The sequence below is a fragment of the Balaenoptera acutorostrata genome, chromosome 3 (genome assembly GCF_949987535.1).
Source record: "Balaenoptera acutorostrata chromosome 3, mBalAcu1.1, whole genome shotgun sequence".
NCBI classification, from domain to species: domain Eukaryota; kingdom Metazoa; phylum Chordata; class Mammalia; order Artiodactyla; family Balaenopteridae; genus Balaenoptera; species Balaenoptera acutorostrata.
Window position 1 is genome coordinate 142,891,644 of NC_080066.1, and position 286,554 is coordinate 143,178,197.

The 286,554-nt window shown below is 38.5% G+C and overlaps 2 protein-coding genes across 12 annotated transcripts; both read right to left on the bottom strand.

Moving 5' to 3' along the window:
• Positions 1 to 43,593: 43,593 nt before the first annotated feature.
• On the bottom strand, positions 43,594 to 192,758 carry PPP2R5E (protein phosphatase 2 regulatory subunit B'epsilon). Of its 4 annotated transcripts, none has more exons than XM_007192968.3 (14): positions 192,624 to 192,758; positions 190,272 to 190,432; positions 116,438 to 116,634; positions 83,506 to 83,607; positions 77,334 to 77,426; positions 62,427 to 62,557; positions 62,205 to 62,264; positions 61,107 to 61,215; positions 59,605 to 59,658; positions 59,452 to 59,502; positions 57,599 to 57,718; positions 53,161 to 53,288; positions 50,944 to 51,045; positions 43,594 to 45,798 (listed from the first exon to the last, which is right to left on the bottom strand). In XM_007192968.3, the coding sequence occupies exons 2-14, from the start codon at positions 190,426 to 190,428 to the stop codon at positions 45,699 to 45,701; spliced, it is 1,404 nt and encodes a 467-aa protein (XP_007193030.2). In that variant the 5' UTR covers positions 190,429 to 190,432; positions 192,624 to 192,758; the 3' UTR covers positions 43,594 to 45,698. The 4 variants fall into 4 exon arrangements, with proteins under 4 accessions (XP_007193030.2, XP_057399108.1, XP_007193029.2 ...); XM_057543125.1 differs by having other exon boundaries at positions 50,959 to 51,045; positions 190,272 to 190,435; XM_007192967.3 differs by having other exon boundaries at positions 190,272 to 190,435.
• A 24,125-nt stretch (positions 192,759 to 216,883) lies between these two features.
• Positions 216,884 to 255,290, bottom strand: WDR89 (WD repeat domain 89). 8 transcript variants are annotated; one of them, XM_057544493.1, is made up of 5 exons: positions 255,157 to 255,240; positions 242,845 to 242,973; positions 223,758 to 223,869; positions 221,404 to 221,526; positions 216,884 to 221,176 (listed from the first exon to the last, which is right to left on the bottom strand). In XM_057544493.1, exon 5 carries the CDS (start codon positions 221,144 to 221,146, stop codon positions 219,986 to 219,988), a length of 1,161 nt encoding a protein of 386 aa, XP_057400476.1. In that variant the 5' UTR covers positions 221,147 to 221,176; positions 221,404 to 221,526; positions 223,758 to 223,869; positions 242,845 to 242,973; positions 255,157 to 255,240; the 3' UTR covers positions 216,884 to 219,985. The 8 variants fall into 8 exon arrangements, 6 of the variants coding, with proteins under 6 accessions (XP_057400476.1, XP_057400477.1, XP_057400478.1 ...); XM_057544494.1 differs by lacking the exon at positions 221,404 to 221,526; XM_057544495.1 differs by lacking the exon at positions 242,845 to 242,973 and having other exon boundaries at positions 255,157 to 255,198.
• Positions 255,291 to 286,554: the final 31,264 nt, after the last annotated feature.

Below are 286,554 nucleotides of genomic sequence, written 5' to 3' on the forward strand. Positions count from 1 at the left end.
TCTACAAAATACAATATTCTCCCACAGAAATTAAAGGTCATTTAATTCATATTCAGGCAACGTGAAGAACGGCAGCAATTCAACACAGGAGAAAATATTTTGTCAGCAAAATGAGCCCAGATGTAAGTTACTGAGAACACATCACCAGCCAGATACCCTAAACTGGTAAACCAATAGTTTGATTAAAAGTTGCTCCAGGCACAACTCTTGCACTAGGGTGATCTCCTAGGAAAGAGAGCCGCAAAGAGACATTGAAAACCATCTGAAGTATTGCCTACCCTTTGAACAGTGTCACAATATCCTATTTAACCTGGGGCAAAAGCACAAACCAACTTCTAATGTATCCTTCCTGAAAAATATTTGATCATTTTTTTACATTGTGACTCCTTCACTGAGATACTTTAAATCCCATATAATTATTTTCTTTTTAATTAGCTGTTGAGTTGTCACTAACTATATTAAGACATTTTGGGGTGACTATTTCACGTCTTGAAAATGCTGTTTTTCTCAACATCAGATATGTCCAAACTATTGTAAGTTGGCCTCCTTCTTGACCCCCAGTGCTGGAAGCTGCAAACAACCATAGCAAAGGCAAGCCTTTTGTTTCTAACACAGAAAAGGTAAGACTTTGAGTAAAACTTTCTTGCTTCTTTCTAATTGTCTTGCAAGGGTGTCTTCTTCAAAAGGGCTATTGTTTACTCACATGACATGAGCCTGAACATTATCCAGCATCTATAAGCTCTTTCATGATAAACATCCAAAACTGATTTTGTAATGAATGAGAAGGAACAGTAGAAGATTTGAAGATGCACAATATTGCATTACTAGCCAGGAAATTTGATACGAGTTGCCCCAGAACACAACCAGCAAGGGACAGAACTGGACCACCCTCTAGGGTGCCTACTCCCAGCCCAGGGCTCCTTCCGCTATAACGCTCGCTCCTGCCGTGGGAAGGTTCTCCCCTCAGCTAGGCAGCCGAGTCCCTTTCCAGTGTGTCTCTCTGTACACACGGTGAGCTCCTGCTTGTGTGCTACAGTAAAGCACAAATTCAGCTCTAAGTTTTCTTTCATCCAAAGCAAAGGTGTAAGGAAGATTTAAACATCCATAAGGACATACTTGTATATATCCCTAAGGATCTATATAGATATATCCGAACTAAAGTTGCTGCAAAGAATCACAGCTATTCCTAGTTCAGATAGGACTGAAAATACACATTAGTAGAGACACTAATCCCTAGGTCTGCATGATTTTATTCAGCAGAAATCAGTGACCAAGGTCAGCCAAACTGCAGAAAGCAGAGAGTCAAATTGAGGCAAGATTAGGAGGTTTCCAGGACTGCTAAAAGGCAGGGGCTTGAGAGGTTGTCAACAAATTGGATGAGGAAGTGAAGCAGTAGTCTGAACTGGGTGAGTGAGTAGGAACAAGGGAGAGCTGACAGGCCATGGAGTCCTTGCATCAAGGGCTGTTTCATATTTGTCTCTGAATCCCAGCAAACAGCATAGTCAATGCTCAGTACATATTGAATTTATGTATGAATGAAAGAAACGGATGAATGAATTCATACACACCCATGAGTGTACACACAAACAGATGCACACAGAGAATGAGAAAGAGAGAGAGTCTTATACACTAGAAGACCAGGGCCATCATTAGACAAAATTCACCATTATTATTCATCCTTGTTAATTCTTGTTGCCTCAGATGGGTACTTCTTTGCTTCCCTTGCTCTACCCTTTAAGATCGAATACTTTGACGCTCAGACTCTGCATTCTGGGGGACACAAGCAAAGGCAGGTAAGTCTCCTGGGAGGCTTCTAGGGAAGAATTTCCCCTCTAATGAAAAGAGACCTATAAGGAGAAATTGTTCTTCCTTCTTCTGAGTGCAGTAACATGAGGACACAATGCCTGGATCTGAGGCAGCCCTCTAGTAAACAGGAGGAGACAAGCTTGTGAACAAAAGCCAGTGTGATGAGGACAGCAGTGTGATGATGGAAGTCCCTGCCTCCCATTGTTCCACTAAAGTAACCAACCTTCAGACTTCTTATTATGTGAATTTATAAGTATTTTCATTATTTAAGCCACTGTTAATCCAATTTTCTGTTCTTTGCAGCCCCATCTCACCTGATACAATGAAACCAACAGAGTAGAATCACTCAACTGTAGGCTGTAACTCACATGACACTGCTGTAACAAGGAGGTAGCATTGAATTCACTTAAATTGAAATATTCATTTATTTAAGTCAGAAAGTTCAGAAGCACAATAACTTAGGTGAGTTCATAAGTATACTGTTGATAATATTTCTGACCAGCTAATTCACGAGAAACTGATGGAAACATAGATAAAATCTAAGCCTCATTTCAGCCAATAATTGGACCCACTCTTCCCCTCAATCTATAAAACTAATTCACATAAAATGATTTGCAATTCATATGTGTTGATCTTCCTTGTACCAGCCGCTATGTTAGCACTCTACACATATTAACTCTTTAATCTTTAGAACAACACTATGAGGTAGGGAATATTATCATTCTCATTTTATAAATGAGGAAAGGCAAGCTGAAAGTAACCATCAGACTTCCATCTTGCTGTAAATTTCTTCTTTGTTATAATCTCATCCTTTGGTGTAAATGTTTATGAGTAATGAAATACACAAATATCGGAAAGTAAGAGAAAGACAGAAAAGCAAGAGACTTCAATAATCCAATGTTAGAATAAATTAGTCAGTGCTTAGGCAAACAAAGCCAACGTATTCAGAACTTATAATAAGCTAATATGGAAAAATATTAGCTTATTTTAAGCTAATATTTACTTAAACTTTACATAAGTTTCTTCCAATTCCGTTATCCAGTTTCTCTCCAGCAGGCTCTGAGTGGGTTTCTATCTCACCTCTCCCATGACTAGATACTGAGAAGGTTTCCTTCAGAAAGGATACCTACCTGTTAACAAAATACTCTCAAGTCATTTCCAAAATTTCCCCTAGAGAATTAATCTTCTTCCAACTCATGTTCGTAAGCTGCCAATCAGATGTCATCAATGGTAATGAAATCCATACCATTAAAATATAAAACTTTTTAAAATCCATCTGTAAAAAGACAACAAAAGACACATTTGTTTACTTTAGAATAACATAGTAACTCTGTGCTATTTAGTCAACTTTCCAACTAAACCAGGATTTCTATTATTCATGACTATGACATTTGATCAAAGGAAAATACTAGAAGGACTACATATGGCTTATTTCTCCATGCTCTTTTCCCTGGTAGTTAAGCCAAACATAAATTTCATTATCTGGTTTCCAGCCACAATAATGAGCCAGACTGTTCTGAAATCTCAGACACCACAGCCAAGGATTTTTGAGAGGGGTTGTAGGTGAATCAGAAAATAGTAGTAATGGCAATGGTTTTTAGGAATAATTTGTCAAGTGGAAGGAAAAAGAAAAGGTTATGAGTAGGGATTTTTCAATGCAATAATAGAATTGCATAATCTCTCCTCTTAAGAACTCGTCACTCAAATTCACGAAGGTTCCAAGATGGCTTTAGAATAAGGTGGTGTCTTAGCAGGTTTTCCAGTTCTCCATAAGGAATATTCTGTAGCAGGCTTCATCACTTTTTCTGTTTAGAAAAGCAACAATTGTTGCTCAGAGGTTACCACTTGGACTCATTTTCCTTATAGGGCATAAAGAAAAATATCTAGAGTTTTCCTTATATGGAATTTTCATTTGATGATGAGGGGAGAGCTGCAGGACAACAGATACCACACAGGAATGTGCCAGCAAAGCCATCAAAGAGGAATATAATACCCGGATAAAGTCAACATACTTAAGCATATTTAGACATCTACTTGAAAAATGATAATCAAGAACACTGAGAGGCAAGTGGAATCATGCCAAGCATTTTACATACAACAACCCCATAAAATTGGTGATGTTAACCCCATTTTACAGGAAGAGAGAATAATAAACTACCAAGAGTGATATTTAAAATTTTAAATATCTCAATTATTGTCTATTCTATGTACATATTAGTTTGTGCTTCACTTCAACTGAGAATATTGAAATTAAAGACTTTCTCACTTGAAATCATTGAGCACAAGAGTAATATTGGATATGCACATGAAGGAACATAGGCTTTTTCTAGACCACAAATTCTCAAACCCTTTGATCTCGGGATCCCTTTATTCTCTTAAAAATATTGAAGACTCTCAAGAGCTTTTGTTTATTTAAGTTCTATCCATTAAATCCTTAGTTTCATTTCTACCATGGTAAATATCCATAGATTTTTTATAATATCTAGCTACTAATTCATTTTAAAATAACAATAGTAAGCTCATTACAGGTTAACATAAATAACACATTTTGTGGAAAAAAATATATTTTCCAAAAAAAAGTAGTAACAGAAACTGCTCTGTTTCACACATTTACAAATTGCTATAATAGCTGGAATATAGAAACATCTGGATTCTCATAAGTATTTTTACATTCAATCTGTTGTGATACGTTGTTTCTGTTGATGTATGTGAAGACAGTCTAGTCTCATAATGATACATAGTTGGGAATTAGAGGAATATTTTATTATTCTTTTCAAATAATGTGTATTTTTTAAACTTTTTTATTGAAGTATAGTTAATTTACAATATTGTGTTAATTTCAGGTGTACACCCAAATGATTCAGTTATACAGATGTGCATATAGCTATCTTTTTTCAGATTCTTTTCCATTATGTTATTACAAGATATTGACTATAGTTCCCTGTGCTATACAGTAGGTCCTTGATTATCTATTCCCTATATAGCAGTGTGTATATGTTAATCCCAAACTCCTAATTTATCCTTCCCCTCCCCCACGCCCCACCCCTGTTATCCCTTTTGATAACTATGTTTGTTTTCTATGTCTGTGAGTCTATTTCTGTTTTGTAAATAAGTTCATTTGTATTGTTTTTTTAGATTCCACATATAAGTGATATCATATGATATTTGTCTTTCTCTGTCTGACTTACTCCACTTAATATGATAATCCCTAGGTCCATCCATGTTGTTGCAAATGGCATTATTTCATTCTTTTTTATGGCTGAGTAATATTCTATTGTGTGTGTGCACGCATGTGTGTGTGTGTGTGTTTGTGTGTTAGCCATTCATCTGTCAATTGACATTTAGGTTGTTTCCATGTCCTGCCGGTCTTGGCTATTATAAATAGAACTGCTATGAACATTGGGGTGCACATATATTTTCAAGTTAGAGTTTTCTTCAGATATATGCCCAGGAGTGGGATTGCAGGATCATATGGTAGCTCTACCTTCAGTTTTTAAGAAACCTCCATACTGTTCTCCATAGTGGCTACACCAATTTACATTCCCACCAACAGTGTAGGAGGGTTCCTTTTTCTCCACACCCTGTTCAGCAGTTATTATTTGTAGACCTTTTAATGATGACCATTCTGACTGGTGTGTGGTGATACCTCACTGTAGTTTTGATTTGCATTTCTCTAATAATTAGCAAAAGCTTTTACATTTAATTAGGTCCCACTTGCTTATTTTTGTTTTTACTTCCATTACTCTAGAAGACGGATCCAAAAACATATTGCTGTGATGATAATGTGTATTCTTTGATACGAAACCAAAACTCAACAAGTGGTAGTTCCTTAAGGGCTGGTTATAATGTAGAATCTGAAACCACATCAATGAACTTTCCATAATGACTTACATTAAAATCCACTTGTCTCTCTTGCACTTTAAATGGATCGTTTACCCAGGCATGATATTGTCACATACTGCACTGGTCATGTAGAAAACATTAGTTGACTAAATTGTGCAAATGTTTCAAGTGTTCATACATTTCATCATACAATATCAAAATATCACATTCATTAATTTCACCAGCACTATCATCAGAAAAGTCTTTACATTTTTTTTTTGGAAACTGACAAACTCACAGTGGTAGATACAAGTTTTTCAAAATTCTAATTTTCCCTTAAAATCTCAAGTTTCATTTTGCCAACAAATACTGTCAGTTATTTTCCTTGAAGTGACAGGTTCACTTGAAATTTTTGGCAGAAAATATCTGTCACGTACCCAGTTCTAAATAACCACAGACTGAACTGCCCAGGAGCCCGAGGGGAGGGCGGCCTCACTGAGGCTGCCGGCTCTGGAGGGGGCCCACCAGCTGAAGCCGCGACAGTCCTTGGGACCGCGGGCCAGATTCTTACTAGAGAGGAGCTTCAAGGTGGTGAAAGAGTAAGACATGGAGATCACCTTCTTCCCCACAAATACATCATAAATACATCTACATATGGAACAACTCCTACAGAACACCTACTGAACGCTGGCAGAAGACCTCAGACATCCCGAAAGGCAAGAAACTCCCCACGTACCTGGATAGGGTACGTTTTCAGGGGGGTAAGCTTCAGAGCCACGGAGGAGAGCGCAGCAACAGGGGTGCGGAGGGGAAAGCAGCGAGATTCCCGCACAGAGGCTCGGCGCCGAGTAGCACTCACCAGCCCGAGAAACTTGTCTGCTCACCCGCCGGGGCGGGCGGGACTGGGAGCTGAGGCTCGGGCTTCGGTCGGATTGCAGGGAGAGGACTGGGGTTGGCGGCGTGAACACAGCCTGAAGGGGGCTAGTGCGCCACAGCTGGCCGGGAGGGAGTCCGGGAAAAAGTCTGGAGCTGCCGAATAGGCAAGAGACTTTTTCTTGCCTCTTTGTTTCCTGGTGTGCGAGGAGAGGGGATTAAGAGCGCCGCTTAAAGGAGCTCCACAGATGGGCGCGAGCAGCGGCTATCAGCGTGGACCCCAGAGACGGGCATGAGACGCTAAGGCTGCTGCTGCCACCACCAAGAAGCCTGTGTGCGAGCACAGGTCACTGTCCACACCTCCCCTCCCAGGAGCCTGTGTAGCCCGCCACTGCCAGGCTCCCGTGATCCAGGGACAACTTCCCCGGGAGAATGCACGGCGCGCCTCAGGCTGGTGCAACGTCACGCCGGCCTCTGCCGCCGCAGGCTCGCCCCGCCTCCTCTGTACCGCTCCCTCCCCGCGGCCTGGGTGAGCCAGAGCCCCCGAAGCAGCTGCTCCTTTAACCCTGTCCTGTCTGAGCGAAGAACAGACGCCCTCAGGGGACCTACACGCAGAGGCGGGTCCAAATCCAAAGCTGAACCCCGAGAGCTGTGCGAACAAAAAAGAGAAAGGGAAGTCTCTCCCAGCAGCCTCAGAAGCAGCGGATTAAAGCTCCACAAACAACTTGATGTACCTGCATCTGTTGAATACCTGAATAGACAACGAATCACCCCAAATTGTGGAGGTGAACTTTGGGAGGAACAATATATATATTTTTTCCTTTTTCTCTTTTTGTGAGTGTGTATCTGTATGCTTCAGTGTGTGAGTTTGTCTCTATAGCTTTGCTTTTACCATTTGTCCTAGGGTTCTGTCTGTCCGCTTTTATTTTTTTTTACTTAAAAAATTTTTTCTTAATAATTATTTTTTATTTTAATAACTTTATTTTATTTTACTTTATTTTATTTTATCTTCTTCTTTCTTTCTTTCTTTTTCTCCCTTTTATTCTGAGCCGTGTGGAGGACAGGCTCTTGGTGCTCCAGCCAGCGTCAGGGCTGTGCCACTGAGGTGGGAGAGCCAAGTTCAGGACACTGGTCCACAAGAGACCTCCCATCTCCATGTAATATCAAACGGTGAAAATCTCCCAGAGATCTCCATCTCAATGCCAAGACCCAACTCCACTCAACGACCAGCAAGCTACAGTGCTGGACACCCTATGCCAAACAACTAGCAAGACAGGAACACAACCCCATCCATTAGCACAGAGGCTGCCTAAAATCATAATAAGGCCACAGACACCACAAAACACACCACCAGATGTGGACCTGCCCCCCAGAAACACAAGATCCAGCCTCATCCACCAGAACACAGGCACTAGTCCCCTCCACCAGGAAGCCTACACAACCCACTGAACCAACCTTAGCCACTGGCGAGAGACACCAAAAACAACGGAAACTATGAACCTGCAGCCTGCAAAAAGGGGACCCCCAAACACAGTAAGTTAAGCAAAATGAGAAGACAGAGAAACACACAACAGATGAAGGAGCAAGGCAAAAACCCACCAGACCTAACAAATGAAGAGGAAATACGCAGTCTACCTGAAAAAGAATTCAGAATAATGATAGTAAACATGATCCAAACTCTTGGAAATAGAATGGAGAAAATACAAGAAACGTTTAACAGGGACCTAGAAAAAATAAAGAGCAAACCAACAGTGATGAACAACACAATAAATGAAATTAAAAATTCTCTAGAGGGGATCAATAGCAGAATAACTGAGGCAGAAAAACGGATAAGTGACCTGGAAGATAAAATAGTGGAAATAACTACTGCAGAGCAGAATAAAGAAAAAAGAATGAAAAGAATTGAGGACAGTCTCAGATACCTCTGGGACAACATTAAACGCACCAACATTCGAATGATAAGGGTCCCAGAAGACGAAGAGAAAAAGACAGGGACTGAGAAAATATTTGAAGAGATTATATTTGAAAACTTCCCTAATATGGGAAAGGAAATAGTTAATCAAGTCCAGGAAGCACAGAGAGTCCCATACAGGATAAATCCAAGGAGAAACACACCAACACACATATTAATCAAACTATCAAAAATTAAATACAAAGAAAACATATTAAAAGCAACAAGGGAAAAACAACAAATAACACACAAAGGAATCCCCATGAGGTTAACAGCTGATTTCTCAGCAGAAACTCTGCAAGCCAGAAGGGAGTGGCAGGACATATTTAAAGTGATGAAGGAGAAAAACCTACAACCAAGAGTACTCTACCCAGCAAGGATCTCATTCAGATTTGACGGAGAAATTAAAACCTTTACACACAAGCAAAAGCTAAGAGAATTCAGCACCACCAAACCAGCTTTACAACAAATGCTAAAGGAACTTCTCTAGGCAGGAAACACAAGAGAAGGAAAAGACCTACAATAACAAACCCAAAACAATTAAGAAAATGGTAATAGGAACATACATATCGATAATTACCTTAAATGTAAATGGATTAAATGCTCCAACCAAAAGACATAGATTGGCTGAATGGATGCAAAAACAAGACCTGTATATATGCTGTCTACAAGAGACCCACTTCAGACCTAGGGACACATACAGACTGAAAGTCAAGGGATGGAAAAAGATATTCCATGCAAATGGAAATCAAAAGAAAGCTGGAGTAGCAATTCTCATAACAGACAAAATAAACTTTAAAATAAAGACTATTACAACAGACAAAAAAGGACACTACATAATGATCAAGGGATCAATCCAAGAAGAAGATATAACAATTGTAAATATTTATGCACCCAACATAGGAGCACCTCAATATATAAGGTAAATGCTAACAGCCATAAAAGGGGAAATCAACAGTACCACAATCATAGTAGGGGACTTTAACACCCCACTTTCACCAATGGACAGATCATCCAAAATGAAAATAAGTAAGGAAACACAAGCTTTAAATGATACATTAAACAAGATGGACTTAATTGATATTTATAGGACTTTCCATCCAAAAACAACAGAATACACATTCTTCTCAAGTGCTCAAGGAACATTCTGCAGGGTAGATCATATCTTGGGTCACAAATCAAGCCTTGGTAAATTTAAGAAAATTAAAATCATATCAAGTATCTTTTCCAACCACAATGCTATGAGACTAGATATCAATTACAGAAAAAAATCTGTAAAAAATACAAACACATGGAGTCTAAACAACACACTAGTTAATAACCAAGAGATCACTGAAGAAATCAGAGGAACTCAAAAAATATCTAGAAACAAATGACAATAAAAACACAACGACCCAAAACCTATGGGATGCAGCAAAAGCAGTTCTAAGAGGAAAGTTTATAGCAATACAATCCTACCTCAAGAAACAAGAAACACCTCAAATAAACAACCGAACCTTACACCTGAAGCAATTAGAGAAAGAAGAACAAAACACCCCAAAGTTAGCAGAAGGAAAGAAATCATAAAGATCAGATCAGAAATAAATGAAAAAGAAATGAAGGACATGATAGCAAGGTTCAATAAAACTAAAAGCTGGTTCTTTGAGAAGATAAACAAAATTGATAAATCATTAGCCAGACTTATCAAGAAAAAAAGGGAGAAGACTCAAATCAATAGAATTAGAACTGAAAAAGGAGAAGTAACAACTGACACTGCAGAAATACAAAGGATCATAAGAGATTACTACAAGCAACTATATGCCAATAAAATGGACAACCTGGAAGAAATGGCCAAATTCTTAGAAAAGCATAACCTTCCGAGACTGAACCAGGAAGAAATAGAAAATATGAACAGACCAATCACAAGCACTGAAATTGAAACTGTGATTTAAAATCTTCCAACAAACAAAAGGCCAGGACCAGAAGCCTTCACAGGCGAGTTCTATCAAACATTTAGAGTAGAGCTAACACCTAGCCTTCTCAAACTCTTCCAAAATATAGCAGAGGGAGGAACACTCCCAAACTCATTCTACGAGACCACCATCACTCTGATACCAAAACCAGACAAAGATGTCACAAAGAAAGAAAACTACAGACCAATATCACTGATGAACATAGATGCAAAAATCCTCAACAAAATACTAGCAAAAAGAATCCAACAGCACATTAAAAGGATCATACACTATGATCAAGTGGGGTTTATCCCAGGAATGCAAGGATTCTTCAATATATGCAAATCAATCAACGTGATACACCATATTAACAAATTGAAGGAGAAAAACCATATGATTATCTCAATAGATACAGAGAAAGCTTTTGACAAAATTCAACACCCATTTATGATAAAAAACCCTCCAGAAAGTAGGCATAGAGGGAACTTTCCTCAACATAATAAAGACCATACATGACAAACCCACAGCCAACATCATCCTCAATGGTGAAAAACCGAAACCATTTCCACTAAGATCAGGAACAAGAAAAGGTTGCCCACTCTCACCACTATTATTCAACATAGTTTTAGAAGTTTTAGCCACAGCAATCAGAGAAGAAAAAGAAATAAAAGGAATCCAAATCAGAAAAGAAGAAGTAAAGCTGTCACTGTTTGCAGATGACATGACACTATACATAGAGAATCCTAAAGATGCTACCAGAAAACTACTAGAGCTAATCAATGAATTTGGTAAAGTAGCAGTATACAATATTAATGCACAGAAATCTCTTGCATTCCTATACACTAATGATGAAAACTCTGAAAGTGAAATTAAGAAAACACTCCCATTTACCATTGCAACAAAAACAATAAAATATCTAGGAATAAACCTACCTAAGGAGACAAAAGACCTGTATGCAGAAAATTATAAGACACTGATGAAAGAAATTAAAGATGATACAAATATTTGGAGAAATATACCATGTTCTTGGATTGGAAGAATCAACATTGTGAAAATGACTCTACTACCCAAAGCAATCTACAGATTCAATGTAATCCTTATCAAACTACCACTGGCATTTTTCACAGAACTAGAACAAAAAACTTCACAATTAGTGTGGAAACACAAAAGACCCCGAATAGCCAAAGCAATCTTCAGAAAGAAACAACGGAGCTGGAGGAATCAGGCTCCCTGACTTCCGACTATACTACAAAGCTACAGTAATCAAGACAGTATGGTACTGGCACAAAAACAGAAATATAGATCAACAGAACAGGATAGAAAGCCCAGAGATAAACCCACACACATATGGTCACCTTATCTTTGATAAAGGAGGCAAGAATATACAGTGGAGAAAAGACAGCCTCTTCAATAAGTGGTGCTGGGAAAACTGGACAGCTATATGTAAAAGAATGAAATTAGAACACTCCCTAACACCGTACACAAAAATAAACTCAAAATGGATTAAAGACCTAAATGTAAGGTCAGACACTGTCAAACTCTTAGAGGAAAACATAGGCAGAACACTCTATGACATAAATCACAGCAAGATCCTTTTTGACCCAGCTCCTAGAGAAATGGAAATAAAAACAAAAATAAACAAATGGGACCTAATGAAACTTAAAAGCTTTTGCACAGCAAAGGAAACCATAAACAAGACGAAAGACAACCCTCAGAATGGGAGAAAATATTTGCAAATGAAGCAACTGACAAAGGATTAATCTCCAAAACATACAAGCAACTCATGCAGCTCAATATCAAAAAAACAAACAACCCAATCCAAAAATGGGCAGAAGACCTAAACAGACATTTCTCCAAAGAAGATATACGGATTGCCAACAGACACATGAAAGAATGCTCAACATCATTAATCATTAGAGAAATGCAAATCAAAACTACAATGAGACATCATCTCACACCAGTCAGAATGGCCATCATCAAAAACTCTACAAACAATAAATGCTGGAGAGAGTATGGAGAAAAGGGAACCCTCTTGCACTGTTGGTGGGAATGTAAACTGATATAGCCACTATGGAGAACAGTATGGAGGTTCCTTAAAAAACTAAAAATAGAACTACCATACGACCCAGCAATCCCACTACTGTGCATATACCCTGAGAAAACCATAATTCAAAAAGAGTCATGTACCAAAATGTTCATTGCAGCTCTATTGACAATAGCCAGGACATGGAAACAACCTAAGTGTCCATCATCGGATGAATGGATAAAGAAGATGTGGCACATATATACAATGGAATATTACTCAGCCATAAAAAGGAACAAAACTGAGTTATTTGTAGTGAGGTGGATGGACCTAGAGACTGTCATACAGAGTGAAGTAAGTCAGAAAGAGGAAAAACAAACACCGTATGCTAACACATATATATGGAATCTAAAAAGAAAAAAAAAGAAAAGAAAATGGTCAGAAAAACCAGGGGCAAGATGGGAATAAAGATGCAGACCTACTACAGAATGGACTTGAGGCTACGGGGAGGGGGAAGGGTAAGCTGGGACAAAGTGAGAGAGTGGCATGGACATATATACACTACCAAACGTAAAATAGATAGCTAGTGGGAAGCAGCTGCATAGCAGCAGGATATCAGCTCGGTGTTTTGTGACCACCTAGAGGGGTGGGATAGGGAGGGTGGGAAGGCGGGAGATGCAAGAGGGAAGAGTTATGGGGACATATGTATATGTATAACTGATTCACTTTGTTATAAAGCAGAAACTAACACACCATTGTAAAGCAATTATACTCTAATAAAATGTTAAATAAATAAATAAATAACCACAGTTTGTCTGTCATTCTTTCAAGTACAAATGGTGCACCATGAAAAACAATCAGTTAATTCAGCTCCCATCCCAGTCACGCAAGTGCTTTTCCTCAGAATAACCATCATATTTCAATATGCAGCAGAAGTGCTTTATGCACACTTTCCATATCATCATCACACAAACATTAAAATCATTCAAGGACTGAGATTTAGTAAAATTAATAATTTTTACTGCTTTATTAAGGACATTCTTAATTGAAACTAGCATCATTTTTTTAAGTGAGAATGTGTGGTAATGAAAATTTCAATTACTATTATTATGGTTTGGTGTCCACTACCTTAATTCAGCACTTTTATCTGCCAGCACTTTTATCTTTCATTGATTTTACACTACCAGTGGAAATATCTACACAGTGAAAAGAGCAAATGACATCTTAATATTGCTCTGAAAATAGTTTTAACCTTTCAGATTCCTAAAAGGGTCTCAGTGTCCAAAGGCCACACTTTGAGAAGCACTGCCCTACGTAAAAGATAGACTAAACTTAGACTAGAAAGCTGGGTTGAGGGAGAAAGAGAGAGAGAGAAATTTGATTTTAGGTTAATTCTTTCTGGAAATCACTATCATTTTTTACCTAAACTTATTCATGGTAGAACTAAAATAAATCTCAGTACATTTTCAATGAGGTGATCACCAACTTTCATTAATGTTTATGAAATCAGTAACATATTGACTGGCACCAATTACCAAGGTTTCTTCCTGAATCTCAAAATCAAATTCCTATAGTTTTTAGGCAAAGCTGTTTTAATTGAAAGAATTGTCTGTATATTCGATGATTAATCTGTTAATGGCACTGAATTTTATTTAAGTTTCAAAAGTGTTTTGCCCTGCAATATGGTCAATTCATAATGATTTGTGAGATGGTATTGGGAGTTGCAAAGAACTTCAATTTACTCTATCAGTGAAATGGCCAAAAAATTGAGCAGCCAAGGTGATACATAGAAATTATATTCAGCACTACCAACTGTAAAATAGATAGCTAGTGGGAAGCAGCTGCATAGCACAGGGAGATCAGCTTGGTGCTTTGTAACCACCTAGAGGGGTGGGATAGGGAGGGTGGGAGGGAGATGCAAGAGGGAGGGGATATGGGGATATATGTATACCTATAGCTGATTCACTTTGTGATACAGCAGAAACTAACACACCATTGTAAAGAAATTATACTCCAATAAAGATATTTTAAAAATAAAGAAATTGTATTCAGTCCTTCCCTGTCTTAAACCCCTTCAGTAGCTTTGGATAGCTTTGGGGATAAAATCCGAATGCTTTAATACAACTTGCAAAGCTCTGTGTGATCTAGTCCTCACCTCCCTCACCAGCCTTGCTCCTTGCTCTCTCTTCACTCTGGACACCCGTCTTCTCAAGGCCTTTACTCTAAGTGAAAGACTAAATTGTCAGGATAAATTTTTAAATTCTGGATGGATAAATGATAGGCTATATATACATGTGTGTATATATACACATTTATATAGTTTTATATATATTATCATATATTATTATATATCATAGATTTTATATGTTATATTTGAAGAAAGAGAACCTAAATCTTATTAATCCTTTCCTTTTCTTGAGAAAGTAACATATTTACATTATTTTAAAAGCAAATCAATGTTAGAAGTCTAACTCCCACCCTGTCCCCATCCACCGAGTTCTGCCCTCACCCCCTACAGGTGATCATTTATATTAATGTCTTACATAACCGTCCAGTATTTCATTAGGCAAATACAGAGAAATACTCCCGAAATCTTATTCCCCCCCCTTTTTTTTTAAGAATACAGGTTTTTTTAAAAAATAAATTTATTTATTTATTTATTTTTGGCTGCGTTAGGTCTGTGTTGCTGCACGCAGGCTTTCTCTAGTTGCGGTGAGCGGGGACTACTCTTTGTTGCCGTGTGTGGATTTCTCATTGCGGTGGCTTCTCTTGTTGCCGAGCATGGGCTCTAGGCACGCAGGCTTCAGTAGTTGTGGCTCATGAGTTCTAGAGCACAGGCTCAGTAGTTGTGGCTCACAGGCTTAGTTGCTCCATGGCATGTGCGATCTTCCTGGACCAGGGCTTGAACTCGTGTCCCCTACATTAGCAGGCGGATTCTTAACCACTGTGCCACCAGGGAAGCCCTCCCCTCTTTTTTAAAAAGTGTAAGCATACTGTGTAAACTCTTCTCAATACTGCTTTTTTAACCCAATGGTATATCCTGGAGATCTCACCTTATCAGTTCATAGAGATCTCCCTCATCCTTTATTACTAGCTGCATGGTATGCCATAGTATAGTCCTTCAGTCCCCTATTGCTTCATTGTCTCCAATCTTCTGCTACCACAAACCATGTTCTAATGAATAACTGAGCACATATATGACTGCTTCTTTTTATTTTTTTAAGTTTTCACACGTGGTTTATTTCACTTGTATTTCAACAGTGTGGTTAGCATTTAAATTTTGCTTTTAGTACTTATTTACATTCACGTGCACTAAACCTAAGAATACCATCTTTTTGTGTTATGTGTGATTTCTTTTTTTTTTTTAATTAATTTTCATTGGAGTATAGTTGCTTTACAATGTTGTGTTAGTTTCTGCTGTACAGCAAAGTGAATCAGCCATATGTATACATATATTCCCTCTTTTTTGGATTTCCTTCCCATTTAGGTCACCACAGATCACTGAGTAGAGTTCCCCATGCTATACAGTAGGTTCTCATTAGTTATCTATTTTATACATAGTAGGGCATATATGTCAATCCCAATCTCCCAGTTCGCCCCCCACTTCCCCCCTTGGTAACCATAAATTTGTTCTCTACATCTGTGACTCTATTTCTGCTTTGCAAATAAGTTCATCTGTACCATTTTTTCTAGATTCCACATATAAGCAATATTATATGATATTTGTTTTTCTCCTTCTGACTTACTTCACTCTGTATGACAATCTCTAGGTCCATCTGCATCTCTGCAAATGGCACTATTTCTTTCCATTTTATGGCTGAGTAATATTCCATTGTATATATGTACCACATCTTCTTTACCCATTCCTCTGTTGATGGACAATAGCTTCCATGTCCTGGCTATTGTAAATAGTGCTGCAACAAACATCGTGGTGCATGCATCCTTTCGAATTATGGTTTTCTCCAGATATATGCCTAGGAGTGGGATTGCTGGGTCATATGGTAGCTCTAATTTTAGTTTCTTAAGGAACCTCCATACTGTTCTCTATAGTGGCTGCTTCTTAAACCTAGCTTTTCACCTCCTGATCAGGAGGAAAGTATAAGCATACTTGTATTCTAACCCCATGGCCAACAACTTGATCCCTTTAGCTTCCAGTCTTTCATCCTAGAACTCCAAGGAGCTTAATTTGTGTCTCTATCTCCCTTTGCCTTTCTCTTCTACGGGCACCTGACATTGGTTTCAGAACCCACCCTAAATCCAGGATGATCTCACTCAAGATCCTTAACTTAATTACCTCTGCGAAGATCCATTCCATGTAGGGTCACATTCACAGGTTCTGGTTGGACATATCTTTGAGGGGGGGCATAATACAACTCACTACACACTAGGAAAAGAGAAGCGAGAAGGGCTAACTTCTCTTGAAGGGAGGCGGGCAGGGATGAAGAAATGGTACACTTGCCTCTGCTTAAAACAGCTTATCCTTTGCTTCTGGACAAGTGACACTCCAAGCTTGATGATCAAAAATAATGTGATATAACTTGACCTGAATAGGAACTTACGCCAACAGAGCTAATAAAACAAAAAGTACCTTTGTCTTTTTTTTTTTTTTTAAAGAATTGGCATTTTCTACTCAGCAAGAGACTCTAAGACTGCCTGTTTCCCACATCAGCTGAAATTATTGTAAACCATACAACCCTGTCCCTGGGAACCCTGCCTCCCATCCACCCAGAAAAGTAAAACAGACAATGAGTTTTAATTAGAGTTTATCAGAAAGTTGGACAAAGGCTCTTAGGAATAATTACAAGGCAGGACCACCCATGATTGAGGGCACTTTCCTAATAGAGAAGAAGTAAAAATGAATCTTTCAAAAGAGAAAGAATATATTTACACGACAGTGGAGAATAGGATCCTGGCTGGAACTGAGGAATATATTGACCTAGACGAAACGGAAACATGTGTACGGATGGATGCTGCACATGCAGTAGCAATTTCCCGTGCAGAAGAATGAGCCACTCGGTCAACTGAAATGTTAAGACACTATGATATAAGGCATGCCCATGGCATTCATGAGATCATGCTGAATTAAGCTTATGTGATACGTAACAAGTTAGACAGGCATGATCCTTAAGGCACTCAAATGTCTATATATTTGTCATCCTGGTATTTGCTATAGAGAAACATTCCAGATTAGTAGGGACCAAGCATGAATGCCAAGCAGCACTCTTGAGCTGTGGGAGACCCCCAGCTGGGATCCCAAGGCTCATCTTCAGGGTGTATCCCCAGAAGTGGACAAAGTCATGGAGTCCCACTGCCAGCTTGGCTTGTTAGCAGCAGAACAGGGTTGCCAGTAGGGTCTTCTAGCCTGAAGCATCTTCATCATGTGTCAGGATGCTGGGGTACCCTGGCTGCCACCCCTGGGGACAGCCATCATAGGAAGTGTTCATCCTCACAAAGGTCAGACTGCTGGAGGAAACATGCAGGCAGGGGCCCAATAGCCTGCTGGGGAATCCACGTTTTCAAATGGGTTGAAGATCACAAAGCACAAACCCACCACCAAACGGTCCATCCCTAATACCCCTCTAAGCCACTCTCACCTAGCTGTGTCCTCCTTGCTGCTAATATTTCCCGGAAACCCCAAGCCCATATCTACACCCAGTGGTTTGGCTTCAATTTGCTCTACTCACTCAGCAGAGAGAGACAGACTGAACCCCACAGGCATATAAAAGTGCAGAGAAATCTATCCACAATGATGGAATAACAGAGTCAGGACAACAGTATCAACCTTGCCCAAAAAGGTAACTGCCACCAAGTAGTTTTTCTTGCACCTCACATGCTGCTGGGAGTATGGTAGGTTTTACTCAGCTCTTGGGGAATCAAAGTGAGTCAACTGTCATCTTCCCTTAACTCAGGTTGGTGAGAGTCATACACAAAACTTATCAATATAGATTTTGGTCTTTGGAAGTGGGGTGCTGTTGTGACAAATACCTGACAATATGAGCATGCCTTTGGAGCTGTGTGGAGCCTGGAAGAATTTTGAGGCACGTGAGAGAGAAAACCTAAACTGACTTGGCTTTTATTCCATGCCACATTTTCCTGACAGTGCAAGGAAAACATTTCTTAATTTTAGCATCTTTTGACATATAAGAAGTCTAATAATTTTCAAAATCATTAAGCCTTAATTCTTGGTTTAACAGTTTCCACCCAATTCACCTGTCTCCTCGTACATTTTACTACAGGAGTAAAAAAAAGAAGGATCATTCCGAGGATGAAAGCAAGAACCCAAAGGACAGAGCCAATGAGGATTATTCCCAGCACTCCTTTCTACCTCCCGTTTCCCTCTTTTTGAACAGGAATATCTGTAGCTATTATTCTATGCCTATATTCCACCATTGTAGGGGGTAGGGGCAAGAGGTGGATAAAGTTATCTCTCTCGTTTTTTTAATTAATTTTTATTGGGTATAGTTGATTTACAATGTTGTGTTAGTTTCTGCTGTACAGCAAAGTGAATCAGTTACATGTATACATGTACCCACTCTTTTTTAGATTCTATTCCCATATTGTCTCTTTAGTTTTAAAAATTGATAAATGTAGAGGAATTTTACCCAGAGTGCAGTTTCTGATTTGGATAATGAGATGCTGGACTTTGAACAGATGCTGTAATGGGTGAGACTCGTGGCTCTTCTTGGTAGGAGGTGAATGTATTTTGTGCGGGGGAGGGATGCGCGGGAGGGTGTGAACCGTTGGGAGCCAGAAGTTGGAGAGTTACAAGCAGATTCTAAGATGGCCCAGGGATCCCTGCTTCCTGGCATTCACATTCTGGGTCATCTCCTCCCCTAGCATGCAGCCTGGACCTGTGACTTGCTTTAGACTAGAAGATGGCAACAGAAACGAGCTGTCATTTCTGCGATTACATGACGTAAGATCGTAATGTCCATCTTGTAGCAGACTCTCTCTCCCTCACTGTCATCGCCGTGGCGAGCAGCCAGGCTGGGGAGGCCCTCATAACAAGGAACTAAGGAGAGCCTCTGGCCAACAACCAGCTAGAAACTGAGGACAGCACCAGCCGATGGCCAGCCAGAAACTGAGGTCCTCAGCCTTACATTTGCAAGGAACTGAATTCTGCCAACAACCACGTGAGCCTGGAAGCGGTTCCTTTCCCAGTCAGTCCTTGAGAACAGACCACAACCCAGGCCCACACCCTGATCGCAGCCTGATGAGAAATCCTGAGCAGCAGACCCATTTAAGCCATGCCCAGACTCCTAATCCAAAGGAACTATGAGCTAATAAATGTGATTCAAGTTTCTAAAGTTTCTAAGTTTGTGGTAAATTGTTACACAGCAATAGATAACTAATACAGAGTTTAGTAACCTAGCCTAGGCGTTCCAGAATTCTACATGTAGAGCACAGCACTCAGACCTCTATGCTCAGCACCCCGGGGTGGGGGGGCTTCCAAAGATAAGAAGAGCATTGGCTCATTCCTTGCAAATACCTTAGCCTAATATGTTTATTACGCATATTGTTCACTATTCATTTACTCATTCATTCAATACAGGCTTAGCACCAGCTACGTGCCAGGCACTGTTATTCTAGGGGCTACTTTATAGCCATCGGTGAAGCAGGTAAAGCCTGCCCTTATGGAACTGACATTCTAGAAAGGGGCAATAAAAATAAGAAACAAGTGAAAAAATAAACAAATAAATAAAAGGTAGTTTCAAGCTGTGGTAAGCTATTCAGTAAATAAAGAGGATGATGAGGAGATTAACCAAGATGGCGGAGTAGAAGGACGTGCTCTCACTCCCTCTTGCGAGAGCACCAGAATCACAACTGGCTGCTGGACAATCATTGACAGGAAGACCCTGGACTTCACCAAGGAGGACACCCCACGTCCAAGGACAGAGGAGAAGCCACAGTGAGACGGTAGGAGGGGCGCAATCAGAGTAAAATCAAATCCCATAACTGCTGGGTGGGTGACTCACAGACTGGCGAACACTTATACCACAGAAGTCCACCCACTGGAGTGAAGGTTCTGAGCCCCACCTCAGGCTTCCCAACCTGGGGGTCCGGCAAAGGGAGGAGGAATTCCTAGAGAATCAGACTTTGAAGTCTAGTGGGAATTGATTGCAGGACTGTGACAGGACTGGGGGAAACAGAGACCCCACTCTTGGAGGGCACACACAAAGTAATGTGTGCATCGGGACCCAGGGGAAGGAGCAGTGACCCTGGGGGAGACTGAACCAGACGTACCTGCTGGTGTTGGGGGGTCTCCTGCAGAGGCGAGTGGTGGCTCTGTTTCACCGTGGGGATAAGGACACTGGCAGCAGAGGTCCTGGGAAGTTCTCCTTGGCGTGAGCCCTCCCAGAGTCTGCCATTAACCCCACCAAAAGAGCACGGGTAGGCTCCAGTGTTGGGTTGCCTCAGGCAAAACAACCAACAGGGAGGGAACCCAGCCCCACCCATCAACAGTCAAGTGGATTAAGGTTTTACTGGGCTCTGATCGCCACAGCAACAGGGAGGGAACCCAGCCCCACCCATCAACAGTCAAGTGGATTAAGGTTTTACTGAGCTCTGACCGCCACAGCAACAGTCAGCTCTACCCACCACCAGAGCCTCCCATCAAGCCTCTTAGATAGCCTCAACCACCAGAGGGCAGACAACAGAAGCAAGAAAAACTACAATCCTGCAGCCTGTGGACCAAAAACCACAGTTACAGAAAGACAGAGAAGATGAAAAGGCAGAGGGCTATGTACCAGATGAAGGAACAAGAAAAAACCCCAGAAAAACAACTAAATGAAGTGGAGATAGGCAACCTTCCAGAAAAAGAATTCAGAATAATGATGGTGAAGATGATCCAGGACCTCGGAATAAGAATGGAGGCAAAGATTGAGAAGATGCAAGAAATGATTAACAAAGACCTAGAAGAATTAAAGAACAAACAAACAGAGATGAACAATACAATAACTGAAATGAAAACTACACTAGAAGGAATCAATAGCAGAATAACTGAGGCAGAAGAACGGATAAGTGACCTGGAAGACAGAATGGTGGAATTCACTGCTGCGGAACAGACTAAAGAAAAAAGAATAAAAAGAAATGAAGACAGCCTAAGAGACCTCTGGGACAACATTAAACGCAACAACATTCGCATTATAGGGGTCCCAGAAGGAGAAGAGAGAGAGAAAGGACCAGAGAAAATATTTGAAGAGATTATAGTCGAAAACTTCCCTAACATGGGAAAGGAAATAGCCACCCAAGTCCAGGAAGCGCAGAGAGTCCCATACAGAATAAACCCAAGGAGAAACACGCCGAGACACATAGTAATCAAAGTGGCAAAAATTAAAGACAAAGAAAAATTATTGAAAGCAGCAAGGGAAAAACGACAAATAACATACAAGGGAACCCCCATAAGGTTAACAGCTGATTTCTCAGCAGAAACTCTGCAAGCCAGAAGGGAGTGGCATGAAATACTTAAAGTGATGAAAGGGAAGAACCTACAACCAAGATTACTCTACCCAGCAAGGATCTCATTTAGATTTGATGGAGAAATCAAAAGCTTTACAGACAAGCAAAAGCTAAGAGAATTCAGCACCACCAAACCAGCTCTACAACAAATGCTAAAGGAACTTCTCTAAGTGGGAAACACAAGAGAAGAAAAGGACCTACAAAAACAAACCCAAAACAATTAAGAAAATGGTCATAGGAACATACATATCGATAATTACCTTAAACGTGAATGGATTAAATGCCCCAACCAAAAGACATAGACTGGCTGAATGGATACAAAAACAAGACCCATATATATGCTGTCTACAAGAGACCCACTTCAGACCTAGGGACACATACAGACTGAAAGTGAGGGGATGGAAAAAGATATTCCATGCAAATGGAAATCAAAAGAAAGCTGGAGTAGCTATACTCATATCAGATAAAATAGACTTTAAAATAAAGAATGTTACAAGAGACAAGGAAGGACACTACATAATGATCCAGGGATCAATCCAAGAAGAAGATATAACAATTATAAATATATATGCACCCAACATAGGAGCACCTCAATACATAAGGCAACTGCTAACAGCTATAAAAGAGGAAATCGACAGTAACACAATAATAGTGGGGGACTTTAACACCTCACTTACACCAATGGACAGATCATCCAAAATGAAAATAAATAAGGAAACAGAAGCTTTAAATGACACAATAGACCAGATAGATTTAATTGATATATATAGGACATTCCATCCAAGAACGGCAGATTACACGTTCTTCTCAAGTGCACACGGAACATTCTCCAGGATAGATCACATCTTGGGTCACAAATCAAGCCTCAGTAAATTTAAGAAAATTGAAATCATATCAAGCATCTTTTCTGACCACAACGCTATGAGATTAGAAATGAATCACAGGGAAAAAAACGTAAAAAAGACAAACACATGGAGGCTAAACAATACGTTACTAAATAACCAAGAGATCACTGAAGGAATCAAACAGGAAATAAAAAAATACCTAGAGACAAATGACAATGAAAACACGACGACCCAAAACCTATGGGATGCAGCAAAAGCGGTTCTAAGAGGGAAGTTTATAGCTATACAAGCCTACCTAAAGAAACAAGAAAAATCTCAAGTACACAATCTAACTTTACACCTAAAGAAACTAGAGAAAGAAGAACAAACAAAACCCAAAGTTAGCAGAAGGAAAGAAATCATAAAGATCAGAGCAGAAATAAATGAAATAGAAACAAAGAAAACAATAGCAAAGATCAATAAAACTAAAAGTTGGTTCTTTGAGAAGATAAACAAAATTGATAAGCCATTAGCCAGACTCATCAAGAAAAAGAGGGAGAGGACTCAAATCAATAAAATCAGAAATGAAAAAGGAGAAGTTACAACAGACACCGCAGAAATACAAAACATCCTAAGAGACTACTACAAGCAACTTTATGCCAATAAAATGGACAACCTGGAAGAAATGGACAAATTCTTAGAAAGGTATAACCTTCCAAGACTGAATCAGGAAGAAACAGAAAATATCAACAGACCAATCACAAGTAATGAAATTGAAACTGTGATTAAAAATCTTCCAACAAACAAAAGTCCAGGACCAGATGGCTTCACAGGTGAATTCTATCAAACATTTAGAGAAGAGCTAACACCCATCCTTCTCAAACTCTTCCAAAAAATTGCAGAGGAAGGAACTCTCCCAAACTCATTCTATGAGGCCACAATCACCCTGATACCAAAACCAGACAAAGACACTACAAAAAAAGAAAATTACAGACCAATATCACTGATGAATATAGATGCAAAAATCCTCAACAAAATACTAGCAAACAGAATCCAACAACACATTAAAAGGATCATACACCACGATCAAGTGGGATTTATCCCAGGGATGCAAGGATTCTTCAATATACGCAAATCAATCAATGTGATACACCATATTAACAAATTGAAGAATAAAAACCATATGATCATCTCAATAGATGCAGAAAAAGCTTTTGACAAAATTCAACACCCATTTATGATAAAAACTCTCCAGAAAGTGGGCATAGAGGGAACCTACCTCAACATAATAAAGGCCATATATGACAAACCCACAGCAAACATCATTCTCAATGGTGAAAAACTGAAAGCATTTCCTCTAAGATCAGGAACGAGACAAGGATGTCCACTCTCACCACTATTATTCAACATAGTTCTGGAAGTCCTAGCCACGGCAATCAGAGAAGAAAAAGAAATAAAAGGAATACAAATTGGAAAAGAAGAAGTAAAACTGTCACTGTTTGCGGATGACATGATACTATACATAGAGAATCCTAAAACTGCCACCAGAAAACTGCTAGAGCTAATTAATGAATATGGTAAAGTTGCAGGTTACAAAATTAATGCACAGAAATCTCTTGCATTCCTATACACTAATGATGAAAAATCTGAAAGAGAAATTATGGAAACACTCCCATTTACCATTGCAACAAAAAGAATAAAATACCTAGGAATAAACCTACCTAGGGAGACAAAAGACCTGTATGCAGAAAACTATAAGACACTGATGAAAGAAATTAAAGATGATACCAACAGATGGAGAGATATACCATGTTCTTGGATTGGAAGAATCAACATTGTGAAAATGAGTATACTACCCAAAGCAATCTACAGATTCAATGCAATCCCTATCAAATTACCAATGGCATTTTTTACGGAGCTAGAACAAATCATCTTAAAATTTGTATGGAGACACAAAAGACCCCGAATAGCCAAAGCAGTCTTGAGGCAAAAAAATGGAGCTGGAGGAATCAGACTCCCTGACTTCAGACTATACTACAAAGCTACAGTAATCAAGACAATATGGTACTGGCACAAAAACAGAAACATAGATCAATGGAACAAGATAGAAAGCCCAGAGATTAACCCACGCACCTATGGTCAACTAATCTATGACAAAGGAGGCAAAGATATACAATGGAGAAAAGACAGTCTCTTCAATAAGTGGTGCTGGGAAAACTGGACAGCCACATGTAAAAGAATGAAATTAGAATACTCCCTAACACCATACACAAAAATAAACTCAAAATGGATTAGAGACCTAAATATAAGACTGGACACTATAAAACTCTTAGAGGAAAACATAGGAAGAACACTCTTTGACATAAATCACAGCAAGATCTTTTTCGATCCACCTCCTAGAGTAATGGAAATAAAAACAAAAATAAACAAGTGGGACCTAATGAAACTTCAAAGCTTTTGCACAGCAAAGGAAACCATAAACAAGACGAAAAGACAACCCTCAGAATGGGAGAAAATATTTGCAAATGAATCAACGGACAAAGGATTAATCTCCAAAATATATAAACAGCTCATTCAGCTCAATAGCAAAGAAACAAACACCCCAATCCAAAAATGGGCAGAAGACCTAAATAGACATTTCTCCAAAGAAGACATACAGACGGCCACGAAGCACATGAAAAGATGCTCAACATCACTAATTATTAGAGAAATGCAAATCAAAACTACAATGAGGTATCACCTCACTCCTGTTAGAATGGGCATCATCAGAAAATCTACAAACAACAAATGCTGGAGAGGGTGTGGAGAAAAGGGAACCCTCTTGCACTGTTGGTGGGAATGTAAATTGATACAGCCACTATGGAGAACAATATGGAGGTTCCTTAAAAAACTAAAAATAGAATTACCATATGACCCAGCAATCCCACTACTGGGCATATACCCAGAGAAAACCGTAATTCAAAAAGACACGTGCACCCGAATGTTCATTGCAGCACTATTTACAATAGCCAGGTCATGGAAGCAACCTAAATGCCCATCAACAGACGAATGGATAAAGAAGTTGTGGTACATATATACGATGGAATATTATTCAGCCATAAAAAGGAACGAAATTGAGTCATTTGTTGAGAAGTGGATGGATCTAGAGACTGTCATACAGAGTGAAGTAAGTCAGAAAGAGAAAAACAAATATCGTATGTTAATGCATGTATGTGGAACGTAGAAAAATGGTACAGATGAGCCAGTTTGCAGGGCAGAAGTTGAGACACAGATGTAGAGAATGGACATATGGACACCAAGGGGGGAAAACTGCGATGAGGTGGGGATGGTGATGTGCTGAATTGGGCGATTGGGATTGACATGTATACACTGATGTGTATAAAACTGATGCCTAATAAGAACCTGCAGTATAAAAAAACAAACAAAACAACTAATACTAAACTTTCATTGGGTTATTTGTATGGAAATATGTTAATATAAATGTTTCAGACATCACATGAAATTTCTAAAAATCTTATATTTGTATTTGTATGGAAATATGTATGGAAATATGTTAATATAAATGTTTCAGACATTACATGAAATTTCTAAAAATCTTGTATTTGTATGGAAATATGTATGAAAATATGTTAATATAAATGTTTCAGACATTACATGAAATTTCTAAAAATCTTATATTTGTATTTGTAGGGAAATATGTATGGAAATATGTTAATATAAATGTTTCAGACATTACATGAAATTTCTAAAAATCTTATATTTGTATTTGTATGGAAATATGTATGGAAATATGTTAATATAAATGTTTCAGACATTACATGAAATTTCTAAAAATCTTATATTTGTATTTGTATGGAAATATGTATGGAAATATGTTAATATAAATGTTTCAGACATTACAGGAAACGTCTAAAAATCTTATATGTTCTGGTATAATGTTATAAGTAATAATCCTAGTTATTACTTTAAAATGTATATCTCAGAAATAACTAATTTTCTTGTCAACTGCATTATTATGAACTTTCATCAAATCTTTAACCATGGTCATTTTTAAGTCTTTTGTCATTTACATACAGTTCTGGGTGTACTCTGATGATTTTGCAAATATGTTCCTATAAAAGAGTTTCATCTTCAAGAAATTCATGGAAAAGACTCTGACAAGTACAGGTTTCTGGTAACTGACTGTACTGCTGAACTGAATGAATAAGCATTTTCAGAACTCTAATGAAAAACTGATGAACTCATAAAACTGCTAACAAAAGATCAAGATGAAAAAAAAGAAATTAATTACATGGGACTGAGTGAACTGATGAGGATGAATATAATTTTTGTGACTTTCTGTCTGAATTAAAAAAAAAATCCCACAAGGACTCAGAGGAAAAGAATATACAAATCAATTTTCACTGCAAAGTAAAGGAGCTGTTACAGTGGAGGATTACTGGACTGAATGTCAATATTATGACATAGTATAAGTGTGTTTCATGTTTGGTAATTGCAATCATTGTTGCTTTTGTTGTGGTCATCCATGTACAATGCTTGGTGTCAGTCTATCTATCTCTTGTAAAAATAAAAATAAAAAAATAAAAAAAAAAAAAGAGGATGATGAGATGGGAGTGATTCGGAAGAAAGAACTCCTTCATTTACGTAGACCATCAGGGGAGTCCACTGATGAGGTAACATCTAAGCAAAGAACTAAAAAGTGAGAAGCAGCCAACAACACAAAGTTCCTAGGGCAGAGGAAACAGCAAGTACAAAGGCCCTGAGGCAGAACCAAGGAACAGGATGGCAACCAGTGGAGTTAGGATCAGTGAGTAAAGACGGGGAGTAGCAGGTGAGAAGGTCAGAGAGCTGGGTAGTGCCAGATAACTTGGCACCTTGTAGACCACTCTTGGGAGTCTAGATTTTATTCCTAATGTATCAAGCAGTCATGGAAAGGTTTTTTGGAAGGGGATCGACATGATCTGATATTCAGAGCAATCCACTGCCTTTTCGTCAGCTTCCACTGCCTTTTCTTCCACTGCCTTTTCTTTCATTTATCTGAATCAGTGATGTGTCATAGGATGGAAACAAACCATGAGGCTCCTGGAAAAACCATAGCAGGGACTTTGTATTTATTCCCTTAATCACTCATAGTCCTATTTCTTTTATAGCCTATACATGAAGACTTACTGTCTTCCCAGGTGTTGCTGGGTGCAGCCACGAAGTTGGCAGGACTACCGTTGCTGTGGGTATCCTCACAGGGGGTCATGCCTGAGGCAATCCTGATTGGTCCTTAGAGGAGTGGAGACAATTCCAGGGAGATGCAGCCACACCTGGCCATCAGGTATACATCAGAGCATCAAGCCACTTGTCCCTACACGGTGACAGCAGAATATAGTCTCTCCCAACCTGTCTTCTACTTCTCACTTTGGTTTCTTGTTTTTATCTCTAAAAAGAAATCAGTAAAAATGCAGTGAGTTGTTCATGTGTGACATGTACACTTTTCTGCAAGGATATTATACCTCAATAAATAGTAAAAATGAAAGGGTACATAAAATTTCATAATGAAAATAAAGTCTGCAAAATTGATATGCTTTTTATTTGTGAGCTTTTAAAATGATTCTTCCTAGCACTTCCCTTCCCTCTCCCACTGCTGTAATTTAGCTAAACTGTTCATGTGGTGTTTTATGGATCTTCAGATGTTTCTCCCTGTGATGATTCCCCATCAAATTACCAATAAGAAGAGTACAGGACTCCACTCCCACAAGGATGCCTCATGACCTTTGCACCCTCAGATTTTCAGAGTCTGCAGAAGCAATAATGAAAGTTCTTCTCCCTCTCCTGACTGGCCCCTCTCAGGCCCCTCCAGGTGGCCCCCTCCTGGATTGCTGGAGCTTCTGGAACCAGAAGTAGGCTTTCTAAAGTGACAGTGCTATTCCAGAGTTCTAACAAGGAAATTAACCTGCCTTTGAGATTCCACAAGCCCAATTTTTTCAATCATAATCACTTACCATTTCAGATTGCTCGTTATGTGAATTCACTATTGTCTGAGACAATCCAGGTGCTGAAGTGCAAGGGGGAACAGCGATAATATCCTTTTTGTGTCAGTGAAATAGCCTGTAAATGCCTAACTAATTAACACCATCTGATGTTCACATTTCCTCATTCAAGCAAACTAGAAGTCTATCTGTGCCAGGTTTTTTTCTAATCTGGGATAGAGTAAACAGTGACAGAGGTCAATTCCTAACCCCTCCATTCTCAAAAGCTCAAAAAAATAATTATGTGTCTTGGGGGATATCAGCTCGGCCTGTTACTTCCTAATGCTTGACCTGGACCTGCTTTATCTATACGTATGTAATCACCCTGGCCTGAAGAAAGCCCCTTTTATACCAACAGGCATGTCTCAATCTGCTGGGGAGGTTTTCTAAGGTCTGCTCCACTGAGCTTTTGAAAAAAGAATGCACACTATTTATTTGACCTATTTCTCAGGCATTGAGACTCTGGTAAAAGACAGTTATGCCTCTTCTTCATGATGTCTCTTCTCTCTCTCCCCTTGACTACTTTTAGCCAGTTTTACCTCTGTAAGCTATCAGTAAAATAGCTTCCACATTTCCAATTGCTTATGCTGCTATTTCTTGATTTGGAAATTCTATAGACATTGTCAAGGATTTAGCTCAGTTTTGCACAACCTGTGTCTCCCCTCTCCCATCCTCCCAATATATCACTATTTTAATCAATAATCAAAAATCAATCAATCAATAATCAGGGACGGCATTAATATGAGTATGTAAATATTCTCTGTAGTCTAATAATAAACAGTGACATCATGTACTCCCTGATCTCATGCACTGAGGGAGGAACATCATCTCCGAATCATCCTATCAATATCCTGAAATAATACATATAACTTCAACCTTGCCATAAGAAAACATCAGAAAACCCAAATTGAGGGACATTCTAAGAAACAACTGACCAGTGCTGTTCAAAACTGTCGGTAATGAGAGATCAGGAAAGACTGGGGAAGTGTCACAGAGTCGAAGAGACTAAGGAGACGTAACAACTAAATATAATATGGAGTCCTGGATTGGATGCTAGAAGAGAAAAGGGATATTAATGGGAAAACTGGTGAAATCTGAATAAATTCTGTATTTTAGTTGATAGTGTTATACCTAGGATACTTGTACCAAGGATAAATGTTCTATGGTTATAGAAGATGTTAACATAAGGGGAAGCTGCGAGAAGGGTATCCCGGAATTTACGGTAATATTTTTCAACTCTTATATACAAGTCTACAGTTATCTCAAAAATAAAAAATTTAAAAAGCAAATAAATAAATAAAATTGAATGAAAATATGATTCATTTAAAAATAGCTAACAAATCACAAGGGTAGGGAGTTCCCTGGTGGCCTAGTGGTTAGGATGCCAGGCTTTCACTGCCATGGCCCAGGTTCAATCCCTGGTCAGGGAGCTGAGATCCCACAAGCCACACGGCGTGGTAAAAAAAAAAAAAAAATTGCAAATGTAATGTTACAAGTGGCAAAATTCATGGCAGTGATATATAAATCACTGATGTGTGGGAAATACTAATCTTGGCTTAGTACACTGCCTGATATGCAGAATATGTTGGGGTGGGGGAGGAAGGGAATCATGTGTCCCCATATGATAGCCCTTGAGTGAAGATCTGCTTTAAGAATATCTGATTAAAATTCTGCTAGACCTCCTCATGCAGATTAAAATGGGAAAATGTAGCCAAAATACAGAGAGAGCGAGAGAAAGAGGAAAACAATTGGAAAGCACTAAAAGGCATATTCTGGAGGAAAGTCAACACTTGGGAAAAAGGATGACACTGGGTAAATCTTCCTTTTAATGTGTTTTAGCCTGAGAGTCAATACTAGGTGAAGCAGGAGAACACAAATAAAAAAACTGTTTTTCTTCCCTGAAGAACAAGAGGACAGAGTTCAGGGCAACCACAGCCATTGGAAAGTGAGGGTAATATCACAGAAAGGAGAGCACTAGACAGTAGGAGCCCAAATCTTGTGTATAACTCAACCCAAATCTATGACTAATGCCTGACCCTCACATGCATGGGACAAACTCCGGAGAAGGAAAAAGGAATTGAACTAAGATTTGAGCTACTGCCCAAGAGTTGGAGTTTGTAGTTTGAGTCCTTTCAAATTAGTCTTTGCTAAAATAAAATAATTAATACTCTTCAGAGAAATATTACATAATCCAGAGTTCCCATAACATAATATTCAAAATATCCAGGACAAAAATTCAAATTTACTCAACATATGAAGAATCAGAAAACTGTGACAGAGTCTCAAGAAAAAGACCATTAAAAGAGACAGGTCCTGAGATGGCCCAGATATTAGAATTAGCAAACAAGAATTTTATGATGGCTCCTATAATTATGCTCAATGATATTAATAAAAACATACTCATTGGGACTTCCCTGGTGGCTCAGTGGTTAAGAATCCATCTGCTAATGCAGGGGACATGGGTTTGATCCCTGGTCCAGGAAGATCCCACATGCCACTGAGCAACAAAGCCCATGAGCCACAACTACTGAGCCCACATGCCACAACTACTGAAGCCTGTGCACCTAGAGCCTGTGCTCCACAACAAGAGAAGCCACCACAATGAGAAGCCTGTGCACTGCAAAGAAGAGTAGCCCCTGCTCACCGCAACTAGAGAAAGCCTGTGCACAGCAATGAAGATCCAACACAGCCATAAATAAATAAATAAATAAATAAATAAATAAATAAATAAATAAATTTTTTAAAAAAAGAAAAACATATTCACAATGAATGAAAAGATAGAACTCTCAACAGAGGAATAGAATCTAATAGAAAAATGAACTAAGAGAAAATTCTAAAACTAAAATAATACAGTATCTAAAAGAAAAATATTTGTTATAGGAGCATAACAGTTAATAGAGATGACAGAGGAAAAAGCCAGTGAACCTGAAGTAGATCAATAAGTTATTCAATTTAAAGAACATTGAAAAAAGATATTTTTAAGAGATGAACAGACCATCCACTAGGGTCACTATAATAAAGAATAATAACAGAAAATAACTAGCATTAGCAAGGACGTGAAGAAATCAGAACCCCCATACATTGCTGGCAGGAATGTAAAACAGTGCAGCTGCTGTGGAAAACAGCTTGACAGTTCCTCAAGAAGTTAAACATAGTGTTACCATATGACCCAGCAATTCCACTCCTACCTACTTACCAAAAGAATTGAAAACACATATTTAAACAAAACTCATAATGTTCATCACAGCACTATACCCAATAGCCATAAGGTGGAAACAACCTAAATGTCCATCAACTGACGATGGATAAACAAAATGTGGTATATCATACAATGAAATATTATTCAGCAATAAAAAGGAATGAAGTACTGATACATGTAACAACATGAACTTCAAAAAGAATATGCTAAGTGAAAGAAGCCAGACACAAAGGTTACATATTATATGATCCCATTTATATGAAATATCTAGAATAGGTAAATACATAAAGACAGAAAGCTAATTTGTGGTTGTGGGATTGGGAGGGAGGAATGGGAAAGTGGTTGCTTAATGAGTACAGAGTTTCCTTTTGGGGTGGTGAAAAAATTTGGAACGAAATAGAAATGAAGGTTGTACAGTATTTTTAATGTACAAAATGTCAGTAAAACGTATACTTTAAAATGGTTAATTTTATGTGAATTCTATCTTAATAAAATATAATTTAAAAACTGAACAGTACCACTGTGACTTATAATATAATAACAAAGATTTAAGTACATATTAATTAGCATCACAGAAGAAAAAAAATAGAGAGAATGGGACAGAAAAAATATCTGAAAAATAACGACCAAAATATTTACCAAATCTGATGACAGATATAAATGTAGAGATTTAAGCAACTCAGTGATCTCCAAGCATGATAATTATGAAGCAAACCATTAGGCACATCAGAAGCAAATAGAGAACAAAAGATAAAGGAAATCCTGAAAATAGCCAGAAGAAATGACACATTATATTTAGAGAAATATCAAGTTGAATAAACACTGCATTGTCATCAGAAATTAACATGTATACATATAACTACAGTCATCCCTCAGTATCCGCAGGGGATTGGCTCCAGGACCCACCATGGATACCCAAATCCACTAGTCCTATAGTCAGCCCTCCATATCTGCAGATCATATAGTATTGTATTTTTTATTGAAAAAAAATCTGTTTATAAGTGGACCTGTGCAGTTCAAACCCAGGTTGTTCAAGGGTCACTATATAGATGTATAAACTATATATATCTTTAATCCCAGAAATGCAATGCAATTCACATTAATAGAATAAAGGAAAAAATTATAGGATCATTTCAATAGATGCAGGAAAATCATACGACAAATTTCAGCACTCATTCATGATAAAAACTCTCAGTAATGTAGAAATAGAAGAGAACTTTCTCAATCTGATAAAGGGCATCTACAAAAAACCTACAGTCAACACTATATTTAATGGAGAAATAATGAACACTTTCCCTCTAAGATCAGGCAAGGATGCCCAGTCTCAACACTTCTATTCAATATTATACTAGAAGTCTGAACCATTGCAACAAGGCAAGAAAAAGGAAATAAAACAAATAGAAATTTAGTGACCATTAATAAAGAAGTAAAACTTGCTATTTGCAGATAACATGATTGTTTACATAGAGATTCTAAACAATCTATAAAAACTAATTGAACTAATAACTGCTTTTAGCAAAGTTTAATGATGGCAGTTAATCTACAAAAACCAACTGTGTTTTATATACTAACAGCAAACAATTGAAAAATGAAATTTAAAAAACAATTCAATTCATAACAGCTTCAAAAAATATAAAATACTTAGTAATAAATTTAACAAAAGATGTACAGGATATCTGTGCTGAAAATAATTTAAAAAGTGCTGAGAGAAATTAAAGACTAAATAAATGAAGAATAATACCATGTTCCTGGATTATAATACTCAATATTATGAAGATGTCAATTCTTCCCAAAATTATCTAGAGATACAATGCAACTTTAATCATAATCTCACAAGGTTTTTTTTTTTCTTTTGTAGAAATTGACATGTTTCTTCTAAATTTTATATGAAAATACAAAGGATCTATAATAGGCAATCTTGAAAATGAAATAAAAAATTGAAGTACTTAGACAACTTGATTCAAGACTATTTTAAAGCTACAGTAATCATGACTGTGGTACTGGTATAAAAATCAATAAGTCAACCATTGAAATAGAATAGAGAACCTAAATTTAGATCCACACTTTTATGGTAGCCTTTTTTTTTTTTTTTTACAAAGGCACCAAAGCAATTATTTGGGGAGAATTTTCAATAATTGATGCTGCAATAATATGTTATCCATACAGAAAAAAAGAATCTAGATTTTTATATTAAAACCTATGCACAAAAAAATAATTCAAGGTGAATCATGAACCTACACATAAAAGTAAAAACTATAAAGTTCTTAAAGGGAATACATAAGAGAGTATAATTTGGTCTGGCAGGTAGGGAGGAAAGGAAGCAGGGGAAGAGAAAGATTTCATACGTCACAAAAAACAATAATCATAAAAAGAAAAAAATGTTAAGTTAGGTCTCATCAAAATTTAAACCTTTTGCTCATCAGGTAGGGAGTAAATTTCACAAAACATTGTGATATATTCACAAAACATCTATCTGAAAAGAATTATTATCCAGGCTATATAAAGATCCCCTACAATTCAAAAATAAAAAGATCAACAACACAATAAAGCAAAATGGGCAAAAGATTTGAGCAGACACTTCACGAAAGGAGATACACAAATTGCCAAAAAACACATGAAAAAATAGTGTTCAATATAATTAGTCATCAGAATACAAATTAGAACCACAATAAGGCATCTCTATATGCATACACCAGAATGTCTAAAATAATAAAAAGTGACACCACCAAATGTTGGCAAGAATGTGAAGCAACTGGAATTCACATACATTGTTGGTGAGAGAGTGAAATGTCATGTCCACTGTAGAAAATGGTTTGGTAGTATTTTTTTAATTATTGAGGTAAAACACACATAAAATTAAGTTACCATTTTGACCATTTTTAAGTGTACAGGTCATTTGTATTAAATACATTCACATTGTTGGGCAACCATCACCACCATCTATCCTCATAACTCTTTTCATCTTATAATACTGAAACTCTATACCTATTAAAATATAACTCCCCATTCTCTCTTACTCTCAGCCCCTGGCAACCACCATTACACTTTCTGTAATTTTTGACTTGTTTAAGTACCTCATGTAAGTGGAATCAAACAGTATTTGTCTTTTTAAGACTGGCTTATTTCATTTAGCATAAAGTCCTCAAGGTTCATCCATGTTGTAGCATATCTCAGAATTTCCTTCCTTTTTGAAGCTGAATACTATTCCATTTTATGTATATACCACATTTTGCTCATCCATTCATCTGTTGATGGACACTTGGGTTTCTTCCACATTTTAGCTATTGTGAATAGTGATGCTATGAACATGAGTGTACAAATATCTCATTGAGACCCTGATTTCTCTTCTTTTGGGTATATATTCAGAAGTGCAATTGCCAGATCATATGGTATTTCTATTTTTAATCTTTTGAGGAACTGCCATACTGTTTTCCACAGCAGCTGCATCATTTTACATTCCCACCAACAGTGCACAGAAGTTCCAGTTTCTCCACATCCTCGCCAACTCTTGTTGTTTTCTGATTTTTGATAGTAGCCATCCTAATGGGTGTGAGGAGTTTTCTCACTGAAGTTTTGATTTGCATTTTCCTAATGATTAGTGATGTTGAGCATTTTTTCATGTGCTTATTGGTCATTCATTTATCTTCTTTGGAGGAATATCTATTTAAATCCTTCTCCATTTTTGAATTGGGTTGTTTGGTATTTATATCATTGAGTTTTTGAAAATTCTCTATATATTCTCGATATTAACACTTTATCGGATATATAATGTACAAATATTGTCTGCCTTTCTGTGGGTTGCTTTTTTACTGTGGATAGTGTCCTAGGATGCACAAGTTTTTTAAAATTTTCATGAAGTCTAATTTGTCTACTTTTTTCTTTTGTTACCTGTGTTTTTTATGTTATATCCAAGAAGTCATTGCCAAATACAATGTTGTGAAGCTTTTGTCCTATGTTTCTAAGAGTTTTATTGTTTTAGGTCATACATTTAGGTCCTTTATTATTTGGTGTTAATTTTTGTATATGGTGTTAGATAGGGTCCAACATCATTCTTTGGCATGTGGATATCCAGTTTTCACAGCACTATTTTTTGAAAATGCTATCCTTTTCAAAAGGTCTTGGAAACCTTATTAAAAGTCTTTTGACCATATATGAGTTTCTTTCTGGACTCTCTATTTTATTCCATTGGTCTATATATCTATCTTTATGCCAAAACCATCACACTGTTTTGATTAATGTAGCTTTATAGTAAATTTTGAAATCAAGAAGTGTGTATCCTCCAGTTTTGTTCTTTTTCAAGATTGTTTTGGCTATTCAGGCTCCCTTGAGATTCCATATGAATTTTAGAATGGATTTTTTTAAATTCCTGCAAAAAGAACTTCATGGGGATTTTGACAGTGATTGCATTCTATGTGTAGATCATGTTGGGTAGTACTGACATTTTAACAATAATAAGTATTCCAATCCATAAACATGGTATATGTTCCCATTTATTTATGTCATAATTTCTTTCAGCAATGTTTTATAGTTTTCATTGTACAAGTCTTTCACCTCTTTGGTTAATTCCTAAGGAGTTTATTCTTTTTGATGCTATTGGTATGTGAAATTGTTTTTGTAATTTCCTTTTCAAATTATTCATTGTGTATAGAGATGAAACTGATTTTTTTCTTTAAATATTGCTGAATGTTATTTGCAAATATTTTATTAAGCATTTTTGTATTAACATTTATGAGAGTTAACGGTTTGTAGTATTCTGTACTATTAGTGTTCTAATACATTTGACTAGTTTTAGTATCAGGGTAATTATACCTTCATCAAATAAGTTGGGAATAATTTTAAAAAAATCTATTTTCTGAAAAAAAGTTGGTTAAGATTCCAAACATTTTTTTGAGATGAAACTGATTCTTGTGTGTTGACTTAGTATTCTACTACTTTGCTGAATTCATTTATTAGTTCTAACTACTTTTTGTGGAGTCCTTAGGATTTTCAATACCATCATACCATCTGCAAACAAATAATTTTACTTCTTCCTTTCCAATCTGGATGCTTTTTATTTCTTTTCCTTGCCTAATTGCTCAGGATAGAACTTCCACTATGTTGGAATACAAGTAGTTAAAGTGGGCATCCTCACCTTCTTCCTGATCTTAGAGGAAAAGCTTTCAGTCTTTCACCATTGTATATGATGTTTGTTGTGGATTTTTCACACATGGCTTTTATTGGGTGGGCCAAAAATTGCCTTCGGTTTTTTAAGTAAAAATAAAAGACACATTTTTCATTTTCACCAAGAATTTTATTGAACAACATATTCACCCTTTTGTTCCACTACCTTCTGCCATTTTTCAGGCAACTTCATAATTCTATCTTCCCAAAACTTTTATCTTTTTGAGCAAAGAACTGTTCCAGGTGCCTTTTACAGTCTTCCAGGGAATTAAAATTTTTTCCATTAAGAAAATTTTGTAAAGACCTAAATAAATGGAAATCCTAAGGTGCAATGTCTGGTGAATATGGAGGGTGAATCAGAACTTCCCAGACAAGCTGTAACAGCTTTTGCCTGGTCATCAAAGAAACATGCGGTCTTGTGTTATCCTGATGGAAGATTATGTGTTTTCTGTTGACAAAGCCTGCATGCTTTTCGTCGAGTGCCACTTTCAGTTGGTCTAATTGAGAGCAATACTTGTTGGAATTAATAATTTGGTTTTCGGAAGGTGCTCATAATAGAGGACCCCCTTCCAATCCCACCATATACACAACATCACCTTTTTTGGATGAAGACCAGACTTTGGTGTGGTTGGTGGTGGTTCATTTCGCTTGCCCCACGATCTCTTCCATTCCACATTGTTGTACACTATCCACTTTTCATCTCCCGTCACAATTTGTTTTAAAAACGCAACGTTTTCCTTTCGTTTCAGTAGAGAACCGCAGGCGAAAATATGGTCAAGAAGGTTTTTTTCGCTTAACGTGAAACACAAACATCAAAGTGATTCACATAACCAAGATGGTGCAAATGATTTTCAACACTTGATTTGGATATTTTGAGTATGTCGGCTATCTCCCACGTGGTATAAAGCTGACTGTTCTCAATTAATGTCTCAATTTGATTGCTATCAACTTCAAGGGGTCTACCCAACCCTGGAGCATCGTCCAGTGAGAAATCTCCAGCACGAAATTTCACAAACCACTTTTGACATGTCTGATCAGTCACAGCACCTTCTCCATACACTGCACAAATCTTTTTGTATGTTTCAGTTGCATTTTTACCTTTCTTGAAATAATAAAGCATAATATGTCGAAAATGTTGCTTTTTTTCTTCCACCTTCAATATTAAAATGGCTACACAAAAATTCACCAATATTTATGTCTTTTTTTAAATGCACACTGATATGATAGCTGTCACACACAATCTAACAAATTGTTTTGAATGAAGCTAAAGAGCAGTAAGTGCTACTGGAGCCATCTTATGGGGAAAAAAAGGAACGAAACTTTTGGCCCACCCAATGTTATGTTGAGGTAGTTTCCTTCTATTCCTGTTTTGTTGAGTGTTTTTATCATGAAAAGGTGTTGAATTTTCTCAAATGTTTTTGCTGCATAAATTGAGATGATTGTGTGGGTTGTTTTTCATTTTCCCCCTTCATTTTGTTGATGTGGTGTATTACATTGATTGATTTTTGTAGGTTGTACCACCCTTGCATTCCAGGAATAAATCCCAGTTGCTCATGGTGTATAATCCTTTTAAATATGCTGCTGAATTCTGTTTGCTAGTAATTTGCTGAAGATTTTTGCATCGATGTTTATAAGGTATATTGGCCTTTAGTTTTCTTTTCTTGTAGTATCTTTTTCTATTTTTGGTGTCAGGGTTATGCTTATCTGACAGAATGAGTTAGGAAGTGTCCCCTCCTCTTCAATTTTTTGCAAACATTTGAGAGGGATTGGTATTAATTATTTTTTAAATGTTTGGTAGAATTTACCAGTGAAGCCGTCAGGACCAGGACTTTTCTTTATTGGGAGATTTTTGATTACTGACTCAATCCCCTTACTACCTACATGTCTATTCAGATTTTCTATTTCACTGTGATTTAATCATTTCATCTAGGCTATCCAGTTTTTTTTGCATACATTCATAGTACTCTCTTATACTCTTTTTTATTTCTGTAGAATCAGCAGTGATACCTCCACTTTCATTTCTGATTTTAGTAACTTGAGTCATCTTTTACTTAGCCCATCTAGCTAAAGGCTTGTTCATTTTGCTGATCTTTTCAAAGTACCAACTTTTGGTATCATTGATTTCTATTCTCTATTTTGTTTATCTCTGCTCTAATCTTTATTACTTCTATTCTTTTGTTAACTTTGGGTTTAACTTTTGGATTTAATAAAATAACCATTTATTAAAGGTAATAATTAATATTTTTTCAGGTTACCATGTACCAAGCTTTATGCTAACTACTTTACATATATTATTTAATGGAATATAACAACACTATAAGTACCATTTTACCTGCATTTTACAAAGGAAACTGAGGCTTAGATCAAGCGATTTCCCCAAAGTCACACAGCTGATAAATGTCAGAAGCCAAATGATCGCAAGAATCTCTGATTTCCAAGTCCACGGCCGTCACCTTGGGTGACTCTAGACAGAGACATCTCGCCTGAAGAGCCTTGGGGAGGACAAAGGGGGCCGTGGCTGATATCCATCCTGGTTCTGAGGCCTCATATCATCTGGTAGCAGCAAAATGTGACTCAAATTGTACGACTAATTCAGACTTTGATTGCAAGAGGTGAAATAAATTAAATGAGACATTAAAGAGGCAGGAAATCTGCACATCAGAGAATGGGCAAGACTATGGACAGAGGTAATCAATAAACACTGCTCCAATCAATCAATGAATGCACATGACTTGCAGTGGACTTTTAGGTATGGGGCACAGCCATGTAGCTATTAAACTTGGTTTTTAAAATCTTCCTTTTCAAGAATAAATTATACATTGAACATGTATCAGAATCAGAAAAAAATCTAATTTTAATTCCCCTTATCCTATAGTTAGTCTTGGTTAACTGTCCCATAGTTAGTCTCTGTTAAAAAAAAAAAATCTAATGTGAATTTGATCTAAGAGAAACCACCAGGACACAATATTATATAGAACTCCAGGAAATAGAAATTGGACTGTACATTAACTTTGCCTCCATTATAATATAGTGTTTACAGGCAGGAGGCAATGTTATAGAAAGGATTAGATATTCCATGAAAATCAACTCTTAAATTTCTTTGAACCCTAAGTTTCTTTTAACCCTTCTTTGTTACAAGTTTCTTCTTGGTAAATAACTTACAACCTTCAGATGTTAAAATGGTCATGCTTTGAAATACAAAACTGCTAAATTTACCAAGATTTTTCCCTCCCCAAGTCAGAGTTTAACTGAACATGAAACAGTAATTGGTTAACTCTACATGGTTCCAAGTCTGATATGACTTAATTAGCCAAGAGAGGAAAGCACACCTAAATCAAATGCTTTACAAAGAAAGTATCCCATGGTTGGCTACAGATGACACTCCTCTCATCACATCATGATGAGGCCTACATCCCCTCCACTTGTATCTGAGCAGACCTTGTCATTGTTTGACCAAGAAAATATTACAGAAGTGATGCCATGACAGTTTCTGGGCCCAGGCCTTAAAGTATTGGCAGTGTCCACTTCCTGTCTCTTAAAACACTCATTCCTAGTTGTCATGCTGTGAGGAAGCCCAAGAAGGCATCCCCATAAGGAGGCCCATGTCAAGAAGAACCGAGGCCTCTGGCTGAACCCCAAGCCAACAGCCAGCACCAACTTGCTAACAACCATATGAGTGAGCCATGTTGGAAATGAATTCTCCTATCCCACTTGATAAACCCAAGTTGATACTTGAATAGCAGAAACAAGACATTATTGCCAACTCCTGCCCACACCATACATTTGTGAACAAATGTTTTGTCACCAAGTTTTGGGGGTAGTTTGTTATCCAGCAATAGACATTGGACCGCTCCCTAATCACAAACTGATTTTCTCAAGTTGAAAGCCTGAACATACCAACCCCACTGCCTCGCAGCTACATTGATCAAATCTACCATTAGTATGGTTCAAAAAGGCCATGGACGTCAGAAACAGACAAACAAACAAATACACACAGCCAGGCACCTGAAAACTCTTCACTGCTTCTTTATTAGGATGCACCCACAGTACAGAACCTCTCACACACCTGTGAAAGGGGAAGGTTACATTTCCCTTTGGGAGCACCTTCATTTTTGTTTCTGTTACCACTTTGAAGAAAGTAAATCATTTTCAAAGAAAGACATTTTAAAACTCCAAATGTTTTAAGACTCGGCTTGCATTTTGTTGTGTTTGAAAAGGAAGTAGCACATTTTAGCCAGCGCTGGAAGATTGCTTTGTGGCATTTTAACTTTAATGTGGATCAGAAGTCTTCACTGTCTGGTTGACCCAGTCTATAATTTTCATATGCAACTTCTCATAGCAAAAATGTTTCATTTTTACCTCTACCCACAAACAGATGCTGTTTAAAAAAACACACACACAACTAAATTTAAAACCAATCATGAACCACAGCATTTCTAACAGGGAAAATGAACTTTTGCTGCCCTCTCCTGCTAAAACAATGAAATACTAAAATACCAAAAGATTTATGAAGCTAAAGCGAAATCCTCAAACCAAAAGCAATGGACATGTCATTCTCATTATACCTCAATCAAAAATCAGACAACAACCAGAAAATGTATTGGTAATATTTATATTTGAAAGTTCCCCACTGATACATGAGGTCTGGATTACAACTTATATACAATAAGTGATTTCCAAAAAAGTAAAGAAAGAGAAGGGAAGGAAGGAAGGAAGGAAAGGAGGGAGGGAGGGAAGGAAGGAGGGAGGGAGGGAGGGTAGAAAAGGAAACCTATATTCATAGACATCATAATATGGGATGTTTATTTCCAAGAGAGATACTACTGCTGCTATCGTGCACAAGAAGCAGCACAAATTAACACTAGATTAAAATTTGCTCAACTTTCTCTCAAGATGCACAATCCTTTTAGAGTTTCAAAATTAAATACTGAGAAATATAAAATGCATTGCCAATATAGCTACTACAAAAATCCTTTGTGGCTCATTCCTTAACTCCACTCAGAGAAGCAGCTGAGCCAGAATATAAAAATAAAAATATTGATGTGCAAATAAAATATCACTGATCATGTCTGGTGCCACCTTTTTGCTATAGGTGACTGTCACTTTGTTATAACATTGGTAATAGCATCAAAAGAGAGAATCTCTTCATTTCTTGGGCCAGGTCAGTGCATCCAATTAAAGGGAAGAAAAAACAAAACAGAAGAAACAAAACAAAACAAAACAAAACAAACAAAACAAAAACCTCTGAACATTTAAAAATGCCAATAACATCCATACATCTTCCCTTTCCCACCCCCCGATCCCCACAAAAAAATAAAAAAGCTTTTAAAGCTCTAAATATACTTTTTTTTTTCTTTCCATAGTGTGATTGAGCCTAGGGCTATACATTTAAGTATAGCAGGTGCAATTATAAGCAATTCCTAGCTCTGCACCCTGGACTGTCCCACGCATAGAAGGAGGTACAAAATAAATTAAACCCTTCCATTTAGGCAAGCGAGCCCAAGACGAAGGAGCGTAACCCTGCTTGTGAGTATCCAGAGGCATTGAGGGTATTATCTATGTCTTACTTTTTTTATTTTTTATTTTATAAAAAACAGATGTCAGGGAGAGCAAAATATAATAAAATTTAAAAGGACGAAAACACTGAAGGAAAACAACTGGAGACACCTGCACAATGAGAAAAGGAATGCATGCTTGATTCAAAGTAGGAGATGGGTCAATTCACTCACATGGTTGTTCTAGGCCCACAGCCTAAGGCCTCAGCATCCTTCTAAACCACAGGGTTCTGTTTTTGTTTTTTGTTTTTTCTTCCAAAGACACGCTTAATCCTACCCCTGAAACCAATATGGTAGGGATAAGGTTGGAGCGATCATCACTCACTAACTACAATATTTGCTATTTAAAAAATATATTTATATATAGTTCTGGAAATTAGGAAGCAAACAAAATATAACACAAAGATGCATTTGTCACAATTAACTCAAGTTGCAGCAACAGCAGAAATGTGGGAAAGGACAAAGAGAGGGCTGCTGCAAATGCAGCAAGTACGTCCTTAAATATGTCACATAGTGCAACAGTCAGATTACCTCAGTTACTGTGCATCACTGGACACAACATGACAAATGCCACATTGTCACTTTCAGTTAAAAAAGAAAAGACAGTGTTTCTTCTCAGAAGTTGCTCTATGAATTTTAGACATATATCTATAATAACTTCTTTAAATACGTCTAAAATTTGGCTTTATTCTTCTCAGTTTGGAATGATCAACATATGAAATTGACATCAAGGGTATCGGTGTAGCTCTCACCTTAACTCTGAGGACAGGGTGAGGTGCAAAAAAGGATCCTGGTCTTTCTCATTTCAAATGACTGCATTTCATTCTAATGGGCAGAGATATTTCATAAACCTGTGATTGTAATGTCCTCAATCTAAAAAGATGAATTAATGGCAAACAAAAGTTTATATTGTCAAAATTAAATGTAAAGCAGAGTTAAAACTAACAGGCTAAAATCAAAGGGCTAAAGGAGATGATTTGTTACAAATTTATTTTTATCTTTAGCATTTGAACTTGCACCTTTGCTCCAGTACTTTTAAAGTAAGTTGTTTTCATCTTTGGCAGCCTCTGCCAGCTTTACATTGAATTCCCATTAATGTTCTATAAAAAAAAAAAAAAAAATCTATTAATTCCATTAAACCATGTTGTGTTTGGTATTGCATATGACTCTTTTACTGCTGTTTCTTTTTCAGAATTAACAATGCCAAATTCTGTTTTTGTTTTACAAAGTTATTGAGATGACAATATCCATAATCAGCTGACTTTTACGCACAAACTGTGACCTGATAATCCTGAAACACTTAATAGGGGAGAAAGGTCAGTGGCTTCTTTTTTTTCCTTTTTTCTTGTAAAGAATAAAGCTGCATATTCTACCTTATATTTTAAATGGAAGGAAGAAAATATACAAGCCCATATTGATACCATATTTCTATTAAGAGCAACAACAGTTCATATGTTCCTGTTTGCTACTATCACAATTCAACACAGGAACGCAGAATCAGCTCTATACCACGAATACTGCTGGAAGGGATTGTTTAGGATTATCAACTCACTGATGCCAAGTCCATAACAAGCAAAAGCATCCTGGAAATAAATCCCAAAACACATATCTTTCAGTACACAATAATGCAACTGCTTTAGGTAAGTACATAATGTACACAAGTTTTATCAGCATTTTAACTCCCCAAGATGTAAGCTTCCTCTTTTAAATACAAAGCAGAGAGCCAATAAGATAGATCTATAATACAGCCTTAGATTTTGTTTTTTGTTTTTCTTAAACAATTTGGTCACAATGCACCTTTGATATAAAAGCATTTTTAAACTTTATTATTAATACTCAGGACATTAGGAATTTCCAGATTTTTTCAGTAGCATTTGTAGAACCACTTTTGGTAACAAATACAGTAGTTAGGAATACGCATTCAATTCAGAATGCATAATAATGTTTATCCTGAATCCTTTCTGGCTAAAAACAGGGCTGGCGCTGTGATGGGATATAGAATGAGAATCTACAAAAACCACTGTAATACGTTTGTTTTTTTCCCAGAGGCTTCATCCTCTTTTGCTGGAATACTTTATAAATACATATTAAAAAGTAAGGCAACAACTCCAAACAGTCCAAGCTGTTTGCTCAACTCTATTCCCAATTAGATTCGCGATCCTGGTGATCAATTTCATGGTTGTACTGTTTAGTGTTTGTCTTTCTTATTTCAAAATGGTCCAAAAGGATGTCTTCTGACATTTCTAAAACATCTCTGGCTTGTGTGTTCAATGACGTACATAATGAATACTGGTCAGGTACTGAACCCTATGATGTCCCAGTGCCTGTTTTCAAAGGATTCAAGACATTGATTTGGAGTCACCATAAACTGATGCGTGAATCCAAAATTCCCTTCCCTACTATGTTTATCACCTGCTCTCTTTTACTCCTAATTTTAAAACTAAAGGAGTACCAGGACTACCTGCTTACTGGAAAGATGTTCACTCCAGTGAACAAAACTTCTATCAGGGACCTTAATAATTCACGGCCCCATTCCACGTGGACATTCAACTCATGAAGATGTGCAAAAGGAAAAGATGTCAAATTACAGTCAAGATACCCAGAGGAGGATGTTATACAAACTTATAAGGAAATGACAGTCTTTTTGTCCCCTTCCTTTACTATAAATACACTTAATAGCTTAGCAGAAAGACAAGCTAAATTTAAGATTGTTCACATTTGAAAATTGTTTCATACTCTCTGCTAGTGATAAATAAGGAACTCCCAATAATGGAATTTTAATATACAAATTTCATTGACAGATCTTCGAAGACTGCTTTTTTTTTTTTTTTTTAAAGAGGGTTAGAACAATGATTATGTTTGCCAAGTTCTGAGAAGTCCATCTACTGTCCAAACTTTGGACTGAAGTCCTTATTTTTTTTTCCTTTACTTAGAGACAGGTATATACAGTGCTGTTGTAATAATGAAACAAATGTGAAATCTACTGTAAAGTTGCACAATACAGAAAACTGCTGCTCCATCTTCTACTACATAAATGTGTGACTCCACAGGTTAGTAAGGTTGTTGTCATTATTTTTGTTAAGTTGGAATTATCCCATCACGTCTAAGACCTCTCTTTAACTCCAGATCCTCCAGTTTTTTCCACAATTCTTCACGCTCCTTTTCTTTCTTTTTCTCACTGGGGAAAAAATAGAATACAAGGTAAACAACTGAGAAAGTGTAAAGAGATTATCCAACAATAACTGCCCCTTTGACATACTTTTCCCCAGACTTTTTAAAAGGTCTCTGAAAAGTTTGGCATTTTTGGTTTTTCTCTCTCTTGCTTTTTAATGTTTCTTGACACTTATACAGACATAAAATAGAGTAGGAGATGACAAGAATATTTTAATATTTCACATTAATATCCCTTTATACTTAGCTTAATAAAGAAAATTAACTTCAAAATTACCAAGAAAGCAAAATGATGATCATTTTTATGTATCTGTTAGCCTAAAACCAATGGTACATTATTCATTTTTACTTTGGGTCTAGTTCAAATCTGATTTTCTTTTTGTCTCCAAATAGTTTCTCAAAAGGGTTGCTAGAGATGACACTGATACAAAGAATGTAGTAGGTCAAGAAAATATACTTCCTCTTTATTATTACTCATTTTTCTTACATTATGTATATGTAAACTCTTTAGCAGAATCTTGTTCTTACAAGTATTAAACCACAAAATCCACATTACTAACTTATTTTATACCTATATATATGGACATATTAAACATTCTTCTGTGATTTCAGTTTTAATTCTGGACAGAACTTTGTTGATATTATTGGGTATTAAATTTTTAATGTTCCAAGCCTTCAAATTTGGCTCAATATCAATTTGACTAATGACATCCAGACTTTTCAGATTTCACTGTTTGGTAAAATTTACCAAAAAACTAGATGTTCAAAATAGGGTAGGGACTCCCCTGGTGGCGCAGTGGTTAAGAATCCACCTGCCAATGCAGGGGACACAGGTTCGAGCCCTGGTCCGGGAAGATCCCACATGCCGTGGAGCAACTAAGCCTGAGCGCCACAACTACTGAGCCTGTGCTCTAGAGCCTGCGAGCCACAACTGCTGAAGCCCGTGTGCCCAGAGCCCGTGCTCTGCAACAAGAGAAATCACCGCAATGAGAAGCCTGGATGCCTCAACGAAGAGTAGCCCCCACTCACCGCAACTAGAGAAAGCCTGTACGCAGCAACGAAGACCCAACACAGCCAAAAATAAATAGATAGATAGATAGATAGATAGATAGATAGATAGGTAGATAGATAGATAGATAGATAGATAGGGTAAACAAATTTTATTTTGCCAAGGACATTTTTAGATTACCATATTTTTATAAAATAAAGAATGTTAACTTTAACATCAATGAAGTAGTAAGTCCACAAACCAGGAATACATGGCTATACTATACATTAAATAATTTCATATTTATTAAAAATAATTCATTACACTGTCCCTAGTTTCTTCATGTTGTGATGAACCAGTAAACAGCAGACCCAGGTAACACTTGTGAATCCATAAATTCAGATAAATCCTGAAAACACGGGCTCTGCCACCCCAGGCATGGCAGATTATGGTCCTTGTGCAACTTCACTTGGTAAGAATTTAACTTCACTTAAGTAAGAATTTTGTACTTCACTACAGTACAATATGTACTCAGGGAAGGAAATCCACATAGGTTAAGTGAAATGTGTATATAATTCCATTGCCTCATATTTTTTATTGTCACCAATTTTTTTAAAGTTATATTGATATCTACAGCAACAGAAATTAATCTTCATCCCCCCCGCCAAAATGTCTCTAGAAATATCTAAGGAATTTTATAACCTCATTCCACTAGAGTATTGAGGGAACATTTAATTATATAATATGGTAATTAATATTATCATTTTATAATTATTATTTCGGTAATTTAAGCCTCGTTTACTACAACTAGTTCCAACCAGCTCAAATACAATCTGCACAATATGAATTTCAGTGAGTGTAATAGTTTTTCAAACAATTACCTATTTGGTAATTTTGATCCTGAAAATTTTTATTTATAGGGTAACAAGGGCAAGATTAGATAATTCTCCAACCATTATGGATACTAGATTCTTAACTGTAAAGCAAGCTGTTTGGTAAATTACCACTTTTGGTTTCTCAGTACAGTCTGGGGATAATATTAGGTCTAAATAAATGTTATCACAGAACACTGATTTAAAAGTAAATTCTACAGATCCTGCTGAGTTTCAATGCATATTGATCTTCCTATTTGGAGGAGGAAGAAGATGGTAAGCAAGGGCTTAGAGACCTTATCCAACTAAAAACCAGCTTAAACATATGTTAGGTTCTCACTGCCCTAATCTGCAGTTTAAATTAAGTGCTGACATGATTAAAACACTCATCTTGTTACTGAAGCATTTCACGAGCCTGTGATCAAGAGTTGCATGGCAATCATCGCAGTCTACCCTGTGGGGCTTTTCTTCCAGATGAACTTCTTGCTGAGTTATCATACATCTTTTACACTGACAACTTTATCTTCAAAAATCCTAAATATTTCTGAGATAGCTTCTGTCACCCCCATTCTTTCCCACTTTTCTCTCTCCCTGTAGGTGGCAATTTAAAACTCCACCAAGTTGTCATACTAGGGATAATGTCAAACTCTCTTCCAATTTCAATTTCACAGAGCACTAATGTTGGCATATGTATCAATATCTATCAGTGTTACTTACTCCACCCACCTGTTTTCAGATTTGTAATACTTAAAAAATTTTGATCTGAACTGAAACAGTCAGTTACTTCTTGCCTTCCGGAAGTGAAATCCTCCTTTCATTTCTTGTCTAACAATACCAAATAAATCTCTTTAGTCTCTTTTTCTCTTCCCACATCCATGGAAAAACCAGTATTTCCAACTATTCAGTACAACCTTTTATTGCTCACTTGACAAAATATTACCCTGGCTTTAAAAAAACCCTTCTGTCATTAAGAAAGTCCACTCACTATAAGTCGCTTTAATATACCAGATTATCAGAATCAGCTTCATAGTGTCTATTCCTGGTCCCCTTGGTTCATTCCTATCTTTTTCAAGAGTTTGGCCTATTTAGTTTAAATGATAAATGATCAGAAAACAGTTCTGAAATTCAACAGAAATGAATGAATTTAATTCAATCGATTTGAATATTTTAGAAATAAGGTCTTCAATCGTCTTAATGGAATTCTACAGATTTAATCCTTATTCAACTAGGACAATAAAAATGGGTTTTTACTTACCATAAAAGAAAGGATATTATGTACAATGCACTCCTTAATTGTATGTCACAGTATAAAAATGTGTCCTGTATCTCCTTTACTTAAATAACATTTTTTTAAAGATTTTAATTTAAGTTTGGAACATGGAGGGTTACTATAAATTTAATGATTTGCAGCAACTATAAATACTGTATAGTAAATTAAAAGTTCTTTAGGTATGGTACAACATATCCAATAACTGGTATTTATTTCAGTGTGGCATAAAAAACCTCAGTCTCTTCTCTCTACCATTAAACACTTGCCATATTCCATAATTAAGTCGCTTTTCTATACTGCATCCTGGTAATTAAAAAAAAAAATCACTGTTAAGGTCCTTTGTCCCTGCCACCAAACCTTTCCTTTCATTGCTCTTTTTATCTAAAATCCAAGTAACACATTAAAAATTGGGCAAAGATGCAAGGGAACCACAGAAAGTTTTGCTCAGGAGGTTCAGCCAGGTCTTGAGTATGAAAACTCTGGGATCCTTGCAGGTCCGTGGTTTTATGATATACACAAAGCTGACATTTTCTTCTGGATGAGAAAAGCCAACCCAGAGGCTCAACTACTAACAAGCTCTCCAGACTTTCCTCAATCTCTCCAAGTATATATATATTTTTTAAATAATATGCTGACATGAGTCATTCTTTTTTTTTTTTTTTTTTAATATTTCAGCTTACTTTTTTTTTTTTTAACTTTGGGTTTATTTTATTTATTTATTTATTTATTTATTTATGGCTGTGTTGGATCTTCATTTCTGTGCGAGGGCTTTCTCTAGTTGCGGCAAGTGGGGGCCACTCCTCATCGCGGTGCACGGGCCTCTCATTATCGCGGCCTCTCTTGTTGCGGAGCACAGGCTCCAGACGCGCAGGCTCAGTAATTGTGGCTCACGGGCCTAGCCGCTCCGCGGCATGTGGGATCCTCCCAGACCAGGGCCCGAACCCGCGTCCCCTGCACTGGCAGGCAGATTCTCAACCACTGCGCCACCAGGGAAGCCCCTCTCCAAGTATATTAAACCAGGGTCTGAATATCTGTGTGCCCCCAAAATTCATATGCTGAAATCCTAACCCACAGAGGTGACGGTATTAGCAGGTGGGGCTTTGGGGAAGTGATTAGGTCATGAGGGTGGAGCCCTCATGGATGGGATTAGTGCTCTTATAAAAGAGACCCCACAGAGATCCCTCGTCCCTTCCACCATGTGAAGACATAGTGAGACCAGCTATGAACCAGAAAGAGGTCCCTCATCCAACCATGCGGGCGCCATGCTCTTGGGCTTCTAGACTCCAGAACTGTAAGCAATACATTTTTGTTCTTTATGAGCTACCCATAAAATACCCATAATGTGGTCTTTTGTCATAGCAGCCCAAACGGACTAAGACAACATCTTTTGGAAAGTGAACACATTGAACAAGAAATAACAAAATTGAAGAATCATGTAAACGAACTCAAGGAAGGCCTACTAAACCAGAGCATTTACTATAAAGAGTTCAACTGGTTTCTGCTCCCCTTTGATCTTAAACATTTCAAGATTTGTATAATACACTTTACCTCCTTGTTCTTTTCACTGCTCTCTAAATCGTAAGGAGTTTGTTGGCTTCTAGTATAGAAAGTAAGTTCTGGGCCAAAGAGCTAAACAAAAACGGTGCCTCATCTCTCCTGCTGCTGGAGTGAAGTACAAATCAGCCCCACTCTAGTTCAGAATGGGAGCAACTCCAGATGGCAAACTACCTGATGGTCCCCTTAAGTGGACCTGAAATACCAGTTATGTGCCAGGCTCTTAACCCTGAGGCAGAAGAGAAACATTATGGAAGGGAAGAAGGAAAGCAGCCTTTTTCAAAATGACACTTTGTTACCCAGTGGCAGACTAATAAAGTCGCAGCTAATGAGCATGCAAAAATGAATATGGAAATAAATAAACTTTGCTGCTTAGGATTTCAGGTACAATTAGGCAACTTCAGCAAAGAGCAAAAAAAGAACTCAATAGTATTATGCATGGCTGACAAAAAAGCTTTAAAAAGTTACCGCTGACGATCTGACTTGTATGTGGCTGTCAGCTCATCAAACATGGTGCTGTTCATTTCCATAAACGCCTTCAACACATTGTACACTAACGCCACGATAGCCCTGGAAGCACAGAGAGGAGGGAACGTGTTGGTTAGTCCTACATAATGGGATGCTGAATGAAGAAAGCGGGTGTACAGCCTTTACCTGAATGAGCTCCTCACACTGCATAGTCTCCATCCCTTTTTAGTTGGAACAACTAGAAATGACCTACAATTCACTTCCACATCAAGAGAGCTACATTCTTTAGGTAAGATATCTTTCTGAGGGGTTGGCAGGATTAGAAAAACAAAATCTAATTTTGCCCTCTTAATTATGGGTACCCAGAATAGACTTGCCTGTGGGCACTTGTTAATTTCATTTAATAAAAAGGCAAGCATAAAAATAAAGCAGCTTCACCCTAAAAATGAGCACCTGTGGTAGGACCAACCTTCGAGACCTGAATTTGCATAGAATTTTATTTTTAAAGTGATAATATACATAATTCATCAAAATCAAAGGCTGTTCCCATGGTAACAAATTTTATATATCTATAATTCATATTCAAAGATGATACCAAGCCTCTGTAAGCTGGGCAGTTTACTACGAGTTATGTCTCTAGTTGGGATTTGCATCAGTCCATCCACTCCTTAGTCCCCTTGCTGACCCAATACACAGGCTGGTAAGGTAACTGACAAGCTGGTGATGGCTGCTACTAGCTGTGGAATACTAAACAGCTAAAGAGCCAAACAGTTGCCTATGCTTATCCAGTGGAAGAATAAGCTCTTGGCAATGTGAGGACTCTGCCATGACGGGCTTGGTATCCTCAGACTAGAGTCTAAATAACATTGCCCTTTGCAAAACTACACGATATTACTTCCCTTTAATGTGTTTCGAATACCACTGAAAAAGGCATTGGTAAAAGTTAGGCCATATAATAAACCCTGGGTTTGATGTTTCTCAAACATTCATAAGAAAGTGGACTTGCTGTGTTGCTTCTGCCCTGTGTCCATTAAAAGGGAAACTTATGGGGAACGACCTTCTCAAATAGGATGGGCAGTGATGGAGAAGAGCCAAATACAATCTACTGAGCAGTTACAGACACTTGCTAGAAGCACTCTCTAGGTTCTCCAGAGGCTATCTACATAATGAGATTTGTCTGCTAGCTCTTTATTTTTATAAGTTTTAGTCATAAAATTTGACAAATGTGAAAAGTAAGAAATATGGTATTTATAGCTGTACGTAAAACTTTTAGACAAACATACTACGAATATACTAAATAATCTCTAATTTTTAATGCCACATTAAATTTTCTTTCTATTCCACAGAGAAATATGTAAAGCTCTTCAAATACAGAATGCTTTAACTTCCATAAGACTAGATGATAAAATCCTCTTGGAACATTTTAAAATGTTTTTCCCCCTAGAGAACCCATATAGTGACCGAACTGGTTTTTAAGAAATGGATCTTGTTAAAATGCAAATCAGCTCAGAGCACTTCCCTTCTTACAACTCTTTAGTGTTTCCTTATCATCCACTTGGTGAAGACTCACGTGGGCACCACTCCACTTTCTAACCCTATCTTCCAGCAACCTCCCCAAAAGCCCTTGTGCTTCCGCCCTCCCAAATTCACAGGTCTCAGAACATGACAGGTGCTTCTTACTGTTTTGTGCCTTTTTTCTGTGATGGGTAGACCCACTATCTGAATGGACTTCTCCATCCCATCCACCTGCCAAATTCTTTTAAGATTCAGTCTGAGCATCATCACCCTATCAATATCCACAAACTTCTCCTCTTGACCCAGAGCATCCCCAAAATACCTCCGCTACATTCACAGACAGGTCAAGAAGCCCTCAAGTAAACAGATATCTGAATATAACAGCACTTAAAACACTGTTTTATAAAATATCTGTTTATTTGTGGGTCTCCCCAACCAGTCAGTGAATGTCTAAAATGTAGGGATTTTATCTTTTCACATATCTATCTTCAGCATCAAGCACAACATCTGACACATAGCATACATACAAGACATTTTACTAAGCAAAAGAGAAGGAGGGGGGAAGAGAGGCCAAAGGAGGGGGAGAGAGAGAAAGAGGGAAGGACGGATGGAGGGAGGGGGGAGGGAAGAAGGAAGGAAGCAAGGAAGGAAGGAAGGAAGGGGAGGAGGGAGGGACGGAGGGGGAAAACTGTGAAAACCTACGGATTCCAATGTTCTTTTGAAATCCTATAAAGACTGGAAAACATGATGGGAAGGATGACATTAGAGTTTTCTTCTATCAAACTCATGATGTATTCATTATTCCAATAATAGAGTGCCCTTTCCGCCACCTTTGAGAAAAGAAAAATAAAATGTTAAGAGAGAGAGAAAGACAAAGATAAAACAAAATTATAATCTCTTTAAACAAAAGTATTTTAAGACTATCTTAATATCATTCAATCAAGTATAAAATTAAATATTAATCACACTTTACATTTTGGGGGGTTTAAAATCTTTCAGAAAGTTCCAAGGTGGTTCATCAATTTGGGGAAGAAAAAGAAGTTTTCCTACCTACTTATTTATATTCTCCTTTAACAATGCCCATTTCATCTGATTCCACATTTTCCCTACACAGCTCGCAAGCTCCAGACACCCTCACCCTACTTCTATGTGCTACACTGTTTTCCCCATCACTTTAATCCCCTTCCTGGCTCACCTCTTTCATCCCGCACACTGTAGATCAACCACAAGGCGCAGCGCGTGGCTGGCCTTCAGTCAGTAGCTGCTGAAGAAAACCCAGCTGCCCATCCCTGCAGAGCAGGCGCACTTGCTAAGCGCCTCCTGTGGCCAGGCACCGTGCCCCCCCCGCAGGCAGAATGTGTCGTACTTACCAGCATCCAAGGAGTGGGAACCACTGTACCGAAGAGGGCACTGAGGGTCAGAGAGATCGGGAACCTGGCCACAGTCACACTGTTAGTCAATGATAAACTGGGACGGGAGTCTAGTGCCCAGACTCTTTCCAGAGTTCATTTCTGGTCCCTTCCTTTGAACTGGGTAAGCCAGGAGGAAGTCACTCAGTTTAGGACTCAGGGATACTGGCTCTAAGTACATTCGCTTGCTATCTCAGACCCCTCTTTTCTGACTGCCACATTTATCAACTGACTCTCTGAATTCAGAGGAAGGTCTCAAAAAAAAAATCTAAAAAGTAATCTAAAATAACAATAAGAATTCCAATAAACCAAAGTCTCAAAAATAAAAAAATCTAAAAACCTCTAAAAAGAGTAGTTATATGGGGAAAGGGGGAAAAGAGCGGCTTCTTTTATTCATACAGATTAAGAAATTATGTTTTAATTAAATAAATTTAACTTAAATGTAATCACTTAATTTAATAAAATGGTACAACCTGTGCCCACCAATAGACTCTGAGAAATTAGAACCTTTCCATTTACATTATTCAATTTGGTTCACAAAAAAATCCTGGGTCTCATAAGGCACTAGACACTGAGAGTACAAAGAAAATAATTCACAATTATTGAATGTTTACTATATGCCAGGCACTGTGATAAGTGTTTCACTTACATATTTTCTCATTTAATCCTCACAACCAACACACAGAGTAGGTACCATTATTTCTATTTTGCAAATGAGGAAACTGAGGCTCAGAGGAGATAAGCCATAGCCTCAAGGTCACATGGCTAGCAAGTGACAGACCCCTAAGTCCCTGCTTCACCTCTTCACTCCATTATCCCTATGGAGCTCGTGTGCTGGTAGGGAAAGGGGGTTCCACGATCCCCAATCCAACATGAACTGTGATAGATGCTGTATCAGATCTAGAAATAAAGTGCCAGAGGAAAGAGCAGAAAGAACAATCCAGATGACTCGGGGGAGAGGAGGAGTGGCAGAAATGTACCGTAGGCCATAGCATCTAAGCTGGGCTTTGAAGGATGAAGGAAAGAAGCAAAGGGCATTCCAGGCCAAAGGAATTACAGGAAAGGGGGGCAGAGGCACCAACATGGACAACGTGTCTAGAAACACGAAGCACACGTGTGGCTGAGGCAGGCAGAGCACAAGGCAAGGGAAGGGCGGGGCGAAGAGGAGGAACGGGGATGAGGCTGCTCTGAAAACAGCCCACAGGAGAAACTTCTAAAGAGGCCACAAGGGGATGCTGGTAAAGGAAGAGAGACCTAGGCTTCTCCTGAATCCAACTACAAGTCTAGTATTTACCTGCTACTTAATGCCAGTAAGTATCCTAAGCTCTACGTATCTATTTATCAGTATGTAAAATCACTTACAGAAAGAGAGTCAGTATCCAGCAAAGCCCTTTAAAGAGGAAAGGCACTGTTTATGCAAAGTGAAAATTAGCATGTCTGACAGCAGGACAGAACCACTACTTTCCTGGGACCCACTGTCCTCCCGCACACACACAGTGCAGTGTCTCTAGCTCAGAGCCTTCTAACCCCAGTGCCACACCTGGGCAAGTAGTGAGCGGCATCTGACTACACAGAGTGACACTCGATAAATGTTTGCTGGATGAACCAATGAACACTCAATGAATGAACAAAGAACTTCTTTACTCTCCTTCTTTCTTTTGTTCTCAGTTTTACTTCTGTCAAGGAATTTAAAATTCTTTTTCCTTCTGCTATGGACTGAATTGTGTCCCCACCCCCCTACCTCCATCCCCGTCTCCCCCTCCTGCAGGAAATCCAAATGCTGAAGCCCTAACCCCTAGTGTGAGTGCATTTGGAGATAGGAGTTAATTAAGGTTAAATGAGGTCATATGGGTGGGGCCCTAATACGATAGATAGGCTTGGTGGCCTTATACGGAGAGGAAGAGAGAGATTTCCTTCTCTTTCCTCAAGCATGCAGGAGGGAAAGGCCATGTGAGGACACAGTGAGAAGATGTGCAAGCCAGAAAGAGCCCTCACAGAAGCATACCACGCTGGCACTCGGATCTCAGACTTCCAGCCTACAGAACTATGAGAAATCAATTTCTGTTGTTTAAGCCACACAGTGTGGGGTGTTTTGTTATGGAAGCCTGCTGCAGTCTAAATGTTTGTGTCCCCCCAAAACTCCTACGTTGAGACCCTAACCTCCAAAGATGATGGGATTGGTGCCTTTTAAAAGAGGCTCCCAAGAGCTCCCTAGCCCCTTCCACCATGTGAGGATACAGCAAGAAGTCTGCGACCCAGAAGAGAGCCCTCACCCAACTGTGCTGCCACCCTGATCTCAGACTGCCAGCCTCCAGGACTGTGAGAAAAAATTTCTGTTGTTTATAAGCCACCAGAGTCTGTGGTATTTCGTTAGAGTAGCCCTAAGACACAGCCCTGGCTAATTACGACACTCTGTCTTCTTTCTAAGCTTCTGAGCTTCATTTAAGGCTCCCTGGTGGTTCTCATCTGAAAAGAGAGTCCTGCTCTTTGCCCTCCATTACCACAAACACATGATACAAACTGAAAAATAAGGTAAACAATCCAGATATTTGAGCACCACAGGCCATGTGTAACATGTAAAAACATCTACATAGTGTCCCGCATTTAAAAAAAAATCTAGACGTGTCATATCATCTGAAGGTAATGGTTCATGTAATGGTTTCTACTCTTTTTTTGTTTGTTTGTTTGTTTTGGCTTTGTGGTACAAGTGCAAGGTTGCCATAAGATCACTGACTTGACATACTAAGATGTCTTTAGGTCAAAAATTAAAACAACAACTACAGCCAGTGTCTCTAACTATGCAGGATAATGACAGCTCAGAGAAAAGTCCACCATCAAGTCCCCCATGTTAGCAATGGGGTTCTGTGCTGCCAACTACAATCTGAACAGTGTCTTCAAATCAACAGGCAGTATATAAAGAGTCAATTCTCTAGGTCTGTGACTTGGACCTTTAGTGAGACAGCCAAAGTATAAAACCTAACGTGTTTCACCCAAGATCACCTTCTTCTCGCCAGTGTGGGTACCACAGCACTTGCTAAAATGTCCCCAGTCGAGAAAAGGGCTGCCCAGGCTCCCCCTCCCTGTGTTCTCCCAGAGCGGCCACAAGGAGGCAGAGTGGTACCACAGCAAGGGCACCGGCTTTCCCCAGCAGCTCCGCCTATGGGACTCCCCACTCCCTGTTAACTGGGGAACTTGAGCAAATCATTCTCTGAGCCTCATTTTTCTCACCTAGAAAGTGGGGGGGGGGGGGAGCCTCAGAGGATAATCTGAAGTTTAGGAGTAATGTATGTAAAACATCTGGCACAGTATAGAATGTCAGCATTCTCTTTTTCTTTTAAAAAGATACTACAGGACTATTAACACACTGACATTGAACTACACACTACAGGAGCCCTACCAGGTCACCTCTTATTCAGCCCTTTTACTTGAGACATGTTATTTTACCACTTTGAGGGTCAGTGTTTACATCTGTAAAAATCATAATGCCCTCCTTGCAGAGTGGTCCTGAGAATTCAAGTTACTGGGCAGAAAGCACCATCACAGTGGCTGTCACGTAGCAAGTGTTAAGATGAAGGTGGTGATTACCAAAAGCATTGTCATCGTGTGAAAAAGCAGCCAATAAAAACAACAGGTAGTTAGTGTCCGTTACACTTCTTTCAATACCAGTGAAACTTTACCAAAATAATACATGTTGTATAAGCCACTCTGGCTCACGCGCTCTTATTACTAACCTGAAAATGGGGGCTAGAGACACACTTGGCAATTTGTTTAAACAAAGGTTCTTGGATTTTAACAAATTGTGAAGGTTCAATCACATCCAATATTTCTTCCAGCTCCCCAAGGAACATGACCTGGAAGTACATGCAAAACACAAAGTGTCAGGTGCTTGATTAAAAAATCCATATGGACAATGTGGATTAATGAGGGTTTTGCACAGTTTTAATATAATGAAAATTTACACATAAAACCAAACATGAACAAAACAAATCAGGGTTTAACTTATGTTAGATGTTCATTCCACAAGGAATTCACCAGAGAGTACTTGTTAAGAACAAATTCCCTATGGCACTGAAGATGTGATTCTATTTACTTTGGAAAAAATACTCTATGTGCTACATCTATTATACAGAATGAGGGGTACTTACACACTGCAGCAGGGCCCTGGGAAACGGGACTATCCCTTTGGGGCTCTCCTCCCCTCCTTCATATTTTTAAAACAGTGAGCAAGTGGCCCTCCTGCACGATGGACAAAGCTCACAGCGGCAGCACATGCAGATATTTGCCAAACATTTACAGCCCCTGCTATGTGCTGGGCGCTCCTCTAAGAGACACCAGTTCGCAGAACACACAAAGTCGGAGAGACACAAATGAGGCGGTTCAGCCACACACACACACCACTTTCAAGCCCTCAGCACGCACGGACCCAATCTCCACACTTACACACATATACATACGAACACACTCACTCGCTACAGAGCGCAATGAATCTTGTGACCTCAGTACCATCTGCCTCCAAGACCAGAGCTTTTAGATCACAAAATGGAGTCAAATCAATAGTAGGGTCACTTGTTTTAAATATAATGGAAAACTGACAGAGAAATAAAAACCACTTTCCTGTTTAGGTATGAAGAAATAACTGCCTAGAAAAAAAATTAAGCCTGCAATTAAAGTACGAAAAATGACGTTTTCATATCTTGAGATGCATCTGGGTAGCAATGCATAGTTTAATCTTACCTAACAGGTATTAAGAAATTAGATGATTTTCTGAAAATGTGTAAAGTAGGGTTCTGGAGAATCGTAGCTGATTTGAGAAGGAGGGTGTTTCCGTTAAAAGCGAAATAGAGTCGAGCCTTGCCATTTGTTAAGAAACATTCTGAAGTTCTTCCAAAATACTCTCCAAATGAAAAACTAACAGCTGACTTTTGTTTCTGGGCCATTTTCCATATGGTTTCTAACCTTTCAGAAAAGTGGGTGCAGATCTGGGGCCCAGCTAGGCTCACCGCGAAGCTAAGAGCCTCACTTTCTCCACAGCAACCTCACACAGCACATGCCCACTTAGGTCTTGGCAAAAGTACAAATGATTGTAGATCAGAGATTTCCAGGGCCACCTGTGAACAGCTGAAACTAAAGGTCTGTAATATATTTTAAGATTGTACATAGTAAGATCCCACCTACATGATGCTTTAAAGTAGGTATTGGGGCAGCTTGCTGTAGCATCTATCAACAGTGACAGCAAAACCTTCATATTACGTAGGTGGTCACTAGGAAGGGGACATCACTAGAGCTAGACAGTTGGACACATGACTGGGGTCTGCCTTGGGCTTACCCAGGGCTGAGCAGCCCAGGGTGAAAGCCCAGGGTTCAGGAATCAGGGAGGCAGGTTGTGGCCTAATCACCTGTACTTAGCACACCCAGGCAGGCTACTTAACCTCTAAATAGCAATTTCATAACTAGTAAAATGAGAATATTTACAGTCCTGCCTTGCTGAGTTACAATGAGGATTAGAGGAGATAATGCATTTTTACACATGCTTATTATCTCAGTGCTCTAGTAAGCTACTAACACACTGACATTGAACACTTACCTCTTTTTGACTACATGTTTTGGGCCAAAATTTCATTAATCCCCTAATAACCTAAAATGAAAAGGAGAAAAACAAATTGCAGTTAATTTTCTTATATACGCCATGAAAAGTGGTCTTTCTGAAGTTTTTTGAAATTATGGAAAAAATACTTACTGGTTCTGTGAGTGAAGGATCTTTCTCCAGAAACTGTACTATGCAATATGCCAGCTGGAGAAAGAAACAGACAAAAGACAAAATTGGAAATTCTATATACTCAGGGCTCAAAGATGTATTATTAAAAAGCCCTAAAAAGTTTCCAGAGTCTGGTTTTAATAACTTCACATTCAATTCATTTTTAAAATAAAGTATATATAAAGCAAAATGTGAAGCTACTTTTTCAAGCCAAAGATTGACACTAACAAGGCTCCAGGGAAATTTTTTTAAAAAGAATATTGGGACATGAAATATTCAGCTAATGAAAAGCAGAGGTGAAACAGCACATCCAGCATATTCTGAAAGTATCTCATCTACATATAGTTTGAGCTACATCTCATGGGCTTCTTTTCTCTTTGCTGGAACATCAACAGTATTGGGTCTTACGGTGGTTCCAGAAGAGTCCTACATGAGAAGCAGGCACTTACTAAAAACATTGCTGGTGGCATGAAATGGCACGCGCAAACTGAAGCAGCTTCATGGAAAGATAAAAGGTTGTACCTGCCACAGGTAGAGCCCTGGACAAACACGAAGAGTTCTACATCTGATGCTAACTCATCGAGGTAAGAATTTGTAAATGATCGTGAAGTGTGATATCCTATTTCAAAAACTAGAGACAAGACCTGCAAAAGGGCTCGTAAAGATTCTTGGACAAGAAATCCACTCTTGCGAAACAACATTTTGATGGTGTTCTAAATTAGAAGCATATGGACTAATTTTTCCTCGAAACACAGCATTTCACATTTAAAGAGGAACACCACTCTGAAAAATGTGTTACATTTTTATGCAAACTCAAAGCATTCCCATTGCAAGGAGGAGGGCGTCAGAGGTTTGAACTGGTAAAATTAAAATGCCACTAGATCATTTATCTACCTCCTAGTGACATGCTTACCATGCAAGGCAGCGTTAGCAGGGAAATTAGAGTGGGGACTAGACAGGGTATGCTTTTTAAAGTAATGGAGGCTAAAAATAAAAGTAAGTGAAAACACTGATTGATTTGTTTACTTGTGAGAGTGTTATTTGTATATAGAAAGTGAGAAAGGAATGGTGAATGAACTAGAAGAGGGGGCAAAGGGCAAGGAGAGACTAATGCAAAATGAGGATGAGCTAAAAGATTCAAGAACATCCCAAAATGATTACACATGTACAAAGGTCCAAATCTGAAAAGCCCATTACATTTTATTATATGCAACCTGTTCAGTATATAATTGTGTGAACTTGGGCAAGTATCTAAGTTCTCTCTGTAAAATGATACGATTAAACAAATGCTCCTCCCACTTGAAAAATATTCCCATGACACTCCTATACATAGGAAAATATATACACATTTTTATTTGCCTTGGGGAATATTTTAAACTTTAAGAAGCATTTTGTTTGTGTAAATTAAGTAAATAACAATATCAACGAAACACTGGGTTTGCAAACTTTATTTTGCTTCCAAAAGTAGTTGTACAAAATTCTACCTGGGCATGGAAGAGTGATAAGCTCCTGACAGTGTGTAAAGGGATCAACACTTTCACCAGAAACTGTTTGTGTTCTGCCTTAAGAGGTAAAGCAAAGCCATTGATAATACTAGGAAAAAGAAAAGAGACATGAATTAGCAATGTTACCACAACAAGCTAAATTGAGACACTGTTCTTGTGAGATTAGGTTAAATCTTAATCAGTTTATGTTGAGTCCAGAACAACCCAAAACCCACCCCAGTGGCATTCGAGACTTCTTAGTTGCTTTAAAGAATACCTTTAAGTAGGAAGGAAATTTAAAAGAAGGAAATTTGCTTCTGATCTCCCAGCAAAGGCTCCTGAGCTCTTACACCTAGTTGGATAGTTCCCAAAAGCTTTTGTATCAACAACTCTTTATTTTTCCTTCCCTCTTTTCCTTCCCCAAATAATCGCCTGCCTTGCTCACTGATGACCCTTTCCATTTCCAGACATCATTCCTTCCCGTTCCTGAAATTGGCTCAGGCCAAGAATACCCCTGGGTAAAGAGCCCAACTATGGGAAGTCCCAGAGAGAACCGTGTGACTCCACCTTCCCTCTCTCCTCATATTAGGAAGAGAGACTAAGTAATCACATCATCCAGTTACATTAGCTCTCTTGTGTGTAGAAACCCACACAACAGCTGTCTCTTTCCAATTCATTCCACTACTCCAGGCAGCAGCTGTTCAAGAACTTCACCTGGGTACATGGTCCCTTTGAAAATGGCAATCTTTCTAACTTATTATAAACTTACTTTCAAAAATTATGGCAGAGGATAGGTAGCCTAGAAACGAAACTGACAAGAATAAGATGCTTTGGAGTAACTGGCCTGACTGCAATTAGATGAATAATGAATAAACTGTTAGCTCTTTCAGTCATTCCCAAAAAATAGCAATTCATAATTATGGAACAAGGGAAACACAAAACTGTGTCTTGTAGAGTCAGCTGGGAAACACGCTATAAGCACAGATGAGACCCAATGTACATACAAGCAAGGGATTTGGGGTAGCATTTCCCTGTGCCACCTGAACCTGTCACAACGACATTCACCTGAGATTAGCAATTAGATAAAAATGTGCTTACCTTCCTAATATTTCCAGCAGTTCAGCTACACCATTGAAGTGTTCTGTTTCATAAACAAACCTAAAAAGAGAGAGAAAAGAAGAGGGGATGGGGAGGGGAGGAGAGGAGAGAAAAGAAAAAGAGAAAAAGTCAGTACACTATGGTCAAATATTTGAGGTTTACTTAATACTTCTATAAAACCACCAACTTTGCTTCTCCTTCTCCCCCCCACCCTCCACTTACCTTAGAAAAATATTGTTAATCTGTTTTCGGATAAATGCTCTAAGACCAAGAAACTTGCCATAAATTCTGTGTAAGACTGTTTTTAAGTAGTCCCGTTCCCGAGGGTCTTCGCTGTCAAACAGCTCCAAAAGCTGTTGTAAATAAAAGACAGTGTAGCTGTCAAAAGCAGTTTCAGAAAAGGATTTAGGAATTCTGCCACTCATTATTTAAAATCCCTTCCTTCCTTCCTTCCTCCCTCCCTCCCTCTCTTCCTTTCTTCCTTCCTTCCTTTCTCCCTCCCTCCCTTCCTTCCTTCCTCAAAAAATGACTGAAAATCTATTATGTGCCAGGCACAGTGCTAATCTTTGGGAATACAGTGATAAATAAGTCAGACAAGGGTAGCTTATACTCTAGAGAAGATATACACAATAATAACAATCATAACAATAATCATAATAATGGGTAACACATATACAGCACTTAGTATGATCATCAGGCAACTTTCTAAGCAATCTACTTATATTAATACTCCCTATGAGGTAGTCTTATTCCCATTTTTCAGAAGAGGAAATTGGGGCACAGAGATGCTAAGTAACTTGCCCATGGTCTCAAGTGGCAGAGCTGGGATTTGAACCCAAGCAGTTGAGACCCTAGAGTCCATTACCTCAATCACCGCAATTCTATACAATAAGCCATCTACTGAGCTTATGTTCCAAATATATAGTTAAGCTTTCAGCTCTGCCAGAGCATTCAAGTAAATTTAGATAACCCACACCAAAGCAAACATCAAAGTTCCCAACAATACTGGCAATGTTCTCTTTCTAGATCCTGGCTCTTATCACATGGGTGTGTTCACCACTGAAGTAAACACTTAAGATTTCCGTATGTATGTTATACATGAATAACATTATTTTTAAGTTCCCAATCATTTGTAATCTAAAGGCAATAACTGAATCCTGATAAGATCACATCTTATCAGAATTGAAAACATATGTCAACACAAAAACTTGTACATGAATGTTCACTGCAGCACGATTCATAATAGCCAAAAAGTGGAAATAACCCAAATGCCCATTGACTGCTGCAAAGTGTGCTTACAGTGGAATATTATTCAGCCATAAAAAGGAATGAAGTACAAAAATATGTTACCACATGGATGAACCTGTCAAACATCATGCCAAGTGAAAGAAGCCAGACACAAAAAGGCCACATATTGTATGATGACATTTATATGAAATATCCAGAATAGGCAAATCCATAGAGACAGAAAGCAGAATGAAGAGTGGCTGCTAACGAGTATGGTGTGTCTTTGGGAAATGATAAGTGTTCTGCAATTATATACCAGTGATGGTTACACAACTCTGTGGAATATATTAAAAAACATCAAATTGTAAACTTTAAAAGGCTGAATTTTACGGTATATGAATTATATCTCAATAAGGCTGCTATATTTTTTTTGAACAATAGTGGGCAGGTTCCTCTAGCTGAAGAACAAACTTGGAGACTGGTTTGAATTTTACTGAGTTCTTCATACCTTCATTATCATTGCAATAAAACAAAACTCATAGTTCTAATGTTGACTTTATAGCGAAACATTTCAAGAGCATATAGACAGCATACAAATGAATAGACTATCCTAATTACCAAAAAAAGCTATCATGAGAGACTAAAGCATGATTTCAGGTGATTAAGACTGAGGCTGAGACCGACAGCAGAAGAACTCAGTGGGCAGTAATCAAATAAATCATCTACTTTGGTGCTTTTCTTTGAACAAAAGACAAGAGTTACAGACAATGATGAGCAACACTGCTTTTACAGAGCCTAATGCGATGAGGGATACAGGGAAGTAAGCAGCATGGTAAGTGGCTCAGGGTACTATATAAATACATAGCAGACACATCTACTCTATTTGGGAGAAGTGGAGTGATCAGGGAAGGGTCCTATGGGAAGTGACGTCCATGAAGAAATTAGGAGTTAGAGGTGAAGGAAGTGTTCATGGCAGATTCAATAACACATACTTTCACCAGCAGCTATCTAAACAGAAGATGTGGTTAAAATACCTGCCATCTCTCTGCCTACTTAGTCATGCAATCAATCAACCAGTCAATCAGTCAATCTCTGCACGCACCAGGGATTGTCCTCTTTGCTGCGCGCATGCATGCGCGCACACACACACACACACAAACTTGGAGTCCACAGGAAAGCAATGAGCAAGTCAACTACACATTTCCATAAGAAACAGTCTAAGAAAGAAAGATGTGAACCCTATGGGCAAAAAAGGCCCCACCGGCTCGGTATCTCTTAATGCCTGCATAAAATGACAGAAAAGTTCTAACCTACTCATTCCATTCCTTGTTAATAGAAATAATTAACCTTTGAGTTCTATTTTTTTAGTTGGTTTCTATTTTCAAGTGTTGTAAAAGGGCTTAATGAGTAATTTGCAACTAACGTAGGAGAAGGTTTGAGGGGGTGTACTTTAAGCAAAACTTGAATCAACCATGCTTATGTACTGTTAATCTTTAAGAGTTTAATGAACACATAATAATTATACAAAAATTATTTAACTAATGTTTCCATTAGGCCCTCAAAGAAAATGTATTATCAGGCACCTAACCTGAATGAGTTTTAAAGCCACAAATATTATATATTCTATGTTCTTTGAGAAAGATGAATTGCAGTACATAAACTACTTTTCTGCTGCTCTACAGAACACACTCTTGATGATTTCATGATGTATGAGACAAAAGAAAAGGTAGAACAGTGCACAGGCCCAAAAAGAGGAGAGAGTGGGATGAGCTCTAATTTCCAAAACAGAGTAATATTTGTGTGCTTAGTCATAGATACACTTCAAACACTCCCCATAAAAAAAAAGCAATGAAAAATATAATCCAGTATCTGTAAATGCCTAGGTAGACTATGCCCCCTACAATGTAACAGGCAACTTGTTGTCAAAGAAGTGAAGCTGGAGAGTTTCCAGGGTGATTACAGAGCAAAGACAGACCTGTCAACATGCTGTCTCCTAGTTTACAAAATCGGCCTTCCTGAAGCTAACAGACAGAGGTGAACTGCCTAGTGATTTAGCCAAAGAACCTCCCCTGAACCTCATAATAAATCTACAGTGAAATTAAAAGGGCAAAATGAAAAAGGTAGTTAGGGTCTTTCAGTTAGACTTGGGGGATTGAACCTCTCTCCTCTTGAACACTCCCTGAAGTGAGAGTAAAAAGAATAAAAATGGAAGAAATCCATGGGGCAGAAAGGATTGGAGAGCAGATTAGACGCACATCTCTCAAAGATGGAAAGTAGATGGCAAGGGGTAACTATCTTAGGTTTCCTCTTTCTCCACTCTGCTAAATGTTTTTCAATTCTGCCAGCAGGGAGGGACGCCAAGAAGAAGCAAGCCAATTCACACCAGAGAACCCTTAAAAGGCATAAGAACTGAAGGTACCAGATATATTTGATGTCAAGGGTGTGAAGAGCTAGAAACAGGAGAACTGGTTGAAAGCTTGGAGATAGAGTAACAAGACCTCCCAGATTCTCTGTCCCATGCAGTGTACTGAAGATCTAAAATCAAGGTCTGGAGGGAATAAATGAGTAAGTATCTAGTCTTGGGGACATCAGATATAGCTAAAGTAAAACAGTTATTGAAAATAATGGGATTTAATAAAATTCTGCATGCTGAAGAACATGACCTTTGCCAGGCCCTTCCCTGACTAAGCTCTCAATTCTGACTGAGGCAGGAGATTAGACGGTCCCTTTTTGGGGAAATTGACAGCCTCAAGAGGAAAACACCTGCAGATACACTAATATTTGAAGGTTTCTCAATGAAATGGCAAGGCCTCTGCCTAACGTGCCAAGTATCTCCCACTTATGCGTACACACACACATACACACACACATATACTCATACTCACACACACACACACACACTCACACACACACACACTCACACTCACAGACACAGGTTCTAGGAGGCTTTTTTTGGACTAACGTATAACTATGAATATTGTCAAAGATCACCAAACACTCTAACATAAAAAATAGAGACCAAAACAAACAATCATAAAGAACTCAGAGGTAACAGCCATACTGCAAGGAGCGGAAAAAAACTGCAAAAAAAGAACCTATAACATCCCCAGAAGTAAACGAATCTACTAGATACTTGAAACAAAATCAGAATGCTATTACAGATGAATATTCAGAAAATAAAATAGAGCTTTTGGAAATTCAAGATGTAACAGAAATAAAAGTTTCAGAAGGACTGGCGCATTAAAATGAGCAAATCTACACTGAAAGTATAACCAAACGATGAAGATTGTAACAGAAGATAAGAAAACTAAAGGATCAATTCAAAAGGTCCAACACATGACTAACATTTTAAATGGGTACAGAGACAGAAAATGGGTACAGAGACAGAAAAACAGAGAAAATAAAGAGAAGGAAATTATCTGAGAAATAATTCAATGTAATTTTCCAGGAAAAAAGGACATGAGTACATGAGTTTCAATATAGATGAGGGCCATTATGTCCTCTGCACAATAAATGAACAAAGACTCACAACAAAGCACAACACTTTGAAGTTTCCGGACATTGTGGACAAAGAGTAGATCACAAAAGCTTACAGAGAAAACAGGTCACTATAAAGGATAAGGAATTCAGCTGGCACAGGCCTTCTCAACACCAACACTGAAAGCTAGAAGACAATAGAGCAATTCCTTTAAACTGCTGAGGGAGGATGGGCTCCAACCTAGAAATGCAAACCTAGCCAAAACATCAATCAAGTATGTGGGTAGAATAAAGCCATTTTCAGAGAAGCAGGGCTCAAAAAATTTACATCCCATTCATGCTTTCTTAGGAAGCATTTAGAGTATGTATCCCACGAAAACGAAAGAGAGGAAACCAAGGAAATAAAGACATAGTCCAGAAAAGGTAAATCCCAGGATGGCCACTGCAGATACAGCCTAGAGAAAGCAACCAGTGCCAACTAGAGCAGGATGACTGGAGCTCCAGAAAAAAGGCCTCCAAGAGAGAAAAAAAAAAAGACTAGTTATCAGCGTGGGCCAGACTGGGAAGAGTTGTATGGTGCTCTCAGAGAACTAAGGGATGAACTAATGACGACTACATAAGAAAGCAAGCAAGTGAAAAATAAGGCAACTACTAATTCTAGGGGTTAAAAAAAAAAAGCCCTACAAGAAAAGAAATGTAATTATAGCATAATGTGTGCCTTGGCTCTGAACAACATATACACAGTCATACTAATGCAAACACTACAATTTGATTGAATTAAATATTGTGACATAACTGCATTGGAAAGACGTAAAGGAGGGAGATATAGAGGGAGACATGCAATGGCTTATAGTAGGAACAGATGAAAAAAATCAACAAACGGCAGTAAGAGTGCTATTTAGAAGTATGGAGATACATATGAGGAAACAGCTAGAAGACTTGAATGTGGTTACCTATAGGGAATGAGACTCTGGGTTGGGGAAGGATCAGGCAGGGCTTGCTATTTTTCTTTATAAACCGTATGAGCAAAAGACTTGAAACAAAAAGCCCATTATCCTCTTCTACATAAAGAAGCAACTGCCCAGCGCTACTTCATGTAAAGAAAGAGTAAATAATCAATGAAATTAGTATTCTCAATGTTTTAAACCAAACTAAAATCAGATCTCTACATGTCTGGCTTTGTTTTTCACTTAAGCTACTCTGCTAGGTGAAAAAAAAAAAAAAAATCTTCCTAATACCTTCACCTCGATCAAGTAATAAAGCACCTGGAGAAAATAGCCCAGAACCAAGAAAGAAGAGCCAGCGGCAGCCTGACTTCCGTGAATCATAACAACTCAAGAGGACCAACATATGAAATGAACTGACCTATGGGCAACCACTGAGCAAGCACAGCATGGACAAGGGATCAAACGGTTGCACATTATAAGCTTCTAGCAATTCTGACTTCAGGACCCCTATAACTCAGTATAAAAATTTCAGAGGTGTCAGTCATACAAACGTGAACAACTCTGCCAAGTCACAGGCTTTTATTTCTCTCCTAATTTCAGCATTTTTCCTACAAAGTAGAGAAGTCCATTCTATTCTCCTTCAAGCATTTATTCCAACTGATTCAAGAAAACCCTGCGATTTAAAATTTTAAGACAACCAGTTTGGTCAGCATTTCAAGAAAGAGTTGTTATGGTACATAATGATGCACTTAGTGGGATACAGGCAGGGACTAGCTACATAATTTGTGGGCCCAGCGCAAAACGAAAACGTACTGCTCCTTGTTCAAAAAGTACTAAGAATTTCAAGACAGCAACAGCAAAGCATTAAACCATGAACAAGGTCCTTCTAAGCACAGGGCCCTCCGCCCCTGCACAAGTTGCTTGCCTACCAAGCTGGCTCTGGATGCAGAAGTCAGAGCAGTACAGACCTTTTTTAAGGTTTCTGAGTTATAGGTTGGACAGGATGGGATGGGGCGATTTAACTGGTAATGGCTATCTGATAAAATTCCTGGTAGAAATAAACTCTCTAAAGTTTTATTTGCTATAGACTCTGAGAGAGAAATGTAAGCATTTTGACATATTCAAGGAACTTGTTTGGAAAACAGTTCTTTGTATTAGAGCTGAGATTCAAGGCCTCGTGAATTTTATTTCAGTTAAGAACCTAACATTTTTTCACGGGTTGGTTTTGTGTCATGTCCAATTTGTCTTCAGTTTTTAAAACACAATAACAAAAGGTCACTTTTAAGGACAGGCTGGATGACTTGCGTAATTTGCATGATAATTACAGTACCTTTCAGCTAAATATAACCGCAAATGTGAAGTACAAATTACTAACTAGCTATCTCCAGCAGTACATATGTTTATGGAGATACTTGAACAGTACATCTCTTAGCAACCACAGACTACTTTTCAGACTTGCAGAATGGTTGAAAGCAGTCTTTAGAGATATGCTACTAAACTCTTACTACGACAATTCACCCATTGACATAATTCAAGGTTTGGCAATTCATTTTTGGTCTTGGGGGAGGGAAGTGTCATAAAGAAACCGTTTTCCCAACCACCCTAACGCAGATGAAAATTATCTTTACTGGGAATAGACAAGGTTGTTTCCAAAGCCTAGGCAAGCCAACACACTTATAGCTAAGTTACTTAAGTCTAAAATCAACAACATTACCATGGACACAAGGGCACTATTTAAGCAATCGACTATCTTTGATAAGTCTCTGACAGCTTCCTTATGTAAAGACTTAGATTAAGTACATAAGAAATGCTAAAGGTTATGTAAATCTAGATTTAACAAAAATTACTATGAAATTTAAACAAACTAGTCCATTCTGAAATAAAAAAGAGCAAACCCTTCAAAGGTACAAGTCACTGACGATTTTGACTGGCCCATACAAAAATCTAGATTTCGTTCTCTTAAAAAATCAGAAGAATCTAGCAACACTTGGCCCACTTAGCAATCAGCCAACAGTTAACAGAAACAGATTGGCAGCAGGGTCCGAGCTCTCTAGGTCACCACTGTTTCCATCAATTCCTTTCTGTTACACCCAGACTACTTCATTATGTATCACTTGTCTGGCCTCTGTAAAGATTTGAATGTGCTTTCCCTGGTTCTTACACACTAAAAAGTACATGCTCCTGGCACTAAGTAAACATTTACTTCTAACACTGATTGGAAGAAATCAGTTGGTGAAGTGGAACTGATGAGAATTCAAGGACAAGAGACCACATTTAACATCTTTAAAAATCCCAACAGCCCACGAAGAACCATATAAGCAGAGTCCAAAGGGCTTTTTGATTTTTTAGAATGGTAAAAGTTAGATTTCAAAAAATTAATAACATGCTAGGTAAGACATGACAGACTAACATCACGTAACTTCCTGGATTGAGGCTGTTCTAGAAAATAATGGTAAAGAAAGTTTTAAAAACAAGAACTGATCCTAATAAAAATAGTAGTGACAGCAGCAGTGTAACATTTACTGAACAGTTACTATTATCAGGAATTGTTCTTAGTGTTTACATATGTATACACTTATTAAATCTGCACAAGAACCTTACAACATAATTACTATCATATAATGGATATTTTGCATCTACTTTCCAGAAGAGGAAACTGAGGCATACAGCAGTTATATAACTTGCCCAAGGTCATGCACTAAAAAATGGTAGTCTGAATCCAAACCAGTCTATACACTTAACCACTAATCTATATTGCTTCCTGCTGAGGAATTAAAACGAGAGGTATTGAAAGAGGCCCTTGAGGCAACACAGGAGGCTTGCCACCGAGCTTCAGACTTTAAAAGGACATGCACAAATGATAAAAGGAAGGAAATACAAAGAAATGTTAAGTATAAAAGAATGGCATAGTCTTATAAAAAATAGTCTTAGGAAGATTAATGCACAGAATCAGCTGAGTTTTACAAAAAATGCAAGGCAACAAAATGATAATGTAGCTGTAATTGAAATATTTTGACTATTCTTATTGATTATAACATACATGTTCACTATTTTTTAAATGCAAAAAATAGAAATTAGAAAGTAAAGATCATCACACATAATCTTACACCCTACCAGACAATTAATAAAAACGTGGTGTATCTCCTTCCAAAATTTTTAGTGCAGAGACAAACATTCCTTTTCCCTAAAATAACAGACTCAGGTTCAAAATATCATACTGTTCCATAATGTGCATGTTTCACTTAAAAACACATTATGTGTAGCTCTATCTCATTCCTTTTATAGACTGATGAATACTTCATTAAATGAATGTCCACAGTTTATTCAACCAACCCCTACTGAAGAACTTTTAAATTGTTTCCAATTTTCTAATAATCATTAACAATGATACATTCAATATCCTTGTACATATTGCTTGGTGTACACATCTACTTCTCATGGAATTGCTCAGTCACAATCTGAGTCAATAGAATTCTATCAGATCTCCTCTTCAGAGCATTATACCAATTTAATATATATGTATGTAGGTAGGTATCTATCTTATCTATTTATTCATATATTTTTTATGAGTTTTATAGCATACTAAAAAGGGTCTTTTCCACCCAAGCTTCTACTATGTTCCAGTCTCCTGTACCCATACCATGCTGTTTTTTTTTTTTTTTTTTTTTTTAAATCCATTACTTTTATAGCTACTTTATTTATTTCTTTTATTTTTGGCTGTGTTGGGTCTTCAGTTCGTGCGAGGGCTTTCTCTAGCTACAGCAAGCGGGGGCCACTCTTCATCGCGGTACGGGGACCGCTCTTCATCGCGGTGCGCGGGCCCCTCACTATCGCGGCCCCCCCCGCTGCGGGGCACAGGCTCCAGACGCGCAGGCTCAGTAGCTGTGGCTCACGGGCCCAGCCGCTCCGCGGCATGTGGGATCCTCCCAGACCAGGGCTCGAACCCGTGTCCCCCGCACTAGCAGGCAGACTCTCAACCACTGCGCCACCAGGGAAGCCCACCATGCTGTTTTAATTAATGTACCTTTACAGTATGTTTTAATGTCTAAGTATCACTAGTTTTCTTTTTCAAAAACTTTTTATTTCATGAACTCTGAAATTTTCAAATAGAGAAACTACTGAAATTTTAATTAGAATTGCACTAAATGTACAGATTAATTTGGAGAGTCTATGGGCATTTTTATGATGGCAAGTCTTCCCACCTAGGATTATGTTACATTTCTGTATTTATTCAAGCCTTCTTTGCAAAATTTTAATTGTAAGTTTCACATAAATTTTAAAATTTTGTTTCAAAAGGTGGAAGTTTAAAAACTAATATTGGAATCAAGAAAAATAAGACATCCTACCAATGTGGACAGGTAATATAATATGAGGATGTGAAAAGAGGAATTGATATTTAATGAGCAACTATTAGGCCCCATATATGCTACCAGCAGACATTTATACAAGTCATATTATTTTATCATAACAGCCTATTTTTTTGTAACTTGTAAGAAAGACGACTGTTATTGTCATTTTACAGAAGAAAACACTGAGGCTCAAAATAGTCAATTATCTGCCCAAGTTTTCAGTACCTGTTTAAGACTGAAGGTAGGGAGCCTGTGTTTGTATCCATAGTGCCAATTCAATTAAGAAGATTTAACAGTTGTCAGTTTGTGGGTATATCTTATTTTACTGAACAGTATCTCACTTATTCTGTTATCTACATGTCATGAATGAGGAAACTCGTGCTTGGTAGCAAGTGTATTAACTTGCTGAAAGTCACATTGCAAGTAAGCAGAAAAGCCAGGGTTTGAATGCAGTTTCTTCTTATCCCACAGCTCATATTCTTAGCTCCTAAAATATACTTACAGTACATAGGGGAGTAAGAATTCCAATCCAGAGCCTTCTAAGTTTCTCTCCACTACATCCTGTTAAAATAGCCCAATTCTTATTTTGCTTTTGGGGATGCAGGAATCAGTCAGAACAGACTGTAAAGAATACAGCTAGCTGCTACAGAAAGTAAGTGTAAATCTTGTGGCTAGAATAAATTATGTCTTACTAAATAAAAGAGTTCTGAGTTGAAAACTCTTTTTGAGATCTTTGAGAATCCACAGAGAATCAGAAATCTGCTCAAAGAAAAGGAATAAGGTGAATGTCATCCTGATTTGCAAAAGGGAAAAGTATGAGGGTTCCCATGGCACAAGAAAACCAGGCTAGGACCAGGTAGCACCCTGGGAGTCCATGGGGTAGAGAAAAAAGAGGGAAAACTGAGGGTGTGCAAAATGAATGAGCTGACTAGGCGGTACAGACATACGAAGGACCTGCCAGCTCAAAGTTAAGGCATGGTGGTCAGAGGAAGAGGACGGTAGGGTGGGATGGGGGATAACAGAATAGAATCTCAGCAATAACGCTCAAGCTCCAAAAGGCTCACCCATTGCCATCAGGTCTCAAGTCGGGACCAAAGCTCTTGAGGAAGGAAGCTTAGGAGAAGCAGGCAGGGGATTGAGTCCCCACTCCTAGAAGGTGTTGGGGCAAACTTAGGGAAGGAAAAGGAATAGGAGGCCAACTTTACAGGTTACGAACATGAATGAACAGGGTAATTTGGAAGATGGCAGCTGATAGGCAACCAGAGCTTATCCCCAACATGAAAATTAGTGCACTGGTTAGTCACATGATTACATTCAAGTACCACTCAGTGGTGACGTTAATTCCACCAATACCCTGACTGACCCCTTCATAACTGATGCAGTCACTGAGGTGAGCCGTCGTCAAAAGGCTGAGTTCATCAACAGATCCAGCAGAGGGAAGATAAAGAAGGCAAAAAAGTTGAAAAAATGAGGCAGGGACTGAAAACATAAAGCATAAGTAGATGAGCTTCACTATTTACACTTTATTACTTGTCTCTCACAAAACTTGGGGACAGATGATCAATGCCATGATTTGCAAGTACTTAGGGCAACATTACCAGTAAACCAACAGTAGCCGCCAGAAGTTCACAAATGCCCCGTGGCAGACAAATGGCGTTCCTTTTTATTTCTTTTTCTTTTTCTTTATTATTATTATTCTTTTCGGCCGTGCCCGCAGCTTGAGGGATCTTAGTTCCCTGACCAGGGATCGAACTCGGGCCCTTGGCAGTGAGACTGCAGAGTCCTAATCACTGGAGAGCCAGGGATTCTGGCATTCCTTTTATGATAAAGTTCCAAGGCCCACAGAGGAGGGGAATGCTGTAAACATGAAGTCCTGGCTTCTACCATCACATCTGACGAAGTCTCTACACTCTCCTTATAAACAAAATTTTTAAATGCGAGGATGAGGACATCCTAGGGTAAATTTCTTTTTCTTTTTTTTTAAGATACTTTTTTTTAAAAAGTAAATTTATTTATTTAATTTTTGGCTGCGTTGGGTCTTCGTTGCTGCACGCAGGCTTTCTCTAGTTGCTGTGAGTGGGGGGCTACTCTTCATTGTGCTGCACGGGCTTCTCACTGCGGTGGCTTCTCTTGTTGCGGAGCAAGGGCTCTAGGTGCACAGGCTTCAGTAGTTGTGGCACGTGGGCTCAGCAGTTGTGGCACGTGGGCTCAGCAGTTGTGGCTAGTGGGCTCCAGAGTGCAGGCTCAGTAGTTGTGGTGCATGGGCTTAGTTGCTCCGCAGCATGTGAGATCCTCCTGGACCAGGGCTCGAACCCGTGTCCCCTGCATTGGCAGGCGGATTCTTAACCACTGTGCCACCAGGGAAGCCCCCATCCTAGGGTAAATTTCTAACCGGCTCAAGGAGGGAATCCAAACACTGTTATTAGTGAATCTGTGCTAAAATAAAGGGAAGTTGCTAAAGGCATGCCACAGGCCTCTATCCTGAGTCCTGGCTAGTTTAACGATTTTAATCAATGGCTTCAATGAGACCAATCGCTAGTAATCACAGATGTGATTGGAAGGCACAGTGAATAAGGTGGATGACAGAATCAAGATCCAGAAAGATTTCAGAAGGCTGGGGAGATAAGATATTCCATAGGAATACATGTCAGATCCTACACCTAGATAAAAAAGCAAACTGTAAAATGAACAAGGAAAAACGAAAACGGGTTTATGACAACACGCGTAAAACTAAATTAGAAGTCAGTTAAGACCACAAGCTTATTAACCTAAGTTAGCAGTGTCATGGAACAGCAAGAAGAGCTAATGAGACTTCCCCTTTAAGAACCCTTGCATCCAGACAAGGGAATGGAAACCCTCAACTCTAAGCTGCATTGGATTGACCAGGTTCAGGGCACCACGTTCAGACACAGATGTCATCCTTGAAGACAAACTGGACACATGTCGAAGACCAAAAACTGACAAATGAGACAGGGTTGACAGAACTAAGGACTCAGTCTAGAGCAGAGAACACACACTGACAGCTGGTATGCTAGATCCAGAAGACAGATGGCTTTAATTCATTCTGAACAGGATTTTAAAACTATCAGAAAATTTCACAAAAAAACTGAATTTGGGAGAAAAAAATTTCTCTTGGAAAAAAAAAAAAAATGTCTGGCAATAACTGAAGAAAGAGGTATAGTCAAAGCTCCCTTCAGTAGGAGCTGGTCTGCCTCCTATTGGCTGACATCTGGCCACCAGACTATTATAAATGAGCCTATAGGCATTTGAGTTGTAACTGCTGTTTTAGAGAAAAAGAGGCAAGAGGTAAATACAAAAGCTGTGTTCTAAGACCTGAAAGGTTATGCCTGGGCTAGTGATATACTAAGGGACTCTTCTGAAGAAATAAGGCCAAAAGGTATCAGGTATAGGGAGATTCAACATAAAAAATAACTTTCTAACAAAAACGGAACAATCTACCTGAGTATGTGGCCCTTCCTCACTGAAAAAGGGCAAGGAGAGGTCACCCCTCATCAGGGTCTCAAAGAAAACTGACTCAAGGCGTAAAGAACTAGAAGAGACAACCCAGAATGTCCCTTCCAAGTCTGGGTTTCTCTGTTGTTTTAATTTTAGGAGCTTTATCGGTACCCATCGACCACGGAGAGCACACTGACTGGGCCCTTTGCAGGATTTCCTGTTTCCATGTCAACTAAACACAGTGTCTACTGTTGAATCATTATCTGATCCTCTCGGGCACTTTAATTTACCATAAATGTAAGAGAACCTTGTTTTTCATCAGTGTTGAGAGACGGGGGCTACTCCTGTGTTGAAGTCATTCCAAGTTATGGTAAAGGGAATCACAAGGAGGCATCATGGTTTAATGGACAGAAAACCAGAATAGGAAATGTGCTGGGGAAACCTGGATAACTTTTCTAGACCTCAGATTTATTCATCTATAAAATGGGCACAAAACTTAGCCATGTCTCCTCTAGATCGCTGTATAAATCAAATTAAATAATGCATGTAAAGGTGCTCTGACAACTATACAGTGCTACAGAAATGCAAGGACTTTCCAATACAAACACAGACCTGTTATGTCTTGCTTTTGTTTTGCCTGAAATGCATTTTACCTACTTGGGATAAGGGTCTGGATCAATCTATTTCCAAGTGATCCATGAATCTACCTATTTATCTACTACCTCTCTAGCTATATATCAAATCTCACTTTTCCAAGGCTTCTCAACCTAGTATGTCCAGAATTCTAAATGTATCAATTTAAGGAGGGGGAATGAGGTCATCACTGAGGTTATCAACCTTTATCCAAGTAAGGCATAGGAGATCAATTTTCTCCAAAGTAATGCTTTAAATTTTAAGTTCTGCATATTGGCTCACTAGGAGATATTTATTCATTTCCACATAAGGCATCTCATTAATCACTTAGAAAGGAGTTACAACAATCCATCCGTCAGTTGGCTCAAGTACGCATTTTTATAGATGAATGTTAACAAGAGCAAGGAGATACTACCTAAATATTCAGGGCCATGAAAGTACCCAATTCCGGGGTAAAAATATATGATTTACAGTTATAAAATGTAAAATGACAAATCAAGAAAAGTACGTAGGTACCCTGAAAAGTTCCAAACAGATAGGTGAGAGTTAATCTCTTCAAGGGAATCTTAAGGTGTTAAGCTGTGCTACTTCCTAGTTGTGAAAGCTCACCAGTACCCTGACTTTGATTATTTATTAAAGCTTACCTATGCTCTAGACCATGCCTACTCAGTTTTAACAGATGCATGAAATAGTTTAAAATCCTTATGCAAATAGAAGTTTTCAAGCTTACATAAAGATTCACACAAACTAGGGTTATACAAATGAAATTCCTTTATAATTAAACTTTAAGAAAGGAAACTGCAGGGATTTAGGCATTAGCATTCCTTGTTGTTTAAAATGTAATTAATTTCCAACACAATAAATTAAAGAGGTACCTATTACTTTTAATGGGCAATAATGAAAACTAACTTATGTGTATATATTTGTTTACAGGGTGATATAACTGTCACTGTAAGATTTTGTAACAAACATCAAGAGAAAATGAGATAAATTGTTATCAACTGAAAAACAAATACATGCAACCACAATAATGTGCTTACCTGTAATACAAATTTCTGATCTATGTATTTTTTGGCAATGCTGGGTTGGAATTCTTGGCTTTCCAAAAATCGTATGAAAAACTCATATACAAGCTGCAACAAATAGGTTATCGTTAATTTCAAAATATAATTCACTGAGAATAGTATCAAAAACCTTAAAAAGCTCTAATACTAAAACTGACAAGGGGTTTAGTAGGTTTTAATATCATTCAACTAGCAGTGCTAGCCTTTCTTGTAGCTCACAGCTGCTGTTACGATTTTTAACTTTTTAAATTTAAAATCTGGAAACACAGCCAAAGAGAGCAAATAAAAATCTCCCATAATCTCACCATTAAGAGTTAACCACTGTTAACACTTTAATGTATAAAACTCCCAATTTTTCTCTATACTTCTACAATATACCAATGTACTATAAATATATATATATATATATAAATAATATAGTTTTAAAACTACTTTTACAATCTAAACAATATATTGTGGACAATTTATGCCAACAATATCTAAGCCATCATTCTTAAACTACAAGCAGTCCATTATACATATTTATAATGAATAATTCCAATACTCATAATTAATTTAACCAATATCCTATGCTTAGACACTTAAGTAGTTTTTAAATTACTTCTCTATTAAATTATGCCAGAATGTACATTATATAACATGCATCAGTGTGCACGTGTTCAATTATTTCATGAGGAAATATTTCTAAAAGTAGAATTGTTAGATCAAAAGATATCCAAACATGTCAGGATTTTCAACATTCATTACCAATTTCCTTTTAGAGAGTTTATGGCAATTTTCACTCCTCTAAGCAATATATGATGGTGTATCAGGATATTCTCATCTGCAAAGAGTAAGAATAGTCTCATCTGCAGAGTCAACCTCAAATAACCGTTTTGATAAACCGTGGGGGATCACTGTTTACGCTCTTTGCAAAATAAATCTATGTTAAAGTGTACATTAAATCCTGGTGTAGTATACAACAGTATATCAAAACCAGGACTTTCAGGAGACAGGTAGACACTGCGTTGAAAGCCTAGCTCTACCCCTTACTAACTGTGTGACCCTAGGCAAGTTAATTTCTCTAAAAGTCTGTTGTTTCAACTGTATAATGGGGATGATAATCCCTGAGATTAAATGTGATTTTATATATATATATTGCCCTCTGCACAGTGATTAACACATATCACCACTGTCATTACTGTCATTATTGCCTAAAACAGCATTCTCAAACTTTTTAGTCTCACTCCTTTACACTGAAAAATTATTGAAGACTCAAAAAAGCTTTCTGTTTACATGAGATATATATATGAAAGTAGAAATAAAAATTGAGAAAATTTAATATATTTATTATTTTAGAACAATAAAATATATCACATGTTAACATAACTAACATATTTTTGTGAAAAACAAATTTATTTTCCAAAAAAGTTACTAGGGAGAGAAGCACTGTTTTTTATTTTTGTAAATCTCTTTAACAGCATATGAAAAGACAGAATCTTATCTGCCTCCATATTCAAGCTGTCGTAATATAGTGTTTTGGTTAAAGTATATAAAGAAAATCGAGCTTCACACAAATCTACTAGCATGAAAAAGGGAAAGTATGTTCATAGTTTTTTCACGTAATTGTGGATACTTTTCTTTGATACTACACCAGAACTCGACAGTCATTTCTTGAAGAAAAGTTGCAGTTGTAGAATCTGAAACTGTATCAATGAATTTTTCATACCATTAAACTAAATTCCAATCATCTATCTTGCACTTTGGATGATCTTTACCCATGCATGATTGCCTGACATCATTCACTGGCCAACTGGAAAATATTGGTTCACTGAGTTATGGAGATTTTTCAAATGTTGACACATTTCATTACATAGTATCAATAAAAGTCACATTCCTTAATATCTCCAACTTTATCAAAAAAAAAAAGTCTTTAAGCTTTGGGGAGCTGTAAAGCTCAAGGTAACAGATAAAGGAAAGATACAGTTTTTCCAAAATTCTAATTCTAAATTTTTCTTCAATGCTTTAATTTTATCAGTAGTAAAACAATTGTTCATTTGTTTTAGAGAAAACATCCACCAAATACCCAAGTCAGAACAACCATAGTTTGTCAGGAATTCTTTCAAGTAAAAATGACACTTCATGAAAAAACAGCTAGTTTAGCTTGCAGCTCAAACAATCACAGAAATGTTTTAGCACAAGGTAACTATTCAGTATGCAGCAGATGTGCTTTATGCATACTTCCCATTTCATCATGAAGAATATTACCTTTAATGTGTACTCAAAGGTCAAGATTTAATAAAATTAATAATTTTTGCTGCTTCTTCAAGGACATTCTTGATTGAAATTGGCTTTTTTTTTTAATTGTAAGTGCATGGCAGTGAAGAATATGACTACTAGACCAGTTGGGCACAACTGCCTTATTTGTGTTAATACAACACCATTGCTTTTACAAATATTAGTGCAAATGTCAACACAGTGAAAGGAGCAAATAATACAGTATTATTATAAAACTACTTTTGACCTTGCAGGCCACTGACAATTAGATCTCAGGCCCCCCTTAAGGGTTTACAGATACCACTAACCTAAATGTGTCACATGGTGACCCTGTGACTTCAGACTCTAACACTTATATTAGGTATTCACGTTAGGATTTTACTTCTTTATAAAACTATGTTTTTCTCTCTGGAACTCTGAATTCAGAAGAAACTTCTTTCCCAGTGATCTGAACATTGCCAAGTTGTACTTCTAGTCATAATAATGCCTGAGTTCAAACACCCCCTAGAAGAATTGTTCTTTTTTCAATACACTAATCTTTCAACTCTTGGTTTTACAAACAGAACATCAGCCTTGTTCAAATAACCCATAAAAAGGGGTTTCATCTCTCTTTTGATTCCCACAAAGTGGAGAGATTCTCATCTTCCAGGCCTGACTTGTGGGCAAGCAGGGCTTTCCGGTGGGATTGGCAAAATGTCCTCTCCCCTCTGGTCCCTTGAAAGCAGTATGGTTTAAAAAAGTTTGATGGAAACACTTCAGACATATTAATTAATAAGCATAAATGTTCTCTACTTTAACAGACAGATTTTACCTCAGAATCAAAAATCTCCCTTGAGTTTCTAAAGGGAAAGACTAGGGACTGGGGAGGATAAATTACTTTTCAAGGTCACATAAGTGAATTCTTCAAGGAACATGAGTAAAAAGACTTTAGCATTCTGGTTTTTCAGTCCCCAGTGTAAAGCATTAAAAACAATCCCTTAAGTGTAAATGGAAGTCCGACAAAATCATATTCTACTAGAAAAACAGACCCAATTTCAAAAAATACGCAAAAAATAACCATGGTAACCATGGGATAGTAGTTTAAAAGATACAAATGCAGATAATAGAAAAGATCAAATGACACACATACAGTAGACCTTTTGACATATGTCAACTAAAAATTTGTAGATTTAATACTTTTTCTTATTTTTAAATATCCTCAAAGATCCATGATTTGTTGTAATGAGTAATTCTATATGAGCCACAATTAAAATCAGAGTGTGCAGGAGCAGACAACTAGTGAGGCAATGAGCCTAGCCAACCACCCAACAACCATAATGTGATTTTGTTGTTCTCTACTATTGCCAGAGATTTGGTAATAAACACCGTGCTTCCTTGCAAAATGTGGGCCAGAATCAGCAGCACACTGCTAATGCTGGAGTTAAGAAAAAGTGAAAAGGCTGAAGAAAGTGCTGTTTGGGTCTGAAAAAATCGATTGTTGGATCAATCATAAAGTAAAATGTTGAATTTAGTGATGGGTCACCACGACATGAATGACCTATCACGAACAGAAAAGAAGTTTTCTTAAACATTCAACAAGGGCTCTTGTCAGTACTAAAACCACTTATTAGTGAAAATGGAAAGGTGACTAATTTGTGGAGTCAGAATATACAAAGAAAACACAGAATTCGTGAGATAAGTCAGGAGCCAGTACAAACACTTCCATAAAGCAAAAGATAGTGCCTTCTGACTTGGCCTTTGCTATGAATGAAGGTTGATTCGTGAATTTTAAGAGTAGATTTCTTTTTTTTTTAATTTATTTTAATTTTATTGGAGTATAGTTGATTTATAATGCTATGTTAGTTTCAGGTGTACAGCAAAGTGATTGTTATACATATACATATATTCATTCTTTTCTCATACAGGCTTCTTTACCTGATCCAGCCTATGTCATGTTTCCCGCTGAGCTAAAGAAGGGGAGAGAGGACTACAGGCTGAAACAAGATGTCAACACAGATGAAACCAGCCTGTTTTGGAATACAGTTTGTGACTTTAGATCCATTAAGGGTACAGGTCTCAGCATCACTCCTCACTGTTGCTTTGGTTTTAAGCGTTGCAAATGAACTAATGGTTAATGTTCCTGTAGTAAAGACAGTGTAAGCTCAAGATTTTTGGTGGCAGAATTCTCCTTAATAGCTTTAGAAATTAATTTAGACCCATATTTTATAGAGTCATTAAGCTTAGGAAGGATTAACTGAAATATTGAGTTAAATATTGAGTATGATAAAGTTTATCATACTTTAGGAGAAATTTATATCTATGGCGATCATGATTTAGAGTATTCAAAAAGCTCCTGCAAATGGCAAGAATGGTCTACTCTCTCTTCTTTGGGATGTAGACAAGACAACAAGTTGAAGCTTTGAAGACATCTCCTTCCCTGTCTTTTCAACCACAAGATGCAGGACTTTTCTGAGAAAAGTATCTTTTTTGTTTGCTTTGTTTGTTAAATTTCTTCCAGACTATACTGCACTTCTGTGAACTGGTGCCAAGCATCAAGAATAAGACATGACAAAAAGTCCATCCATTCAAAACAGTAATTCCATTTTGGGGGTTTTTTTTGGATTTTTTGTCACAATCTGGGATACACCATGAAAAGCACAAGTAGTTTTGCAAATTTCCTAGATTACAGATAGTATGTCTGGCACCTTATTAAAAAAATCAAGCATCTAAGATAGTAAATCAACTACAATGTTTTAACTAATTTACTCTGTATTTTGGCATTGGTAGCAGGAATACATATGTATAACATGCCTAGGTAAGAGCTGAGAAAACACAGCCCCTGAAAGCTCTCCACATAACTAGGGGAAAGAGCATTACATGTATATCTGCAGCAACCTTGAGCTGCCAAAGCAGGACAGGGAAAGCTGCAAATTTATGTCAAAAATTCTTAAGTGGGGAAAAAAATAAACCCTTAGAATATCTCTAGGCCTTATCTCCCTGCTGCATAGTTTTCTGCCCTTCAGAAAGTCAACTAATAACCATGAGCACACTTCTACCAAGATGCAGTGACTTCTGCCTTAGGGTGAAAATGGACAAGGTCATATTCCTTCTCTACCACCCCTTCCCTCCTCACTAGTTGTCACCCAGCCTCTGAGGACATTCTAACTGAATGGAAAAATGGCTTTGAGGTTCAATACACTCACATTTCCTTGTTCTACTCATTTGAGAAATGCTGGCCTTGAAAGAAGGCAGCCAGGAAAGGAGGATGGAAAAGGGCTGGTATGGATAAGTAAACACAATACAAATGGGCCTGGTGCTGGAAAAGGAGATGCAGGGGCGGTCCTAATCTGTCCTGGCACATGAGGATGATTGGAAAACATGGCCTTCTCAGTGCAAGAGTGCAAAATTGGCCTTTGCACAAGATTTTTCTCAGCTATTGCTCTTCCTTACAACACTGTGAAATAGCTATTGCAATTTGATTTTGCCCTTCCAGGATAAAGAAACACATTCGTGGTTATCATGAAGACAGGCATTCAAAGTCCCCCGGGTACCTAACTGCTGAAAATGAGGTACGTACTCTGTGACCTAATCACATCTAACTAATATTAATGTGAAAATAGTTCTGTTCTTGTTTGAGCCTCCAGCAGGAAGGATCACATAGAAGCTCTAATAAAAACTGCTGGCTGAGCATGCAACCCAGGAGGGCCCACCCTAAAGCCTTTATAAGGCTTATCATTTTATTCTTTTGGCATCCTAATTATCAACAGTAAGAAACATAAAAAGCATTCTCTAGCTTTCCAGTAATGTACTCTAACTTGATTTCTTGGTGAATAAGGCCTTCAAGGAATTCCCATGCTAATCAGCTAATGAGTTAATGGATCTTTCTTTTATAACAAATGGTAGTTCAAAGTACCTGTAAGTGTGGCCACGATGCCTCGAGGGTAGGTTCATCTTCTTCTGGATCAAATTCATTGCTGTCACTAGGAGGGAGAGTTCTGAATATATTGCAAGACACCTAAAAATAAACAAGCGGCAGAGTTAGCTGGAATGGAATCACCTCCTCAGCAGCCTTACACAAGGTCTTTGCGGCCAGCAGAAGGGAACCCAGACGACAGATGACAGGAACACCACCAGACTGGAAGGAGAACTCTTTCTATAGGCTTTGAGGCCAGAACCACCTCCAGGAAAAGATGGAAGATAGCAGAGCAGCACCCTCTTGAACAGTACTTGTAGTCCTTATAAGGCCTTCCCCACCCCAGGTCCCTGTGATCTTATGCCTTCTATCAAAGCTTGTGCTTCGTTACGTACCAGTCAAGCGTGCTCCTAATTAATCAGTTTACACTAAAACATAAATAACTGCTAATGGGCTTCATGTATTTCCCTTCTCAGGCTTATTCACGATTTGCAAATTTACAGTTATACTAATAGAAAAATTTCAGGCATCTACAAAAAGCAAATCAGAAAAGATATTTCAGAACCTTAAGTTCTTTTTTAATTTTATTTATTTATTTATCTAGTTGCGGCAAGTGGGGGCCACTCTTCATCAAGGTGCTCGGGCCTCTCACTGTCGTGGCCTCTCTTGTTGCGGAGCACAGGCTCCAGATGCGCAGGCTCAGCAACTGTGGCTCACGGGCCTAGTCGCTCTGCAGCATGTGGGATTGTCCTAGACCAGGGCTCGAACCCGTGTCCCCTGCATTCACAGGCAGATTCTCAACCACTGCGCCACCAGGGAAGCCAGAACCTGAAGTTCTTAAAATCGTATCTAATCTGTTCTCAGTTGGTTTACAAAATAGTAACAATGTCCAGGGTAAGATACATCTGTAATACAAATGTCTATAGACCAGGTATTCCTTTACCATGGGAAATTTCCAGATTAAATCCTGGATGCTCAAAGAATGGCCATGAGTTGATAACTGTTGAAACTGGGCTATGAAGAGACGAGGATTCATTTTACTATTCTACTATTTCTGCATATATTCCAAGATTTCTATAGTAAAATGCTTATTTTTTAAATGCTGTTGCTACTATTTTGCAGTAACCTACCCAGGGTTCCTTCCAATTTCTATTCTGTTTCTTGTTCTATTACTTATCTATCCTCTCCTAATGACCTAAATGTATCCTCAGATCTAAAAAATAAAACAGGGGTGGGGAGGGAATTCCCTGGTGGTCCAGTGGTTAGGACTCCGAGCTTTCACTGCGGAGGGCCCGGGTTCAATCCCTGGTTGGGGAACTAAGATCCTGCAAGCCGCCACTGCGGCCCAGAAAAAAAGCGGAGGGGAGGGGGGGGGTGCGGGGGGGGAGAGATTGCACCAGAAGCCTTTGCTGGACTTTCTGTATAAAGTAGAAAATACGAAGCTATAATATGTTGCTCTGGAAGAGGGAAAAAGAAAGGCTTCTGGAGGCCCATATAATCTGAATGTGTTTACTCATTCAACAAATAATTATTAAGTGCCCATTATGTGCACACACTGTTCTGGGCACTGGGACAATAGCAATGAACAAAGCAGATAAAAATCTGTGCCTTCCAGGAGTTCATATTCTAGTTAAAGTCATGATTATCCCTATTTTCTAGATATGGAAACTGAACCCAGATGTGTAAGCTATGGAAAGAAGATTTGATTTTATTCTAAGCGCAATGGGAAGCCACCAGTGGATCTAAACAGAGAAGTGACGTGGTTTGATTTTTACTTAAAAAAAAAAAAAATCACTCTGGCAGCTATGTATAGAACAGACAGGAAGGGGACAAGTTAGAAGTCTGTGGAAGTGGCAAGACATGATGATGGCTAGCAGAGAAGACAGAAATAGACTGATTCAAAATATATTCTGGAGGTAGTATTTGCTGCTGGCTTGGATGTATGGGGTGAACGAAAGGAAAGATTCAAGGATGAGTCACAGATATAAGGTCATTTACCAAAGATGGAGATGACTGGGAAAGGGAAGTTTTCTTTGTTTCCTTGCCTTGGTGGGGAGATCCAGAGATCCAGTTAGAAATATGTTAAAGGAGCAATATCCAGGAGCCAATCAGGCACATGAATCTGTACCTCAGAGCTGGATAGGTCAGGACTGGAGACATACAGGGATTCATCAGCATGTAGGTGCTATTTAAAGCCATGCGACTAAGGGATCTCCTTGGAAAGGAATTAATAGAAAGAAGGGAAAGGACCCTGAGGTATCCAACATTTAGAAACCAGACAGGAAAAAAAAAAAAAAAAAAAAAAAGGCCAAGAAAGGCAAATGAAAAGGAGTAGGAGGTAGGAGAAAAAAACAGTAGAGTTTGGGGGTCTTAGGAGCTAGGAGAGAAGAGTGTCTTAAGAAGGAAAAAGAGGACATCAGCAGCAAATGTTGCTCTGAGGTGGACAAAGATGAGCATAGGGCAGCACTGAAGTGGGTACTATCATTCCCCAATTTACCACTGAGGAACTAGCAGCATGGATGCTGAGATCTGAGGTTGCCATTAGGAACCAGCAGTTATGACTGAACCCAGGCTGTCAGGCTCCACTATAGTGTCCTAGAAAAGTGGGCAGACTACCTCTTTTGCTCTCCTTTAGCTTAGATGACTGAAAAAAAAAATTATCATATTAGAATATTTTTGCTATGGCTAATTACAGCATGCACAGTTATATTATTTTACTTTTGTCCCTTCCAATGATTATTAAAAATTATGTTTACAAAGAAACTGGTGACTTTTCAAATAACCATCAACCAATGACTTCTCTTCAACCAGCCAGTCATACTGTAATCAAAAGAGCGAAAATCTTTTAATTACTTGTTTTTGAATCTTCATTAAACTATACGTGTATTTCAGAAACTGAGTTGAGTTTTCATCCCAAGCGCGTCATTTATATTTACTGTACTCTGTAACAAGTTTTATTTTCCTCTCCCAAGATGTGAAAGTAAACCAAGGAAGGAAGGGAGGCAGGGAGGGAGGGAGGAAGGACAACTATACTTCAATAAAAATTAATAAAAAAAAAAAAAGAGAGAGAGAGAGAGAAAAGAGGAGAGGAGAGGGAGAGGGAGAAGGTGAGGGGAAGAGAGGAGAGGAGGGGAAGGGAGGGGAGGGGAGGGGAGGAGAAGAGAAGAGAGGGGAGGAGAGGAGAAGAATGTTTTCTGTAATAAAAAATCTGGGTAAAAGGACACAAACTTCTGTTCCTCTGAACTCTCTGACACATAAACACTCTTATGGTGCCCACCATGGGCTGCAGCAAGTATTTGTTTACATATTTGGCTCTTCCCACTAATTACTAATATGCAATGTCATATTCACATTTGTTTTCTTGGCACATATGGGGCATCCAATAAATGTTCACAAAATAAAGGTTTGGATATATAATAAAACTGTATGTTTTGGTTTTGCTTTAACCAAATTTAAATTTAAATTTTTGAGTGATTTAAATAAACCTAGGTTATTTAACCTAAGATGTTTAACTCTGCACAGTGTTCTAAAACCTCTCTTTTGGTCAAAGCTTCATCTCTCAATTATCATCCCATCAAAAGAATGTTGAATTGTGTAAATAATCCAAACGGCAAATAGTTCTAAAGGCATGTACATCTCACTTAGCCACACACTGCCATTTCTTCAGATCTGCCTTCCTTACAACGCTTTAGTATACTTCTAAACATTTAGTGTACTTCTAAACATTCACCATGAGTAATGAGGAAGCAAGGATCTATTAGGCTGGACAATTAATAGTCAATTCAACTGGTTAAGTAGTTCTCTAGCACGAATGGAAAGAATGTCAAAGCAAATCAAGTGTCATGGAAAAGGCCAAGCCTTTGACCCTGCCTAGCACATAACAGGTGCTTAATAAAAATGTCATGAATGAATGAACCATTGCTCTCATCCTTGAGAATCTATCCTAAGAAACTAATCTAAGACAAGACTGAAAAAACTACTTAAAGCAGTCATTTGCAACATTCTCCAAAGAGTGTAAAATTGGAAATAACCTTTATGTCCAACATTAGAGACGTACATCTATTTAGTAGAACACTGTGTAGCACTGAAGATGATTGCTATATTGAAGCACAAAGAAATGTTAGAAATAAAGATTTAGGGGGAAAGATGATGTGACTATAATGGTGTGACTATAATTATAAAGATAAGAATGAAAATGGATAACTAAAGGGAAATTAAGAAAAGCTGTATTAAAGCAAGAGAAATATGGATGAAACTCAGTAGTTGCTGTTTATCCTCTTGGGATACACCAAATTAGTCCTAAATCCATAAAAAGCATAAGTTATCGACATGCAGTATGTGAGTTATGCTTTTAATTTCAAGATGAAAATGCATTCTTGAATTTGAACAAGATTATTACCGTCAGGAGAGTTAAAAATCAGTGCCTCTCACAATGCCTAGAGTCTAGCTCATGAATGAATGGTTGAAGGACTGAATGACTGGACCACTTTAACTATACATTTGAGCTCCAAAATCATGAGTTTAAATTTGGGTCATCCTTGAATGGGCTGGGGGAAAGGGGCGGGGGAGAGGGGAGTCCTCTAAATCCCCTGAATTTTCTGCAACACTTTGTATGTGTGAGCCCAATTGGGGAAAAGAGCCAGTTGACTTCACAAGATTTTCAAAAGACTTCCAAGATCTAAAAATGGTTAAAAACCACTGTGCAAAATAATAATTTTGCTTCCATTAAATCTTCCTTTACCATGGCAGCCACTTCTGATTTATAGCCCAGGTTTTAAATGGATTATTAAGTAGATAACATTATTAAATAGGTAATGGCAGTTGCATGCTATGCAAATGTGTCATGACCACAAGTAACCACCAGCATCACTCCTCACCACAGAGCAGTATTGTGAAGAGTCTATGTAGCTAGAAGAAAATGCATCCAGGTATTTATAAAGTCACAAACTATCTCTATTAATATATTTAAATATATGCAGCTCTAGCCCTAAGCCTTCTATTTTATTCCTTCAAAAACAAATTATCAAAAATGAACAATAGAAACAACCCAATTGAAAAAGGGCCGAAGACCTAAATAGACATTTCTCCAAAGAAGATATAAAGATTGCCAACAAACACATGAAAAGATGCTCAACATCACTAATCATTTGAGAAGTGCAAATCAAAACTACAATGAGGTATCATCTCACACCAGTCAGAATGGCCACCATCAAAAACTCTATTAACGATAAATGCTGGAGAGGGTGTGGAGAAAAGGGAACCCTCCTACACTGTTGGTGGGAATGTAAATTGGTATAGCCACTATGGAGAACAGTATGGAGGTTCCTTAAAAAACTAAAAATAGAACTACCATATGACCCAGCAATCCCACTACTGGGCATATACCCAGAGAAAACCATAATTCAAAAAGAAACATGTGAGGGAGACCTTCAAGATGGCGTTAGAGTAAGACGTGGAGATCACCTTCCTCCCCACAAATACATCAGAAATACATCTACATGTGGAACAGCTCCTACAGAATACCTCCTGAACGTTAGCAGAAGACCTCAGACTTCCCAAAAGGCAAGAAACTCCTCACGTACCTGGGTAGGGCAAGAGAAAAAAGAAAAAACAGAGACAAGAGGATAGGGACCAGACCTGCACCTCTGGGAGGGAGCTGTGAAGGAGGAAAGGTTTCCACACACTAGGAAGCCCCTTCACTGGCAGAGACGGAGGGGGGCGCTTCGGAGCCATGGAGGAGAGCGCAGCAACAGGGGTGCGGAGGGCAAAGCAGAGAGATTCCCACACAGAGGACCGGTGCCGGCCAGCACTCACCAGCCCGAGAGGCTTGTCTGCTCACCTGCCGGGGAGGGTGGGGGTTGGCTGCGTGAACACAGCCTGAAGGGGGCTAGTGCGCCACAGCTAGACGGGAGGGAGTCCGGGAAAAAGTCTGGAGCTGCCGAAGAGGCAAGAGACTTTTTCTTGCCTCTTTGTTTCCTGGTGCGCGAGGAGAGGGGATTCAGGGGCCGCTTAAAGGAGCTACAGAGACGGGCACGAGCCGCCGCTACCAGCGCGGACCCCAGAGACGGGCATGAGACGCTAAGGCTGCTGCTGCCGCCACCAAGAAGCCTGTGTGCAAGCACAGGTCACTCTCCTCTCCTCCCCTCCCCTCCCGGGAGTCTGTGCAGCCCGCCACTGCCAGGGTCCCATGATCCAGGGACAACTTCCCCAGGAGAACACATGGCACGCCTCAGGCTGTTGCAACATCATGTCAGCCTCTGCCGCCGCAGGCTCGCCCCGCATTCCGTACCCCTCCCTCCCCCCGGCCTGAGTGAGCCAGAGCCCCCGAATCAGCTGCTCCTTTAACCCCGTCCTGTCTGGGTGAAGAATAGACGCCCTCAGGCGACCTACATGCAGAGGCGGAGCCAAATCCAAAGCTGAACCCCGGGAGCTGTGCGAACAAAGAAGAGAAAGGGAAATCTCTCCCAGCAGCCTCAGGAGCAGCCGATTAAATCTCCACAATCAACTTGATGTACCCTGCATCTGTGGAATACCTGAATAGACAACGAATCATCCCAAAATTGAAGCGGTGGACTTCGGGAGCAACAGTATATTTTTTTTTTCCTTTTTCTCTTTTTGTGAGTGTGTATGTGTATGCTTCTTTGTGTGATTTTGTCTGTACAGCTTTGCTTTTTCCATTTGTCCTAGGGTTCTGTCTGTCCATTTGTTTTTTTGTTTGTTTTTTTTAGTACAGTTTTTAGCACTTGCTATCATTGGTGGATTTGTTTTTTGGTTTGGTTGCTCTCTCCTTTCTTATTTTTTTCTTTTTTTTGATTACTTTTAAACTTTTTAATAATTTTTTTATTTTTTATTTTAATTATTTTCCTTTCTTTCTTTCTTTCTTTCTTTCTTTCTTTCTTTCTTTCTTTCTTTCTTTCTTTCTTTCTCTCTTTCTTCCTTTCTTTCTTTCTTTCTTTTTTTTCTCCCTTTTCTTCCGAGCCGTGTGGCTGACAGGGTCTTGGTGCTCCAGCTGGGTGTCAGGGCTGTCCCTCTGAGGTGGCAGAGCTGAGTCCAGGACATTGGTCCGCCAGCGAACTCCCAGCTCCACATAATATCAAATGGCGAAAGCTCCCCCAGAGATCTCTATCTCAACGCTATGACCCAGCTCCACTCAATGACCAGCAAGCTACAGTGCTGGACACCCCATGCCAAACAACTAGCAAGACAGGAACACAACCCCAACCATTAGTAGAAAGACAGGCTAAAATCATAATAAGGTCACAGACACCCCCAAAGCACACCACCGGATGCGGTGCTGCCCAGCAGAAAGAAAAGATCCAGCCTCATCCACCAGAACACAGGCACTAGTCCCCTCCACCAGGGAGCCTACACAACCCACTAAACCAACACTGGGGGCAGACACCAAAAACAATGGGAACTATGAACCTGCAGCCTACAAAAAGGAGACCCAAAACACAGTAAGTTAAGCAAAATGAGAAGACAGAGAAACACACAGCAGATGAAGGAGCAAGGTAAAAGCCCACCAGACCAAACAAATGAAGAGGAAACAGGCAGTCTACCTGAAAAACAATTCAGAGTAACGATAGTACAGATGATGTAAAATCTTGGAAATAGAATGGAGAAAATACAAGAAACGTTTAACAAGGACCTAGAAGAACTAAAGAGCAAACAAACAATGATGAACAACACAATAAATGAAATTAAAAATTCTCTAGAAGGAATCAATAGCAGAATAACTGAGGCATAAGAACGGATAAGTGACCTGGAAGATAAAGTAGTGGAATAAACTGCTGCAGAGCAGAATAAAGAAAAAAGAACGAAAAGAATTGAGGACAGTCTCAGAGACTTGTGGTACGACATTAAACACACCAACATTCGAAATATAGGGGTCCCAGAAGATGAGAAAAAGAAAGGGATGGAGAAAATATTTGAAGAGATTATAGTTGAAAACTTCCCTAATATGGGAAAGGAAATAGTTAATCAAGTCCAGGAAGCACAGAGAGTCTCATACAGGATAAATCCAAGGAGAAACACGCGAAGACACATATTAATCAAACTATCAAAAATTAAATACAAAGAAAAAATATTAAAAGCCGCAAGGGAAAAACAACAAATAACATACAAGGGAATCCCCGTAAGGTTAACAGCTGATCTTTCAGCAGAAACTCTGCAAGACAGAAGGGAGTGGCAGGAATATTTAGTGATGAAAGGGAAAAACCTACAACCAAGATTACTCTACCTAGAAAAGATCTCATTCAGATTCTAAAGAGACATTAAAACCCTTACAGACAAGCAAAAGCTAAGAGAATTCATCACCACCACACCAGCATTACAACAAATGCTAAAGGAACTTCTCTAGGCAGGAAACACAAGAGAAGGAAAAGACCTACAATAATAAACCCAAAACAATTAAGAAAATGGTAATAGGAACATATATATCAATAATTACCTTAAATGTAAATGGATTAAATGTTTCCACCAAAAGACACAGACTGGCTGAATGGATACAAAAACAAGACCTGTATATATGCTGTCTACAAGAGACCCACTTAAGACCTAGGGACACCTACAGACAGAAAGTGAGGGGATGGAAAAAGATATTCCATGAAAACAGAAATCAAAAGAAAGCTGGAGTAGCAATTCTCATATCAGACAAAATAGACTTTAAAATAAAAACTATAACAAGAGACAAAGAAGGACACTAAATAATGATCAAGGGATCAATCCAAGAAGAAGATATAACAATTGTAAATATTTATGCACCCAACATAGGAGCACCTCAATACATAAGGCAAATGCTAACAGCCATAAAAGGGGAAATAAACACTAACACAATCATAGTAGGGGACCTTAGCACCCCACATTCACCAATGGACAGATCATCCAAAATGAAAATAAATAAGGAAGCACAAGCTTTAAATGATACATTAAACAAGATGGATTTAATTGATATTTATAGGACATTCCATCCAAAAACAACAGAATACACTTTCTTATCAAGTGCTCATGGAACATTCTCCAGGATAGATCATATCTTGGCTCACAAATCAAGCCTTGGTAAATTTAAGAAAATTTAAATCATACCAAGTATCTTTTCTGACCACAACGCTATGAGACTAGGTATCAATTACAGGAAAAAATCTGTAAAAAATACAAACACATGGAGGCTAAACAACACACTACTTAACAACCAAGAGATCACTGAAGAAATCAAAGAGGAAATCAAAAAATACCTAGAAACAAATGACAATGAAAACACGACGACCCAAAACCTATGGGATGCAGTAAAAGCAGTTCTAAGAGGGAAGCTTTTAGCAATACAATCCTACCTCAAGAAACAAGAAACATCTCAAATAAACAACCTAACCTTACACCTAAAGCAATTAGAGAAAGAAGAACAAAAAAAACCCAAAGTTAGTGGAAGGAAAGAAATCATAAAGATCAGATCAGAAATAAATGAAAAAGAAATGAAGGAAACGATAGCAAGGTTCAATAAAACTAAAAGCTGGTTCTTTGAGAAGATAAACAAAATTGATAAACCATTAGCCAGACTCATCAAGAAAAAAAGGGAGAAGACTCAAATCAATAGAATTAGAAATGAAAAAGGAGAAGTAACAACTGACACTGCAGAAATACAAAGGATCATGAGAGATTACTACAAGCAACTATATGCCAATAAAATGGACAACCTGGAAGAAATGGCCAAATTCTTAGAAAAGCACAACCTTCCGAGACTGAACCAGGAAGAAATAGAAAATATAAACAGACCAATCACAAGCACTGAAATTGAGATTGTGATTTAAAATCTTCCAACAAAAAAAAAGCCCAGGACCAGATGGCTTCACAGGCGAATTCTATCAAACGTTTAGAGAAGAGCTAACACCTATCCTTCTCAAACTCTTCCAAAATATAGCAGAGGGAGGAACACTCCCAAACTCATTCTATGAGGCCACTATCACCCTGACACCAAAACCAGACAAAGATGTCACAGAAAAAGAAAACTACAGGCCAATATCGCTGATGAACATAGATGCAAAAATCCTCAACAAGATACTAGCAAACAGAATCCAACAGCACATTAAAAGGATCACACACCATGATCAAGTGGGGTTTATCCCAGGAATGCAAGGATTCTTCAATATACGCAAATCAATCAATGTGATAAACCATATTAACAAATTGAAGGAGAAAAACCATATGATCATCTCAGTAGATGCAGAAGAAGCTTTCGACAAAATTCAACACCCATTTATGATAAAAACCCTCTAGAAAGTAGGCATAGAGGGAACTTACCTCAACATAATAAAGGCCATATATGACAAACCCACAGCCAACATCGTTCTCAATGGTGAAAAACTGAAACCATTTCCTCTAAGATCAGAAACAAGACAAGGTTGCCCACTCTCACCACTATTATTCAACATAGTTTTGGAAGTTTTAGCCACAGCAACCAGAGAAGAAAAAGAAATAAAAGGAATCCAAATTGGAAAAGAAGAAGTAAAGCTGTCACTGTTTGCAGATGACACAATACTATACATAGAGCGTCCTAAAGACTCTACCAGAAAACTACTAGAGCTAATCAATGAATTTGGTAAAGTAGCAGGATACAAAATTAATGCACAGAAATCTCTTGCATTCCTATGCACTAATGATGAAAAATCTGAAAGAGAAATTAAGAAAACACTCCCATTTACCATTGTAACAAAAAGAATAAAATACCTAGGAATAAACCTACCTAAGGAGACAAAAGACCTGTATGCAGAAAACTATAAGACACGGATGAAAGAAATTAAAGAGGATACAAACAAATGCAGAGATATACCATATTCTTGGATTGGAAGAATCAACATTGTGAAAATGACTATACTACCTAAAGCAATCTACAGATTCAATGCAACCCTTATCAAACCACCAATGGCATTTTTTCACAGAACTAGAACAAAAAATTTCACAATTTCTATGGAAACACAAAAGACCCTGAATAGCCAAAGCAATCTTGAGAAAGAAAAACGGAGCTGGAGGAATCAGGCTTCCGGACTTCAGACAATACTACAAGGCTACAGTAATCAAGACAGTATGGTACTGGCACAAGAACAGAAATATAGGTCAATGGAACAGGATAGAAAGCCCAGAGATAAACCTACACACATATGGTCACCTTATTTTTGATAAAGGAGGCAAGAATATACAATGGAGAAAAGACAGCCCCTTCAATAAGTGGTGCTGGGAAAACTAGATAGCTACATGTAAAAGAATGAAATTAGAACACTCCCCAACACCATACACAAAAATAAACTCAAAATGGATTACAGACCTAAATGTAAGGCCAGAAACTATAAAACTCTTAGAGGAAAACATAGGCAGAACACTCTGTGTCATAAATCACAGCAAGATCATTTTTGACCCACCTCCTAGAGAAATGGAAATAAAAACAAAAATAAACAAATGGGACCTAATGAAACTTAAAACCTTTTGCACAGCAAAGGAAACCATAAACAAGACAAAAGACAACCCTCAGAATGGGAGAAAATATTTGCAAATGAAGCAACTGACAAAGGATTAATCTCCAAGATTTACAAGCAGCTCATGTAGCTCAATATCAAAAAAAACAAACAACCCAATCCAAAAATGGGCAGAAGACCTAAATAGACATTTCTCCAAAGAAGATATACAGATTGCCAACAGACACATGAAAGAATGCTCAACATCATTAATCATTAGAGAAATGCAAATCAAAACTACAATGAGGTATCACCTCACACCAGTCAGAATGGCCATCATCAAAAAATCTACAAACAATAAATGTTGGAGAGGGTGTGGAGAAAAGGGAACCCTCTTGCACTGTTGGTGGGAATGTAAACTGATACAGCCAGTATGGAAAACAGTATGGAGGTTCCTTAAAAAACTAAAAATAGAACTACCATTCGGCCCAGTAATCCCACTACTGGGCATATACCCTGGGAAAATCATAATTCAAAAGGAGTCATGTACCACAATGTTCATTGCAGCACTATTTACAATAGCCAGGACATGGAAGCAACCTAAGTGTCCATCAACAGATGAATGGATAAAGAAGATGTGGCACATATATACAATGGAATATTACTCAGCCATAAAAAGAAACGAAATTGAGTTATCTGTAGTGAGGTGGATGGGCCTAGAGTCTGTCATACTGAGTGAAGTAAGTCAGAAAGAGAAAAACAAATACCGTATCCAAACACATATATATGGAATCAAAAAAAAAAAAAGGGTTATGAAGAACGTAGGGGCAGGACAGGAATAAAGACACAGATGTAGAGAATGGACTTGAGGACATGGGGAGGGGGAAGGATAAGCTGAGACGAAGTGAGAGAGTGTCATGGACTTACATATACTACCAAATGTAAAATAGATAGCTAGTGGGAACAGCCGCATAGCACAGGGAGATCAGCTCAGTGCTTTGTGACTACCTAGAGGGGTGGGATAGGGAGGGTGGGAGGGAGATGCAAGAGGGATGAGATATGGGGATATATGTATATGTATAGCTGATTCACTTTGTTATAAAGCAGAAACCAACAGCCCATTGGAAAGCAATTATACTCCAATAAAGATGTTTAAAAAAAAAAGACACATGCACCCCAATGTTCACACCGCAGCATTATTTACAATAGCCAGGACATGGAAGCAACCTAAATGTCCATCAACAGAGGAATGGATAAAGATGTGGTACATATATACAATGGAATATTACTCAGCCATTAAAAGGAATGAAATTGGGTCATTTGCAGAGATGTGGATGGACCCAGAGACTATCATACAGAGTGAAGTAAGTCAGAAAGAGAAAAACAAGTATCATATACTAACACGTGTATGTGGAATCTAAAAAAATGGTATAGATGATCTTATTTGCAAAGCAGACACAGAGGAAGAGAACAAATGTATGGATACAAAGGGGGAAGGGGGGTGGGATGAATTGGGAGATGGGGATTGACATATAAAGACTATTGATATACTATGTATAAAATAGATAACTAATGAGAACCTACTGTATAGCACAGGGAGCTCTACTCAATGCTCTGCAGTGACCTAAATGGGAAGGAAGTCCAAAAAGGAGGGGATATATGTATACTATAGCTGATTCACTTGGTTGTACAGTAGAAAGTAAAAACACAACACTGTAAAGAAACTATATTCCAATTTTTAAAAAAATGAACAAAATAAGTTTTTAAAGTATGTTAGAAGAATTTATTTTTCAACTATTTTATTTTAATCTACACTGGGGTCAACGCAAAGAAAAAAAAAATTAAGAAATAAGTGTCCCTTCCCCGTGGTTCCCAGTTCACACATATGGGCACATAGTTCACAGCGTAAAATGATATATTGGTCTTCCAAATGATTATTTAAGAACCATCCATTTAAACTTGAACCGTTTAAATTTTTTTCCTTCACATTCAACAACAATAAAAAGTAATAAAAATCTTTCTGTGATGCCAGAAAAAACAAACAAAAAAAAGAATGAAAGAAGTGTCCTTGAGGTAGTCTAATTCATTTTCATTTCAACGATATTCCAATAAACACTGAATGTTGGAATCAAACTAAAGGCTTGAAGGCACTGGCCTGGCCTCCAGAAAGTGACGATGAGGACAGAAAGCAAAGCTGGGGGAATGGGAGGAACGGGTATTAAAATCTGGAATGTTAAAAGCCCTCCTCAAAGACAGCAAACCTAGGATTAAGGATTCCACTGAGTTGCTTCTAGAATTAGATCATGTTAGAGACTATCTAATCCAGCTCCATTTGTATGAAATAAGAAAAGTGACGTCCAAAGAGCTTGTGAGTTTTTCAAGGTAACACAGTGCCGTGATCTGCACAGAGAGTTTTTGGGGTTCTTTCCTTGACACATCACCTCCACCCCAACCCCTGAAGACCATGTATGGACCCGACTTCTTTATATCTCTCTCTCTCTTTTTCCTCTGATTCCCTCCACCATTTCTTTTTATCATTTTTATTACTCTCTCATTTTCCCATCCCTCCTTTCCCATCACCCCCTTCTTAGGTTTTTGGCCTGTCAGTGCCCTCAGTGGCATCCATGGGCACTGTTTACCTGAGAGCATTCAGGCCTAAGCTGATGACCTTGCCCGGCACTAACCGAGAAACAAAACAAGCTCTGCGACCCCGTTGTCTGGTTCAGCTCCCCATCATCAAACACTGTGATGACCGCAATGGTTTCCTCTCTGGTGTTCTGCTCCTCACATCCCTTCTTCTCACCTTGCGCAATTAGATTTTGAGCCCCTCAAGGGCTCTTTACTAATTTCTGAATGCCTAGAGCCTGATATAGAATGAATGGAAATAAATAGGGTTTCCAGATAAAATACAGTGTACCAGTTGAGTCTAAGTTTCACATAAACAAATAGTTTTTCGCTCAAGTATGTCCCACATACTGCAAGGGGAATGAAAAAAAAATTATTCATTGTTTATCTGAAATTCAAATTTAACTAGGCGCCCTATATTTTTATTTCCTAAATCCAACAACCCTAAAATAACACCAATATTAATTAAGAACCTCTACTGGTTACAACTCAGTTGTGACTCAGAACTGGCGCTGTAACACACGAGGGAAGAGGAGGAGAGGGGGACATTGCTGCGGGCAAGGCCTAGGACCTAACAGCTGCTTGCTTTGAAGGACTGGCTGCTCTCTTATTTTTCAGTTCTTTAGTTTCCTGCTGATTACTGTTAACTATGGCGTAAAAAAATAAATTACGAAGTCTTGGCCAAACATGAAAGAGAAGATTAAAAGGTTCCTAAGTGCATGGCCCGAGAAGCAAAAGAAGAAGAAGGCATACTTATAGGCATACTTTCATCAGTTTTTGATTAAACAACTTATTACTTTTTAACTTGCAATATTAAAATACAACTACTAGGGCTTCCCTGGTGGCGCACTGGTTGAGAGTCTGCCTGCCAATGCAGGGGACACGGGTTCGAGCCCTGGTCTGGGAGGATCCCACATGCCGCGGAGCAACTGGACCCATGAGCCACAATTACTGAGCCTGCGCGCCTGGAGCCTGTGCCCTGCAACAAGAGAGGCCGCGATAGTCAGAGGCCCGCGCACCGCGATGAAGAGTGGCCCCCACTTGCCACAACTAGAGAAAGCCCTCGCACAGAAACGAAGACCCAACACAGGCATAAATAAATAAATAAACAAATACTTTAAAAAAAAATACAACTACTAATATTTTAGTTATTTAAAACACTGCAGAAAAATAAATAAATAAAAACTCACTGTCCTCAATCTCTTCCTCTCCATAGAAACTACTAACTTTACACCATGATTTTGGTCGACATCTTGCTGTTATTGCTTAAGGAAAATAACTAGCACATTAAAAAAGAACAGAATGTGTTAGCACCTAGTAGCTACTCACTAAGTATCTGCCAGGATTAATAAAGAACAAAACAGAAAGTAAGGACAATAGAGTGAGTATTACTTTAAAAAAAAAAAAAACAACTATTTAACTTAAAGGACTATTAAAAAGTATTTTTAAAAGGTATTAAAGGAATACTTTTTATTTCCTTTAGTTATATATTTGTTAGCACTATTAATACTTAAGGCTTGGGAAAACCAGGCATGTAATGTAATCAGGGACCACTTTCACCACACCATAACAAGGCAACTTAAATCATCTTCCCTGTGCTTTAAAAAATTTTCTAGATGATTAAGTATCATCTTTCTTTGATAAAAGCAGGTGAACTTGTTGATATCAAAAAGATTTCTCCCTCTTTCATCTGTGAAACTATAATTTCATACACTTATGCAATACTGCAAGTATACCAACTGTAAATATAAAAATGACATCATAGCTATAAAATACATTTTCTTGGGATTACATCTAAGAAGCAAATTTTCTAACAAAAAAGAACTATATGAAGAATGTTAAATAGAGAACCTTCAAGCAAAATTCAAAGTGCCATTATTCCTCTAGCACTATTTGTATTAAGACCTCATGCAAGTAACTGTTTCAATGATACCCCTGAGTTTTTCATCCAGTTCTTCATTCATTCATTCCATAATCCATCATCTATTGAAAAGAAACAAATGACTTAATCCAGCATTTATAATCAGAGGGAGGACCCAGTAAATGCAATGTTGAAGCTAGGTCATCGTGCATTATTTTCATAGTATTTTGTGTTAGCCCAATAGATGCATCTAAATAGATATAGTAAAACTAAATCTTGAAAGAAAATAGGAAAATCTCATAAGCAGTTCATCAACATTTACCATGGATGCAATTTTCAAAAACAATTACATCTAAAACAAAAGTGTGAACATAAACAAAACTTACTTTAAATCTCTAAATCAGACGTTTGAACAGAGAGGACTATTTCCAAACATACTAGGATTTGTATTAAATATTCAAACTCTAAGAATAAGAACTAAAATTCCAATAAAATTTGCCTAGATACCCTGCTATGCTATGTATGTTTTATAACATCAAAGTAATAAATAGCATATACACATAATGTCAAGTTACTTTTGGTAGCACCAAATTTAAGAATTCTTAATGGTCCCAATGATAAAGAACCTTTCAAACCTGACTCTCAACCCCTTTTAAAGTAATTATAGATAAATAATTATTCATAAATAAAAACAAGGGGAAAAATCCCAAAGCACTTGTAATTACGCTCAAGGAGTTTAGAGCAGATAAATATCTTTTAAGCTGATGCTCTGATTAGGAAACAAATGGCAACATTTTCAAACTTTCAATTAGCACTTAATTTAATTCACTGGCAATTTGTTCAATCAATAATTTGTTTCTAAAGCCAAACTATGTCTTTTAATTACCGCAATAAATCTACCGTAGTCTTCACTTCAGACTAGGTATAAATTCTCTTTTTAAACCTCACTGTTTATGTGAATGGCTGAGGCTGTTTAAAAGTTGTGGAACCATTAAAATCCCGTATTCTAGCATAAAGACAAGTCCTTAGCACTAACTCTAAAGAGCAGAAATTTAATTAAATCAGTATGACAACTTCCTAGACTATAAGCCATCCACTGCAGGTGTCACTTTATTCTCTAATATATTAAATATGTAACTGTCATCGCTATGTAATATTATCAATACAATTAAAATGTTCAGACAGGCGTTTCCACAAGTTATTATTCAAACATGCTCACTTGAGTTAAATATGATTCCTTGAACAAAAACCACCTCGGCAATGCTGGTGTGTGCCACAAGCACAGGTCCTCGCGACACAATAAGCACTAAAATATTGTGATACATAGGTGTGTCAAGCTACTGCAGCAAGGTTGTTCACATTTTTATCATAAAACCACCTTTGTGGACAAAGCTCTATACCTTTCAGAAAACATTCACCGAACCAGAACCAAAGACAGAGAGCACTGTTTCCACGTGACTAAGAAACATGTACTTGTGACAGTTGTGAGGTTTGTTTTACAACATTTGGAAATTTAGACGAGGATTTAAAAGATTTCTAAAGTCAATGATTACAACCTAATTATTGTTACCCCATTCATTGTCATACCTTAAATCTGTATTAACAGGGCTTTCTAGGACATAGCAGCCATTCTATTAAACCTGATTTCTGAAATGAGGCAGAAAGAACATCTTAAAATGATGAAAAGCTTACAGTCAGTTGAAGAAAGAGAGGAACAAACAACAAAAAAGGAAGTTTAAAAATTTATGTTGCCCAATTAGAATTTTTAAATACGTAGCCAAATTCAAAAGACAAGATTAAAGTAATAGAAATTTTGGTCATGTACTATTTTCCTAACTCACAAGGATACCATCATTTTTACTTATATTTCCTTCATTAAGTATTTCTTTCAAAAAAAAAAAACCAAAAACCTGTTTTCATTGATGTTATTACTGTTGCTGTTGGTGGTAGCAGTATTTAGTTGATAATTGTTATGATCAATTGGTGTAACTGGATTTTTCTGAAAATAATTTGATCCCTTTAGACAATCAGTTTCTAGAAGGATCAGAGCACTGACCACTGCATGGGAAGAAAGGGATCTGTCCATGAGAGATTAAGACCAGAGAATCAATAGAATTTGAACACAGATCAAATGTAAATACTAGGTACAGTTTTGAGGAATAACATCAACATTTAGTTACAAGGAGACAAAAGGGAGAACGTGCGTGAAGGAAAGGTCTCTGTCTTTTGTTCCATTCTCTCTGACCTACCACATGCCCATCAGAAGACAGCAATGCGCCAATAGCAGGAAAAGAGATCGGGAGGGTAGGGGGATGCAAGGGAAAGAGGAGGATATCTGAGCAGAGCCCCCTCCATGTGCACTTACATAAAATTCAAAATCTCACAAAGCTAACTAATAGCATTAATGCCAGTACAGAGCAAGGAGAGAGGGCTCAAACCCACAAAATCAGTGCTCTTACAGTGCCACATCCGGGCAGATTAAAATGGGAGCCCTGTATGAGAGGGTGGCATTGAGACCGGCTGGGCCATTTCCTCACCACAACCCCCCTTTCGTCCTCCCAGGAACTCTCCTCTTATTGGTGCCTTTGGGTCTTTTCTCTTGGGCTTGTCTGATTCTCCAGAAAAGAATCATCCATCTCCAGAGTAGCGGCAAAAGGGATCTGGGAGCTGGGATGGGGAAGAGCGTTAAGGATCTTTCCACTCAACATGATTCCCTGCTTTCAGAAAGGTACCATTGTTCTGAACTGTGCCTAATATCCCTGAGTCTAGATTCCCTCCAGTTTAGCCTCTCCAGAGAGCAGCCCTTCAGTCTTCTGCTGGGAGTTGGGAGGCACAGTCATCTGGCTGCCTGGTTTGGGGGGAGTGGGTAGGATCAGGAGTTCCAGCTACTTCTTACACAGACCTTCCACCAAGTCTCCTATTTTTGCCCCCATGCACCCTTACTTTGAAAAGCATCTTTCTGCACCTTCCAGGGGTTAATATGGCATGAGTTGGCTACTTCTGAACTGTCCTTGCTGTTGCTTAGGGTTCAACTGTCTCTTTTCAGCCAGGGTAGTGACCACCAGTTCATTTGCTTTCTGGTTTCCAAAATGTTGAGTCTGAGATGTCCTCTCCATTTTGCTTTGTTCCTGTGGGCTTTATTCCCTTTCAGTAATTTTTGTGTGGGTTCGGAGATAAAGGAAGTAAACATACGCATGTATGTGTTCAATTCCCACTATTTACTCAGAAGTTAGCAATTGTTTCCTATTAAATTATTTCTTCCATTCTCCAGTAACTTCTGCTAATTCAGGCAATTTAATTTTCTTATGCAAAAATGTCAATCCCCCATAAGTGGGAAAGAATCCAGTAGAACGACAAGAAAACTAAATGGCAGCTGCTCTAACCTCAGCCAAGGTAAAGTGAGAGATGCCCACATCAAGTTTTCTTTCTCAGAATTAGCACCAACCACAGTAAAAGGTCTTAGTGTGAAGCAAAATAGAAAGCAAAGCACGTTCTGGATCTTGGAATACTGAATAAAGTCAAATGAATGCCTCAAAGTCATCAATTTCACCCAATGAACAAGTACATAAATCTCGTAAGAAAAATCAGCACTACAACTCAAGGTCGAGCAAAGCTGAATCCTTGGCATGATGCTCTTGTCTCAATACTCAGTTCTCTGTCATCTCTTCTACTATAACTTCTGTTTCCAGGGCACTAGGATGTCCTTAACTCCATTATTTCAAGTTATGTACAGAGCAATCCTGACATCTCACTAGATCTCAAATTCATTCTAGTCAAAACCAATCACATCCTCTACTTCCCCCTGAAAGAGAATTCTCTTCTCACCTTTCTCATCTGTCTAACCCTTTGGAATTTTCTTTAACTCTTCCTCTCCGCTACCTGCTTTATGCAACTTATCAACAAGTCATTTTATTTATTCCTTCACAATGTCTCTTGGGGCTAATGGTGGTGTTACTTTTTTTTTTTTTTTAATTTTTTTTGACGTGGACCATTTTTAAAGTCTTTACTGAATTTCTTACAATATTGCTTCTGTTTTATGTTTTGGTTTTTCGGCCACGAAAAAGATCCCATGTGGGATCTTAGCTCCCAGACCAGGGATGGAACCCGCACCCCTTGCAATGGAAGGCGAAGCCTTAACCACTGGACCACCAGGGAAGTCCCGGTGTTACTTTTAATAGTGGAACTTGAGAACAGTTTAAATGTCCCCAAATGGGAAAACCGTTAAGTAAACAATGGTATATCCACATGATGGAGTATAAGGCAGACACTAGAACGATGTTTTAAAAATATATTTAATTACATGAAAGCATGTCTACGTCATAATTCTAAAGAAATTTTTAATGCAAAATTAAATATATAGTAAGATTAGAAGAAAAAATTTAACAAGGGAAAACAGGAAAGGGAACAAGGAAATTTTCTTAAGTGACGGCAATGTTCTAGATCTGGCGTTACGGTTACATGAGTGTATAGAATTGCTAAATTCATTGAACATTCACTGCCTAAGCCCTGTTCTTAAAATTGTATTCCATGTAAGCATATCTAAAAATTTTTTATTTAAGGGAAAAATCTCATTTTAAAACAGTGACTAGGAGGAAACTGGCCAAAATGTGGACAATGATTGAATTTAAATAATGAAACTATGGATCATTTTTTTCTCTGGCTTCCAAACTTTCTTTGATGAGCACAGGAAAAAAGAGAGAAGATGGGGAAGTTCCTTTACATATTCTTTTCCAATTCCTCTTCCTTTGCTACCATCTGACAAGATTAGAACAACAGCCTTCTGCCATCGGCCATCCTGGGTTAAATATGCCAGCCAAAAATCTCTGTAAAGGAGCTGGCAGGAAGCTTTTTTTTGTGGGGCAGGAGAAAGAAAAATAAGGATATCGTTTACATTTCACCTCCTATTCAAAACCTTAGGAACTCTCTGCCTGCTGTCCACAAGATTAAGTCTAACCTCTTCTACTTAGCTTGCCAAGACCTCTGTAATCTAGACCCATCCCTGCCACTCCATCTTATTACCCACAAATTCCAACCACGAACCCTCCACTCCCGTTCGTCTTCTATTTCAAGACTAAACTTTGCTCAAAGTAAGAGGCAACTTTTTACCTGCTGAAATGCTGACAGTAACGTTAAATTAATTCTCTCTAGAGTCTATTATCCCCACACGAACCATCACCGGGAAATGTTTCCCACAGAGAGACAACTATATTGCACTGTCTCCAAAATTGGAAATGTAGCAGTGAATCCAAAAGTGAAGATTGTTGATATTAAATCTTGGAATCCAAAAATAGAGGTGTAAACACTGCAATAGTCATAGTGCTTAACTGTGTATAAATACGGAGCAGGCCATCTTGCTGCTGGCAGTCAAGCACTCACGTCCCACACACAGGCTAGCCCTGTGATACCAGGTTTTTGCTACATATCATTATGCATGGACTGCGGATCCTACATCCCAGAAAGGTACTAAAACTGGTAAATTAAGTCATTTTGGTAAGAGCCAAAGCGCACAAGTTGATAAAACAATAACAACACGGGGCTTTTTTGAGAACACGTATAGTCCTTTAACATCTGCTTTGAACACTTTACGGTTCAAAATCAGCTAATGCTAAAAGAAAATTTAAACCTCTTGAATTTTGAATTTAAAAAACGCACACAACACTTGAGGCTCCTGAGGCAGAGTTTCCGGCTATTGAGTATGTGTTCTTATATGAAATCACTGAAAATAAACAGGAAACTGTCAAAACTGTCACTGCCCCTTACTCTGTGTCTGTGTGTAAGTCTCTGTCTCTGTGACCCTTCGTTAGTAAAATAAAGCCCTGAGCTAAAGGGTGAGCAGTGAAAACAAAACACACCTGACCTACATTTGACCAGAGATTAACATCACCCTTTACCAGATACTACTGCTTCATAATAAATTGAGTAAGATACGCCCCTCCAGACAGACAGCTCTCCCTCACCAGCCTCACTGAGGCACGCTGGCCTCATCTTGGAGGGGGAGACAGGAGAGTGGGTGTAAGTTCCTGGAAAAGAAACCAAGACAGGGTTCTAGGGGCAAGTACTGCCCACCAACCCTTTTAGCTTCCTTTTTCTGGGGGGGCCACACCGCGAGGCATGCGGGATCTTAGTTCCCCATGCCCTCTGCAGTGGAAGCACAGTCTTAACCACTGCACCGCCAGGGAAGTCCCTAGTTTCCATCTTCAATGTGCTTTTAAAGACCATTGCCTTCCAATTATTTCACCCTTCAAATAACTACACTTACTTTCCAGAATAGGGCATGACAAACTCCCCACTTTATACCTGATGGCAGCACAAATACAAAACTCAATTTTCTAGCACCTTATCTACTAAGCTTAACAAATTTTTCTAAATTCTAAGAGAAAAAGCCAAATGTCCCGCAAAAGGAAGAGGCCTGCATTATTCCAGAATGTCCTACCCTATTCTCATAAACGCCTTAACTTCTTCAGGAAGGGAAATTCCATGGTATTTCAAGGTAGCCCATGGAGCACCTGCCCAGCCCCCGCTCTCTGTTTGTAACTCACCTTTCTGTAGGGCCAGGAAACATTATACTCTCCAGAATACCTTGCTTATCCATTTTATTAAAAAATAAACTCACTCTCCAACTTACCAAATAATTATAACAGGTCCTATTTTTATTCAGAAACATCCTCTCTTCTGTATGTCACCCTCCGCCCTCCTGGCACTGCTCCTCCCACCCGGGACCTGCACGCTGCCTTAGGCTCTGGTCTTTCCCGTTCTCCCTCTTCCACTGCCACGTTAACCCGCACCTTTGTCTATTCATCATTGTAACTGCATTTTTACTCTGAAGTCCCTCATCTTACCCTCACTCTCCAGAGGCAACTTCCTCTGCAGAAGTCACCAGAGAGCATATTTCTTCTTGTTTTCATCTACAGATCAAGTTTGGCTTTTAATATTGGTCAGAAGCCACCTACCTCCTGGAAATGACCTGCATTGTTTTCTTGCCAAATTCTTGCCTCAAGCATTACTGTCTCTGAGAATGCCACATGGAGGACACTCATTTTCTCCGTTTCTTCCTGCTAATAATGCACCACTGTGGTGTAACCGGCTTTCCCCTTAGAGAATCAACCAATAAATACCTCTCTCTCATTTCTGTCTCTCCTCAGTACAGAAGACTGAGCCATATAAACTAACATCAATTCCTATGCTAGAGGTTAAGACCCACTTATATATACCACAGGCAGTATTTCCCAATCATTATATCATCCATTTTCTTGGCAGATTTTTCCAGAAGTATTGCTTACAGCGCTAACCATATTTTCAGTTTCAAGGTTAAATTAAAAGGTGGGATAAAAGAGGAATCAAAACTTGAATGCAATACTGTAACTTATCCTGCAAAACTCTGCTGCCAGCTTGGGGGCGTGGGGGGAGGAGAAAGAGGGGGAATATTCTCATCTCAGTGAAATGATAGTATTGGATAGATCAGTGCTAGACAAGTCACAGCTGTCAAACCATTTTAAGTATATTGAAAACTCTGAACAATCTGTAAAGCAGTTAAGCCAGAGGGACTACAGCTTGTAAATGAAGCAAACAGCAATCATGAGTAGCTCATTGCTTCCTGAGTAAAAATCTGCTCCTTAAAATGTTTAACTTAAAACTAAACCCATTAAAATCCCTATCTGATATTTTAAGAGAGAATGTTTGCAGGAGAGAAGTGGTAAATTATTAATACAGTGTAGACATTACTATGCAAGTAATATCAGGAAAAATTTTATGTAGGTGAACTAAGGGCAGCATATATACACATGTATATATAGTTATACACACACGGGCACCTGCAGATTTACAGGGCTCTCCCCACACCCTCAAAAAAAGACTTGAAAATAAAATTTCCCAGAGAGAATTAAAGTTTAAAATCAACAGTCAAAGATATGGAAAGTCATCTTAAAGAGACAAAAAAGCTTCCAGGCTAGCAAGACTTCTAGAAAAACTAGAAGTTTTTCCAGAAAAACTGATTAATCCATCCAAACAAAAAAGTTTAAGTCTATCGGAGGTGGCAAAGGTGGTACTACGAATAATGATAACAGTAACAACATCACAACAACCTTTATAAAGTTACAGTGGGTAACAACTTTAAGAGGATTAAGACTCATCTAAGATCACACAGCTAGGTAAGTGGCCCAGGTCATTCCGTCTATATCACAGACCCAGAGAGGACCACAAAAAGGAAAAGCAGGCTGCACAAATGCTAAGTGCTTCCAAGGATTAGGGGCCATCATAGAGGTGGAGGGACATTTAAATCATCTAACTCCCTTGCTCCAAATCCAAGCTAACCAAGCAATTTAGGGATCCCTTGGCTGCTGACATAGCTTGCCTGCTTCTAACGGTGGGGCAGAGAGAGAAGTAGCATGGCGGGAGCACATGAACTTAAGGGATACAACCATCTCGAGGATGGAACAGAGGAGAGTTCTGAACTACACAGCTTTCCTCCTGGGCTGCTCCTTACCCCCAATCACCATGTACTCCTGCCTACTGGGAAGGAGTGGTAGGGCAGAGAAAAAATGTTAATTTGAGAGTAACACAAAGGCAATGTAGTTATTATATATAGGGTAGTGAGGTGGTGGGGGGAGAGGGAGTGAAAGGGAAGCTGTTTCTTAAGCAAAAACAAACATTTAACCCCAGAGCCTATTATTTGATAAAATAACAAGCAAGGAAAAGGTAGAGGGAAAGCATCGAGGCCTTATGACCTATTTAGAGGGGCTCAAGGAAGAGAACATAGTACTGAGGCAAGAGTCCAAATTTAGAGATTTTAGTCTTCATTCCTATTAGAAAGACTGATCCCAGGAGAGCATTACGGCACAGCAGTTAAGAGGATGGGCCCTGTAGCCAGACAGACTGGGTTCAAACCTCAGTTCTGCCAGTTACCCAGGTGAGTAGCTTTGGGCAAGTTTCTTAACCTCTCTCTACTTCCTTTACATCATCTATAAAATAATATATAATAATACTATAACAAAATATAATATAAAATAAAATAATATAATTATATAATATATAATACAAAACAAGGTTGTTGTTTAGACTGAATTCATCCACACAGTAGGTGCTGCAGATTATTATGCTGCTAACAATGGAAGGTCTACAGGTGCTGGTGACCTTCTTTTGTTAGTGCACACCTTTATGAAGAACCTCTAAGGATTAAGTATTCAACCACAATTCTAAACTGTATAACCATTATAAAAACCTACAGAAACTGACACAAGGTAAAACAAAAAATCTGAATAGTCAGACATGTATTTTAGAAATTGAGGGGGTCTGGGAGGGATGGATTGGGAGTTTGGGATTGGCAGATGCAAACTATTTTATATAGAATGGATAAACAACAAGGTCCTACTGTATAGCACAGGGAACTATATTCAATATCCTGTGATAAACCGTAATGGAGAGGAATATGGAAAAGAATGTATATATATATAGATGTATAACTGAATCACTTTGCTGTACAGCAGAAATTAACAGAACATTGTAAGTCAACTATACTTCAATAAAATAAATTAAAAATTAAAAAAAAAAAGAATTCACTGCCAGAAACCTCCCCATAAAGAAAGATCCAGGCCCGGATGGTTTCATTGGTGAAATCATTCTTACAACTTCATTTTTCATCTTTAGTTACTGCCATAAATGGGAAGACCCTGCTCCTTTCCAATCTCATCCTATATTTTCCAACAGAGCAGCATCAAGCAGAGCACTGCATATGTAAAAATCGAGCTTAAACCATTTTGGAGTCAGATTATATCTTTGAAAATTTAATAATCAAAAGCTACAGATCTTCTCCCACAAAAATAGGCAAAACAGGGCTTCCCTGGTGGCGCAGTGGTTGAGAATCTTCCTGCTAATGCAGGGGACACGGGTTCGAGCCCTGGTCTGGGAGGATCCCACATGCCGCGGAGCGGCTGGGCCCGTGAGCCACAATTACTGAGCCTGCGCGTCTGGAGCCTGTGCTCCGCAGCAAGGGAGGCCGTGACAGTGAGAGGCCCGCGCACCGTGATGAAGAGTGGCCCCCGCTTGCCACAGCTGGAGAGGGCCCTAGCACAGAAACGAAGACCCAACATAGCAATCAATCAATCAATCAATTAATCAATAAAAAAATAAATCTTTAAAAAAAAAAAAATAGGCAAAACACACAAAATTTTGCACTCAACATCAGGAGGTCCACTGACCCCCATGAAACCAATTGATGGACACCCAAAGATGCTAAATGAATACTGTTAAATGAGCATTAACTGAAGAAGCACAGAGTGATAGTTTAAGGAAAGGACAGAGAACCTGACAGTTTCTCTACCCTCTGATAAATTACAAATGGTAACAATCTGTTCCTAACCTTGAGCAGCAATTCTTCCTGACCTCATTCTAAAAATATCTTTTGGTAATCTTCATCATCATAACCTTAAAGTCTTTTCAAAGCACCAAGGAATTCTTTTTCTAATTTAATTCTTAGGTCCTATCTTTTAGATTTATCCTATCCTTAAAAACTCCCCAATAAGTTCATCACTTCCTAAATGACTTTCCCAGATGTCACTCAACTCTTTCCCATTATTTATATTTCCAATCTTGTAAGCAGCCCACCTTCCCCCATCCCACATCCAATGGCTCACACCAAAAGATCTTATCTCCTTTGGGCCTAAAGAATTGCCTCCAAGGCAAATTCTGGCCGGGATGTATAGCTATATTCCTTATCAGATGCAGGAGGATGAAAAATGGAAACTTCATATTCCCCCCTGGTAGCTATCATTCCCAAGGCTACCTTTAGATAGATGTTATTTTATGAAAAGAAATCCTCCATCCTTTAGCCAAGAGAGGATGCAATGAAATTAACAAAGCATTCCTAAGAGTCTGTGTAGGTAGACTCTGAGACCTTTAATTGCGACTTCATATTTTTCTACAAAACCATATTGTCCTATTAAGAGGCTAACCAGAGCTGTGATTTTCAGTTAAGTCACAGAATGTATAAAAGATAAAGCACTTAGATAACCAAGTGACAGGATATAATTTGAGAGTGGGAAAAAAAACGAAGCTAATGTGTGGCCAAGAAACAATATAAAGGACTCAAGGAAAGATTTCAATAGAAAAAAGAAGAAAAAATTGTACAACATATTTTATCTTAAAACTACATTCGCTTTGGAAAATCATATATTCTACAGTTTGAGATATACAGAGATTTAACCACAGATGAGGTAGGAGTAGGGCAGACTCTGAAATCAAGAAAAGCCAAGATATAAAGAGAAAATATGAAAATAATAACAGCAAATGACCAATGCAACAAGATATACTTTGTGCAGGAAAGAAGTGATAGGGTTTTACTCTAATGAGGACAGTACACCCAAGATTCCACCACTGTACATGCAATCATTATCTACAGCCGTCATTTCAACTTCCTCATATTTCACATACAACCCACTACCTCCCCCGAAACACTGCACTGAAGCACAACGATTCTCTGCATCACCTGGGGTCCCAGTATTGTTCTCTTTCTCCCCTGCTCTACTCTCACGCTGATAATTACCAATCTCAGTCTCCCACTTTCCCATCTAGGACTCCTGTAACCTCAAAGTTAACACATCAAAAATCAACTCAGCTTCCACCCAAAAAACCTGCCCCCCCTCCTGCTGTACCTTTCTCAAATAGGAGCACCATGACTACCTAATCCCCAAAGCTATCCTAGACTCCTTCCTCTCTCTCTCACTCCAAACATCAATGCAAATGCTAAGTGCCTTCAATTTTACCTCCTAGTGAGTCTTAAATGCCATCCTTTCCTCATCTTCTCTACTTTCACCCCGTGCTTGGCTTAGGCCCTCTGCAACTTCTCTAATACAACAGGCCCCTAATCAATTCCTCTCTGCCTTCAAGTTCAGCCCCCTCCAATCTACCTGGCTCACTGCCATTACAGTACAAATCTGACTGTGTCACTCCCCTGCTTACAACTTTTCAATGATTATCCACTGTCTGTGAGGTTCTTTCAGGATCTTCTGGTCCACATCTGAATCTTCAACTGCCATCATTCACCTCCTCTCACTCCCCAACACACACACGTGCACTTAATGCTGTAACAACACAGCACTGCTTGTGTTCCTCTGAATACATCATGCGGTTTGGGAATTCCTTTGCATCATGTAATTCTCTTTTTCATTTCAACACTATTTCAGCCCCTGGAAAACATGTTTTCACCTTTTAATACTTGGGCTTTCCTCACTTTGTAAAGCCTTCCTTGACCACCCCTACCTTCCTCGGATTAACCCCCCTTTTGCTCTACTCCTTCCCTGCCTTCTACATACTTCTATTAATGCACATATGACATATTTTATTATTTGTTCACATGAGTGCCCTCTCTACCAGACTGTGAGTTTGTTGACAGAGCAGGGCCCTGTCTTTTTTCAATTATCAAAATGTAAAAACATGGCTCTAAATCACTCAATAAACATTACTTATTAATTAAAATGATGTCTTCACCCGTTAAGATTTCCTCTCACATTTGAACTGTCCCCCAAAGAGATGGCTTTGAAAAGGAAGATGTGTGAATATAAAGAGTATAAAATACAGTTTAAGTTTGAGTAAAAAAAAAAAAAAAAAAAAAATTAACCCAAGATTACTTGGAGAGCTAGAAATTCTAAGAAATCTTTTAAATGGATGCATGGCAACAGAACCAGAAGCAAAACATGAGCATAATGTGGTAAAAATACTGCCGCAAGGAAAGAAGCCTGACACTTGAGATGATACACGGCAACATGTGCCAAAGCCTAAGGAACTAACAGTCCTGGTTCTCATTTTTCCATCAGATGTGACCCCATGAGAAAGAAACACATGGAAGAAACCACTTACGGAGTAGAAGCAACTACTTTGGACAGTGTTCTGTAAACTTTAAGAATGGCAGAATCCAGGGACTTCCCTGGCGGTCCAGTGGTTAAGACACCATGCTTCCACTGCAGGGGGCATGGGTTCGATCCCTGGTCGGAGAACTAAGATCCCGCATGCCATGCAGCACGGCCAAAAGTAATAATAATAATAGAAAAGAAAAGAAAAAAAAAAAGAATGGCAGAATTCATTCTAAATTTCTTACACTGTGTTGACGAAGGAGCTGGTATTTTTCAGAGCTGGAAGGATGTGAGAGACCACCACCAACTCCCTCCATTTACAAGAGGAGACTTGGGGCTTAGAGAGGAACCCAAGTCTCACCACTAGTTAAGTGGAAGATGAGAAATGAGGACAGTGGCTTCTACTTTCTCTATCTGGGGCTCTTTCCACTACCCCACACTACCCTTCTGCAGGTGAGTTAGGTGCTATATTGTTTTTTTTATTTTGTTTACACATAAAGAGTTATTTGTCTTTCTTAATTCTAAGAGTCTGTAGGTGGTATCCAGACTTTATTTAAATGCTAAAAATGGTTTCCACACTCATAGATTACTTTCATCTTCTACTCTTTTCTTACCCTAACAGGCATAGCAACTCTCAAAGTACAGTCCCATCAGGTTTTGGTAATAATGCTGACATCAGAACATGCCATCTTAAGTCATCACTCATCCTGGTGTGCAAAACCTAGCTATCGCTTCATTGATATTTCATTAAAAGCACTACCATTTCCCTCACTAATCCTAGTGAAGCAGTTTCATTTTACAGTAATAAGAAAGAGGAATAGGTGGGGACGGTGACTGTTCAACAGGCAGGATTGGAATTACAGAATTTGAGGACCACTGAGGCAATGGGATATAGCATATCGAGCCAACAGAGCATTGTAAGTCCACAAACAGGAACTCTGGGTTCCCCCAATGATTATAAAGTCAAGTATCTAATAATGAAATCACAAAATATAGTACCAGTATCATTGATTAAATGCTTGCCATGTGTTAGGGACTGTTCTAAGAGCTTTACATACATCATCGCCAATCCTCACAAAATACCCAAAAGGTAGGTGCGTTACAGATGAGGAAAGTGAGCAGTAATAGCACGAGGGTTTCTACACGCAGGGGGCTCACAGGTGGCAAAACAGAAGGGAGTAGAGGGCAAGTAGGGACTTGGCTCCAACCCTTCTTGAAGAGACATAAACCCCCGTTTCCTAGGTTGTATGTGTATCTGAGGTGGTGAGAACCTTGATGTACAAGCAAAGCACAAGTTTCCTCAGGTGAACTATTCATGGAGCAGGGCAGGAGGGACAGTGGCTGCCCTTCCCCCAATGCCACATACCTCTTAGCACCTCACGGAAACTGAGGACTCCAAAGATGGAGGGCTCTGTCCGGAGTGATGAAGCAGGTAAGTATGGCCGGAGTTGGCATCTGAACCCAGGTTTGTGTGGTTTCAAAGCCCTTTCTCTTCCTACTCTGCCACACTACTTCCTTCTCTATAAATGCCAGATTGTCTAAGAACCATGCAAAATTAGTAGGTAGCAATTTCACAAACCACAAAATATGAAAAATAAATTACACCTCTGAGAACCCTAAACTATCATCCAGAAAGTCAATTATCTAATGCCCTAGAGTAGCATGCATGCTACAGATTCAATACTTCCTAAAGTAGGGCTTAAGTACATTTTAAAGTACACATTCACACACGAATGACAGGAGTCTTTTTTTTTAAGTTTTTTTGTTGGGGTAGAGGGGCATGGGGGGAGGTGGTAAGAAGAGAAAATGGTCTCCTTTGAGAGACTCAAGCTGGTTTAGGACCAAGTTGGTTCACAGGAATGAATGGGTTTTTCGATTATGCCAGCTACTGGGTTTAAAGCTGAATATAATCCAATGACATCCAATATCTTCATCCTAATTTGAGAGCCTAAAATGCCCCTATTTTAAGAGGGAATTCATCTATTCATTCAACAATCTCCAGGTAGGCCTGGGCTAGGAGGTATTACAGAGGCCACAGAGATGTGCAGGACAACTCCGAAACAGTTCCTGCTTAGGAGTACTTACAGCCTAATTAGAAAAATCAGATAAACATGTGCAAGGATTAAATAGCAGCAAATGAACAAATTCTAAAAGGGTGAGTTGCCAAGAAGTGGTAGAAGTGAAGGAAGGAGAAAACTCTGGGCTTTTCAGGAACCAGTGGTATCACTGTAAGCCAGATCTTGAAAGGAAGGGCGGAATCAGAATTAAAGGCAGGAGGGCAGGGAGTTCACAAAGGTCCAGGAACAGGGAAAAGGGCTATTACAAAGCAAATCCACAAATACCCAGAAGTTCTCGCACAAGGGCAAACTGAGGTGTGTACGAGGATATTCATGGGGTCGTGGTTAAATAAGTTATGGTACATCCACACAACGAAATGCAGCTATAAAAATGAATGAGGCGGCTTTATATGTACTGATGTACATTATATACTGCTAAGTAAAAAAAGCAAGGTACAGAGAGTGAGTATACTCTGCTACCATTTGTGTGTTTACAAAAAACAATATTTATACATATATGCTTGTATATGCTTCAATATTCACGGACTATCCATGGAAAGATATAGAAGAAATCTATAAACGGTGGATACCTCTGTCAGCTGAGGACATGGGTAGGTTAAAACCAAGGGACTGTGCTCTGCAGAAGGCAGGTGGGCTAGAGAAGATCCTAAGTGTCAGGGGAAGAGGTTTAGAGAACACGCAGACTCTAGAGCATGGTTTCTCAACAGTGGCATCATTGACATTTGGGGCCAGATAATTCTTTGTTGTAGAATTATCTACAATTCTTTGCTGTAGAACAATCTACAAAATTGTTGTACAGTGCTGTCCTGTGCATTGTAAGATGTTTAACAGCATTCCTGGCCTCTACCCACTAGATGCTGGTAGCACCCCACCTCCCACCCCTGGTTGTGACTCCCAAAAATGTCTCCAGACAATGCCAAGGTGCCCTGGCAGGGAAAATCGCCCCTGGTTGAGAACCACTGCTCAAGAACCACAATATAAACAGTTAACATACAAAACCCTGTTTTACGTTCCTATAAATTAACAAATGCAACATACACTCCAATATGGATCTGAGGAATATAATGGACATTTTTTTGAAATGACTTTCATATATCTGTCATAGTTTCTCAAGTTGTGATAATTCAGGTCCCTTCCCAAATCTGAACTATTCATTTTTAACCATAACTACCCCATCACAGATGTCTCTTTTCTGCATTTGTTGAATACAAGTGATAAAAGTGAAAAAGAAAGGCTAAGTACATTTTCAGCAGTACACAGAGGGTGGGCGAGATTCCCCAGTGGGCTTCCCATGATGCACTGACCCCCTTGGATCTCTTCAGCATAACTTCTCGAGTTAGTAGACCAGCCCCACCTCCTGCAGATATCATGTGCTCTCTAGATCCAAGATCCTCTAGGATGTCAAGGAAGGCAACCCTCCCACAGAAATCTAACAGAAAACTACATTTTGGCTCAGCTTCTGAAAAACTAATATAATTATTGACACAATAAGAACATAATTACTCGTATTATGCTAATAATGTTTCTTCTCATAACTCTTAATGACCACACAAATTACAAGACGCTGTTCAAAAATAATGAAAGACATCACTCCTGTTTTTAAGATTATAAAGAGAATGATTAGTTTATAAAGCCAAGAGAGGCTTTACCTAGATTCTACATATCATGATTTCATTAAGCTTAAAGCCATTTCTAATATACCACAATGAATAGGGAGAAAAAAAAAATACAGACATCCAACAGGCTTGAATATTTTTCAAACACAGATCTAAAACTTTTGTTGATTCTCCTGTGTCTTTTCTTTTCCCAATGCCAGAAATCCAGTAACACCCTGGCAATCTTTGCTTCGTATTTTGAAGTCACTGATTCCTCCAATACTGTTGTAGGTGAAAAGTTCTGGATTTCATTCTCATGAAATCATGCTCTTCAAATTTTAGTATTGTGCCGACTACTTGTGCTTAGCTCTCAGAAGGTTGGCTCTCATTTGTGGAGGTGACCTCCAGTGACCTGACCCTGCAGTAAATACACCTGTGAGTCCCTATGGAAGGTGCTTAAATGTGTCCGCGGCGAAAAAAAGAAACTCACCATTCTAACTACTTCAGGGTAAGTCTGCTCTGTCAAACAGCCTCTGCTTATTGTAATGTAGTCCACCAGTTCATTAAGAGTGGAGCGCTTGTATTCTTTCATTTTAAGATCAGATAGCGTGTCCATGAAGTCAAAAATGACACAGCACTGCTGAAGTTTCTTTAGGAACAGTTCAGGCTGCTCTGAGGATGGAACGTCTAAGAAAAAAAAAGGAAATGGTGTAAGTCTGTCATCAATTTCTAGGTAACAGGAATTCTCTGTGAAAGTTAACTTCAAAAGCAAGCTCAAAAAAATAAGAATTCACATGACAACAGTGTTCTTTTAAACAGTTACACATGGGCAGGAGGGGATACCATATCCACTACTTCAGAGACCTTGTCTTTGGAAACTACATGGTACCAACACAATTGACAGCATTTGCTATTCAGCCACCAAAGATTGACCAAAATCCCAAGAGCTGTTAGAGTTGAAGCGAATTTTAACCAAAAACACCCCAATGTCAACACCCTTAAGCCAAGAACACTGAAAAAGGTCAAACTTTCCATTATACGGTAGACACAGAAGTTTTCACTGTTGGTTTAAATTAATTTCACTAAAAAAATTTCAAAGCAGAAATGTCAGTTGATTCATTTTAATTTCATGCTGACATCCTTGGTATTTAAAGCAACTGTTGGGTGTGTGAGTTTATATTTCTTGTTTTGTTTTGGCTTGATAGCTATGAAGCTTCTTTGTCAAAGAAACTCGAAAAATCAACAAAATCGAGCAATACCAACTCTCTCAAAAAGGGCACATGAGTAATGGGACAATGCGAGCAAACTCTATTAAAATCTAGGCTCTCCCTTTTGACCCATCTTCTTCCTTTATGGTGGGAGAAAACCACTAACATTTTTATTAATATGTTCTCAGAATAAACATCTGTTCTTTTCCTACAGGCAGCAGGTCAGACATTTGGTTTGGTGTCGTTTCTAAAAAATATGTAGAAATTTTACACTAAAATTCCCCAGCGAGAATGGAGACCTGACCTACAGTTAGACTTGAAAGACACCAACTAAGTTGTCGATAGCTCTTTCCACTCCTATCTTCTTTCCACTACTTTATTCCACCAAACTGGAGCTTCTCTGGGAAGGCGATGAAATTATAACAAGAGATCCTCTGCTGCCTTCATCCAAGGCGATTAACTCATTAATCCTCAGAACACTCTTTGAGGTAAGCAGGTGGCATCATATTATTATTCTCTATTTTTCACAAAGAAAATTAGAGACAATCATGGAGGTCCCACAATGAATGAGTTATGAAGCTGGGCTCAGCACCTGGGTCTCTAACCACACTCCCACATTCCTTCTGTATGACTCAAGAAGGACTTGAACAATGTTTGGCCTGTCACTTGCTACCATCCTCAGTTGCCAGCCTCCCAGTAAATGCTTTACAGTGGCCTCACAGCGTGGGCCACCTGCTCCCTGCAGGTAAGTGCAACGGCTAACAGCACCCGTCTTACAGCCACCAGCAGCAGGGAGAGAGGGCTAGATTCCTAGTCACAGGATCCACATGACTCCTCTCCACAACCCCCTTGCCTCCTCACAGCCCACAACCCAAATGCCAGCCCATGTACCCAGGACCTCATGGATAATTCCCCCCAAACACCACCTACTGACATCAACTTTGGGGTAAGCCTAGATGAGGTGCAATGGGCATCTGAAAGTATAGGATTTCCCTACCAGATATAAGGGAACAAGAAGTAGTCAATGTTTTTAAAGGTATATAGCACCACTGCTACTCCCAGCAAAAACAAGTTACATATTTAGAAATTATTCTCAACCAATGAGTTGCCCCTTCCATCACCACCCCATAAATCCCCAAAGGCCTAATGTACCTTATAGTCAAAGAATTGGGGATTTGAGTTCAGCCATGACATATGTCTTATTCTATGACCCTAGACTTAATCACTTCCGAAACATTTAAGCTTTATAAGAACTAAATTTAGACAAACCAAGCTTTCTCTTTAATTGCTATTTGCTTCAGGTATCTACATAAACAAACAAAAACTAAACAAGGCTACTTATCAACATGACTATATATTGTTAACCAATGGCTAATTGTATGTACACGACCATCATGGTTAATTACTGAAGTCTTCTAAGTTCTAAATCACATTCCATACCTCAAATCTGAAGGGGAGTTTTGACACTGCACAGGGAACAAGAAAAGGCTTATTAATGTAACATTAAAGTCTTCAGGACAAATTTTAATTAATCCTATTTTTGATACAGTAACTTCAATAATGCTTAAAAAATCAGACCATGTACATGGAGAACTCCTTAACTCAGCATACATAAAAGCATCTATAAATGATAGCTTTTCCTCCAAAAAGCAAACCGTCATTTAAGCAGTGACAACAATGATTACTCTTTGTGGTCACTGCAATGATACTCAAGAGATTCACATTTGGCTACTTAAAAAAATTCAGGCAGTTAACATTTAGTTCTTTTTCTTAATGTTAGACAGTTGAAATTTATTCTTTATTTATCCAAATTGATATAATGTCATAGACAAATGTGAGGCAGGCTATCTACCTAACCAATGCAATAATGATAATAGCTTACATTTACTGAGCACTATTACTGGGTACTATTCTAAGTACTTTACATATATTATATCTTATTTAGTCCCGACAACAACCCTGTGCAATAGGTACTATTTTCAATTTAACAGATGAGAAAACCAAGACACAGAGAGAGTCAGTGACCTGCGCAGAGTCTTAGAACTAATAAGCAGTGGAGACAGGATTCCAACTCAGGCAAACTGGCTCCAGAGCCTGAACTCTTCACCACTGTGCAACAATCAAACTCAGTGAAACACAGGAGTAATACCATATTCCATAAAAAGAGGGTATGTACAAAGAGAAAAGAGGAAGAACACAGAAAGAAATCAGCCAATTAATTTCCAACATGCCCTCATTATAAAGTATCATGCTGAACCCCTCTAGCCCATTCCCCAGAAATTAACACATACAGCAACAAGCTATGCTTTATCCTTTATCACAGACTAAATTCCTCTAAAATAACTTCCTTCACCTAAATTAAAGAATTTAAGTAATCAAGACTGACCAAAAAAAAAAGGGGAATGGTGTCCTCAAGGAGCCAATTCCATTATAACAACTTTTTTAAATTGTGTTTTCATTCGTACTGAAAGATGACCTAATTCACAACAGTCCAAGCATAGGGCTCTTCCTATAATGTTTGGCCCTCAGACTGCCCCACATAGCTGTGCTGCTCCCACCCTCCTTGCCCTCATTTCCCTAGACCCAGTGGGATACAAAAAAAAGTAGAATGTGAAAAGGTAGGACCAGCCAGGATCAGAGAAGGAACACTCTGAGTAGTGCAGAAGGTTCCAGTGATACAAGTTTAATGTCTATGGAACCAGTCCCAGTAGCAATACAAATATTCTTTTTAAAGAAACATTTGTGTATAGCTGATTCACTCTGTTATAAAGCGGAAACCAACACACCATTGTAAAGCAATTATATTCCAATAAAGATGTTAAAAAAAAAAAAAAAAAGAAACATTTGTAAAATGTATCAGGTACTAGGCCATAAAGAAAATCTCATAAATGACAAAAAGAAGAAATCAGACAAGCAGTACATTTTGATCACATGCAGTAACACTAGATTTTAACAACTCAAAGCTACCCACCTCCCAAATCCAAGCCACCTGAAAATCTAAATGTTTAGCAACTTAGATGAAGGAAAAAAATATATAGACATTCAAAATAAATGTAAACTAGAAAAATTAAGGGTCATCGCAGAATCCCAAAGCAAACCAGGCAATGGATGCTTGTGTCATCTCTCTTCCAATGGAAACCTCTGTCCTGCACAGGCCGTCCCTAACAGCAGGAGAGGGATCCCACAGAATCATAACCATAAATAATGAGGAATCAGTAAGTGGTTATATAATACCATGCAGGTCATTAGCACAACAACCCATCCATCCAATGTTAGTATTCATTTAAAGGGGAGAGTAACTGATCTAATGATCACAGCTTGATAAGATTCCATAAGGTCAGATTCCACTGCTCTGGAAAAAACTCTGAGAATTAATTTAATTTCCAGAATATGTTTCTCACCCAAGGAAATAATGTACTGACCAGCTAAATGGTCAATGCTCTTGGCAGTTGCAGTTCTCACTGTATTGTCCTTCTCTTTCCTTTTCAGCATTAGTCATTTTCTCACATGTGCTTTTCTATCACCGTCTCTCAACAGCCTCCTATCAATTTTCATTAGTAAGTTGGGGAAATGATTACTCTCACCTCCAAGGTGTTCATACCCAAATAATTTTAAAATTTACAAGTGCAAAAGGTAATGGAAAAATGGGCACAGAATTCAACAGTAGAGGGAGGATTAAGGGACAAAGATTCTCCTGTGTCTAAAGAACAGTCAACAGGCGTTATACACATTTAGTTACACAAGCACGCATGTGCACACGTGTGCACACGCACACACACACACCCGTCCCCTCACCCTCATTATTATTTTAAGGGCTGGTTGTTTATTTATTATTTATTTGTTTATAACTGGCAGAAGCTCCTTCCTCCCTAATCAAGAGCTTTCATTGTTCCATCCCATCTAAAGTTTGGGGCATATAGTCATGGATCCAATATCAGCCCATCTTCCCTTGGGGACTGACTCAGTCAAGACTTTGCAAAGCAGAAAGTAGCAAAGGTACAAGAAATAAAACATGAGCCCAATGTCCTTTGGGTTTGGTGCTCTGGGACTCCAGTCAAATGAAATTGTTGAAAATCATTGCAACCTGCAAATGTGCCAACCGAGGAAATAAAGAAGGCCCACAACATTAAATTGATTAGCCACAATATCACAGGAAGAAAGCAGATTGGTTTAAAAAAAAAAATGTGGGCTGATAACTTATTTACACATAAGCTGTTTAAATGTATATAGATAAATATTTCCATAAAATGGTCATGTTTGCATTGGAAGCTAAGCAGTAACCTTGAGCTCCTGATGAACAATATTTGTAGCTGGTTATTCCCATTCAAAAGAAATGGAAAAAATACTCTTCTAAATTAACAATGCTTTTCACCTGAAAATGCCCTAAGATATTACACACTTAGCCCTTCTACATCCATTTCCCCTACTCTCACAAAAAATAAAGGTACCTGCAGAGATTGAGCATGTTAATGTGGTCTTTGATCCCTTCCACCTCATCCTTTAGAACTTCCCTTAAGGTGAACACATCCCCATCCAAGTATGCGATGAGTCCCTCACAAACGACCCTCCAAAACTTCAACAAAGTCAATGAAAATTGTACCTGCATATGCATATGAGAAGATATTTACAGAAAATTAGTCTCACAGCACTGAGAAGAGCTTAGCACTAAAATATTAAGTTGACTTAGCCTTGAAGGACTAAAGTGTGGTATGTTAGCACATGTGGTAAAATGCCTAATAGCCTGTCCATGTGGTCTGTCTAAACCCTTGCCACCAACTTTACTTCTAAACATAGATACAACAAGTAGCATTCCCTTTTTGTCATACCTATTTCAAAAAACCTAAAAAGAATCCTATTTTATTCATGGAACTATGCTTCCATTAGGAATTGCTTTTGACACTTGAGAAAAAAAATCAGACATAGCCAACAATATTTCATTAAAACAAGAAGACCACTATAAATCCTTACAATGAATCAGATAAGAAAATTAGGCTTCATGTACTATGAACTGAACCCAAGTATACCATGTTGGTTACACAAGATAGTTCCATGTTAATAAGCTAATAAGAAACTGACATGTGAGCTAAAATAAGTGTTTTAGCTGACCATTCCAATTACTTTATTACTGTATTCAAAATAGGGGTTCCAAAAAAGTTTGTTGTTGATGATAGTGGTGGTAGTGGTGGTGTGTTTCCACTACAAGGTATTTGTATTTTATAGAAGCGGCTCATGTGATTTCAATGTGTGACCACAGCTGAAAACCACTGTTTTTAAAGTAATAACTTTTAAAATCCTTCTTTCATCTCCTTCACCTTTGAAATTCTCTTTCTCAGTTTATTTAAAGCTAACAGTGAAAATTTTTGGTTTTCAAGCAAAGGCAGGTCCCTGGCAACACCTACAACAGTGAAAGCATTCCTTCTTTGCCTTGGCTATAAATATGTGAATGTAGAATTGGCTGCTTTTAGAACTCTTCACAGTCTATTAGGAAGATCGAAAAACACTTTGCTGATTATTAGCATACACCTTTTTTTTTTCGGGTCAAAACATGTCTCATAGAACTACTACACCAATAAAAATAGTATCAAAAGAAGGAAACCAAGGTGTATTAATTAAACAACAAACTGTAAAGCAGATAAGGCCAGTACTGATATTTCAAGGTAAAAAGAATGATAACAATGTTAACGAACATTTACTATTGCAAAGCACTGTGCTAAGCTCCTGACACACATTATCCCTTTTAATCCTCAGAAGACCTTATGAGTGGCCACTATTAATATCCCAGTTTTTCAGATGAAAAAAAAAGGGGCCCAGACGGCTAAGTCACTTACCCAACATCACCCACTACTAAGGACCACAGCTAGAATCTGAACCCAGGTAGTCTAACTCCAGTGCCCTCACCAATAACAATAATGATGATGATGATGATGATGATGAGTGTGATAAATAGTAGCAGCTAACAACCACCCCCACCACTGGAGCAGTGGGTAAACTGTCACGGCTGGTTATTTGTTTAAGAAAAGATGTAATCTGAAACTACAGGAAAATTTGATTGACTTTTCTGCCAAGTATTTACACATTTTAAAACTTAAACAGCACAAAATTAGCCTTAAATGAGTGAACAATAGTAAGTGGGTAAATTAAAGTTTTAAATAATAATAATATATTAATGATTCCTCCCAGCTTGGACAATCAACATGTATTATTATTCTTTCATGGATCTCTCCAGTTATCCTTTCCCAAAAGCTGACAAATATGTACACTCCAGTTTATAAGCAAAACCCAAAGGTGACCACTAACGCAGAATAGTGGCCTCAGCGTCAAAATCACAGGATTCAGAGCTTTCACATCGTTTTGACACTATGTTCTAATCAGAATAAATAGGAAATACACACATGCACACACACATACACATTTCTAATAAATATTTCTGTTTCCAACCTTTCATAATTATCCCTCGTGCTTTACCTTCTAATGCCAAGGTGGTCATTGAAACTTGTCAGGACAAGAAAAACAAAACATTTAAAAATTGATCAATGCCTAGGGGCTTCCCTGGTGGCGCAGTGATTAAGAATCTGCCTGCCAATGCAGCGGACACGGGTTCGAGCCCTGGCCCGGGAAGATCCCACATGCCGTGGAGCAACTAAGCCCATGCGCCACAACTACTGAGTCTGAGCTCTAGAGCCCGCGAGCAACAACTACTGAGCCCACGTGCCACAACTACTGAAGACTGTGCGCCTAGAGCCTGTGCTCCGCAACAAGAGAAGCCACCGCAATGAGAAGCCCGTGCACTGCAACGAAGAGTAGCTCCCACTCACCACAACCAGAGAAAGCCCACGCACAGCAACGAAGACCCAACACAGCCAAAAATTCTTTTTAAAATAAATAAATAAATTTATTTTAAAAAATTGATCAATTCCTAATTATAGGTAAGGACTACTTTCCTGCCACCAAACTTATCGACAGGATAGAAGCCACCACAGCTTCTGACTAACACGGTCAATCTCTCTACTATCAATTCATTACCTACGGGCTTCTTTGCAGAGGTGAGACACCAGGAGGATAGGGACCAGGGCCTTTTGAATATAAGGAATTCCTGAAGCATGCCGGGCTATACCAAAATAAATAAATAAATAAGGGCTGCAAGAATTAACTATACAGTGTTCTAAAGTATCCCTGACAGTGGCTCCCTCTGAGGATTTTACCAGTAAAATTATGAAAAAGAGCAGGTTGACTTTTTTTTTTTAAATTTCAGGAAAAGGAATTAAAATAATAACTAGCCACCACCTATTTCCACTATAATTTCATAAAACAAAAGGGCGTTTAGGATAGTAAAAGAAGAGAAAGGACAAACCTAGAAATCCTTCCTTAAAAAGGAGGGTGGCAATCCTCCACACATAGGTACACACGCGTGCGCGCCTGCACACATGCGAGCACAGACACACACAGAGATGTGTTTTCTCTCGATCTTGCTTCCCTTCTACTTCTTTTTCACTTTGCCCAGTACCAGTAACAACTTTTCCACGAGTCTGTATTTGGGAATCTCCGAGCCGCATCACTCCTTTGTGCCAACATTTCTAGCATGGATAACAGACGTCCAGCTGTAATGACAGTACTAATTTCCATTGTATGTAGACGACTGCAAAAGCTGAGAAGATAATCATATACCCTGCATTAGTACAGGAGTACCTCACTCTATGGCAGCCATGGAGCCTTTACAAATCCTGTAACATAAAAATCCTCATAAAACTTTATACATAACTCCATTCAAGGACTTGCCACATTACATTGGGACCTTTTTTTTTTTAACCGATGCATCATGTGTCTTGTTCTTCTTTTAATACCCAGCCCCTAAAAGAAGTTTCTAGAATATGGTAGGCACATAATAAATGCAGGTTGAGTCAATAAATTCTACATATTGAATCTTATTTCCCCATATTTTTAACTGTAAATTAGAACTTTATACCTCTAGAAATAAAATTATACTGAAGAATAGAGAAAAAGGTTTAATATAACATATTTAATAGAATAAATTATTTCCTAATATTTTAATAATACCAAGTCATGAAATGCAAATTTTAAAACTAAGATGGACTAAGTGTAAGTCAGACAGAGAAAGATGGATATTGTAGGATACCGCTTATATGTGAAATCTAAAAAAGTCAAACTCAGAGAAAGAGAGACTAGAATGGTGGTTACCAGGGGTGGAAGGGTAGAGGAAATGGAGAGATGTTGGTCAAAGAGTATTAACTTCTAGTTATAAGATGAATAGGTTTTGGGGATCTGATGTACAGCATGATGATTATAGTTAAGAGGGCTATATTATATACTTGAAAGTTGCTAAAAGAGTAGATCTCAGATGTTCTCACCACAAAAAAGAAATCATAATTATGTGACCAGATGGAGGTGTTACCTAACACGATGCTGGTAATCATTTTGCAATATATGAGTGTATCAAATCAACATACTGTACACCTTAAACTTACACAATGTTATATGTCAATTATATCTCAAAGAAACTAGAAATAAATAAATAAAATTTTAAAATAGGATGGTTTTTAATGATACATTTATGAAAGTAAAAAGAAAAAAAAAAAGTCCAGCTGACTTGACAAAAATCTAACTAAAAAATGCACGATTCCTTAGTTCTTTGAACTATCTGCCCCTATTAATATCCAAAAAGATAATGTCTTACTTTCTAACACTTTCTAAAAAAAAAATCTGGCTGACTTTTAAAAACAAACAGAGTGGTTTATATTCACAGATGAGAGGAAAATGCAACAGAAAAAAATATTCAAAATGAAGGTGAATGCACAAAACTAATGAAATAGTATTACTTGGAATGCCCTTCATAGCAAAAATATCCTAATAATTTTGTCAAGTGTATCATTAATAAATGAAAAGTGGGAGATCTGGTGCAAAGAGCACAGGCTTTGCATTCATTCACCAAATATTCACTGAACACTCACTGAGGTCTAAGCACTGCAGGGATATCACAACGAAGAAAAGAGACAAAAAACCCCTCTCTCACAGAGCTTTACATTCCAACAGCAGTAGACAAATAACTGCAACTAAAAATAATAAATACATTGTATGGTATATGCTCTGGGCAAAAATATACAGGGCAAGGGGGATGAGGCATGTTGCGTTGGAGGGTATGATTTTAAGTGGAATATTAACCTGAAATATGGCATTTGAGCAAATACTTGAAGGAGGTGAGGTAGTCAGCCAAGGGGGTATCTGGGGGGAAAGTGCCTGAGCAGAGGGATAGTAAACGCAAAGGTACCCTGGCAGCAGGGAGTGTGCAGGTGAATCTGAGGATCAGCAAAGAAGCGAACATGGCTGGAGCCTGAGTGGAAAGCAGGGAGATGGGTCAGAAGAGTAAGGGACGAGGAGTGCAGGAGATCATGTTGGGCCTTGGGAAACACTGTAAGGACTTTGGCCTTGACTCCAGTTCTGAAATGGAATCACACCTTTATGCTTTACTAGGAGATACTGGACAAACCACTTACTTCTCTGAGCATTAGTTTCCTTATCTGTAAAATTGAGAAAATGTACTGCACAGGGTTGAGTGAGAAGTAAATGAATAAGTGTTTTGTAGGCTGTAGAGTGCTTTCCAAAAGTACTTCCAAAAAGTTATCCTTTATTTGACAAACGTCTATCAAGTACCTACAACATACAGTATGGAATCAATTCCCTATTTTATAAGTCCTGTTAAAACTATTTTCTGTATAGAAAGACTTACATTTACTTTTTTGGCACATCTTCAAAATTACTTTAAAAGCATTTACAAAATAAATTCTAAAATAAAGTTTTAGAAATATTAATTTTTGAAATTTTATCGAATAATACCAAAGTTCAATTAAACAAAGGCCATCTATTTAAAACCCTCAGATAGGGACTTCCCTGGTGGCGCAGTGCTTAAGAATCCGCCTGCCAGTGCAGGGGATGTGGGTTCGATCCCTGATCCGGGAAGATCCCACACGCTGAGAAGCAACTAAGCCCGTGCGCCACGACTACTGAGTCTGCGCTCTAGAGCCCGCGAGCCACAACTACTGAAGCCTGTGCGCCTGGAGCCCGTGCTCCGCAACGAGAGAAGCCACTGCAATGAGAAGGCTGCGCACCGCAACGAAGAGCAGCCCCCGCTCGCCGCAACTAGAGAAAGCCCGTGCAGAGCAACAAAGATACAACGCAGCCAAAAATAAATAAAATACAAAATAAATAAATTTTTTTAAAATGCTGTGAATTCAGAGCACAATGATAAAAATAATTTATTAAAAAAAACCCCTCAGATAACCACAATTTGTCTTCTCTCCCACATTTGGCTTTTAAGATAAGGAGTAAATCATAAAATCATAATCTGATTAAAAAGTAATTAATAGAACAAACTTCTGGGATGTGCCCAAGAGTCAGCACTATTAAAGCCCAATTTTCAGCCAGGTTCAAAAGTATGAGCAACAAAAATCTTCAAAAAGACTACTTTCACTTGTGCCATGATTATAAGGTAAGAAATAAATTAATGGGATTACAGATTTTTCAGCAAGCACTTACCCTTCAGTTGACCCTCCCCCACCAAAAAAAAAAAAACTGCAATAAAAGAACACATTATTTTCGAGTATTCAGCTAGTTGACCCGCCTCCCCCCAAACCCCTTCCCAAGGGATTACTTCTACAAGGGCTAAAAATGGCCTATCTACTTTCCATTTGTTTTGAGGATTAACATCAGGAGGAATCAGTTCAGAAAGAGATGAACCTCAGCTATTTTAACAGTATGATATGAGGTTTAAAAACAAATTAAATAGACATATATCACATTAACATCAATTAAGCCCATGTCTGGTACTTCACAACTTATAGCTGACACCAAAGATATTAAACTTTTTTTAAAAAAAGATTTAAAGTACAAAAAAGAGTCAATCCAATGTTGCAATGCCAGCTTAGAGATGCTATTTCTGAACCTCAGCTGGGAGTTTTAAACATGAGACCTTAAGCTCCTGAGAGTGACACAGGACTGAGAGAGTACATTGGAATGGCCTCTAATCCCAAGAGTAAGAAAGAGTGTATATGTACAATTAAAGTCATAATCTGGGCAATAAAATCCAGTGATGGCATGTAGTACACCATACTAATTGTGGAATGTGCCTATGCTTCATACAAATTAACAGAAATTAAATATAAATGTAAAGCCCATATATAAGATTTGAGGGAATCCAAAATTCAGATTTGAAATACCATACTAAGAAAAATGAAATCCATTTTGAAACCTTATTTCTTATTATGCATAAAAACAGTACTGTCAAGTATAAAACAACAGAGAGACAGGAACTTACACGTATGTACTCATGTATTATGTACATATGTATGCAAAATTGTGAGTGCCTGACTCCAAAATGGAAACTTAGAGAAAAGTAGTACAGAAATTTTGTGAAAGACAAAGAATGTACCTGGAAAGCTTAACACCTTCAGAGCAGAGAAGCATTTTAAAACACTAAATAGTAAGATATGATACCAGTTAGAACCAGAATATTTATGACAGAAGTCCCTTCTTTGCTACTGACTTCCTGGCTACAAATATCTGTCACCAAAAGTAGGAAGAGTCATTGAAACCTGAAGATAAGCATGCAAATGAGGCAATTCTAAGCACAAGCCTCTTTACTGAATCTAGATATAGTTCAGCATTCTATACCCAATGTGGTATCCCAGGGCTTAGCTAAACATGCCACTGGGTAGTACAAACATTTTTTCTTCAGTTATACTAAAAATGACTTTTAGGAAACATATTCTACAACTGTATCTTCCACTTAAGGAGCCAGACCAAATATGAAAAATAAGATCTGGCGTTAATAAGAGTAATAAAATTAACACTAAGCAGGGCACCTAAGTTTACTATCTCGAAAGTTTGTCAGTTGTAATTCTGGAGGAACATCACAGAAATGTTTACAATGCCAAATTAAGTTGATTTCTTTCAGCACAATTTCTTTCACAATTAAAAATTGGAAACTTGAAAAAAATATAAACTCATTCTGAATTCTTCCAAATGGCTGAGATTATTCTTCAGGTCCCACACTTTGAAGTCGGGGGCCTGGGTTCTAATCAGGCTCCACCGTGTACCAGCTTGGCAATTTGGGGAGTAGGATGGCAGTTAAGACAATGGGCTACAAAATCAGACTGCCAGAATGCTGGATTCCAAGCCTGGCTTTGCCACTTCCTAGGTGGAAAACCAGAGGTGAGACTGAGCGCATTCGTTTCCTCATGTAAATGAGGGCATAAGAGTAGTACCTACCTCATATGATTGACTTAAGGATTAAGTGAGTGAATAAAAATAGAACAATGTCTGGAACACTTTAGGTGCTTAATAAACTTTAGCTGCTACATTGTTGTTGTTAAAAAGCACTGCTGAGCCTACCCTTTGCAAAATGAATCTAAGAAGAGTAGCTCTGTCACAGTGACAGCTCAAGCATTTCATAAGATAATACATAAAATGCTTCACACAATGCCTGGCACATGGAAAATGTTCCATAAATGTCAGCTTTCTAAAAAATACCTAACAAATGAACAACATAAATTGATGACACATGTAGGGTTTCTTTCCTCCCCTTTTGTGTGTGTGTGTCCAATTGTGTAAGCCATATTTGAAGAAAATAATATTGAGCTTTTGACCTACTAATATCCAGTGAGATTACTTTGAAATAAAATTGTAATTTGATTAGAGGAAAGGTGAAGATGCTGACTCAATTCAATACGTGAAATGATTCCGCCGTCAGGACATGCATCAGCAATGTGTCAAAATCCTGAAGGGTGAAGAGAGTCAGCATTTGGATGAACGAATGATGGCCTAACAGAGCACTGGGAACAGAAAAGCAAGAATTTATGAGAAGTACAACAAACTGGAGGAGCACTGCCAAGACCGGGACACACCAGGTTCTCACACATTCTCAAAGATCCCTTCAGATACAATCAGGTTTATGCAAAGTTCGCAAAGGAAAGAAAAATAAACAGTGTTTCACAGCTTTGCCCTTCAAGCCTAAATTTTAAAATAATATTAGTATTCACAGATGTTAATACTTATAAATTTTAGCTAAAAGTAATAACAGTAATTTACACTTAACGCGTTGTTTACAATAACATATTTATAACAAACATTACTGACCTCCCACTAAAATAACATCAAGTACTGAACCACTTCAAAGTATTTTGTAAACCTTTTTTCTTTTCCACACACTCTGTTATTTAAAGATCTAAGGTATTAGTTAAAATTCTGCAAACTTTTTATAGCCTCCTACAAGGCTTCAGGCTAAGTCTGGAAGGAATATGATAGGTAGTTTCAGCCTTCCCAGAACAAGTATTCACTTAGAATCTACTATGTTTAACTTAATAATCAATCATTCATTCATTCATTCCACAAATATTTACAGAACACTTTTTACATGCCAGGCACTAGTTTAGGCCTTAAGTACACATTTCTGAGCAAGATCAAACAAGATTCTAGCCTTCATGAAGCTTACAGACTGAAAAGGAAGAAAACCTAATTAAATGGTCATATACATAAATATAAAACAGGCTGCACTATGAAGAAAAGGTACAAGGTACTATAAGAGCATATACTGCAGAGAATAAAAAAAGAAATGATGCTTATCCTCAAAAAAATTCAGTCTGGTGGGAAGCAAGATTAACATATGTAAATAAGAGCAAAAAATAAAGAAAAATGCAATTAAGTACCTAAATTTCATGGACTAAAAGACAGGAAAGTAAAAGTATTTAGCGAGGACCTAAAATATTCCAGCCAGGGTCCTTCCATGTGTTCTCTCATTGAGGCCTTGCAAAAATCCTGAAAGGTAGGCATTAATATTCCCATTTTACAGATAAGAAAACTGAGGCTGCAAGATATTCAGTTTTATTAGTATGGGCCAATAACCATGGTGTAGAAGCAGTTTCATTATACAGAACCAGAAGGTATGATAACTTTACATCAAAATGGAATCCTTCTTTGACATTAATTTGGACAGATATATGTGGCAACAGGAATGTGGAGACCAGAGCAATGAATCTGTCCTCCTCATCCTCTACTTCCCTTATTACAGCCCACCTCCAACTCTCCAAGGCACACGGTATTTTCACAATCATACCCTGTGCTCATGACCTTTCCACACTTACAAATATCTGCCTTGTCCTCTGAAAATATAGTTGATTACCCTGAATGCTAAAGGGCTAATGGGTTTAACCCCACAAAGAAACATATTTATACTATTGCAAAGACTTCATAAACAATAACAAAATGGCTTCACCCAATGGTCTAATTTGAACAATGGAAATTTCAAACAAAATGGGCAAGTTACTTGGAGCCCCTCCAGCGACATCTGTATTACTTTCACGTCATCATAAGGCAAGCCTTATCAACAGATCTTGGGCAGGAATAAAAGAGCACATCTTGACAAAAAGAGAAAATATCTTTCTTTTCTTCCAGTTTTATTGAGATATAATTGACATACAGCACTATACGTGTCTAAGGTGTACAGCATAATGATTTGATTTACACACATCATGAAGTGATCATCATAATAAGTTTAGTGAACATCCATCATCTAATATAGATACAAAGTTAAAGAAATAGAAAAAAAATTTCTTTTCTTGTGATGAGAACTCTTAGGATTTACTCTCTTAACAACTTTCACATATAACACACAGCAGGGCTAATTATATTTATCATGTTGTACATGACATCCCTAGTACTTATTTATCTTATAACTGGAAGTTTGCACCTTTTGGCTGCCTTCACCCAATTCCCCCTTCCCTCACCCTCACTCACCTCAGCCTTAAAAAGATGAAATATCTATTCTGAAGTTTAAAAAATTTACATTGTTCGTTCATACCATTAGTGCACACTGAGTTCACAAAGTTAACTAAGCAATAGCTTCTGAGCCATTGCCCCTCCCTGAAGTCCAAAGTCTTGAGAGTTACCAAGCACTGCATGCAAACGACAACGTCTCTTTGGAAGGGTAAAGTGCAGCAAGCTCAGCAGAGTTTTGAATGACATTCATCCAGAGCTTGGAAATTCTCATACTACCTAAATTGGAAAAAAAAAAAAATATATGCACCAGATTCTCTGTGGGAATAGAAAGCACATGCTAAAATGTGTATGTTTCCAACTTCCAATAAAACCAGATGCTTTATCTATATAGATTGTTCATAGATCCAGATGGGCCAGGAGAACCTCATTCACACAACTCTCATTAGAGTATTTTTCAAAATCCATCCTCTATTGAAAATACCATGATCTCCTACAGACAATCTGCCCTTTTAGGATCTGCAACACTATAAACAATGTCAAAATATATTAGTTCATGAATGAATAAATCAAAATAAACGAGAGTCACCAAGGACAGATCAGGTATGAAAAAAAAGAAACACATTTTCAAGAGCCATTTCCTGTTTCACAATAAATAGTTCTTTCTGAAAATCTTGAATGAGTCACCCTTTCCCAGCCATATCATGTATACATAATAATAGTAATAACTTAGTAAGCACTTACTCTGAGACAGTCACTATTCTAAGCAGTTTACATGTATTAACTCATGTAATTCTTTCTACAGTATTGTGCAGGAGGCATTATTATCCTTATTTTACATACAGGAAATTGAGTCCCAGAGAGATTTAGTAACTTGCTCTCGGTCACACAGCTGGAAAGGAGCCCTGCTGAGCCTCAGACTCAGGCAATCTGGCACCTATACACTGTATCACTTCTGCTAGATAGTAACATGAGTTGGCTTATCAATAACCAATTTTGTTTTTTCATCTCATACCTACAACATACACTAGAGGGACTATCTGAAAAGGTTAATCCTCTTAATAGATTCTATAATATAGACTGAGGCAGGCATGAGCTCAGTGATCTATCTCCACTTTGACCAAACAAAATGCAAGTACCAGGGGTTATACAGATTCTCTAGCTGGCTTGTTATTTCTGTTAATATTTAAAGGACCTCTTTATGTTGGTGTTAAGTCTCTCAAATGATGATTACAAGTCTTCTCTGGCCTTCCAACATTCTCCTTTGCGCCTAAGCTGCCTTGCCTTAAAGACTTCAACATTCTTTCTGTTTGGCTTTAATTTACTTTTCAGGGAAATGTAATGACACAGAGGTTTAGCTGTTGCATTTTGTTCTGGAACACCTGACATTTGTTGATCCTTCATATGTTTTCATAAGATGAGTCAAACTGAGTGTTCAACCCTTTGTTATCACTGGCAGGGCCTAAGGTCAAGAAGACATCCAGCAGGTAGATGGCAATGCGACTTAAGGGAAGCACGAATAGGACAAGGAATAAACAAAGGAAAGGTAAGAAGACATTTTAGGCAGGAAGAAAATGGAGGTTAAGAGTGAGCACACTGGGGCTTCCCTGGTGGCACAGTGGTTAAGAGTCCGCCTGCCAATGCAGGGGACAGGGGTTCGAGCCCTGGTCCAGGAAGATCCCACATGCCGCAGAGCAACTAAGCCCGTGAGCCACAGCTACTGAGCCCACATGCCACAACTACTGAAGCCCGCGCACCTAGAGCCCGTGCTCCGCAACAAGAGAAGCCACTGCAATAAGAAGCCCACACACCGCAGGGAAGAGTAGCCCCCACTCGCTGCAACTAGAGAAAGCCAGCGTGCAGCAGCAAAGACCCAACGGAGCCAAAATAAATAAATTTTCTTTTAAAAAAAGAAAAGAGTGAGCACATTATATGGGAAATATGAGAAGATATGCAAGACTGACTGGATAGAGGAGATAGTTGATTGGGAAGAGTAGGAAACCAGAATGAAGAATTAGAACAGATCTGGCCTCGAAGGATAGTAATCTACATGGTAATCTGGGTTTCATGCAGCTGACAACAGAGATCTGTTGGGCAGGAGCAAACACGATAAGTGTTTTAGAGAGGTTTGGACAGAGGCAATTAAATTAGCCAAAACTCTGTCACCAAAACCAAGCATGAAGAGTTATGATGGCCTACACTACACTGATGGCAATGGAGGAATGGAAGAAAAGGAAGTCTGAGATACATTTAAAAGATGGGAACAAAGGGATTTTTTTTTTTTTTTGGTCATACTAGATATAATGAAAAGGAAAGACAGTCAAAGATTACTAATGTTTCCAGGTTGACAGAATGATGATACTGTTGATAAAAATGGAATCACCAGAGAGGGTTTATAAAGGAAGCTCATGTATTTCAGTGTTGGGGACAATGGAGTGTGAGGTTAACTCCAGGGCATGCAGGGGAGGAGAAATTCATGACAGTATTGGAAACATGGGGCTAAACTAGAGAATAGAGATTCCAGAATTGTCGCATAAAGGTGAAAGTTAGAGAAACAGATAAGCTCAATGACAAAGCAAATGGAGAACTAAGAACAGAAGGTTAAAAATAGAACCATAATGGAGAGATATACCATGTTCTTGGATTGGAAGAATCAACATTGTGAAAATGACTATACTACCCAAAGCAATCTACAGATTCAATGCAATCCCTATCAAACTACCACTGGCATTTTTCACAGAACTAGAACAAAAAATTTCACAATTTGTATGGAAACACAAAAGACCCCGAATAGCCAAAGCAATCTTGAGAACGAAAAATGGAGCTGGAAGAATCAGGCTCCCTGACTTCAGACTATATTACAAAGCTACAGTAATCAAGACAGTTTGGTACTGGCACAAAAACAGAAATATAGATCAATGGAACAGGATAGAAAGCCCAGAGATAAACCCACGCACATATGGTCACCTTATCTTTGATAAAGGAGGCAAGCATATACAGTGGAGAAAAGACAGCCTCTTCAATAAGTGGTGCTGGGAAAATTGGACAGGTACATGTAAAAGTATGAAATTAGAACACTCCCTGACACCATACACAAAAATAAACTCAAAATGGATTAAAGACCTAAGTGTAAGGCCAGACACTATCAAACTCTTAGAGGAAAACATAGGCAGAACACTCTATGACATAAATCACAGCAAGATCCTTTTTGACCCAGCTCCTAGAGAAATGGAAATAAAACCAAAAATAAACAAATGGGACCTAATGAAACTTAAAAGCTTTTGCACAGCAAAGGAAACCATAAACAAGACCAAAAGACAACCCTCAGAATGGGAGAAAATATTTGCAAATCAAGCAACTGACAAAGGATTAATCTCCAAGATTTACAAGCAGCTCATGCAGCTCAATAATAAAAAAACAAACAACCCAATCCAAAAATGGGCAGAAGACCTAAACAGACATTTCTCCAAAGATATACAGATTGCCAACAGACACATGAAAGAATGCTCAACATCATTCATCATTAGAGAAATGCAAATCAAAACTACAATGAGGTATCATCTCATACCGGTCAGAATGGCCATCATCAAAAAATCTACAAACAATAAATGCTGGAGAGGGTGTGGAGAAAAGGGAACCCTCTTGCACTGTTGGTGGGACTGTAAACTGATACAGCCACTATGGAAAACAGTATGGAGGTTCCTTAAAAAACTACAAATAGAACTACCATACGACCCAGCAATCCCACTACTGGGCATATACCCTGAGAAAACCATAATTCAAAAAGAGTCATGTACCAAAATGTTCATTGCAGCTCTATTTACAATAGCCAGGACATGGAAGCAACCTAAGTGTCCATCATCAGATGAATGGATAAAGAAGATGTGGCACATATATACAATGGAATATTACTCAGCCATAAAAAGAAATGAAATGGAGGTATTTGTAATGAGGTGGATGGAGTTAGAGTCTGTCATACAGAGTGAAGTAAGTCAGAAAGAGAAAAACAAATACAGTATGCTAACACATATATATGGAATCTAAGGAAAAAAAAAAAAGGTCATGAAGAACCGAGTGACAAGACGGGAATAAAGACACAGACCTACTAGAGAATGGACTTGAGCATATGGGGAGGGGGAGGGGTGAGATGTGACAGGGTGAGACAGTGTCATGGACATATATACACTACCAAATGTAAAATAGATAGCTAGTGAGAAGCAGCCGCATAGCACAGGGAGATCAGCTCGGTGCTTTGTGACCACCTAGAGGGGTGGGATAGGGAGGGTGGGAGGGAGGGAGACACAAGAGGGAAGAGATATGGGAACATAGGTATATGTATAACTGATTCACTTTGTTATAAAGCAGAAACTAACACACCATTGTAAAGCAATTATACTTCAATAAAGATTAAAAAAAAAAAAATAGAACCATAAAGTGGCTAGAAACAAGATAAAGAAAACTTAACAACGAGGCAGAAAGCTCAGTGTGGGATGGGACAGAGAACCAAGAAGATGAAGTGTCAACCAAAAACAGTAAGTAGAGCTTCTAATCCACATCCAATGCTAACAGTGTATGACTGACATACAAGTGGAAAAAACGTCCTCTGTAGTCTTAAAGAAATTCTCCTGATGCTAATGAAACAAACAAAACAAGTTCCCAAAGAGGTCTGAGAGCTACCCAATGAAATCAAAGACTTGGGAGACTGGGACAGGGCTAGTTGTAATTTGGCTTTGATGTGGTTTTTATCAAATTAAGAGAAGAAACAAGAGGGAAACGAGAAGATGAAAGAGGAAAAAAATTAAGTCCATTCAAGCTCTTAGACACTCAGGAGTTTTAACCTACATGCTTTTGATTTCAATATTTAATTTTAATTCGTAATGTCAAAAAAAATTGCATGAAAAAAGCCAAGGTGAAGAGAGAAGAGCAAAAGGTGAAGGTAAGGAATTTGGATTTAATTCCAGATGCAGTGAAAACCCATGGCAATGTTAAAGCCTGAGGGAGAGACATAGCATACGATTTCTACTTTTAAAAAGATTACTCTGGTCACTATGAGCTGAATGAATGGAAAAGGGGCAAGAGAAGAAGTAGGAAAACCAATTAGACCACTGGTATATAAAAGGCTACTGCTATGAGTCGCTATAATGACTGGAGACAAAGTGGACAAATTAGAGATATATATTGGACGTGGCATCAAAAGTACTTGCTGATAGTAACCGTTCTGGGGGGAGGGTATGAAGGTGACTTGAAAGTTAGAAACAGAGAGGAATCAAAGATGACTAGTGGTTGTCTGCTTGGAATAGCTGGGTGAACAGAGGAGTCGTTAAGTAAAAAAGAAATAGTTTGGTGGGGGAAATCAAGTGTTCCACTGAGACTGCGTTAAGTTAGAGATGTTTAGGAGACACATAGCTGAAGATGTCCAGTCAGTAACTGTATATACAAGACCAAAGTTTGAGTAAAGTCAGAGCTGGAGATACAAATGTGGAAGCCAACAGTACATAAATGGTCTTAAAGCCAATGGCATAGATGATATCACCTATGGTAAGAGTGCAGAAAGTGAAGTACAAGGAGCCCTGAAAAATATAACACATACAAGTGGAGTAGAGAAGGAAGAACCAGCAAAGAAAATGAGAAAAAACAGAGAGAGGTAGGAAGAAAATGTGAGGAGTGTCACAGAAGCCAAAGAAGAGTATGTTTCCCCAAGGAGGATGTGGACAAGTGTCAGGTGTTGCAGATAGACATGTGTTCATCAGGATTTGGAGGTGGCCTTGACAAGAAATTTCAATAAAGCAACAATAAAGGCAGAACCACACAACAGCAAGAATTTATGGACTCCTACCCTATGGCCCCACTGTAAACATAACTGTTTTTTCTTGTGTTTTCAGCTTCTATTCCTGCCTTCAACTGCTCTGTGCCAAGTTCAAACTTAGGGGTTCTGATTGGTACAACACGTCACTCTCATCTGTTGGGTAGAGACTTTGGGTAGGATTACTGCCTGGGTCAAAGGCCTGCCTATCCATTGGATGGTCTTGGGTCAGGTGGCCACTGATCCAATCATCTGAGACCAGACCACAAGGTTCTACATGACATCCTTTAGAAGAGGGTCTGTGGATATAATGGGCATTCTAAGTCTTGGCCTGTCTCTCTCTAATATACTTTACTCAAATTTAAAACAAAGATCAATGAATATTTTTACTGATGAAGGTCTAAGAAAGTTTATATATTATAAGCAGTTTACCTTTTCTTAACTTGAGATAAGCATCCAGGTGTTCAAGATATCATTGTTTTTAGATCTTATCATAAGTTTATAAAAACGATTTACATTCCTTTACCTTGGATAATACATTGAAGACAGTGATCATTTTAAGTGGAAAAACTACAACAGCAAAGAAAAACTATTTATGAATATGGAGTGAAATTATCTAATACATTTTTTAATCATTAAAGAAAAAATATGTACATGTGTTTTTAAAACTTTTACGATAAAATGTTATAAAGTGCAAGAAAAAGTTTTTTAATAGCATGCATTCATTCTCTATTTTAAAAAGGAAAAAAAAAAGTTTCCAACCAAAAACATTCGGGCCCTATAATTTCATCCCACAGGAAAGCTAAGCTAAAATGAAGGGAAAAAAGGGAAAAAAAACATCTAAAGGGAAGTTTACAGTGGAAACTCTGACAAATGCTTAACTATAGTGTCATGAACAGCACTGCTGTCATGTACTTATGTCTGTCTATATAGCCAGACACAAATGCGTACATCCTTCATTTCAATTAGTGGTCAAAAAAATAGAGGATCATGATACTTGAAGCTTACACTTCCACTGATGAACCTAAACAAAAAATTAAAACCATAAACACAAGCTGGAGCCAGAACACTCCTCAAACAATGCCTTTGCATTTGAAAGTAGAGCTGATATTAATTTACATTTGTATAGTACTCAAAAGATTTTCAAGGCATCCTTAAAATATATTACTTCATTTAGTGATCCTAACAAATCTATGAGTTAGACTGGCTAGGTTTGATACTAATTTTGCAATTGAGGAACCTGAGTTGCACCAAAGATGCACAATTTGCTCAAAATTATACACACAGCAGGTAACAGGGACCACATTCAAATCTATGTCTTGTAGGCTTCAAGAGGTCCACTTCTCCCTATACCAAAATTTACATTAATATAGCCTTTAATTAAAGGGTTTCAAATCCCTGCTGGAATTGGTTCAAATATCACATAAAATACTGTGACTTCTAAAACAGACTCAACTATTCACCCAAGTAATAATATTAACCAGGCTTTGATTATCAGTTCTGAGGTATTAGATGCCCTCCTATACCGGTATATTACCAGAAAGCCAATTTTGACAGTTCATTCATTATGCTATCATTTTTCCTAATGAACTCATTATAAGACTGCTGGTGGTCACTGTGTTTCCATCCTTTCTTAGAAGTTCCACTGATTCAAACCCATTAACAATCAGTAGTCATAAAGTAATCTATAAATTACTCATTCATGACATTCATGCATAAGATCATATCAATATATTTAACACAAACTTAACTAAGAGTCCAATAATAGCTGAAAATTAAAGAATGAGGTGAATCATTTAGATTGTAAAGTATTAGAGGGTCTGTTTTGTGACTTATACATACACCAAAAAGAAAAAAAATCAAATAGATCTCTACTTTTTAAAATGCTTATTTACAAGTATCAAATCTTTTTCTTAAATTTTAATAGGACATTTTATTTAACCCAATATATCTAAATATTATCATTCACCATGTAATCAATATAAAAATATTAATGAGATATTTTGCATTCTTTTTTCATATTAAGTCTGCAAAATCCAGTGTGCATTTTATACTTCCCAGCACATCTCAATTTGTATTAGCCTCATTTCAAGTGCTCAATAGTACCATGCATGCAGTGGCTACCATAATAGACAGAGCATATCTAAAGGAAACAAGGAAGGCTCCAGGCAAAATGAGCAGGTGCCAGAACTTTGTCCTTAATGCTCCTCTTCTCCCTTTCTCCACTGAGACACCTTCCTGCTTCCCCTTTCAGGACCCCAGTGTTTTGCTATTCACACTCTTGCTCTAGGAAAATAAGACAGCACAGGGCATGCAAATACATTATGATTCAAATTGCCCTAGATTTGCAACCTAAAATGCCATTTTACCAGTATCAAATCTTCTCCCTACTTCTCATTTAGTTTAATGGCTGTTCTCAGGAGTATCCTTTATGAAGTCCACAATATCTACTAAACATGTTTGGATCATAGCCATGATCTGGCATCTGCATCATTTCCTAAGAAAAATAAAATCTCATTTAGAAATTAAGACAGCATATAAAACTACTACTACTTCATATCTGCCTCAGCCAAACTCGATGCACCATCTAAAAGCAAATATGCAATGCAATAATATTAAATAATATGAATAACTACTATTTACTGAGCACTTGATACACTCCAGGAACTGTCAATCTGCTTTAACAATAACAAAAAAATAATAGCAGCTAACATTTACTGAGCCTTTAAAGAGAGCCAAGCAATGTTCTCTGTGGTTTACAGAAATGACCTCCTTACACCACACTTTACAAGCAGAGAAACTAAGATCCCCAGAGACTAAGCATTTTGCCCAAGGACACACTGGCAGTCAGGGAGAAACCCATCACCAGAGCCTCTGTTCCTTCTTCATCATGTGCAGGTGAAATGGGCTAATTTAAGTAAAGTGCTCAGAACAATGTCTGGCACATGATAAACACTCCATAAATGCTAATAATTGTTACCAATATTACTCAATCTTCATAACAATCAAGTAAAATAAAAACAGTAGAAGAAAAGAATAAGGAAAGCAAAAGGAAACTGGGAAGAGAGAAGGAAATAGATCCATAGGTAACACCTCCAGAAGAAACAAGTCAAAGCTTTCAGAAAGAATGGCCAAGTTCAATGATGACTGTCCAAAGGTTTATCTCTTTGTAATAAAATGTGTTTTTCTTTCATTTTACTGATTTGTTTATGTAAAAAAAAAAAAATTCAGTGATAGAAAAAGGAAATGGAAAGGGGAGAAGAAGGAATAAGGAAAATGAGGGAAAGAGAAGTTAGGTACATTATCTGTAAAAATTAACTGCCAAATAAATGCAAATCCTCATTTTAAGGCAGGCGCTTTCAAAGAAAGTGTAAGTGTAGAATAGCCGTAAGGTTAAGTATCTAATCTATCCACTACTGGATCCTACAGAAAAAGCACTTAATTAACGTGTATAATAGAGTTAAAAGCCCAAAAATCTACATGAGAGAAACAATGAATTCCAACTGGTACTGCTCTTAAGCAAAACATGGGCAAATGAATCAATCTGATTTAGCTTTGAGATTCTTCCAATACTCACTTGAGGCTGCTTTCCCGCCTCAAATGTGGAAATTATAACAACAAAAAAAGACATAGCTCAATTTCATTTAATACGTGGTTCATTTAATACTTGGTCATCTGTTGAAACAATAATAAGGAAACCAAAGAAGGGAAAATCAAATAAAGATTTTTATGATGTGGACACCGACCCTGTATAATTGAACACTGAGACTACTGTTTTCAACTGCTAAACATCAAATGAAAACTTCTGGTCTTCAGCAACCTAATATCCAACATCCAACCCTTTTTAAAAAAAAAAAAAAAAAAAGAATAAGGAAATTGAAACCCAGAGCAGTTAAGTCTCACAAAAAAGCCAAACAGTCCAGTGGAAAGCAAGTACATGCTGGAATAAGACATACTTGGAGTAGAATCCTGGTTCCCTCACTGACTAAATGTTGCCTCACTTTCCTCATCCAACGGGAGAATTATACCACTCTCCCAGCAAGCTGTGATGAGAAATAAAGAAAACAGAATGTACAACATTTAGCAAGTAATAGGCACTCAGTAAGTGGTAGCTATTGGTTTTAATGTTACTCCAATCTCCTTGCAGGTGGCTCAGAAGATGGCAGTTATCATTATGAATACAACCTTCTAGGGGGAGAGGACTGTATCTGCCTTAGACAGTTGGTATTGTACAGGGCCTGGAATAGAGTAGCCATTAAATACTGGAGGCAGGGAGGAAAGAAAGAAAGATTACACAAATAATGAACAGAAGAATTGATATTCAATACAGTTCTTCAAAATTCCTTCTAGAAGGCACTTATACCATATGTACAGTAACAATATGTACCATTTCATTGTTTTTTTCAAAATCAACTTAGGGAATTGCAACACCATGTATTTTTAAATGAAGTGGAACAGAAACAACATAATATAAACAAATGCATCTAACATAGTAAGTATAAGTTCTATTTCATTTAACTTTTATATTGGTTACATGTACACTGTTGCATTAATTGGGGGGGGGGGATGTGCATATATTGCGGTCAAACTGTAAAATGAATTCTTTACTGCAGGTAGCAAAAAATCAGAAAAACACCATCTTAGATTTTCTAGGATAGTTCCACTTTTATGTGATCTTGTATTTTTCAGTAAAGGTGAAATGAAGTATATTAACTAAATAGGATCTGAGTTTTATACATATGTGTGTCAAAAATCATGAAGAAAAATTAAATCTTTGCCAGACCCTAAGCTCCAACTATTGGTTTTGAAAATACAAACATGGTACCTACATGAAACCTAGAACTTGAAACATACATCCAAAACTGCACCAAGGAAGTCACCCTACAAAACTCAGGTGACACTAAAATCATACGGCTTAGCAGTTCTAAACCATAGTAACTTTTTTTTCCCGTCCAAAACACAAAAGTACTTTACTATAAACTCAAGATAATTTCTGAGCATTATTATTCTTTTGTGAGATAACACAAAATCATCATATGATATGCCTGAGATTCTCTATAGTGAGGCTAAAGTATCGAAGCAAATTGTACTGTGGGCAAAGCTCTCTGCTGAGCTTTCTAAAAAGAAAACTCAGGGAACTTCCCTGGTGGTCCCGTGGTTAAGACTCCGTGCTTCCAATGCAGGGTATTTGGGTTCGATCCCTGGTTGGGGAAATAGGATCCCACATGCCGTGCAGTGCGGCCAAAAAGAAAAAAAATAAATAAAAGAAAATAAAAAGAAAATTCAGGGTCTAAATCTATATATCACAAAAGCCAGAGCTTTGTTGTAATTTATGCCATATGATACCTAACTAGGCAAAAAAAAAATGCATTAAATGCTTAATATTTATCCTCTATTAAGTTAAAAAGTATAAAAGTAACACATTTAAGTAGAGAGCCAGGCAACTCTTGGGTGACAACGACCAAGCTGGCTAACGCAGCACACGCTGAGTACAACTAGTCTAGGGTATGGAGCATACAACCCTGCGAATCCATGCGAAGCTGACTCTATCCCTGATTTACCATGACAGCACACTAAATCACTTACCTTCTCCAGATCCCAATCTCCTTCTGGCTAAAGAAAACATTAAGAACAGTATCTATCTCCAGTCTGTTATTCCCATACTTCACAACAAAGACAAAAACACAGAGACACACACTCTGAGCTCTTTAGGAGATTAATTTCTCTCTAAAGTCAACTTGTCAGGTACTATTCAGGTGACAGCTCCATCTGTCTGGCCCCGAACATTCTCTTCTGTTCACTTAACACCTCACTAAATGAACTGACCCATTTGTTTGCCCACACTTAGGAATAAAGACCTGAACAAAACGTAACTTAAGTATTTGGTACATAGAGGTAAGACAAGGCTACATGTTTAACTCAAGCTATATAGTACCTAGCACCATACTGACAGCAAATTAAGAATCTTTTTGACAAATTTTAACTAAAAAAATTGTCTATAAGGATTAAGACCCTGAAAAAAAATTCTCCCTGAGCCATCAAGCTCTGTTCCAATTAGTGAAATGAAAGTGGTATGGAGAGAAAACCAATACATACGATCAAATATTGTTATGTCGAAATATATAAAACTATCATTTTTATAAGTCAAAAGTGGTCTTAGGCCTATATGAAATATAGGCAATTTCATTTGGTTCAACCTAAGAGAACGCCTTACTTTGTTAACAGCACTAAGACTAATGGTGTTAGTAGCATCAAAGGACAGTGGTCTCACACCAGAATACACATGCTTTGTCTTGTTTTACTTTTTGTTTTGTATTAAAATAAACTCAAAAGGAAAAACAATATAATAAACCCCCATGTACCCATCATCCAGCTTCTCTTTCTGACATTCTCTAAATGTCAATATTTACAATATCCTGGAAATTACACACTATGTAATTATCTAAACATACAAGATAAACTTGTCAGAATCAATTCAAAAATTCAACGTTCTACAAAATTCTATCAGGTTTATATGACTAAAAATGTTTGAAAACTGTCGCCATGGGGTATGTGTGATTTTGGACTCTATATAGATGGTATTCTGAAAGCATGAGTTTTGGTGAAATATTTTCTTAGTTGTTGAGTTCTGGCTTATATAAGAAAGGGGGGTAAATATAAGTTGGCATGAAACACATCTCACCAACTAGGACATCTGAAACTAACAGAGAGTAAGCCAGCTTTTTACAAAAGAGCAAATTTATTTGAACGCATAAAAATCCTAAAAAGTATTTAATTATAGTTACTTCTACGTACCAGACAAGGGCACAGGCATACACCTCTTGACAAGCATAACAGAATAAACTATTCATCAACAGTTTAACGTATCCAATGCCTTTTGTGAGCTGGGCCCCGACATATTTCCTTCAACACATATTTCTTGAGTATTTTCTGTGTATCAGACACTGCTCTATGCACTGATGATACAGCAGTGAACAAAAGAGATGAAGAGCCCCGCCCTGGTGGGGTTTATGTTCTAGCATCGGGCACAGATACTATTATAAATAAGAATGTTAGCTAGTATGTTAAAAGGGGATAAGTGCAATAAGAAAAAGAAAAAGAAAGCAAGGAAAGAGCAATGGGGAGGGCGGCGTGGTTACAATTTTAAGTAGGGTGAGCTCACAGACTTGTGGCCAAGACAGACATTTACCTAATTATGACATCAATGTGATAGATAACACATGAGATTTGATCAAGGCTCAGAGGGAAGGAGGAGGAGGAGGCACTTAATTCTGCCTCCCAGAGGAAGGAACATCTGAGCCAATTTTTGAGAGCAAGAGAAGTTGGCCAGAAGCACAAGAGGACAACAGGCTCCCCTTGCCCAGAGAACAGCATGTGCCACGGCCCAGAGAGAAGCAACAGCCCAGGGCGCTGGGAGCAGGTGGCCTCTGGGGGACGAAGCCTAGTGTACATGATGGGGACGAGGCAGCCCAGAGAGGCAGGCAGGGGTCAGAGCAGGGGGGGTTCCATCTTCTGGGGCAGGGGGGCTTTCTACCACCGAGCTGTGCTACAGAAAGCTCATACAGGCAGCTCTGAAAGGTAGCTTCACATGGGACCAGGCAAGAAATGAAAGAGCAGAGGCAGTGATGGGGAAAGGAGAGGACAGGACAGACTCAAACATCTACTGAGCAGCTAGAATTAGAAGAGTCGGAGCCCAAATAGATGCAGCGAGGCCCACAATGGAGATGAAGGTGCCACTTCCTAAAATGGGGAAACTCAGAAGAGACCCTAGAGAGATTTGGGGCACGCTCAATGTGAGGTACCTGTGAAAGGGACCACAGAGTAGCTAGAAATGCAGATCTGGATTAGGGAAAATTCTAGCCTGGGAGGGGCAGCTGATGGCATCAGAATGGATCTCTCTCTCTCTTTCTCTGCCTCCCTCCTTCTTCCCCTCCCTCCCTTCCTTTCTCTCCCTCCCTCCCTCCCTCTCCCTCTCTCTCTCTCTCTCTCTCTCACACACACACACACACACACACACACACACGATTATATCAATTATAAAGACAGCACCAACGACTTCTAATCGTTTCCTTTTTCAGAAGGAAGTAGCCTGCAACAACACTACTCTTAATATTTTTTTCATTTGTCCTAAGCATGCACTGTCTCAAACACCCACGATTACCCCAAAGCAAAAAGCAACTTCTTAAGAATGAGGCAATAACAAGAATGAGGCTATTACAGACAGTTTTCAGAACCACAAGAAACAATGTTATAATTCAAACCAAAGAAAAGTATTCAGAACCCACTCAAAAGATCAGGAAAGCCAGACACAACAAGGTTCTAAATCTAGGCCAAGTATATTTGCTGAGTCTTTCACAGTATTCTCAGGCTAGTCAAAGACACAAGAAGTTTAAAAACACTACCAGCGCACCGTGAAGTTCAACTTTTATGGCCTAATATCTCAATAATTCACAATGAAAACAGATAAGCCAACAAATTATTTTACATTTGCAGGAGACCAAGGAAGCAAAGAAGAGCTGCCCGCAGCAAACTGGGCAGGTTTGCTCATCTCTCCTCAGAGGGGGCACTCCTGACAACACTCCTGTAGGAAGGGACAATGGAACCCCACCTCTTATTTTAAAAACTACTTTTCAGCACTTCAAGAGAAGGGGGGAAAATATCTTTCTCTTAAAGCCATTATTATATCCAAACTCAACCATTCACATCTTTAAATAGCCTTTTCACATGCTTTGTTGTCACAAAAGTAAATGTTCTATCCAAAAGAAGCATCAATTCCTTTTGTAGGGTTTTGGCCTGCTATCTCTCTGACTCACAGAAGAGCTGGTGCTGCTACGGTATTCAAGTAAAAACATACTTTTTACATACATAGTTCAACAAGAGGAACTATGAAATATGAATGCTCTCTTCCATGTTTCTCTTACCTTTTTTTTAAGGTAGTTAAAAAAAGGCTACAGTTGTTTCCATTTTTAGTAACATATAACTTGTAATTAATTTGCAATCTGTGTGTATACTGACAAACTTTTGTGGTAGAGAAGCCTCCCAAAGGCATTTCCTCTAAAAAAATGTGTCCTCGTTACATTTAGTACTAGCTACGCTCCCCAACCGCTCTTTTCACTTCTCTCCTCTCCTCCTCACCTTTCTCCCCCTCACCCTCTCCTAACTTCCGACTCCTCCAATCTCTTTCTCACACACACACACACACACACACATGCTTTAACATTTTCACCATGAAGCAATTTTTTTTCCATGATGCTTATAAGTGGAAACATTTGCACAAATGAGAGGTTCTCTAACAAATCCAAAAGACACACTCTTTTCCGCAAGTTTCCCTCTCTCCTCTCTCTCTCTCAAACAGAAAGATCTATTATGTATATATGCCAGTATTTTACATTTAGCCAACATTATTTTGAGATGTACATACTAAGTTACACTCTGTAAATTCTCATCACAAACTGTTTACCAACACCATCATTTGGGATATAACAGAATATAAAACTGGAAAAATCATGAGATCCACCATGCTCCACCATTTCCTTCCCCTCCCATTTTCTTTCCTATCCCTCCTCTGCTTTCCCGCCTCCTCCTTCCCCATCATCCCATATAAACTCCAAGCCCCATTCAAATTGTTACCTGTGTTTCAGTTGAAAGACCCCCAGCAAGTCTTCACTCTCCCTGTTCTGGCCCCTTCCCCCTCCAGGCTCTATCTCCATCCATCTGCAAATGTCACTTGCACAATGTTCTGTCATGAAGCCATTCCTGGTGATTCCCTCAACCTGATGTGATCTTTCCCCTCCTTTGAACTGCAGGGACCCCTTGCTTGTACCTCTCTTACTGCACTCAACTAGATTACAGGACGAAATAATATCTGCCCTCTTGGAATTATATTTAATTATATTTGTACCCTGTAGCCCCTATGAGACTAACACATAACATGAATGGAGCTGAGCTGTCTGAAACCCATGTGTTTCTGTAGCAAATAATTTATTTTAAATACAGCTACCCATAAAGCTGCACGGGTACCCCGGCTCTTTGAGAAGCAAGTTATTCGTTCAGAAAAGTAATACAAAACCAGTATCCTAAGTACTTTAACACATTGCCTCCGTTTCCATAATGCCACCAACTAAATATATGACTTGAAAGTGAAAATAAATATTAGCTCAAGTTGTTAAGACATTTTAAAATAAAAGTTATATATATTCCACTAGGAAATCAGTCTTGGAATTAAAATAATTAAACAATTAAAACCATTTATCCTGCCTCTCTCAAATGTTTGGTCTTTCTCCAGAGCAACAGATGATTTTCTTCTTCAGCTTAGCCATCTGGAGAAGAAAAGGGGCTTGAAAATGGTTAAAAAGCAGAAGGGGGACTTCCCTGGTGGCACAGTGGTAAAGAATCCACCTGCCAATGCAGGGGATGCGGGTTCGAGCCCTGGTCCGGGAAGATCCCACAGACCGCAGAGCAACTAAGCCCATGCGCCACAACTACTGAGCCTGTGCTCTACAGCCTGTAAGCCACAACTACTGAGCCCGTGTGCCACAACTACTGAAGCCCGCGCACCTAGAGCCCGTGTTCCACAACGAGAAACCACCATAATGAGAAGCCCACGCACCGCAATGAAGAGTAGCCCCTGCTCGCCACAACTAGAGAAAGCCTGCTCACAGCAACGAAGACCCAACACAGCCATAAATAAATAAATAAATAAATAAACAAACTTTAAAAAATTAATTAATTTGAAAAAAAAAAGCAGAAGGGAAGCACAGTGGTTAAATGTGTATAAGTGGACAGGGTCGGTGCCAAGGATATGGGCGTTTAGAAATCAATCCAGTGGTTTCTGAAAAGCATTTCAGAGACTACTATATGAACCTGGGAGGAATATGTTTTGAGGTTCTTAACAAACTTGTAATTTTAATCCTTTCTACTTCACCAGTTGGTCATTCAGCTTTCAAAACTCTTTAAACTCAGTAATAGACTCAACTGTGTACTCTCTCTATATTTACTATCCCGAAGAACCCTTCCTGTTATTTCTAAAACTCAACAACACTTAATTTCAGGGTTCCATCCTCACACTTGTCAGCTCAACACAATCATTTTTTCTTAATTCTTCTCTCAGATTCAGTCAAAATACTCTTTTCTCAGATTATTCCAAATACTGCTTTATTATAGTACTCAAGGTTTTCTTAATAATTTCCTCTTATTTATTTACCTTTTACACGGTCCCAACTACTTCCGTATATTCTCCCACATCTCCAAAACATTAAATGGTGTTAAATGAGATACTAAACAAAAAAGTACTTTTTAATTTATACAATACTATGTACATACTCACTTTTTTTCTATTATTTGTTCTCATTTTTGTGCTTCATTCCTCCTTTCTACCCCCATCTCAACCATCACCACTACTACTTAGGTCAATGTTTTCCAAATTCTTTAGAGCTAAAGGACACTGCATGGCACTTAGGAGGCACTTAATAAATATTCATTCAGTGTATGACTTCAGAAGGAGTTCTCAAGACTCTCTTCAGGCTACATATTCCTTCTAAAAATGTTCTCAAAAGTCTTACGTGGGGCTTCCCTGGTGGTGCAGTGGTTGGGAGTCCGCCTGCCAATGCAGGGGACACGGGTTCGAGCCCTGGTCTGGGAAGATCCCACATGCCGCGGAGCAACTGGGCCCGTGCGCCACAACTACTGAGCCTGCGCGTCTGGAGCCTGTGCTCCGCAACAAGAGAGGCTGCGATAGTGAGAGGCCCGCGCACCGCGATGAAGAGTGGCCCCCACTTGCCGCAACTGGAGAAAGCCCTCGCACAGAAACGAAGACCCAACACAGCCATAAATAAATAAATAAATAAAATATTAAAAAAAAAAAAAAAAAAAAAAGTCTTACGTGAAAACTGCCATGGAATTATATTACTCTATGACCAAAGACCTAAAGAACCTAATCAACTTAACTTCTGGTTTTACAGGTGAAGAAATAGAGACTCAAAGACGTTAACCGACTTGCCCCAAATGATACAGATGATTAACAACAAAACCAGGATTAGAACCAGGTCTTCAAACCTCCTCACTTTTGTGTACAACTGGTGGTTTTGTTTTTTTGTTTTTGTGCTGCTTTTCCCTTCTAGGTTTTTTTCCCCTTTTTTGGCAGGGAGGGTGTTTCTGATTATAGAAATAGTAAAAGCTCACTGTAGAATATTCGGAAAGTAAAAGATGAGCATAAAATATTGTTGATTCACTTTTAAAGTGCCACTGCCTTTCACATACCCTTATCCAGGACAAATTATATGTCTCAAAACTCAGAGTTTCATTTACAGAAGTGTAAATTTAAATCCAACTGAGTCCTATCTTTAATTTGTAAAGTCTTAATAAAGGCAGAATCCATTTTCTTCTTTATGGATTTGTACTACAGTACCACACTCAATGCTGGTTACCAAATACCAAAATTCTTAATTTTAATTATCAACAAGTTCCTGAGGACACTGAGGTTTAGAATGTTTCTATCACAGTACATTAAAATTTATTTCAGGCTTCCCTGGTGGCGCAGTGGTTGAGAATCTGCCTGCTAATGCAGGGGACACGAGTTCGAGCCCTGGTCTGGGAAGATCCCACATGCCGCGGAGCAACTGGGCCCGTGAGCCACAACTACTGAGCCTGCGTGTCTGGAGCCTGTGCTCCGTAACAAGAGAGGCCACGATAGTGAGAGGCCCGCACACCGCGATGAAGAGTGGCCCCCGCTTGCCACAACTAGAGAAAGCTCTAGCACAGAAACGAAGACCCAACATAGCAATCAAGCAATCAAGCAATCAATAAAACTTTAAAAAAAAAAAATCTGGCTACTAGAAAATTTTAAATCATGTATGTGGCTCACTTTGAGGTTTGTCCTATTTTGGGGAGGAAGCACTAAACTAACGCAACAAAAGAAAAAAAGGAGACAAATTGATACAACAAAAAACAAAGGGGAAAACTTCCCCCATTCCCTTGGACCTGGAATAGCCCAGAACCTTTCTACTCTGTGGTCACAAAAGAAACCCAACCATTCTGTTCTTCAATAACCTGACTTACAGCTTACTACCTCTGGACAAGAATTGCAGGCAAACCTTAAATAAACAGCACACTGAATTTTTACACCTTGATAGACACTTCATACACTTAGCCTAAACGTAAACTGTCAGGGAAAAGGAATAAAGAAGAATATACCTTATTTTCCAATGGGAGAGCTTCCTTCTTATTCAAAAGGAAATGTACTTCATGAGAATCTCTACCCTAAGCAACTGTTCTTTCCTGTTAAGGACCTCAAAATTCCTATCTGTTTTTCTCTTACGTGATGGTTAATAATGTAAGAAATGTGGCCAAATATAAAGGTGCCCTTTAGAAAGACTTCCACGAAACAAGCAGTATTCCATGTTGTTACAACTCTGAGGCCTCTTGTGAAGATTTTTAAAGGGTCACAACAGGTTTAAATTAACCCCACAGAAAGAATCTGGCATTTTAAAAGGATCTGATGACTCAAAACATTCTTTTGGACTCTCCCAGCCTCTTCACTGGAAATGCATTCAGGACAGTCATACCAGTTAGTTTTCTTTTATGCTAGCCCAGGTCAAGTACAAACTTGAAATGTGAGATAAAGATAATTACTTTAGGCTCTCCTTGTTCACCAGGTGTTTTGTTTTTGTTTGCTGGGAGTTTTTTGTTTGGTTGGGTTTTTGGGTTTTGTTCTTCTGTTCTTCTGTTGGGGGAGGGGGAGTATTTGTTTTACTTCTCCATTTGAGTGGAAAATAATAGCAAAATAATAATAGCCAATTCCAAGGCAGAAATTACCAGAGTCCTCACTGGAACTCAAAAGTCGACTCTTTATACCAGGCTTTACTTTGTCAAGCTCTACTTAACTCTGCCTGTCTCTACGTCTGAGCAAAACATGAAGAAGTTAGAAATTCTAACAAAGTCCCCAAAGGTAGCTAAGGGTAGCCCTAGAGTCACCAGCCAGCCAGTCACTCTAAGTAAGGAACCCTGACATATTAAAGACAGACCTGGCATGAAGCTGCAAGAAACGGGGGTACAGTTTAAGAAAAGGAATCCAATAGTTGTTAAGGCTAAACATCCTAACTTCTTTGTGTAGAGCTGGGTTTCTCAATCTCACACTATTGGTATTTGGGGCCAGAAAATTCTTTATTGAGGGCGAAGTTCTGTGAATTGTAGGATACTTAGCAGTATCCATGGCCTCTCCCCCCACTAGATACCAGTAGTAATCTCCTTCCCACACACCCCCACCACAAGTTGTGACAACCAAAAAGGTCTCCAGACATTGTCAAACGTCCCCTGGGAGACAAAAATGCCCCTGGCCAAGAATCACTGGTAGAGAGCAAAAGCACCTGGAAAAAGCTGCAGTAGCCGCCAAATCAAAGGCAGCTTTCTCTGTACGTAGGGTTTTAAGTTGTACTCAAACAGCTGGTCTTGCGTACCTGGTAAAAAATACTTCTGACGAAGTTTCTGATATGACCAAACATGAAGGATAACAATTTAATGAAGTACTCTAGGGATCGGAACCAGCCGAGCTTCACATGACACAAGGTTCTTCAGCTACAGTGGAAGTGAAGCTTCCTGCCTCAGTAACTAATTCAGTTTGTAAACATTGTTCTTTATTAGATTAACCAACAATAATTATTCAGAAGACATGATGTTCCAACCCCTAAACTCAGATTGTTATTTTTTTTAATACAGTTTTAAATAAAAATAAGGTACCATGGACTTCCCTGGTGGTGCAGTGGTTAAGAAACTGCCTGCGGGTTCGAGCCCTGGTCTGGGAAGATCCCACATGCCATGGAGCAACTAAGCCCGTGAGCCACAACTACTGAGCCTGCACTCTAGAGCCTGCAAGCCACAACTACTGAGCCCGCATGCCACAACTACTGAAGCCCGTGCACCTAGAGCCCGTGCTCCGCAACAAGAGAAGCCACTGCAATGAGAAGCCCACACACTGCAACAAAGAGTAGCCCCCGCTCACCACAACTAGAGAAAGCCCGTGCACAGCAACGAAGACCCAACGCAGCCAAAAATAAATAAATAAATAGATAAATAGATAAATAAACAAATAGATAAATAAAAGAAATAAGAGGGAAAAAAAGTCTCCAAGTATTTTTAAAAATAAATAAATAAATAAGGTACCACTTCGTGACCCATATAATTAGCAAAACATTAACAGGACTGAGAATATCCAGGAACTGTAGGAAAACAGGTATTCTCAGATACCCTTCTAGGAATGTAAATTGCTACTTACAAAGCAATTTGGCAGCATCTACCAAACTTTATTTTTTACTCAAAATTCCACTTCTAGGAATCTATCCTACAGATGTGCTCACCTCTGCACGAGGAGAGGTATGCATTAAGCAGTTCCCACAGCACTGTTTACAATAGCAACAAATTGGAAATACTTCAAATGTCAATAAGAAAATAGTTTTAAATAAATTACTGTATATTCACACCTTGGAAGACTGTACAGCTATTTTTCTTTAAAAAAGCAACAATAAGACAAACTGTTAAGTGGAAAATAAATGTACAAAGAAATACATATATAGAGAGAGAGAAAGAGTATGGTCTCATGTTTGTAAAAATAAACATGTATATAGCTGTGTAGATACAGACAAAGAAAAAGTCTGAAAGAATATACACCAACTTGTTTTCAGTTTTTCAACAAGTATGTGCTTTTTTAAGCCATTAACAGTAATTTTCAAGACACAGACTTAAAATTAGACTTGGGCTATCTTCATTTTTCAACTTTAAGGCCTAAAAACTGTTTTTTTCTGTGTGTCACTTCTTCGATAAATCAAGCTTTGTGGATAATTCTATATCACACACTGGGATGTATTGGTGTCCACTGTTTGTTCACCAACATTATGCTGACATTGTTATGCCTTCAAAGCAAGTCACATAAGGCTTAATTCAATTTGCCAAACCAGCTTCAAAGAGGGAAGAAACCTCACCAGGCTGCCCTCCCGAACCATAACCAGCTGACAACTAAGAACATACCCGGAAAGAAGTAGTTTAATTTAGCAGATATTTTTTTAATTTTTATGAAATGTTTAATAAATGTTTCAGTGTTTAATTTAGCAGACTCTGATCTCAGGCAGTCAAATTTAAATGTGATTCTAATTTTCTTTTCAATTTATTGATCTGAATGATCAACACCTAATGATGCGGCTTTTCCTTTCCTACTTAAATCTCCAATGAATAACCAAAGTCAAACGTGTGAAGGACTGACAGACCTGATGATTAATAAAAATTAAAACCTCAGTTCTAGACTTAGAATAACAAACTATTTTATCTGGGTGCACGGTAGAAAAGGTAGTTTTCCAAAAAAAAAATTTCTGGTTCTACAATAAACGAGAAGACACAGTTCAAAACAAAATGTCAGGCACTCACCGTAATAGCTATGGCCTTTAAACCATCCTAGCACCCCTCCCTCTACCCTCAGCTCTAACCAGTTTAACTGCTTTTAAATAGAACATTCTAAATTATAAAAATGAACTGTATTTCCTCCTGCTTAAGCTTTCCCATTTTTCCAAGACATGTTAACCTTTATTCGGGCATTTATCACAAATATACTACATCCATACAATACCATTTCTAAATATGCTATACAGAGATGCATTAATATGAGTGTGATACTATTTCCCTTCCATTTAAAGAACAATCTGACAAAAGAACCTTGAAGGTCTTTATTCAATTAGAACCCTGGATCTGAAGACTGGCTCCATGGGATTTCATAAAACTTGAGTTCACATCGAAAGGTCACAATCCTTTTCTTTCTTGACAAGCACCAGCTCTAGATAAACCATAGCCCTTCACTCTCCAAAGGTAACTAACAGAGTACAGGGTAAGTAACTGGGTAGAAACACATGAGGCTGCTCAAAGTCTACCCAGAAACTGGAAAGTAACTCAGTGCTTGCTGCAAGCTGTCATAGAACACTGCTCCTTTCATGGCCAGAAACACACTCATTTTAGTGGCAACACCTGGTATCACATCTCTATTGTTCATATTTCTTTTGTCACAAATATCAATAAATCTCATTTCCTTATTCACCTAGGAGAAGATAATACATTTAGTGAAACTTTGGCAATAATAATATTGCCAAATATTATTGGCAATTATTACTGATATTGCCAATATCAGTTTCTATAGCTTATGTCTTATTTTAAGCAGGATACCAATTCAGTCAACAAAATAATCATCTTAGAAATGAAGTTAATATCTTTCCCTTATAAGTTAGATAGCTTTTTTTAGTTAGGATCAACCAAGTCTTGAGGGCCTATTTGAATGTTTGTCTTTTTGTCTTGAGACCAAATGCCCTAAATCCATTAAAGAGACAAATAATGTGGGTTTTATTAAGTGAAAAGGGCAAAGCTTGCTTAAATTAAGTTTTACTTAAAACAGAAACTACTTAATATATACATGTTTCTAAACAAATCTATATCAGGTGGGTTCAGCTGACCATTTCACTACCTTCTTGACATGGTTTTAGAGAAGAATGTTTTTCAAGCTTCACGTACGTGAACCTTTGGAAGGCTTTTAAGTGTCTGTGGATCTTTACATGCTAGTAATTGTATCATTAATATCATTAAAGAAAATACAAGGACAAAAGATTTTTCTGAATTCAGTACATGTTTTTAAAAACATTTGTGCTTTATTAATCACAAGCACCTATATATATCTGAAAAACACTAGTACATTTATGCCCAAGGCCTATTTATTTAGTCGGCAGCTTAGGGGTTTGCATAGATGACTGAACCCCTTACAACAACTACATATCGCTCATCTTTTAAAGCCCACAGTTGGGAACCACTGGCAGAGAATATGAAATACAAAACTGCCTAGTTACAAACAGTATAGCTCTCTACAGTAAGTATGTGGAATCTGAAGTGACAATTTATTGTGTGTTAGGTATGAATATGCTTTTCCCCTCTAAAACTACAATTCCAAATTTAAAATCAAAATTAGTCACAAAAATCATTTACATACAAGCATTTACTTCATAGGCAATTTTTAAGAAATGCAATTACTCATAAAAAGGCTTCAGGACACCCTGGAACACAGGACAAGGCAGCTTCCATTTCTACCACCACCGAGGGAAGGTTGATTTTAGTCCTGAGCTACACTGCCCGGCCAGACCATCTGTAACTACAATCTTAATAAGATTTTGAAGGTATCACAAGTCAGAGCTGCTTGTGAAAGAGACAAACACACATGGCAGAAATGCATAAATACAAATCAGAAAACAGCCACCTCACCATGAAACTAGAACAGCTGTGGGAGTAATGATTAAGAATGGGGAAAAGAGCAATAAAAACACAGATATAGTGACTTCTCTGCCCTATCCTTCCCTTACTAATGCACGGAGAATTGATCGATGTTTGGTAGTATCTTGTTATTGCAAATGAGAAATAAACCAAAGAATTTTTGCTCTGGATGAGTCCCAAGAGACCATCTATCCTGGACCCACTGTCTCATTTTACAGATGAGAAAACTCAAGTGCATAAGTGACATGCTCCAGGTTGCTCAGCTGACGACTGATAGCAAGTCGTAGTCCCAGAACTTCTGGTTCCTAGCCCAGCATCTCTAGTGTCTTATCTGGTATTTCACAATCCCTCTCACATGTCCTAATCTAGATCTGATTCGCATTTATGCTGAAAATTATTTTGACAACGATAACTATTTTAAACAGACTTTCTCACACTTCATTTTACTATCCTGCAGATCATTTAAATTGAGCCTCAGAGTTTACCCATCTATGGAAGTGGTGGTGGTGGATATGTTTTTTGGGCACTGTGAGTTTTTCTTATAAGAACATAGGAAAAACAAATGTGTCCAAAAAACCAGTTTCAAATGCAACTTTTCAAGAAACAAACTTACTTTAATGAAGTCCAATTTCGTTTTCAGAAACCAATGACCTAGATTTACTTTACTTTAACTAAATCAGATGGGTGCATCATCTCTCATTCAAATAAACACATCAAGGTGCCAAATGAAGATGCATAATTATACTGCCAAATGCTGCAGGCTTTTTTCTTTTTTTTTTTTAAACCAACTAAGTCTCTGTGACAGGAAACAGTTTACAATGACTAAATTCTAAACCCTGGAGTTAGGACACAATACTAAAACTGACCTGAATAATTTGTATACACTTTAAGGTTAGCTGTTAACAACACAGAAACAATAAATACTAATAAAGAAAACTTCAAAATGAATTAATCAGAAATATGACAGGTCATAGCACAATAACAACGGCTAAAATTTACAGAGTACGTATTGGGGACAGATACAATTTTAAGTGCCTTCCGCATGTTAACTCATTTTATTTTTAAAACCCCACATGTACGGGGGACTTCCCTGGTGGCACAGTGGTTAAGACTCCACGCTCCCAAGGCAGGCAGCCCGGGTTCGATTCCTGATCAGGGAACTAGATCCCACATGCATGCCGCAACTAAGAGTTCACATGCCACAACTAAGGAGCCCACCTGCCACAACTAAGGAGCCCGCCTGCCGCAACTAAGGGGCTGGCGAGACGCAACTAAGAGCCCGCCTGCCACAACTAAGACCCGGCACAACCAAATAAATAAATAAATATCAAAAAACCCCATACGTAGGTACTATCATTATCTTCTACTTTACAAACTAAAAAAACAAGGCACAGACAAATTAAATGATGAGTTCACGGTCAGATTCTAGTAAGGGATTTAAACTCAGAAAGTGTAGCTCTAGAGTCTGTATAGGAAATGCTAACAAGACACAAAGATGGTGGAAAATGTACATGAAATGCCCAGAATATCTAGACAAATCTAGAGAGACAGGAAGTAAGATTAGAGGTTGCCTGGGGCTGGGGGAAGGGGTAGAGGAAGGAATGGACAGTGACTCCTAATGGGTATAGGGTTATTTTTTGAGGTGATAAAAATGTTCTAAGGACTTCCCTGGTGGCACAGTGGTTAAGAATCTGCCTGCCAATGCAGGGACACGGGTTCGAGCCCTGGTCCGGGAAGATCCCACATGCCGCGGAGCAACTAAGCCCATGCACCACAGCTACTGAGCCTGCGCTCTAGAGCCCGTGTATCACAACTATTGAAGCCCGCCCGCCTAGAGCCCGTGCTCCGCCACAAGAGAAGCCACCACAATGAGAAGCCTGTGCATCGCAACGAAGAGTAGCCCCTGCTCTCAGCAACTAGAGAAAGCCCGCGCTCAGCAACAAAGATCCAACACAGCCCAAAATAAATAAATTAATTAATTTAAAAAAAAAAATGTTCTAAAATTATTCTGTGGTGATAGTTACACAAATCTGTGAATATACTAAATAACTAGTGAACTGTATACTTTAAATGGGTAAACTGTATGGTATGCATATAATAGTCATCCCACGGTATCCTCAGGGAATTGGTTTTAGGACACATACCCCACCCACATACCAAAATCCTAAGGTGCTTAAGTCCCTTATGTAAAATGGCATAGTATTTGCATATATGGCATAGTATTTGCATATAACCTATGCACATTGTCCCTTATAACTTCAAATCATTTCTAGATTACTTATAATATGTAATGTAAATGGCTATGTAAATAGTTGTAAATACAATGTAAATGCTATGTAAATAGTTGCTAGCATGAAGTAAATTCAAGTTGTGCATTTTGGAGCATTCTGAAATTTTTGTTTCCTGAATATTTTCAATCCACGGTTGGTTGAATCCGCAGATTTGGAACCTGAGGGTAGGGAGGGCCAACTGTTTATCTCAATAAAGCTGTTTAAAAAAGAAAAGATGGTGGTGAAATATATTCAAAACTGAACCATATTCAGTAGAAAAAAATGGAGATGACAGTTATGTAAATTGCTACTATTAGGGAAGCAATTTGAATTCTCTGTTTTTGCAACTTTAAATCTAAAATTATTTTAAGTTCTGTTTTGTTGTTGTTGTTGTTGTCTTTAATGGAAGCATCAACACAGCATAAAGTAGAAGGTACCAGAGCTAGAGGCATGATGTGCTGGGCCTGCCTCCTACCACCTGTAACTTCCCTTATCTAAATAATGACGATGATAATACCCATCCTCCTCACTCCCTCACCTGCCATGACAACCAAATGAAACGTAAACGTGATGAAAGACAGCCAGGATAACAGCAGAGATGACCACTGGATGAGTTAACTATGACTCAAAAGGGTTAAGTTCTTGCCAAGGGTCATACGCAGGTAGAAAGCAGCAAATCACCAAGGCCTGTTCTCTTCCACTCCCCCATACTCCCTCTATGAATACAAGAAATCTTTGTATTGGCATTAGTCAGCAGTTATCTGGATTCCTTCTGCCAGGAAGATGGAAGGGTGAGAAGGGAACTGGAGAAATGTACACATTATGTCATGAATCATCATTCTCCAAAATGCAGAGAAGCTGAGCATGAGTACTCTCCTTCCTCAAACTACAAGCAAAAATGTTTTGGCTCAGTTTCCAACATTAAAAAAAAGTCAGTGGTTCCCAAAATGGGTAGTCGAATGAAGCAGAGGACATATGACCTAATATTCTAGTGGCACTGCTTTATGTTCTTTATATTTCAGTCTTGTTGCTCAACAAGCACTGATCTAACCAAGAGATATACTACTATTTGGCTAAGTCAATTACTTGATGTAACTTGATAAAAAAGGCAAATTAATATAAATTACTCACAGTCGTGGATAAGATAGAATTAGCCCTTCCCAAAAAAATGTGGGGTTAATTTAAAAATAAATTCAGGGGCTTCCCTGGTGGCGCAGTGGTTAAGAATCCGCCTGCCAATGCAGGGGACATGGGTTCGAGCCCTGGTCCAGGAAGATCCCACATGCCGTGGAGCAACAAAGCCCATTCGCCACAACTACTGAGCCTGCGCTCTAGAGCCCGCGAGCCACAACTACTGAGCCCACGTGCCACAACTACTCAAGCCCGCGCACCTAGAGCCCATGCTCCGCAACAGGAGAAGCCACCGCAATGAGAAGCCCGCGCACTGCAACGAAGAGTAGCCCCCACTTGTCACAACTAGAGAAAGCTTGTGCACAGTAACGAAGACGCAACACAGCCAAAAATAAATAAGTAAAAATAAATAACTTTTAAAATAAGTAAGTAAATAAATTCAGAATTATTTTCAAGACCATGAGCCCATACACAGAGTCACCCCCTCCCCTCCAAAAAGCCTGAAGAACATACAACAAAATGTTTGAAATGGTAATCATCTCTGGAGCTGAGAATAGGTGATTATTTTTATGTCCTTCTGTAATGTTCATCTGTATTTTCTATAATGATATATGCATACTTTTATAACTTTGAAAAAGTTTCCTTTTTTCTTTTTCAGAAGAAGACCAAAAACCACATTCAACTATTCACAGAGGAACAATTTGTACATTTGGAGGGTGGTGGGGGGAGGTTCAGAAAAACTTAGCTCAAGGCTTCTAACTGGAATTGTTATGTCAAAATCTCCTTTAGCAACTGTATATTCCATAAGACAATATTCAATCAACAGTACTTTAATTTTAATGGTTATTAAAACATTACTCATCACATACTAAGTTATAATGGAAATGAAGCACTGGTGGCAAAAGAACTCTAAAAATTAAAAAAGAACTTTCATCAAATTTAAGACTCTGTGACTAATCTTAAATCATTTCTGTTACTACAGTTCTTTCCTAAATAAAAGATAAAATAGTACCACCATATTTTTGTTATATGAAATTGATAAAAATATTAGAAGAAATAAGCTGAATATAAACAATTAACTGGGTGCTATGGAGAACATAAAAATCTAAGATTATTCCTACTTTCAAGGAACTGAAAATCTTAATGAGAGAATGGACAATTTTTTATATTAAAAGGTTGTACATTATGCAGTGAGTGTAAAATCTGCGAAGCTGTACGTGGGAGCCCTGAAAGGTATGCTAGTAAGGCAGTCCAATATATGGGAATGGTCCAATAAGCAGTACACCCCATACATCAAGAATTACATAGTCAAGGAGCTTGGGCAAGATGGCAGAGCAGGAAGATCCTGAGCCCACCTCCTCCCACAGGTACACCAAAATGACAACTACTTACAGAGCAACTATTGATAAGAAAGACCAGAATCTAGCAGAAAAGATCTTCTACAACTGAAGATACAAAGAAAGAACCACAATGAGATGGGTAGGAGGGGCAGTGTTGCGGTATAGTCAGAACCCATATAGTCAGAACCCATACCCTTGAGTGGGCAATTCACAAGCAGGAGGATAATTACAATTGCAGAGGTTCTCCACAAGGAGCAACAGGTCTGAGCCCCACATTGGGCTCCCCAGCTCCAGGGATCCTGCACCAGACACGCCCCCAGAACATCCAGCTTTGAATACCAGTGGGACTGACTTTCACAAGACCCAGAGGGCTGTGGGAAATAAGAGACTTCACTCTTAAAAGGCACATACAAAATCTCACATGCTCTGGGACCCAGGGCAGAGGCAGTCATTTGAAAGGAGCCTGGGTCAAACCCACCTGCTGATCTTGGAGAGTCTCCCAGAGAGGCAGGAGGCAACGGGAGCTCCCCCTGGGGACATCAAACACTGGCAGCAACCATTATTGGGAGCTTGTTCAACCATGTGGACACTGGTGTCGGCAAGTGACATTTTGGAATCCTCCCTCTAGCTTATTAGCACTGGGGACCTGGACCCGCCAATCAGACTGTCAGCACCAGTACTGGGAAGTCTCAGGCCAAGCAACTAACTGAGCAAGGACACAGCCCCACCCGCCAGCAGGCAGGCTGTCTTAAAACCCCCTGAAACCACAGCTACGCCAGGACAGGGCCCTGTTCACCAGAGGGCCCAGGATGCAGCCCCACCCACCAGTGAGCAGGCATCAGCCCCAGGAACCCCTGGGCCTGGCCCCACCCACCAGTGGGCAGGCACCAACCCCAAGACTCACTGGGTCTCAGCCCCGCCCACCAGCAACACACCAATTCCGGGACCCCCAGGCTTATAGTCAGAGACTCTGGGACCTGGCTCCACCTACTAGAAGGTCAGCACTAGACCGGGACCAACCTCACGTACCAGTGGGCAGGCACCAGCCCTAGGACCACCGCAGCCCCACAGACTGACATATCAGGACCCATGCAACATGCCAGCAGGCTGGCAAAAGCCCTAGGATCCCCAGGGCCCTGGTCCTGTCCACCAGCAGACCAACACCAGCTCTGGGACACCTTGGGCCCATCAGCCAGCAGCCACACCCACTAGTGGGCTGATACCAGCTTCAGAACCCCCAAAGCCCTGCAGCCAGAGACCCCAGAACCCGGCCCCACCCAGCAGCAGGTAAACACCAGCTCTGAAATACCTTAAACTCCTCAGCCAGTCACCCCAGGATCCAACCCCACTCACCAGCAGGCCAGCACCAGCTTTGGAACACCCCAAAACCCACAAGCAGCCATGACAAGAACTGGCCCCACCCACCAGCAGGCCGACCCTAGATCCAGGAACACTGGTCCTGTAACCACTCACTCCAGAACCCTGTTCTGCCTACCAGTGAGCCAGCATTAGCTGTAGGACCCACCCTGGGGTTCCGCAGACAGCTATCTCATGACCTGGCCTTGCCAACCAGTGGCCAGCAGCCTCCACACAAGGCAAGGTCTGGCAACCAACTGGGCTGGGGGCCAGCCACACCTACCAGATTGCCCATAGCAGTCAGCCCACCACAACAGAAGGACCCATGCAGCCTACATAGGGGGCACTCCTAGAGCATATAGCCCTGGTGACCAGAGGGAAGTGGGGTGCTGGCACGCATAGGACGTCTCCTACAAAAGACCACTCCTCTAAGGTCAAGAAACATAATCAACCTACCAGACACACAGAAGTAAAAACAGCAAATTGGGCAAAATGAGGTGACAGAGGAATATGCTGCAAATGAAGGAACAAGATAAAACCCCAAAAGAAGAGCTAATTGAAGTGGAGATAGGCAATCTACCCAGTAAAGAGTTCAAGGTAATGATGGTAAAGATAATCAAAGAACTTGGGAGAAGAATGGATGAGCAGAGTGAAAAGTTAGAAGTTTTTAACAAAGAGTTAGAAAATATAAAGAAGAACCAGAGGTGAAGCATACAGTAACAGAAAATTTTTTTAAAAAACTAGAAGGAATCAACAATAGATTAAATGATACAGAGGAATGAATCAGCAAGCTGGAAGACAGAGCAGTGGAAATCACTGAAGCTGAACAGAAAAAAGAATAAAAAGAAACGAGGACAGTTTAAGAGACCTCTGAGGGGCTTCCCTGGTGGCGCAGTGGTTGAGAGTCTGCCTGCCAATGCAGGGGACACGGGTTCGAGCCCTGGTCTGGGAAGATCCCACATGCCACGGAGCAACTGGGCCCGTGAGCCACAATTGCTGAGCCTGTGCGTCTGGAGCCTGTGCTCCGCAACAAGAGAGGCCGCGATAGTGAGGGACCCGCACACCGCGATGAAGAGTGGCCCCCCGCTTGCCACAACTAGAGAAAGCCCTCGCACAGAAATGAAGACCCAACACAGCCATAAATAAATTAAAAAAATTAAAAAAAAAAGAGACCTCTGAGATAACATCAAGTGTACTAACACTCGCATTACGGGGTCCCAGAAGGAGAAGAGAGAGAGAAAGGGGCAGAGAACATATTTGAAGACACAATAGCTGAAAACTTCCCTAACCTGGGAAAGGAAACAGACATTCAGGCTCCGGAAGCACAGAGAGTCACAAAAAATGGATCAATCCAAAGAGGACCACACCAGGACACACTGTAATTAAAATGGCAAAAATTAAAGATAAAGAGAATATTAAAAGCAGCAAGGGAAAAGCAACAAGTTACGTACAAGGGAACTCCCAGAAGGCTATCAGCTGACTTTTCAGCAGAAACTCTGCAGGCCAGAAGGGAGTGGCATGATATATGTAAAATGATGAAAGGTAAAAATTTACAACCAAAAAATTTCATTCAGATTTGATGGAGAGATCGAAAGTTTTACATACAAGCAAAAGCTGAAAGAGTTCAGCACCACCAAACCAGCTTTACAAGAAATGTTAAAGGGACTTCTCTAAGCAAAAAAGAAAAGGCCACAACTAGAACATGAAGATTACAAAAGGAAAAAGCTCACTGGTAAAGGCAAAAACACAGTAAAGGTAGTAAATCAATCACATACAAAGCTAGTAGTAAGGTGAAAATACGAAAGTAGTATGGAAACACAAAAGACCCCAACTAGCCAAAGCAATCTTGAGAAAGAACAGAGCTGAAGGTATCACACTCCTTGACTTCAGACTATACTACAAAGCTACACTAATCAAAACATTATGGTACTGGCACAAAAACAGACACATAGATCAAGGGAACAGAACAGAGGGCCCAGAGATAAACCCACACATTTTATGGTCAATCTATGACAAAGGAGGCAAGAATATACAATGGGGAAAAGACAGTCTCTTCAATAACCAGTGCTGGGAAAACTGAGCAGCTACATGTAAAAAAATTAAATTAGAATATTTTCTCATACCATATACAAAAATAAACTCAAAATAGATTAAACACCTAAATGTAAGACTGGAATTCATAAAACTCCTAGAAGAAAACATAGGCAGAACACTCTTTAACATAAAACATAGCAATATTTTTTTGGATCTGTCTCCTAAGGCAAAGGAAACAAAAGCCAAAATAAACAAATGGGACCTAATTAAACTTAAGAGATTTTGCAAAGCAAAGGAAACCATCAACAAATCAAAAAGACAACCTACGGAATAGGAGAAAATGTTTGAAAATGATATGACAATCATAAATAGTCTATCTCCTCTTAGGTATAATGAAACTGTGAGAATTGTATGAGGGCCTTGAAAGCCCTTATTAATAGCAGATTGCAACGGAAAACATTTGGAAAAACCCCAATCAACTCAAACAAACAAAAAAATTCTGCTTTACTAGGAAGGGCATGGCCCTGTTTTTAAAAACAAAACAAAACAGAAAAACTCTTTGAAGTTCTGATTTAGCATGCAGCACCAAAATCACATGCCAGGGTCCTGAGTCCCAAATTTGAAAACATAAGTTCATTACTCAGAAATGAAATCTGGGTAAACAGCCAGGGAGTATGAGCTACTTCCAAAATTTTGTTTTTTTCTTCCAAATGAAAAATCAGCTACAGGTATGGATTATTCCTATCACACTAACTGGGTAGCCACTTGGGAGACCCAGATACATTGTATACATTATAAACTTCAAAGTTCTGATTTCACCAAACAGCCCTCGTGTTTTCTTGGCAAGCAGAATTTTTCCTGGCAATCAAAAGAACCCCATCCAAGAAGTCAATCAGGTAATTCTTGAGAACTACTTATTCAGGGTATTAAGATAACTGCAGGAATGAAATACAAAACACACAACTTACAGTCTGATTAGGGAGAGCAAACCAACACCCATGAAAAGTAACAGCTTGTACCGTGTAAGAACCTTCCTGTATTATTCACACTTTGTCCCTAGGACATAGTATAAAATATATGTTCAACAAATGCTGTTAAATAGATGCTGCTTTAGTCATCTTGGTCACTCCAACATCTAGCACATTTCCAGTACAATGTCTCCTGAATGAATGAATGATACGGTGCAGTACACATAAATATGTCTTGCATGACTTAGGATAAGAAGACAGAGATCATTGAGGACTAAAGTAATCAAGAAATATTTCATGGGTAAGACAAAGTCTTGAACCATGAAATCTTAGAGCTGGAAAAGATCTTATTATAGCATTAGCAGGATCACGTAATCTGGTTACTCCCAAGGAAGTTTCCAAAGATGCCAAAAACAGCTTTACATCCCTAAGGTTAAAAAGATAATTAAACTCAGTAGTAACTACTTTAAAATTGAGGAAATCCACATAAACAGTGGGGACTATGGAACCGTAATAATAACCACCTCCTCACACACTCTTTCCATTCACTCTCCCCCCAACTCCTTCCCCACTCTCAAAAGACCAGGCAAGGGAGGCTGTGTCCGTGGAGCCAGCCTGTCTCCAAACAGTCTCTGTCAAAGTTTGAAGGAATATCTTTTGCTGAGGATTTAACTCCTCACATCCTTTTACATCCGCTTTATAATCTTTCTCTAACCTGGTTTCTGAAAGCTGAGAATCAACAATCTATATCCCCTCTTTAATTTACAGAGTTCCCCAGAGAAACTCATCCATTCACAGGCAACATTTACTGACCACCTTATACTATCCTGCTGCACATGCCAGAAACTTAGCTGGGAACATAATGGACATATCACCTGCTTCCCAAAGTATCACTGGGTGGAAGAGAAAAATATTACAAACAAATTACAAAACTGTGTGGGAGTATTATCACAGACATAAAAAAGCATATACTCTAGAAATCCAAAATAGAAACTAACAATTTTGTATAAAAAGTCTGGCAAGGCTTTCAAGAAAATATAGTGGTTCATTCATTCATTCATTCAACAATTACTTATTAAGCATGTACTATGTACCAGGCACCGCATGGGCACAACAATGAATATTTGCCCTAGATCTTGAAAGACTAAGTAGGGAGTTTACTACATAAAGAGGAACAGGAGATGGGGAAAGATCTCTTAGTCAAGAAAAAAAGCACAAGCAGAGTCATGAAGTAGGAAAAGAGTATGACATAGGTGAGATATTCAGCATAGGTTTAAACATTGGTGAGATACTCAGCATGTCTAGAAAGGATGTGCTAAAGAAATAGAGGGCCAGCTTTAAATGTCAAACTTAAGTATTTAGATTTTATCCTTTATGGACAATAAGAAACATAGACATTTCTGAAGAGCGAAGTGACATGATCAGCATGGAGTTTTTAGAAAAAGATCTCTTTTGTGGAGGACAGACGGGTGTAAGCAGGGCAAACAGACAGTGACTTGCCCACTGTCAATCAGTTCATTAGTGGTAAAATTGACTAAAACCCAGGTTCTCTTGTTCTTATCCCAACATTCCACAGAATAGCTTGGGATTACAAAGCAGGAAGAGGGACTTCCCTGGTGGCACAGTGGTTAAGACTCCGTGCTCTCAATGCAGGTGGCCCGGGTTCCATCCCCGGTCAGGGAACTAGATCCCACATGCATGCCACAACTAAGAGTTTGCATGCCACAACTAAGAGTTCGCACGCCACAACTAAGGAGCCCGCCTGCCACAACTAAGACCTAGTGCAACCAAATAAATAAATATTTTTTAAAAAGAAGAGGAAATTAAAAAAAAAAAAAAGCAGGAAGAAAAGCACAAACAATAAAAGAAAAAAATAGATAAATGGGACTTCATCAAGATGAAAAACTGTTCTGCTTCAAAAGACACTATCAAAAAAGTGAAAGACGGGGCTTCCCTGGTGGCGCAGTGGTTGAGAATCTGCCTGCCAATGCAGGGGACACGGGTTCGAGCCCTGGTCTGGGAAGATCGATCCCACATGCCGCGGAGCAACTGGGCCCGTGAGCCACAGCTACTGAGCCTGCGCGTCTGGAGCCTGTGCTCCGCAACAAGAGAGGCCGCGACAGTGAGAGGCCCGAGCACCGCGATGAAGAGTGGCCCCCGCTCGCCGCAGCTGGAGAAAGCCCTCGCACAGAAACGAAGACCCAGCACAGCCAGAAATAAAAATAATAAATAAATAATAAAAAAAAAAAAAAGTGAAAGACAACCCACAGTATGGGAGAAAATATTTACAAATCACGTATCTGATAAGAAACTTGCGCTCCGAATATTAAAGGAACTCTCGCAACTCGATAACAAAAAGACAAACCAAAAATGGGCAAATGATTTGAACAAAAGTGTCTCCAAAGAAGATACACAAATGACCAATAAGCACATGAAAAGGTGCTAAACATCATGAGCCATCAGGAAAGTACAAATCACACCCAGTAGGATGGCGCTAATCAAAAAGACAAAAGAATAACAAGTGTCGCCAGGGATGTAGAAAAATCCGACCCCTTACACATTGCTAATGGAAATGCAAAATGGCACACCACTGTGACGAACTGCTGGGCAACTCCTCAAAAAGGTAAACACAGAATTACAGTATGACCCAGTAATTCTATGCCTAAAGTATCTACCCAAGAAAACTGAGAACATGTCCACACAAAAACATAGCGTTACTCGTAATAGCCAAAAAATGGAAACAAGCCAAATGTTCATCAACTGACAAATGGACAAGTAAAATGTGTTACGATGGAATATGATCAACCATAGAAAGGAATGAAGCAGATACATGTCACAACATTAGGAACCTTGGAAACACGCTAAATGAAAGAAGTCAGTCACAAAGGACCACGTAACGTACGATTCCATTTACGTGAAGAGAATAGGCAAACCTACACACAGAAAGTAGATTGTGCTTGCCAAGGACTAGGGGTGGCAGGGGTGGGGGCACGAGAATGAGGAGTAACTGATAATGGGTACAGTTTCTTTTAGGAGGAACAAAAATGTTCCAAAATTAGACAGCGGTAATGGTTGCACAACTCTGTGAACACACTACACGCTGAACTGAACACTTTAAATGGGAGAACTGTACAGTATGTAAGTTATATCTCAATAAAATTTCTTGAAAAAAGCAGTAAGAAAGAGGCTGGGTATTTTAGGCCATGGGAAGAGAAGAAAAAAAAAAAGGTGGGGAAGCAGTAAGCACTAAAGCACTGTTAGTGGGCTTTCAAAAACTCTCTAGATGCCTTACAGAAAGGATTTGGGGCCTACAAGGCCTGGAAGAAGAATAATGAGGGACCCCGCCTGCCTGCCTGCAGGCTGTTGAGCGTGAAGCCCTCCTAAAGGCCCTTGGCCCTCGCATTCCAAATACCCTACTTACTAATTACCTTGCTCCTGGACTGATCCGAGGAGGGCAGTGCGAGTGTCTTCCAGAAGCCATAGGATGAACACAGCACATCTCCCTGGAGCCATAAACTTTACCAAAAACACCAATTTTTAGAATGAAAAGAAGCTAATATACTATGGAATGCAAAAATCTCTGAATTTGTAAAGTAAAAAACAAGACTTCAAAGAAATTGCAGGATTGTGGCAAGGGCAATTCTCTTATGCCTAGAGGCACCTGAGTGGATAAATTTGAGCATTACCCTACTGATCTGTCTTATACCAACAGGAGAGCCTTAGTTTGTCTCATCCCTCCTTGTAGAGGCCTCACTTGAATGGCCCCTAAATGCCTTTGCCATCAAATGTAATTGCCAGATTGAAGCCTGCAAGTCCTCACTCCAGGCCCTGCCCTCCCACCGGTGCCCAACACACTCCTATCCACACCAGTGCTCTCCTCCTGCCCCTGTAGCTCTCTGCCCCCGCGACCACACACATGCTTTTCTCTCCTCACTCAACCGCGCACTCCTCTCTACGGAGTCACTTTGCACACGTCAAAGGCCCTGCCCATTCCTTGCTGAACCACGGGCTACCCACCCCAGCTGCAGGCCTTGTGAATGCTATGACAGCCCCTTCCCTCTCCCTGTCACCGCTCACCCTGTCCCTCTCACAAGCTAATGCACATATTCAATATTTTCATAGGGGCCAAAACGTCACAAAAGACTGTGTCCTCGTGCCCATTTTTTAAGCCCTTCTGGTACCATCATTTTCCTGAATTCTTGAAAAAGTATGCCTTCTCTATATATTAGCTAACATTTCCTGAGTATATATTATGTGCCTTTTCTAGTAGTAAGCCTTTTGCATACATTAACTTCACTTATTCCTTACAAAAAATCCAAAATATAGGTTCTATCAGCACCCCCGCTATGACAAAGGAAACTGAGATGTAGAGAGGTTCAGTAATTTAAGATCACTCGAACAGTAAATGGCAAAATCTGGACTAAAACCTCAGCCTGCCTCCAAAGTGCACGTTCTTAACCCTGTCCATGCCATTGTAAGAAGCCAGAGACCAGAACAGTCCCCCAGTTCCTGCTGCCATTTCTGAGCGCTCTCTTTTCCACTAAATTATTTTAAAATTCCTCTTGTTTTGCTTTCCAACTTCCTAACTCAACCAGCTTTGGGGCAACAGAAAGTAATACGTATCCACCCACTTTCTAGGATGGGAGAAGATGTTTCCACAGAGGATTAGCTGAACATCCAGAAGGAAGCAAGGTGAGGCAATGACACCTCCTGTCACAGCTCCTCCTCTTCCATATTTCCACTTTAAACTTGAAGAATGTGATTATGATCAAGTACAAGTCCATCTGTACCTGCATACTTTCAGGTCTTCACTAATGGGGAACGCTCTATACAAAAATCAGTAAATTTTCAAATCAAAGCTTTCAGGAAATTTATGATTCTTCAGGTTCTTTGGATTAGCCTTCAAATTCTGACTCAAATAACCCTCACAAAGACTTTGCTGCTTACCATTCTTAGTTTATTCTGTAGGCTTGTTGTGAATTGTGAATATTTCCATACCGCTGCTCGCACGGCTCATTATGTCTCAGTTAACATATTAGTCTATAATATGCACTATAATTTAAAAATCATATAATTGTCTTTATTTTTAAGTATTCTGTGATTTGGAGGCTTCACTAAGCCAGACTGCCCTTCCTCCTACTCATTCCCGTCCCATCTCATTATTCCAAATTAGAGGTTTGACTCTATGTTACGAACACATACCTGCAGATGGTAAACTCCTGTGGACTAACAATTCAGATTCAAGGCCTGAGAGGCAGCTACAGGAAAGCCATTTGAGAGACAAATTGCACTTGAAGGACAGCAACCCTATGCCTGGGTTAGCTAAAGCTCAGGGGAAGCCTACCCCAGTAGGACCTGAATTTGGTACACAGGCCTAAGAAAAAGGGGCTTGGGGACTGAAGGAATTTCAAGAGTACAAGAAGAAGGTATTAACACCACAACAACTGAGCCTCCACGTCTAGCCCAGAGAGTTTGCTGTGTGCCACCCTCTGCAAAAAAACATAAGTATTTATCTATTTACCTAAGCCATCAGGATAAAATAGAATAATTATATTTCTCAGTCCATGAAGATAGACATTTATAAAGAAAAATGATCCGAAAACCATTAAATCTAAATTGTTTAAAATTTTCTAAGGGAAATAGAATAAAAACTTCATTAAATATCATTACACCAGTCCAGCTGAGCACTGGGCAACGGGAGGAGAGACGCTGCCTGTAGCCCAGCAACGATAGGACACAGGTATCACCAGCTCTAGGGAAGAGCCACCACTGAGACCAGGTGATGAATTTCACTTAACAGTCATTCCACTGAGGCTCAGGGAGCATATACCCTGCACCAGGCACTGTTCTAGTCACTGTGGATAAACACTCAGTTGCGGCCCTCAAGGAGCTTACGTTCTAACTGGAGGAGAGAGAAAACAAACACGTCAGGTGGTGATAAGTGCTAGGGAGTAAAATAAAGCCAGCCAGAGATTGGTAGGAAAGACTGTTATTTTACGTAGGGATATCAGTGAAGGCCTCTCTGAGAAGGTGACACATACGTGGAAACCAAAAAGAAGTGAAGGAGGGAGCCATGCAGAATATCTGGCAGAGAAAACAGCAAACGCAAAGCCTTGAGACAGGAGCACATTTAGTGTATCTGAGAAACAGCCAGAAGGGAAGTGTAGCTGCATAGGATGAGTGAGGAGAAGAGTGATGTAAGATGAGGTCAGAGAAAGATCTGTATCATGTAGTATTGCAGCCTTAGTAAGGAATTTAAATTTTATTCTGAAAGAGATAGGAAGCGAATGGAAGGTTTTGAACATGATCTGACTTTTATTCGAAAAGTTTGCTCTGGCTGCTGTGTAGAGCACAGGGGGCAAGGCTGGAAGCAAGGGACCTGTAAGGAGGCAAAAGGTGATCATGGTCTGGACTCGGAGGTAGCACCAGAAGTGGTGAGAAGTGGCGGTAGATTCTACGTGTATTTCAAAAGGGAGACACTATCCACTGAACCAAGATCTGAAGTCCTCAGAATATCTGTGGCAGACTGCAAAAATGGCCACCAATTCTTCTCCTCCTTGTATTCGTGACATCGCAGTATAATTTTACAGCTCCTCCCACAAAGGGGTGGAGTCTTTCTCCAGCCTTGGGATTTCAGCTCGCTTGTAACCTGCTGTGGCCAGTGGGATAACAGCAAACCTAATGCAAGAGATCTGAAAAGTACTTAAGCCTTAAAGCTTGTCCTCCCTCACTGCTTCACAGAACCCCGCAACTTACCACGTAAAGAAAACCAGGCTAACCTGCCAAATGTTGAGACTCACACAGCCCAGACACCCCTGCAGTCACAGCCAATCAACGGTCAGCCAACCATCAGATATGTGAATGAGACCATTATGCACCAGCTGACTGCAGGTGCAAGAGTGAGCCCAGCAGAGGCCAGGACCATCACGTCGCTGAACCCAGCCCCAGCGGCCAAACCACAGAATGGTGAGCTAAATAACGGGCTGTGTTTTGAGCCACCAAGTTCTGGAATGGTTTATTAAACAGCAAAAGCTGATTCAATATCTTTTTACCCCCCCCCCCGCCCCCCCCCCCGCAAATCGAAAACAAACCACTAAGCTCTCTTGGTTTCTCTAATGGCATTACACAAAAAGAAAATTTCAATTCTAAGGTAAATTGATACAGAATGGGTATGATGTTGATCAGCTGATAAGCTGATTAGAAAAGGAGAGAGCACAAGTCACAAATTACTGTGTAGCTCATTAAAGTGTGGTGTATGACAGCCAGGGAGCTGAGTTCTTTGTGAAATAAAATCACCAAGATAAGAATCTCAGAAAACTGTGAGAATAAAAGATTTCACACCTATAGAATTTATCTTTTGAATGTCCTACACACCATTTCACATTTTTCTAAACGTTAAAAATAATGCTTTTTCAAGGTTATCCAGATAGATGAGCAATTAAAGCTCTTCCCTTATAGAAAAGAAACCAATTATATTAAAGAGAGCACAAGTTGAGGTCACAGTTCCTTGACTGATACAGACAGATGGGTAGATGGATGATGGGTGGATGGAGGATGGAAGGATGGAAGGACAGACATACATACATCGATAATACTTCGATTATTAGTTACCTTCAGTATAAATATTTATGCTGTATGGAAAGACTCCTGTATATATTTTCTCACGTTACAACTGAGGCTTAATCTAACAATCACCAATGTTAAATGGATCACTTTATTCCCACTAGTTTGCTTACTTTCACTAGTTTGGAAAACAGACACAGGACTACCATTCTGTTTTTTAATTAATTTTTTTAAATGTCAAGGTAGAAAGTGAAACCCTCCATTCCTATTTCCCCAAAGATAATCACTCTTAGTCCACTCTCCCTCACAAAATATTTTTTTTAAAATTTGAAACCAAAGTATTTAATGGGTGAGGGTAAATCACCTTTTTTGGAACTGAAACAGAAACTGTTTAGATGGTTAAATGAAAGAGCTTGCCAGAGTTTAGGGGCTTAGTTTACGTTTGACGTTTGGAAATGGGTCTTCGGGAAGAAAGGAAATTCCTGGTGACAGATCTTGATTACCTCCGTTTCTGAAGCTATGCTCACCAAAGAAAGGCCTCCCAGGGTCACAGACTGGTCTATTCAGAATATACACTGCATCTCCTTTCAAGTACAAAGGACAAGGACAGATAGATTGAGTCTTATCAAAGTGTGCATGGCAAAATGAAGAGCCCAGAAAATGAGGTTTCTAGTAAAAGAAAATCTTCCCAAATACTGTACGGATTTTCAAAAATATGAACCATGAAGTGTGCTTCTCATGTTACTTAAAACTTCAGCAAGCCACATCGAATCCTTGCACCTCTTAATTATACTCACTAATGAAGGGACAGAAACATGAATAACCTAACATTCACTTCTTCCTGAGTATTAAAAAAATATATAGGGGGTAGGAGGCAGGGGGTAGAAGCAGAGAGGGCTTCCTGCAACAGCCAACAGAAACTTTTCCTTTTTAATTATGTTTGCTTAAGGCTAGAATTAAAATAAGCCTTTTAGATTTCCTGAACACACACCAAACAACAGTAAAGACACACTGGGTGAAGAAAAAAGTCCACCTAAGAGGAAAGAGAAACTACACAGAGGACCAGGGTAGTAACTTTTACAGCACTTCTCTCTCATTAATCATGGTGAGCCAGAACCGGTGTGTCTGAGCTGACATTAAATCCCTACAAGGCAAGAGGGGCCAAAGTGAGAGAAAAGACTAGAACATCCACATTCTCTCCCGCAGCTCACTCTTTCACTCAAACATCCCCCATCCAGAGGAGACTACACAAACGTGATGCTTTTCAGGTCCTAGGTTCTAGCCCAGGGAAAACTTCTCTATGGTGTATTTTAAGGAGAGCAGCAAAGTGCCAGGTTAGTGTCAGCAGCAATTACTGTGAACCGGCAAATCTCTGTTTGATCCAAACCCAAGATGTGACAGGAAACTGAGTTGGTTTTACTGTCAAGGAGGTACTAAAATTCATTTAATGTTTGCATACTATTTCTGCTTTTCAAAGCTGATCAAATAAAAATCACCCAGTGAAGACCCCACTATATTTTGGTATCTTAACGACCACCATATTCATTCATTCTATAAACACTCACTCCATGTCACAGCCAGCTCTCAATCACAGCTGCAGAGACTAAAGATAAAACCAGAAGAGGAAGCCTTTCAAAGCACTTGGCAACATTTTTTTTTAATATAAATTTATTTATTTATTTATTTACGGCTGTGTTGGGTCTTCATTGCTGCGCGCGGGCTTTCTCTAGTTGCGGCCAGAGGGGGCTACTCTTCGTTGCGGTGTGCGGGCTTCTCATCGCGGTGGCTTCTCCTGTTGGGGAGCACGGGATCTAGGGACACGGGCTTCAGTAGTTGTGGCACGCGGGCTCTAGAGCGCAGGCTCAGTAGTTGTGGCGCACAGGCTTAGTTGCTCCACGGCATGTGGGATCTTCCCAGACCAGGGCTCAAACCTGTGTCCCCTGCATTGGCAGGCGGATTCTTAACCACTGTGCCACCAGGGAAGTCCAGCACTTAGCAACTTTTGATAATCCTTTCAGAGACTGTGCTCTGTCCAAAGCAGCACCATTTCAGCTAACCAGAGTGGGCCATAACCATAAACATTTGTCTTTTTTGTTTGTTTGGTTTTTTTATTGTGGTAAAAGTCACATAATATAAAACATACGATTTTAAACCATATTTAACTGTACAGTTCAGTGGCACTAAGTACATTTACATTGTTGTGCAACTCTCACTATCATCCATCTCCCAAATTTTTTACCTTCCTGAACTGAAACTCTGTCCCCATTAAACACTAACTCCCCATTCCCTCTTCCTACCCCCTCACCCCCACCCCTGCCCTGGCATCTACCAATGTACTTTCTGACTGTGAATTTGACTATTCTAGGTACCTCATATAAGTGGAATCAAACAGGATTTGTTTGCACCTAATGTATACTGGAATGCATTTTCAAGGTTAACTTACATAAACATTTGTCTTTAAAGTTATGCTCAGTTTATTAGACAGCTACATTACACATTAAAATATATACTGATATAAACATTTGTTAAAAGAATATTTAAGATACAAATCAGAAAACAAAAAGGAATGAGTCAGCACTACTTTACATACATAAAGAATTCCTTTTCTACCTGAAGGATGGCTTCACTCAACAGGTACTCAATGAGCAGGGAAGATGTGAAGGGGGGGCACTATCCTAGACAATGGGAATACAATCATAAATCGACATGGTCCTGACCCCAAGGATGGGAAATATCATGACGAGTGTCAATTACCAAGTGTCTACCATGTATGAGGTACTGGTCTAGACACATCACAGACATGGCCTCTCAAACTAATCCCGCAAGGCAGATATTATCACTTTACAGATGAGTAAACTGAGGCTCTGAGAAGGTCGTCAGTCCAAAGTCACCCAATTTGCAAGGAAAACTGACTGGAATTCCAAGACTTTTGGCTGCTGGCTCACAAATCTATCCTCTTTCCATTAACTCTACCTTGCTAGACATGCAACATCTTTGTGTCTTAATCATCAGTCTCCCTAGCTTCCCATGCTACCTCTGTACTGCTGACCTGGCCACAGCTCAATACGGCCTGAAGTAAACCCACCTGAAAAAAAAAAACTAAGCAAGAGAAACAGAGAACGAAAAACAAATGTTGAAATTTTGTTTTAAAAAATTTTCTAAACAGATGGGAAAATAAAGTCTGGGAACTGTCTCAAGCTTCAGTGAAGCTGAAGTCAAGCAGTATGGTATACACATAAAGTGCCTTGCATTGACTGAAGCTTTCTTTTTTTCAGTCTGTGAGTCTTTATTTTAAATCTTTAAGATAAAAAGTAAAAATTCAAAGTAGAACAGAAACATCAGTATCTACCAGCTCAAGGAGATATGTAACTTGGAAGAGAGAGTTCTTTTCTGATTAACATTCCCATTCAACTTTGAACTGCCAGTGATTTCTTGGAGCCTTGGTTTCCCTCATTATATACCTACTTCAAATGTATGTACACTCTGCTTTTATGAATATTTTCAATTCACAGTCACTTATTTTATTTGAATTCATTATTTCTCAACAGAAACTGAAGACATATCAATGAGAATACTCATTATCTTGAGTTAAGTTTGAGAAAAGAGTGGTTTGGACATTGTAATAACCATAACTTCCCATGGGGGAAAAAGAAAACTTTCTAGGTCTAGGCCTGAATAAAGACTAAATACAGGTTTCACTGCTAATCAAAATTACACATGCACAACAAATCCATAATCTCAGTTCATAAAAATAGCTTTAGGTAAAAACTCACAGGTGAAGAAAAACTTCTAATACACATGAAACTCATATTTTAAGCCACTTGTTCCAAAGATACTTTTGCAAAACTCCTAGCAAACTCTTTAGATTGGGAAGGGGTTGCGGGGGGGTGGGGGGGGAGGATTGGTGTTTTGTTTTGCTTTGTTTTACAATTTTTCAGTGTTCCCACTAAATGAAAGGTGTTAGGTTGATAGCTATTTCCTATCTGTCCAGGTAGCATCCAACAACATCTTAACTCCATTTAGCAACCACCTACGGTCCCTCCTAATGTTTCACAGTGACAATGTTCATTCAGTGTCATCACACACATGCAGCTCCCCAACCCACCCTCCCCACAAAGCACCAAATGCACCAGCTGGGGAAGACAGGTGAACACAATGCTCTAGGTGAACATAATGCAATGCAGCTCACTCTTGGCTAGACTAGCCCTTGGGTTCAGTAATTTTTTTTTGACAGCTTCCAAATGTTACTTCACTCAAAAATTCATTTTAAATGTTCTCTAAAGTCCATTAGCAAATGTAATACATAGTGCTATACTGTTTTACTTAAACAATTTAGTCTGTGTATAGACTAAATAGATTTTAAAAAACAAAACACCCACTTCCCAAACATAGTATACAAAAATAGATCATCTTTACGGGATCCACTTGAAACCCAAGCCTTAAGATAACAGACAATTAAGTAGTATTTATAAATAAATGATAATAACAGTAACGACAATGACAAAGATAGCTAACATTTATATAATACTTGCCATATCTGGGCCCTGCTCTGAGCATTAGCTATATTAACTCATTCAGTCCTCAAAACCACCACCCTGTGGAGAAGTTCTTGATCTCTCATCATTTCCAAATGAGTCAAGCAAAACATCACAACTTTCTCACCAAGAAAAGAGGCAAATAACTACTTAATTATCCTTGTATTTATGGAGAAATGAGTATAAATCATTAACTATGATGCTATGATATAAAATTATTCTCTTAAAAGACACTACAAAATAAAAAAAGGATATCTTTCTAGCCAGGAAATGTATGTGGGTAAAGTGTCCTACCTACTTTAACACATAAAAGAAAATATTCCATTAAGTAAAACCGTAAAAAAATATAATAATTTTACCAAGAGTATCTTAATATTAAATATAGATTTGCACTTAGAGGTGTGCACATTGACTCTAAAATCGTTTTGAAATTCATTAACCACTAAGGTACAAGAGTGGTGCTTTAAGCCCTGACTGTCAAAAACTCCAGACTCTACAGTTCTTTTCCTTATTTTGTTGGATTTCCCCACAAGTCACAGTCTGAGATAATCACAGATGATGCTTTTTCCTTATGTAAACCATCACAAATTCAGTTCTGCCTCAAGCACTGGTACTGAAAAGCACTCACTCCACTCAATTTTCACCACCTACAGAATGCAGCACAGATAACACTCAATAATTTAAATCATAATAGCTCAGGAAAATTTAAAATTAGCAAATGACAAGGGGGTGGATTCGATTTTTAACTTCATTCAATTTGTCAAATTTAAAATACTTCCAATTATTTATTTTTCTCAATCTTTACAGTAACCATAACACTTACTAATGTTAATTGCTTTGCCTAACTGGTTTTACTGTTGCCTGCATTCTCATTTAATGAACTTTAAGTGGTGCTGACAATAATTCTAGCTCTGATCTTTCTACACCTTTCTTCTGTTAATGAATTAAATGTAATGTATTATGTTCCCCACTACTCCAAGCAGCAGTTCATAAAACAGTGAATTAAACACATGAAAACTTAAGATCATGCACTTTAATAACACAGTGCCATCTACAGAGTATGTAGCTGGACCTACAGATGGATTTTATTTAGTTTTTAAAGGACTTGATATCTTTTTTTTTTTTTTACAGTTTGTACATTTCATGTTTATAGTGTGAAAGTACATTGGTAATAATTTTCAAAAAGCAAGCAATGATTAAGCAATTTGTTTTCAAAGAAACCTCAGTATCATAAGATGACAAGCATGATGCTACCACAACAAGAAAAAAGAACTTTTTAAAATTCCAACTCCAATAATAAGACTATCTCAAAGTAATTAAAATGGTATTAATCATCACATATAACAAAAATTTTTTGAAGCATAACACAAGAATATATAAACATGAGGGAAAAATACTCATGACTAGGTAGGAGGTTTGTGGGTGATTTATATACTCTGTCGTTGTATATTTACGGCTATGTACAAATGCCCTCAGGGTCAAGGACAAACTTTAACCCAGCCTGGATGATTTGGCCCAACGACCTAAATAGCTCCATCAGTCTCTGACCTCCAGCTACAATGGCCTTTTCAGAAGAAGTACCTCATCAATCTTCTTGTTTTGCTCATCACAGTGTTCCCAGGACAGTGCCTAGTACATCACACCACACAGTAGAAATCTGATGAATGAATGAATGAACTGAATTACAAGAGCCCACAGAAAAATTTCAAAAATGAGAATTTGAGGCCTTTGGATGTGACTGATTTAGCCAGGTCATATGCAGACTCCTTTTGAGGCCTTTGGATGTGACTGATTTAGCCAGGTCATATGCAGACTCCTTTCATAGCTATTTGCTTCACATATACTTTGAAAAATACCTGCACACCATTTATTTCATTCGAGTCTCACCATAATTCAAGAGTAGTACAGGGCCTACCACTCCTAAGCCCAAGGGTATTTAAAGTATATACCATTTCTAGAACATACCACTAAACCAGAAATGCCTAAACAAATTCCACCATTAGTTGAAATGTCTTTTACAATGTCAAAATATAAATCTAAACACAATAAAATATAGCTCTATCCAAAATCTTTAGGAAATAACTAACTCTAGATAGTAAAGCACAAGGTTTTCTCAGCAGCCAAAGGTTACATCAAGGTTCCTCAATAGCTAAAAACTTATAAACCTCCAAGAACCAGCCACACCCTAAACTGAAGCAACTAAGTTTTAGAACTTCATCTTAACTGTTATTGATTAAAATATCTTTAAGCTTTCTTAAAGTGAAATGAACTTTATTTCTAAATGACTAGGTATCGTTAAAAACACCAGTTAGTTATACCACTTGCAGATGTAGTTGAAGAGGCAAACACAGATGAATGCATGGAAGACAAGGCAGAACAGAGAGTACTGAAACATCCTTTTACTTTTTAGAAAGTCCCTTGTATCAAACTGCTTTCAAGTCATTTTGACTTTTGCTCACAAATTAGGGAAAAACACCAATCCTTCTGATTCATCACTATATCTTTCCGAAAAATTAACTTGATGAGTCAAAGGTTGAAATAGCCTTCTGACCCACAAAAGAAGCTTCATTTTTGCTACAAATGTCCTTGAATTCAAAATACTCATTCAAAAAGAAAAGTGGTACATGCCTATAACGTGGAAGGTACAACCTAGCTGTGATTTCCAAACTGCTAATGTAAGAATGTATGAGAGGTCCTCTGGAGCCTGAAACCGCTCTGCGCTCTCACTGTATATCCTTATTAGGTATGGCGAAGGCGCAACCCCTCCGTTCCCAGATATTGTCTTCTGGGCTTGCTTTGGTGAAAGGCTAATTCCAAAGCCTGTATCTTCCTTGTTAGAAGACAGCACTTTTCCTGAAATGGTGGCAAGTCCCAATTTTCTCCACGTTCTTTTCAATGTTTTAACGTTTTACTTTGAACAGTGTTCCAGGCACGAGCAACGGCGAGTTAATTACATAAAATGTAACCTCACCTTAAGATGAAAGTCCTTCATGGTGCCTATATAAATGGATGAACTTTTGCCAGACCCCTTCCCTCACAACACTGTGAATTCTGCAACACGATGCAGGCCCACAGGAGTGACTCAAAGAAAGATCAATGGCAAACAGACAGACAAGGGAAGGAATATTTATTAGGCCACCGACCACACATTAGCAGTTTACCCACATCATCTCATTCCTCACAACCACCTTGGGATGTATGAGTCCCATTTTACAAAAGTGGAAACTGAGGCTCCAAGGAGGTTAAATGCCTGATCTCAAATCACAGAGGTAGAATTATCACCCAGGCTTGAACCCATACCCTTTCCTACAATATGCTAGTTCCCAAAGATGGGAAGATGATGGTAAAAAAATACCACTGCCAGAACGCTACCTGTTTACCAAACTCTAACTCTCCCGCCTTTATGGTGACAGCATTTGTGTCCCACAGGGGTCCAGAGGGGCATCTCCCCCTCCCTGCCAACGTGCGGTGCCGGCGACCCTTCCTGTCTGCCTCTTGGTGGCACTGCCTTGGCCTCTCCACAGAGCTGAGTCTGTGTGGCCCGCTGCTCTTCCTCACCTCTTCCCTGTCACCATCCACCACCCAGTGCTACAGCCAGCCCCGCCGCTCGCCCCTCTGCTATACTCCACTTCTCTTTCTCATCACCTCAGTCTCCTCACGGTTTTCAGGGTTCTTACAAGAGGTAGGAAGATGATTCACTTAATAAATCATCCCAGCACGGCATAAGCAAGAAGGCTGTTAGCTCCAGTGCTCACCTGTTTTCATCCACCACTAACGCACATAATGGAAAAGGCCCTGGCTTTGGAACCAGAGGGAACTGGGGTCCCAACTCAGGCTCTCTCCACCCGCAGTCAACAGCAAACATCCCTTGTTCTTGGTGTTGTTGGGAAGCTTCAATGAGACACCATGTGGTACCTCACCTGGCACATAGCAGGACCAAGAGATACTGCTTCTCTTCTCCTTCACTGGTTGCTAAATTATTTCTTCACCAGCAAAGATAACCTGAGTTTCTCCTCCCGACTTCTTCCAGGTCCACAGCTGTTCCAGAGAGAGAACGCTATTTTACAGGCACTCTCAATTTTACCAATGGTAGTTCTATTCACCCAGCTTAATTTTTCAAATGGCACTGATCAAAAATTTCCAAACAACCACACTGGAGTCATGTAGTAACTTCTACCCTCAAATACCTTTTCAAATTCTGTTTGGTATCAAAAAGAATTAAAAATCAAAAAAAAAAAAAAGAATTAAAAATCAGAAAACACATGCAGGAGAAACCTCTTGACATGAGATCTCCCTTCTGCAGAAAGGAATTATATGACAAATTCTCTCTCTCTGGTCTGAGTGAGGAAACTGACACCTACCACCCAAGGCAATGGTTGCTAGCCTTTAGGGAAACTCCTTTGAGAATCTGATGAAAGCTCTAAACCCTCTGCCCCCAAAAAATGTCAATCTGCACAGAGACACAAAAACTGCCTGGAATTTCAAGAAGGTTAAGGACACTCTGAAACCCACCCATCAACAGCAAAATAAGAGCCCTCGACAAAGAACCTTCTATGTTACTCCTTAAACTGGCAAAATCCTCAACTCAGATTTTAAGGTGCAATAAATTCAAAAGCCTAGACAAAAATCTCAAGAAGATAAAGAAAGAAGTTTTCTCATTCACTCTCCACATCTGGCTCCAATGTCAACTCTTTCTGGCTCAAAACAGAATGCTACAAAATTAACGAGGTTCAAAACCTGAAGAGAAGGTTCTCTCTATGAAGCAAAATGTCAAAACAAAGATGTGTTCAGGGTTAGTGAATGTGCTGGGAGGGTGGGCAAAGGAAAAGGAGGTAAAAAAAATTAAGTATTAAGAACATCTATGCATTTTATTTTCCAGTATCATCCTTTTTAACTTTCTATGTCTGTGTATATTCTTAACGTGCATTATATATTCGTATAATAGCACATGTGTACAACATATAAACAGAAATATACATTATTTTTACTGATAGGAGTAAGCAATCACAAAAAAAGTTTGCAGATCCTGTCCTACTAGACAACTTCCAAAATGAGTTTACCTAACAATAATTTCTCCTGGTTAACTCTCCACAAATGGAATTTCCCTTGAAAATAATCACATTAGCCACCTTAAATTCTTATTCCTGAAATGAGAAGTCAGTTTCAAACTGATGTTGACTAAACAGTAATGCTGAGATTGTTCCACAAGAACCAGTTCTCCTTTTTGCTTTAAAGTCTAATTCTCACAGCTCCACATACTCCATATTTTTCTTCCTTAAGTGTAAATAATTCATGTAATGTATTAAAGAAATAATCAACTGAAAAACACTGGTATACATTTTCCACTACACAGTTCTTCCTATAATTATAATAGTTAATATTCTTCAACTCCTACAACATCGCCAGCACTGAGCTAAATGTTTTACCTGCTTGATGGCACTTAATCTGACTTTATGAAGTGGGTTCCTCTCCCAGTTTTGGAGATAAAAAAACCAATGCTTGGAAGTCACATGGCTGTGAGTGGACCTAGAATTCGAACCTACGTGTGTGTGACCCCAGAGCCTCCATTCTTACCTCAGAGAGGCCACCTGCCTCCCTCAGGTAATATGTTACATATATTAGGTATATACTGTTATATATTAGGTAATAATATAATAATATTATACTGTTTAATTAATAAGTTCCTTTATGCATAATTCTACTATAATATAAAAATAAGATCCCTGTTTTGTTTTTATAAAATCTTACAATACAAAAGGTAGAAAAATATTTTTAAGTGGTAAAAGAGAATGTCATTGCTGGCAAACAAACCAAAGAACTACTTTAGTTAGCCTTTTTGTAATATCTAGAAACTTTACTGTTTTTTTTCAAGCACTACAAAATCTAGTTAATATTAAGAGCTTACATTATTATAAAAGTTTTAAAGATGAGAAAATTTGACCATAAAACACTGCTCTGAAAGTCCATTATAATATCAGATATGCTATTCTCTCTTAAACTATATAAAGAAAGAAAGCCTGGTGATCTGATCAGCCCATAATTCAGTCCCCAAACACCAGCAGAAAAAAGAAATTTCACTGTACTTAACATCTTAACTTCTACAAAATGAAAGTGATGAATCCCCTAAGTAAAAGGAATGACTCTTAGTCTGTCATACATAAAATCCACTCCATCCTCTCTCCACAAGATATCACTTCTGTTTTTATCCTGAAACGTGCAGAATTACCAGAGAAGAAAACCACTCTCAGCTTTTTAAGTGAACACTCAGCAATTTGATCCTTCAAAAATAAAGTCTTCATTAAACAAGTTTATAATTTTGTGTAAATTATTAGTTAAAATAAAATCTGCATGGCCTGGGTTTGGGGGGCAAAATTTAATATTTAGAAAGGAAAAATAAATGTCTATAGTGCTATTACTAATAACCTAGATGTTTTCAACTAATAGTATTCATTCATTTACTAACAAATACTTATTGAATACCAACTATGTATGAGGCACTGATCTAGCCCCTCGAGATAAGAGAAACAAGGTTTCCACACCAAAGATTATATTCTCATGGGGGAGGAAAAACAGATAACATACAGGTGAACAAAGATAAAGTAATTTCAGATTATAAATATGATGCAAAAAACAACAGAGTGATAGAAACGTCAAAGAAGACTATTTTTAAAAGTGAGGAAGGATGGTCCCTAAGAAGGTCCCATTTGTGCTGAAACTTGAAGAATGATACAAAGTCAAGAGAAGAAAGTTCTAAGTAGAAAAGGACCACCTCACCTTAGGAGAGGTTTCATTTGGCACCTTAATATTTTTATGCCCTGGATGGGTTATATCCTGGAGAGACCCATTTTATGATGAATTCTGTTTAAAGCTTACAATATTTATTGGCAAGTATCTAATGCATCTGCGCACACATAAAGCTATAATGATACTCAGGAAAAACAATAATAATAATAATTCCCAATCTTTTGGTCTAAGCCAAAAGCTCTTAACTCTGGGGAAAGAGCAGGAATGGTAGAGCTAAATCTTTGAAAAGCTGATGAAAGCAATGAACTCTATCCTCCAAAAAAAAAAAAAAAATGCACCTACACAGAAACTTTACATATAGTTTTAGGAGGTTCTTAGAAACTTGAAGCCCATCCACGATGCACACACCCTATCCCCAACGAGAAACCCATGAACCCTAGGTTAAGAACTAAGCAGTAATTATCACACTCAGATGGGACGGATATGAATGCAAGCTGCTTACCCTACTTTTAAATGATTCACAAATCAGGAACGCTTACTCTCAATTTATTTTGGCCCACATAAGACATTGTATGGGAATTTTCTCTATGCTACAGAAACAAACTATTAGGAGGTATACATATAGATATAGATATATAAAATTCTCACCTAAAAGTGAATGAAATGCCTCTTCACTACAACTAGTATAATCTTTCGCACATGATAACAGTGTCATTTGATACTGGTTTTGTGCAAGATCTTATCATTTCTTCCCCCAAAGAAATATATTACCACACTGCTTCAAGGGCTGTAAAGCTGAATGTTAACACCTATTAACTTACAGATGTTCTTCTGGTTCAAAAGCAAAGCTCATGATTATTTTTTTAAAACCATTCACACATACACACACACTCACACTACAAGTTAGTTGCCTAAGGAATATACATCAATTACAAATGAACTTATTTACAAAACAGAGACAGACTCACAGACATAAAAGACAAACTTATGGTTCCCAAAGAGGAAGATGGGTGGGGGGAGGGGGGATAAAGCAGGAGTTGGGGATTAGCAGACGCAAACTACTATATATAAGATAGATAAACAACAACAAGGTCCTACAAAGAATTATATTCAACATCTTGTAATAAACTATAATGGGAAAGAAAAAAAAAGAACATACATCGTTAATCTAAGGTACAAACTAGATCAATGGTTCTTAACTTTTTCGATTCAGACACCCCTTTGAGAATTTGAAAAATGCTATGGAATTATCCCATTTAAAAAATGGACAAATGCATACAAAATGTGCATATAATTTCAGCCTGCTCAATGCATTTCAAATTCATTCAAGGGTTTAAGAATACCTACAATACAAATATATTATGACTGGCTGTTTCTGGGAAGGGGAGCTAATTAGGAAAACCGACTTGGGAGGAAGATTTTCCATTATACATCCTTTTGTATCTTTCGGAATTTGAACCATATAACTGTATTATCTATTCAAAAAACGAATAAGTCAAAAAGCACTACACTAAAAAATGTGGCAGGATACCAATGCAGAAGGTGAAAAACCGCCACGTAAAGATGTTTAAAATAACTGTTCTACTAAATTCAACACATTTGCACACTGTTTCTTCGTATTTGGGGGTTGGAAAAGGTTCATGACCTCAAAACTATGCTCTTGTTTCATAATTTTCAGAGAAATCTCCAGTTTCAACTTTTTTGCTAGGAAAATACAAAAAGTCAAATAATAATTTCACATTATTCATATTGTAACTTCTGAAATCCCAGTTAAATGACAACAGTTAGTAATGTATTGAATCTGGTACTGCCACATCTCGATTTTTATTATCATCCCCATTTGACAGACAAGAAAACCAAGCTTTCCAAAGCTAACTCGCTTGCCCCAGGCAACACAGCTAGTGAGCTAGCCAGGACTCTTGCAGGCAACAAAGCCCATGTACTTCCTCCCATGCGACACCGCGGCATAACCTACAAGGAAGACAGTGAACACCAAAATCGAGGACATTATTTCTTAGGAGATCATTCGCATTATAAATACAGTTCAGAGCACTAGTCCATTATAAAACTGGGAATTCTATCTGTATGCTCCTTTACACTACACAAAGCAGATACAGATGAAAGAGACGAATTATCCCATCCAATAATTTTAAAAGCACACAAACTAGTTTTAACTTGGAATTTTTCAAGTCCTCACAAACTGTCCCCCTATAAAATAAAAATGTAAGCTGAATCATAAGCGTAGAGTTAAAAAAACATCAGAAAATTAGTGTTATAGAAATACGTTACCAATCTAAAGGTTTCAACACCAAGGGGCAAAGAGTTTCTTTCTGCTGAACAGCACCTCCAGCCATCAAAGTTTTTGGAATGTTTGATACTGACTGTCCAAACTATGAGCAAAATGCTTTAGAAACATATGATGAATTGTGAGGCTAGCAACAATGATGCCACTTTCATTATAATCCCATTTTCAAAGAGGTGGTAGCTTTCAAAAACATCTCACTCATATCTAAACATATTTAATAGTTTAAAGTTAAAAAGAGAAGGAAATATGGCCTGGGTAGAAAACATAAACCACCTAACCAGATACGACTACTCCTAGTAGTTATTATTATTGCTATTATTATTAATGTGTGTGTGTCTATTTGCCTAAGTGTTTATTTTGTCCTCATTCAGCGACTTACCTAGGTAACTGTCAAAGCTTGGTTTATGTCCTGCTGTGCAGGCACCCAGAAAGCATCCAAGTCTTTACTTTCTTATCAAGCACATAAGGCACTCAACCTCTACTGAATTTCCCTTATCAGGAAAATGAGTAAAAGTCCTTCAAGCTCAAAAACTTCAGGACCTTCTGAAAATATTTTCAGAAGTACTTTATGGAGAAAACTCAAATGTCTACATGTCAAGGTCTATCCTGCAATTTCACAATTGCAGGAAAAGCCAGGTCACTCTGATATATTTACACAGAACTACATGCTGGTGTTGCTGTCTACAGAAAAATAACATCATGGATACAAATTTCAAAACCCCACCTAATAGGAAAAGAGCAAAAGAGATGAAACTTTCCTTTCACTTTGTTACAGTTCTGCAAGTGAAGAGACTTTTAAAATGCTAAGAAATAATGGCAGTGTTACTTATAAGTCAGTCAAACATTACGATGCATATAATAAGCATTCTTATAAAGCAAACACACAAAACAAGTGATCATTAATGAATACCTAATTTTTGAGCTTTCAAAAATTATATATTAAAAAGATGAGCTACATAATTACTATGTTTACACAATTTCCGTTTTCAAACTCCCCTAAAATTAAAGACCTTAAGGACATGTTTTTTCTTTACTCTTTAAAGCAACCCCCAAAATTCAACTACAGTTTATATTGTACCCCCAAATAAAATTAACTTAAACCTTCCAATTCAGTCAAAACAATTCTATAGAAAATTAAATCAATAACTACCCTTTGGCATGCATATATAATTTATTCTGGTTTTTCCTAAGGAAATGGCAAAAAAAAAAAAATTCCTTTTATGTTTTCCTTATATTTCATAAACTACCTCCTAAAGTTGTGAGAAGGCACACAAATAAAACTCAATCCATTATAAGGAAAACAAATGTCATTCAACGAACTCTTTACATTCACTATAATAATCAAGAACAAATACACATTTCTAAAGTCTATACATGATTCTACTTCTTTGTTATTCTACAGATATGGAAATCTAATTCATGGAATGCTTCCCGGAATATTTTCCCAGAACGTGCTTATTACACAAGAATCACTTTTAGTCTGTCTGGAAATTAAGCTTGTGGATGTATCTAGTGTTATATGATCTTGTTGCTCTCCAATGCTCCTATGCTGGCAAAATATACAAGTTCACAAAAATCATATTCTTGGAGAGCAGAATTCTTGGAAATTTTACAATACTATCAGACTCCACTTAAAATATGAGAAAAGGATATACAAATGGCCAAAAAGCACATGAAAAGATACTCAATGTCACTAATCATTAGGGAAATGCAAATAAAAATCACAATGAAATACTACTTCATACATATTATGATGGCTATTATCAAAAAGAAAAAAAAAAGGAAAAGAAAATAACAAGTGTCAGTGAGAATGTGGAGAAATTGGAAGAAGCCTTGGGTATTGCTGGTCGGGATGTAAAATGGTACAGCTGCTATGGAAAACAGTATGGCAATTCCTCAAAAAATTAAACATATGCTCCAGCAATTCTTCTGAGTATATACCCAAAAGAAGTGAAAGCAGGGACTCAAAAAGATATTTGTACACCCATGTTCTCAGAGCAGCGTTATTCACAATCACTGAAAGGTGGAAGGAACTCATGTATCCATTGACAAATGGATAAACAATATGTGGCATATATATACATATACACACGTGCACACGATGGAATATTAGTCAGCCTTAAAAAGGAAAGAAATTCTGACACATGCTACAACATGGATGAATCTTGAGGACATTACGCTAAGTGAAATAAGCCAACCACAAAAGAGACAAACATTGTAGGATTCCCCGTATAGGAGATACCTAGAGTAGTCAAATTCACAGAGACAGTGGTGGTTGCAAAGAGGTTAGGGGGAGGGGTAATGGGGAGTTAGTGTTTAATGGATACAGAGTTTCAGCTAGGAAAGATCAAAAGTCCAGAGATGAGTGGTGGTGATGGACGTACAACAATGTGACTGTACCTAATGCCATGCTTCATGCACACTTAAAAATAGGTAAAATGGTCAATTTTATGTTATATATATATATTACAATTTTTTTTAAATGAGATAAGAAACAACAAAATATTAAAACATGTGCCAAATTCTTCTCACACATGCTTCTTTCACTACCCACGAAACCAACACCATGGCTCTGTGTGGTCAGTTAAGTTCTAATTTAAATGTTTACCATGGGCCCTAAGAAATTAATATAACAAAGTTTAAATCTGTTCTAACCCTAAGAAAGTTTAAACTGCTTCCTCAGAATAAAGTCCTTTGCCAGATATAGACACTAATAGCTATTACATGTCTATTTCAGATTAAATAAACTACTAAAGAATCCAATATACCTCCCAACTTTGTATTTCAAGTACAGTTACTTGTATCCCTAGCGAGTTTTTCCTTCATTTTTCTTCCAAAGCCTCATAAAGATTATTTTCATTTTTACCAGCAAAAACTTTAGCCAAAATTTTCTCCCCCCAGACTCATACGAGCTCATCTTCATTAACTGTAGATATATCATCTTTACAGTAATAGTATTCATTTCATGTTTACCAATTTCAAGTATAAACATGGAAATCTCATTTATGAATCTCCCTCCCTTAAAAAAAAATGTTCATACGGGAAAAACAGAAGTTTGAAATATCCTAGGCTACATTTTGAGGATCTTTTCTAGTCACACTACAGTTTTTCTTTTAATACCTTCTGATTTCACAAATTGTTACAGAAATATATGTTCACTAACTAACTAGCAACCAAGTTTTTTGATTTCCTCTGCGCCACTAAAGTGCATTGTATTGTTCACGTCCCCTTTCTCCTCACTCGTAAGTGTTCAGCAGACAAAAATCTACCTTCAACAGTAGATTCTAATAGCTCCATGCTATAAATGCTATGTTTGGATACATTTCAAACAATGCTTGTTCATAAACATAAAGCAAACTGATAAAAATTAAATGGAACAAAAAGTACCCACATACTCAAACAAAAGGTAAAAGGTTTAATTTAGAAAAAAAAGTTCTCATATTAATTCCATAAACAATACGACCATCAAATATTTTTTCTATTTGTACTATCTGAAAACAAAAATGCATGTAATCAATTACTGACCATTTTTTCTCAATTTTAAAAAATGAATTATTTCAAACATCATTTTCTATATGTAAGTTAACGGCACCGTCTCCTCTACTAGGTCTACCTCCTGTGATTAAAACTGTACAATTTGTAGTTGTCACTGCATACAATGTATACATCTAAATGTCAACAGAAGACAATAAGAAAAACACAGACCCAGACCTCATAAAGTTTCTGTGGCATTCAGTTTTTCTACTTATCAGTGTGAGAGATTCTCTGATAATAAGTTTCTTTTCATTTGTCCATGGCTATTTATATTAAATTGAACCCTTTAAAAGGGGGAGTGGGTGTATCTGGTCACACACCAATAATTTCAACATATCGGAAACCTCCATCCCTTCAATTTGCAACATGGAATTTTAACAAATATGGAACTCTACAAAAAAGAAAATTATATACAGATACAAAAAGATCAATTGAAAAGGAATCCATCACCTGGTCATGAGCCTTACCTTTTAGCAGCGGCAGAGGTGTTAACTCAATAGGCTTGCCTTGAGACCTAAACTGTGAGGAACTTTGCGACCTCTTCTGTCTGGCTTTTCTGACGGACTTCCGAGAAAATCCGTCTACTTTATCCACTGATGGAGGAGTAGTTGGTGCTGAGGACATATCCCTACTGAAAAGAAAGAAGTATCATCAACACATTCCCGAGGAAGAAGCATACAAGTGAGTTACTCAAATTCTAAAATTCCCATATACTATTTTTGAAAATGGGAATATGTTTAAAAGAAAGCAAATAAAATCAATTAAGAGCAGTCATATGTTCAATGGGAAAACAGAAAAACTTGGTGGAAAATAGAATATAAGTACTATATAAGCAATATTGTAATGTTAATACATTGTGCTACTCCCACTACAATATGCATTAAAGATGTTCATTTATACTTGAACATGTACTCATTTTCTAACTGCACAGCTCTTCTCATCTTGAGATCCTGAAGTAATTGAGGAACTATTCTGCGGCTACAAAATTTCCATCCAAACATTTTCCCAAGATAGTTAATATTATGAATGGGCTCCAGAGTTGAAACTCTTATGGTACTTCAAGAATCTACACCAATGTATCACAGCAAGGTGAAATTTACAATTTCGCAACTACCAAGACATGACTTTTAATGCAATGTGCTGTGTTAGCTATGATAAACTACACCACACCACAAAGGAGGACAAGCTAGGCTGCTTTAAACAGAACACATAAAAGGCATAATTAAAATCATTTCGAAGAAGTCTTCTTTTTGAAGGAAGCCATCTGAAGTTACTAAAGCTTAATAAACAAAACTATGATGAAATGATACACCAAAGTTGAAATAAAAACAAATTCACAGCCTACTTAGACAACCAAGTTGAGTTCCCTTGAAGTTCATCACCAAATATTAATTTTCATTCCATCAAACTAATGGAACTGAACAGTTCTTTGGGATTTTTTTTTAACATTCTCAAATCATTAAAATGAAGGCTATTTCCTAAAAGTAACAAGGATTAAGCTCAGTTTCATTCACCAATTTAAACAGATGCCATCATTTCTATGGCACTGAGGCTCCACGCAAGATTAATGGCAGACTTGAATAGAAATAACGCACACGGGGGAAATGCTGAAATGCAATTACTCACCTGGCATTCCAAGACATAACATAAGTGTTTTTTAACCTCTAAATAAAAGAGTAAGGGAGTTTCTTCCTGAACGTGTGAGAATAAAAAGTTACCTGGATTAGCTGGATTCTGACAAAGTAAAAATAACAAAAACAGAAACAAAAAACAAACAAAACCATATGATGTCGAGGTTTGGAATTCTGAAGTCCTGTTTGGTACTCCTTTTTTAAAAAAGTTTTTAGCAATCTACTTTAGCCTTAAATAAAATGTGATAGATAAAAAGGAATTGCAAACCATGAATGATTATAGAAGAAGTAAGATGATTTAAAAATTCATAATGACTGCATCTGCAAGAAGCTCCACATCAATTTGTATGTTGTAAATTTAGGGGCTGCTTTTCCAATCTGGTATGTGAATTATTTAGACTACATTTAACCCTCACAACACAAGATTTCCGTAAATCCTGTTCCTCCTCCACTCTTTTTGTCTCTCCTTTATTCTTTATCTCCCATCTCTAAAGATGATTTACTGGTAGCAAAAAACAAATTTTTTTTAATCATTTGCCCCTTTTGCCCGCGGCCCACGATAAACGTCAAGCATCTCAACCCTAAAGCGCTGCAGAATTGAACGTGCAGTAGCAGCGGGTCCGTACAAAGCCCGGGGAAACAGGTTTCGCCCTGGGCTAGGACGCCCGAAGCTTTATCATCCTCTAAGCATTGGGCACTGGGCATTTCCAAGGCACAGGATAACCTAAAGGGGGTACTGGGTGGAGGAGAAAGACAGAGAAGAGGTTGGTCTGTAGGGATGCTCACATACTCCGTTTGCTCCCACCCCCTCCCCCCCCCACGCCACCCCAAGCCCTGGAGAAGATAAGCTGCTACAAAATCCTTCTCACTACACCAATCCCCCTTTCCTCCCCCCCGCCCCCGTCAGTGGATAAAGGGGGACAAGAATACGCCTCCAATGCCGGAAGGTGGAGAAAAAGGGGGGTGGAGGGCAGAGTGAATGAAAGGCATCATCAGAAGCATCTGCAGGTAAATCAGACAAGTGGGACCGGCGCTCCCTCTCCCGCACCTCACCCCATCGCACCCCTCGCCGGCCCAGGCCAGGCCTTCCCCAGGCCGGTGCCCTGCAGGTTCCCCAGGAGGTCGGGTAAGAGGCAGGAAAGGAGGAAAGGAAGCAGACGAGCCGCGGTGCTGGAGGGACTAAGTTACCTTGAAGCTTCTGGAGAAGAATCCGAAGATGATCTGTGGTTTCGGAGGGGCGGGAGACGGGAGAGAGGGCCGCAGCGGGGGCGGGTGGCGGGACCGGGGCGTGCGGGGGGAGGTCCGGACAGCGGCAGGGAGCCCGGGGCGACGGCTGTCCGGAGCGGCGTCCCTCCGGTTCCGCGGCAGCGGCGCCTCTAGGCCTCACGGCCGGACCTGAACCTCAGCGCTCCGGCGGCGGCGGCGGCCTCACGATCCTCCCCCGCGGGCCCGTCCCATCAAATCGGCACCGACCCCGCTGCGGCTCCGCCGGTGGCTCCTCGCTCACATTCCCGGCGGGCGGCGCCTCTGCTCGTTGCCCCGGACCCGGCGGCTGCAGCGACGACGAGGGGAGGGGGGAAGGGAGGGAAGAAGAGTGGATCCGCAGCGGCAGCAGGAGGAGAAGGAAGGAGAAGAAGGAGCCGCTGGGGCTGGAGCCGCCGCTGCCAGAGCCGCCGTTCGGTGCCCGCGGTGGGTCCCCGTCAATGCCCCTTTCTCTCTCCTATTGTCAATATCACCGGGCAGCTGAGTCCATGGCACACGCGCAACCGAACCTTCTGGCCAGCAGCGCCCGCCTCCAGCGCCCACTCACTGGAGGCTTCAAACGGGAAGCGAGGCCTCATTGGCCGGTGTCCGCCTTCACTCCCTTGTCAGCATGTTGGGTTGAGACCCGATCAGGGATTGGCGGCGGGGGGGCGGAGAAACAGGAGGGTGGGAAGAGAGGAGGACGAGGATTGGGCTGAGGCGAGAGGGACCCGGATGCAACCGCGATCTCCGGCCGCGCTGCCGCCGCTTCCGCCAGGCAGTGGGGTAGGCTGAAGAGGGGAGTCGCCGCCGCCGCCAGGCCTGAGAGGAGCTCCTTAAACCCGGAGGGGTGCGCCTGACACCAGTGCGATGGGTTTCCGCGCTGTGCGGACCTCTGGGCGGCGGTCGTCTGCAACCTGAGGATTCCAAGGGCAAGGGTCGGCTAAGGGTGGGGGCGTCCCTGGCCCTTGATTCCTCCCCTTTCAGCGGCGAGGCTGGCCCTTCTGGACTCGAGGAATCCCATTCGGACGAGAACCAAAGCCGCATAGAACGAAAGAAAGGCAGCCTGGGCGCCGCTGCCTTTGTAGATGGGCCCCTCGCAGCCCGGGGCTGTAAAACCCCCAGCAGTCGCTCTCCGCTCCACCTTGTGGGAGGCCTGGCACGGAAATCTGAACCCCTGGGGCCCGGCCAAGGGTTGGGTATCGCTTCGAATTCTCTCTCGCCTAGTCTCCTTTTCCCTAAACCTCTGTTTTGAATATCAGCTCCCTGGAGCTCCTGCAAGCCTGGTTGGGGCCAGTTCAGTGTAACTTGTGCAGGTGGGAACGCGGTCTCTACGCTCTGTGATCATTTATTGAGATCAACCTCTTGGGCCCACCCGCTGTACAGAGCTCAGGGAAACCCAGCTTCAAACTGCGGGAGCTTGGGAGCTCTTCAAATGGCAAGTTGGATCCGAAAGAGTTTATGGAGAAGGCTTCACTTAACTCTAGCTAGAACAAGTGATAAAATATTTAGAGATATGTTTGCATCCTTGATGAGTCCTAGGCCAAGTGGTGCATTTCCAGAGAATATTCTTGGACTCTTGCTCTATTTGAGTGGATTCTACGTATGTCTTTTGAGAGGGTTAAAAAAAAAAAAAAAAGGAAGGAAGGAAGAAAGAAATTCTTAATGCTAAGTACAAATGTCAGGGTACCAAATGTTCACAACTTAGAAAATGAAAAGTAATAACGTTTATAATCCTTCAACCCAGAGATAACCACTGTTAGCATTTTGGTGTACTTCTGTCCAGTATTTTTGTTCTTTAAAATTGTGTATTCCGTTCTGTAGTTTTTCCCCTTCGCATTATATCATGTTTTCTATACAGTTAGGAAATAGAACTATATATAAATAAAACTGTAACATATTATACAACTGACAATAACAAAAAAAATGCATTGTATTTCTCTTGTTTGTGTTATTTAGCACTCAAGTGTTGCAGATTTCTATGCACATCCCCAGAAATGGGTCTTGAATGGAAGAAGTTTTTTTGTGCCATTAAAATTTTTTTTAATTCCTGTTTTGAACTGAAATGGGAAACAGGAAAAGATGGTGCTCTTATATGGAAGCAGGCTTCCTCTACTGACTCCAGGTGATTGGTCACTGTATAGATAATGTCTGTGTTTGCTCTGAAAAGTTCACCTCCCCTAGGCCTTACAAAACTGGCTAGAATACCAGTCTCCTTGCCACCTGCAAGAAACTTACATTTCCACATCTCAGTTTCCCATACCAGTCTTCATGAAAAGTTCAGTGCCCCAGCCATGCAGAACTTGTTTGCTCAATTTCTGATTAAGGGTAAATGCAGAATTCAAACCAAGGAAGATTTTAAAGCCAACTCAATTTCCCTTGGCAACAATTGAATTGCCAAAGAGTAGTGCACGTTTGAAATGCTCACAGCTGTTGCTTAGAACATTTCACATTTTGTAGAGTGGGGATTTTGCTTGCAAATTATGAATCTCTGTAAAGATGATTCATTTCAAAACTCTTTCACTTTCTGTAAAATGGCTGAGTAACTGAAATGAGTAGGTCTTTTTTAAATGGAAACATCCTTGCCTATGTGAGAGATTTTTCCTTGGACCAATAGTTTCTAAAGGAGGTCCATGCATCCCAGGAGTATGTATATTCCAGGAAGAATGCAAGGCAGTCCATTTGGGATGCAGGAGAAGAAAATATGAGGACATCTATTTATGCTTAGTTCTAATCGAAAAAGAAAGCAAATATTTTATATAATATTTTATATACATAATGAGGGACCCAGCCCATGGAATGGTCTCTTGGCCCAGAACATTGTAGGAGATGTCCTCAAGGAAAAGTGGGAGTTACCCATTTCCAGGGGTTGGCAGTGGTGGTCCCACCCAGTCAGTCCTTGTCAACATGTATTGACTTATTGTGGTTTGCTAGATTAAGTGGACTTACTGATTATAGTATCTAGGTTTAATTAAACTAACCCATAGAAAATAGGCAAGTTAGTTTACCAGAGTCCTTTGCAAAGAAACCACAGGAAAACAAGCAAATGGCGGAACTGACCTTTCTCCCAGTGTCAGGTTTTTTGACAGCACATTTCAAAATTAAAATAACGATCTAATAAATCCAACCAAATTTTGGCTTAAAAAATATCAAATTCATCAAGATTATTTGAATGTGGATTTATATCCACTGTCATTAACAATGAACTTCACCCTGAGCATATATTATAATTGAGATAAGCTAATGATGATATATACTTCACAAATAAATATACATATATTTGGTTAAGAATTGCTCCCAAAAAATACACTGATCGGAATGAATGATCAGAAAAGTTTGGAGACTGCTACTCTAGATAATACAAAAAGAAATACATTATAGCTGTCTGGGAAGCCATTATCAAGTGACAAAACACTGTCCATTGCTATCAGATGAAAGCATTCACTTCCCAGACATCAAGGCTGAGCTTATCATGAACCTACTGGCAGACTGGCCATGTGATGAGACTGGAAGACGTAGTAGTCTATCAAATGGTAGCTGACTGGTGAACTAAAGAAGGGATAAGATAAGCAGCAGTATCATCAAAACAATTATCAACCAGTATAGGAGGAAAAGACCTATGCTGATAAGACGACATCATCAGAGGTAGACTAGCCCAGTTGTGAGTGCGGGTGGAGGGTACATTAAACTGGTTGTGAGCTGAGAGGAAAGAATAGTGAAAAAGCCTGAGACAAGAGCTGCTCTCTTAGGAAAAACAATAAAAGATTACATACACAGCTAGTGTAGACAAGGGACTTTGGTGTTATATTTCTTCGAGCCACATTTATCTACACAGGTAACACCCTCAGCAGTGACATCTTCTTGGGTCACAATTTTAAAGAGTACAGTTGCATTTTCAGATGTGCCTCAAAAGTCACAGGTCATGCATGGCTTTCCATGTGATTAATGTGTATAATTATAGCTTGAGATTTAAAATGTTTAGGTGCTCCAGTTCCATTCCTAGCAGTGAGAGATCCTCGGTCACTAGTGGATCAAGGCCGGAACAGGGACCCTATGTCACTGATGGGGAAGGAAAATGGACCAAAAAAAAAAAGGGGGGGGGAAGGAGAAAGCCAGCTTCAAGTGCACTTTATTTCACACAGGATAAAACACAAAATAATGCACCACAAGCAATAATTTTGCTGGTAAAATAGTCAACTTACACAATTAAATGAATTAAAGTTATAACTAATTATAAGCATGATGATGAGAACACAGACTCTGGAATTAGATATACCCAAGGTGGAATCCCAGCTCTGAGAGCCAGGAGCTGGGGCAAATTTCTCACTCCTCACAGCCTGGGATTCCTGGCCTCTAAATGAGCAGAATAACACTTCCTAACTCATAGGATGGTCATCAGATTTAAATGAGGTTATGCACTTACTATAGTGCCTGGCATATGTTAACTGCTAAGTAAATACTAGTTATTACCATAATCATCCACTTTCTTCACATTTTAATACTTTTTATTCACTTAAAGAAATTTTTCTTTAAGTTTTGTCTTTTTTTTCCCTCAAAATTATATTCCGGAATACCCCTCTGTGACAGGAAGAAAACAAGGAGCAAGGAAATGAGAGGCATGCCTTTCAATCCACTTCCACACTAAATTATCAAGTGCGTGTAGGAGCATTCATTAGCAATAACAGGGATTTGCATTTTACAATATCCATATATTTTTGAAAGTAAAAGAAAAAAAATGGTCATTTGACTTAACATCATTTCAGAGCTTTATCTTCATTTCTAATTTATACACCTTCAAGAGAGGCTTAAACTATTTTGCTCTAAGCTTACCTATTTCTCTTTCGCACTGCAACCTTCAGAACGGCACTAGGACTGAGTCCTAGCCCCACCTTAATAATGCCCTAGCCTTGGCGTGGTGGATATCTGCTTCCCATGCATCCCCACTTTCCCTTTGAGGACCACACTCCTCACTTCACGTGATCCTGGTGGGACTGTTAACCAAGAGTGATGGGTTATCTCTCTTGGATCCAAGGGGATCACTTTGATCTTCCACAAAATTTGCTCTGTGAAAGCTGGGAGAGAGATGCCTCTCTTCCTTTTGGATCATAAACCATAGAAATGATGTAAGCTGGAGCTACTTATGACCATCTCCCTCCCTCTCCTCCATCCTGGAGGAAGCCAATACTGTGGGAAAAACGTTGGCAAATGCTGAGTTTTAAGAACATGATTGGAGCTGCTGGATTCAGCTATGTTGGAAGCTAGTTTCTGTTGTGTGATCCAGTGAATTCCGTTTTTTGTTTAAGCCACTTTGGAGTCAAATGTCTATAACCTACACCCAAAAAAATCCTGACTAATAATGCATGGCCAAGTCACTAAACCTCTCCAAACCTCAGTTTACTCTTAGGCCCTGAATCTGGGGTTTTCTACTGGTTGAACTAAATGAAGTCTTTAGGTGAAATCTAATCCTAAGCATGAAAGAAAATCATTTAAAGTGATCCTGCTAGAAATTCTTTCCTAATGTAATTTATCAAGGAGAATTTATTTGTTGGGTTTTATTTTAAGACACAAGGCAGATATTCTTAAGAATTGCACCTATAGAGTTAAGTTCCCCTAGAATACACTTACATGAGGAGAGACGGTGAAGTGACCTACCAAACACGAAAATAAGCTTTATTCTTAGCAAACTGCTGCTTTTCACTAGGTTATTTTTACTGTGTCACTTAAAACACCAAGGCCATATTTTAGAAAGTGCAGCCTATGATTGAATATTGCATCTAAGTTTCTTATCTATCTATCATAGAGAGCAAACATTGCTTTTAACATATCAATAAAATTGGGTAAAGCCTATGAACATAAGGTAAATCACTGCTAAAATGTTCTCAAGGGGCAAGACAACCAAAAGAGGGTGAGAACTTAAATCTGAATACACTTATTAAAACAAGCAAGCAAGCAACAACAACAACAAAAAAAAACAATAAGGACAATATATCCAATCTTGTATGGTGCTGGTAATAACTGCAAACATGTGCATAGCAATTTAGCTCACTTTCCTATGCAATACTTAATTTGAACCTTAATTCTGCAGATACATATTATTTCCATTTTATTTTTTATTTATTTTCTTATTTATATAAGAAAAATGAGTATCAGGGAAGTTTTCCAGAGCCACACAGCTAGTAACTAGTAGAACCACAATTTGTATCCAGTTCTTCCAAGGGCCAGTCCTCTTCACACTGTACCAAGTTACCTCTATTTTTAAATCCTTGTTTGCTAATGATATGGCCAAGTAATTGAATATGAGGCTACTCTTTTCTCCATCTTACAGAAGGAAAGACTAATAAGATACAGAGGTTAAATGTCCTATACAATGTCATAAAGAAAAAAACAAAAGCATAAACGATGGGCCAAGTCTTCCATCATCATCAACATGAACTCCCACTCTATAAGCCAGGAACAATGGCAGACATTTTACATGTATTCTCTTAATTCTTAAAATAACCTGTTAATGTAAGTAATTTTATCCCATTTTACAGGTGCAGAAATTAAGATACAGAAAGCTTATTTTCTTTTCAAAGGTCATACAGCTAGTAAGTGGCAGAATTTGGGCAGGAGTCAAGACTAGAAGACAGGCACTGAAATTCAAAACTGTTTTACTGCCTGTCCCCCCTGGGAAATGGTCTATACAATCTGGTTTGTATATAGTGCTGTGTAGAATATGTAGAAAACATGAAACCTTTCTAGCTCATTTCCCTTGATATTTAAGCCTTTTTCCAAAATAACAAAGAAGCCCCATTATGTCTTTGGTGAGAAGCACACTTTGCTGGTGGAGTTAGGTTGCAGTGTGGATCCAAATCAACCTTCTTGTTATTGAAGAGATTTGTTTTGGAAAACTTAGTCTTAAAGAGCTTTGAAACAGGGATAATGGCAGAAGTCACCTGTAGTATTTGAAAATGTTCTGTCTGGTGGGTTTCAAAGTCAATAAAGCTTATATTCTTGGGACTTCCCTGGAGGTTCAGTGGTTAAGACTCTGCACTTCCACTGCAGGGAGTGCAGGTTTGATCCCTGGTCGGGGAACTAGGATCCTGCATGCCATGCAGTGCGGCCAAACAAAACAAAACAAAACAAACTTCTATTCTCAGATTTGGATGGTTAGTGACCTGGTTAACAAACCAGTTGGCAACTGGAACAAACTATTTATGAAGAAGTATTTTTGAAGAACAAGCGTTGGAAGAGACTCATTCAAAGTATAAAATTCCAGCTGTCTTGACCTTTAGAGGAAAAAAGTTATAATTAACTAAAAGTCACTGGCTTCAGAGGCAAATGGGAGCAAGTGCTCAGCTTCAAGAGAAATCATCATGATCATGATGGTGAGTACATCTCAATAAGCCTTTCAAACACTTACTATCGGAGAACTTTCCAAACCAAATTTCCATTATTTCACTTAATCATTCCCTCATGCATTCATTCCAAACATTTAAGTAACTACTCTGTGCTCTGGGAAAATTCAAACATGAATAAGACATAATAAGTACTATCACTCTAGTGTATTACAAGATGTTATGATCAAGAGCTAATTATTATGGGAGCCCACAGCCCAGTGTAATACCCTGTGACCAGGAGGGGGAAATGGAAAAAAAAATTTTAAAGGAAAAAGAGGGCATGATATATAAGCTGAACCTTGTGACACTCAGAGCTCTCATTCACTCCTGGCTTGACATCTTATTTGTTCATTTGTTTATTCTTTACTATAGGCCAGGAACTATCCAAATGAGTCGCATAGATTATTTTCATTTTATTAATAAGTGCTCAACCAGGGTTGAATTCTTCCTTCCATTCCTTCACATCTTCCCTAGGCCACCTTCAGAATTAAGAATTAGGATACTCATTACCCTTCACTCTCTGTGTGCTGGGATATTGAGGGGTAAGGCAGAATCTAGAGGTCTCTCTCTTGAGTCAGAGCAGCAGAAGCCTTACCAGGGACTTAGCTGGTGTAAGCAAAGGGGAGGAATTGTTAGAATTCTGGGCAGGGACACACAGCCTCAGCAAGCAGGGACTAATGGTAGGACAGGAAAGCCCTGAGGTCTTTTTTTGTCTCTGTCCCTTGCTGTGATTGTACTCTATTTTTTTCTCTCATTAAAGAGGATTTTTCTCTGAGGACAAGGCTACATGGTGCAAAATGGCAGATCAAGCTCTCACATTTTCATTGGCTCCTTTTAAGAGAGCATCCAGAAGTTAGGCTAGAATCCCTGGATAGGGGGCTTTGGTCCAGCCTAGGTCAGGTACCCATGTCTGGTCCAATCAACTATGGTCAGGACATCAGAGGTGTGTTGCACAAAATGAGTGATTGGGGCTCTCTGCTGTTTCGATGTGTGCTGGGAAAGAAAAAGAAGAAAAGGAGCCATTGCCCCAGAACACATGCGATGATTGTCTACTTACGACATCTTTGATTTTTTTTCCTCAAATTAAATTTATAATAGTGGAATTAATGGTCTAGGGATAAGAATATTCCTTAAGTGCTTGATTAAGTTCACATTGCCAACACTATCACTCCCTTTCTCATCTTGTCTAAGTTGATAGGCCCCAAATTTGAAACTAATCATAACTTTGATCTCTTTAATTACAGAGCTAAAATAGTTAAAATATTTCCCACATATTTAGTAGTCATTTATATTTCTTTTCCTGCAAATTGTCTATTAGCATTCATAGCTTATTTTTCTATTACAGTTTTAATGCTTTTGTGATTTACTTACATGAGCTTTCTACACATTGATTTTTACATACAGGAGTATACCAGATTTCCTTTGGGATTTCTTTCATTGCTAAGCATAAATTCTTAGAAAGTCTTTGCCTTAAAAATTCCTCCCTCTGGAAATATTTCAAACAAAAATACTCCTAAGGTTTACCAGGGATATTCACTGAAGAATTTTAATAACAAAAAATATAAACAACTTAAATATGTGTCAGTTGAGGGATAGTAAAATAAATTATGGTACATTCATACTATGGAATATTATGTAGCTGTTAAATATACGGGAGATGTATATGTACTCATATGGAAAGGTATCTATGGCATTAAGTGAAAAAAGCAAGAATTACAAAATTTTAGGTTAAGTAGTACTCTATTTATATTAGGAGAAACCTGACGTATAGTTAGATATATAGATATCTAGAAAAGGTAAATATCTAGAAAAAGTCTGGAAGAATATACTTGGAAGTGTTAACAGTGAATATTTTGGGGCATGGGTCAGAGGTAGGTAGTAGACATTAAATTATATACTGAGATACTGTTTCAATTTGTATAAGGAATATGCATCATCCTAAATCTTATTTAACAAAACATTTTAGACTTACAAAGAGCCATAATGAGTAATATAACAATAGTATAACCACACGACTCTAGAAATAAATACCAACGTGGTGGAAGTCTCCTATGTAACAGTCTCCCGTCACATCCCTTCTATCTCAGAGGTTACCATGACCCTGAATCTGGAGCTTATTTTTCCCATGATGTCATACTTTACTAAATAAGTACATGTTCCTAAACAGCATGTAGTACTTTTTTCATATTTTATGATTGTATACAATTGGTGTTATACTGTACATTATCTTCTGTAACATAATTATTCACTCAACATGATGTGTTTTTAATTTAACCATGTTGATAGAGGTACTTGGATCATTCACTTTCCCTGCTATAGCATTCTACTTACAAATGTTCTGCAGTTTATTCATCCTCTTATTTTGTGATGTTTGGGTTGTTTCCAGAATTTTACTATCTTGAACAGTGGTGCTGTGAACATCTCCTTGTGTACTGTAGTTTCTCCAGTGTGTGTATCTAGAAGTGGCATTAGGTCATAGGGTATGTGCTCTTCAACTTCACAAGATAGGGGCATATTGCTTTCCTAAATGTTTGTACAAATTTACAATCTCACCAGCAGTATATAGGAGATTCTGATGTCCAAAACATTCCTTCCTCATCCAGAATGTGGACATTTATCTACATTATCTTCTAATTTTTTTCTATTTTTCTCTTACACTGTACTGTTTAATTGAGCTTGAATTAATTTTGGTATATGGTGTAAAATGAGAACCTAAATTGATTTTTTATAAATAATCAATTTTCCCACCATCATTTATTGTCACGACAAGTCCTTCTTCATTACACTTTTAGGTCTTTTTCTTCCTTATTCTCACCTGATGACGCGTGTAGTTGAATTTTGGTATCATGTTGTAGAGCTCTCCTAAATATTATAATTCATTGAGATTTGATTGCAATTGCATTAGGCCCAAGAATTATTTTAGCTTAAAACCCACACTGAACAGATCATTCTTCCACTCTCAAACTGAAATGACTAAACTCCTCACTGCACAAAATCCAGTATCCTCAGCCACTACTGAAGTCCCCCCAATATCTGTATCCTTTTCTCAACTTTCAGGCTCATCATTTCAAGCAGGCCTGTGTCCTCTTTGTCCCCTAAGCTTTCATCATCTATTTTTATCTCCAAACTTTGCTCATGAGGTTCCCTCCCGCCAGAAATGCTAACCCTTCCTTCCGTTCCCCTGCTTTGTTTATTCAAGACTTTTCCTTCCTTCAAAGAAGAAGGAAGGGGTCCTAGCTACTCTAAGAGTCCTAGTCAGGAGTTATCCCACTATCTTGCATTGCAATTCAATTTTCTCATGTGTTTGTATTTAATCTCTCCAATTCTATGATTGCGTTAACTAAAATAAGAAAAGGGAGGCAAGTAGAACTTGCCTGGAGAGAAGTTGGTAAGAACAGTTGCTGGTAAGAGGATCAGCAACCAGGTTAGGCATTCCACTTTTAAAATCTGTAACCTGGAAGTGGAGAAAATAGCAGGACAAATGGAAGCCAGAAGCTCAACATCTCTCATGGTGCTTCAACATCCCACCATGCCTGGGCATGGCCAGATGCAACAGTGGGGAAGCCAGATAATAGAGAAATCCACATCATCACCATAAAACAGTGCTTTAGGGTCTGCCAACTTGCACACACATCATCTTATTTAACCCTGAAAAACTCTTTGAAGTAGTGACATGATCTCCATTTTACCAGGGAGGACACTGAGACTTAGAGGTTAAATGCAATTCCAAGGTCACAGTCAAACAGCTAGGAATTGGCAGTGCTAGGTCTACAACTCCAGCCTTCTAACTGACAGCTACTCACCACTCATTTTATCACACCCACGGTTGTTTCCAGGATAACTGTGTTAACTTTTTAAAGTATCTTTATTTATTTATTTATTTGCCGAGCCCGGAGGCATGCAGGATCTTAGTTCCCCAACCAGGGATCGAACCCATGCCCCCTGCAGTGGAAGCATGGAGTCTTAACCACTGGACGGCCAGGGAAGTCCCCTAAAATTATTTTTTAAAAATTTTAATTGTGGCAAAAAACCCACATAATATAAAAATTTCCCTCTTTATTTTTAAGGGTATAGTTCAATAGTGTTAACTATATTCACTTTGTTCTGTAATAGATGTCTAGAATTTTTTCATCTTGCAAAACTGAAACTCTTTAGCCATCAAACAACTCCCCATTCCTCCCCGCCCTCAGCTCCTGGCAACCACCATTCTACTTTCCGTTTCCATGATTTTTGACTGTTCTAGATATCTCATATAAGAGGAATCATACAGTATTTGTCCTTTTGTGACTGGCTTATTTCACTCAATATAATGTCCTCAAAGTTCATCCATGTTGTAGCATATGATGGGATTTTCTTCTTTTTTAAGGCTGAATAATATTCCATTGTGTGTTTATACCACATTTTCTTTTTTCTTTTTTTTTTTAATTTTTATTTATTATTTATTTATTATGTTTATTTTTGGCTGTGTTGGGTCTTCGTTTCTGTGTGAGGGCTTTCTCCAGTTGCGGCAAGTGGGGGCCACTCTTCATCGCGGTGCGCGGGCCTGTCACTATCGCGGCCTCTCTTGTTGTGGAGCAGAGGCTCCAGACGCTCAGGCTCAGTAGTTGTGGCTCACGGGCCCAGTTGCTCTGCGGCATGTGGGATCTTCCCAGACCAGGGCTCGAACCCGTGTCCCCTGCATTGGCAGGCAGACTCTCAACCACTGCGCCACCAGGGAAGCCCCACATTTTCTTTATGCATTCATCTGTCCATGGACACTTGTGCTGCTTCCACCTCTTGGCAATTGTGTAATGCTGCAATGAACATAGAGGTGCAAATATCTCTTCAAAATCGTGCTTTCAATTCTTTTGGAATATATACCCAAAAGTGGACCACATGGTAATTCTACATTTAGTTTTTTAAGGAACCAGTTATCTTTTAAACAAATAGCCCCATTCTCACGGACTCTCCTGCAACATGTTAAGAGGCGGCATATTGCCTTCCCTCTAATTAAATTGAAAATAGCAATCATGCTCATATACAAACATTACAGTATGTTTAAACTTCTTACTTAAGATGCATCAATTACAATGTTGGCAACTGTAGACACTTCCATTTCCTCCCATTCTCAGTTGACAAGCTGCTCTTCACTTTTAATACCCCCCCCCACCAATTATCAGGGTCACTAGATCAGAAGATACATGATGGAAGGACCTATCTGTTTTGTCCAATACTGTGCCTGAAGTAACTAATCCAGTCGCTGAAATAGAATAAGCACTCAAAAAAATGGATAAATGAATAAGTACATGAACAAAAGACCATGTTTCTGGGTATAGTTTGAAAAATTGAACTTAACCCCAGAAGTGGGTGTTGTCATTGATGAGAGAGAATAGTTTAGCACTTCTTGTTCCAGCCAGCAGGAAGTAGAACACAGATGGCAAAGAAACACTCAATGACATGAATTTTGCCAGAATGATGATAACATCCCTAGGATGAATTCAGACTAAATCTCTGCTGATAAGACTAAATCTCTGCTGATAACGTAGGATCATACTAACCACAAGGATTTGGGGGGCTCAGAGAACCCTTGGAATTCTAAGGTCTTGCCAGATTAATGGGACAGTGCTCTAGGTAGGAAAAGCCAAGAGAGGGCGCTAATAGTGCAGGATTGTAATTTCCCTTCTCTTCTGCCAGACAGCATGAGCCCTGGGTAGAGAGCATCAGAAGCAAAAGCATTGTCACCCCAAGTGGAAGATTCTCTGCTGGCCAGCTTGCTGTGCATTAGGCTGACTGATGCCCTCTATTGGGGACAGGGGTGTAGAAGCAAAGAGAGGATTAAACACACGGAGGGTAGTTATTATCTCAATGAGAAAGCAAGCTCTCCTGTTAAAGGCTGCTGTCCACATGTCTTTGGACTTAATATATAATCTTATGAAAGGAGAAATGAGATTACACTGTATCAATGAAAATTAAATTTAGACTTAAAAAATTACATGAATTTATAAAGGATATAGGCACTAGAACAAATTGCTCAGTGGAATCTGTGCTCTGCACATATCTGAAGAATGAATGAATTGTAGCTCTCTTCCATTTTAATGAGGAGATGGAATTCAAGAGAAAAGTATTTTCTAATAGGCATGTCTTTCCAAAGAGAGGAAAGACAAGGTTAAGTTGTTCAGTGATTTTGTGAAATTCTTTCCCATTCTCTTAGTTAAGAATTTAAATTAACACTAGCAAATCAATACAGTAAATAGTGGGACGTTTTATACACTGCTCTATAGAGGGGTCAACATGGTTTAATGCAAAATCTGCTAAACTTGGGTCAAAAAGACTTGAGTTCTGATATTGGTATTGATTTGACCACTTTAGCCGTTCAGAGAATTATCAGTCCCCCTTGTCTACACTGCCAACAGAATGATACAAATCTCATCATTGTCACTCCCTAACATAAAATGCTTCATGGGCTCCCATCACCTATAGGGCAAATTCTGAACACCTCTGACTAGTACATCCCTTCATTATCTGACTCCTGCTTACCTAACCCGCGTTAACTTACATCATTTGCCCCTCACTTCGTGACAGGCAACACTGAATGGTCCGTAGTTTCCTCAAGATACACCATAGTCGTTCAAGCTTCCTCTGCTTGAATACCTTCCTCTCTTCATTTACTTGGCAAACTTCTCAACATTCCTGTCCCAGCTTAAATGCCACTTTCCTCTGACTTTCCTCCTGGAATTCCTATATGTCCGCTGACCCTTATCTGTACCTCCACAATGACAATTGTATTATAATTAGTAATTTGCATCCCTGCCTCACCATTAGACTCTTCCCTTGCACCACACCTTTTACTTTTCTGACCGTAAAATTAAGATACTTTTATCATATAAATTCAAACAAAGTGTAGAAAGTAAAATGGCCTCTCAAAACCCACTCCCAAAGATAGCTCTTGATAACCAAAGAGCAGGAACCACACGTTTCCATCTTTGAATTTTCAGAACATAACAGTGCCTGGCACATAAGAGGACTCTCTAAGTAGTGTTGAATGAATCTGTAAAATGAAGATGGCATAACTGGCTATACCAGCCAATAGAGTGAAGGAATCAGGCGGGATAATAAATGTGAAAGTTCTTCGAAGACTGTAAAACATTGTGCAAGCACAAATTTTTGTGATCAGTGACTAATGGCCGTGGGCCTCACTTTGTCTGACTTCTGCTACCTGACAAACTCGGTTCCAGTGACGACGACGATGATGATGTTGACGGCTAACACTTATCGAGGACTTTTCTTGTCCCAAGTACTATGCTAAGTGCTTCACCCATATTAATTCATTTAATTCTTATAACAACCCAAAAGGTAAAGGCTATTAATTGCTCCATTTTTTCAGATGAGGAAGCCAAGGCACAGGAGGTTACGTAACTTGCCCCCCAAATCCACAGAAGCAATAATTAACACAGCCAGGACTTAAATGCAGGCAATCAGACATCTGAATCCACACTCTTAACCACACAGATCACATTACTGCCTCCTACAGACAACCGTGAGGATGTCACCAGTTTTCAGAACAGAAGCCACTTCATAAATACAGTCTAGTTTAATCAATGAGGAGGCTACTGGAACCAAAAAACAAATAAACAAGAAGACTGAAGCTAAATGAATGCAGCATTGCCCCAGGCTAGGGACTAAAGACAGAGGGTAGAAAACTCACAAACCTGCTGTTAACTAGAAACGAAAAGCTAAAAACTAAGCAGGAAGTTTTTACAAAGCAATCTTGCAAATGTTCTGAATGTCAGAGATGAGCATGAGCCTTTAGAAGGAAGAGCTTCTGAACGTGCACAATTGCAGGATGAGTCAACGGCGAGGCCCTGAACTGGCACTGAGGAACACGTCTCCAGAAGAGTAATATTAACAACTTCACTTACTATTTACCGGTGTTGAGGCTAGGAAACAGGCTCAGGGAAACACAGTCCTCAGAATTAAAACAGTGACAAATCAAGACATAAGAGATGCGATGAGCCATCTGCAGAGGTAACTCACCCTAAGAAATGTTTTGTGAATGTGTTTGCAGAGAAACTCAGGAAGACCGGAGTCCGATGCTCATGACTAAAATTAACCACGTATTTTATGCTTCTGCGTCTGTGCACATGTTGTTCCTTCTGCCCATTTTATCTTCTGTTGCTCTTTTCTCCCCTTTCTCCAGTCTATCGGGTAAACTATTTTTCTTTCAAAATACAGTCCAGGCATCATCTATTCTTAACCTGCGCCTGAGAACAGAATGAATCATATTCCCATCCCTCCTACTTGTGCACTGTGTACATCGTATTATTATTATTAGAGACTCTATATCATCTAGCACCTTGCAGGCCCTGTGAGGACAGAGACCAAATCTCTTTCTCCAGCATCATCTACTACAGTGCCCAGTCCAATAGATATTTATCCTAACTGATCAACTGAATCGGCCAGGAGAGGGGAGGAGGGTTATGTCTCCTCTAAGGGTGGTGCATCAGGATCTTTTGGCAGGGGTCTGGGGGTGGGGAGTGAGGAGGGGTTTGCAGGATTGGCATATTAATATTGTAATAGGTTTAGGGGCAGTATCAGAATCTACATGAGCCATGAGATTTTTATGTTTACTGAGAGAGAATCCCAGTTGTTTTTGTTTGTTTTGTTTTGAATGAGAAAGAGTGGTTTAATAGGGAGACAAATGTGTAAACTGAAATATCAAGTTGCTATAAAAGTATACACAAGATTAAGAACCAGTATAAAGCAACGGAAGATTAACTCCCCAGGTGGGGTCAGAAAAAGTTTCAGAGAGAAGGAAATGATTAATCTGGGGCTTAAGGACAAATACAAGTTTGCCAAATAAACCTCTAGGCAGAGGGAACAACCTTACCAAAGCATGGAAATAGTATAACATTATAAATATTACTTGGCACTCACTCTAAGAGTTGATAGTGCTCTAAGAGCTTTGACATATATCAGTTCACATAATGTTTTGAACAATCTTAAAAACTTTATACAATGTTATCAGTTAGGTTCCACTGCTTACAACAGAGACCTAAAATAACAGTGGCTTAAGCAGTAGTTTAATGGTTCCTTTCTCCACAAAACCTCAGGGTCCCAGGCTCCTTTTAGCCAACTACTCTAGAAGCTAGTTGTGGCCTTCATCCTCCTGGTCCAAGATGTTGGCTAGAGCTCCAGCCATCACATCCACATTCCAGATGGCAGGAGAGAGCACAGGGAACTCAACGGTCATTTTATGGAGGGTCTACATACATCTCATTAACCCAAAATAGTCTTTTTTTTTTTTTTGGCCATACCATGTGGTTTATGGGATCTCAGTTCCCTAACCAGGGATTGAACCCAGGCCATGGCAGTGAAAGTCCAGAATCCTAACTACTAGGCTACCACGGAACTCCCAACCCCACATAGTCTTATAACCACAAACAGTTGCAGAATACTCTGGAGAATATAATCTTTATTCTGGGCATTACATCCCCACCTGAAATGTGGAGGCTCTATAAGTATGGAAAGGGAGAACAGATAATGGGAGACAATTAGCAGGTTCTGTCACATACTCATCTTTATTTTTCAGATAACAAAACTGATGCAAAGTGTGGTTGCATAATTTTCATGGTGTATTCAGGGATTTCAAGTAATTTCTTTTGGTTTATGCATAAGGTGTAAGAGTGGGAAGAATGAAGGGTGACAAGGCTGCAAAGTCGTATGATTTTAATTCTGACACTTCACATGATCAAAAAGATAATGGGCAGTGAAAAGCACAAAACCCAGGCAGCACTAAAGTGCAGAAGACATAACGTGTGAGTAATCTCAAAGCCAGACAATTGAGAGCTGGTTTGTGGATCTGAGAGATGGATTTACTAATGAGTCAGTAATTGAATAATAAATTAATTCAATATGATATTACTGATTGCAGTGGCAGAAGGTTACATAAACTTTGCGAAAAAGACAACAAAAATCATCTGGCACATTTTTCTTTTAATTTTTTTTTTGAAGTATAGTTGATTTACAATGTTGTGTCAGTTTCTGGTGTACATCAAAGTGATTCAGTTATACATATATATTTTTTCATATTCTCTTCCATTATAGTTTATTACAGAGTATTGATTATAGTTCCCTGTGCTATACAGTTGGACTTTATCTATTTTATTTTTTTACTTTAATATTTTTAAAATATTTATTTTATTTATTTTTAGCTGCGGCACGCAGGATCTTTGTTGAGGCATGTGGGATCTTTCCTTGAGGCATGCAGGCTCTTCATTGTGGTGCGCAGGCTTCTCTCTAGTTGTGGCGTGCAGGTTTTCTCTTCTCTAGTTGTGGTGTGCAGGCTCCAGGGTGCGTGGGCTCTGTAGTTGTGGCGTGCGGGTTCCAGAGCACGTGGGCTCTGTAGTTTGCAGAATGTGGGCTCTAGTTGAGGCGCAGGAGCTCAGTAGTTGTGGCACACACACTTAGTTGCCCTGTGGCATGTCGGATCTTAGTTCCCTGACCAGGGATCAAACTCGCGTCCCCTGCATTGCAAGGTGGACTCTTTACCACTGGACCACCAGGGAAGTCCCTGTTTATCTATTTTATATATAGTAGTTTTCCTTTCAATTTTTTAAATGTCTACCTCTCTTCTAAATAATAGCCCAATAAAGATATAATAGATATATAGACATAATAGTTTGCATTTAATGCATATTGATCATTACAACAGTGCAAGTTAATCATCTCACAAATATCTTTTTTTTTTAACATCTTTACTGGAGTATAATTGCTTTACAATGGTGTGTTACTTTCTGCTTTATAACAAAGTGAATCAGCTATATATATACATATATCCCCATATCTCCTCCCTCCCACCCTCCCTATCCCACCTCTCTAGGTGGTCGCAAAGCACTGAGCTGATCTCCCTGTGCTATGCGGCTGCTTCCCACTAGCTATCTATTTTACATTTGGTAGTGTATATATGTCCATGCCACTCTCTCACTTCGTCCCAGCTTACCCTTCCTCCTCCCCGTGTCCTCAAGTCCATTCTCTACGTCTGCGTCTTTATTCCTGTCCTGCCCCTAGGTTCTTCAGAACCATTTTTTTTCCCTCACAAATATCTTACATTTATTTATTTGATTCAATGATAAAATGAAAAATATTCTGAAGTAACACATACACATAACTGAAGTAATCAGTACCTGTAGAAGAACTATTCATCAACCCCAACCTACTTTTCCATACCCTTCTCTGAACCCCTGTGCTTCAGAGGAGCATATGTTATCTCCAAAACCATAAGCAGTGAATCATGATTGGGCCAGTTGGTGGTGATTGTATTTCTCTGGCTAGTGACTATTTTTGGCTTGGGCACATAATGAAATTTCAGCCAATGACACTTGCTGCACGGCTTCTCAGAAAGTGTGTGTAATCGTTAATAAAAAGAATCAGGGCTTCCCTGTTGGCGCAGTGGTTGAGAATCTGCCTGCCAATGCAGGGGACACGGGTTCGAGCCCTGGTCTGGGAAGATCCCACATGCCGCGGAGCAACTAGGCCCGTGAGCCACAATTACTGAGCCTGCGCGTCTGGAGCCTGTGCTCCGCAACAAGAGAGGCCGCGATAGTGAGAGGCCCGCGCACCGCGATGAAGAGTGGCCCCCACTTGCCGCAACTAGAGAAAGCCCTCGCACAGAAACGAAGACCCAACACAGCCATAAATAAATAAATAGATAGATAGATAGATAGATAGATAGATGATAGATAAACCCAAAGTTTAAAAAAAAAAGAATCACAAGCAAATGTCTCCATTAAACATTGTTGAGGGGACTTCCCTGGTGGTGCACTGGTTAAGAATCCGCCTGCCAATGCAGAGGACACGGGTTCGAGCCCTGGTCCAGGAAGATCCCACATGCCGTGGAGCAACTAAGCCCATGTGCCACAACTACTGAGCCTGCGCTCTAGAGCCCATGAGCCACAACTACTGAAGCCCGCATGCCTAGAGCCCGTGCTCCGCAACAAGAGAAGCCACTGTAATGAGAAGCCCGCACACTGCAACAAAGAGTAGCCCCCGCTCGCCGCAACTAGAGAAAGCCCGCGTGCAGCAACGAAGACCCAATGCAGCCAAAAAGAAAGAAAGAAAGAAAGAAAGAAATTTATATATTAAAAAAAAAAAAACCTTTGTTGAGTATGGATGTGCTCATTGGCTGATTGTAGTCATCTTGTGAACTTGAACCTGACAAGATGAAAACTGGCAGAGCAGAAAAACTGAAAGAATTTGAATTCTTGCTAACAACGAGCCCTGGGAATGCTTCACTTCCGAACTTATGCAAGGTAATATGTTCCTTATTTGGTTAATTTGAACTGAGCTGTTATTTGCAGCCAGAAGTATCCTGATATTCTACCAGAAGGTATGCATATAACAAAACTCAAAGAACAACAAATACAGCAGTCTCGTATCCTTTCTTTTCTGCCTTTCTTCTCCAGAGGGAACCACTTTCAACTCTTCTGTTTTGGCAGGTGATTTACTTACATACTTCTAAAAAATATGCTTATATGGCTATTTTCTTGATTTAGCCATAGAAAGAATGCTGACTTTTTACTATGGAAAAGGAAAGCTAAGCATTTGCACACCCCTTTCACTTTCCTTCCTTGCTCTCAATATAGTTTTACAACTTTTGATTAAATCAATATTGTCCTTACACTATGACTACATAAATATTATTCGCCCCTGGGTCAAGCAGTATACTACAATTCCATTTCTTTTCTCATACAATTTTTTCCCCCTTGGAGTTAAAAATTATCCCCCGCCTCTTCATTTGCATGGTTTTCCATGTGCCTATGATTAGTTCTCAAACTCTCCAGTGGGGTTGTAATATCCCTTCAAAGTGATTTTCTTTTCTTTCCTATTAAAATTACTGTCTTATCTCTCTTTCCTTCCTCTCTCAGTCTCCCTTCCTCTTTTATTTCTAAACCCACTTCCATTCCCTTCTCTCCCCATACCAGGCAACCACCCTAAGGTGATTAACATGTATAATTGTCTGTATATTCTTGCAAAATGTGAATTGCTTTTTGTATATTTTAAACATATATAAATGGTTTTCCCCACACATGTATTCAATTTCTTACTATTTTCATTTGGTACTGTATTTTTATGATCAAGCCATATGGCTAAAGTATATCTAGTCTGTGGTTTGTAAGTATCGCAGAGTACTTCATTGTGTACATCCACCACATTTTTACCTGTCTCTCAGGGATGGATATCCAGGTTGTCTCCAACTCCATGACATCACAAATAATGACCGACAACGGATCTGTATGCAAATATCTTTGGGATATCACACCAAGCAGTGTCATTCCTAGGTCAGAGGGTAGATGAACACATATGTTTTTGCTCTCCAGAATAGCTGTATCTGTGTGTCTACACTCCCATCAGCAGTGCATGAGCGTTCCTATATGCCCACATGTCTCCAATATCTTCGTATCATTTAATTTCCTAACTTTTGTAATTCTAAAAGATACAAGGTGATTATTTTGTTTTCATTTTTCTAATTACTACGGAGTTTGATGATTTCTTTGGTTTCTTCTGAAATTTGCCTTTTCATATTCATTGCTCATTTTTCCATTGGTATTGTTTTCCCTTATTGATTTGCAGAATTCCTTCTATAGTCTACATTTAATCACTCATTGATTTCAAGTATCTTTTCTCCCATTCTGTCATTTATCTATAGATGTTCTGTGACCAGAAATGCTTAATTTTGATATAATCAAATTTCTTTTTTGTCTTATACTTTATACTTTTGAAGTTTAAGAAGCCAGTTGCCACCCTCTAGGTTAGAGATATTCTCCCATGCTTCCTCGTAAATTTATAGTTATAACCTTTTATCATTTAATTCTATCATTTAAGGAATCTAGTTTTATTTTTCTCTATATAGCGAGCCAGTATCCTCAAAACCACTTAATAAAAAACTCTCCTTTTCTATTATGTCACCTTTACAAATATTAAGTTGCCATATAACCATGCTGTCCCTGAGCTCTATTCATTTGCATTGTTCTATGGCTATATCAGTTCTTACTGCTATGAGTTTGTGGAATATCTTAATATCTGATAGGGAAAATCCCCCTTTCTAAAGTTTACTTAGTTATTTGTGGACCTCATTCTTCCATACAAATTTTAAAGTAAGTTTGGATTCCTCAAAAAATTCAACTGGAATTTGGTTGGGATTAATTTTTAAGATTAAATTTAGAATGTTCACTTTTTTAATATTGTCATCTCACTGGAAGCATGGAATGTTTCTTAGATCATTTTCTATGTCTTTATTGGAATTTTAGAGTTTTCTCCAAATAGATCTCTTATATTCTTGGTTAATTCCTTGATAGTTTTTAACTTTTGCTATTGTGAAATGATGTTTGGATTTTTATAGGCTTTCTTCTGGCAACTTTGCTGAACCTCTTTATAGTTCAAATAATTGTTGATTGTTGGATTTTTTCAGGTATTTATCTTTTGCAAAGGAGAGTTTTTTTCCCCTCTTCTCTTACAATCCTTACATATTATAGTTTTTTTTAAAATCTTTCCTTATGGTATTAGACAGAATCCATACTATGATAGGCTTACCCATTGTCTTGGTCTTGAAGGAAATGCATTTAATCTAATAACATTTCTCCACTAAGAATAACATTTAGTTTAGATTTTTTATATATAAACCTTAACCAAGTTAAAAAATTATTCCATTGCTGGCTTGATGCTGTGTTTTTCATAAATAGGTGTGAAACCTTACCATATGCTTTTCTATACCAATTAAGATAATCACGCTTTTTTTCCTTTTTTGTCCATTATTCTGATAGATTTTCTGATGTGGAGTCATCCTGGTATTCCTGAGATAAATCCTATTTGGTCACGTATTTTAAAATACACCATTGGATTTTGTAGCTAGTATTTTTAACTGTGAATATATATTCATAAACAAAATGGGCCTTTTTTCTTCATTTTCATCTGGTTTTGAAATCAACATTAGCCTTAAATTCTATTTTGTCAATAATTAAGATTGCAATCTGGGCTTTTGGGTTCATATTTGTCTGGTATATAATTTTTTCTTTTTTTGGCAAGAGCTTTATTCAGATATGGTTCACATACCATATAATTCATCTATTTAAAGTGTACAATTCAATGGTTTTTAATATGCTCAGAGTTGTGCAACCGTAACCACAATCAATTTTAGTATATTTTCATCACCCCCAAAAGAAATCCTATACCCTTTAGCTATCATTCACACCCTCTCATTTCCCCGCCACCTCCCAGCCCTAGATATATATATATATATATATATATATATATATATATATATATATATATATATGTTCTCTTTATAGATTTGACTATTCTGAACATTTGATGTAGATGGACTCATACAACATGTGGTCTTTTGTGGCTATTTTTAGTTAGCATGTTTTCAAGATTCATCTAAGCTGTAGCTTTTATTAGTACTTCATGCCTTTTTATGGATGAATAATATTCCATTGTACGTATATACTTTTACCCATTCATCAGTTGATGGGACATTTGGATTTCCACCTTTTGGTTATTATGAATACTGTTATGAACATTCATGTACAAGTTTCTGTGTGGACTGTTTTCAACACTCTTCAGCATATACCTAGGAGTGGAACTGCTGTTATCAAATAGCAACTGTTTAATCGTTTGAGGAATTGCCAGACTGCAACTATACGATTTTACATTCCTAACAGCAGTATATGAAGCTTTCTATTTCTCTACACCCTCACCAATATTTTTTTATTATACCCACCCTAGTGGGTGTGAAATGGTATCTCATTGTGGTTTCAATTTGCATTTCCCTAATGACTAATGATGTTAAACATCTTTTTTTGTGTTTACTGACCATTTGTATATCTTCTTTGGAGAGATGTCTATTCAGATACTTTGACCCGTCAAAAACTGGTGTCTTACTATTTTTTTAACAGATTTGTTTTTTCTTTTCCTTTTTTTTTTTTTTTCTGGCAGCGCCACATGTGGGATCCTAGTTCACCGACCAGGGACCGAACTTGCACACCCCGCGGGGGAAGCATGGAGTCCCAACCACTGGACTGCCAGGGAAGTCCCTGGGTGGTCTTATTACTGAGTGGCAAGTTGTTTTTGATTTTTTTTTTAATAAGTTCTGGATACAAGTTCTTATCTATTATTTGCAAATATTTTCTACCATTCTGTGGGTTGGTATACCTTTCCTCATCCTTTTATTTTTTAACTTATGCCTTTAAGTGAATCTTATTTATTGCTTTTCTTTTCTAATCTTTTAAAAACTTTTATTTCTAAATGTTTTCACTTAAAATTTTTCAATATAGGATCTCCTGTAATTGGTGAGTTTAATCCACTTATACCATTTTCCCCATGGTCAAATGCATTGGGTAACCTGTCAGTTCATTTTTCTCCCTGGACATCTCCCTCCACATAGCTCATCCTCCTCCAATCTGGACTGAATATTGTGGGCCTGCTACAAATGTTATCCTGCCACTATACTGGGTTGGGGCACTGATTTCTGGTATCTCTTGCCTCCCTTGATTTACTCCCTTATTTTTTGCGGACTACATCCTCCAGTAGACTTTTATTTATTTTTTCCTAGATGAGCCTTTTTTTTTTTTTTGTGCCATAATTAACAACAATTTATTTATTTTGCAAGTGTGTTCCTATTTAAGTTTTCTTTTTTTCTATTTCTTTTAACATCTTTATTGGATTATAATTGCTTTACAATGGTGTGTTAGTTTCTGCTTTATAACAAAGTGAATCAGCTATACATATACATATATCCCCATATCTCCTCTCTCTTGCAACTCCCTCCCACCCTCCCTATCCCATCCCTCTAGGTGGTCACAAAGCACTGAGCTGACCTCCCTGTGCTATGCGGCTGCTTCCCACTAGCTATCTATTTTACATTTGATAGTGTATATATCTACATGCCACTCCCTCACTTTGTCCCAACTTACCCTTGCCCCTCCCTGTGTCCCAAGTCCATTCTCTAGTAGGTCTGCGTCTTTATTCTCAATTTTTTTTAAAGATTCCATATATATGTGTTAGCATACGGTATTTTTCTCTTTCTGACTTACTTCACTCTGTATGACAGACTCTAGGTCCATCCACCTCACTACAAATAACTCAATTTCGTTTCTTCTTATGGCTGAGTAATATTCCATTGTATATATGTGCCACATTTTCTTTATCCATTCATCTGTCGATGGACACTTAGGTTGCTTCCATGTCCTGGCTATTGTAAATAGAGCTGCAGTGAACATTGTGGTACATGACTCTTTTTGAATTATGGATGTCTCAGGGTATATGCCCAGTAGTGGGATTGCTAGGTCGGATGGTAGTTCTATTTTTAGTTTTTTAAGGAACCTCCATACTGTTCTCCATAGTGGCTGTATCAATTTACATTCCCACCAACAGTGCAAGAGGGTTCCCTCTTCTCCATACCCTCTCCAGCATTTATTGTTTGTAGATTTTTTTGATGATGGCAATTCTGACTGGTGTGAGGTGATACCTCATTGTAGTTTTGATTTGCATTTCTCTAACGATTAATGATGTTGAGCATTCTTTCATGTGTTTGTTGGCAATCTGTATATCTTCTTTGGAGAAATGCTGCATAGAAACTAAAGTTTAAAATTTTGTATGTCTTAAATGTTTTAAACTTCTCTTCATGTTTTAAACTTGAAGTTTAAAACATGAGGGTAGTTTGGTCACAGAATTATAGGTTGGAAAAGCAAGTTATCTCCTGAAATCCAAATCTCTTTTATTTCCTAGGTTCAGCCATTGAGTTTGGCTAGCAACGAATACTGTTAGCTAAATAAATTTGGTTCCTGAGTTTCAGAGAGCAAGAAGGAAGTGTTCACTTAGCAAGGGTTGTGTCAAAAAAATTTATTGTAATCCGAGTTTAGATTGAATAGTTTGAATCTACTGTAATCTTCATGAATTTGGAGAGCATAAGTTCAGATAGCAGGAATTTGTCCTCAGAACTTTGAAGGCATTGATCTACCATTTTTTGTTATCCAGATTTGCTGTCTAATGCAGATGTTATTCTTGTTCCTAAGTGATTGTTTTTTACCCTCTTTTTGAAAACTTTTAAGATTTTCTCTTTATTCTTAGAGTTCTAAAACTTCACAGTGCTATGCCTTGGTGTGGGTCTTTTTCGTTCATTACACTTGACACCCTTGTTGGGCCTTTCAACCTAAAGACTGAAGTTCTGGGATAGTCTCTTATGTTATTTCATTTTAATAATCCCTTCTCACCCCTTAAAAAGTTTTTTTTTTTTTCACTTTCTAACACCATCAGTCTGATATTAGACCCCTCCTGCGGCCTTTATCTTTTCTCTCACTTTCTGTCTCTTTCAGAGGTATTTCCTCACTTGCATCTTACAGCTCTAGTAATTACTTCTGAATTTGAAATATTTTTAAGAGCCCTGCTGTTTTATAACTCCTGTTGTATTTCCTGTTATTGCATAAATGCAGTGTCTCTGAAAGTCTTTTTTTACCAACTTTTCCCACTTACAACATAGTCAGCATTGTCTCATATCCTAAATATCTTGAAAACACGGTTTTTCATTTTAAACAGTCCTCTATCAAAAGTTCAAAATGTATCAAAGATTTTAAGCAGCATGAGGCATTATCAAATCTGTGTTTTCGATGTTCAGTCTAGAAGTAGTAGGGAGAATGAACTGGAGCAGATTAGAGACAGAGTCTGTAATCTCGCAGAGAAATGATGAAAGTCTTATCTAAGGCAGTAGTGGCGGGGGGTAAAGGCAAAAGAACAGGCTGACAGATTTTAGGAGGTGGAATGGCACAGGACTTGGTGATTGACTGGTTAAGGGAAAAAGGAAAAGTACTATATTACCCTCAGGTTTATGGTTTGGACAATACCAAGAATAGCTGAATTTCTCCAAATAAGAAACATGTATTTTTAATATATTTAATATAACAACAACTTACCTGTTGTTCAGTCTCATTTGAGTTAAGCTAAATCATATCTAAATATAAGTTACAAATGTTCTATAGAAAAATAAAAATTTCCCCCAGTGCTACAGTCTCAGAGATAAGATACCAAACCTTTAGAGGGATCAACTTTTTAATTAAGATTCTTTAGAGAAATATTTAAAAGGAAGGATGGATAAATTAGCAGTAAACAAAAATTCAAGTTTAAAATTATGGATGGATAAAACACTATAGAAGAAAATTTTATCACAAAATATTGGAATATTTTGAAATAAAAAGTCATTCTACTATTATAAATACTTTTGTTTTTGTATATTCACTTTGAGTCTCAAAAAGAATTTTGCAAGGTAATTCCCTTTTCATCAGTGAAACACCTGTTTACTGTTTAACCAACAATATTAAAGTGTGGATGCAAATATTTACTAAATATACTTTTCTCAAATAAATGCAAATCACTAATTCTGAAAAGGTTTAATTCTATTTAAACTCATTAGAATATTTATATTTAAATATGCCAGTGTAATCTATACGTATTAAGCAAGTAGGAGCTTCTCGAATGAAGAAACAGTCTGACTTGGTTTTATAAATAATGAAGATGATTTAAAATGTAAAAAATTGAGCTTAAAAAACACAGCCCAAACCACCTGTTTTTTAAAGTCACACCAGCCATCTACTTCTAAAAAGCCCTTATCAAAGCTATTTCTTCAAACTCCACATTTACTAATTCAACAGATGGGTTTTTAAAATGAGGAATGTAATTTTACTTTCAACTCACTGATTATATACTCAAATGGTGGCTTAAAAAAATAATTTTAGAATACACAAAGACCTGAATTAAACTATTCTCAACATTTTTTCAGGACTGTTTGCTAACTGGCTTGCTTTTATTTACATATGAGCTTTAAACACGTCTACAACAGGTAGTACACAGAAATAATTATCTGCAACTATAAAACCTGTCAAGTAAACTCCCAATGTAACATCACTGCTTTTTCCTTCTCTTGTAAGAATCATTACTATGAACTCGAACTCGCTGGTACACAGAGGATGCTATTTTCATGCTGTCTTTCTTTGTAAGCGTCTTCTCTACTGCTCCAGGTTTCCAAAGTAACAACTGTGCATCTTCTCCTCCAGTTAGCAAAGAATCATCCTGCATATTCCAACAGAAAGAACGGACTGTAGCAGCATGCCCTCCCTGAAGGCTGGTCACATGGACCAATCCTGATGTAGTACAGCTCATTATGTGAATAATTCCTGTGTTTGTTCCTCCAACTACAAACAATTTGTCCGTCTTTTCATGATATAGGCCGCCAATCAAATAGTCCAAAATCCCTTCTTTCACATTAATTACTTCTCTGACATCCGGGATGTTCAAACATGTAATTGGTTCATCGGTATCCAGATGATTAAGATCCCACCAACAAAATCCTTCATCATGTGTCATGCAGTAAATCTGTTTATAATCTTTCCCAGACCAACCAATATAGCTTACTGATGAAACTGAGTTACAGGTTGTAACCAGTGCATCTTCTTCGTTATCAACAGTAATATCAAATACATTTACCAGGCCGTCAGTTGAACCTGAGACTACCATGTTGGGATTGCTGGGATGGAAACATACTTGAGTGATATCATCACTATGTGTCTCTGAATATGCACCAAGTGGGTCTTTAGTAGTAGACAAATCCTGAGAATTAATTCTTGCATCCCAAAATACCAACAATGCATCATCATCAACTTTTTCTGTACCAGCACAAATGACATGATCATTACAGCTGATATCAAAACTGATAAAAATATTGGAAGGGTAACCCTTGAACAGCTGGACAGGTTTTTCACTGGCTAATCGAGCATCCCAACATTTTACAGTGCCATCAGTGCATGAGGAATACACGCTCTCACAGGAATTTGCAAACTTGACTCCATTAAGTCCAGGATATCCTCTAAATTCTCGTAGTACATTTAATCTTTCTTTATCATATATTCTGATTGATCCATTAGAACATAAGACAGCAACCAAGCTTCCTTTTTCTGCTTGTACAGTCTTTGATGTGTCTATGCCAAGCAGATAAGTAGGCTCTTTAGTTTCTGAGGAACGTTTAAAAATGTTCAAATTAGCAAATTGTTCCTCAATCTTCTCCATATCAGGAGTGCATCCAAGGGTAGCAAAAATCTGTAATAAAAACAAAAATTAAAATTAAACCCAAAGCGTCTCTACATTGTGATTAAATCAAGAACATTTCCCTCTGAGAGCTGGCACAAAACAACAGAACTAAAATCTAATATTTTAATCATTTCCCTACCATGATGTAACTAAAACTCAGTTGCCTACTTCTAATTCAATCACTTTTTATATACTGAATCTACTGCCAGTAAGAGAATTTTAAAACATGTACATACCTTGCTTAGTAATTCCTTTCAGCTCAAACCTAATAATTGGTCCTATGCACAGTCCTCAGCATTAGCCAGGATCTCCACTTTGAGATCTTCACCTGGTCCCAGCTGCCTTAACAACTATAGAATCTAAACATAGATGTGTTAGCAGAAAAATGGTCCCTCAAAGATGTACATGCCATGGGGCTTCCCTGGTGGCACAGTAGTTGAGAATCCGCCTGCCAATGGAGGGGACACAGGTTCGATCCCTGATCCGGGAAGATCCCACATGCCGTGGAGCAACTAAGCCCGTGCACCACAACTACTGAGCCTGTGCTCTAGAGCCCGTGAGCCAAAATTACTGAGCCCGCGTTCCGCAACTACTGAAGCCCGCGCACCTAGAGCCCGTGCTCCACAACGAGAGAAGCCACTGCAATGAGAAGCCCACACACTGCAACAAAGAGTAGCCCCCGTTCGCCGCAACTAGAGAAAGCCCACGCACAGCAACAAAGACCCAAAGACCCAAAGGCCAAAAATAAATAAATTCATAAAAAAAAAAGAAGATGTTCATGCCTTAATCCCAGGAACCTATGAATATGTTAGGTCACATGGCAAAGAGGAATTGAGGTTGTAAATGGAATTAAGGTTGCTAATCAGTTGACCTTAAAATAGGGAGATTATTCTAGATTATCTGGGTGGGCCCAAAGTAATCACCAGTGCCCTTACAAGTACTGACAGAAGAAGCAGGCAGAATATGAGAGTCAGAGGGAGATGTTACTATGGAAGAAAGGTTCAGAGAGATACATTGCTGGTTTGGGCAAAGGAGGCCAATAATTGGGTGGCCTCTAGAAAGCGGAAAAGGCAAGGAAACAGCCTCCTTTAGAGCTTCCACGTGAAAGTGCAGCCCTGCTAACCCCCTGATTTTAGCCCATTGAGACCCATTTTGGACTTCTGACGTCTAGAGTTATAATAAATTTATGTTGTTTTGAGCCACCAAGTTTGCAGTAATTTGTTACAGCAGCGATAAAAAACTAATAGAGGTACCCAGTAGGAATTCTGGAGATGTGTGCTTCTCAGGCAGTAGCAGCTTGTAAATGTTGGAGATGCAATTTGAACTTAGGCATTCTGGCTTCAGGGACTGTGCTCTTAACCACCACGCTAGATTGCCTCTCAATGGTAGATTGTATACAGAACAAGTTCAAGGCCAGAAAAATATACATGCCTAGTGACTTTATCACAAACTTTTCTACCTTGCTTTCACCAATGAATATTCTAGCGTGCCTCACAAATTCACATTTTCATTTAGATGAACTGCTTTTCTTTCTGTTGCTTTAGTGATAGCTTTTTAACCGCCTGTCTTTTCATCTTTACAAGGAGAAATGAATACTAATTCAAGAGTTGTTAGAAGGATTAACTGAAATAACGTGTCTGGCATACCATGACACACATTCAACAAATGTTATGTAAAAATGATCAGTATTACCATTATCAATACCACTAACACCACATGGGGGAGAATTTGGATCTATCAGAGTGGCTCCAAACAAAACAACTAAACCAAAAGGCAAAAAATATTAAAAAGTTGTATTGGGGTTCAAAATAAGAATAAGCATCCTCTCCAACTTTAAATTTTGACTATTTAAAAACTTACAAAAGTTGAAAGAATAGTACAACGAATACACACACACATAGCCTTTCACCTCCAAGGTTCAACAACTTGCTTTCTTCTATCTCTATAAGCAAACACACACACATTTTTTGATGAACTATTTGAAAGTTAACTGCAGACAAAATATCACTTCATTTCTAAATACTTTAACACAGAGCACCTCCCCAGTCTTTTGTTTTCTTAACACTGAATTTTTTAAAAAGTCCAGGCCAGTTGTTTGATAATATGTCCCATATTCTGGATTTTTCTAATTGTTTCCTCCTCATGATTAGATTCCAGTTTAATATTGTTATCAGGGATAAAATTTAGGTGATGCTGGGTACTTTTTTTTTTTGGCTGCATTGGGTCTTCGTTGCTGTGTGCGGGCTTTCTCTAGTTGCAGTGAGCAGGGGCTACTCTTCATTGCGGTGTGTGGGCTTCTCATTGCAATGGGTTCTCTTGTTGCAGTGCACAGGCTCTAGGCATGTGGGCTTCAGTAGTTGTAGCACGCAGGCTCAGTAGTTGTGGCTCATGGGTTCTAGAGCGCAGGCTCAAATTGTGGCGCATGGGCTTAGTTGCTCTGCAGCATGTGGGATCTTCCTGGGCCAGGGATTGAACCCATGTCCCCTGCATTGGCAGGTGGATTCTTAACCACTGTGCTACCAGGGAAGCCCTGGGTACTTCTTATTGCATCACATCATAGAGACTCATAATAACAAGTTTGATCACTTACTTAAATTCTTCTTGGTGCTCAAACTGTCCCCAACTTGACCACTGAGAAACTCCTCAGGCAGCCAGCTTCCGTGTGCTTTTGATTTGTCATTATCACAATTAGTATGTAAGCCCTAAATGGAACAACTCTGTATAAGAATAAGTCTGAAAATGGTGAGCATCCTTCAAGTATTCAGAGACTAAATGACCATTTATCTCCACAGCATAACTGTTGGTTTTACAACCAGATAGGCTAAAATGGCCTTCTCTCCTTAAACATGTCATGCTTGCTTCTGTCTCAGGACTGTAGCAATAGCTGCTTCTCTGCCTGGAATACTTTCTGTACCTTTTCTGTGTGAGTAACTCCTTCCTGTTATTCAGGTCTCAATATGTTACCTCCCCAGAGAGACCTTCCCTGATCAACCAACCTAAAGTAGCCTGTCACACCCCCATCATACTGCCTATTTTATTAATTAAAAAATTAAAAAGGTTTAATTATGAAATATTTCAAATATACAAAGAAGTGTAGAAAAAAGGAAACAGACACCCAAGTACTGTACATATTACCCAGATTTAACATTCTGCCATATTTGCCTCAGTTTTTTAAAAAAAATATTTTACTATTTTTTTTAAAAATTTTATTTATTTATTTATTTATGGCTGTGTTGGGTCTTCGTTTCTGTGTGCGGGCTTTCTCCAGTTGTGGCAAGTGGGAGCCACTCTTCATCACGGTGCGCAGGCCTCTCATTATCGCGGCCTCTCTTGTTGCGGAGCACAGACTCCAGACGCGCAGGCTCCGTAATTGTGGCTCACGGGCCTAGTTGCTCCACGGCATGTGGGATCTTCCCGGACCAGGACTCGAACCCGTGTCCCCTGCATTGGCAGGCAGATGCTCAACCACTGCGCCACCAGGGAAGCCCAACCTCAGTTTTTTTTTTTTTTTTTTTTTTTTTATTTAAAAAAATTTATTTATTTATTTTATTTATGGCTGTGTTGGGTCTTCGTTTCTGTGCGAGGGCTTTCTCTAGTTATGGCAAGTGGGGGCCACTCTTCATCGCGATGCGCGGGCCTCTCCCTATCGCGGCCTCTCTTGTTGCGGAGCACAGGCTCCAGACGCGCAGGCTCAGTAATTGTGGCTCACGGGCCCAGTTGCTCCGTGGCATGTGGGATCTTCCCAGACCAGGACTCGAACCCGTGTGCCCTGCATTGGCAGGCAGATTCTCAACCACTGCGCCACCAGGGAAGCCCCCAACCTCAGTTTTTTATTTAAAGAAATGAAACCTTATAGACAAAACTCCTATGATTAAGAATTTTTTTAAATGGCATCACAATTATATGTATCTTTGTTGCAATTTGCTCTTTTCACTCAGTATTTTTTAAAAACCTGATTTTACTGGTGAGGTAAACTTATTACCTGACTCTTTCTTGCTTTTTTGTTATCAATATGATTGTTGAATAAATGAGTGAATAATTGATTCAACTTTCATGCATTAAGAGCTGAAGAGTTCCAGGAGAAACAGAATAAATCTAAAATGATATTGCATGTGTCTGTGTGTCTGCAGGGGGAGCTGTGCTTATGGAAATTAGTAAAATAATGGCATTCTTTAGCAGTACTTTAAATAAAGTACAAAAAGGAAATATAGAAAAAGACTTTATATTTGTGAAAAAAAAATTATTTAACCCAATTTTTTTTTTACTACAAGCTCTTCAAATACATCCTAAAATGTGTGTTCACTTAAGAGTGTACTGCCTATACACTTCAAGGAAAAATCCTTTTTAATTCCAGATAAAAACAACTGCCCATTCTTGAAATACTAGTCAAAGTGTTAATGAGATTACAAAAGAAACAATTCTTTGCTACGGCTTCATATTGATCTCTGCATATGAAATGTCAGGTTTTAAACAATAAGGAAGTTTAATGTGACTTTTAAGGTAATCATAAGTTATAGGACTATGACTATGCACTGCTATCCCCAAGCAGGAGAGTAGTGCGGGACTCCTTCCCTCCAGTGTTGCCTGGAGAGTCCGTTTCACACTGAAACAGTCCCCTGCGAGGATTCTGGGGATTGATGAGACAGGCAGAGTGGGCCCAGATGGAACACTACAACAAACTAACACTTTTAAGACAGTAGTAATGGTAACAATCTCAATGGTTGTCCACCTGACACAGTTTAAATGCAGCATAGTACTTCAAAAAAAAGAAAGATAGATGTTAGAAGGTAGGTAGCTCCTACAACACTCTCATGCTATAGAGTTTATATTCATTTGTGCATAGATACAAATAGTAAAATAGTTTAATCTCTTAGGGAAAAGATGAAAACCTCTGGCTTATACTTTAACACATTAATATGCAAGTGAATCATATTTAAAATAGAACTTCCAAGGCTACATAGTTAATTGTAATTTTATATACTAATGGATCATTCTAAAATGATGAATAAACCCTTTTACTTCTATGTATCCCCTTCTCTGTGTTTTCTTTGTATGACCCACTTCCCAGTCCTCAAGATAAGCCATAGGCTCTCTTTTCTTCTCACTTGACACTCTCACAAGGCAACCTCACTGACATTCATGTTTTCAAGTGCCAACGAGCTCATCTATTTACAAGTCCATATTTCCAAGTATCTACTAGCCATTTCTCCTTGAACATGTCCCACTACACCTCAAAGTAAAACTGATTATTTATGCCCCCACCAACCTTCTCCTTAAAAACAAAATCAAAATATGCTTCTCAATGTTCTCCATGTTGGTCAATGGTATCGGCACCATGACAACACTCTGATCCACCCAGTTATCTAAGCCAGAACCTCTGGGGAATATCCAGCACTCCTACTCAGGGCTCTCTTCCAATCCGTTTCTTTTTTCCTTTTTTTTTTTTTTAAACATCTTTATTGGAGTATAATTGCTTTATAATGGTGTGTTACTTTCTGCTTTATAACAAAGTGAATCAGCTATACGTATACATATATCCTCATATGTCCTCCCTCTTGTGCCTCCCTCCCACCCTCCCTATCCCACCCCTCTCGGTGGTCACAAAGCACCGAGCTGATCTCCCTTCCAATCCATTTCTAAATCTCACTTTTGCTGAAGGCTACTAAGGGTATATTGAACTATAAGGTTCAATCTATTTCTGTAGATCAAAACAATATTGACAACTTCATATAGTTCAACCTAACAAAAACATATAAAGAGAATAAATAAGATTATCCATAATTTTAATCTTTTCTCTATTTATTTGTTAGATGCATAAAAGGAAGCTTAGTTAGCATTCTAGATCTCAACAGGCTAGTGAGAGCTGAGGATGTAGAGTGAGCCTTTCTTATATTAATACACACACACACACACACACACACAAATGAAAGAGGGGACAAAAAAAGAGGGACAGAAAAGAGTACTAAAGCAAAGAGTAGGGAGGAGAAAAGAAGAGAAATGAAGAAAAGCCAAAGGAGAACAGCAGAGAAAAGAGAAAGGAATGGATGGAGTTACCGCCACTACCTGTTGGATCATATTGCAGTTCTTACTTTCCCAACACTGACATGAGACAAGGAGAAGAGGTCCAGATAAAGGAAGTTTAGTAGAGTCTAAAGCTATATTGGTTCACTTGGTTAAAGAGTTTTCATTAAAAAAAATTCCTTGTCCTTGAGTTAGTAGATGTAGCAAGCAACCATAACCCAATTTAAATACTGGCCTAACTGTTCTGAAAAAAGTACTAATATCTCATCTTGACCCACCTGGTACAGATCAGGAAATAGCAGACCCCCAGCAGTGCCCTGGCATTGAGCCACCACTGCTGTTGTGGTCTTTACTGGGATACAGAATTCTCGAGTCTGAATACAATGCAGTAGCTGGAAGATGTTTAGAAAGACACCCTAAAACAAACACCTTAGGGTAAGCTTCAAGGGGGTGAAAATATTAACTTCTTGGTGAACTGCCATCTTGAAACACATTAGAAGGGAAATGCTGACTCATCTCTAATCTGAAGAACTGTCCTTAGGTAATTAAGAATTAGTTACTTGATAACAAAATCCCTAAACATAAGTATTTCTTTTGTGGCTTTTGCCTTAGTAAAATTTAAGTTATCTTTATCAATCAAAATATTCTTTCATTTTACTTCCTATTAAAATAAACCCAATAAAATGTTATTTCTCTATATAAATTACATCTTAAATACATCTAGCTGCAACTAGCTGTTGCTCTTATTCCTGAATTGGCCAAGTGTGAATATGAAATCTGAAGGACAGCCTAGGTAGCTTAAATCATTCCACGATGGAAGAGGAAGTAGCTTTCTTTCTCATTTAAACAAGATGAAAAAATGTATTAAACGAAAACACACATTTTATACCTATTTAGAAACTATTGATTACAAAAGGCACTGTACTAAAAGTCTTTGGCATATTACTTTGTAGGAAGTCAGAAATGAGCAGTATCCTTAGAAATATATTTCTACCTTTCAGGTATGAATAAATTTCATCATACTTGAAAGATCTGACAGCATAAGCAACAAACACTACTACATTTTCACTACTAAAGAATAAGAGTTGTATTTGAACTGTATGTTGGATAAAGGACTAGTTTTCTTTCGAAACGATTTATCAGACTTGGGTCAGAAAAACTAATTCCCCACAGCTGAAACTTAATACTGCCCACTGACCGCAAGGAACTAGCTCTGATGATTGCACAATGCAGAGATTCGGCTAATGTCCCCAATGCAGGGAGAAGCTAAATGGGAAAAGTCATTCAGGAATGGGCTCTAATAACTTCACAATCCACACTTATAATTTAACTACAATAATGTTAACATATCTATCAAACTGGGCTAGGATGATTGAGTCTCACAGAAAAGAAAAACTCATAACTGGAGTTCAAAAAATGCTAGGCGGTGTGCTAGAAACTTATTGATACGTCTAATTTTTTTACCCTAATCATTTAATCCTATCAGACAGGTATTATTATCACCATTTTACAGAGGAAATTGAAGTTCAGAGAAACTGAGTAACTTGCTAATGCTCTCATAGGTAATAACAGAGGGAGTTTGATTTGAAACCCAAATTGTAACTTTAAAACCTGTGAACCTGTGTTCATTTCAATTCTATGCTATTCCTCTTCCACTTAAGTACTAAAATATTATTGTCAACTTTAATTAAGGAATATGCCTATTAGGCTTTGAGAGGAAGAATTACATATTAATTCTACATATAAGCAGAGGAGAAAGAAAGGGAGCAGGATGGGGGCTTCCCTGGTGGCACAGTGGTTAAGAATCCGCCTGCCAATGCAGGGGACACAGGTTCGAGCCCTGGTCCAGGAAGATCCCACATGCCGCCGAGTAACTAAGCCCGTGAGCCACAACTACTGAGCCTGCGCTCTAGAGCCCGCGCGCCACAACTACTGGAGCCCACGTGCCTAGAGCCCATGCTCCGCAACAAGAGAAGCCACCACAAAGAGAAGCCCCATGCACCACAACGAAGAGTAGCCCCCACTCGCCACAACTAGAGAAAGCCCGCGCACAGCAACGAAGACCCAATGCAGCCAAAAATAAATAAATAAAATAAATAAATTTATTTAAAAAAAAAAAAAGGGAGCAGGATGATTGATAAAACACACAAACACAGAAAAAGGTTACAGTAAGCAGACATCACTTTTAATTTTTTTGTGTCCCATTTTTTATTATGGAATTTGTATGGAATAAAGAATAGTAAAAGAAACCCCTATGCAACCCATTATCCACCACGAACCATTACATTCCTCAAAAGTTATTATTAGCAGTGGAGGTGTCAAACATGTATCATATTTTATTTGAAGGGTGATTAAGAAACCGTAGAGGATATCTAGCATGATGGAACCCCTGCAACTCACCCCTCTTCCCCCTCCATGGGGCATCAACATTGTTTCAGTTGCCTGTAGCACCAGGGATGGATCCGGATTAACCTAATCATAGTAATGCCATCCTTTTTAACCAGTAATTGGTTCAGAAACCATACATTTTTGCCAGTCCACGCATGTATTCCCCTCCTAACTACAATTTGTTCACATGTAGAACGCTAATTCTAAAGGGTACCCAATCCGACTGATGGAAAGAACTTTAATTCCATGTGTATGAGATTCAACATTTTCTGACTATTTAAGTCAATTTGCAGTGGAGTTTTTGTTAATGCAGCCAGAACCAGCCTAACTAATTAGAGATAATCAAATAAAGTCTTGGGTGTTATCACCAAGTACTGACTTAATGTAAGAGGCTCCTACAAATAAAGATTTAGGGAACATACTTTAAAAAGTCAAATTTCATTCATATTAAAGATGGGGACTTTGATCTTTTGTTCCCTTTAGAACATTCTATCCTCTCCCCTTTCCCACCTATTCCAAAAAATAGGATACACAAAGGAATTGTCAGAAGACTATAAAAAAACCTATGCTCAGTAATACTGGTAGGATCCCTGATTCTAAAGACATCAACAAAACAAAAAAACAAACAAACCTCTGAAATGATACAATATTTTAAAACTTAATATAAAACTCTATCTGGTAAGTTTCTGTGTATTTTACAAATTTATCTATATTTTTGAATTTCTAAAATAGTCCCATGGCTCAAAATTCAAAAGGTTCCAAAACTAATGTCTTAGAACATTTCTGTCCTCAAGCCCCTTTCTTCTCCCAGCAGGCGTCAAATGTTACCAGTTTCTTATGAATATTTTCAGAGATTGTCAATTTGGAAATAATGCAGTGAAGTAATTTTCAGCTTGTCAATAATCTGTCAGTGTGGTACAATAAAAAAGCAATACGTTTAAGAATAAAACATACTAATTTCAAGCCCTTGTTCTACCACAAACTAGCAAAGTCATCGTTGTACAAATTAACCTAACCTCTGTAAGCCTCAGTTTCTTCATCTTTAAAATGGGGATAGAAATGGACATACTTGATATTGAGCGCCTTTTATAGCCAAGTACAGTGCTAAATGCTGGAGATTCAGATGAGAAACATACTTGCTGTCTTCAAGAAGTTAGGAGAAAGACCAGTAAACAATTACACTATAGGGTGATGGTACAAGGACAGAGATAATCACAGGATGACACCGGAACACAAAGCAGAAGGATGTAGTGGGCATAATTCTTGGCATAAAGAAAATAAGCAAATATTGATTTCCTTTCTTTCTAATAACTTCATTTGATTTGCCTTATTTCATTTCACATTCACATTTTAAAAAATACCATTCCACAGCTTTTAAAAAATGAAAGCATTCTGTTACTTTTATATTAAAACTATTTTTAAAAAATGAACCAATATGCAAAATTTCATGAACATGAATATCAAACCAGCAACTCTCAATTCTGAATAAACCACTGACATATCAAATTGTGTGGGTGCTTTTTAAGATTTCATTTTTCATTTTTTAATGAAAAATACATTTCTAAAGAGCAAATGAACTTCAGTATGTTTTAGAAGATGATATAGTTTCACTGAGGTGAAACAAGTTCTCAGTGAACTTCTCCAAAATTCTTATCTTTTAGTTAGGTACCGATCAGAAAGGCTTAAGATCTACCCTATTAAAAATACCCTTGACACAGGAGCCAAGATCTCCCACTGGTCACTCTAGACCAGTTTGAGCAAAAAAGCAACCAAACAATAAACACCCATGAATCCATACTGATAAAAATAAATGACTGAGTAAGTAAATAAATGAGCGAGAAGGGACATATCTTCCTTACAGAAAAATTCCAACGAATATAAGCAGAAACAACCTCCTCCAGGAGGTGGAGCTCAGTTCTCCTCTTCTGGAGCATAGGCTGGACTTAATTACTTGCTTCCAAAGAACAGAGTATTGAAAGAGTAAAAGATAGTAAATTCAACTAGAGAAAATCAGAAGACACCACCTTAACCAACTGATCAAGGTCAGCATCTTTGGTGGTAAGTCATGTTGATGTCACTTGCCCTCTGATGTGATGTGATGAGAAAGATAGTTTACTTCTGTGGCATTCGTCTCAAAAATTCATAACCCCAGCCTAATCCTGAGAAAACGTCAAACAAACTCAATTGAGGGACAATCTACAAATACCTGGCTAGTACTCTTCAAGTTTCAAAGTCATGTTAGCAGAGCATTTGGAAGCAGTAGCTGCTAATGTCTAATGTCATGTGCTAGTGGCAAGGTCAGTGGCACATGGGAAAAATCGAATGGTAGCTACAAAAGTTCTATACTGGACATTAAAGAACAGTCCCTCATATGCACTACCAACATGTCCTAGAGAAATCAAGACCTTGGGATAAAAAGCATGCATTGGTTTAACGTCAGCAGAACATTTCTAAGAAAACTTTTCTATCAAAAATTTAGAGAAATTTGTGTGTATATTTTAAACTGACACATAATTGGCCTTAAAATAATCAATCAAAGAACCATTTGTTTTAAACTGGGCAGAAGTGCTGCATATTTAGTGGAAGGTATGCTAAACTGACATCTGCTACAATTTCAATGTAATTTTAAATATCATATTCATTAATGACTGAGACAATGTCTTTGTAAATTAATCCTGGTTAGCGAGCCTGAATGTGCTACTCTTGTTCACACGAATGTTCAAGATACTGGTTGCAGCAACATATGGCACTTCATGCATTAAAATACCCTAAAATTCTTAGGGAGAGCACGGTTTTTAAAGTGCAGGAATTTGTTACCACGGAAAAGAGGGAGGGGGTGGGAAGGAATGACACACACACACACTCTCTCATGCAGTATGAGATTATCCTTCAGGTTCCAGATGTAACATTCAAAGTATCTTTTAAAAAACAAAGACATTTTTCTCAATAGCATCTTGAGATATCCAGTTTCTCAAGTAAATCTCTCACCCCAAAGTCACCCTTTATAGTAAGTCTATGAATACCCAGCTTCTTTCAACAAGAACAATGAACTGTCTTTGCCTTTCCAAAACAACCAGCTGGTTAACCAAACAGAGAAGAAACCAAACTTCTTCAGTCACCAGATGTCTTAATTTGGAACAGATAGTAGCAATGTGGAATAATCCAATTCTTGAATTGGTACTCTATGTTTACTACTTCTTTTTCTAATTCTCAATAGATGCTTTTAAAAATTAAGCAAATGCTCTCTGTAATAACTGCAAAAAAAAGGAAGGGGGAGGGGGAATTAAAAGAGTAATGACCTATAATAGAATGATGTTAACATTATCAAAGAACAATCCACTTGAATATTATGTTATAGTTAGAAACTGATAAGCAATATCATTAAATCCCTGGGACTTCCCTGGTGGTCCAGTGGCTAAGACTCCATGCTCCCAATGCAGGGGGCCCAGGTTTGATCCCCGGTCAGGGAACTAGATCCCACATGCAGCAACTAAAGATCTCGCATACCACAACTAACACCTGGCACAGCCAAATAAATAAATATTTTTTAAAATCATTAAATCCCTATTCAATAATTCAGAAACGATTCTCGAATGGCTAACATGACAGGCCTAAAACACACTGGATTTAGCAAAGTCCCTGCTCTCAACAAAGAGCAGCGGGGATACAGACAGATATATAGACAAATAACTAATTATAATAATGAAAATAGTGATAAGTATTATAAAAAATAATATTGGGTAAGGCAAGAAATGGGGCAGGAATAGCCTTTTAGATTTGGTCATTAAAGGCAAGCCTCTCTCATGAGGTGAGATTTGAGCCGAGACCAGAATAAAGTGAGGGAGCAAAGTATTGGACCGTGTGAACCAAGAGAAAAATAATGAAACGAAAATAAAAACAAAAATAAACAAATGGGAGCTAATTAAACTTAAAAGCTTTTGCACAGCAAAAGAAACCATAAACAAAACAAAAATTCAACCCTTGGAATGGGAGAAAATATTTGCAAACGAAGCAACCGACAAGGGATTAATCTCAAAAATATATAAATGGCTCATGCAGTTCAATGTCAAAAAAACATACAACCCAATCCAAAAATGGGCAGAAGATAATTTTCTCTCCTGGGCAGAGAAAAATAGCAAGTGGGCCAGTGCAGCTAACACTGAGTCAGAGAAAGAAAGTGGTGTAGGAAATAAGGCTGAAGAGGTAGCTGCAGTCAGATAAGAGCTTTGCAGGCCACGGTAAGGACTTCAGATTTTATTCTCAAGTGAGAAAGCAAGCCACTGCAGGTTGACAGCAGGTGAGAAACGTCTGTGAAGAGATTCCTCCAGCTGCTGACTGGAGAACAGACCTAGGGCAAGAATGAAAGTAGTAAAGAGGCTTGTGCACAATTTGGGGCAAGAGATACGAAAGTAGGGAGAAGTGGCTGGATTCGGGCCACAATTATGAAAGAGGAAGAAACAGCATTTTCTCGTTAGACTTCAAGAGGGGTACGAGAAGAAGTGTCAAAGATGATTCTTAGGTTTCTGGCCTCAGCCACAAAGTGAACAGACCACTGGCATGTTACTTTTAGGATAATTACAAGCTTTCAGGATAATTACAAGATGATTAATTAGATAATTAGACAATTATCCAATTGTTTAAATAGTCTTTATAAACTGTGGTATATTATTATACACAGCAAAAAACAAAACAAAAACCCACACACCACTGGTACATGCAACAAGGTGGATAAATCTCAGAATTGTTTAGTGACAGAAGCCCGACACAAAAGGTTGCTACAGGATTTCACGTATACAAAGTTTAAGAACAGGTAAAACAAATCTACAATGGTGGCAATCGGAATACTGGTTATCTTTTGGGGGAATCCGGACTGGGGAAAAAAGCAAGAGAACTCTGTGAGTCATGATTATGCACATATGTATACACTTGAAAAAAAAAAAACAAATCATCACGGAGGAGAATGACCCTCTGCCTCCATCACGATTCTCACACTGAGTAAAAAGCATCAACAGTCTACTGCTGGAGGAGAAACAGCATGGTGAGAAATCCCCTATCTGGCACATGCCAGCAGTGCCTGCTAAAAGTTGCGAGTGGAGAAGGACAATGAGGAAAGCCCTCCAGCATCCCAGGCCCAACACGCAGTGGCTTATTAACATCAGACAAAGGAGAGGTCTGAACAAGCACTATTAATTCACTCAAAATTAACATAGACCTAAATGTGAGGGCAAGAACTACAAAACTTCTAGGAAAGAAACAGAGAAGTTATGACCCTGGGTTAGGTGAAGATTTCTCAGAATCCAAAAGCACAAACCAACAAAGAAAAACTTGAATTAAAATTTTAAACTTCTCTGCTTTTTGAAAATCAGTTAGGAAAATAAAATGTCAATCTCTGGGACTTCCCTGGCAGTCCAGTGGTTAAGACTCTGTGCTTCCAATGCAGAGGGCACGGGTTCAATTCCTGGTCGGGGAACTAAGATCCCACATGCCGCTGCAGTGCAGCCAAAAAAAAAAAAAGTCAATCTAAAAGAAAAGAGGTGAAGCTTAAGTTACCAGAAATCAAGTTTATTTGGGAACAGCAGAGGAATTGCAATTCGTGACAGCCAAGCTGCAACGAGTTACAGGCAAGTCTGTTGAAGGTTTAGGATGGGTTGCTTTTATGGGCAAGCAGTGCAAAAAAGGAGAGTCCAGTTGGGAGCCATGCAGCAAGTCACTGGTTTGAAGATGGGAAGAGATTCTTGGCGGATGCTCATTAGTCACAGGTTAAGTTTCGATAAATCTGTAAATGTGATAATTCTCTAAATCGGGTATTCATGGGAAATCAGTCTCTCAGTCTTTAAGTTTTGTTTTTCTGAGGGCACATGAATGGGTCTACATTTCATATCCTTTGGTTCCATTTTAGATTAAAATCCTTTCACTCTTCCCTCGCTTGAGCAAGATCTTTCACAGACAGTATCGCTGATCAACCTTATTGCATGGGTGTTTGTTTAGTCAGAGATGTTGTTAGATGTTGGGCTGTGTGTCCCTTGGAGCTGCAGAGGACCATTCTAAGATGTTTTGTTCCACCGAAGAGGGAAATGGCAAGTGGATTTTTGGCTTCATTTGAACAACATGGGGCATCTCAGTCATACTCCTCTAAGGTGGTCAGGTTGGTTTCCACAGTCAATTGAGCCTCATGATAAGCCTCAGGAACTTTATTCTGTACATACATCTGAGAGAAAGACATTTGCCTACTGAAATAAGACAGTAGAAATTTCATTAGGAGGATGACACCCAGGGTCAGAAGTCCAGTTATGGTTACTGAGTGGAACAAACTTCTCAACCAGTTTCCCCAGCTACCTATATTTAATAGGTTGAGAATGTCCCAAGTCCTGGAGCTTGGCCTATTTCAGTTAACAGATTGATACTGTCCACCATTTTTATTTCTTGTATTATTTTTCCCCATTTGTTAACATAAAAACAGCCTTCTTCCCCAAGCAGGACACAGGTTCCTCCCTAGTGTGCAGTGAGGAGGTGTAGTGCTCTGTGGTTTTGTAAGACGACTTCTGCTAGGCTGTCTGTTTGGGTTTGTTGATTTTCAAAGGCTCTAAGAGAAGCATTAAGGGTAGCTGCCATGACTATGGAGAGGCTTCAAATTGCTTTTTCAAGTCCGTTACTCCAACCCACGGGGAAAAAGACTCAGGCAAAGGCACGCCCAAACCCCTTTCTATCTACTATGGGGTTATTTGTGGGCATCCATCCAAAATTATATCCATCCCAGCTTTGACGCGCTCTTATAAGTTGTTAGGAGAAAGAACCCAGACTGGGTACATAGGCAGTGGAAGGGCAACAACTCCACAACGTCCCTTCCATTTAAGGAGGAGTGTTTCTGCACAGAAAGAAATAACCAGTGTTTTCTAAAGACAGGGTGTAAGTGGGCCCCCTTTTTTTTCCTGATATAAAAGAAGAGCTCTCAGGATCAAAAACATGGTCGTTTACACATAGCACATGACAGCATGGTGGGAATGGCTATAAGAACATTTTAAATTTCTATACATTTGGAGTAATAGGTGAGTTTGATTATTGCGGGTGAGTTTCTCATGGAGGTCTGGGGAATCTCCAGGGAGAAGGTAAGTTGAATTAAGTTCCCACCATTCACCAGATTTTTGGTCAATTCCCCATTAAGTACCATTGAAAGGAAGCACATCTGCTTCCCATTCCCTGGTACCATTATAATTTTCATTATCCCACCACAGAGATACATTAATGGAGGAGACATTTAGTCTTCTTGATTCCAGCAGGGAGTGAATTCATGATCATCTGAATCATATAGAATTGTATAGTTACAAGTGTTTAGTGGGAGGGAGGTCAGAGTTTTGCCAGTACCATAAATGTTTTCGAAACACAAAGAAAGATTTTGGGTAAGAGTCCAGATTGATTAAGGGGTATTCCTTTATGGGCAGGGGGCACCCAATGGAATGCTGTAATGTCTGGTGCCAATTTGCTGCAAGGAAGAACATGCACCTCTTCAAAGTTACCAAAGGAAAAGCCTACATCTCTGCCAGACAGATTTCGCCATCCTTCTAAGGCTAATGGCCAGGTTACCAGTTCAGGTTCATCATGAATGTTATTAGCTCTGGCAGAAATCAAACAATCAGTAAGGCTGGCAGAGTCAGGGAGTTTTGGTAAGGTGCGCCAAGGGATGCGCTAAAGCTAAAGAGAGCAGCAAGAAAGCCAAAGAAAGGGCAATTAGAACTTTAGGCAGCATGACAGAGGCCTGGTCTGGATATCTTGGGAAAGCTGTCTACTTCTGATGTCATCTGCTTCAGTAGAAAATTTTAGCTTTGAATCACCAGTTAGGTTGCAGATCCACTCAAGTTTGGGGGCCTTTTTATAGAAGAGACGCATGAATCCAGGAGTCCATCCCTTGGAGCTTAGCGACACAGGGGTTAGTCAGCAACAGCTGGTAGGGGCCCTTGCAACAAGGTTGGAGGGAAACTTTATGGATATGCCTTCTACAACAGACGAAGTCACCAGGCTGCAAAGTGTGGTGTTTGACATCTTTGTCTCCTGGGAGCATGCTGTGGAAAGATTATTCCTCCAAAGCATTATTATTGTCAATGGATTTAATTAGACCTTTGCAAAACTGAAATATATCCCCTTTTATTATTTGTAGGTCAAAGGAAGCAGGGACTAAATGCATTGGCTGTCCTATAATTATTTCAAAGGGTGAGAGCTTATGAATCCTGAATGGAACGGGTCCAAGATTTAGAAGAACCAGCAGAAATATTTTTGGTTGAGGTATTTGGAGATTTTTAACTAATTCAGCCAATGGTTCTTGATAATTCCATTTGTATGTTCAACCAGTCCTGAAGAGTGAGGATGATAAGCAAAATGAAAATGTTGTAGAACTGGCCAGATGGCACAGATTTGTGAAAGTACTTGTCCAGTAAAGTGGGTTCTCCAGTCACTATGGAGTTCCAGGGAGGTTCCTCAAATGGAAGTAATCTTTTCTAAAAGGACTTTAGCTACAGAAGAGGCAGCTGCCTTTTTACATGGAAATGCTTCAGTCCATGTGAAAACATGCACACCATTACTAGCCTAATATATTTATATCCATGAGACAGGAACAATTGTATGAAATCCATCTGCCGGACCTCAAATGGTCTATTGGGTAAATCAAAATGTCCCCAGGCAGTGTAGATAGTCTTCTCTGGGTTGAATTTAGGACAAGATATGTGTTTTTTGTGGCCTTGCCGACGTTTCTCCACCAATATTGATTCATAAATGTTACCATTTTCTCACTGGACCAATGGTTTAAGTCATATATGGTAGTTAAAAAGGGAAATTTTAGATTTTTTTTTGGCAGGACCAATTTATTACTGGGTCCAAACCAGAGTCCCTTTACTTCACGGTACCAACAGCCTTTGACTTTCCAATTCTGTTTTTCTCTTTCAGAGGCCAACTGTTGTACTTCCCTGGCTAGTTCCCTTAGGTCCTCGCCAGGGGGAGTAGCCTTCTGGACCATGACAGAGGTTTGGTTTATAGATCTCAGAAGGGTGGCATTTTTTGCAGGAATACTGGTGAGGTGGTTTCCTTTGGCTTCCAGAAAATCAGACTTGGAATGCCCAGGGACTTTAATGATAGCTACAGCTGCTGGCAGCAGTACGGCATCCAACAAATTTTGGACATAAGGGCCATTCTTAATTTTAACTCCACTAGAAGTAAGGAAACCCCACTGTTTCCATAACATTCCAAAGTCATGGGCTATCCCAAAGGCATGTCAACTATCTGTACAGACATTTGCCATCTTGCCTTTGGCTAAAACATATGTTTGAATGAGAGCATGTAACTCCGCTTGTTGGGCTGAAGTGGTCGAAGGCAAGGGTACAGCCTCAATGACCTTGCATACCTGGCACAGAATTTGCCATTCTCACTTTTTAGGCAAGAACCATCAATTAACCAGATCAGCATTCACCAAGGGGGTTTCCTGTAAGTCATCATGAGGGGTCAAGAGGTGATCCATCAAAGTCAAACAGACATGGGGAATTTCATCAGTGCAAGATGGAAGAGGGATAGCAGGGTTGAGACTGTTATAATGAATAAGGGTCATATGAGGGGAGGTTAGTAAGAGGATTTCATAGGTGGTAAGACGTCTCGCTGAAAGGTGTTGAGTGTGGTGCAAAATTTAAGAAAGGCTCAACAGGCTAAGGTACAAAGATGATCAAGGAGGATCCTATAACAATCTCTTCAGTAGCCTTTACTAAAAGAGTGGAAGCAGGCATAGCTCTAAGGGGTGGGGGTGGAGTATTCTCAGGCCACTGGATCTCACTGTTGGCTGTAGAAACCTAAAGGTCGGTGAAAGCCCCCATGTTTTTGGGTAAGTAATCCGAGGGCATTCCCTTCCTTCTCATATACAAAAAGGAAAAAGGGTAGCTGATAATTTAGGTGTCCAAAGGCAGGTGGATTTATTAGGCTTTCCTTCAAGATCTTAAAGGCCAAGCTATCTTGATCATCCAAACAATGGGGTCAGGTTGGTGTTCTTTAGTAAGGCATATAGGGGCTGAACCACTAAGGAGAAATTTGGGAGCCAATTATGACAATGACCAGCTAGCCCAAGAAAGCCTCCAGAGAATTTTATGTCATTTAAATCAGCCTTTCAAACTTGTGAGAAGTAAGAAGACCTCAGTAAAGCCTTGAGGCATGACTGTCCAGATGTACTGTTGTCCTTCTCAGGTAAAGGCAAAGAGACACTGACTACCCCTTTCAACAGGGATACTAAAAGCCCACTGTATAAGTTGACTAGAATGTAAAAGTTGCTTCCAGTATGGATGGATACCAACAGCATGTGGGGATTAGAAAAGACAGGACGGCAAAGAATTACAATGTTATTTATTGCCCTACAGTCTTGGACAAATCTCCATCCTCATCCTGTTTTTTTAACAGGCAAAATAAGGGTATTACAAGGACTAGCACAAAGGATAATAGGTCCTTGGGCCTTATGGTCCTCTATAATGGGCCTTATGCCCTGTAAACCTTCCTTATTCACAGAATATTTGTTTATTCTTAGGAGAGGTTTTGTGCAGTCAATCTGGATCATAATGGGAGGGGCACCATGAATTGTGCCTTTTTCTGTTAAGAATTTTGTCCAAAGATTAGGGAATACCAGGTTTAATTGGGCAGATGAGTACGAAGTTTGGACTGCCTTGGTTTGTAGAGTGCAAATAATGGCAAAAGGGGTTAAATTTTCCTAAGTGTTGAATTCAAACTCAAGGGATATTTCTGCCTTTTGAGAGAGAGAGAAAAAAAAAAGGCAGCATTGTATTTCTCCAGAAAATCTCATCCCAGTAAATGTTTGGGAGCAGGCATTTATCTTGCAAAGGTCCAGACAAAAAAATATGGGCTGAGAAATAAGGACACATTGCAGTTTTTTTTAAGACTCCCACTATTTGAACATACATATTACTCCAAGAAAGGGACTGTTTAATTGTAGTGGGGTTCAGCACTTATAAGAGTAGCTCCTGTATCAATTAATACTGTAAGGAGGGACTTTCCTGGTGGCGCAGTGGTTAAGAATCCGCCTGCCAATGCAGGGGACACGGGTTCGAGCCCTGGTCTGGGAAGATTCCACATGCCACAGAGCATCTAAGCCCGTGCACCACAACTACTGAAGCCTGTGTGCCTAGAGCCCATGGTCCACAACAAGAGAAGCCACCGCAATGAGAAGCCCGCACACGGCAACAAAGAGTAGCCCCAGCTTGCTGCAACTAGAGAAAGCCCGCGCACAGCAATGAAGACCCAACGCAGCAATAAATAAATAAACAAACAAATAAATAAATTTATTTTTTTTAAAAAAACTGTAAGGAATTTGTCCCTGATCTGGAGAGTAGTTTTCTCCACTCTATTTAATGGCAGACAAGGAACAGTCCCTGTGTGTCCTTGGAGTCCCATCACTGGGGGTGGGTTTGGCCATGGGTTCTTAGAAGGTGGTGACTATTTGGATTTCAATTTGTAGCGATCCTTTTTCCATGGTCAGGTTTTTTTATAATAATGACATAGTCCTGTAGGATGGATTTGCTTTGGAGTTTCTATCCGTTGGTGTTGTAGATTCAAAATCTTAGTTGTCTTTTTTCTAGAGTCACCTTCTATGATGTGAGCTAATTTATTAGCCAGATTGACAAGGTCAGGGGTGAACACTGTCTCCCATTCCATACAGGTTCTTTTGACCAACAAGGATAAGTTCTTGTGCAGGCCATTTATACACATGGAATTAAAAGCCACCTGAGTGGGGACTTCTCTGGTGGCAAAGTGGTTAAGAATCAGCCTGCCAATGCAGGGGACATGGGTTTGAGCCCTGGTCCGGGAAGATCCCACATGCTGTGGAGCAACTAAGCCCGTGCGCCACAACCACTGAGCCTGCGCTCTAGAGCCCGAGAGCCACAACTACTGAGCCCGTGAGCCACAGCTACTGAAGCCCGCGCGCCTAGAGCCCATGCTCCACAACAAGAGAAGCCACCGCAATGAGAAGCCCGCGCACCGCAACGAAGAGTATCCCCCGCTCGCCGCAACTAGAGAAAGCCTGCGCACAGCAACGAAGACCCAACACAGCCAAAAATAAATAAAGTAAATAAATTAGTTTTAAAAAAAAAAAAAACCATTTTTAAAGAAAAAAAAAGCCACCTGAGTGGACTCAACGTCTATGGGGAGTCCAGAATTTTCTTTGAAAACAATTTGGAGTTTGTTGTAATAGTCATGGAAGGATTCGGCAGGCTTTTGGATGCATACCTGAGTTTTATTCCAGTCCACAGGTTTGGGGAAGGCTCTAGGGATGGTTCTGTGCAGCCTTTTGGCTATACGATGAGGTTGACCATATAAAAGGACTACTGGTTGGTTTAGCTTAAACCCTAGAAGTTGTTCAGGGTTTCCCCAACCTGCAGTTTTAATCCATTGTGGGGCCTGATGTTCTCCAACAAGCAAATGAACTAATTAATAGAGACCAGAGAGACTACGTTGGTAGGTTGGGGTTACAATACTGAATTCCTCAGCAAATGTATGGGGATCCTCAGTTACCTTGGGGAAATCCTTAATTACAGCCCTAATTTTGGTCTTTGTCCATGGGGCGTAGGAAATCTAGGGCAGTTTTTAGTAGGATGCTCAGAAGGTCTCATTTTGAAAAAGAAGATCTTAATGGGCTCAGTTTGGTGAGGAACGAAAGTAAATTCAGACAGAGGAGAGACTCAGGAAGGGGCAAGGAGGGATACAGAGGAGGTGGAACAGTGGGGTTAGAAAGGACCTCGGTTAGCACTGAGGAAAAGGGCTCTGGAACTTTTTTATCCATCTTTGGTTGTTTATTTGCTTCAGTTAATGTAGAAACAATAAGGAGGCAATTTTAGAATCCTGAATGTTTAGTAGCCTCTAGATACCAATTAAAATAACAATCCCACTCAGATTGCTTAATATTGTAGCCATGGTCTTCTAACTTAGTTCAAAGAAAACAAGTTTGGGGAGATCAAAGGTTCCACAAAATGACAGTTGGAGTTCTATGTTATCCTTTGTAAGATTGGTCTATTTAGTCAAACATGCCCATGAGGAAGGACCATAATTTTTTTAACATAAAACTGGCTAGGATTCCCCAAGGGGGAGGCCACCTTTAGTACATTCAGATGACTAGATAAAATTATCAGAAACAAAAGAGTACTTACCAGAAAGACAATCTGTCTTTATCTAGATTTTGAATAAAGTAAGACAGCTCAACCAAAAGGAGGTAGCTTGAGATCTGAGAGGAGACTTACCAAACTGAAAGTTACAGCGACTCACAGAAGCAAACAGTGCAAAGGACTCAAGTGCAGGAACCTCACTTGATCCCGGAAGTTCAAGTGGTTGGCGCCTTCAGATCACTTATGACACCATGTAATGTCAACCTAAAAGAAAAGCGGTAAGCTAAGGCAAACTCGAGTTACTGAAAATCGAGTTTATCCTGGAGTAGCAGAGATACTGCAGTTCGGGACATGCATGCTGCAGTAAGCTACAGGTGAGTCCACTGAAGGTTTAGGTTGGGTTGCATTTATGGGCAAGGAGCGCAAAAGGGGAGGGTCCAACTAGGGGCCACGCAGAGGGTTCACTGGCTCAAAGACAGGGAGAGATTCATTGGTCAGAGGTTAAGCTTCACTCTTTTGTAAATCAGGCATTTATGGGAAATCAGTCTCTCAGTCTTTAAGTTTCATTGTTCTGAGAGGACAAGTGTGAGATTCTCCATTCCATATCCTTCAATTCCATTTTAGATTAAAATCCTTTTACAGTTTTATCCACATCAGGCTGGAGGGACATATGGGGGTAGCCAAGGGAGGATGTAAAATAGACATTTGGATACATCAGTTTACAGCTCAGGAGGAAAGTATAAAACTGGGTCATCAGACTATAGGAAATAGGCAGTAGTTAAAAACTAGGGAATTGGATGAAACTCCTGAAGGGGAATTATACAGAATGATATAAAACAACAGGTCAAGAACGGAATCCTGAGGGCTTCCCTGGTGGCGCAGTGGTTAAGAATCCGCCTGCCAATGCAGGGGACATGGGTTCGAGCCCTGGTCCGGGAAGATGCCACATGCCGCGGAGCAACTAAGCCCGTGCGCCACAACTACTGAGCCTGCACTCTAGAGCCTGCGAGCCACAACTACTGAAGCCTGCAGGCCCTAGAGCCCATGCTCCACAACAAGAGAGGCCACCGCAATGAGAAGCCCATGCACCGCAGCAAAGAGTAGTCCCCGCTCGCCGCAGCTAGAGAAAGCACACGCGGAGAAATGAAGACCCAATGCCGCCATACATACATACATATATACATAAATAAATAAATATAAATTAGGAAAAAAAAAAGAATAGAACCCTGAAACACCAGTCAAAGGAATGGGCAGAGGAAAAATAAAAACTATAAAGGAGACAAAGAAAAAAAAAGAACCATAAGAACCTCAGAAAAGTGGCCAAACAATAGACAGCTAGTATTAACTGATCATTAATAACTAGGTTCCTGTATCAGTCTCTTCACATGCATTGCTTCATTTAACCCTACCAATAACCCTAAAAGATAATCTTTTTATTACTGCTGTTTAGGTGAGGAAACTGAGGCTTAGAGAAATAGGTATTGCACAGTAGTTAAGAGAATGGGTATACCGCCAGACTGTCAGGGTTCAAATTCTGGCTTCACCAGCTGCATAGCACAGGGAGATCAGCTCTGTGCTTTGTGACCACCTAGAGGGGTGGGATAGGGAGGATGAGAGGGAGACGCAAGAGGGAGGGGATACGGGGATATATGTATATGTATAGCTGATTCACTTTGTTATAAAGCAGAAACTAACACACCATTGTAAAGCAATTATAGTCCAATAAAGATGTTAAAAAAAAAAAATTCTGGCTTCACTAGCTATGTGTTTCAGCTTCCTATTCTTTAAACAGAGGTTAACAGTTCCAACCTAACAGGGTTGTTATAAGATATAAACTAATTACTACATGTTAAGTGCTCAGAATGATGCCTGGCCCGAAAGACCAAGAAGTGCCAGCACAGAGAACTTCAAAGAAATGCAAGTGTCAAACGATAAACTTGCAGAATAACCTATTAGATTTTACATATATATATACATATCCCCCATGCTGTTAACCATGATAACTGACATCAAACTGAATATATACACTGGGGGGGAGGGGGGCAGGGAGACAAGCAGACTAGATAACTTCTACGGTGAATTCACAGTATGAAATGTTCTCCCCAAAAGTCACCAAACAGAAAGATGCTTTAACACTTTATCATACTAATAATTCTTTTAATTTCCACTGTTAACCAGTGCCTGAAATAAGGTTAAGCCAGAATGAGGCTTCCTAATACTGGAGAGCTTATAATCATGTCCACATATCTCTCATACAAAAGGCAACAGTTTATAAATATTTATAAATTGATAGTTAAAGATATCTTCTTTTACATTTTGAAGTATAGATTCACTATTTATTACTCCAAATTAGATGAGTATCCAAAAGGGATCTATTGAAATAGAAATCAAAACAGTGGTAAAAACCCTTAAACATAAATATTTATAGCTTTATATTCGTGTAAAGATTCAATAGGACAGACCGGTTCTCTTAACCACTTTGTGCCGTATCACGGGAAGATCAGAATCTAGTTAAGTTCTAAACTCATTTCCTTTCCTCTGAACACAGTGAAAGATCCTGATATTAGAGAAATAACCAACAAAAGGCATAATTCTTGAACCATGCTACAAAAGCCGGATATTAAGAGGAAAAAAAAATTCCATGCTTACTGTACAGATCTGATGTGAAGGATAAAAAGGACTGGAAATAATGTACTGTCAAGTTTAACTTTACTAAACATGAAGACTTAAGCTACCAAATTCTTTTTTAATACTTGCCTTCTTTGTTCATGGCACTGATGACTACTGCCATCAAGCAACAGGTGCAAAAATTAGAGAATGACAAAAAACATCATTCAGGACTTAATTACAAAGTCTCTAAACAGAATAAATTTCCACTGTCACCCAGGATAACTGAGATTTTCTTAAGTTGTTTTTTCCTCTTCACCTGGCAATATAAATTCCTACCTCGGGACTTCCCTGGTGGCGCAGTGGTTAAGAATCTGCCTGCCAATGCGGGGAACACGGGTTCGAGCCCTGGTCCGGGAAGATCCCACATGCCGCGGAGCAACTAAGCCCATGAGCCACAACTACTGAAGCCCACGTGCCTGGAGCCCATGCACCACAACAAGAGAAACCACTGCAATGAGAGGCCCAAGCACCACAACGAAGAGTAGCCCCCGCTCACCGCAACTAGAGAAAGCCCGCGCCCAGCAACAAAGACCCAATGCAGCCAAAAATAAATAAATAAATTTATTTCTATAAATAAATAAATAAATTCCTACCTCTATGTGAACTCCTAGATTTTATCCTCAACCCTGATCTCTCTTCAAAATTCCAATCCTATATTTCTAATGTCTGCCTAGACCTCTACCCCTGAACGTGCTGCCAAAACTTCAAAATAAATATACTCAAAATGTAACTCAAACATATATTCTTCATCTCTGTTAACTGCACAATCTTCTCAGTCACCAAGGCTCAAAATCTCAGAATTACCTTTGATTAAAGGGAGGCAAACGACAAGACTCCCCTAGTTAATAAAGCCTACCTTGAAAATCTCCCTTTACATCCATCTCCTCACTGTTTGTCCTGCCACTATCCTCCTGTTTTCCATTACCTCTCGCCTGCAACTGCAATAACCTCCGCTGTGCCTGATACAGAGCATGACAGGAAACACTTGACTTAACATCTGATTCCTGGCCAAAGATGTCAAGAACAGGAAAATTTCTTACTTCCCACACGAGAAATATCATGTGAGAGTTTTATTCTTAGAAGCCAACTTCATGTTGTAAAAAGTATTGACAGTATATCAGAAATAAAAGCAAATATAGATTTCACAAACATTTCTTAAGTACATAAAATGAAACACTTAATTTTTATAAAGTCTGACATACATTCTTTTGTTGTTTCTGCATGAACTGCAGATGTTTGAACATGTGAATTACACACTATATTTTATAGCAAGCCCAGACTCATCAATACTTTAATAGGCTAGGCAAAATATTTTCCCCACAATACAACTGCAAAGAGTTGCTACTCTCTCCAAGAATCCTACATCATTTTCTTGAGTTATCTAGATAATACCCATGCTTCAAGATATAGCTCAAATTCTACCAGTACTACAAAATCTTTCTTAACTCAGCCTAAAGTGAGTTTCTACTCCCTCTGAATGCCAAAATATCAACTGTTACTCATTTAGCAATCATATACCAAATATACTAAAGTGTTATTTATCTCTAGTTATATGTTTTATATATTTATATTTGCTTCTTTCTCCAGTATAAACTTCTTAAGGACAGGAACCATATTTTCCAATTCTTTAATATCAATCCTCCACCAGCCTGAGACTAACTCCACAGCTTACCTCACGAAATGCTACTTCCCATGAGAGGAGTATAAAAATATAAACACACACATAACACACTCAATAGAGGCAGGCAGGAGGCAAAGATAAGGAACGACACATAGATGTAAAACAATGACAGTCAAAGACAGGAAACACACACACACACACACACAGACCAAGCTTTAGAAGCAGCTATCCCTTTTGTGGAGAAATTAAATAGTAATAATATTATCACTACTGATAAAACATCCATAACCACAGTTTAGAGGTAAATTCACTCAACCTCCTAACATCATAGAAAGCACCAGGAAGGCATAACTGAGGAAGCTAAGGAAAGGGCTAGGATTTGGGAACATCACTTTACCATCTTACACAGTACCCTATAGGCAGAAAGTATTCAGCAAACACCTGATGGTTTTAATGCAATTTAATAACTAGATCTACAAACCCAAATTTCAGACCAGTATGTTCAAAATGCAACTCTTCTTTCACAAAATACTTTACGGGATCAAACTAACTCAAAATTCCAGTATAATGCACTAAATACTATGTGCTTTGCTTATATGATATAAACATGCTTTTTTTTTTTTTTTAATTTATTTATTTATTTATTTTTGGCTGTGTTGGGTCTTCGTTTCTGTGTGAGGGCTTTCTCTAGTTGCGGCAAGCGGCGGCCACTCTTCATCGCGGCGCGCGGGCCTCTCACTATCGTGGCCTCTCTTGTTGCGGAGCACAGGCTCCAGACGCGCAGGCTCAGTAGTTGTGGCTCACGGGCCTAGTTGCTCCGCGGCATGTGGGATCCTCCCAGACCAGGGCTCGAACCCGCGTCCCCTGCATTAGCAGGCAGACTCTTAACCACTGCGCCACCAGGGAAGCCCTAAACATGCTTTTGATGCCAAAAAGATACATCCACATTATAATCTTTCAAGATTTTAAAAAATAACCCAATGATTCAAAACATTGTATTCTTCCTATTTTTAGAATGGCTCAGGGTATTTGTGTGATTTTCAGGCTCCCTTCTTAGTTCCTAAGAAATAACTTCAATTTGACTTTACAACCTCGGGGTGGGGGGGCGGGAAGAAGGGAAAGTTTGGAAAGAATAAAATAGCTCTGCAAAAATAATTTAGTGCTACATTAAATACAAATTAATGATAGGCTAATGAAATCACAGTGGCGCAGTGGTTAAGAATCCACCTGCCAATGTAGGGGGACACAGGTTCGAGCCCTGGTCCGGGAAGATCCCACATGCCGCAAAGCAACTAAGTCCGTGCGCCACAACTACTGAGCCTGCGCTCTAGAGCCCGCGCGTCCCAACTACTGAAGCCCGCGTGCCTAGAGCCCATGCACCACAACAAGAGAAGCCACCACAATGAGAAGCCCGCGCACCGAAACGAAGAGTAGCCCCCGCTCACTGCAACTATAGAAAGCCCGCGCACAGCAACGAAGACCCAACACAGCCAAAAATTAAATAATTAATTAATTAAAAAGCAACAACAACAAAAACTAACCACTATGAAAAATTTAGCTTCAGTATCTATTCTTTCTTCCTTTCTTGAAAACAGATGCCTGTCATGCATGCTAACAACTTTAGGTCTGAGTAATACAGGGCTTAAGGATTCATGAAGAAAGGGAAGCAGTCTGACAGAATTAGAACCAAGATAAAAATACTCTAACAAGCAGCCAAGAATTGGAAACACAATGGAAAATGAAGAAACGTGTCTCTGAGATGGACCTAGTCAATATGAGTGAGCTGAAAGGTGTTAAAGGTGGAAATGAAGGCAGTGTTTTTATGGGAAACGATCTGCACTAGAAGTAAGGAGGCTTACTTTTTTTTTTTGCATGTGACCTTCAGTAAATTACAGATCCAATCTGAATCTTGGTTGCCTCACATTTCCACTTGTTCTGTTTACTGATACTTTTGTATGCATCAGTGACATTAACAGCAACTAAGACATACTGAACTTTTGTTATAATCCAGGCACTGTTCTAAATGCCTTATACGCATTATGTCTCATTTAACCTTCCAGACAGCCCTACAAAGTAGGTACACTTACTTCTCCCATTTTATAATTAGGAAGTAAAGCTTAGAAAAGGTAGGTGATATGCCAGAGGTCACTTTGCTCACAAATGCATAGCAGGGATTGGAACTCAAAACTGGTTTCAGAGCCCAAACTCTTAAATACTTTCTTATACTGCCTCTCAAATGATATAAAGGAAATATTTTACAAAGCATTCTTAAATGGCCATTCAAATGTGAAGTCCTGTTATAATTCTTATTTGCACTAATCAAAATGACTTCATACAACCAAGCAACATAAAAGTTAAAATATTTAAAGCATGAATATGTGGAAGGCCTTAACAAAGTTTTTTAAGACAGTGGTAATATCAATGATGTGAAATCCAGTGCAAATTTTAGTTGAATGGATGTGTAAATTTCCAAGTATTTATAGGCTTAGAGACTTAAAATATCAGCTACAAGATATAATTTAAAATATAAGCCATCCCCTAGAGCTTTTTCTCTTTTAGCTATTATTTCACATTAATACTTGATGAATGATATTGAATAAAATCATTAAGGAAGGAATTTATTTAATAGTGTTTGTCAGGCACTGTTTTAAGCACTTCACAAATATTTACTCATTTAATTCTAACAGCCTACAAAGTAGTTATAATTGGAGCCAGTATTCAACTCAGGTCGTCAGGTTTAAGGATCTGTGCTCTTAACCACTAGCTCCATTGCAATTCAAGGAATGGTGAAATTCGGTTTTTTTGTAGGCCAATAAAAAGTACTAATAATCAGGATGAATGTCCACAAAAAGAATGGAGCCATCACTTACCTCAGCATACATACTAATACAAAGGAACATGCAAAAGAAATATATTAACTGATATGGTAAACTAATCTACACTATCAGGAAAAGTTATTAGTCTTTGGAAGAAGAGGTTTCTTTTAATTTTCCTATGAAATTGTACTGTTAGCACACCAAAGGAATGAAATTGGGAAAATAGTATTAATTAACACTAATATTAATTTAAAAGACTTGATAGACAGGATTTTTATCATTTTTTGGTCCAGTCATCTTATGAAGCAGCAAAAAACTTAAAAAAAAAAAAATCACTTGAACGAGTGGATTTCACAATAGAATTCATGCTAAACTTGAACCTTTTAAGGTATAACAGATACTTAATATAACCTTATATTTTGTTTATGAAAGAATTACATTTTTCAAAGGACTATAGTATGTTATTTCGTCTGTTTCTCACAACTCCGAGAGTTAAGTAGGAGAAGTACTATTATTCTTATTTTACAAATACGAAACTTAAGCTCAGAAAAGTTAAATATTGTGCATGGTCTAGATATACCTTCTGACTCCAAGCGCTTCTTCTATTACATCATGCTGCCACAATTTTAAGCTTTATACCTTTCAAGTTGTTTCACAGCCAAGAACATTTGGAAAATATACAGTAGAAAACATAATGAAGTTTTATGGTCGTTAAAATGTAAAGAGATTTGCTAAAAATCTCATTATTGTATGATGTACAAGTTATCTAGCTGAAATGATGAACAAGTTAATTCAGCCAAAATGAACTTGGAACCCAAGAAAAATCTGCATTTAAAGCTAAGTGATAGGGAGTTACTTACACACACACACACACACACACACACACAAACAAGGTAACTGAATCCAATTTTAAATGCATAAATGTGAAATAACGTAACTCTATAATAATATCATTTTTCAGAAAGTAAAAAAAAAAAAATCACTTCTAACTACCATACCTCTCAATCACTTAAATGCTAGCTTCCCAGAGATTATCCGTTTCAAAGACAGTTTTTAAAATTGTTCATTCCGGGACATCCCTGGCGGTGCAGGGGTTAGGAATCCACCTGCCAATGCAGGGGACACGGGTTCGAGCCCTCGTCCGGGAAGATCTCACATGCCGCAGAGCAACTAAGCTCATGCGCCACAACTACTGAGCCTGCGCTCTAGAGCCCGCGAGCCACAACTACTGAAGCCTGTGCGCCTAGAGCCCGTGCTCTGCAACAAGAGAAGCCACTGCAATGAGAAGCCTGCGCACCACAAAGAAGAGTAGCCCCCACTTGCTGCAACTAGAGAAAGCCTGCACGCAGCCATGAAGACCCAACACAGCCAATAAATAAATAAAATAAATGAATAAATAAATAAATAAATAAAATTAAAATGTTCATTCCTCTAGGACTTCCCTGGTGGTGCAGTGGTTAAGAATCCACCTGCCAATGCAGGTGACAGGGGTTCGAGCCCTGGTCCGGGAAGATCCCACATGCCGCGGAGCAACTAAGCCCATGCACCACAACTACTGAGTCTGCGCTCTAGAGCCTGTGAGCCACAACTACTGAGCCTGCGCTCCAGAGCCCGCGTGCCACAACTACTGAAGCCCGCGCGCCTAGAGCCCGTGCTACACAACAAGAGAAGCCACCACAATGAGAAGCCCACGCACCACAACAAAGAGTAGCCCCCGCTGGCCGCAACTAGAGAAAGCCCATGTGCAGCAACAAAGACCCAACACAGCCAAAAATAAATAAATAAATTTATTTTAAAAAAATTTTTAAATGTTCATTCCTCTGTATCTATTTCACCTGAATTACTAACCAGCCAAGGAACAGAGAAGGCTGGTGACCCAAATAGGAACATATAACAAATAAGTGAAATAGCTTAGGTTTGGATTATCAGTATGTAATTAATTATCGAGAAAACACCCAATAAACTGTACCTTAAGTGCACAAAAATAAAAATGTTGTAGCTATAAACTGTGTACTATACCCTCACAGCCCTAAGTTAGGTGGCGGACCACCCACATTGGACTTGTAAAGAAGACGGCCTAAAACTAGTCTTGTAATCATTAGCTTGACACCACTTTGAGGGAATAAAAGCACTAAAGAAGCTGATAAAGAATTTTTTTGGAATAAGTTATTTGTGGAAAAATATTACAGAATTTTTTCCTTGGGCCCACTTTACCATGCACGACAGTGGTTCAAACTCAGACCTTTTTTTAAAATTATTATTTTTTATTGGAGTAGAGTTGATTTACAATGTTGTGTTACTTTATGCTGTACAGCAAAGTGAATCTGTTCACATATATCCACTCTTTTTTAGATTCTTTTCCCATATAGGCCATTACAGTCAAACTCAGACCTTGAGCTGGTACCCTGTAGACTGCTGATACAAGAGCCATGCCTGGAAAAGTCCAAGATACTGTGGCTGGATACCTGCTCAAACAGAACAAGGACAAATGGGTGCATCGCACTGCATTGTTATTTATAGAGCAAAGGATGTGAGACTTTTTCTTGTGGACCTGATGATGGCAAAGCTATGGAGCCAGCAAAAAAAGAAATTTGTGTAATAGGTTTGTCTAGAGGCATTTGGACACCAACAGAGTTCACAGGGTGAAGAAACTAAAGGCTGGAAACTAAGGGTTGAGGACAAGTCTTAACAAGTTGGCTACAGGTATTGCCCATTGGAGCAGCCTGCTACCTCATCAGCAGATCACTAGCGTAGGCACACAACTAGACTGGTTAGGTGTGGCTATGTGACAGAGTTTTAGCCAAAAGAACCTGAGAAAAAGCAATGTAGGTCACTTCTAGGCCTGGCCCACAGAAATGTCCCACATGTGCTTCTCCTTGCCCTTTACCCTTCCATCTCCATGCAAAAAGCACAGAGACTGTTACAGAGTAGTTCTTATATACTGAATGCCTACTTGAAGCTGGGTTCTTTCGTATTTTATCTTATTCCAACATATCCGTACTGGGTGGGATGGTAACAAACCCAACTCATCAGATTCTGTCTCCTGAGAATTATTAATTCCAGCCAGACATGAGAGCAACAGATTATTACCTTCTTCTGAAGATACAACAAAAAACTGAAGTCATCAGAGCTACTATCTCCTTGCTGGGGGGACTAGAGGATATCAATCGTGAGGGACTATCAGTCCAGTTCTCCATGAAGCCTAGTGCATATTCTAGCCTTAGGAGCAATGAGACTCAGCGTATTTAGTTGCATAAATGGCTTCCTTATAATAAATCCCCACCATCTGAAGTCATGCTTCTAAACTAGGGGACACACCTATGACTATAGTAAACTGGCTATTATAAGAAGCCACAAAATAAACTGTCTATCTCCGTAGAACAGCAATGTTATGATGTGGCAATAGTTCAAAATAGTATCAAACACAAATATTATGAAATTGAATGCAATACTCACATGAATTTTTAAGGTAGAAGATTAGTATATAAAGAAATTTCACTCTTCTAAGGGGTTAATTCAGGCTTTATATCCACATTATCACAGGAATATTCATTTACCTCTTCTGTTTCCCAGGGGAAAAGCTGAAGTACCAACCTATGGTAATTTAGAAGGGTCTTTTCACAGCAATCCAGAAGTCATTTTTTTTTTTTTTTCTCTTACAGCATATCCTACTAGACTTTAAGCTGCACTAGGATAGGATATGTTTTACCCTTCTTTATACCCTTTGTGGCAAGCTGAATAATGCACCCCCAAAACATCCAAGCTCTAATTCCCGGAACCTATTAATGTTTCCTTATACATCAAAAGGGATTTTGTAATTAAGCTAAGGATCTTGAGATGGAGAGATTATTCTGGATTATCTAGATGGGACCTAAGTATAAACACAAGTGCCCCCACTAAGATGAAAGCAGACGGATTTGACTACGGAAGAGAAGGTGATATGATTACGGAAGCAGAGATTGAAGTGATGTGCTTTTAAAATGAAGGAGCCACAAGCCAAGGAATGTAAGAGGCTACCAGAAGCTGAAAAAGGCAAGGAAATGGGACCTCCCTTCAGAGTCTCCCAAAGTAATCAGAACTCAGAAAAGCAGTTAAATGAGCTGATCTACTTTTGCTTTATGCTATCTACAGCAGTCTGAGAAAAGAATACAAACCAGACAAGTACCACTTCTGCATTCACAGGGAATACTATCCTGAACCCTGGATAAGCAGATAAGTGGGCCACATACGCTTAAGAGGTATTTCACACTCAAGTGGTACTAGGCTGCATGCTATCCACTGTATGTGTGTATATATATAATATTTTAATTATAATATATATTGCATATTAACGATAGTCCAGCTTCCACAGGAAAGAATTTGAAAAGCAGAAAACTGTCATACATAGTTAACATCAGTAATTTACACATATTATATCATTTGATCCTCACGACTCCAGGAAGTAGACAACTCTGGAATTGATTTCAATTCTGCAGTGGAGGAAGCGGCGGCTGAGCAGGTGACTTGCCCAAAGGTTAGTAAACGGCTCCTACTCTGATGTGTTTCTACTAGATCATTTTACCTTGATAATATCAATTGATTTACTTCTAGGTACGTTGTATTAACTTCTAAAATAACTTCAAGTTAGGAAAGAAAACAAGACCAACATTTTATAAGCAATACCATATTTAAATTTTACGTGCATGGAAGCCGAATGTCACACTCAATTAAGTGGTCAGAGAAAAGCTGAAGAGAACACGTGGACGAGTAACTTAACATATCTGTTTCTTCGCATGAAAATGAGAACCGTAACAGTACCTAACCCTTTAGATGCTGCTGTATGGATTAAATGAGATAATACACGTAAAGTGCTTATCATGGTAGCTAGTCTCAGAGTTCGTACTATACACTCCAGCACGTCTCTTCCCAAAGGAAAATCTGCTTTCTGACCCCGAAAATTAACCAACCCAGGAGGTGCGTAATTTAAGAATGCGAGGAAAGGGAATGAGGGAAGGGGAAAAATAGGTCCTGGCTACCTCTCCTTGAACACTTGACGAATAGGCGCTTTGTTTTTACCCAACAATAACCCAGAGAAGTGCTGGGGGCGGCTTCGGCGACACCAACCTAACCCTTGGAAGGCCCGCGGGGCAGGGACAGCACGGGCATGACCCAGGGGCTCCGACAACTGCACCAGAAGCCCCAACACGTGGTTCTCTCCTCCCAGCTCCTCCCCATTTCCCTCTGCTCCTCGTGCTACAGGCTCAGCGGCTTCGGCTTTCTACAGTCAACCGGCACTGTCGTTGCCCGTCTAGAGAGCTGCCCATCCCAGGAACCTGCCCAACGCAGGTCTTGGAAATATACCTCATCGGAGAGCCCACACCTGCTGCAGGAGAGAACTCGCAGCACAGCCTCTGCGCGGACCGGTCGACCGGAACTCCACCGTCCACCTCTCTGATTGGATAAAAGCACAAAGGAGGATGCAGCGGATTGGTCAGCAGTAGAGAGGCGGGCCATAGCCCAGGGGAAGGGAAAGAGGTTGGGCGGGGGGAGCGAAGAAGCGCCAGGGGGTGGTCTCTCTCCGGATTGGACGAATGCAAGATATCTGCGCCTGCGTAGACCCAGCTTCCGTATAGCGCTACACAGCACTGCCCTTTACGTTACGTTAGCGGAAGTTTTAACGACTTATCGTTTGTGCTGAAAGCTTAGGTCTCCTTGCTGCGTGGCCAATAAAGGGCAAGAGTAAAACGAGTTCCGCCTCTTCCTCGGACGAATGGGTCCTTCCGTTGACATAGGATGACGTGAGTTCCTTTCAGCGTTTAGACGCTAGAACTCCCGCAGAGCCAGACTCGGGTAGGGAATTGCTGTGTTGACCAGATAGTAACTGCGGGTGAGAAATACTTAGTAGTTCGAATCGGGCCCTGAAACACCCACATACGCTCAGAACTCGTATGATTTCAGCGTTGTAATGTGGAAGAATCAGGCCTTCTCGCGGTACTTTGCTTGGCTGTATCATTGGCTGAAAAAGCTGTCAATTTGAATGCAACTCCGCCTCCACCCCAGGGAACCCTGGGATTTGTAGTATCGGGCGCAAAGATCCTATGGCTTTAAATGTGGTTGTCGCTGAGCTCTTCGTTGCTAACAACCGCTGACATTTATTGTGGTTTTCATGTGTTCCGTTGTGCTTTGTTATCCTTTCACTTATCAGCACCATTAAAGCCAAAGGACACTTAGGAAAACTGGAAAGACTTCATGTATGTTTGTAAAGATAAATACTAGTGTTTCAAACATTCCACTACTGTGCCTGGCTCTCTGCTAGATGTTCGTAATTAACGTACTAAGCGGATTCTAAGTCTTGGCTTTTTGCCTTTACAACAAAATGGTCTTTGATTTGCATATTAGTGTCCATTCGAGGATATTTGAAAAGTGCCCTAAACTTAACAGCTATCTATACTGTTTTGTCGCTGCTTACATAGATCAAGTGTTGATACGACATGAAGCAGAACTGGCTGCTGTCTTGACAAAAATAGTGCTGTAATTAAAATGTCAAACGTGACCAGTTTCAGGAGGCACGCACATTGTATATTATTCGAGATTGTATTATCACGTCCATTTTCAGTCTTATTGGAAACATGTTAGTTTAAGGCAGAATTTCCCTGCCTTTATTGAATCATGAACTCCTTTCACTTCTGTGAGCACATTTAGTAATATTTCATCACTTTGTGTTTAGCAAAAGTAAAAATCAATGTATAAATACCAAAACTTTCTGAGTGGAATTTTTCCTTCCAACAAATTTTTTTCTATTTAATATGTAATACAAACTTTCATATATGTAAGAAAAGGGCTTGTTGCTGGACTAAAAATTAAGTACACTTTTAGAGGATTTAAGCCAAGCAGAAACCGCTTTTTTGACTGATGGTTGGAATAACTGCTTTTATGTTTAAAAAAATCAAATTATTTTAATAATTTTTTGTGTCTTGTTTGTAGATGATGAGAGAGGGTTTCAGGTTTTATTTGCAAATGAAACATGAGAAACATAACTTTTTTATAATTCTTAATAAATAGCCAAATTGGGTGTAATCACCACTATATTTCTCCTTTAAATATTTGATATGATGTACTAAGTGACATATATGGATACGAAAATCACCCTGAGACAAAAATGCAGATTTATTAGTTTTAATGCTTTCCATTAACTAACATTTTGAAAGAATTTTCCTTTTGACTCCTATTTTAAATCAGTGGTCCATTTGGGATGTTAATTAAATTCGTTTGACTAAGAATAAAAACCATTAAAAACTGCAGGTATCAAGACTGCTACTGTCGTTAGCAGGGTTCAGCAGAGTGATAAATCAACTGAGTGACTGACTCCTAGATACATTTGGCTGATCTGTATTAACTGTCTAAGTGCTCACTTTTGGACGCTCTCAAAGTGTTCCATTTTAAAGAGAAAAAACTTTAGTAGTTATTTTTTGTTTAACTGAGAATTTAAAAGTAGAAATTGCAACAGGCACCATTACTGCTTTTTAAGATGTGAACCCAGGAATCACCTTGGTACACCATCTGTTGGGAAAGTTTAAGGAATGACCTCAAGGTGAGATAAATGCAAGATGACTTTTGAGATACAGGAAGAGAATAGTACAATCCCTGTTTGTAATATTTACTTTTTAATATCAACATTTTTCTTTTTCTTTTTATATCTGTATTTTTAAAAATAGTGAACATGATAATAAAACTATAAACTTTGAAATCTAACCATATGTATGTATATATGTTTATATATATATGAATGGTTAAAAAAATTTTTGAGAAATATGTGATCAAAAAAGGCGTGGAGGTGTTAAAGAAAAGATTATTCATGACACTTTTTAAGATGGTTAGGCAGACTTTATTCAACGGGGGCTACTGTGGTAGAGTTTTGTAATAGCGGAGATTGGACTCAACTCTGAATACAACAGGAAAAGTGGGAATTTATAGCCAAGGAGTAGGGGATAGGGGGTCAGTGGATGGAAAATTACTATGAAGAAACATCAGGCATGGGGGGATTATTGCTACATCACTCAACAGTATTCTTACTGAAAGTAGGTGGGGGTAATCAGACATCAACTGGGGGATAATGAAGGATGAGGCACTCAATCAGATATTGAGGGAGGGTGATTCTGGTTAAGCTGCCTTAGCAGGATTCTTGCTACAGGATTCTTAAACACTAAAAGGAAGGACATGGGAGCTGAAGGTCAAGCCTAGTCAAAAGAGCACACATATATATACAGCCCACACATACTCTTACTCCTATATATACATAAAAATATTTGTATTTGCTATTGTTAAAATATGAAGTCTGAATTACACATAATAACTGCTTGGAAATACTCAGGCTCAATCACTATACCAGGGCTCAACCAGAGAAACAGAATCAGTAGGAGACATATATTAAGGAATTTTTTGCGAGGAATTGGCTTACACAGTTGTAGGGGCTGGCTAGGGGATAAGTCTGAAATCTGTAGAGCAGGGTGTCAGGAGAGGCAGGCTGGAACTCTCAGGCATGAGCTGAAGTTGCAATCCACAGGCAGAATTTCTTCTGAGTACCTCAGTTCTGCTCTTAAGGCCCTTCCACTGATTGAATCAGGCCTACCCAGGTTATCCAGGATAATCTTTATTTAAAGTCTACTGATTATGAACATTAATTACATCTACAAAATACCTTCACAGCAACACATAGATGAAGAACTTCAGATCATTCGTTTGAGAGTCCGGTTTCAGGCTTGGAACTCATTCCAAAGAACCATGTTTGACACTGTGTCTTGTATTTGGGGGAGTGGGTTAGTATAAGCATATAGGATGTACAAACCAATTCCATTTTCCACTCTCTGGTAAAATACATCTAAAAGGAACAGCTCTACCTTCAAGCTCTATTCCAGCCTACCTCTCTAACTCCCTATCTCTTTTGGCCGGCTAGTCCTTGAGATCTTGGCCTGACAGCCTACATTTGAAGTCTTTGGCTCCATTCTTTAGCACCAGGAATACTTTGCCCAACTCTTCAATCACAGAGGTTTCCCAGTAAATAAGGCCCACTGGTAGGCAAGCCGGCCTCTACTCTATGAGGAGTACTTCCTGGTAAGCTCCCAGCTCTAAAGCTTTTGAAAATGTCAGCAACACTGCCCTTGAAGCCAGAAGGTGGAGTGGTGGCTAAAACATCCTGTAACAGGTGCCAGCTGGTTTATACCAGTCACCATGCCAAAATTTTTTTCAAGATAGTGGTGGTATTTTAACTACTTCAGTTTTAAGATGGACTTTCCTATTACCCCTTTTAATTTAGACAGCTGAAAGTTGAGGAAGAGGCAGAGCTAGTACTGAAACTGATAATTATGTTGATCGAAAACACTACCTACCTCCAGAAAACCTCTCCATAGGGCTGCTCAAAAGTGGTGAATCAACTGCATTAAGCGGTTTGTTCTCTTCCTGCCACTTTGAAGTTAAAAAGAATGAACAAACAGTAAAATAGCACACTAAATGGAGTCAAGAGGAGAAGAAAGACCAGGCTATCTGACAAACTGGTCTTTGGGTCTTCTATTTAATTAAGAATTAGGACCATAGTTTATTTTAAAGAGAGAGGTGTGGTTAAGATCAATAGGAGCAGCTTAAGATCTTAATAATTGCTATGAAAATTCATTTTTTTTCTTTTTTTCTTTTTCGGCCGTGCTGCATGGCTTGTGGGATCTTAGTTGCCTGACCAGGGATTGAACCCGGGCCCCGGCAGTGAAAGCGCCCAGTCCTAACCACTGTACCACCAGGGAATTCCCATCACTTTTTTATTAAATAAGTTATGAAAGTGCCCATTTACCCATGCATGTGAAATTGATCCAGGGTCCTTCCTCAAGATCAGCTCTAAAAGGATATAGCTGAAAGAGTTATTGAATTGCTAAGATGAACGCTACTACACATTTACACTTTCATTTTTATCATAATTCTACTTTCCAGTTTACTTACTTTTAAAATCTGTTCAGTGTGGAAAAGTTCCATCGTATACAAAAGTAGAAAAAAAAATCATGAACCCTTATGTATATGACCCTATCACCCAACTTTAACTGATGGCTAAACTTACTTATGTCTATGCTCTCACCCACATTCCCACCACATCTCCTATCTGATTATTTATAAGAAAATCCCAGCATCATTTCATTTGTAAATAGTACTCTTTGTAACTCTAAATAAGGACTTTTCCCCCAAATGTAACTACAATAGGCAGATATTTTAATAAGGACTATTACTCAAAACTAGGTGTGTGATTTTGAGCAAGCTGTTTAATCTCTCTAAACCTCAAATTACTCATCAGGTGACCATATATTCCTCTCAATGGGGTTATGAAGATTAACACAGTGTAAATAAAGTGCCCAGCACAGTGCATGCCACAGTGCAGACGTTCAGGAACTATTGGTTCAGATTCCAACATTTGGTCTACTTTCACCACTTGCTCTGAGAGATTATAGGAAGGATGACCAAAAACAAGATGTTTGCTGAGCCCTTTAGTTGTTGAAAATTATCCTTGAAAAAAGAAAAAAAGTAATGATAGCACTAGGAGTGTACAACAGCCAGGAAGTGGAATCTAAGAAGTTTAAATGAAGTAGATCAAAGTTATAGGCAAAGTAGAGTAGAGCCCAGTAATAAGATAATTGATACGAACTTATGTGAAATACACTCGTTGACTAATCTCATATCCTTAGGGTTTTTCTTTTTTCATGTGATCTCCAGTTGATCTGTATGATGGTATAATTCAAAACTATTCATCTGAGCTGTAAAAGAAATATGAAACCTTTCTGTTTTCTTTTGTAGGATTTCTGGAACTTTTAGACCCCAGACTCAAATACCACTGGTATCCCCACTTATTGTCTACATCTTTTTGGATTTACATATTGTTTGATTCTCTCTCACCTCTATTCTAGAAAAATATTTAGTAGGAGGTTGGATTTAATTTTCTAAGCATTATATTAAATACATTTCCTTGCCAGATGACACAATATCCTAAGTCGTGCCGAGCATTATAAAGATGAATCTGATCATGATTGCCAGCATCTTGATATCTGAGAAATAATAATATCACATTGCAACAAAACCATCTTTTCTTTCATTTAGAAGAATACATTGTGTATAGAAAAATAAATAAATAAAAGAAAATTTTAAAAAAATACGTTGTGATGATGGAGATAAAATATAGGGTCACAGTGAGAGTCAGCAGCTTGAATAAGTTTGTAATCAGATGATTATAAATGATTACAGATGATTGCTCTTAGGCTGATGAAGTGAAAGGTTAGAAGAGGAAAGGAACATTAAGTAGATTGTCTCAGTCATGAATATATTAATCTAATTAATTAGCATTTTCTCACCCTTAAATTCCCAAATTGAAAATCTAAACATGGTAGTTGTTGGTTGTACTATAAAACTGACTACTTTTGATAATCATTTCCCACTTAAACTTGTAGCATGTAATAATTTTTCCTATAAAACTTCCACACTAAGAAAATGTATATTTCAAAAAAAAAAAACCATATTTGAGTAGTAGTTAGAGCAGCATGAGCAGTGAAGGAAAGAGAATGGTTTCAAAGAGCGAAGTCATAAATACCAAGTCTAAGTGAGCTAAATTGTAACCTTTGTCCCCCACCCTTGAGAGAATGCTCTGTGCAGGAGAAAACAAATCTCCCTCTTTTCCCTTGTAGATGCCTTGACTACCTATTTGGTGGACTAAGATAAGGGAAAGCAAGGACTTCAAAGTTTTGCCAGGTCTTCGAGTAGATAGATGGTGGAACCAGAGGTAGATGACTGTAACATGAGATGGTTACCATATGGTCATTTCTTATGTACAAGAAGGCCTCTGGGCATGATTAGGAAGCTGGAGAATAAAAAATGAGAAATGGAAACCACTCTGCAAAAATAATATAAAGTACTACATGTATTATGGCCAGTAATTTATATAAAATGTGCTTTATTTAGAAAATGTTTCTCCTTAATATGAGTTGATTCATTCATTCAACAAATATTATCTATCACCTGTTATGTACTCAGTATATTTTACATCCTGGAATTACAATGTTAAACAAAACAAAGTTCCTGCCTTCATGCAGCTTACTTTCTAGTGGGAAGACACTAGAAATATAAATATAATGTATATTTAAAAAGTATATAATATAATTTCAGCTAATGACAAGTACTATGCAGGGTGGAATATTCAAATATTTAACATTGGTATGGCCAGCTTTGTGATACTTGGTATGGGTTCATATTCCCTTGTACTCCTCTGTATTTGCTCCCTTCCTTCCCTGCCTCACTTCCCTTTCCTGCTCACTCCAACTTCCTTGACATTGAACTTCCCAATAACGTGTTAGTATATAAGCTTTCGCTTGTAACTATGTTCCCACATACCCCTTCCTACTCCCACCCTAACCCCTCAGAACATGGGCCGGCCTTAGACTAGTTGTGACTGATGTTATGCCTTTAGTTGCCAGATCATGGGAAAGTCTGGGAGATGCTAGGATAGCAAGAACAGGGGATGCACTCAGGATGTGGGGCAGCAGCTATCTGCTTGCCAGCATAGAAGTAGCGTATCTCAATATTATAACAATTGATGTAGCCCTGCTAAAGTAAATTGGCTGAAAATCAGCCCTGCTCCTATGAAGAAAAATAAAGCAAGCTAAGAGGGTGGAGAGTTATAAAATAGCTGTGTATTAACTCTGTATTCTTCCTGAGAAGTATAGAGTCTTTGGGAGGTGTGTGTGTGTGGATATTTTATACAAAGTTATCTGTTGGATAACCAGAGAGCATGGGAGATCTGTTTACCACACACTGATGGGGAGACTTCAGTGGGAACAAGAACTAGGAGTGCCAAAGACAACCTTAGACTCTTCTGATAGTGCCTCCTTTGTGTTGTCCTGGACTGAATAATTCATATTTTGGGATATATATTACAACGACAAATTGTTTCCTATAGACTGAACTGGTATGATAGACACAGATCCGAGTACAAGACAATTTTGTAGGTGGGTGTATTCTGTGTGTGTTTTAAGGGGAGCAGAGGTTGCAAGAAGGAAATCCTAGGAACCTCAGGGGTGCCCTTCTTTCTGAGGCTGATGTCTGCCCATGCACTTAATCACATGTCCTCTGAGGCCTTGAATCATCAATTGTGTCCTCACTTTATTTTCAACCTTTTCCTCAGTTCTACCTTTTCCTTCTTCCTACACATATGTAAGTCTGTTCCATTCTATAAAAACCTTTCCTGTGACCCTGAGAACCCATTGATTTATTCCATTTTCTATATCTTATCTGCTGCCTCTATTTCATCATCTCACCCTCATTCTTCGATTGGCTAGAATATAGCTTTCATCTCTAGGCTTCCATGAAAACTTCTCTCAGAGGTCACAAATCAACTCTTAATTGCCAAATCCAAGGGTTTTCTCTACTTTGTCTGACAGGACCTACCTACATTTGAAAATGTTGACCCCTGCATCTTGTGAAATACTATTGGCTTCTGATTTTCCTTCATCCTAGTCCTCCTTCAGTCCCTCTGCCTCCTCCTAAATGTAATGTCCCCAAAGTCCCACAAAAAATTGTCTGCACCTTCAGTGTTGCCCCTCTCTGTGGCTTCCTTATCCTAGCCAACCACATACACGAAAGCCCTTTACATAATTTTTGACCCTCAACTTAATCCTTTTCATTCAGCCACAAATTATAGCATCTGGAAGAAGAAAAAAACATTCTCACGTACCCCTGCTTTCCCCACTGCTACCTTCCTAACTCAGACCCTCTTTACTGTTTGCTTGGACTTTTCAATAGCTTTAAACCAGCTTTGCCTCTGCTTTCTCCCTCCTTCAGCCTCTTCTCCATAAAGTCACCAGTGCTTTACCTTGTAGAGAGACAGAGCAAATCCTTGACTCTCCTGCTTAAACCTTCTGCGGATTTTTGGTTTTAAAAGGTAGAGTAACAACAGTTTCTCTCTACTTCCTCCTATTTTCTAAAATTATCATAAAGGAATGAAAAAAAGTTAATAATCCAGAAGGACCAAGCAAACAAGAGGGAAGATAAGAGATTTTAATGGATTTTTAGAAGATCGAAATTGAGTAGAAGACGGTAATTGATTTAGCAGGGTGGAGGAAGTAACCATTTAAGGAACAAAATATGTAAATGTTAACAAAAAGCCAGGTAATTAGCTCTGAAGAACCCCTCAGAGGCTCAGTGCTTATAGGCACCAACCCCACAAGATGGCTTTAGACCTAGGACCAAAAGTCTGTCATTGGAATCCCAGTTCCCCTTTCCTGTCCCACAGATCCTCACCTCTAAAAATGAACAGACAGCCAAAGATCTAACATAAAACAAAGAGGACCTGGAGAAAACAGGGTCAATGTAGGGAAAAACTTTAAAATAATTATTATTATACTCATAAAAATAAGTTTGCATCCATAAAAGAATAACAGATGTGTGTATATATTGTATAACATATGTAATATATAATCTTTCTTATTAACTGACATATACTAATTATATATGTAATTATGTATAATATCTAATTATATATCAGTTAACAAGAAAGAGTTTGATATACATTTTATATATACATATTAGTTAACAAGATATATATATTATGTATTAGTTATATATATTAGTTAACAAGAAAGAGCTCTTGGAATCTAAATGTTAGTTAACAAGAAAGAGCTCTTGGAATCTAAAAAACATCTCACAGAAAATAGAATAAAAAGCAAAGAGGTAGAAAATAGAAGAAAAAAAATTTTTAAAGAAAGAATCAATTCAGGAGGTGCAGTTAATATGAGGTACAGAAAGAGAGAAGAGAGGAAATGGAGGAGAGGCATTTATCAAAGAAATAATACAAAAATGTGTCCTAGAACAGAAGGACATGTGTCTGCACTGTGTCCCCAAAACAGTGAATGTGAACCCACACTAAGGCACGTTATTGTGACACCTACAGAGAAGATCTGAAGGGCATCCACAATAATGAGGGGGTGGGCCATGGCAGAATGATGTCCTCATCCACCATGCTGGGAAGTCAATATCTAAAAATTAATAAAAAATAACCCTTTAAGAACACTGATTAGAAATATGGCTGTTGGGCTTCCCTGGTGGCACAGTGGTTGAGAATCTGCCTGCCAATGCAGGGGACACGGGTTCGAGCCCTGGTCTGGGAAGATCCCGCATGCCGCGGAGCAACTGGGCCCGTGAGCCACAACTACTGAGCCTGCGCGTGTGGAGCCTGTGCTCCACAACAAGAGAGGCCGCGACGGTGAAAGGCCTGCGCACCACGATGAAGAGTGGCCCCCGCTTGCTGCAACTAGAGAAAGCCCTCGCACAGAAACGAAGACCCAACACAGCCAGAAATAAATAAATTAAAAAAAAAAAAGTCTTAGGATGAGAAAGAAAAAGGATGCAGAAGATCTCATCTCATCAATGTTTAAAAAAAAAAAATATGGCTGTAAATTTGAGTAAATAGAAGAATTGAGGACAGTTACCTGGTGAACAGGACTGGGAGTAGAGCAGAGAACTACTCTTATAATTGTAAGCCTTTTAGTACTATGCCTTTTTTTAAAAAATTGAAGTATAGTTGATTTATGATGTTTCAGGTGTACAGCAAAGTGATATATATACACACATACATATATATATTCTTTTTCAGATTCTTTTCCATTATAGGTTATTACAGGATATTCAGTATAGTTCTCTGTGCTATACAGTTAGTCCTTGTTGTTTATATACAAATTTTATATATAGTAGTGTATATCTGTTAATCCCAAATTCCTAATTTATCCTTCCCCCCCTTTTCCCTTTGGTAACCATAAGTTTGTTTTCTATGTCTGTGTGTATATTTCTGTTTTGTAAATAAGTTCATTCATATCATTTTTTTAGATTCCACATATAAGTGATATCATATGATATTTGTCTTTCTCTGTCTGACTTACTTCACTTAGTGTGATAATCTCTCGGTCCATCCACGTTGCTGCAAATGACATTATTTCATTCTTTTTTATGGCAATATGATGTCTTTTTAAAACTATAGACTTGTATTACTTTGGAAAAATGCAAGTACTATTAACAAAAAACCTTTCTAGCTTCCCTGCTCCCCTTTGCCTACAAATAAGCCTTAAATCTTCACAGCATGCTTTTTAAAACCAGGCGTCCCCCTACCTTCTGATCTTTTATCAGCCGTCTCTCCCCAGCCTCACACATCCTGCACACCAGTCACTCATTCCTTTAAGAACATGTGTTGAGCAACTACGTGAGCAAGTGGGTATAAAAAGACGAATAAGATACCTTCCCCCTCCTCACTGCACTGCCTAATGGCAGAAACAGATGCATAAAAAGTAAACTCACTTCAGTGAGTTTGACTCGTAAATGAAAGTATAGACAGTGACTTATGTTATGAGAATCCAAAAGAGGGAGCAACAAGTTGCCCAAGTTTGTCCTTCACGCATAGCTCCATGCCCCTGGTCATGCTCCTCTGTGTGTTTGGGCTCTTTGTGGCCATATGGAAGGACATCATGAAACCTTCTCTTACGGTTCCTACCCAACCTCTCCTCTCAGAAACAAAGGCTTTTTCTTCCTTGCTCCCCAATCACTTTGTGCTTTATGCTCTGATTCTGTTTCACTCAGGAAGCATCATAAGATAATAACTAAAAGCTCCAGCTCTGGAGTCGAGAAGACTCTAGCACTTCCTGGATGTGTGACAGAGCAGGCGACATATCCATTTAGCTTCTACTTGCTTCATTTCTTAGACGAGAAAGTAAGGCAACTGACATAATAGGGTTGTGTTGAGGATTACATGCATTTTATGCGTAGAACATAGTATTTATTATGGTCATGTCAGTCTCCCCTCTTGAATACATTCCTGAGAAGGACAGGGACTGTGTTTGACTTTACTTTTGTCACCACTGTCTAGTCCAGAGCTTGACACTTGCCAGGTACATGTTTGCTATGATGATAAAGGAAGAAAAAAAAGTATTCTGAGAAGTTTTGATGGAGACTATGTAAACTAAACTGCCAAGATCCTCCTTACTGGTCACTGCACCCATTCCTCATACGTTGTGACTCTTGGCTGCTAACAGCTCATAGATGTATCCTTCTGCTTGGGAGAATTGCTCTTAAATGATGGGAGCTACCTAATCAGGGAGGTTATACGCTACCACCGCCCTCTCACCCAACCCAATGACTGAATGATAAGGGGGTATAAAAGGCTTGCCTCCTTTCTTGGAGGCGACACACACAACTCCATGGTGTCATCCATACTCCAGAGCTCCTTGTAGGATCAGACTGAGGATAAACTTCAGCTGAACCCGCGTCTTTGCCTGGCCCCTTCTCCTACCCTGTTCTCTTTCCTGCACTGCCTTCCAGGTTTCATCTGACATCACTCACTGTCTCCAAAAATCACTGGCACAAGAATCCTCATCTCAGACTCTGCTTCTTGAGAACCTGACCTAAGGTAATACACATCTGATGTTAAAACAGTCACGCAAAGGAGACAAGAATTGAAAAGACCAATAATAAAAGCAAAAGCAGCAACCAAATGGCAGAACTAGATTTTTCCTACTTTCAGGACAATCTCTTCTTAGCCAAAATATGTGATAAAAATGACAGTGTAATGAGATCTAACAAGTCAGCTAAAAACCAAAAAGAAGACTATTTGAAATATGGATTTCTATATACTTTTCCAGCAAATGAATCTTGCCTTAGTGACTATAATGGATTGAGGTATTAGCTAATAATACTATAAAAACACTATTAGCAAGGTATTTAAAATCTATGCATCCAGAATATGAAGCTAAATTTTAACAATCTTTTGAGCAATATTTAAAATTATGTGACATGCAACACTTTATACAGTTTCACTAAACTAAGTGATAAATGTTTAGAATTCTAAGATTTCTTACTTCTGAGGTTTCTTAAAAGTGAAAGACAAAAGAAAACAAAAATAGCAATAACTAAAAAAAAAATCAATTCATACGCCACTGGGGAAATATTTCTTTCCCGCAACAGTTAAAATAGCTAAAATAAAGAATTTTTAAAAAGACAAACTAAAATACATTCTTTAGGTAACATTCTAAAGGGAATATGCATAGAAAATATTGTGCAAAGTTGAAGAGACAAGTATTAAAACAAATTATGCAGTGTGGGAGGTTCCTCTTCATTTGGATGAACGTGTGTTTCTCATCTGTTTCAGCTTGTGGTATTTGTTAAATTCTGAGTTAAGAATGAAGTACAGGAAGAACTATTTTTCTTGAGCCATTAAAAGAAAGATATCCCAGAGAGGTTATGTTTTCAGTAATAAATGACTTTGCTAATAAAAACAATTTTGCATGGGAAAACAAAACTGATTGTTTTTTAGTGGAGCAACTGGTTTCACTAGAATAAATGAATTCTCTGGAACATGGTTACAGTGCTAATAACACATGAAATCAAATCACTGGATTCTTCATTGGTAAGTTACAATGACAGGAAAGTTGGAGGCAGACTGTATGAAATTCTACAGAATATCATCTATTTTAATAGAAACAAGACTTTAAAATTTTAGTGTAGACTCTTTACAATACTTTTTAATTATCCGTAGAATGGGCATAAAATTTTTTTATACAACAGAGAGAGGTTTACTGATATTTTGTAGCAGAGTACTTAAAAGAGCTGCCAAAGTGAAGATGAGTTTCACATTTTCCCTTTACAAAAAAGAAAGTGTTTCAGATTTCCTGTGCTGACAAGTGGCTCTCTGCAAATGCAATGTTGGCAGATATTTTAAGGAACAGAAAAAAGGAACACTTTATCTGTTCCTTCAAGGTAATAGCGACCTTTTAACAATGAATGGAAAAGTAATTGTTTATCAAAAGCAAGTACAGGGACTTCCCTGGTGGTCCAGTGGTAAAGAATCTGCCTTCCAATGCAGGAGACCTGGGTTTGATCCCTAGTCGGGGAACTAAGATCCCACATCACACGGGGCAACTAAGCCTGCACGCCACAACTACTGAGCTCGGGTAACTTAAAGAGAGAGAGCCTGTGTGCCACAACTACAGAGCCCACACACCCTGGAGCCTGCACACCACAACTAGAGAGAGAAAACCCGCACATCACAACTAGAGAGAAGCCCACACGCCGCATGTAAGAGCCCACGTGCTGCAACAAAGAGCCGACGCAGCCAAATAAATAAATTAAATAAATACAATTTTTTATTAAAAAAGTGATTCACGGAGTAGCTATCATATTTTTTTTTAAAAAAAGCAAGTACAATTTGAAAACACGTTTGGAAATGTTTCTATCATTCTGTGATTTTATTGCTGAAAATGATGTTTTGTCATCTATAAAAAATCAAGTCTGCTGAAATTGGGAAACAGAATTGTCAAACTTGTTTGAAAGTTTTCCAATGAAGAGTTACAGTAGATATTTAATCCATATGTTAGATATAAATATACACCATCTGATTGACATTAGGGAAGATTTCTAGTGGAATTTCAACAAAAACTTCTACTTTTCTAGTGGAATTTTCAACAGAAATTTCCATAATTAGGATATAGATGATAAAAAATGAGTATCCTGATTTTGCACCACTTCCCTTTGAACCTTAGTACCTTTTTGAAGTATGTTTTTCATACATTATAGACGTTAAAACCGAGAAGTGAAATAAATTGAACATAGAATCAGACTTTCAAGAAGCTTTATGTCCAAAATGTTAAACCAAGATTTTAAAACATAATGAAATTATAATAATTATTATTATTGCTGAGAGCAAAACATTTGAGAATCATTAATAAGTAAAAATTATTTTAGAAATCTCATCCTTTAACAATTTTGATTCCATGTATATTTTATAATACAAAGAACATTATTATAGTACATGTGGGTAATTTATTAAGTAAAGTTTAGGGATAGATGCTTAAAATTTTTTTTATGATGAATGTGCAATCAACAAAGCTTGGTGACCACTGGTCTAGTGAATAGTAAGTACTTCATTGACAGAATGCTCTTTAATCAAACTCTTCAAGCTGATACAATTAAATATTTTAATTTCATTCTGAAATAGGTGAAAATCCAAGATATAAGAATAAAAATATAATTTCCAATTTTTTCTTGGCCAAACAATTTTACATGAAGTAACGTAGTGTGTGGAACTCAAGCATCCTTCCTATAACAGGAGAGCTATGTCAAGAGAGCAAACATGTGAACCAGCCTGCTGCAGAGTGGATTGGGGTCTGCCTTACTTGTTGACTATCAAGAGCCAAGAGAGATGGGCCACCTTTCACACATTAATTCTGCTCAATACAGATGTCATATTCTCACCATTTCACCAAATAGATAAATCCCTCTTGCATTCACAGAGGTGGAGAAAGCAGCATCTCCCTAAAATTTCCCAAAGAATGCAAGTTTTGGCAGACATTCTTGTCTTACTGGCTGAGGGAAAATGTACAAAAATAAGAGAATGAGTTCCCTCAAAAACAATTTAAAAATCTTAAAGGCAGCTGTTTACAAATTTAATACAAAGTTCAATCACTTTCCCATAAAGAGAAAAGACCCAGTTAGAAAATAAAATGAATAAAAAATCCCATATACTATTTCAAAGATTGTATACTCAGGGAAAAACCTAAGAAATGTTCTGGGCCTGTATGAAGCCAATTGGAGGATACTGAAGACGATTTGAGTATATTTGAGTATAATTTGAGTGAGCTTGGTTGTCACTTCTTCAGGGAAGACTGCCCAGACCCCCAAGGTTAGATCAAATCACTTAATATAGTAGGCCCAGCATGTATCTCTCCCTTAAAGCTTCACAATTTTATGTTTATATGTACAATTGTTTGCTTAATCTCTATCTCCCCTACTGGATTTCATAAAATCTATGATAACAGATACATTACTTTAGTTACATTTATATCTCCAGTGCCTAGCAGAGTTCTCGGTATAATAGGCACTCAACAGATGTTTCTTAAGTTAGTGATGAATGAATGAATGAATGAATGAGATGGAAAGACATATATTGTGCTTGGTTAGAAACACTTAATAATGTAAAAGTGTTATTTCTATGTAAATCTCTACACTGAATATAATAACAATCAGAATATCAACAGCACTATGTTTTGGAACTTGACAAAGTGTTATTAGAATTCATCTAGATTCTGGGGATGAGTGGTGGTGATAGTTGCACAACAGTGTGAATGTGCACAATTGTACACTTAAAAATGGTTAAAATGCTGAATTTTATGTATATTTTACCACAATAAAAAAATCTGACTGGCCAAAAAAATTCTTCTAGAAATATGAGAATAGATGGAAAAAAACTTTTTTAAAAAAGAGCATTTATGGAGGATTAATTAGTCTTATAAGAATTTTAAACTTATATAGCTACAGTACTTGAAACTCTTTGCAACCAGATAAACAAATCAACGAAGCTGAATAAAGAATCCAGAAAAAGACTAAGATTTATATGGGAATTTAGTATATGATAAAGATGATATTTCAGAATAATGAGTAAAAGATGGCTGATTCAACAATAGTTTTGGAAAAATAGGATAGCCATAAAAGAAAAAGACTGAATTTAAATTATCTCACCACTTTAGAAAAATTATGAACTTTGAAAAGGTGATTTGCATTCATGATAAAACAAAAAACCTTGAAACAGCACAAAAGTGTATACACTAAGAAGTGAATAGGGAAGCAGGTACTTTCATATACCATTTGTGGTGCTATAAATTGAAATAACCTATCTGGAGGGCAATTTGACATCTATCAATAATAAAATCCACAAAAACTTTGACTTGTCAGTTACTTTGCATAAATGCATTAAAATGTATATACAAGGACAGACTCTGTATCACTGTAATTTTTAAAAACCTAGCAATATCTTAAATTTATAAATAGAATACTGGTTAAACTATGCTACAAGAATACAATAATATGCAGCCATTAAAATTAGGTAGATCCTTCATACAATTTTTAAATGCACGGAACCATATATATAGCTCATTTTTATTTAACTTTCAAAGGGATTTTTATGCTAGTGTATACATTTTTTAAAAAGTCTACAGGGTCAACAGTGGTTACTTCTGAGGAGTAAAAGGAAGACTTTTATTCTCCCCTTTATATCTCAGTTATATTTTAATTTTTTATGTAACTATGAGCAAGTTTTATTAACTTGTGATAAACTTTAAAAAATATCAATGGACCGAAATGGCCGCATAAAATAGCTACATTAAAGTGTCATGTACCAGGCTTCCCTGGTGGTGCAGTGGTTAAGAATCTGCCTGCCAATGCAGGGGACATGGGTTCGAGCTCTGGTCCGGGAAAATCCCACTTGCCCCGGGGCAGCTAAGCCTGTGCGCCACAACTACTGAGCCTGCACTCTAGAGCCCGCGAGCCACAACTACTGAAGCCTGTGCGCCTGGAGCCCGTGCTCCGCAACGAGAGAAGCCATGCGATGAGAAGCCCGCACACGGCAACGAAGAGTAGCCCCCGCTCGCCGCAACTAGAGAAAGACCGCGCGTAGCAACAAAGACACAATGCAGCCAATAAATAAATAAATAAATTTATAAAAAATAAAATGTCATGTACCCATTCAGAAATCTTTGCTGCAATCCCCCTTCTAGAAAAAAGCAGCCTCTAAGCTCCAAGAACAGGGTCTCTATACAGACTGCAATAGCACATGAAAATTTGTTCTTCCAGATATTGACTGTAGGAGAAAATTAGGCTCTCCATTGTTAAAGGAGAATTAAATTGTAGTTACAAAGTTATGGGAGTAATTTATTTGTAAATTTTCAAAGACTTTCATTAAAAAGGGCTTTCTTTTAAACACAACTAATTTTTAAAAAATTAAATAGTTCATCTCAAAGCATTCAGGTCAATTTCTTTTTAACTGACGTTTAGCTATAAAACAATACACTTTATCACTATTTCTCTATCAAAGACAGCGAAAGTAAGTTGTTAATGTTACTTCCTGATTTTGCAAAACTCCAATATATGCTTTGAATAACTACAAGAAATGGAGAAGTTCTCTCTTGAAAACACAACTACTGTTCCACTCTTCTGTGGTTATACATATTTCTAAATTTTGAAATATAAATGTTGATTCTCGAGGGAACACTCTCTTCATAAGATAAAAATATTGTGAATACTATTCTTGAAATACCACATACAGAAATAGAATCTTTTAAAGAATGCCAACCTATATCACCAGAATTTGTATTGAACACTTATTTGAAACATTTGTATATTGAGAACCTTGAAAAATGTAGCATATGTAGGTTAAGGTCCCACCAATATTATTAATGATACATTAGTAGGTATGTAATATTGGAAATCACCATCTTGCTCTCCTTTGAACATAGTGGAGAGGAAGAGCTGTGTAAGTCTGGCAACAAAGACTAATTTCCAATCTGGTAATAATACATATTAGCATTTTATAGTTTGAACTGGTAGTTAAATTATTAACAATTGGGAAGTCTTCATTCTTTGTCATCTGTTAAGGACTCCAATAGCATGAGAGGTATGGGTTTCTTGCAGCTGTTTTACACTTTTATAATTATTATGGTACTAACTTATGGGGTTTTTTTTCCCCTTGCAATAGAAATGTCTTTAAGTGCAGTATTTCAAATTTGGGATTTTTTTTTTTTTTTTTTTTTTTTTATTTTTGGCTGAGTTGGGTCTCTTTGTTTCTGTGCGAGGGCTTTCTCTAGTTGCGGCGAGCAGGGGCCACTCTTCATCGCGGTGCACGGGCCTCTCACTATCACGGCCTCTCTTGTTGCGGAGCACAGGCTCCAGACGCGCAGGCTCAGTAGTTGTGGCTCACGGGCCCAGTTGCTCCGTGGCATGTGGGATCTTCCCAGACCAGGGCTCGAACCCGTGTCCCCTGCATTGGCAGGCAGATTCTCAACCACTGTGCCACCAGGGAAGCCCTCAAATTTGGGATTTTAAGGAAAGTTTGCATAGCAGAAAATAAAATGCTGATTTGATAATCTGCATAAATTTAGGGCAATAGTCAGAAATTTCAGTTCAACTTACTCTAGAAGAAACTGAGTTTATTAAAAACACATTATTGAATGTACTAGATGTATTTTTATAGGAACTTTCATAAACGTTCTTCCTCTTTTCTTTCAAACCAAACCACAATTTATAAGGATTATTATTTTTGAGGCAGGAGAAATTATTTTTATATTGACAGTTTTTCAACAAAATACTGTCAATTTAAATGTTGATAAATGTTTAGAAGGTATTTGAAACATGGTAGTTTATGCTATTGCATGATTATTAATAAACAGTGATATGTGATTTTTCATTGTACTAATTGAAATGTGGATTTAATAAAGAGAGGAAAATAATGCACCTGCATTTGATTGGTAGCAATGAATTCAAAACAATTTGGAAAAATTTTTAATGAATTGTAAATATGTTGAATACATGAACTTAAAACAATCATAATCACTATCAATCATTTCAAGGTTACATGATAATTCTGAAGCACAGATTGTCTAGACATTCATATAGTTACAAGATAAATTAAGGACAAAGTTCAGAAGGAGAAACAAAGATGTCACTCTTAAGGTTATTATTAAAAAATGCTTTGAATCTGATGATGTAGATATCCATTAAACCCATACTATAATTTTCACTATAAATAAAATGTTGATTAGTAAAGGGCATTTTCAATTTTTATTTAAAAAAAACACTGAAAATAAATGTTCTCAGTTTTACAAATATGAATCACACAATTATTGATCTCAATGGTGGGGTTCTGTCTTAGACCTTCCCTGGCATACACAGCACTGGCAGATGTGAGGATGCCACTTCAAGCCTCATGCCCATAGCACAGATTGACCAATGGAGGTAACTAGGACCAAACCAGAGTCAGAGAAAGTAAGAGAGGGCCTTGGGTAGTGAGCACAGGTTCAGCAGAGTCAACACTATGCCTGTAAATACTGGCTATATAGTCTATTTTCTGACACTGGGTTGATATTATACAAAGAAACGAGCTTTTAATTTCTTTAGGTAAAGACCTTCAATAATTGCAAGGCTGAAAGGAGAACTCAGTAGGCGAAGCACACTTTCTAGATGAAGGGATCTTTTTAAAGGATCTGATTATTTTGAAATGCAGTACAATATATTATTATGTAATATATGTAATACAGCAATGTAATAGATGTACAAATAAACTTGTAAAAAAGGGGGGGAAGAATTTTTGCAAGGCATATGTTACAAATGGGTAGTGAGGCAAAAATTCAACAAATAGTTATGTTCTTCACAGACAAATATGTCAAAAATGACTGTATGTAGTTTTGATGTGTCAGGAATTGGCTCTGGGTACCTGAGACTTCTGAGTTCAAACCCCAGGGACTTAAGGAGAGGAGCTTCTCTCACTTGTGGGATCGCTGGTGCCCAATGTGAGTAATCATTTTTCCTCCAGCTCTGAGGTTTCTTAATATATCACAACTGGCCAATAGACCACAATACCCTTAAAAGACTTTCAGTTGGCTCTGAGGCCTTGAAAGGGTTTGGCAGTATAGCATCTAGGCCAAGCCCACCAAGTAGATTAGTAACTTAATAACTATGTGGCTTATTTAATAAGAAAGTACCATTATAATATGTTACAGTATAATAACTCAAGTGTGCATCCAAATTACCTGTTGGGCTTGTTAAAAGAATTGCTGGTTCCAGGCTCCAAATCTTTTTTGATTCAGTAAGTCCTAGAGGGGGCCTGGGAATGTGCATTTCTAACAAGTTCCCAGGTGATGCTGACGCTGGCGGTCAGGGAAATGCACACTGAGAATCGCTGCTCCAGGTAGTTTAGCTAATCCCCTAGACGTGGTTCCCTGATGTTTTCTCTTTGTTTGACAAATGTGAGATAAAAGCTAGATTAAAGGTACTGAAATTTATTGCTTAAGATCAGGTGCTACAAAGTCATTTGATGGATATTCTGAGCTTTAGGTTTTATATTCTTTCCGATTCATACACAGTCTACTCTTAGATTTAATGTAGATTTAAAACTGTATATAATAAAATTAGCTCTAGCGTGTAGTACCTACTAATTTCACAAATTTATAAACTTCAGAAATATACTTACTGCCTCATTCCCCAATTCTTTTGTTCCCCCTCTAACTCATTATAATCTGACTACTAATCCTACCACATATATTATTGAATTTGCTCTCTTTAAAGTTAAACAAGAAACCCATGGCTTTTCTCTACCCTTATCCTGAATCCTTCCACTAGCATTTGACACTATTGATCTCTTTGTTCTTTTGGGAACTCTTTCCATCCTTTCAGTCTGGATTTTAGGGTCCTTTTCATTGACTTCTTATCTTCCACCCCCTTTCTCTTGCCCTTGGCAGACATCATTAATTGCTTGTAGCACTCCTATCGACAGAATTTGAATAATTCTTCACAACACAGCCCTTAAACACTCTTAGTTGATCGGTTTTTGTCCTTGAGATGAAACATGTGTTGTAAAGACTCCCTCCAGAAGCAGATTTTAAGTACTAATTTTCTTAAAATAAATTATACATTTTTGATATATGTCAGTATACCAACAGCTATTAAATATAAAGGGAATACAAATAGCAATGAATATCCATTAAAAATGATAGTTACAAAATGTTCGGTACTGGACTTTTAAACATTCTAGTATTACTTGCTGAAGACATGTACAGGCAGGGAGCCAACAGAGATGAATAAGATGATGATGATGAAAGATCAAACTTAAAATTATTTGTAGAGGTAATTTTAAGGGTCTTCTATCTATCTTCTTACAATCCCATGGTGATTTCTGAGACATAAGAGAATTTCAGATCTAACTAGATTGGGACAGAGAATACATTCTTGACGATAAAGCAAAAACTTTCTCTTTGGATCTAGCTATTAAAAGAAACAAACTTGCTTTATGTTTCAAAATTACTTTGGGTACGAGGGCTCTTTAAATCTCTGTGGAAAAAGGAAATAGAAATGCTGTTAGTAAAGAGGACAGGATATAGTCTTATTTATTCATCTCTGTTGGCTCCCTGCCTATTTGCAGTCACATGCAATTACAAAATAATAATAATAATAATAAATAAAGACACATACAAGAATCTTTAGAGTAGCATTGTTATAGCAAAAAATTAGCAGCAATCTGAAAGTCCATTAATATAGTAATCATTAAGTAAACTCTGGTAGATTTATGTAATTATACCATGCAGCACTGTAAAATAATAAGGTAGATCTATTCAGTCATTCATAGGCTCTATTCAGTCATTTATTGAGTTGGTGCTGGGAATAATGCAGAGAACATGATAGATATGGTTCCTGCCCTCATGGAGCTTCCAGGCTAGTGGGGAAAGAATATAACAAGCAAACAAATAAACAACATAATTTCAGTGCTATGAAAAAAATACAACAGGATAATGTGATAAAGAAAAACATGTAGGAGATGGGGGCCCATTGGATAAGATGACCAAGGAAAGCTTCATTGAAGAGGTGCTATTTAAGCTGAGATCTGAATGATGAGGGGAAGCCATGCATATGAAGACGTAGGGAGAGATGGCAATGGCAAAGGCTGTGATGCTTGAGTTAGAAAAGGCCAGATGAAGTTTAAGTCAAAGAAGTAGGTAGTAAAAGCCAGATGGAGTAACTATATACAGATGGGAGTGGGGGCACAAATTCTATAAATACTAGAAGAGTACATGGGGAAATATCCTCTGGCTACAAGGTAGGGAAAGCTTTCATAAATAAAACTTAAAAAGCATAAGCCAGGAATTCCCAGGTGGTCCAATGGTTAGGACTCAGCACTTCCACTGCCGAGGGCCCGGGTTTAATCCCTGGTTGGGGAACTAAGATCCCACAAGCCACTCAGCGTAGCCAAAAAAAAAAAAAAAAGCATAAGCCATAAAGCAAAAGGTTAATAAGTTTACTATCTTAAACTAGAAGAAAACTCCATACTGCAAAAGATATAACAAACAAGGCTCAATAAGTGACGTAGATAAAGATTAAAGAATTCCTACAAATCAATTTTTTAAAGACAATCCAGTAGAAAAATGGGTAAAACACTGGAGTAGGCAAACCACAAAAGGAAACTCGAATGGTCATAGAGGGAAAAGCATTCAATTGCACTGAGGAGTAGTAGAAACGCAAATAAAAGCAACAAGATACCATTTCATACTCATATATTAGCGAAAACTAAAAAGCATAAAATAGGATATGTTGGCAATGATGTGAAGCAAAAAAGTACTGTTATTGGGATTGTAATTGGTACTATTGCTTTGGAGAGCAATTTGTTTGTAGCTACTAAAATTATAAATGTGCATAATTCACAACCCAATACTTCCACTTTGGATATGTACCCAAGAGAAACTCTTGCATAATTCCACAAGGAAATTGTCACAAAGGTTTTTACAGAACTTTTTATTTTTCATTTTAGTTTTTATTTTTTATTTATTTTTTAAATTTATTTATTTATTTTTGGCTGTGTTGGGTCTTTGTTTTTTTTTGTGCGAGGGCTTTCTCTAGTTGCGGCAAGCAGGGGCCACTCTTCATCGTGGTGCGCGGGCCTCTCACTATCGCGGCCTCTCTTGTTGCAGAGCACAAGCTCCAGACGCGCAGGCTCAGTAGCTGTGGCTCACGGGCCTAGTTGCTCCGCGGCACGTGGGATCTTCCCAGACCAGGGCTCGAACCCGTGTCCCATGCATTGGCAGGCAGATTCTCAACCACTGCGCCACCAGGGAAGCCCTGGACATATATTTTTAATTCTCTTGGGTAAATACCTAAGAGTGAAATTGCAGGGTCATATAATTACTCTGCTTATATTTTGAGGAAGTGCCAAACTGTTTTCCAAAGACACTGCACTATTTTACATTCCCATCAGCAATGTTTGAGAATTCCAATTTCTCCATATCCTCACCAACACTTGTTATTGTTCGTCTTTTTTATCATAGTCATCCTAGTGTGTGAAGTGATATCGCATTGTGGTTTTGATTTGCAGTTCTCTAATGACAAAGGATGTTGAGCATCTTTTCATGTGCTTCTTGGTCACTTGTATATTTTTTTTGGAGAAAGGTCATTCAAATCCTTTGCCTATTTTAAAAATTGAGTTATTAATCTTTTGTTATTAAGTTGGAAGAGATCTCTATATATTCTAGATACTAGACCCTTATCAGATATTTTCGTCCCATTCTGTGGATTGTCTGTTTCCTTTTTTGATGGTATCCTTTGAGGCACAAAAGTTTTTGATTTTGATGAAGTCCATTTTATCTATTTTTTCTTTTATTGTTTGTGCTTTTGGTGTCATATATAAGAAATCATTGCCTAATCCAAAGTCACAAAGATTTATTCCTATGTTTCCTTCTAAGAATTTTATAGTTTTAGCTCTTAATTTATCCACTTTGAGTTAAGTTTTGTAAGTCTATTTTTTTTTTACCTTGAGATTTTTTTTTTGAGTAAGTTTAGGTTTACAGAAAAACTGGGGGAAAAAATAAAGATATGCCCCCTAATCCCCTCCCCAACCCCCCCTATTAATTTTTGCATTAGTGTGATATTTGTTACAATTGAGGAGCCAACATTGATACATTATTATTAACTAAAGTCCATAGTTTACATTAGGGCTCACTCTTTGTGTTGTACATCAAAGCATGTTATTTTAATATAAAATTGCATATTAATATGTGAAAGAAGCCAATCTGAAAAGGCTATTACTGTATGATTCCAACGATATGACATTCTGGAAAGGGCAAAACTGTGGAGACAGTGAAAAGATCAGTGGTTGCCAGGGCCTTAGGGGGAAGGAGGGAGGCATAGGTAGAGCAAGGGGATTTTTAGGGCATTGAAATTATTTTGTATGATGCTATAATTGTGGATACACGTCATTATATATTTGTCAAGCCCATAGAGTATACAACACAAAGAGTGAACTCTAATGTAAACTCTAATGTAAACTATGGGTTTTGATTAATAATGATGCGTCAGTGTTGGTTCAGCTATTGTAACAAATGTACTGCCAGGGCCTTAGGGGGAAGGAGGGAGGCATAGGTAGAGCAAGGGGATTTTTAGGGCATTGAAATTATTTTGTATGATGCTATAATTGTGGATACACGTCATTATATATTTGTCAAGCCCATAGAGTATACAACACAAAGAGTGAACTCTAATGTAAACTCTAATGTAAACTATGGGTTTTGATTAATAATGATGCGTCAGTGTTGGTTCAGCTATTGTAACAAATGTACTGCACAGGTGCAGGATGTTGATGGTGGTAGAGGCTATGTAAGGTTTGGGGAGAGGAGAGATGGGGGAATGTGAGAACCCTCTATACTTTTTGCTCAATTTTACTGTGAAACTAAAACAGCTCTAAAAAATAAAGTCTATTATATTTTTTAATGAACCATATTGATAATTTAATTGTCCCTTCTAGAGGAATAAATAAATTGTGATATAATTATATAATGAAATACTATACATTAGATAACAAATGAATTAGATCTATAAATTATAAACAGGGATATATCTCAAAAACATAATGCTGAATCAAAGAAAAGCAATTGTTGAATGATACCATTGATGGATATTTAAAAGAACACATAAAATATTGTACAGTGGTTATGGATATAAAAATATGTGCGTAAAAGTAAACAATGGACTGGAAGGACTCATAACAATTGCCTCTGCAAATCATGAGAGGAGATGGGAATAGGGCAATGATGAAAAGATGCTTCTGTAACGTTTTACTTCTTTTTAAAAATAAACTAAATCACTAATCATCAGGGAAATGCAAATCAAAAGCACAATGAGATATCGTCTCACACCTGTTAGAATGGCTATTATCAAAAAGACAAATAAAGATATGCAGAAAAGGGAATCCTGTACACTGTTGGTGGCACTGCAAATTGGTGTAGCCACTATAGAAAACAGTATGTTAGTTGCTCAAGAATTTTAAAAAGGACTACTGTATGATCCAGCAATTTTACTTCTGGGTATTTACCCGAAGAAGGCAAAAACACTAACTTGAAAAGGTATCTGCACCCCCATGTTCATTGTAGCATTACTGATAATAGTTAAGACATGAAGCAACCTAAAAGCCCATCAATGGATGAATGGATAAAGAAAATAAATACACGTATGTACACACACAATGGAATATTATTTAGCCATATAAAAGAATGAAATCTTGCATTTGCGACAACATGGATGGAGCTTAAAGGCATTACGCTAAGTGAAATAAGTCAGACAGAGAAAGATGAATACCATACGATCTCATTTATATGTGGAATCTAAAAAACAAAAATACAAACTTGTGGATACAGAGAATAGATTGGTGGTTGCCAGAGGTGGGGGGAGAAGAGTGGGCAAAATGGGTGAAGGTGGCCAAAAGGTACAAACTTCCAGTTATAAAATAAATAAGTCACAGCGATGTAACATACAGTATGGTGACTATGGTTAATAATACTGTATTATATACTTGAAAGTTGCTAAGACAGTAAATCTTAAAAGATATTATCATAAGAAAAGAATTGTAACTATGTGTAGTGATGGATGTTAACGAGGCATATTATGGTGATCATTTCATAATATATACATAAATCAAATCATGTGTACACTCAAAACTAATATAATGTTATTTGTCAATTATATCTCAATTTTAAAAAGTAAAATACAATAGACTGGAAGCAAATATGACAAAATACCAAGGGTAGTTCATTCTAGGTAATGGGAATATAGATATTTATTATATTCTTTTCACTTTTCTGTAATTGTTATAAATTCTCAAATAAAACAGGGAATGGGTGGTGAGGAAGTGGAGACAATATACAGACAATTCGCAAGAAGCTGAGAACAGAGACATGAGGCAGACCATGTTTGTGTGCTCTTGGCAGCAATTTAGTAGATAGGGAAAAAGTCCATGTTTCAGGATAAAAAAGATAACTCCAGGAGAAAAATTCTCTATGAACTCCAATATATATCATTAATTGGAAAAAAAAAAGAGGGGAGCAATTTGCAGAACAATATGTACAACATCCTGCTTTTGTTTAGAAAACCCAACTTTTATAAAACACAATTATGTATTTCAACATGTGTGAATATATACATACAAAAGAAAAAAAAAAAAACCCTCCAAATGGCAACACTGGTTACTTCTGGGAGGAGAATGCAATTGTTATAATGGTCAAATAGGACTTCTGCTTTTCTTGTATTTGAATTTTTTTACACCACCAATGTATCCATATATATCTCATGTAATTTTTTGTGGCAAGTTAACTTCTCATTTCTGTGAAAAAATTTCACTGTAAGAAAACAGCTGACTGACATTCAATAATCTCATGTTTTCTAACAGAACTTTTGAAACATTTTTTAAATGCCTTACTGCAATGAGCACTGTTGAAATTTTAGAAATGTTCTAATGAACAAAGGTAGTGATTTTATGTTCTGCTTATTTTATTTTTAAAAAATATAACTTGATAATGTGCTCTGCAATTTTTAAATGTCTTGAATTTATTACAAGGGTCTTATTTTCTAAAATACAACATGAATCTTCAATGTTCATATGAGATTTATGCTTGTAATGAGGTAGTTTTACATTCTTTATCAAGCATTCTCTTCTCTGTTTTTTCTTTTAGTTCTGATTGAGATTCCCAAAGGGAATTTTCTTCTTTCTCTTTCTCTCTCTCTTTTTCATTTACATGTTCATCTCCATAGCTAGCAAGATTTGTTGAATGAATTATAGAATTACTGAGGTCTTTGGCATCTACCCTGTCCTTGCCCCCCTCCCTTTATTTTGTAAAGAACCATCTGTTTAGGGATTACAGTTCAGAGCTATTTGGATAGTAGGCTGGATTAGGTAATGCCTAGTGGTCACTTTAAACCTTGTGATTCAAACAAGAATTATGACCGAGACTTATAACCTCCTATTATGACCCTTCTAAAGCTATTAACTCATTGTTTCTCTTTGGAGAAACTTGAAACTTTCTTAGACTAGTGTCTACAAACCTTTTATGGACAGGACAAGATAGGCTCCTTCGACTCTATTCCCTCAGTGAAAAGGGAGTAAAATTTTTTCTGTTAAATTTCAGTATCCTCATAAAACCAATAGAAATATTCCCTTTGTTTTTGCATGCTTCATCTAGTACAGTTTATTAAATTTTAGTGTTGAAAGGGATCTTAGAGAACATCAAGTCCAACGTCTTCATTTTGTATGTGAGGACATGGTGTTTCACGAAGACGGAGCTAGTGCCTAAAGGTATACAGCAAATTATAGTCAAACACAAAACAAAGTCAAAACAAAAATTCTGCTCTTCTGACGTCATCTGCAACATACTGGCTTGAGTCTGTTTCTTTTATTCAACATACTTGTTTTGTGGTATTTACTGGAGAAAACAGACACAGAATGGGAACATAAAAGTCAATACCAATTTGGCGCCAGCATCTTCATGCAGACTGGAATTCATACACAAAAATTTTCACAAGGATGAACAAGAGTTCTGTAAAAAATGAAGAGTTCTTTACCAGGGTCAGGATTTGAGAGAAACCACTGCTTGCAAGCTGGGAATCTGAAGTCAGCTTTATGATAGACTTGCAAGGGCAAGCATAAGAATGTAACATATTATGACATGGAACACCTTAAAGTCCCCCAAAACAAAATTCTATGATCTTTCTGTTCTACTTACAAAACCGTCTCATGGAAAAGTCGCCAAAGGGTTCTTTGAATGAGAGTTTCAAGTGAATGATATGGAATGGCTATACTTGCAGGTCTGCACTGTCTAGTAACATGTTTGAGGGCTAACTGGAAGGTAAATATAAGACAATATAGTTATTATGTCCTTTTAAAATAGGTAATAGACACACATACACACTTCTAACGAGGAAGCTAAGAGCCCTCCTGAACAATAATGTTGAATCAGAAAAATCAGGTGCTCATGGGTGTATTGTGGATTACCTGACATATACGGAACATATTTATGGTGTCTCTGTGATTCTACTAGCAAACATCCTTCCTACACTCACCCCACAATCCATGTCTCAAGCAGTTGGGGTTGATCAGATGTGTGATAGGTTCTGACTTCAAACCAAAGAAGAGAGTTCAGTCTCAAGTATGGTGGGATAGGAGATAAATTGAAGAACACCAACATTACTCCCAGAGCATGTCTCGAAATCCCAGTGCATCCCCTGGGAGGGAGTCCTTGTTGTGGAACACATGAAGGCCTGCAAACTCTGCAGTCCTCATGCTGCATTCCTTAGGGTTGTTTGCGGGGTTCTCGGTGTGCCATTATTTGCTTTACAACCCCCGAGTGAGGGTGGAAGGTTGCGGGAGTATAACTTCACATTCAAAGTTCTCCTAAGTCACTTGGGGCTCCTCTAAATAACTGCAACTGTAGCAGTCATGATCTCATGTCACCAAAGTTCAAGGCCTTGGGCTTCTTCATATAAAATCCAGGATTAATAATAAAAAATTGCCTTACTTGTCTTCTCAATAAGTAAACAAGATTTAAAGCTAAACACACAACTCTCTTCCGTTATCACAGATTAAAAATATATCCTTATTTATTGAACAATAGTTTTTTTTGTTTTTTTTTAAACTTTTTTTTTTAATGCTCCTGTCCTACTTAGTGTCTTTCATTTTATTAGCTACTTGTTAACACCCTTCTGTTGTTGTTATTTTCTCTTTTTTATGTTTCTTCAGAATATAACTTTTTTTTAAAAAACTTTATTTATTTATTTATGGCTGTGTTGGGTCTTCGTTTCTGTGCGAGGGCTTTCTCTAGTTGCGGCGAGCGGGGGCCACTCTTCATCGCGGTGCGCTGGCCTCTCACTATCGCGGCCTCTCTTGTTGGGGAGCACAGGCTCCAGACGCGCAGGCTCAGCAATTGTGGCTCACGGGCCCAGTTGCTCCGTGGCATGTGGGATCTTCCCAGACCAGGGCTCGAACCCGTGTCCCCTGCATTGGCAGGCAGATTCTCAACCACTGTGCCACCAGGGAAGCCCCAAACAATAGTTTTGATTACCTTCAAGTTGGGTGTAATTTCATCCACAAGCAATAAATAGTGCAGCTCTTCTACTGGTAAAGAAAGGCAACATCCACTATTACCATTGTTTACTGAACAATTTAACAAACTTCTCAGCTTTACATTCTACCACTCCCTTCCAGGTACCTTGATGCTCCAGACAAACTGCAATCCATTTGTTTGCCAAACAGGTCTAATACATCCCATTTCCATGTTTTGGTTCATCCGATTACTTCTACCTAAAATGTATCCTCTGTCTCACCACACTGCTCTTAGCCCATTGAAATTTTATTTCACTTATTTCATTCATTCATTTATTTCAATAATGCATCATAAAGTTACAGTCTGCCTAAGTATTTAAGAAGACTGCACGTGATTATCTGCTAATAATATTATAGAATAGATTTATGCACTTGGTAAGAAATTGCCATATATGAGCTCTAAGATGCCAGATACATCTAAAGTATTTTGTAATTCTTACCATATGACCCAGCAATCCGACTCCTGGGCATATTATCCAGACAAAACTATGATTCAAAGAGATACATGCACCCCTATGTTCATAGCAGTACTATTCACAATAGCCAAGACATGAAACCACCTAAATGTCCATTGACAGATGAATGGATAAAGACGATGTGGTACATATATACAATAGAATACTATTCAGCCATAAAAAAGAGAACAAAATAATGCCATTTGCAGCAACATGGTTGCAACTAGAGATTATCATACTAAGTGAAGTCAGAAAGACAAAGACAAATACCATATATCACTTATATGTGGAGTCTAAAATATGACACAAATGAACCTATCTATGAAACAGAAACAAAATCAGGGACATATGAATAGATTGGTGGTTGCCAAGGGGGAGGGGGGTGGGAGAGGGTAGGAGTGGGAGTTTGGGATTAGCAGTGCAAATTGGTATATATAGAATGGATAAACAATAAGGTCCTACTGTATAGCACAGGGAAGTATATTCAGTACCCTGTGATAAACCATAATGGAAAAGAATATGAAAAAGAATGTGTATGTATGTATATATATATATATATATATATATATATATATATATATAAAACTGAGTCACTTTGCTGTACAGCAATTAACACAACATTGTAATTCAACTATACTTCAATAAAAAATAGATTAAGAAAATAAAGTGTTTTGTAAATCTATGATTACCCTTAACATATATAACATAGTTGGAAAATGTAGACAACTTATTTTTAGAAAAGGAAGAAAAATATTTCAGACATAAATGTCATGTTTGGGTTTGTAATTAATTAATGATATTTATAAATTAAGTTATATGTTAATTTAAAAAATTTACAGCTTGTGTCCATGAATAATTTAAATAAGATTTTGGGAATATACTGCCAAGAGAAAGAAATATTTTTAAAATATTTATTTTGTAAAGCTATTTGAAACATTTTGCAGAGTGGAAATGTTGAGGGACTACTTTTTTTTCTTTTACTTTTTCAAGTTTGTCATCACAGCATTTCAATCAGAAATTAGCAAAAGTAACACCACCATTAAAATGAGTTTGGTGAATTTTATCCCTTAAGTCAGCCCAGATAAAAGCAGGGAGGCGGACACTGGGGGAACTTTAAATATTAGGGGAATTAGAATCCACTTTATTGTCACCAACCCCAGTTGAGTTCCGTAAGTCTGGGCCTGGAGACATTTGGAATCCAGGGGAGTCTTTGTGCTTAAGTAAAAAAATTGATATTTAAGCCCTGACTATATCTCATCTACATTTTAATTATAAATATCACTTTAATTATAAAAG

Coding starts and splice junctions, on each gene's coding strand:
- WDR89 (XM_007192971.3), bottom strand. CDS start 221,146: ATGGAGAAGATTGAGGAACAATTTGCTAATTTGAACATTTTTAAACGT.
- PPP2R5E (XM_007192968.3), bottom strand. CDS start 190,428: ATGTCCTCAGCACCAACTACTCCTCCATCAGTGGATAAAGTAGACGGA. Junction 61,216..62,204: donor CTGCTGGAAATATTAGGAAG/GTAAGCACATTT, acceptor TCTTTTTCCTAG/TATTATCAATGGCTTTGCTT. Junction 59,503..59,604: donor ATCCTTCACTCACAGAACCA/GTAAGTATTTTT, acceptor TTTTCATTTTAG/GTTATTAGGGGATTAATGAA.